Source organism: Zootoca vivipara, chromosome 14, assembly GCF_963506605.1.
Source record: "Zootoca vivipara chromosome 14, rZooViv1.1, whole genome shotgun sequence".
Lineage (NCBI taxonomy): Eukaryota > Metazoa > Chordata > Lepidosauria > Squamata > Lacertidae > Zootoca > Zootoca vivipara.
Window position 1 is genome coordinate 26237989 of NC_083289.1, and position 261649 is coordinate 26499637.

The window sequence follows — 261649 nt, forward strand, 5'->3', positions numbered from 1 at the left end:
CAGTTAGTAAGCTGCCAAAGTCCACAGCTGGGCAGTCCATCAGAAGGGGGCTGACCGATCTCTGGTTTTCAACATTGTGATATATATCACCAGCTGAACATCTTGATATATCACAATGTCTGAAATAAGCTATGGAGTAGTTATATAGAGCCATTGGCTAGCTTCATGGTTTCCCACTCATTGTGATTTTTCCACAGCACACACACACACATCATGATTTGTGATATATTGCTAAGTCGAAAATTAAGAAACCAATGTCACGCTATGAACTTCAAACCAGTTTTGGACGATATATTGATATATCACCCAGCCGTAGCTGGGAGTGCAGTCCTAGACTGTGGATTCTTAACTATCTCCTACCAATCTCTTAATCTCCTACCAATTTCTTAATCTCTTATCTGTCTCTTGATCTCTTACCTCTCATAACACAACTGCAGTTAAAGAAGCACAAACCTTGCTATGGTCAACTGACAGATAAACCCAGCCTTAATTTCCAGCCCAATAATTCATTTGCCTTTTCTCACCCAACTAGTTTCTTCTCCATCAGTTTGTGCCCGATTCTCCAAAGGTCCTCTGCTTTATAGTCCCATTGTCAAAGGTTTGCAAATGGTCAAATAACAGAAGCTGAGGATGTGAAACAGAGTTGGTAGGTTTCTTGCTCTCTCATCTTCACAGAGCATGTGAAACATACCTCCCTCTGAGAAAAAGCAAACAGAAAGCGCCATCTAATCACTGTGCATGACAAGCTTTTTGTCTATTACCATTTATAAGATGCCTGGGTTTAGTGGGTGCCCTCATGCACCACCAGGTTCTGGAGTCTGGGGGTATGAATCACCTGGGGAGCACCCAGTTGAAGAGTCATGTAGAGGAGGAGAGCACCCTGTGCTGGCGTTGTGTGACTCAGCTTGCTAGATCAGTCAGTCTCATCATCCAAGGCTAACTGTGAATTCAAGAAGGCTTTCATCAGCACAGTTGGGGCCTGGAGACATTCCTGGAGTTATGTCTTCTTCTCACTCAGAAGGAAGGGAGGGGAGAGAGAAATTCAAAAGCAGGCAATAGTTCAGCCTTCCCAAGTTAAAAAAAATCCACCCTTGCAACTCTTGCCAAGTTTCCCATAGGAGTCCAAATTACCAGCTGCTTTCAAAATTTATGGCTGGGAGGTGGAAGCTTTTGATCAAGGACGGGTCATGCTGGACCCTTTCCAAAGGCCTCTCTATCTCACCCCAAACAAACAAACAAAAAAACCTCAATTTCCAGTTGGTTAATTTGGGAATTCCAGCAGGGCTGAGTTTTTAAAAAGAAGGGAGGCCCACCACAACCCTCAGATGCTGGAGGAAAGAAGGGTTCTAGTGAAGACACTGCACTTTGTTCTTACTCAGATAAAAGCACAATCCAAAAGCACTGATGAGTGCCGCTCACAGTCCCTGCAGTGACAAGCAGAAAATTGCCCAGGTCCCCCACATGATGTCAGAGCTGCCTGGTGGGACAATTAGAGGTGGCTACCATAAGGAAGTCATCACGTGAGCAACAGCACCTCCAGCAAAGGCCTCCCTAAACAGCCAGGTGGTAGTGCCTTTACTGCCTAGTTGGGGCTTCCGGATTCCACCTTCATTTTGCCAGTCATGATACCACCTTGGCTATGTTTAACCTGCTCCTCTGTGAGCCTTTGGCATCCGTAGTGCAGTGGCAAATTCAGCAGTGCAGGGTCCTTTCGTGATAGTCAAAGCCATGCCCCTTCTTATACAGTGGTACCTTGACTTAGGAAGGCGATCCGTTCCGTGGCGCTCTTCGGAAGTCGAATCCTTCATAAGTCGAAGCGTCCATTTTGCGCATGCGCAAACCGCGCGCGCAGTGAAAATACTTCCGGGTTTGCCGACTTCGGAAGTCGAAACCTTCAGAAGTCGAGGCATTTGTAAGTCGAGGTACCATTGTACAGTACAATAATCTGATAAATATACAATAGTAATAAATAGAGATGCACTGCAATGGTCAATGCAGATCTCCATGTGTTGCATTTCAGCTGGATCTACTATTTTCTCTGCATGTACCTGGGCAAGTGACTTGGAGTGCTACAATATCTTCCTTTTGAGTGTCTTAATTCATTTTTTCCTTGAAGTTCCACTGCACGTAACAGAAACTGAAAGCACCTTGTGTTTTCAGTGTTCCTAAATGCTTAGCTTTGGAGCATACAGAACATCTCCCCCTGTCGATCTTCCTGTGCATTTTCTCCAGAGCGAGAGTGGCTGACTCAACTCCCTTCACTCCAATTGGCACCAAGGGTGAGAAGACTTCCTCTCCATGTCTAAGAAGCTCCCTTTCATGCTGATTGGGTGGCTCTCGGACCCTGGAGACTGGGACCCTGAAGAAAACCTGCTGCAGAAAGAGTAAGCAGGTCTTAGAACCCTCATGACCACTACACCCCTGGCTCTCCCTCATTCCTGCTACCTATTCTTGACCTCTCCCCTTCTCTCTCCCCCCACCTCACTAGCCACCCATCATTTTCTTTTCACAGAACACAAAGCAACTTTCATCAGCCTGGTGTCCTCCTGGCTCCTACACTGTTGTTCTCAGTGGCCTTCATAGGAACCTGGATTTTAATCAGTTTGTCTTGTAAAACAATGAATGATGGAGCAATTGTTAACCAAATGAAATAGAAAAAGTCTTGCTGCAAATGCAATTTTCCATTGACCTACAGTGTGCTCTCTTGTTTCACAGTTACTTTTGTACTGAAACGGCAACAATAATACTGTCACTGAGCTACTGGGCCCAATTCTGTTATATAAAGCCTTAAATGAGCTTTCTCCAATTCCAACCACCTCTGGTCTTACAATGGCAGACGAGGCCTCCTCAGTGCCATCACTGAAGGCTGTTTGCGCTGACTTGCGACATGGCCTTTTTGGTGGTAGCCCCCTGGTTGTGAAATGCCCTCCCTACTGAGGTCGCTGTCTCCATCATTGTTACACAACACCTCAATCTCTGCTGAGTGGCAGCAAGATTCCAGGGGTTTGGGGCGCTCACCCAGGGCTGTGTTTGTTGTGAATTCAGGGAATGGTGGAGGCTGTAGTTTTTTACGGATATATGGTTTATTTTACAGCTATATACACCTGGATCTACATGGAGAGGAAGAGAGTTCACAGCATTACATCTCCAGAGATGTCTCTTCTCTCATAGCTTCAGGCAGCTTGAGTCCAGAGCACCCAGCAATCCTCTCCGGTCTCTGGCTTGCAGCCTCTCCAGTCAACAGCCAGAATGGTTCTGGCCTTTGGTCTCTTTTCTTGTTCTCAGCACAGCGGCAGACATATGCCAGTGCTGCCCAGGGCGGGCGCACTCCTGAGGGGTGTGTGGCACAGAGGGTGCCCTCCCAGGCGTGGGATAGGCGCTTGGGTTCCCAGAGTGGCGTGTGCATCCTGCAGCCGGAAGGGCGGAGCGAGCTGCCCATGGCAGACATTTGGCACGCCGCCCGCCCACGACTCCCAAGCCTCCCCCAAGCTGTCAAAACGAAGGGGGAATGGGGGAATGCTGCTGGCAAAGCGGTGCAGCTCCCCCCCTTACCCCGGCGGCTCGGGTTAGGCTTGGGAGTCGTGGGCGGGCAGTGCGCCGAATGTCACCCCCCTCAGTGAGGGCACCCGGGGCGATCCACCGCCCCGTCCCCTTCTTACGCCCCTGTCTCAGCATCCCTTGTTCCATGCAAAACGACACTCTTTTTTTCCTGCCACCTCTCACCCCACCACCACCTTGGTAACCAGCCAATTCTCATGTCTCTGTTCCCTCCTCAGAGCTGGAGGAAGGACTGTTCTTCTGCATTGCCAATGGCCCTTAATGGCTAAGTATTGTTTCTTTAGGGCTCTGCACTTAGCTAGCTTGCCCAGGCTGGTTTATATGAGCCGGCCCAGAGATCCCTTGTCTGGCAGAGCTGCAGCTTCCTATCCTAATTATTTCCCCTTCCTATTCCAATTATTAGCTAGATTCTCATATTCATCCATTTATTGGGTTTAGCGGGGATCTTTCCTCCCCTTGCAAACTTATAACATCATTAACTTGCAAGAGGAATCTGAAAACATTCCTGTTTAACCAGGCGTTTGCTGGCTGAAGAATGCTGCTCCTGGCAGCCTCCAGATCACTGAATTTTTTAAAAAATTGCAATTGTTTTAGAAGGTTTTAGTTGGTTTTAGAATGTTTTTGCTTTGTTTTTGTTTGTTTTTAAATTGAATATCTGTTTGCCTCCCTGGGCTCCTTAGAAGGGTGAGATATAAATTCAGTAACTAAATCAGGCATCCCCAAACTGCGGCCCTCCAGATGTTTTGGCCTACAACTCCCATGATCCCTAGCTAACAGGACCAGTGGTCAGGGCTGATGGGAATTGTAGTCCAAAACATCTGGAGGGCCGAAGTTTGGGGATGCCTGAACTAAATAGGAAACAATCATTCTCTTGCTTGCAGCCAGAGCCAGTGAAGGCAGATTCTTAGACCTCAGAGGGGCAGAGTGGTGACTTTTGAGGGGCACAGTTTTATACAGATTAGCTTTTGTTATATCTTATACATTCCAGATAATATTTTACTTCTGTTTTATATTTTGAAGAATTTAATCATTTTTAGAAGGCATCTGTTTTTGAAAATTTAAATTAGCATTTTATTTTATTTTTGCAGGGGTGCTAGAGGTTAAGTCTTCTCTATGGTACAAAATAGCTTGGCATCAGCAATGCTTGAAGCACCTGACCCCATGGGCCAGTCTTCCCCAATCTGGTGATCTCTAGAAATGGTTTGACTCCCAATGTGCATAAGCTCTGACCATTGGTCATGCTGGCTGGGGCTAATGGGAGTCATAGTCCAAAGCAGCAAATTGGGGAAGGCAGACCTAAACTTGCAAAAGTAATAATGCTTTGCTAAATAAAAATAAAAAATGCTTTGCAACCCCTCGGAGATTGCACTCTTATTGCATTCTGCCTGCCTGCCTCTGCCTTCTGACAACCACAGAAAGCGTTAATTAGTGGGTGTTTTTAACAGTGCTCTGGAGACGAAGCTCTCAAAATATGATCATGTGCCCTGGCTCTGTTGCTACACCACGTTTCTTTCACTCACTGCCAAAGGATTGTCCGTTTTATTTTATTTTTGGAACCAGCTTGTTATTTCTGCCCATCCTTAAACAGATCCTCAGGACAAATGGGCAGATGGAGGCGGGGTGGGGGTGGGGTGAGTGGTGGTTAGAAGTCTTAGGTTTGTAATAGTAAAACAATTCATAATGTCTGAGGCCGTAATAGGGTTCTGCATCCCACCTTCCTCCTGGAAAAGAAAAAAAGAGTTCACAGAGGAGGCTGAGATCATGCACGTTATATTGGATGAGACATGTTTGAATTTTGGCAACTTGTGTGGAAAAAGTGACCCATGCTGGCCAGACTGTATTCTTACGTACTGAACTCACTGATGATGATGATGATAATAATAATAATAATAATAATAATAATAATAATAATAATTTCTACCTCACTTTCACATCATTATTTCTGCAACCCTTTCTTGTCTCGTTCCCAGGTCAACTTTATCTCTCTGTCCCTTTTTTCCTCTCTCATCTCAGCATCCTCTCCTTGATTCTCTGCCTCTGTTTTTTGCTCCCTCCTTCCTCCAGCTCCCTTTCTCCTCTACCAGCACCCTCCTGGGGTCAGGCTGCCCTTCTTCATGGGATGAGGATGGGGAATTCAGAGTGGGGGAGGGGATGATCCACAGGGCCAGTCCCAGAAGCAACCTAACCAACTAGGAGCCCTTCCCTAAGAAGAGCCTGTGGAGCCATCTCAGAAGCAATAGGGCAGGGCTTTTCGAACTGTGATCCACGGACCCCCAGGGTCCACGTGCTTCATTTTGGTAATCTGCCATGCACCTGTGGGTTTGTGGTTGAAGATGGGAGGCAGCACAGCCATTGAATTACATATTCATATTGGTTTGAAAAATAATGTTTTTATTGCTCCCTTTATTTCTTATATATTGTAATACAATTTAACTTCTATTGAATTCAAATTGTCATACAATGTGAGGAATAAAAGAAGCAATAAAAATTAAAATTAACATAGTGAATTGCAATTCCTACAAGAGGCAGAAAAATCATTAAGTGGTCCAACAAAACCCTCCGCAAATTTTGAAGTCATCTGTGGAGGGGAACTTTGGGGAACCTGTGCTATACTGCTACCACGGTGAGCAGAGTAAATTACTGCTGGAGCAGATTTTAAAGGAAGAGGCTCCTTTCATGGAAGGCAGAGCTAGCAAGTGAGTAGGGGCTGAAACTCCTCCTTAAAGCTCAGTCTGAGGATAGCTGGTGCTGAAGCAACATTCAAGTCCTGCTCTTATGGAGTGTCCAGCCTGAGACCTTCAGGGAGCTGTCCAGGGTCCTCTTGCCTTGTGTGAGGTCAGTGAAAGCGGCCCTTCTGACATCACACAAATGTGCAGAAGGCAGAGAGCTTAAAAGCTCTTTTCGCGCAGGGTTTTACCCAGTGCAGAAAGAGCTCTTAAGCTCTCCGCCTTCCTTACCAGATTCTGGGATGTTCTTATGCAGGCTCTGGGATGCTCTTGGGAGATCTCACAGCATCTTGGATAGCCCCACAAGATCTCGCGAGAGCATCCCAGAGCTCAGCAAACAAGGCCTGCTTGGCGCAGGGCTCTAGAAAGGTGAGGATGCTCATATGGGGCTGGTTTAAGTAAATGTGTTTTTGTGTACATGAACAGGAAGTGATTATACTGTATTCTAGGTGTACCTCTCAGCTTGTAATTATTTGGTTGCTTAGAAGCATGGGAAGGTGCCTCATACTGAGTCAAACTGTTGGTCCATCTAGCCCAGTATTGTAAGTGCTGATTGGCAGCAGCTCTCCAGGCAAGGGGACATCCCCAGCTTTACCTGGAGATTCAGGACTTGAACCTGGGACCTGGGAACCTGCATGCAAAGCAGATATTTCACCCCTAGTGGCACTGCCACCCCCAAAAAATCTGTGTGCTGCCATGCCAGCAACAATCCTCACTTCCTTGCCCCCTCTCTTCCCATGCACCTCCCTCCTCCCACGAGTCTTCATTTTTTACACAAATAGACAATTTAGGAAGTGAAAATAATGGACCCAACGAGGAAAGAAAAATGCTCACCTACCTGGATTTCATTACAAAGGATCACGAGGAGTTGCATTCAGTGTTAGTCATACTCAGAGTAGGCCCATTTAAATTAATGACCATGACTGGCTTAGGTCAATTAATTTTAATGGTCTACTCTGAGTAGGTCTTGGCTAGAAACAACCCATTACAGGGAAGGCATGCCCCCTGCTTGAGTTACTGTTGGTATAAATTCATATCTGCATTTCAACTTGAGATGTTTTGTGGCTTCCAAGGGCCAAATGACCAATTGAATCCAAGTTTGCTCAGGGGTAACCTATTTTCCCATGGTTCTCTCTCTCCCTCCCTCCCCCCCCTCTCTATATATATTCAGTGCATAACTGTATGTTCTGTAACAGCAGAGTGCTGATAAGAGAAGCAGACTGTAATTAACTGACATACTGTAATTAACTGACAAGCTATTTACTCCTATTTGTTTGTGGGACAGACTGTCCTGAACACACTGGTATGCTTAAATCAAAACCCAAAGCATTAGATCATGCAAAAGTCTTAGACTGCTGTTGCACATGAAAGGAGAAATGGGTTTGTTCTAGCCTTTGGGGCTTCCAGTTCCTTGCCATTTGTCACCCCACCCCCACCCCCAGCAACGAATTGCCAGATGCAGTAGAGTTTCCCATTGCTTTGCAGTTTCTGGGTTGGTCTTCCACAAACTTCATTTTTGCACCACTTTTCAAGATTGTCCATTGGAAAATCACCTTCTGGTCAGGGAGGAATTTCATTAATGGCTCCCCATGTGGGTTCAGATGTGCTTCTGACACCCCAGCCGCAATTTGAGACAGTCTGTGGCTTGTGACATCTGAGGATGGAATGTTTCTGTTGGAATATCAGTCCACTCTTCAAGAGTATAGCCAGATTCTTACAGCACAGAGGAGGAACTGCTGGTCAAATGTCTGTTTCCAGCAGTACACTTCCAGCCTCTTTTTAGGTTCAGGACCTAAGCATATGTTAAATTGGAGGCAGACTGACCATTGTTTAAGAATAGCAGTAGTTGTATGCATTAGATCAAGGCCTTTTATTTTTAAAAGAAAGAAAGAAAGGAGATACCATAATTTAAAAAGAAATACAATTTCATCCATATATGTAAACAGGAAACATAAATACGTATCCTTCATATATAAAATTATTTGATGTCCTTTTGTTAATTGACAAAAAAAATCAATTAAAGAGTGCTGCATACACTTACCTGTACTTTGTTTCTTTGGTTATATTGCATTTTAAGCATAATGTCAGATTATACGAGTGAAAATAATATATAAGGTTCAACACTATATTGGAATTTTAGTTTCCAACAATTAACCATCCCTTCATGGATCAATGCCTTGTCGTGGCGAAGGGGCTTGAATAACTCAGAGAAGCTATGAGCTATGCCATGCAGGGCCACCCAAGATGGACAGGTCATAGTGGAGAGTTTTGACTAAACGTGATCCACCTGGAGAAGGAACTGGCAAGCCACTCCAGTATCCCTGCCAAGAAAACTCCATGGACAAAGACAACAGGCATATAAAAGTTATGACGCTGGAAGATGAGCCCCTCAGGTCGGAAGGCGTCCAACATGCTACTGAGGAAGAGCGGAGGACAAGTACAAGTAGATTCAGAGCTGATGAAGCGGCTGGGCCAAAGCCGAAAGGACGCTCAGTTGCGGATATGCCTGGAAGCGAAAGGAAAGTCCGATGCTGTAAAGAAAAATATTGCATAGGAACCTGGAATGTAAGAACCATGAATGGAGGTAAGCTGGATGTGGTCAAAAATGAGATGACAAGAATAAATATCGACATCCTGGGCATCAGTGAACTAAAATGGAAGGGAATGGGCGAATTCAGTTCGGGTGACTATCATATCTACTACTGTGGGCAAGAATCCCGTAGTAGAAATGGAGTGGCCCTCATAGTCAACAAAAGAGTGGCAAAAGCTGTAATGGGATGCAATCTCAAAAATGACAGAATGATCTCGATACGAATCCAAGGCAGACCTTTTAACATCACAGTAATCCAAGTTTATGCACCAACTACCGGAGCTGAAGAAAGTGAAATTGACCAATTCTATGAAGACCTACAACACCTTCTAGAAATGACACCAAAGAAGGATGTTCTTCTCATTACAGGGGATTGGAATGCTAAAGTAGGGAATCAAGAGATAAAAGGAACAACTGGCAAGTTTGGCCTGGGAGTTCAAAATGAAGCAGGGCAAAGGCTAATAGAGTTCTGTCAAGAGAACAAGCTGGTCATCACAAACACTCTCTTCCAACAACACAAGAGACGACTCTACACATGGATATCACCAAATGGGCAGCATCGAAATCAGATTGATTATATTCTCTGCAGCCAAAGATGGAGAAGCTCTATACAGTCAGCAAAAACAAGACCTGGAGCTGACTGTAACTCAGATCATCAGCTTCTTATAGCAAAATTCCAGCTTAAACTGAAGAAAGTAGGAAAAACCACTGGGCCAGTAAGATACAATCTGAATCAAATCCCTTATGAATACACAGTGGAAGTGAGGAACAGGTTTAAGGATTTAGATTTGGTGGACAGAGTGCCTGAAGAACTATGGATGGAGGCTCGTAACATTATACAGGAGGCAGCAACGAAAACCATCCCAAGGAAAAGGAAATGCAAGAAAGCAAAATGGCTGTCCAACGAGGCCTTACAAATAGCGGAGGAGAGGAGGCAAGCAAAATGCAAGGGAGATAGGGAAAGATACAGGAAACTGAATGCAGATTTCCAAAAAACAGCAAGGAGAGACAAGAGGGTCTTCTTAAATGAGCAATGCAAAGAAATAGAGGAAAACAATAGAATGGGGAAAACCAGAGATCTGTTCAAGAAAATTGGAGACATGAAAGGAACATTTCGTACAAAGATTACCATAATCAAGGACAAAAGTGGTAAGGACCTAACAGAAGCAGAAGACATCAAGAAGAGGTGGCAAGAATACACAAAGGAATTATACCAGAAAGATATGGAGGTCTCGTACACCCCAGATAGTGTGGTTGCTGACCTTGAGCCAGACATCTTGGAGAGTGAAGTCAAATGGGCCTTAGAAAGCACTGCTAATAACAAGGCCAGTGGAAGTGATGATATTCCAGCTGAACTATTTAAAATTTTAAAAGATGATGCTGTTAAGGTGCTACACCCAATATGCCAGCAAGTTTGGAAAACTCAGCAATGGCCAGAGGATTGGAGAAGATCAGTCTACATCCCAATTCCAAAGAAGGGCAGTGCCAAAGAATGCTCCAACTACCGCACAATTGCGCTCATTTCACACGCTAGCAAGGTTATGCTTAAAATTCTACAAGGCAGGCTTAAGCAGTATGTGGACCGAGAACTCCCAGAAGTGCAAGCTGGATTTCGAAAAGGCAGAGGAACCAGAGACCAAATAGCAAACATGCGCTGGATTATGGAGAAAGCTAGAGAGTTCCAGAAAAACGTCTACTTCTGCTTCATTGACTATGCAAAAGCCTTTGACTGTGTCGACCACAGCAAACTATGGCAAGTTCTTAAAGAAATGGGAGTGCCTGATCACCTCATCTGTCTCCTGAGAAATCTCTATGTGGGACAAGAAGCTACAGTCAGAACTAGATATGGAACAACTGAGTGGTTCAAAATTGGGAAAGGAGTACGACAAGGTTGTATATTGTCTCCCTGCTTATTTAACTTATATGCAGAATTCATCATGCGAAAGGCTGGACTAGATGAATCCCAAGCCAGAATTAAGATTGCTGGAAGAAATATCAACAACCTCAGATATGCAGATGACACAACCTTGATGGCAGAAAGCGAGGAGGAATTAAAGAACCTTTTAATGAGGGTGAAAGAGGAGAGCGCAAAATATGGTCTGAAGCTCAACATCAAAAAAACCAAGATCATGGCCACTGGTCCCATCACCTCCTGGCAAATAGAAGGGGAAGAAATGGAGGCAGTGAGAGATTTTACTTTCTTGGGCTCCTTGATCACTGCAGATGGTGACAGCAGTCACGAAATTAAAAGACGCCTGCTTCTTGGGAGAAAAGCAATGACAAACCTAGACAGCATCTTAAAAAGCAGAGACATCACCTTGCCGACAAAGGTTTGTATAGTTAAAGCTATGGTTTTCCCAGTAGTGATGTATGGAAGTGAGAGTTGGACCATAAAGAAGGCTGATCGCCGAAGAATTGATGCTTTTGAATTATGGTGCTGGAGGAGACTCTTGAGAGTCCCGTGGACTGCAAGAAGATCAAACCTATCCATTCTTCAGGAAATCAGCCCTGAGTGCTCCCTGGAAGGACAGATCGTGAAGCTGAGGCTCCAATACTTTGGCCACCTCATGAGAAGAGAAGAATCCTTGGAAAAGACCCTGATGTTGGGAAAGATTGAGGGCACTAGGAGAAGGGGACGACAGAGGACGAGATGGTTGGACAGTGTTCTCGAAGCTACGAACATGAGTTTGACCAAACTGCGGGAGGCAGTGCAAGACAGGAGTGCCTGGCGTGCTATGGTCCATGGGGTCACGAAGAGTCGGACACGACTAAACGACTAAACAACAACAACAACAATTAACCAAGGGGCAGAATGTTTTTTACAAGAATTGAGAGAAGCACAGGGTTTGGCAGTTTCTTGCCTGAAGCGTACAGACCAATTTCTTTCACCCCATTGTTTTTCCTACCTTGGTATCCTACCATTCTTCCATCTCGGAGCCCCAGGGGGTGTCTGTGTCTAGTTCTGGGCACCACAATTTAAGAAGGATATTCATTTTCTCTCTCATGACAAGAGGAGGAGCTTGGCTTGTGTTTTCTTCCAAGCAAATTCTGTAATTGGGTATGGGGGGGGGGGAATCAGTGCTGGTTTGAAAAAAGGATCAGTGTTTATACATTGTTATAGGGGTGTTTTTTTGGGGGGGGGGAGTGTCAGTCAGAGGTCCCTTCCAAGTCTGTGATCCTGTGTATATGAGGTTTGAGCAGACTGTCAGACCAATGGCCTTAGCTGGCCAGTTACGGTAAGTACTGCCATTTACATCTCCAAAGACATTGCCCTATTGCTATAGAAACAAACAATGGGTAGGCCCTTCTTCAACTCACCTGCCTGGATGCCATGGCATATTGTGAGGAAGAACAACAGGCCAAGGGGGGCTGTGTGAGAGGGAGAGGGAGAGGGAGAGGGAGAGGGAGAGGGAGAGGGAGAGGGAGAGGGAGAGGGAGAGAGAAAGGAAGGAAAGGAAGGAAAAGAAGGAAAGGAAGGAAGGAGTTTTGGCTGAGGCTGAAAGTTGGAAACACAGAAACACTGACAACTGGGAAACACTGGCCTGCGAGCGCTCCAGTTGGAGAACAGCCTTTACCAAAGGTGTCATGGGCTTTGAAGAAACTCGATCTCAGGACGCAAGGGAGAAACGTGCTAAGAGGAAGACACACTTGGCAAATCCACACCGTGATGAACTCCCGCCTGGAAACCAAGTCCCCACTGTGGAAGGACGTGTGGATCCAGAATTGGCCTCCACAGTCACTTACGGACCCATTGTTAAATTCGTGTTTATGGAAGACAATCTTACTCAGCTACGAGTGATCGCCAAAGAAATAAAGAGACGAAACAAAAAATCCTAAAGACATCACCATCTCCATTGACCTTCCTTCCAAGGAATCCGAACTCTGGGTAAGTTCTGGTGCCCCTGTAGTTTCTCACTGCTCAGAGGTTGGGGTACATGCAACAATATGTTACATTTAAAGCTGGGCATAGTTCTTCCTTTTACAATTCCAGGTATGTAGCATAGAATTTGATACCAGGCACATAATTTAACATCTTGAGAATCACAGGTCTCACCATTTTTTAAAATAAGTTTCTAGGCCTTATGTTTACAGTATTTGTGCATTTAAAGCATTTCCACCCTGAGTTTCTCCCCAGCAGAGGTACCCCAAAAATCGACAGCGTAAACAGCCATAAAACCAAATTCAAATAAACCAAAGATTAGGAAGGAAATTAAAAACAAAAAAGACATTCAGAGGAGCCATTATTAATGAACTAAGAGAAATAAAAAAGAGAGCAGGCATCCTCTGAGAAGCTAAGCAATAACAAAACAATAAAGGCAGAGTGTACAGCCAAAAATATTAATAATGATGAAGATGCTCTTGAAATCGTGAAGGGCCAAAATCCGGAGGGAGGGGCGTGTTAGAAAGAAGCCAGAGTCTGAGCAAACCTCCCCCTTATTTTCCAGAAGGCGATGAGTAAATGCAATGAAAGAAAATAGACCCAATTTGCCAAAAGCAAAAGTGTACAGAGCAATGGTTGCTGTTACTCTCGTGTTGGTACCATACATTACATTTCAGCCACGTAAAAGTCATGGGTTTCTACCATTGACACACACCCCTCTCTGTTTGACATCCAGGCAAGCAAGTGGCATTAACACAGTTCAAGGGGAACATTCCAGCCAGGCAAAAGCATTCAAGGAGGGTGTGGAGCAGGGTCAGTGAGGGGTGGAGCCTAGAGAGGTGGCATGGCCGGGGGGGGGAGTCCTGAGGGCCAGACAGAGAGGCCTGGAGGGCCACATTCAGCTTGCGTGCTCGAGGTTCCCCAGTGTTGAAGTGCATTGCTATGACTTGGGATATATATTCTGTATTCCTCTTGCTTCTCTCTCTTGCTTCCTTCGCCATTTTGAAAGGGAAGGCTCACCCCAAGAGAGAGTTAATTTGTTTTTAAAGCAAAAAAAACTGTGCCAAGGGTTTGCAGAATGTAACCTTTGCCCCAGGATTCCTGCTGGGCACCATCCAACCACTCATTTCTGTTATAACAAGTCACCTTGAAAACATCTGGTCAAAGGATGGATCCCACCCCACAAAGGGGGAGGATTTTTTGTGTGCTTGGAACCAAAGGGATTGACAAAAAATTCTTTGTGAGGGGAATTAGAGATAGCAAACATGGCGGAACTCACTGAGCTTGGGAAGAAGCTGTTGGATGATGATTTCTATGGAACGCTGTCCAACAATGCCTTGGCTAAGAATTCATATTGACCTCAAACCGCTGTATTGCAAATAATAAGAGTAGTAGTAATAAAAAGTTTAAAATACAGTGTGTCTGACCCATAGCGCAGAGCCGTCTTTCCTATTGGGCTCACTGGTGCGTTGCGCCAGGGCGCTGGCCTCTCAGGGGCGCCCCAGAGAGTGGGGGAGCTGCACAGCTTTGCCGGCAGCCTCCCCTTTCCCTGCACGCCCGCCAGCTGTGCTCCGTCAATTATATGGCTGGCGGGTGTGCAGCTTGCCTCCCAAGCCTCCACAGGAAGAGAGCAATCCCTGCAGAGGCTTAGGATGGAAGCTGTGCCCCGCCAACTATATGGCTGGCAGGCGTGCAGCTTGCCTCCCAAGCCTCCGCGGGAGGAGAGTGATCCCTGCAGAGGCTTGGGAAAAGGTCGACAACTCTGGGAAACGGGGGCGCCTGAGGGATCTTTGCACCATGGTGCCGGGTATGCTTAAGCTAGGCCCTGTTAAAACTAGTTCAAAAGTCATAATTGCTAAGGCTATCAATAGCTACTGGCCAAAACTGCTATGCTCTGCCTTCACAGTCAGTGGCAGAAGCCACTAGAAGCTGCAGGAGGGGAGAGGGCTCTTGTGCTCAGGTCCTGCTTGAAGGCTTCCCAGAAGAGTCTTCTGGTTGGCCACTGGGAGAACAGGACGCTGGCACAGATTGGCCAGATCCAGCAAGGTTCTTCTTATTACATCATATCCTTAGCCTCATTGCTTCCAGTAAAACTTAGTCACTCACGACTAGCCAGGGCAGATGTGAGCAGAGATGGTTGGTGGCATATGCCATGCGATCGAGTCCCAGAGGAAATGCTTTGCAAAGCAGCAAGAGCTACTGCTGAATCCGTAAGCTGACTGGGCACCTAGTCTCATTTCTCCCTGCACTGCGAAATGGTTCCAAGGTGGTGGTGTAGACCAGGCATAGGCAAACTTGGCCCTCCAGATGTTTTGGGGCTACAACTCCCATGATCCCTAGCTAACAGGACCAGTGGTCAGGGATGATGGGAATTGTAGTCCCAAAACATCTGGAGGGCCGAGTCTGCCTATGCCTGGTGTAGACGCTGCTGCCATGGGTCTTGGTCATGTGACCCCCTATGGGTCCAGAGAAGGCACCGTGTCCTCCTGCATCATCAAACACTTCACTCTGAAATGTTTCCCCAGTGCGGACATTCTCTAGGACAATATGATCAAGAAGACTGAAATTGCTAAGATATATTGATAAAGAGTGGCTGGTTCCTGGTGACATTAGAACACAGCTGATGCTAAGTGAGCTGAAAACTCTAGAACAGAACAGTGTGTGGCTGAATGGCTTCCTTAGCCTGAAGCTCTGGATAAAGTGTGTCCAATTACAGAGCCATCTTAGGGCTTAGTGGTGTGTCACACCAGGGCGCTGGCCTCTCAGGGACACCCCAGCAAGTGGGGGAGCTGCGTGGCTTTGCCAGCAGCCTCTTTCCCTGCACGCCCGCCAGCTGCGCACCACCAACCATGATTTTGGCAGGCATGCAGCTTCCCTTCTGTCACAGTGGCCGGAGTGGACTACTTCAGAGTAACGACGCTACGCAGCTCTGCATTTTATTCTTTTATTGGTGCTGCGTATTTACAGTGCTCAAGTCATTGCTATTTACACGGAGCGATGTTGTCAGTCGGTTTCAGAACCTCCTAATGGCTTTTGGCGCGTCTTTCTCCAACACAAAAGCTTTGGCAGACCCATCCTCTTGCCCCTCCTCTTCCTGCGTAATTCTGGAGTTGGAGGGATGGGTCTTCCCCCCTTGCTTGCCCCTTCCTGTCCCACCTGGGACCCTGGCTCCTCTACCTTGCCTGAGCCTCGGACACGACTTCCTGCTTCCCCACTGGAATCGGAACTCTCCCTGCTTTCCCCTTTGCTCGGGGACGGGCTTGAACTCAGGAGGGGAGGGACTTCGCGATATCCCCTGTCCCTCACATCCACCCCCCTCCCAAGCTCTCCTTCACCCCTCCCCAGGCCCCCCCCATGTGTCGGTGACGACTGGAAGCCTAAGAACTCAGTGCTCTCCGAGCCCGTTGGCGTGAATACCTCCCCCCAGTCCTGCGATCCCCCCCCTTCCGCCTGGGCGGACGGGAATCCCAAAAAGTCCGTGGTGTCAGAGCTGGTGGGGGTAAAAACGTTCTGCCAATCTGCTCCTTCCTCTGACTGGGTGGATCTCGGTGACACCCATACCTCATCCTCTGGTTCCTCAAACTCCGCTTCCCAGCGCCATGGTGAGCTGCTCTCCCGTGCCTCCTCCTCCTCCCCCTCCCTTTCCATGTGCCAGGGCTTGGGTCTGTGGGGAAAGAGGGCGTGAAATTCTTCCACCAAGAATTCCTCCTGTATCTGAGTGGCTGGGACCCATTCATTCTGGGACGGTGGAGCATCCTCCCATGCCATGAGGTACTCCAGTCCCCCCACCCCCCACCTTGAATCCAGGATGGCCGTGGCCTCATTGAGTTGCTCCCTGCCTTCCCTCTCCCCCCCTCCCTCGGGGGTTTGTTCGCTGTCTCGGAGCCTGCTGCTTTCCCTGTACGGCGACAGCAGCGATCTATGAAACACTGGATGCACCCTCATGTCCTCTGGCAGTGCCAGCCTGTATGCCACCGGGTTTACCTGTTGCGTGACCGTGAAGGGGCCCAGCCTTTTGGGTGCCAGCTTTTTGCACCTCCCTCTGGTGGGAAGGCCCTCCGAGGACAACCACACCTTGTCCCCCACCCTGATGACCTCCCCTTGTCGCCTGTGGCGATCTGCCCCCTTTTTGTACGCTTCCTTGGCCCTCTCCAAGTGGTCTCTGAGCTGCTGGTGCACCGTCTCCAGTTCCTCTGCCCAATCCTCAGCCTGTGGGCCCTCCTCCTCCTCCTCCTCCCTCTCCCTCTCTGGGAAAGATCTGAGGTCGCGCCCGTAATTGGCCTTAAAGGGCGACACCCCTGTGGAGACGTGCACTGCATTGTTGTAGGCAAATTCTGCTAGTGGCAAGCGATCCACCCAGTCCGTTTGCCGCTGGCTGACGTAGCATCTCAGGTACTGCTGCAGAATGGCGTTGACCCTCTCCGCTTGTCCGTTGGTCTGCGGGTGTCTAGCCGTCGACAAGCTGACCTCCACCTGCAGGAGGTTCATGAGCCGCCGCCAGAACCTGGAAACAAATTGGCGGCCACGATCCGAAATAACCCTTAAAGGTAATCCATGCAGTCTGAAAATGTGATCCACAAACAGTTTGGCTGTCTCTTCTGCCGAGACTGCCCTGGCACACGGTATAAAGTGACACATTTTGGACATAAGGTCCACCACCACCAACACTGCAGTCTTACCCCTGGACGAAGGCAGATCTGTGATGAAGTCCATGGACACCACTTCCCACGGCCTGTGTGGTGTGGCTAAGGGCTCCAGCAACCCTGGTGGCGCTGCTCTGACCACCTTCGCCCGCTGGCAGGTGGTACAGCCCCTTACATAGTCTCGAACATCTTCCCGCACCCCTGGCCACCAGAAGTGTCTCATGACTAGGTGAGCGGTTTTGTCCCTTCCAAAATGCCCCGCTGTAGGGTTGTCGTGCATCTGCTTGAGGACCGTACGTCGAAGCTGGGTGGTGGGTAGGTACAGCGCACCCTTGTAGAAAAGCAGCCCTCTGCGTTCTGCAAAGTCTTTTGCCTGCTCCCTCCCCCCTCTCAGTTCTCTGAAGATGCGGTTGGCAAATTCATCCGCTGCCGTCAGTGCTGTGAGTTCTGCCTCGCTCACCACAGCTGCTCCGCAGGACCATGCCGACGGGGGGAAAATGTGCCTTGGGGCTGGTGGCGCCTCCTCCTCCATGTACTCTGGCTTGCGGGAGAGGGCATCCGCCCTGACATTCTGCTCCCCCGGGATGTAGTGGATGGAGAAGTTGAAGTTCGAGAAGAACTCTGCCCACCGTATCTGCCGCTGGTTGAGCACCCTGGCAGTTCTCCAGAACTCCAGGTTCTTGTGGTCTGTGCACACCTGGATGGGGTGCTTCGCGCCCACCAGGAAGTGTCGCCAGTGCTGGAACGCAGCGTAGATCGCAAGAAGTTCCCTATCAAACACTGTGTAGTTGCGTTCAGGCTGTGTCAGCTTCCTGGAGAAGAAGGCACAGGGTCTCCACTCCCTGTTGGCGTCCAGTTGCAACAAAATTGCGCCCACAGCTTTTTCAGAAGCATCTGTCTCAATGCGTAGGGGCGCGTCCTGCACCACATGGAACAGGTTTTGGTCTGAGGCGAACACTCTCTTGAGGCTTTCGAACGCTGCTTGCGCCTCTGGTGTCCACTTGAACTTCTGCTTGCCTCTCAGGCAGTCCGTGATGGGAGCCGTAACGCGAGAGAAGTTCTTGATGAACTTCCTGTAGAAGTTAGCGAAGCCTAGTAGGCGTTGGGCATCTTTGCGCGTCCTGGGGCTGTGCCAGTCCAGGATGGCCTGCACCTTGTCCTTGTCCATCGCCAGCCCCTTGTCTGACAGCTTGTAGCCCAGGAAGTCCACCTCTTTGGTGTGAAACTTGCACTTCTCCAGCTTCACATACAGGTGGTTCTCCTTCAGGCGTTGCAACACCTCTCTGACATCTTTCACATGCTGCACTGGGTCATTCGAGTAGATAAGGATGTCATCTAGGAAGACCAAGCATTTCCTGAAGAGGAGGGACCCCAGGACGTGGTGCATGAAGGCCTGGAAGCATGCTGAGCCCCCTTGCAAACCGAAGGGCATCACCAGATATTCAAAAGAGCCCAGAGGCGTGAACATCGTGGTTTTCCATTCATCTCCTTCCCGGATCCTGATCAAGTTGTACGCCCCCCTTAGGTCCAGCTTGGTGAAAATCTTGCCCCTGCGTGCCGCTGTCAGGAGATCATCCACTCTGGGCATGGGGAAAGCCACGGGCTCTGTCACCGAATTCAGCCGTCTAAAGTCCACCACAAGACGGCGCTGTTGCGTGTCTTTCTTGTCCACCCAGAAGACCGGGCTGCCCCCTGCTGCCTTGCTTTCCCTTATGAACCCCCGCTTGAGGTTCTTGTCGATGAAAGCGCGCAGATCCTCCAGCTCCTGGTCTGACATGGCGTACAGCTTGGCTGGGGGTATCGTCGCCCCTGGCACCAGGTTGATCTGGCAGTCAAAAGGCCTGTGCGGGGGTAGGTGGTCGGACTCCGCTTCGCTGAAGACCTCCTGCAGGTCCCAGTACTGCTTGGGTATTGCCTCACCCCCTTTGATATGCATGGTGGCCACCGTGGCTATCGGAGGCCCCTCCCCTGGTTGGTGCTGCATGCAATGTTCCAGACAAAAGTCTGACCCAAACGTGATGCACCTCTGGTGCCAACTGATGGAGGGGTCGTGGCGCGCCAGCCAGCTCATGCCCAAGACGATGGGGGGGTCTGAGATGGTGGTGACGTTGAACGCCAGTGTCTCTGAGTGCCTTCCCACCGTCATTCTCATGGGGGGGGTTTGATGTGTGATGGCCCCTCCCAGCAGCTCCCTGCCGTCAATGGTTGCTACGTGCAGAGGAAAATCCAACTGCAAAAGCTGGATTTGGTGCTCTTCTGCAAAGCTTCTCGAGAAGAAGTTGGCGGACGCCCCACTGTCAATTAAGGCGAGGACCGTCAGGGGATAGCCATTTGGGAGCGTTAGCGTCACTTCTAGAACCACTCCTGCTCTGGGAGGGGTGGGCTGGCTCTGCACCTCTCTGTGCGGGTGGGCGGGCTGGGGCTGTTGTCTGCTGACTGTGCCTGGCTGCTGCCCCTTGTCTCCTGCAGCCAGGCTTTCCCGTTTCCCTGCTGTGGTGCTGCGTCAGTGGGGGAGGGCACCACCGTTCCCGCCTTTCCTTGCCACTCCCTGCGATGTGGGCAGTCTCTGACGAGATGCTGGGGTGAGTTGCAGAGAAAGCAATTCCCGCCCCTTCCCTCCTTGCGTCTTGGCGCCGCTGGGGTTTGAAAAGCCCGCGCGCGCGCGCTATCAATCTGCATGGGCTCCTGGTCCTGGCTGGCTCCAGGCGTGGCCTGAAAGGGTTGTTGAGGGAGTGGCTTCTCCTGCGACCGTGGGAACCAAGCCCGCTTTGCGCGCGTCGCTTGTTTGTCGTTCCACCGGGATTCCTGCCTCACCCCCACCGCCAGAGCTGCTTTGCTCAGCTGATCCATAGTACTGGGCTTTGGACCTCTCGAGAGTTCATCCTTCACCTCCTCGCTCAAACCCAAGTAAAACGCAGCTTGCATGGGAGGCGAATCCAAAACCCACCCCAGTCTGTGCACCAGCATGGTGAATTTCGCCCAATATGCGCGAACTGTCATATTTCCTTGGCGTAAATTATGCAGTTCCTCCTTAGTCTGGTCCAAATGACTATCGGACGAATACATCGTCCTCAAACCTTCTAGAAATTGTTGGACATTTTTCATGCAAGGATTCTTGGTTGCGATTAATGGTCTTAGCCACTCCCTGGCTGCTCCGGTGAGATGTTCCACAATAAACGCTACTCTGTGCTCATCATCGGGGAACTCATTCTGGTGCAGCTCAAGAGCATACACGATCTCAGTCTCAAAGCCCTGAAACTCCTTCGGGTCTCCATTGAACTTGCTTACAAGGGTCCCTGCTCTCCTTCCTGGCAGCACTTGGACTTGGGGAGCCCCTCCCGCCTTGTTTTTCTCTGCATCCAGCTTGTTTTGGAGGTCTACCGCCACCGCCCTTAAATGCTGCTCTTTTTCCTGGAGCTCTCTCACCTGTTCCGCAAGTTGTAGCCGGTCGTCCTGGACCTTCTTAGTCTCCTCTTTAGCTGCCTTCAATTCTCCCTGCGCCTGCAGCGACAGCTGTTGCAGTTCTAGCTGGGCTTGCTCAGCGATCTGCCGCCACTTCTCCGCCTCGGACACGCTCATCCCGGCAACTCCGAAGTAGCCCAAAAATGATTAGGAGGTTGCTGTCACAGTGGCCGGAGTGGACTACTTCAGAGTAACGACGCTACGCAGCTCTGCATTTTATTCTTTTATTGGTGCTGCGTATTTACAGTGCTCAAGTCATTGCTATTTACACGGAGCGATGTTGTCAGTCGGTTTCAGAACCTCCTAATGGCTTTTGGCGCGTCTTTCTCCAACACAAAAGCTTTGGCAGACCCATCCTCTTGCCCCTCCTCTTCCTGCGTAATTCTGGAGTTGGAGGGATGGGTCTTCCCCCCTTGCTTGCCCCTTCCTGTCCCACCTGGGACCCTGGCTCCTCTACCTTGCCTGAGCCTCGGACACGACTTCCTGCTTCCCCACTGGAATCGGAACTCTCCCTGCTTTCCCCTTTGCTCGGGGACGGGCTTGAACTCAGGAGGGGAGGGACTTCGCGATATCCCCTGTCCCTCACACCTTCCAAGCCTCCTCGGGAGGAGAGCGATCCCCGCAGAGGATGTGGCTTCCATCCTAAGCCTCTGCGGGGATCGCTCTCCTCCCGAGGAGGCTTGGGCCGCAACTTCATTCCCAAGCGTCTGCAAGGATCACTCTCCCGCAGCGGCATGGGGGAGAGTTGAGCTCCTCCTGGATGGCTGGCAGTGTGCAGCTACAGCCACCCCAACACTATCCATGGTAATTTGGGGGCGCTGGGCGGATATTTGCACCCTGGTGGTGCCACATCTGCTAAAGATGGCTCTGGTCCAATAGATACTGTGATGGACTTGACTGTGCCTTTTGAGACTATCAGACAATGCCCAACTGCCCGCTGGATGCATCCTGCCAATGGCAGGATCTGCAACCTTGAATTCAACATTCCCAAAGTCCTTGGCTGTGATGGTATTACTGGAGAGCCTCTTTTTCAATGGGATGATAACAAGCCAGAAACTTATGAAGAGGCTCAAATCTTACGAAAATGAAACCAAACCTGCCCTTGAATATTATTGCCGAAAAGGAACAGAGACCAACAATTCATAGTTTCCTTCAAACCGAGCTGCCTGATATGAGCTAGAAGGAATCTTCTATGCGCAGATGAAGGAAGATCTATCACTGTATTGAAAATAGAGAAGCTAGTGGCCTATGGCTAAGCTTCCAGAAATATATTGTTTGATAAATAGTAGCATCATGGATAGCCTCAGCCGTGTTGGGGCCATAGGGTTGTATTCAACACTGGTCTTACTCAGAGCAGACACGCTGAAATTAATGAGCATAACTAACTAAGGTCCATTAATTTTAATAGATCTACTCTGAAAAGGACTAGAATTGGCTGCAACCCATGATTATTTTTTTTGCTGGGATTTCTTTAGACATAGTGTGCTGTAGAGAATGTCTGGGTTCAAAATGCCCAGTGCACATTACTTTGAACAGGACTTCGTAGGCGCTGGTGATTAATGAAGCAAATCCCCCTTTAACTGAGTCACATCTTTGCTGCTCCACACATGATGTCAGGTCTAGGGCAGGTGGGCAGGGTTTGGCCCAAATAGCCTAGTGGGCCAAATGGGGGAGGCCTGACCTGCCTAATTAGGCCAGAAATTCTCCATTTCTGATATAGGACTCAGACCTAAGGCCTAAAGCAATTGAAGTATCTATTAGTAGGTTAAGGGCATTTGGAGGAGCTCAGAATAGGGTCATTTGTCCTTGATGGGGAGCCTGCTTCCTTCCTTATTTCTTTCTTCATAAAAACCCTCAAAGCAGTTTATAAAAAGATAAAACAATAAAATTACCAATAAGAAAAATTAGCAACAATAATTTAAGACTTGAAAAGTTAAAATAATTGGGAGTGATGCGGTCGCTTGAGCGCCTGCAAGCTCCATGTTGCCCCAGTCTGCCCATTGCCTTCCTCTCAGCTATACGGCGGCTGAGTGGGAGGAGGCAGGCAGACACCTTGGATACCCCGCAGTGCCATTAGGCACCAGGATCCATGGGGCCAGCAGATCCCAATGTAGATCTTTATTTCCTCCTGTTTCTGATTTAGACATTCACTTACACCTTCTTCATCAGTAGGGAGGAGAGTGCCATTTTGTGGTTTGGCCCAGGTGCCAAAATCTATTTGGCAGGCCCTGCCAAGCCAGATAAGAAACACTTTAGGCAGGCACAGCCTAGGGCAGAATCTCAAGGGCCAGCTAGAGAGGCCTGGAGGGCCACCTCTGGGGCTGTGAGGTTCCCCACCCTTGACCTAGATGCTTGATGTGCCCAACCCCTTGAACTGCCACATCTTCTTGACTTTCAAATGTGCTCATTCTCTCTCTCCCACTCTCTACGTTTGGCACGGAGCCAAGTTACAGTAGGAAGCAGCAGCAACTGACTGATCTCAAGCAGGGCATATATAAAACCAGCACTGCTAATTATTTTGCAGTAATTACCTGGCAATTATATGTATGTTGTTTGTGCAATAGTGGGTGCTGCTATTTTTGAACTCGCATTGTTATCCTTATTTGGTGGAGCGAGTCACACACTCTCAGAATCCATATTCATCGCTGGACATGGTTGTTCCCCACCTCCCCATCCCAGCAGTTGGTGAGAATAGTGTAATTATCAGCTTGCACTAATCCAAACACCTTTGCTCCTTCATTCTTTACACACCCCTCCTTTCCTTTCACCTCCATATTCACTCAAACCCAACTCATTTGCTTGAAAGCATTTAGCATGAATCAGGATAAGATGCTTGAACCTTTGGCTAGGTTCTAGAAATAGCTCCCAGTAGATCACTGCTGCTGCTTCTTTTTAAAAAGAACAAACTTTATACGTGCTTTAATTATTATCTTCATTTAATTGCCCCCTTTCCCCACAGCTGTTTTGTGATCTAGAGATGTTGCACAACTCTCTTGGCACTTCAAAGGGAAAAATGAACAACGAACAAATGAAGGCAGTTTGGCACTTAATGGCTTTGGCCAAACTTGTTTGCAATCACTGTCCCTGATCATACCATTACAACAGTCTCCCTTCCTCTTCTTCCAAGTGTCTAGGTGCGGTGTTTCCTCGCCAGACAGAACAAAAGCACCTGAAAAATGTATTATATTCAGATGAAGACGTTCAATACCAAATCTCTCCACCTAGGAAAGCAAAGGTCTGTTAGTGAGTGTTTGATTTCTACATCCTGGGCCCAATTCAAGGATCCACAATGATGCATAAAAATACTAAATGACCTAGGACCCAAATATCTGAAAGACCATCTCCATCCCTACCTGCTAAGATATCCATAGGGGCCTCAGAAATTCTACCATCCTTAGAAATGCAGGAAATAGCAGCCTGGCAGATGGCCTTCTTTAAACTGTTGCGTCTAGCATCTTCTAAATGTGCGCTTTATATTTGATTTCCTTTAGTAATGTTTTCTTTTGAAAATTTTAAGATAATATTTCAGTTTCCTTTTAATTATATTGCATTGAACTTACACCTTATATTTTACTTTCTTCGGCAATGTTTTATTCTGGCTTGTTTCATTTGATGTATTAATTTGTTAGAAACTACTCTGAGATTTTTTCCCCTTAAACATATAAAGTGGTATAGAAATGAAATAAATGATAATGATTTTTCTAATACAATTAAATGATTCTGTGAAAACTTAATAACCTCGGTCTTCAGAAGAGATGCACTAAATATGCAGACTTCCGGCAGGCTAAATAATATGCTGGACTTACAAGAAGCTTAAGAGGAACCCCACTGATCAGGCCAAAGGTCCACTTCATTCAACTTCCTGCTTTTTACAGTGGCCAGCCAGGGAACGTAAGGGTTCGGCTGGATTAGGCCAAAGGTCCAACTAGCCCAGCATGCTCATGTGAGATCTTGTGGGAACTAGGATGGGCTCTGTGAGATTTTTGAGAAAGCATCCCAGAACTTACGCAGTGAGAGAGCCTTGCCTTGCCTTGCCTTGCCCACACACACCCACCCACCCACCCCCAAGATCAGGGCAGAGAGCTTAAAAGCTGGGTCTTATTGGAGTTCCTGGTGTGCCGGGGGGTGGGGGATGGGGAAGAGGCCCTTTCAGTGTGGTGGCTCCAGAAGGCTAGGGATGGTCACATAGGGGTGGTTCCAAGAGGGCAGTTTGAGTATGCACATCATTACATATCGTACCTTGGAAGTTGAACGGAATCCGTTCCGGAAGTCTGTTTGACTTCCAAAATGTTTGAAAACCAAAGCGCGGCTTCTGATTGGCTGCAGGAAGCCCCTGCAGCCAATCGGAAGCTGCGGAAGCCCCGTCAGACATTCGGCTTACAAAAATAGTTTGTAAACTGGAAGTCACTTCCAGGTTTGTGGCGTTCGGGAGCCAAAATGTTCTGGAACTAAACTGTTCGATAACCAAGGTATGTGCAGTCCCTGGAAAGTAACCTCCGTTATAAGATGCAATCATCCTGTATTATGTGGATGTTTTGATGATTAATATTTAGAATGCAAACAAGAGGCTGATCTTAGCTTTTTAAGGCTACTGTTGTTTTCTTTTGGAAGTAGGTGAACTACTCATCTTCTCCCAGTTACCATATGGTGTGTGCCTATGCCTGTGCCTGTGTTTATGCGAGTGAGACAAATTGCTCATATTCCAGCTTGGTCCCCTTTGATGCCATCTTTGAGTTTAAGTTGTCAAGATGAAAGGCCACACAGGAAGGATTTTTACTCAACTAGAGCATGTGACGATTAAATGCACTGAGGTAATTAGTGTTTACTACTAACAGAGTTGGCATTCATATTCCAAGCATTAATTAACAGGGAAGGAAATAGAAATAGATCATATTTACACATCACAATTATTCCTCTAAAGTCTAAGTGGCTCCAAAGCAGAAGAATTTATTAAAAGTGAAAGCAGACTGAGGTATGTCCCCAAGGTCAACACCATCCACAGGGGATCGACTTTGAACAGAGAATGTGTGGATTACACAGTAATCCTGCACATGCCTACTTGAAAGTAAGTCCCATGGAGCAAGTGGGTATAGGATTGCAGCCATATTCTCTTAAGTGCACACTGATCCTGATTGCTGTAATGAAACACGACAGCAAGGACATATGGTCTGAGTCCTGATTTCTGGTGAAAATGATGAACTAGATTTTTTAGTGGACTCTGGTACAGCATGATATGAATTCATTTAAATTGTAATTAAGGGGAGGTAAGTTTCTCAAGAGGCATCATCAATAAACAAAGATGCAAAAATTTAGATTTGCTGTAGCTACAATGAGGTGGTTCAGTGTTACCCATGGGACAGATTTCTTCCCTTCATCTGAGGGCAGCATGCTAGCTCGGGAAGCACAGTTTAGGCCAAATGGCGCACATGCAGTTCTGTCCTTCAACCCGCAACCCAGCATCTACCACCTGAGGCAACTGCTTCACTGTGTCCAGTGGTAGGGACACCCTGACTAACACATCACATGGATTTTGTTAGTCATAGGAACCAGGAAGGAATGACATATGTATGGGCTGTGGTGTTCAGAAGCAGTGCTTAAACAGTGCTCCTTATCCTTGGAATTAGAGCGCCCTGGTTGTGCCAGATTCCTCCTCCCTCATGGGTGGTGAGAAACTTTTGCTAATCATGTATATGGGATAAGTGTGTGCAATTACCATGGTTGAGTGCAGCACGGTGTACCCAAAATAGCTGACACCATATATCTAAATGATCAGGTTAGGCTAGGGAACTTTCACTTTAAAACACATAGAACTCTTACAGCACATTTTTGCCAGTTTTATTCTTTTTCTCTTTTGTACTGTACAGTAATAAGAGTTCACCTAGGAGCAAGTCATTTGCTTTTGTTTTTTAAAAGAAGAATCTACACAGTACAAAATAAAAAAAACTACAAATTCCTTGTGAGTTGGCATGGTTGAAAGAGTAAACCCGTAGGGATGAAGTTATGTGACTTGCCAGGAGGGAATTTCAACTTTAGAGATACTTCCCCCCCCCCATGTCTTTTATCACTGAACACTCTGGTATTCTACTTATTGAGATTGCTTCATGCACATATTTTGAGATATAGCTCTTCAGTTTATTGACGTAACCTGAGCAAGGTCTGCAAGGGATTCCCACATGGCAGGGTTAATGTTGTCAGCCTTCATGTCACATTTGCAGACATCTTTTTAATGCAGAATTGGTCTGCCAACAGGCCTAGTGCCTGAAGTCAGCTCCCTGAGCATCCAGTGACAAAGCTGGATCCAGAAGCCCCTTGTCCACATCAGATGACTGCATAAAGCCAAAATGATCTCACAAAACACCCTCAATATGGCACTGAGTACTTCAGCTCCAGGGGTCCCTCCCCACAGTAACCAGAATGAGCATTCTTTGCAGCTTGCACTGCTACACGGTAGGCATGATTGTGTTTTCTTACCAGTGTTTGGTCAGCTTCAATGCGAAACATGAGCCATTTGCACTACGCTACAGTCTTCGTCTGGTCTGTTTCATAGTCCAGAGCTCCTCGGAGTACCAAGGAGCTGCTCAGGCTCCAAAGCACCCAATAGGACACTCAGGAGCGTTTGTGTCGACCTTGCCATTTTATAGCGAGACCTGGGCTTCAGGAGGATCACCAGATTTCACCACTGGGAAACCCCCCCCCCCAGCATTTAGGAATACATTAGGTTCCATCTGTCTCCGAAGGTGGGCTATCAGAGCAGGCCCACCACCCTTACAGGGAGGAATTGCCATTGTCAGTTCAAAATTAACCAAATCATGGTCTAAACATGACAAGGAAGTGCATTGCATCCCCCAGTCTTCTATAATTTGGGCTAATATCACATCAAGGGTGTGCCCCTCCTGATGTGTTGGGCCAATGACAATCTGAGAGAGACCCACAGTTGTCATGAAGGCCATGGACATCCATGTGGTTATTGATGCCACTCAGGATTATCGTTTTAGGCTCCTCCAACAACACCGTTAGGTTAGCCAAATCATGGATACTGCTGGGCAACAGGGGGGTTAGTAAACCAGCAGCATCCCCAATCTGTTTCTTAGGAATAAACTATCTGACGTTTAGAAGACATCTGAAGGCAGCCCTGTTTAGGGAAGTTTTTAAATGACTGATATTTTAATCTCCTGTTGGAAGCCGCCCAGAGTGGCTGGGGAAGTCCAGCCAGATGGGCGGGGTATAAGTAATAAATTATCATCATCCCTGGCCCAACATCAGGTGTCGACCATGTAAGTCCATCCCAAGATTAAGTGTCAAGTAGACGGTGCTCTTATGGACAACAGCAACACCCCTGCCACAACGCCCCAGTCTAGCCTGGTGCAGTACAGGAAACGATGGATTTAGTTGCCTCTGAATGATGTGCGATCTTGCATGCATAGCATTGAACCTGGAAGTAGCCCCAAAATGTTGTGAACTGCCCTGAGATCAATGGGCATAGGGCAATATACAAATTTAATAGATAATAACAAGTCACAAAAATGATGAGGAATGGGGATGGAATGGTGGGAGCCTGGAGTGTAAGCCCCCCCCCCCGCACAAAACGAGGATTGTCTTTACTGAAAACCCAGGTGGGCACAGCAGTGTAAAGTCGGGGCTATCCCGCTCGCTCACCCAAGTCTCAGTAATACGAACCACATCTGCCAGCTCATGCACAATCAGATTGTGCACAAGCATGGTTTTGTTATTAATTAATTAATTAATATTATGGACTGATCTAGCACTCAGAATCAGCACCACCAAACCAGAGGACTCAGCAGATATTCTGCCAGCAGATATTCTGATTGGTGGAGTGAGAGGACTTGAACAAGAAACAGAGGCCAAACACTTAGTACAGTAATGCTCAAAGTAGGTAAACTTGAAATGCCTCATGCCCAACTGATTTCAGTGGCTCCCCACATTCTACATACCCACGTTAATAACGAGAAGTGACATTAATACAGTATGTCTGCTAATATCCGAGGGTGGCACAAGGCGAGGCCCCCTCCCCTCTCTCGTCCCGCCCTGAGGAGGGACCAACAAAATGGCGGCGGCGGCGCGCCGTTGATTCAAACGCAGCGCGCGGGGCGGCGGTGGTGGTAGGCGGCCTCCCGGCGGGGTTCACTGCGCCTGCGCCCCGCGATTCAAGATGGCGGACAGTGCGGAACTAAAGGTAAAGGCGCAGTTTCAAGCCGCCCCCCCTCCCCTCTTCCTCCCCCCCCCACCGCTTCGCTGCCGCGGCTCTTCTCTACTCCCGAGGCCCCCTCCTCCTCCCCGCAGCAGGCCTGGCCCGGCGGCCGGGCGACCCAGTGGAGGAGCGCAAGGAGGGAGGGAGGGAAGGCAGGCTGGCTGGCTGGCTGGCTGGCGGCGATCCGGGGGTGTGTAAGCGGAGAGGGAAGAGAGGCGCTGAGGGAGGGACGGAGGGAGAAGTGAGGTGGGGGGGAGCGCCTTTTGGCTCATCCATTGAACTGAGTTTGCCTCCCCCCGTATGTCTTCCCTTGCTTTTCTTATCGGCCCCAACCCTAGGAAGTGAGTCCGCTGGAGTCTACTTTCCATCTGAGGTGCTTTTCTCTCAACCCCCCGCCCTGCGAGGTTGGCCAGGGCTGAGGAGGAGAGGATACCTCGTTCTCCTGCTCTTCTCTCTCCCCACATCTGCATCAGATCAGCCTGTCTCCTTTTGCTCCTCCACCTTGAGCTGGTTCAGTGGGTCCTCGCCCCCTTGCAGGCCACGAATTTGAGGAGTGGAGGGTGGGTTATGTGTGTTTCCTCCCTCCCCATCCCCATTTCAAGTGGCATAATCTAAAACGGGAGTCCCACACAACGCTGCCCCTTCTTCTTTGACAAAGATGATCGTCCTATTCGCCTACGTGGAACGGAGTTTGTCCAGAATCTGGCTTCTTTCACCTACCCAGCTTTTGCCCCCCTCTCTTCTGCCCCTCTTGCATATGTTTCTTCAGCTGTGCAAAGGGCAGAGAACAAGGAGGAAAATGTATCTTTCCCTAATCGTTTTATCCCGAAGTTTTGACAGCTCTCCCTGACTTTTAAATGCTTAGTATGTGCCAGTGGCAGAGAAGGGTGCCTGAAAGGAGTGGAAACTGAGAGACCCCCCTCCCCAAACTTTCACTTTCAAAGGGTGGAAACTGGTTTTTTTAGTAGATCCTTTTGATGTTGGTGTTCGTTCAAATTTCCTTTTTTTTGTAATCCCTGACCTGGATTGCAAAGGTTTTATGACTCCATCCAAAGATGCTAGTGCAGTAGGTGGGGAACCCAAATTATGGGTGTGTGAGCAACAGCTGCCTTTCAGAGGAAGTAAATAAAACTATAAGCATGTGTGCATGCATTTTTTTTCTATTCCCCAAGAGGTTTGTTGAACCTACTTTTTATTTGAAATCATAGATGAAATGATCAAGGGCTTATTTTAATGGGAGTAAGAAACTGAATAGAAACTTTGGCTGTATTTAGATCCTTAAGCTCATGTGATGGAGAGGGCTTTTTAGCTCATTTCCTGAGAAGAATTTCTCTCATGTTGAAAGCTAAAGCGCTCTGAACTCTCTAGAGGGATAGGAGGAAACTCCCACCACCTTGGTTTCCTGTTTTAAAGTGAGAGGAAACCAAAAGTGCTGAATCTCACTTGCTCTTCCCTTTTATACACTGCTATTTTCTTAGTATAGCCTCCATGCATGACAGCTAGAGAAAAAAGAGTGAGTTTAAAAATATCTGAGATGATTTTGCAGCCAATCCTTCATCTGAATAAAGTGTGTGTGTGAGGTAATATATACTGTATATTAAAAGCCTTTTTTGAAAGTCTTGAAATGCCCTACTAGCTAAATGAGTGAGGTTTGATATGGCTGCTACAATTCTAGTTGCTTGCTGTGATTCCCCAGGGGGTATTCTAGTAATACCGGTAGATCATAATTTCCTTTTTTTTAGTCCTCAACATACCCTCCCTTGGTAAACACAAAGGATTGATTTTAAATAAAAAGTATTTAGTATATTTCTTAATCTGTTTTGAAGACTTGCCTGTTTACATACTATAAAATTCAACAATGATCACAATAGTCACGTGTTAAATATTGAATAACAAAATGTGTCTAGGTTGAGTGGGGGTGTTTATTTTCACTACATACTGTAGACTTTTATAATCACGATGTCTTTGTAAGCAAAATAGAAACCACATGTTTAATACCTTTTTATAGATAATATGTCAAAATGCATGTCAAATGCTTTCCAGTTAAAATTCATTTACCAAGGGATTATTTTGTTTACACTGTCTCTCAATGTCTTAATGCTTTTGGAAATCACACATGTTGCTTTTATGGCTTTTTTATCCTGGCTTTTCAGAAAGGTTCTTTGCTCCTTTGGGACATGTGTACACAGTGATGGCAGCTCTCTTTGTGAGGTGAAGATGAATGGATCCTGTTTATAACCTCCATTGCCTTTTGTGTTTGGGGTGTGTGTGTGTGGAATCTTGCTGCAGTAGGAGACTTAAGGAAGCCTAGTGCCCATTTCTGCAGGCAGCTTGTTGTAAAGCATAAAAAGGTTTATCTGTTTTCCTTCACACTTGGGGTTGCTTCATTAATCTTAGTGCAGTAAATACAGCAAGGTATTGGTAACAGACTCTTATTGGCTAGGATGCTACATTTATTAGGTAGTTGTTTTAAGCTTGGTTGATCTGGGTGGCAAAAGATTTCCATCTCAATCTTTTACCTCTTCCTTCAATGCCTCTCTGGAGAAAGGGAATACAGTACATATATGTATATGCAATTCCTCCTCATGAGAGCCTGATAAAATTACTTGATGAATTACTAGATTGTGTTTTTTAAATAGATGCCATTCTCGGAGGCAGTATGCCTCTAAATACCATCTTCTGGTAATCGCTAACAGGGAGAGTGCTGATGCTCTCAGCTTCCCATAGTCATCTGGATTGCCACTGTGGGAACAAGCTGCTGCCCTAGATGGTCCTTCGGCCTGATACAGAAGGGCTCTTCCTATGTTTCTTTTAAAAAACTGGAATTTTATGTTGGTCTACTTTGGCCGCCCTCTATCTAACCTCCAGTTCCTATCTGAGTAGGCAAGTTTTTGTCCCCTCCCTCGAATATCTTTTCAATGCATATGCTAACTTTCCTTTCTCCCGTTAATGCTTAACTTTACTGCTTATTCCCCTTGCTTTCCCAAAAATCAGCATAAGGAAATTGAGATAGTTCTTCTCAATTTTCTGTCCTTACTGGTTTGTAGCCAGAAATATGAAACTGACTTGTTTCATCAATCTTGCCCATTTGTTTCTTTTGGAGAGGTGGGCAGGGGTGACCCGCAGGCATGGCATGATGAAGGTTGCAGGCTTAACAAAATGTCTTCTGTTATTGAGGACAATCCTTTAGATAAAGCAACTTTTATTTACTTAAGAGCTTCTTAAATAAATATTTTGCCTTTTGAAATTCATGTTAAGTTTCCTGTTTACCTGTGGACATATTCTCAACCAAAAATTGAAGTTCTGTGACACAGGAAATGTCCAGTCCTTCTGCTTCCTGAGTTATGGGAAGAGTAAAGTAAAATAAAAAAATTCCTTCAGTAGCACCTTAAAGACCAACTAAGTTTTTATTTTGGTATGAGCTTTCGTGTGCATGCAGAAGAAGTGTGCATGCACACGAAAGCTCATACCAAAATAAAAACTTAGTTGGTCTTTAAGGTGCTACTGAAGGAATTTTTTTATTTTACTTCGATCCAGACCAACACGGCTACCTACCTGTAACGGGAAGAGTAAAGGTTAGTTTGTAGATTGTGTTAAAAACCCCACTTCAGTTGTCAGATGGGGCAAATGCTTTATTGAGGGATGGCAAGAAGGGGTTATGGCTCACTGTAAATTGTCATAGAACCATGGCCACAGTTTCAAGTAATTAATATTTTCAAGGATGCTCCCGAAGAAAGTAGGCGGGGGAGACTTTCCATCTTTTATGGCTTTCCAAGGCCTGTTGGATCACTTTCATACCAAGCAAATGTCCCCCACTGTAACTTGAATAATTATTTCTGCTAACATTTGTGTGCAGTCTAAACTGAAATATTTTGTCCGCCTCTTGTTAGTATTCTTAACAAGTAAGATCAATACAAGCATTAAAATAAATAAATCTGGCTTGGATTCAGAGTAAGTTGGTTGCACTTAGTACTCATTGAAAGCAGTGGGATTTAAATGGGGGGCATAACTAACTTGTCCCATTGATTTCAGTGGAACCTAAGTTCAGCTAACTTCAGTGTGGATCCAGCCCATTGTGTGTAAAACTGTCACTAAAAGCTGCTAAATTACAGGGAGATAATGTTCTTTTGTTTTGCTTTGTATTTTCTTAGTAAACATTAGAGCTGCCTCTTTTTGAATGTTGTATTCAAACTAAAACATTCTGAGACATTAAATAGCTTGAGTGCCAGATAGTCAGAATTTTTCTGTCATTGAAAATTTCCTGTGTCCTAATACTGTATATCATCTAGTTACGTTTTAAAATCAAACAGGTTCTAAAAACATTCGTTCCTTACCCAGCATTGTTCTTTTTAGAGGGTTGTGAATTCCCCAGTTCCTAGATTTTGTGTGTGTGATGATATAATAGCTCTTATTAAGAACATAAAATGAGCCTGCTAGATCAGGCTGGTGGCCCATCTGTTCTCACAGTGGCCACAAGATGCCTGTGGGAAGCTTCAAGCAGGACCCGAGCACAAGAGCACCCTCCCCTTCTGTGGTTTCCAACACCTGGTTTTCAGAAGCACACCATCTTGGCTAGTAGCCATTGATAGTCTTCTCCTCCATGAATTTGTCCAATCATTTTTTAAAGGTTTACAAATGAGTGGCCATCATTGTTTCCCAAGGGAGTGAGTCCCGCAGTTTATGCACTATGTCAGAGCTTTCCAAATTTTTCATGTTGGTTACACACTTTTTAGACATGCATCATTTTGCGACTCAGTAATTCAGTTTTATTAGCAAACCGGACGTTAAACTAACCCCTTTCCAGCCCTGGGAGGAGTGCGGGGAGCTTTCGTGTGACACCTACACACTGCAGCCGACACAGTAATGTGTCGTGACACACAGTTTGGAAAGCTCTCCACTACCTGATGGGGAAGCATATAAATAAACAGTTAGTTCTGGAGTAGTATGTTGTGTGATCTTTGTGTGAATGTCTTCATTACACAGTTCTGGGTTTTCATAACATTTACATCTAGATCAGAGTTTAATTTTTCTACAATTGTCATTGTTGCTGCTGTCTTCTGAATGGATGTCAAAAGTACATATTGAGAGGCTTCCATCTTTACACTCTCATTTTAAAGGAGTGCCTTTGGGAACTAGAAAGATGCTTGATGTGTTTCTTGTTAGTTATGTTTCCTGATTTTAAGGAGTGATGGTAATGGAAGCAAAAGAAAGATTTTGAATTAAATTATCTAGTCATGTGTTCTTCTGTACAGGTGAATTTATGAATGTAAATCTCTCAGTTGAAATCAAATACTAGGCTTGATGGATGTGAGGAAACTGCTAACAAGCAAGGTACTTAGTATTTTTAGATGATAGTAATAATGAAGATTAGGCCTCCAAGGATGGAGAAACTGCATAATAGCACTAGCAAAATAGCCAAATAAGCAGAAGCCACCATTTTCAGCTTTTAGTTATAATTTTGCTCAAACCATTTCCATTGAAAATCCAACTAAATCTCAGTGTTGGATGCAAGCAGAATAATTTCACAATTCAAATTGTTTTAATGAGCAGCCCTTACCATGCATCTTCCTATTTACAGTTTTTCTTCTTGTATAATCCATGGTGTTTTTTCAGTGCGCTTTGAGAAGTCATCTTTACATTTTTATTTCTTCATGCTGAAGCTGCAAAGATCAAATAAGCAGCTGTGCATCACTGTAAAAATAATAATCCAGCCCACGGTACTTAAGTATGTTTGCCAATAAAAATTAGATTGCAAATTTCATGCACACATAAATATGAATAGTGTATGCATACTTGTTTGTGAAGGGTTTTATACTTCATTAGGAGTTCTCATCAATTATATTTACAAGGATATGGGGTGGAATTTTTATTCATGGATACACTAGTAACTATTGTCTAACAAAGACTGGAAATTCTTTTTAAAGTAACTTCATTGGTTGAAAGGTATTGCATATAGACAGAAAATGTCAGTGGTAGTTGCTGAAGGAGGCATGAGTCATTTGTAACCATTAGGTTGGTATTATTTTAACATTTATTTAAAGCAATTTTCAGATGTAGTGCTGAACAGAAACAAGCACTCTCAGTCCTAAATGCATTGCATGAAGTAAGCTGTATGGATGTCAATTGTCCTTGCTTCTGTGCATTGCCTTTAGGATTAGGGCATATTTTGGATAGGTGGAAGGTGATGGAAGATGATGGGGTTTGATAACAGCACAGATAAAGAATAGTAGAAACTGCACAACAGATGAAACTGGTACTCTTGGAAAGACGAGGAAGTGATGCATGGGTTGAAAGGGATCGTGTTGGAAAAGAAAAATGGAGCGGCAGATTTCATGGAGAGGAGGCGCTGCAAAGGGGATGGAGGAAGAATGAGAAGGTTTGGTTTAAGTACAGAGCATAACAGTCTAAACAAGGATGATTGAGAGGTTGGAAGTCACACAGCAATCAACTGGGAGCCAGTGTAGATACTTTGGGTGCATGTGTGGTTCAGGGTGAGTCAGTCTTAATGAGTTTCCAAAAGTAATCCTAGGCATTTTACTTTTTAAATTACAAATGTTATTGAAATTTTTAAAAACAATTACCAAGCATAAAGTGTTATCTTTCAGGACAAATGCATGTACAGGTGTTAAATCTTGTGTGCAGTCATCTACATGGCATCAAAACACTTGGGAAATGTTTTACATTACAGATTAAGCTCACACCCACAGGGTATACTTCAATCTAGAGCATTAAAATAATTTCTCCATACTGCATACTGTGACAAGAGATGGGAAATTACTGTACTATAGTTAATATAAATTGAGACCATATGGAGTTAAACCCATCTTTCTTTGTTATTCCTCTTATCACCCTCTGATGGTGAGTTAAGTGCTCCATTATACTTATGATCATGCTTAGATTTTCACAGAATCACAGTTCCCAGAATTCCTTACAAATGTGTAAAACACGGGAAAGTAGGTAGACCTTGGCTGTGCGTCCTGGAGGACCTGTTCCCTGCCTTGCATGCCTTTTCTACCTGGCCTGCAAGGGCGGGGCCCTGACTGACTCCAGTTATGAAAGCTGAAGGATGTCCAGAGCACTGTCTAGTCCTGTTGTGTTGGATGAGTTTCAGTTAGTAAGGCTCAAGGGTGTGGACAATGGGCTTGGATCAGTCAGGGTGACCACTTGCATTCTGGATCCTTGTCCCTCTTTACTGATAAAAACTTGCAGGGAAGGGACAGGTGGCTGGGCCAGGGAGGTGATTAATAACTCAAAACCTTGCTCGCTGTTTTGTGACATTTTGTAGTTGGCCCTAATAAAATTGGGTTTTTAATATTTGCATACTACAAACATGCTGTGCCAGAGGAGTGACAGGAGAGGGTTCTAGAGGCATTTTGAATCAATTGAAGAGCACTGACCAGGTAGGAAGGCTTCCTGTACAACAAGAGATGTAAATGTATGGAAATCTTGAACCTATGGGGGAAATAGTAAATTTATGGGGAAAAATAAAAAATGCAATAGTACTCTTTACATATTGAAAATCACAAGTTTTCATTACAAATGAAGCTACAAACTGCTGAATCGTAAGGAACCTAGCATATCTTTGGTTTTGCCAGTTTATGAGGAGCAGGCAAAAATAGTAAAAACAGAAATCAACATTATAGTATAGTAAAACAAATGATAATTTATTCTGAAAATTATTTGTATTCTCTAGTCCTCTACAGTATCAAGCAGACATAATGCACTTATTTCCATAAAAAGAGCTGAAAAAAGAGAGGAGGGGGAACAGAACTAAACACTACATGAAATTTAATCAGTCTCTTTCTTAGCTATCACTATCTGTTTCTGTTTCTCTGTATTTGTCACCATATTTATCATGGACTTCTAGAAACTGAAGATTTACACAGATTGAAGCAAGCTTATATACCCTTTCACATGCCAATTTAGTTCTTGATTTCCTGTGAGTATTCCTGGCTGACTGACCGAACCCAAAAGGTGCTCATCAATGGCTCCTCTTCATCCTGGAGAGAAGTGACTAGTGGGGTGCCACAGGGTTCTGTCTTGGGCCCAGTCTTATTCAACATCTTTATTGATGACTTGGATGATGGGCTTGAGGGCATCCTGAGCAAGTTTGCAGATGACACCAAATTGGGAAGGGTGGCTAATACCCCAGAGGACAGGATCACACTTCAAAATGACCTTAACAGATTAGACAACTGGGCCAAAGCAAACAAGATGAATTTTAACAGGGAGAAATGTAAAGTACTACACTTGGGCGAAAAAAATGAAAGGCACAAATACAGGATGGGTGACACCTGGCTTGAGAGCAGTACATGTGAAAAAGATCTAGGAGTCTTGGTAGACCACAAACTTGACATGAGTCAACAGTGTGATGCAGCAGCTAAAAAAGCAAAAAAAAGCCAATAGCCAATTTCTGGGCTGCATCAATAGGAGTATAGCATCTAGATCAAGGGAAGTAATAGTACCAATGTATGGTACAGACCTCTGGTCAGACCTCACCTGGAATACTGTGTCCAGTTCTGGGCACCACAGTTCAAGAAGGATATTGACAAGCTGGAACGTGTCCAGAGGAGGGCAACCAAAATGGTCAAAGGCCTGGAAACAATGCCTTATGAGGAACGGCTTAGGGAGCTGGGTATGTTTAGCCTGGAGAAGAGAAGGTTAAGGGGTGATATGATAGCTATGTTCAAATATATAAAAGGATGTCATATAGAAGAGGGTGAAAGGTTGTTTTCTGCTGCTCCAGAGAAGCGGACACGGAGCAATGGATTCAAGCTACAAGAAAGAAGATTCCCCCTAAACATTAGGAAGAACTTCCTGACAGTAAGAGCTGTTCGACAGTGGAATTTGCTGCCAAGGAGTGTGGTGGAGTCTCCTTCTTTGGAGGTCTTTAAGCAGAGGCTTGACAGCCATCTGTCAGGAATGCTTTGATTGTGTTTCCTGCTTGGCAGGGGGTTGGACTGGATGGCCCTTGTCGTCTCTTCCAACTCTTTGATTCCTGACCACAGACGAGTTACTTTCACATGCTGCAGAGAATGGAGGAATATGAAGTAGCCCTCGTCACCATATTGCAGAAACAATATGCTTGGCAGAATCTCAGCTTGCATTCCTTGGCCAAATACCTGAACATGTTCTATACTCTGCAACTTTTGAAAGGAAGGACTAAAATATGCCACAGTGCCACTCTTCAAGTTAAGGGCCAGAAGCCTGGAGAAAAAGAAAAGCCTTTTTCTAGCAGTGGAGCCAAAAAATAAATGGTGTGTGCCTCCCTGAGGAGAGCATTGCACAAGTGGGGGGCCACAACTGAAAGGACCTGATCTCATGTTTCCAGTCTCCTGGATAATAACCACAGGGTTCTGGTCCACAAAAAAGACATTGTTTGACTGGATGTCAGTTCCTCCCCTTCCTTTGAGGGAAGTTCATTTGTCTCTCTTGCTTGAGATTGTGCATGTTCAATCATACTGATTTATGATTAATTTTTGTTGCATTTGGATACTTATTGTATCTTTGCACGATTTTTGGTAGTAGGATTTAGTTTTTCCTGGCGGGGGGAATGACAAAACACCTAAAGCTGAAATATTTAATTGACTTGTCTTCTGAGAGAGCAGTCCAGTTCCGGTCCTGATAAGCATCTCTTGTCAATCCCCATTGACTGAGCACCATCAGTGTACTTTACTGTATATTTTGCTCTCTTGCTAGGAAGCAATACTTAGCATTTTTCTTTTTGGAAAAGAAAGAACAAGTGCAAGTTTCAAGAGCATCAGGCTCCCGGGCAAAGGCTTCTAGGTGGGAGAAGATTACGTTTGTCTCCTCTGCAATATTACCTGCTAGGTTTATTTTCTTTGTCAGATTCTTTACTATTCACCTTTGAAGAAGTGCTGCATTGCTTTCTAGGCCTTTGGCTGCACTGAGATCTGTTAGAAGGCTCCAGGGCATGTGGATGTATAGAACAGAATTCCTTCCAGATGACGAAGGCTTTAATGGGTTATAAGCGTCACATAGATAAGGAAGAGCCTAAACGTATTTCAAGGGGCTCATGTAATGTCCATCCAGATGTTGGACAATGCATAATCCTTTTGTGAAGGGTAGTATTAAATCTTTGCAGGGCAATTGTTTCTGAAGAGAGGTAAAGGTATAGAAAAAAGTGAACCTCAAAAGGAGGTTTCATAACAGTAGGGAGGGGAATAATTTTAACTGCCAACGAAACCTACAGCCTAGCATTGTCAGGCACGTTCAGGTCACAGAATTTAAATTTTGTCATAGCTGACAGTTTCCCTTTAAACAGTTACAATGCTTGTGAACATTCTGTGGCATTAAACCAGCTCATCCAGTTGAAAATGGGATGAGAAATGGTTGGCAACCTATTAAGAGTGATTTTCCCTATACAGTCTAGAAAAACTGGGTCAAGAACTTGTCAGTATGCTTCTGGAAACTTAGCTGGGACTTTGTCAATCCTTCAGTAATGTTTTTTTAGCTGTCCACATCATCAGTCAGATTAGAAAGTGAAAAAATTCTCATCCATAAATGGAGGTATGGTAAAAGGTAAAGGTAAAGGGACTCCTGACCATTAGGTCCAGTTGTGACCGACTCTGGGGTTGTGGTGCTCATCTCATGTTATTGGCTGAGGGAGGTGGCGTACAGCTTCCAGGTCATGTGGCCAGCATGACAATGTAATAATGCAACATTTGTTATGTAGCAGACTAATCAATGTATTGAGCACTGTGTTGTTAGGCTTCTGTTTCTCTGAAGAGACAAGCACCTTCACTGAGATAGATTTACTAGTACTTGATAGTAAGTTCCACTCCAACAAAATGAAATTCCACAAAGAAGTGCAGTGTGATTGCAGTAGTAAGCTGGCCTTCCAATCTGCCTGATGGATGTAAACTCATTGTAGCTTGAATGTCCATATGCATTTGCACCAACAGAAGTTGATCCAAATGAAAACAACATTTTAATTTGCAGGGTTCTTGATCTGATGTTTTGAGGGACACCCAAACAACAGCTGTTTGTTCATCTGTCACATACTATTTTCCTAAACGGCAGGTGTATCCCTTACTTCTAGGTTGTATTTTTAAACTATGGATATGAGATTAAAATATTGTGAGGGGTACAGTATATTGATGACCACTACAAAGGACCCTCGCTGCATGTTAGAAAGGGTGCATGCTGGATAATGAGGCTGGAAAGAAATATTGATGAGCTGTTTCACTGAAATACTTTTTATCATTTACCTGATTGAGGTTGGAGTCTGGCAGAGGAGGCTAGGGAATGTATAATTCAGCCACCTATAAGCAGTTTTTTTGACGGTTGCTTGTGCATTCTCCCTTTATTTCTCGCTCCAAAAGCATTGCTCAAAACCATACAAGGCTATTCATTTCCCCTCCTCAAGAAAACAGGACCAAATCTCTGTAGGGTAACATTTTAAAGTGTTTTGCACTCATTTCAGAAGCACTAATTAGCACTGCTATAGTTGCAGTAATGGTGATAACCTGTTGTGTGCTGCTTGTACTTAAAATCAAGACATTCTATGTTGCAACTGAAAAGGCCTTCTAGCCAAAGACCTTATGATGGTAGAAAGCCAGCAGATGCTTACTGGGGTATGTGGGTGTATGTACGTTCACTATCCAGTGTTTTTCCTGCTGAGTCACAGGTATTTTTTATTTTATTTATTAAATGTATACCATCCTTCACCTGAAGATCTCAGGGCAGTTCTCAGTTGTGGTCAGTGCAAAGAGCTTCTGGCTTTTCATGTTGAGGCCAAGATGGCTAACTTGGATAATTTGAGAGGTAAAGAGAGATATAGATGAGACTTTCAGGGGTGTGGTGGTGTTCATTTGATGTCTATTTGATGTCATCTTGTGAGTTTTCTGGGATGCGGGGTCTTGGGGCAGATGGGATCATAATGAGGAAAAGAGCACAGATGTCTAAAAAAATGAGCATCCCTCTGGTGAAGAACTGATATCCTCTCACAACAAGGATGTGCCTCTGAGGGTAACTCCATGGGGATTTCCCATAGGCATATGGTTGGCCACTGTGAACATAAGATGCTGTACTGGCTGAGCCATTGGCCTGATGCATCAGGCTCTTCTTATGTTCTTAATTTTAGATTATTTACTTAGGGATCTAGATTTGTAATGAGCATACTAACTGCAAAGTTACTTGTCTGCTTGATGCAAAGTTGTCAAAAGTATTTGGGGAGCGGGGATAGTGATGCAGTGTTGCAGTCCTGAAAGGGAAAAAATAAGTTGTTAGATAGGATGCTAAAATTCAGATTATCTAAAACAGCTTTTGAAGAAATTATATCTGTTCTGCATGCAAAGTTAGCTAGGCAGGCAAAGCTGTGTGAATAAGGGAAGGACGTTGGGAAGAGGGGTTAGGCTTGTAAGGCATGGGAACTTTTGGGAGAGGTCAACCGTGTATAGAAAATGCTCTACTTGTGTTTCTATACTGTTATTGTATGCCATCAAAAAAAGAAAAAGGTTACAAAGGTACATTTCAATTGACTCTTGGGGGTATGCATGACAGGAGTTGGTCCATCCATTTTGGGATGATAGCATAAATGTTTAGATGGTCTAAATAGGGATAAGTTGTCATTCTTTCTACTTGCTGCCAAGAGATTGATGAGTCATTGGAATAATTGGTGATGACAACAGATACTTTAGGAGGGACAGTAGCAGCTGGTGGCCTTGGTTGGTGGGAGAAAATTTCAACCTGCAACACGGACCCTGAGTGCTACCCTCCTTGGCAAGGCTAGGAGGTTGTTCTTCTTTGTGTGCCAGCAACATGACAGTAAGCCTTTTTTCAGTGGCTCCCTGTTTGTGGAGTGCTCTCACCAGGGAGGTGCAGCTGATGCCTTCATTATACATACACCTTTAGGCACCAGGCGAAAATGTTCCTCTTGGGCTGATTAACATCTTATACCCCTTTTAAATGTTTTTTTTATTTTTACGTATTTTGTGTTTTTGTATGTTTTAGAATTACGGATGAAGAGTGGTATACAAATTTAATAAATACATAAAATGAAAATACAGTGGTACCTTGGTTTAAGAACAGTCTTGGTTTACAAACTCCGCAAAACCGGAAATAGTCTCTTGGTTTGAGAACTTTACTTTGGTCTAAGAACGGAATCCAAACAGTGGAAGGGCACTGGTGGCGGGAGGCCTCATTAGGGAAAGCATGCCTCGGTTTAAGAACGGTTTTGGTTTAAGAACGGACTTCCGGAATGGATTAAGTTCGTAAACTGAGGTACCACTATAAATAAACTTAGCAGTGATGAAATGAAAGGGTTTGCTGTCCTGTGAAACAGTAACAGTTTAAATAACAGAGGTAGAAGATAAACAGTTCTCACAGCCATTGAACAGTGGGGTTATCCAAGGATCTGTATTTGGTCCTATGCAGCTGATTAATGTTCTACAATCAAGGAACAGGTGAGAAGTATCCCAGGTTTGCCAGTAATACAAATTATTCAGGATTAGGAACACTCAAACAGATTGTGCAGAGTTCCAAAAGGTTGTCTCAAAATTGGTGAATGGACAACAAATGACAAGTGAAAGTGTAAGGTTTGAAGTAAACTAATGCACATTGGAGCAAAAAAGAGAAAGAAAAATCATTAACAATTATTCAGTATACTTGTTTCCATCAGATTACTGATGGGATCTGCACTGATGTTGGCTCACCATGGAAGAAATCCTAAGATGATGCTGAATAGCTCAATGAACAATTTGAGGCAGAGTGTTGTGGCAGATAAAAATGCAATCTTCAGTACTTATGCCAGTTCCTGTCGCTGCTTTTGCATTCTAGTTGCTTCCCCAACACACCTCAAGGCCCAAATAATTTTTCTCCAGACAGGCATGCTTGTGCTAAGGGCTGAAATGATGCAAATCTCAGTGTGTTCTCAAGAAGTATTGACAGCAGAGTTACCGTAAACTCTACTCTAGATTACTGAAGTCATATTTTCCAGGTAAAGCAAAGGGTAGAATGCCTTCAACATTGGACGCTTATTTGTAGATGACAAAAAAATACAAAAAACTGTGAACTCTTTATGGGCATAAAAGGATCCTTGATTATGAAGAAGAGAGTTGTTTTCAGGGTCAGTTTAAAGGCGTTGTTAGCAGTTGTTAGATTAAGGTCTTTAAAAGTAGTATTTCGTATCCTTTCCAATGATGCATTGATCCTCTTGAATCTTCTTGCTTTTGTCTTCCCACCAATACCTGCTTAGCATCGCTCTGTCTGTAGGGCCTCCTCCATATCTTTTCTCTTGCCCCTTTGCTCCTCAGTTGTGTCTTTCCTCTCCACCCCCATCGCCTTGATTCTGTTGTTGCCAGCTTTCTTTCTTGTCCTCCCATCTCCCTCCTTATAGTTCCATCTGCCCTCCTAATCCTTGGTGTTGGCTCACATCCTCTGTGTGCTTCCTGTGCTCTTGCTCAAGAGCAGCTTTGAATATCTTTGGCAGAAGTCTGTGTCTGTCACCATCTGAGTTCCCCCTGCATGTAGCTCTGCTACCTTCTTGCCAAGCAAAGCAACTTGCCATCTGGTAGTCTCACAACCCCTGCCCTGGACTTCTCCATCTTCCTTCCATAAAAGCTGTTTCCTTCTAGGGAGAATCCCCTCCCTCTCTGACCCAGTCCCTAACAGTCACCATAGCCCTTGCCCCACCCTCTTTTCTGCACACCATCAGTTTCTGTTCCTTAAATTCTTTCCCTCAGAACAATCTCTTTCCTTCCACCCAATAACATTTCTGTTTCTTTACTTCCCCTTTCCCTCCAATGTACTTGAGCAAGCAGTTTCTGTTCACTGTCCTGAATATCAATATTAAAACTTTACTGGGCGCATCCAGGTAACTTTTTGAATCCTGGCCAATGCATGGCTACAGGTAGCCTTGTGGGCAAGATGGAGGCCAGACTAGAAATGCTAAATGTAAATATTGACTTTATTCTTAAAGAATTACACTGCCTCCCAAGGTGGTACACACTTACAATGCATTAAGTACATACAGTGAAAAAAATCTATCAAACCTTAAAGAGCATTGCCACTGAGAACTTCACCTATATTTGTGTTTCCTTCTTCCATTTCTCTCTGTAATGAAGTATGGGTTGTTGGGTTTCAACTAGTAAAGGGACAGCTTTCATAGTGTTTATAACCTACGAAGAAAACTATATTAAGATAGCTACCTAATTGCACTGGGCATCTCGGAAAAATAGTGTGAGAAGTGGGAAATTGTCATTGTTTGCTTTTGTCAATATGGTAATCTTTCCCCCCTATCATATGTGGTAGAGATGTCCCAATGTGGAAAGTTTCTGGTGTTTGGTAACTGAGGTGATACTTGCATTATTTAAAAATTGGAATAATAATGAATCCATCGATGTGCTTTACTAAGTTATGTTAAGTGTTAGTATACCAAAAGACACGGGTGTTTGTGTATATTTTCATCATAGCACGGTTAGTGCACACCAGATGTTGGAAGGAGAGGTGAAAACCAAATAAAGTTGAACAGATTAGAAAGTAATGGGAACAACCAGGGATAATTAAAGTGATGGTGATGATGATAAAAAGGAGTATAAGGAAGTGCTTAAGTGGTTGGGGTCTCGTGGTCAAATACATCAAGGAACAATCAAGAATTGTATTTAATGTGAAGGCATGGTGTATAATAAAAAAGCAGAATTATGATAAAAGTGAAGTTGGAGTGAGTGGGGAGTGTTTGTATTAGCTTAAACTATTCATAAAAGTGATATTTTAAGTGTTACTATAATATTAGACAAGTCATTCAAGTATTTTCCTTTATACTTGCTCACATTTCCTTTTTTGTACACTTCAGTAATAAAATAATTAAAAAATTAAGTAATTTAAATAACCTGGGTGTCTGTGTCTTTAGATGCAAAGAAAGAGCCATTAATGTGCATCTCATCTCATGGGGGAATTGGAGAAAGGGGGAAATCAATGTTGAAACTGGCTCTTTCAAATTACTTATGGACTAGTAGACTCCAGTGATGGTTGCCAAAGTAATGACAACATTTCTCCAGCTGAATAGAAGGGAACTTGGGAGTAATCTCTTTTTTAAATAACAAAAGGAAGATTAATCTGACAACCCCTTCTTGACTCCCTTGAAATATGTCATCTTTATTTTTTGCCTTTTGTCTTGATTCTTGCAAGCACTTTTAATTCTCCTCTAGACACTCCACGGTATACACTAAGACAGTGTCTAATGCTAATGTATTTTTCTGCAATTACTTGTCTTTAAACTAGGCTAACAAATAGCAATGTAAAACAGCTCCCATCTGCATGACTAAACACCACACTGGTAATAAAGATGGAAAATGCCAGCAAATATGACTTTATTTTTCTAGCACTGAAATAAAGAATACTGTTGAAACACACAACCTTGTTTAATACAAAAAAATAACAATAAAATTATGACAGAAAATAAATCTCAAACATCTTTCACTGCAAAGTAATACAGGCATACATCCTCACTTCTTATAGGCATGGGGAAAGCCCCATTGAAATGAAAGGGCGTAATGCTGTGTAATTCATAGGTAAAGGGACCCGTGACCATTAGGTCCAGTCGCGGACGACTGGGGTTGCGGCGCTTATCTCGCTTTACTGGCCAAGGGAGCCGGCGTACAGCTCATGTGGCCAGCATGACTAAGCCGCTTCTGGCGAACCAGAGCAGCGCACGGAAACGCTGTTTACCTTCCCGCCGGAGCGGTACCTATTTATCTACTTGTACTGCGTGATTTCGAACTGCTAGGTTGGCAGGAGCAGGGACTGAGCAACAGGAGCTCACCCCATCGTGGGGATTCGAACAGCCAACCTTCTGATCAGCAAGCCCTAGGCGCTTCATATGTTCCATTACTGTAATTTTAAATGAAGCTTAAAGCAGAAGTATTGGTGGGTAGATTGTACTAAAAAGACTGGCCTGATCCTGAGGCATACTGAAGATTCTGTCTTGGTTGTGGAATTTGGGGTACAAGTTTTGGAGACATGTATTTGGTCAATGTGCATCAGCTCACTGACTCCAGTCTCTTGGGCTGATGGCACAAAAGAAAACCATCAGTTAAAATCAATTTCAGCATATTTACAAGTGAGCATATAGGTCACATACCTGTTTAAATAAGAAATGTCTTTGTGGCAGGAAGTCACTGGAAACAAGACTAGTTGGGCCTACCTTGGCAAGGAGTTCCCGAGCCTGGGAGCAGTCACCAAGAAGGACCTTCCTTGAGTTCCTGCTAAATTTGTTCCAAAGTTGGAACTAGAAACAAGGACCTTCCCAAGTATCTTAGAAAGTAGTCTTTCAGATAACTTAGTCCCGTGTTGTATAATGCTCCTGTAAGCTGTGTAACAAGATAGTTGCATGATTCCTGTAATCCATCATCAGTCAGTTATCTGACTGCTGTATTCGGAACCCACTGAAGTTGTTTCTGTTTTGTTTTGTAGGAATTAGTACGGTACTCAGTTAATCTAGATTTTGGTCTCTGAAGTTTGCTTACAATTGTTTTGCTGGAGTTTTAGCTTATATTGTTAGGAAATCGTCAGGATTGTTCTGTGTGCTGCCAGTGTTACTTTGATAATGTCCTAAGGGAATTAATGGATTTCATTTGTTTTCCTGATTTACCCTTGGGCTGCTGTTGGACTGTGGTGCTCTGTTTTGGATCTCCTACGTGTACATTGGAAAAATCCTTCTCTTACACCTCCTTCCTGCCTCCTTCCCTGTGCCATCCTCAATATGTGAGCTATGAACTAAGACTAGGAGAGAACCAGCCAAAGCTCTGAATAGATTGGCCTGTTCTGTTCTAGCTTTTATAACTGCAGGCACACTTCATTGGATGGAGGAAGATGATGTTCTTTGGGAAGGAAAAAAAAATGTGAATGCTCTGTATCCCAGCCATGGTGATTGGGCGGGGGGGCGGGGGGGGGGGGCGGCATTCTCATTCTTTATACAAAATCTGAAAGGAAGAGTCCTTCCCTTTCAGCTACCTGAATAGTACTTAAAGGCGAAGCTATGTGATACATTTGTTTATATATCCCTCCCTCCCTCACGTTAGAACAACCCCTGGCTTTTAGCATTCTAAAACCATAAGGTAAAATGGAGTAAGTTACTGCCTGTCTGGCGAGGACCTGAGTGTCTCATGAATTTTTCCTCTCCTGCTTTCCTTTTGCAATTCTGCAGCAGTTGGATGATGATAGTCTTATAATCCCTTCCTAATGGCATGCTTAGGTTATAATCTTATAAATGGAATTTAAGGCAAGCCCATATATAATAGCCCAGGATCTCTATCATCCTTCATGAACCATTTACTGCTGTTCTCAGTGGTCTTAATATGAATCTCAATTTCCACCACTTTGTTTTCTAAAACAATGAATGATGGAGCAAATGTTAGTCAAATTGGAGGAAAAACAAACAAGTCTTGCTGCAAGTAGAATTTTTATTGCATTGCCCCATGATGTTCTCTCTTCATTCACAGTTACTTCTATCTATACTAAAAAGTGTAATATACACAGGTGCTTCTATACTAACTATACTGTGTAATACTAAAAGTGTAATATACACAGGTGCTTCTATACTAACAATACTGTGTAATACTAAAAGTGTAATATACACAGGTGCTTGAAGCATATTACCTCCTGGGCTAGCCTTCCCCTCCAGATGTTTTAATAATCCAACTCCTATCATACCAGACCATTTTTGTTGTTGGCTGGCTCTGATAGGAACATCAGTAGGGCATCAGGTTGAGGAAAATGTTGGGTATTTCAGCACGGGAAGTTATTTTCCCTCTATTTCTTCCTTGATAAGAAGGACCTTCCTAAGAATCTTAGAAAGTAGTCTTTCAGATAACTTAGTCCCATGTTGTATAATGCTCCTGTAAGCTGTGTGATTAACCCCCTTGTTGTTGTTTAGTTGTTTAGTCATGTCCGACTCTTCGTGACCCCATGGACCATAGCACGCCAGGCACTCCTGTCTTGCACTGCCTCCTGCAGTTTGGTCAAACTCATGTTCGTAGCTTCGAGAACACTGTCCAACCATCTCGTCCTCTGTCGTCCCCTTCTCCTAGTGCCCTCAATCTTTCCCAACATCAGGGTCTTTTCCAAGGATTCTTCTCTTCTCATGAGGTGGCCAAAGTATTGGAGCCTCAGTTTCACGATCTGTCCTTCCAGGGAGCACTCAGGGCTAATTTCCTTCAGAATGGATAGGTTTGATCTTCTTGCAGTCCATGGGACTCTCAAGAGTCTCCTCCAACACCATAATTCAAAAGCATCAATTCTTCGGCGATCAGCCTTCTTTATGGTCCAGCTCTCACTTCCATACATCACTACTGGGAAAACCATAGCTTTAACTATATTGCAGTCCATGGGACTCTCAAGAGTCTCCTCCAGCACCATAATTCAAAAGCATCAATTCTTCGGCGATCAGCCTTCTTTATGGTCCAGCTCTCACTTCCATACATCACTACTGGGAAAACCATAGCTTTAACTATACGGACCTTTGTCGGCAAGGTGATGTCTCTGCTTTTTAAGATGCTGTCTAGGTTTGTCATTGCTTTTCTCCCAAGAAGCAGGCGTCTTTTAATTTCGTGGCTGCTGTCACCATCTGCAGTGATCAAGGAGCCCAAGAAAGTAAAATCTCTCACTGCCTCCATTTCTTCCCCTTCTATTTGCCAGGAGGTGATGGGACCAGTGGCCATGATCTTGGTTTTTTGATGTTGAGCTTCAGACCATATTTTGCGCTCTCCTCTTTCACCCTCATTAAAAGGTTCTTTAATTCCTCCTCACTTTCTGCCATCAAGGTTGTGTCATCTGCATATCTGAGGTTGTTGATATTTCTTCCGGCAATCTTAATTCCGGCTTGGGATTCATCTAGTCCAGCCTTTCGCATGATGAATTCTGCATATAAGTTAAATAAGCAGGGAGACAATATACAACCTTGTCGTACTCCTTTCCCAATTTTGAACCAATCATTTGTTCCATATCCAGTTCTAACTGTATCCCCCTTACATATCCATAAACAGAATGGGGAACATGTGACTTTCCAGATGTTGCTGTAGTACAACTCCCATGATCCCTGACCATTTGCCATGCTGGCTGGGACTGATGGGCATTGGAGTTCAACATCTGGAGAGCTGCAAGTTCTCAACTTCTAGTCATGAACAAGTTGGAGGGAGTGTTGTGCTGCTTACTCAAAGTTGCACTGCACTGATCCCAAAATAACATCAATCTACATGCCCTCATCCACTGCTATGATGATAACCTTCTCATCATAGGCAGTGTGTTCCTTGGTTCTTATATGGGCAGCATTACAAGTGTCCTCCTTCCAGACCAAACAGCTAGCAAGGGTGGAATATTCCTTATCTGTATATGACAGCTCACAGGCAGCATTCTGGACACTACATGCTCTGCTTCTCTAAGATTACTTCTTTGTGGTTTGGATAGAGCTATATCAGAATGATGACATCTGCTGTAGCCTCCCTGTCTTGGCTGCAACATGTGTTCAAGGCTTTGCGTGCACTGTGGGCAAGACTCAAATCAGTTTGGGTGTGGGGTAGCCTTCTGATAAGGATTTTTAGGTGTTCCTTCTCTCTACATTGAAGAATCTGGATGGAAGGTGTGTCCTTCTAGCTATGTTGCAGAATTTGACAGTTTAAACAAAGTCAGTGCCTCATGATGGAAACTTTTGAATGACACAATGCAACACTTTATTGCGCAAGATGGAAGTTCATTTTCTCCAAAACAACATTACACACCTGTGAAGATTGGCACTGCACAGTTGGAATACAGTTTCCTTTCCATGCCCAATTCTTAGAGATACAGGAGGAGTAAGAGAATTGCATATTTCCCAATCCCAGATACAGTGGTACCTTGATTTACGAACTTAATCCGTTCCGGAAGTCTGTTCTTAAACCAAAACCCTTCTTAAACCAAGGCACGCTTTCCCTAATGAGGCCTCCCGCTGCCAGTGGCCTTCCACCGTTCAGATTCCGTTCTTAGACTGGGGTAAAGTTCTCAAACCAATACACTATTTCTGGTTTTGTGGAGTTTGTGAACCAAATTGTTCTTAAACTGGACTGTTCTTAAACCAAGGTACCATTGTACTTCTTTTATTTCAGTGAGCATCCTCATATAAAGTGATGCTAGATGACTTGGTCAATAAAGAAGATGCACATGATTCATGAGGTGGGGGCTGAAGATGGCAAGGTTAGGTTCTACATCTGATGAGAGTCATGCCATGAATAATGCAGGCAACCACCACATGGGAATTAGTATATAAAGTAATGTGGCCAAACAGGAAATATTAGGTTCTTGCTTATAGGCTAAATGGTAGTCTTTAACTCTATGAGGTGATGACAGAGTGTAAACAAACAATATTTCAGATAGACTGAAAGGACCAGTTGAAACTATTAGCATTTTCTACTGAGAAATGGCTTTCCATCTCATTCTCTAGTTTTGCTTCCTCAAATATTATATTAAATATTATATTTATTTATCATGGGGGTCACGAAGAGTCGGACACGACTAAACAACTCAACAACAACAACAAAAACAACAACATTTATTTATATACTGCCTTTTCCACAAACTGGGTCACAAGGTGGCTTACAATTAAAAAAATACAAAACACAGATAAAATAGAAAAGCTGGGAGGAAGTCACTGGATTAATTAAAATTAAAACAGTATAAAAGCAAATCTATTAGAAATATGAATAACAACAACAACAAAAACCTCACAGCAGCAATCCTTTGCTTAAAAACAGTCAGTCCCTAAAGGCCTTTACCTGCTCGCAGAAGGACAACAAGGAGGGAGCCAGTCTTGTCTTAGCGGGATTTGACATCTTTCCACAGGGCCTACAAGACGGAGCTCTTCCACCAGGCCTTGGGTCCGGGCCCAGTCTGACCCCCTTCTTTCTATGGGACCCTGTATGTAAGTGGCCTCCATGGCTCTTTCTATCTGCCCATATGGAACCAGCACGAGTGGCTGGGCCTGGTGAACTTTTAATTCCTTACCCCTACATTTTTAATTCGTGGGTTCCCACTTAATTTTATTTTGATTTTAAATGTTATTCGAATTGTGTTTTAAACTAATCATTTGATTTTGTGTTTTTAATGTATTATATATTTGGTGTTAGCCACCCTGAGCCTGGTCTCATCCAGGGAGGGTGGGGTATGAATAAAATGTATTATTATTATTATTATTATTATTATTATTATTATTATTATTATTATGGCTTGTTTTATCAAGGTGAATGTGGCATTCCTGAATACTTTTTTAGACTTCACAATCCACAGTCGCTCACTTTTATTCCTTAGGTGTCATATTTTTGTCCAGTTATTAAGATTTTTTTTATGGTATGGATTTGTGTATCTTGCTGCACAACATATAGAAGATGTGGGGATAGATCCTCAAACACACAGGGTAGTTTTCAGTTGATTTAAAAGCCAGTTTGCTGCCTTTAAGAGTGTATGACTTTTTGAGCTTTAACTCCCCAAATTCTGGGTGTGTTAAGTATACTTTCGTAGATGGAAAAATATTTCAGACTTGTGAGCTCCACCCTTGTTTTTCTGGAAGCCAGTTCTGGAGGTTTAATAAGGCTCAGCCTGGCCCAAGGAGGTCTAGATTTTTCATATTCATAGGTGTCAGTATAAAACTTCCAGGGGCTGGAGCAGATGTAATGCAACCATTCACTTGAGAGTTGCAGGTTATATATTGCGTAAGCATTCCTCCAGCTCCTAGTTCTTTTGACAGTCTTTTGACATTTTGGATATTATGCAAATATGATGCATCATGCAACCTTGAGGGGGGAGCATAATGGAACCATGGAAAAGTAATTGTTTGGGATATGAGGCTATATGCTGTATTAGACACTGGAAGGATGGCCAGGAGCTTCTGCATTAGCCTTGTTGATTAAGAACAGAAGCACACTATTTATTTGTGACATTTGTATGCCTCTCCATAGCATGAAATTCTCTAGGTAGCATTGCAAGTAAGTAAAAAGCAACTAAAATACAAACAAAACCATTAAGGGGATGAGGATGGTGATGGAAACCTACATTGATGCAGCGAAAAAGAACTTGCCACACACCCCAAATTAAAGACAGAATTTAAAATCCCAGAGATCCAGATAACCTAAATTTAGATAACCTAAATTATAAATTTAGGCCCAGGTGAACAGAAAAAGTCTTCCCCTGGCACTGAAAAAACACCCAAAATGGCACCAGGCAAGAATTTTCCATACCTGGGAAGAATTTTCCATATCAGGGAAAAACAAATGCTGAAAAGGCTCTCTTCTCCCTGGTGGCTGCCCACCTTACTTCATTTGGCAAGAGCATCCAGGGAAGAACCTCTAGATATACTTTTAAGGTTTGAGAAAGTATATCTGGAAGAGTGGGATGTTCCAGGTAGCCTGATCCCAAGGCACTGAAAAGCTAGAATGGGTAGAGCCATTTTTAGAGAGGAAGAGATCTTAGGGCAAATTGACTTATGCCTGCAGTAGTGAAAGTGTTTTTCAGGACTTCTGCCTCAAGTTTGAAGAACATTGCAATCCACTGTGGGTGGCTACTTCACAAACTCATCAAAGTTAGTAGGGACATGGCATTTCATTCCAAAAGGGCTTGTAGGGAAGTCGTTTATTTCTGCAGCCTCTCATATCTGGAACTCTTTCAGAGAACAACTCTGTGGAACCACTCCGTCCCTTCAAACCAACGTTCAAAGCCCATCTCTTCTGTGTAGCCTTTGACTTAAGTTTTTATTCCTCACCCATCGCCCAAATGATACCTAAATATGTGGAATTGCATTTTCTTATGTGTGTGTCTTGTTACCCATGTCTCTCGCCTCCCTCCTAAATTAGGCTGTAAGTTCCTTGGGGCAAGGTTCTGTCTTGCTTTGCTTATTCTGCAAAACACCCTGTGCAATGATGGTGCGATATTAATAACACTTATCCTGGCTTTTTGTTTGTCTTCAAGCAAATGGTGATGAGCCTCCGAGTTTCTGAGCTGCAAGTGCTTCTTGGATACGCAGGGAGGAACAAGCACGGCCGCAAACACGAACTCCTTACGAAAGCTCTGCATTTGCTCAAATCTGGTTGCAGTCCTGCTGTCCAAATGAAAATCAAAGAACTGTACAGGCGGCGGTTCCCACAGAAAATCATGACCCCTGCAGACTTGTCCATCCCCAGCGTCCACTCAAGCTCTATACCTGGTACTTTGTCACCATCTACCATTCCACAGCTTGCTTATGACAGCCACCCTGCAACATCGCCATTGCTCCCTGTTTCTCTCATGGGACCTAAACATGAACTGGAACTGCCCCACCTTACCTCAGCACTCCATCCTGTCCATCCAGACATAAAGCTTCAGAAATTACCCTTTTACGACTTGTTGGACGAACTGATAAAGCCAACCAGTCTAGGTAAGGACTCACCTCTTTGCCCTGGCCTTTGACACTTGAGATGTATATTTTAGGACCCACCCTATGCTTCTAATTTTAATTTGTTCTAAACGGTGTTTAATGTTATATTTTAAATTGTTGTGACCCACCCTGGTGGTGAAGAGCAGGTAATAAATCATATTAATAATAAACAATGATTGTTACTTTTTACAAATGCCCTCATTGTGCATGGGGGTGTAGGGAATAAATACAAGGTCATACTTCTCCTTCCTTGGGATTCTGGTGCATAGGTCTTTTGATTGCCTTATCCAGTCTGTCTTAATCATTTGCTAATGTGAGGGGTGGGGTGGATGGCCCATTGCAAAAAAGTTTAATCTGCAGACGAGCAAGAGGGAAATGAGGTTACAAATATCGCCAGCATATGTAATTAAATGTCTTGAAGCTACTATGGGTGTAGCCTACAGTTTTGTCAAACCTTTCACCCAGAGATCGTTTGAAGGAAGCAGTCATTTGGATATCTTTTCAAGAATGCAGTTAACCTACTATTTAATAATGTGAAGAGCAGGAAGTTTTGTCATAATCAATTTGCAGTGGTTCATTTACAAATTATTCTCCAAGGAATGTTTTATAGGAAGCTAGCTGTGGAGTACTACCTTAAATGTTGGTAAACATCTAAGTCTGAAAATCTATTTAGCGTTTCACATAGATCCACAAAAGTTTGCAGTTCACAAAAATGTGTGTGTTAGCTTATAACTTATTATAGTCTTTTGGGGCACTCTTCCAGTTCATACAGTTCAGATCTGGCAAGGCGACCTCAAGCTTGAAAAGGTGCTCCTTAAAAAATAGATGTGAAGATAAGCATTTTTCAAAGTTATTTTGTATTGTCATGGATAATGTTACAATACATTTACTGTCCTTGTCAGAGCATTGCTCACAAATATTCGTTAGCACCCTGTCTCAAGGTAGTAAACAAATGGGTCTGAAACACTTAGTATTTTGAATGTGCCCCTCATTTTTTGGAACACTTGTTCAGTCTCTAAAAGGCTGATGTAAATTCCAGTCACTTGTGACTCTTCCTGCCTGGATTATAGCCAACCCTGCAGGGTCTCTGGCTTTCTATCCTTCTAGGCCAGGGGTGTCAAACTCAAATTCATCGGGGGCCGCATCAGCAGTTTGGTCACCCTCAAAGGGCCGATTGTATCTGTAGGACTATGTATCCACTCTTTATTATCATAAATTATTGTCACTGCATTCAATTATTACTGTTTTTTGTAATAATGTAATGTTTTTTGTAATAATGTAGTCCCCTTGGAACGCCCTCCCACCAGATGTCAAGGAAATAAACAACTCCCTGACTTTTAGAAGATATCTGAAGGCAGCCCTGTTTAGGGAAGCTTTTTAATATGTGACATTTTAATGTATTTTTAATCTTTGTTGGAAGCCGCCCACAGTGGCTGGGGAAACCTAGCCAGATGGGCAGGGTACAAATAATAAATTATTATTATTATTATTATTATTATTATTATTATTATTATTATTATGCTATGACACTGTTTCAATTGTATAGTGCAGACTGAGTCCTTGAAGAGTCTCTGGCAGAGTAGGCAGTGGATCAATTGTCTGACTCGGTATAAGGCAGTTTCATGTGTTCACCCTGACTTGTTTGCTGAACATTCTCCAGGACGTGACTTAGTGGGCATTCAGAAGACCAGTTGCTATGAGAAAAATAATAGCTCACAACTGCTCCATCACACAGTCATCACTATGTAAAAACAAGTGTGTGAATCATCTTTTTTTTTTCTAGCTCCAACAAAGGCTGTAGTCAAGTGTCACTTTCTGAAAGTCTCAGTGATTACTATCAAATTGATATTGGCTGGACAAATAAAGAAATAATGTAGCAAAATTATTTCTGGACTGCAGATGGGATTTTGTGTGCTTGACTATTCCTCCATGGGAATGGGGAAGAGATAATCAAAGATTAAAAACAAACACACACTAGACACCATCTTCTTGACTTTTAAATTTCTGTCTTGGTGTATTATTTTAAAAGTGGAGGAGCATTCAGTCATGTAATTCCCCAAAGGTGCAGTCTAATGGAAGTCCAGTTACCTGGACTTCCTGTTATCTGCTACTGGTGGGCTGGGTTGTAGAGAAAGGAGGACGAGGATAGCGATGGGTCTCTCTCCAATTTGCTTCCATGAAGCGCACAAAAGTGGAGCAGAGTGTGGAGCGCGAGCCGCCTTCTTCCACCGGGGCGAGGAAGCCGGGGTGCATTAGGGCCCTGTGGGAAAGCGGCCCAAGCAGGGTCCCTCTGTCCAGCTTGTCTGGGTCTTAAATACATACACCTTCCACCCAAAGCGAGAGATCGGCGGGGTGCAGAGATGTGTGCGTAAAAGCTCTCTCGAGCACTCTCTCTCTCTCTCTCTCTCGTAACTCCTGGGGTTTGCAGCAGCTGTGTTTGGAGGAGGCGTTTACAGCCCAGGATTCATTCATTCTCTCTCTCTCTCCCTCTCTCTCTCTCTCTCTCTCTCTCTCTCTCTCACACACACACACACACACACACACACACAGCGCCTAGGATCCGCTTTCCCTGCAACACTCACTTTAACTGACACGGTGATTACTTTCCACTCATTCTGAACGCCTTTCAAAAGAAAAGCAGGGTGCGGGGGGGGGGGCTCGGCAGGGTGCAGAGATACGTGTGTAAAAGCGCTCTCTCTCTCTCTCTCTCTCTCTCTCTCGTAACTCCTGGAGTTTGCAGCAGCTCGATCAGTGCAGATTTTTTTAAAAAAGTTTCTTCCCTCCTCTCTTAAACATCTCCCCCACCATCGATCTCACTCTTGCTCTCTTGAAACTTAACATACTCTCTCTGCCTCTCCTCCCCGCCCAGTCTCACTGCTGCTCCTCCCCATTTGCTGTAACAAACAAGTTTCTGGTTTGGGTTTTTAAAGTTGCTTTTGAAACCCCAGAATCATATCTTCTTGTTGTTCAGGAGTTCAAAAAGGGGTGCATGGTTCTCACACGCCCCCGGCTCCTCCACGGCATCTCCTGCCTGCTGGAGGAGCCGCCCTTCAGCCCCACAGCGCTTGCCCGCCTCCACCATGCCGCGATGCACGGTGCCCGGAGCCTCCGTCCAGACAGAGGAGCCGCCCTCCAGCCGCTGCCCGCCCAGAGGGAAACGTGGGGGTGGGGGTGAGGGTGGGGGCGCTTGAGGAATCTGTGCACCATGGGGCCAGATAAGCTGAAGACAGCCCTGGCGCTCGGCCGGCCAGCGCCGTCGCTGCTGCAGCTGCTGCTCGTCGCCTCAGACTCGGAGGAACAGAGGAAGTGCAACAGGGCGAGGAAGGGGAAGGAGCTGGGCGCGCGCGCTCTCAGGTTCCACCGCCTCCCTACCTGCGGGGCCCTGCGCCCCCTGCAGGGCATTGCAGGCATTGCAGGGAAGCGCCTCTGCAGCCAGCAGCAAGCAGCAAGAGGAGGGAAAGCTGCGAGTGGCAAGCGGCGGGCGAACGGGCAGGCAAGTGGCGGGCAGGCAAGCGGCGGCTACACGGGCCACATGACGAGGTCTGGCGGGCCGGATTTGGCCCGCGGGCCTTGTCTCTGACACCCGTGTTCTAGGCCCTTTCCTAGCACAACAGGAATTTTTGTTTCATGCTGTCATCTTGGTGGCTTGTGGAAGAGCTCAAGAAGAGTTGTTTCCTTGGGAAACAGATCCTAGGTCACTGTCCCTCTTTGGAAATCTTTTATTTTGTCAGTGGAGTTAAATACTTTCTGGACAAGATGATTCCCTTTTCGAAATACTTACATGGTAACCATTCAAATTTCCTTCTGGTCCCTCCACCCCACCCTTGTTTGGTAATAGCAATCATTAATGGCTAAGGAATTTGACCTCTTTGATATCTTGAGAAACAGTGTTCTGTCCTGATAATTAATTATGAATGACACTATGCACCTCTCTCTTTTAATGCATGTAACAAGGATGATAAGTTCGTTTAATTCCAATGCTTTCCTTGCCTGATTGCAGTTGTCTGTGGATTAGTAATTGTTTGAAAGATGATCAACTCACTCTTGATTGTCTAAGAAACATGGGAATAAATTTCTTGCTAGTCCTGGCCAGATTCTGTCTAAAACATTTGCAGCATAAATCCCACCCCGTCACCATGCCAGTTCTGCTGTTAATAAAAGGGTATGGTTACAATGACTGCAACAAAGACAGATTTATACTCCTTCTGGCCCTAGGAGAGCTTTGATAGACCTGGTTTCCTAATGAGAAGGCAAGACAAACATTCCTGATTTGGTGGACCATAGTATCTGGAACACAACTGCTTGACAATTTCCTTAACTGTAGCAAAATTATAGCTACCTCTAACTCTAGCAACTTCTGGCATCCCTCTCTGATGCAAACTGATTAACAACATCTAAGGACAACTTTTTATAAGGAACCATCTGGGCTTCCTTTTTCTCCTGTAATTTACATGGGAGTTCATTTGGGTTGAAAACTATGTAGCGGAAAATGTCATTTAACTGTGCTTTGAAGCAGTCCATTTTCCATGGGTTCTGTTGTGTAAGTTGATTTGTGTGAAGCAAGTGCAATTCAGCCTCATATATCCCTACTATAGAAAGTGTATGAAAGACTCCTGTTTTTATTTTGCTGATAAGGGCTGTTAGAAAAGAGTGCTGTGATGACACCTAGAGATGGAGAACAAACATTACACCATAGTTTTAGTACAACAAGCATGATAGATGAAAAAGCAATCTTTTAGTCCTGAGAGGTTCCCAAATACAGTAGCTATGGTAAGTGTAGAAAAGACATTGCATATATGCTTCTTGTAGACCCATCCAATGTCAGTGGTGTTAAAAGAATGTACAGTGGTACCTCAGGTTAAGTACTTAATTGGTTCCAGAAGTCCATACTTAACCTGAAGCGTACTTAACCTGAAGTGAACTTTCCCATTGAAAGTAATGGAAAGTGGATTAATCTGTTCCAGACGATGAAAAACACCCCCTAAAACAGCAATTTAACACAATTTTTACTGTTTAATGAGACCATTGATCCATAAAATGAAGGCAATAATCAATGTACTGTACTATAAAATAAATAAGACAGTATTTTAGATGAAAAAAATTAACGTTTACAGTGGTACCTTGGGTTAAGTACTTAATTGGTTCCGGGGTACCATTCACACCCCAAAAAGTACTTAATCCGAGTGGCGATAGCGTGTGTGCGCAAAGCGCGCAGAACATTTCTGTGCATGTGCGAAGTGCGCGGTTTACCTCTGTGCATGCGCGAAGTGCGTGGGTCACTTCTGCGCATGCACGCGCGGCGGAACCCGGAAGTAAACACTTCTGGGTCCGTGGAGTACTTAAACTGAAAGTACTCCAACTGAAGCGTACTTAACCCGAGGTATGACTGTATGTTTGTGCATGAGACTTTTCTCCAAGCCATTCAAGGAGCCTTTGGAGAAGATGTCTTTATTTTCCACCCCACTCCCTAATTCTAATATGCTTTTCTTGCAGATTTATCTAATGAGGTTGTACATAAATCTCATAGGGTGTCTTGTTGAGAACAAACTGAACAGAGCCTCCTTTGTTAATGCCCCAAGGAATCCCGACTTGCCACATCTGGGTGTAATACCTTTTGCTATTAATAATAACCCAGTGCAAGCCACTTAAATGATTCATGAGGATGAATGGGAGTGAAACCAATATGTTTGTATTCTAGTTTATTTAAAAACACGAGCTGATCTGCCTCAGGTGTACATCTCTTAACTTTGCACAATGCAAAAGAGTTGAATAAGGCTAAGGAGCATTTTCCACTGACAATGAGCATTTTATAAAGGGCTTGGAAGAAGATTTCAGGTTCTCAGGCATGTGGACTGTCTACCTGCTGTTTTTATTTCTTTATTAGGGCACTTATACCCCACCCTTCTATGTCTGACAAATGAGCCACTCAAGGCACTTATGAATGATGTTTAACACATTTAGCAGTACAATCTGAAGAGAGTTTTTAAGTTCTGTTGAACATGCTTAGAAATCCTCCCTATGACCAGAATCCCTGATAAGGTAGTGTTTCGGCTTACAGTGAGGAGTCTTAAGTATGTTCAACCAAACGCACTAAGAAATCCTCTTCAGGCATTGGCACAAAATGTACAAAGGTCTGGTGAGCAGCCAGCATGTCTGGGGGCATTGGGGCAGGATTGCATGCTCCTGTCCCCATTTTAATGCAAATGCCAGAACATGGCTATAGAGATGCATATGATCCATGTGCTAGTGACTGCCAATTCCAGATACCTGAGTGATTTTTCTCAGTAGTTTCATGTAGATGTTGCAGCTATGTGTGACACTATACAGTGGTACCTCGGGTTACAAACACCTCGGGTTACAAACACTTCGGGTTACAGACTCCGCTAACCTGGAAATAGTACCTCGGGTTAAGAACTTTACCTCAGGATGAGAACAGAAATGGTGTGGCGGCGGCAGCGGGAGGCCCCATTAGCTAAAGTGATACCTCAGGTTAAGGTACCACCAGCTCAAAATCTTCATATTGAAGACCTTGGCTAGATTTAGAAACTTCTGAGAATAGGCAAGTGGAAACATGCCATATTGGGTTAGACAAGTTTGGTCACTCTAGCTAAGCTCCTTGTCTCCAAGAGTGGCTAATATTAAAATGCCTGAGAGGAACAGGACAATTATCATTTTGACGTCATTCACATTTTGTTCTTGGCAACCAGAATTCATTTACAGTTTTAAAATGAAAAATATTGTTTCCCAAGGAACCTGCTTGCACAAGGTAACTTGAAACCTAGGGTTCACAAATACATTTGCCAGTGAGTACTTTATTTGGGTGGGGAGTGTTTAGCAGAGGAAACAGTTTTTTAAAGTTGGCAAAACAAAAATGTATAGAGAGTGCCTTTTTTGTTGTTCGTGGGATTAGTATCATGGATTGCTACGCAAACACACTATTCCCTACCCCAGTAAAACCCCTTTCCTGGGCAGGAAGTACCAAAGAGATGTTTTGTTTTGAGAGGGATGTTTGAGAAAATCAAGCATTATGGACTTCTAGCTGGCTACCAAATCCAGGCCAAATTTGTGGGTCCCTGCTTAAAACTGTGTGAATATTTGATAATTTCAAGTCCATAAACTTTTGGCACTTCTTGTTTTGTCAGTAAATAATACTTACCTTTTTCATAACCAATAAAGATTTTATTATGTGAATGGCCTATGGCCCAAGCATTAATAAACTACATCTACATCAAACATTTTATTAGGGAAACTGAAACTCTTGTGGGGGTGGGAAGCAATGGAAGAGAATGCACATACAGTTTTATGTTTTGTGATAGGATTTCAAAAGTTTTACAATTGAGTTGAAATAATTTGCTGCTTTCTTCTGCTCTGGATGTGATATTCTAGTGCAACAGCTACTCTTTTCGTACAGTTTAAAAAACATGGAATACAATGAATTATTATTATTATTATTATTATTATTATTATTATTCCTTGGTATATTTTGCATTTCAAAGCTGAAATTCAAATGAAAACTTCAGTTTAACATTTTGAATTCTGGCAGACCACATTCAGATTCCACCTTCTATTGTTCTAATATATTTTGTTCGAAATCTTTCCCTCTTTTTTAAAATGAAATTAGGATCTTTTTAATATCCTCTTCACCTCCTTTACTGCTGCTTCCCCTGCTCTGCTATCTCCATCTTGAGGTAACAGGTTCTAAAACTGGGGGGGTTTCTCCACGCCACTCACTTGCAGTCTGCACTCTGGAAAAATCTGAGCCTCATCTGTTCATAGACCGACTAGCCATAAATCCAGCAGGCATTTTGTGTCCCCAAAACTCTGGGCTGCTTTTCTGTTTGACTTAGTGGTGTTTTGTTTGGCACTTTAAGAAGTACTGTATTGCTTCAAAGAAAAGTCCTCCTCAAGAGGGAACTGAAAGATCATAATGAGCCAGAAAGCAGCAGTGGATTTTCATTGTTTGTACCCACAATACAAGGCTTGCTTCAAGCATGAATGGCATGTCAAAGAAGCATAAGATTTAGGTAGAATAGTGTGTTTTTCTTTGGTGTCTGCAGTTTGTGTCTTCTGCATAGAGCAGCTACCATGTTGTCTAATGTATTCATGGCCACAAGTATGGACACATCTGCTTACCAAGGCCGAGTGTCCCAGCCCATCAGCATGAAGGTCACTTGTTGAGTGCCTTGCCTCCATTAGGCTCCCAGATGTCTCATGGTATGAAGAGAATAAGAGACGAGCGTTGTTTGGGGTGTTAGCTTTTCGCAAGTGTCAGAAAACCATGCCTCTTCCATGAGCCCTTTGCTCACCATCAATCATCCCGCAGTCCCTGAGCATGTGCAGAGGGCTTGAGAAGGGTGGTGGGGGTCTGATCTCATTTGTTCTGAGATTTGGAGAAGCTGAGAAACATCAAGAGTGTCTTGCACTGTTTTGTTATTTTTGAGGAAAATCTCACATCTCCCCCAAGCCTTCTGCATGTGCGCAGTGACTTTCTGTGCAGAGAATTGGTGATGAGCACAAATAGGAGCTGGCTAGTAAGCCAAGTGGAAATTTTTGGGTCTTTGCAAAACCATGCTGCCTTACACCACCCACATTGCCTTCCACTATGCCGTGGGTGATTCTCAAGAATACTACCTCTTTTCAACCAGTTCTAAGAGTTGATGCCTGTATGGCTCTTATTTACAAATGCTGGATTCTGCTAGTGGGAATTATGCCTGGCTTCATTCAGCAGAATCCTTAGGAGTTGCACCGACCCTTCTCCAAAGGCCCATGGCAGAGAATAGTATCTGTACCTAAATATAGGATCTTTGTCCTCAAAATGACATGCTGAAGCTATTTGAAGGTATGGAGGAATGAGTGGAAATGAACACACACACACACACACACACACACAACCACACAAAAGGGCACAGTTTTCTCTTGCCCCTGTTGGGTCAACAGTTAGCAAGTGTCTATGGCCATGATGTTGCTATAGGTGTGCCATAGGCTGTGCATTATCTGGATGCATCAAGCCCTGGCAATACGTGTCAGAATTCTTGCAGGACTATACTTCCGTTGAGCCACTGCATCTCTTATGGACCTTAATATGTATGCTATAATGTTGTGCTGTCTCCAGGAGATTCCTTTTGCATCACTTTCTCAGCAAGAGAAATGCAATGCATCAATTCAGCAACAGAACTTTCTCATTTTAAATAAGTCGGAGTTTATTGTACTATGAAACCTACCCAGCAGACAGTTACTTCCCTATATGTTTTATTCTTAGTCATCACAGTGAGCTCTTTAATTATTTAGCAATGGCCAATTTGCTAGGGAAGATGGAAGGCATTCTTAGCTAATAAATTGAGCTGATGACCATTGAAATAGAGTGGCGCAGCCTGCTCTAGGCTGAATAGTACAGTGTTCATCAAAGGCAGTAGAAGAGCATTTCTGAATGATTATCGGAGGGGAGCTTTTCCCAACATGGCAAGAAATATTTTAAAAGAGAAACATTGTGATGCTATATTTAGCCACTGGCTACTACCAAGGGAGAGAGACATGCATTCTTTTTTTTAAGCGGAAAGAAATAGAGACATCCAACTAGTTTTGATAAATTCTGGCAGGGAGATTTTACAGATTTTCTTTCATGTCTTCATATTTGAAACATTTTCTCCTGTAGCTCTAATTGCATCTCTTAACCCCAATCTTCAATATACACAATTTACATACACCTTCACTTGGCCAAACACTTTGTTTGTGTTTCACATGCATATCTTTTAATGTGCCTAGAAAGGAGAGCCAGGCAGTGTGATGTTGTGGATACAGTGTTGGACTCGCATTTGTCCACACAGCCATGGTTCTCCATGGACTCTTCTGGCCTGATATACTTTGCATGGTAGTTGTATGATCCAGGGAGAATCAGCCACGTGTTGCTGTCAAGCTCCTGAGGAGAAGAATGAGACGCAATGTACGTCAGCCTTTCCCAGCTTTGTGTCCCTCCAGATGTGTTGTATTACAAAAGATCCCAGCTGGCACAGTCATGGTGGCTGGAGCTGATGGGAGTCGGAATCATCCAGGACGTCCAGAATACACCATGCTGGGTAAGGCTGATGTACTCAATACATGAAAATAGATGATAGAAACTTTTATCTTTCTCCTCAAATAAATACTTTATATTAAAAGAAATTCTTCTTTTTAGTACTGTAAAATAAGCCAGGACCCCAGAATGAGCAATAACTGGGCCATAATCCTTTCTTCTCCCCCCCCCCACTATAAAAAGGACTCCTCAGCCATTTCCCCAAGGGAGATGCTTTTGGTTCTAGAGTTCTGGCTAGCTTCCATCTTGATGAATAATATATTGTTAGTGATATATTTGGCTCACTCTCAGTTCCCACTTACAATCAGGAAGATTATTTTTGCTTTCACTTCCTTTAAATGGTGCAGCTTTCCAGCCCAGTGTTGCAAAATCTGCTGTCACACAAAATATGGCGGTGTAGGGGTAGGCTCTGACTTTGGGGTCGCAGGTTGTAATACATCGTGGTGGTTGTTAAAAAATCCCAGCTTGGAAGGAAATTTATTTAGTCACTGCAGTGTTGCATCCTTTATTGAAGCCAACTGAGAAATGGAAAATGAATGTCTAGCTTTTCCCAGGATGCTTTTTTTTGGTATTTTAATTAAATTACCCTGTTATTTGATGAAACATAGTCCCTTTTTTGTTGAGCTAATTCTTCATTGCCTTGTACTGCAAGCACTTGTTTGAACAGATGTATGCCAAAAGCCTCACAGAATCAAAAGACCTAGGTATTTTGGAAGCAAATTAATTCATTGTGAATTAGTTGATATGCTTTTGTTCTGTGAATTACTCAGTGAATAGATATGTTGAAATGATTTACTATGTTACAGGTGTCAGAGTTTTTAGTGGGAAGAAATGCATTTGAAAAATGCTAAAGTCTATATCCCATTACCTGATGACATCTATAGTGGAATAATAAGCTATTCTGATATTTCGGAAAGAGACTGGAAGCATCTGAAAGTTTGTTGTGTTGGCTTCTCTTTATTTCGGAAAGAAACTGAAAGCATCTGAAAGTTTATTGTGTTGGCTACTCTTAAGGCTCACCTCTTTGGTTCTTATGACAACTGTTTTTAAGTTCTGTATCAAATGGTCACTTTTTGCATGGTTAAGGCCTACATATAAATCTAAGATTTCAATAAATATTGAGACTATGGAGATTGGCAGGGTGTGGGTGGGGGCAGGGAGGAAAGCCTAAAATATATACAGTGGTACCTCTACTTACGAATAACTCTACTTACGAATGTTTCTACTTACGAATGGAGCTCCGTCCGCCATCTTGGATGCGGTTTAGATAGGATTTTTTCTACTTACGAATTTTTTCTCCCAATGCATTCCTATGGGATTCGACTTACATTTTTTTTCGACTTACAAATGTGTGTTCGGAACGCATTAAATTCGTAAGTAGATGTACCACTGTAGTCTCTTGTCAAAGCTAAACTTGCTTTATTGCTTTATTCAGCGTTGCACTAAGCAACATGTTTCCAACAGCACTAGGATTTCCCCTTCTCCCCCACTCATGTGCCCACTAAATCTTTGGGGGTTCCCCCCAAAATGTCTGAAGCAGATTCTGGGATGACACAGGATGCACATGGGGGAAGGAGAGCACCAGCACAACTATTTTGTTGGCTACCACTGATGTACTAGATTTTACTATTTGATATATTTATGAAATTTGTAAATATATTTATGAAATTTGTAAACCCATGCATATTTGTACAAGCAAAGTGGGGAATATATCCAATACTAGCTAGAGAGATGGGTGCAGACTGCTCTGTCCTATGCTACTTAAGTGCTTGCATTAGTGGAAAATAGAAACACAAAGTTGGTAATAAAGTAAAGTAAGTACTGTATAGTATTGGGGCTGAAACTGTTTTGTATAGCAAGCCACCAAATCTCTGTTATTCCTTAATATTGTATGTTACACTTTATAGCAACATTGAAAACATTTGGATTTTGTGTATGTCTTTTCCATAGTGTCTACACAGGAATTAACATTTGCTGATATATTGTAGGTCAGGAGTGGGGAACCTGTGGCACGCCAGATATTTTTAGCCTCCCAGGTCCCATCAGTCCCAGCCAGCATGGGCAGTGGCCAGGGAAAATGGGAATTGAAGTCCAACAACACCTGAAGGTTAGCCACCCTGCTGTAGATTGTTTTGCACAAAGGTTTATGCACTATACATTTGTAGTGAGGAAAACCTTGTCTTATGAGCATTCCATTCATTCCAAAAGTGTATAGATTTCATAGCAGTTCTTTTTTTTCTAGTACAGTGGTACCTTGGTTCCTTGTTCCTGGAGTTCGTTCAACTCCCAAAACTGTTAGAAAATCAAGGTGCGGCTTCTGATTGGCTGCAGGAGCTTCCTGCACTCAAGCAGAAGCTGCGTTGGACGTTTGGCTTCCCAAAAACGTTCGCAAACCGGAACACTTACTTCTGGGTCTGCAGTGTTCGGGAGCCAATTTGTTCAGTAACTAAGCCGTTTGGGAACCAAGGTTTGACTGTATTTCTCTTTTGGAAGCATTGAAAAAAATACTCAAGTTGGGCAGGGGAGAAGGTAAGGGTGCATTTTTGGGAGAAGGACTCAACTCTAGAATATATGTGAGGTTGTGGATCTTCTTTCTGATTATAGATGAAACATTGGCCAGGTATTAAATTGGCCTTCTCCAACCTAGTGCCCTCCAGAAGATGTTGGACCACAACTCATATCATCCCCTGACCATTGGCTGTGCTAGGTGGAGCTGATGGGAGTTTTATTTCAACAACACCAGGTTGGGGAAGGCTGTATTCATGGCTTCTCAGGAGTGGGCGAGGTGTCTGTATTTTCCAAAATGGATGAGTAGAGTGATCCTTCCTCTTGCACACTCAAATCTCCTCTTATTTTCCCATAGCATCCGATAATAGCCAGCGGTTTCGGGAAACCTGCTTTGCATTTGCCCTGACTCCACAGCAAGTGCAGCAGATCAGCAGTTCCATGTAAGTGGTAGTGATCTTTTGACACCTTTTAGTCCTGTGCATCTGAATTCTGAAATGCATAAACCATTTTAGAGTGTGTGTGTGCGCGCGCACGTGTACGTAACTGTAAGATTGAAAAACAAGAAAGATGTTTGGAATTTAATAACCGAAACTGAGCTAAAGGAGAGTGGTTAGAGTACAGTAATTTGGAAAAGGGTTTTTCTGTATGGGTAAATTAGGAGGGATTTGGAGATGGAGTGTGGGTCATGGGAGCGAGGACATATTTTAATTTATTTACATGTTTTAGGGATTTATACCCTCCCTTTCAACAAACCAAAATTGCAAGAAGAACGGTTAATCATGCAACACAGTGACCCACTGGTCCCATGGTATAGTCTGAAGGCACATGAGGCCACTACCTGGCTGCAGCTAAGCAGGTCCAGGTCTGGTTAGTGCCTGGATGGGAGACTACTTGGGAGCAACAACTTTGCTTCCTTGGATTCCATGTAAGAAGAAAGGCTGTATATAAAATGTAAGAAAATAGGCAAGTAAGTAAACAAGCAAGGAATGTCAGAGCAATCAGTAGAATTAAAACAGGTTGGATTAAAAGGATCAGGAAAATAAAAGAGCTTGCCTGGTGAGCCTCCCAAGACGGATCCCAGGCTTTTTGAGTGTGTTGAAGTGTAGGCCTGTTTCCCAAAGCAGCATATGAAAGCCCATTAGAGTCCATTGCCTGAATGAGTGCTGGCCCAAAGCTTGCTATTATGTGTTCTGTTTGCATAATTGGGCAAAGTGATACAAGTTACAGGAAGCTCTGCAGAGGTCAATTGTCAGTGAGCTACTGGATCAGATCAAAGGTTCTGGTCAGTGACTCAGCATAGACAGAGTAGGATGCTTAACTTTTCAGACCTTTAAATGCTCAGATCTTGCATTGGTTTATTGTAATGTATAGTCGTTAATTGATGTCTAATGTCTTTGCTAGGGATATTTCTGGAACCAAATGTGACTTCACTGTGCAGGTCCAGCTAAGGTATTGTTTCCCTACAATTCAGTCTTTGTTTTGGTGGACTGCCCTCCTTTCCCTTAAATTCTCTACCGAGGAAGGTTGAGATTTGCATATATGATCATGCTTATTTGCCCTGAGACCTCCGGGTATAGGATGGTGTGTGTGTGTGTGTGTGTGTGTGTGTGTGTGTGTGTGTGTGTGTGTGTATATATATATATATATATATATATATATATATATATATATATATATATATTATTCCAATAATTGTGGAAAGAAGCACAATAAAACTATGCACTGTAAGCTCCATGCACCCCCCCCTTCCCAGTAATATTGGTAAACAGAGAAGCAGCAGCTCCTCATTACTTCCTGTGTTGCTTTTACTTGCCTGTGGAAGAAGAATTGGCTGCTGCTTTGATTAATTCTGTCATTCATTATCTGCCAGAGGAGGACTTGCACCTTGGTGTGTGTGTGTGTGTGTGTGTGTGTGTGTGTGTGTGTGTGTGTGTGTGTACCTTCAGGGGAGAGGCTGTATGTGTTGTGGTTGAGAGTGCTTGATGCAGCCCAGTGGCCATTTCTAAATCAATGAGACCTAAAGCCCCAGAATGATGCTCTGTGCTAGTAGCTATGCCTCTTGATATCCGTGTGTCTTAATTGCATCTGACACGCTTCTCACTTTACTAGCCCCTGATTCACTTGTGACCCCACAACTCCTCTTCCCTCTTTCCACCCTGAAACAGGATCTGTGTTCAATGGATTCCAGAAAGACAGAGACAGGGAAAGATTGTTCACTGCTACCGTGCTTTCTGCTTGACACCTTCATGTGCAAACATTAGCCTTTTAAATCCATGTCTGAGTTTCAGATTGAACTAAAGGCAGGTGATGGGGAGAATCTAAACTTCACCCTCTTTCCACCCCCGAATTTGCTAGCTGTTGATTTATTAATGTGGAGTATAATTGAGTCTGCTCATGGCATATAATTTCATTCATTCTGTTTAGTGATGTTTGTGAAAGGGTTGTAGCAGCCTCTTCCTCTGAATTCAGCCCTCTGCCTCTTGAGGTCTGATCTTTCTTTTGTCAGCATCTTGGATAGGGAGGTGCCTGCAGACCCACAAAGGAGAATCTAGCTCATGCAGCAATCACTGATATCAGGAAGATGAATGGAATTGGAGTGTGGCTGAACTGAAGCTCTAGAATCTTGACTGTGTGCGCCAGCAGTAATTAGAGAGAGCTGCAGCCGCGGCAGCTGTGGAGGTGGAAGAGGGAATAATAGGACGGAATATCGCCATTGGTTGGAAGCAGCTTTCATAGGACTACGTTGGGTGGAAGAAGCCTGTGAAAGGCTGCCTGTAGCACGAGCCCTTAGCCACAAGGGTTACATGCAGGATCCATGATGGAATCTAGGGGATGGCTCAGAAATACTTTTTAACGGCTTTCTGTTTTACTCTGTAGTTCAGTTGGGTGCACCATCCAGAGAAGTTTTATGATATGAGGTGGCATACAAATGACATAAATAAAATTTGGTTGGAGGTCTTAAGCAAATCCTCTTCCCAATGGTGGCAATACCTTTTTAGGTCATCCAGTGATTGAACTAGAGGACATGGCGCTCTGATGTGCATACAACAGGTGTTTCCCCATTTTGTCTTGGGATGGGGACTGCTCCACACAATCTGTGGAAGCCTCCATACATGGATAAGAGTGTGTCTTTTCAGAAACATCTGTCACTCAGGGAATGAAGCTTTTGTGCTCCCCTCTGGGGGACCCAGTCTTGCTTCTCTTCCAGTAGGAGTCTGCAGCCCGTCTGATTTATTAGCTTTTGAGCTCCCCAAGTTTCAAAGTCTGAAATATTTAATTCAGATTATACCTTACAAACTTGGTAATTGGATGCAAAATAAGTTGTAGATTTTCTTAGCTTACATAATTGGTTTTTTTCCCTGGAGTGGGATCTAGGCCACCATATTGACTCACGTAAAGTTGTAATTGTGTATGTAAAGTGAGAAGTTGTGGGCTTACTGTATAGTGATAGAGCTGGAGGAAGTATAGCTATCTGGCCTGGGCTGATGGTATTTGTAGTCAAAACTATCTGGAGGACATCAGATTAGTCAAGGCTGCTTTAAAGCACTATGGGACACTGGCTCACAGATAATGATGACATTTCCCCGTGTCACTTGTAGTTTTTACAGACCCTGTATAGAATTTAATATAAAATGTCACTGAACTCGCTGTCTTGTCTTTAGGTTTTGCTTATCTGAGACCAGCTGTCCACAGGAAGATCACTTCCCACCAAATCTTTGCGTGAAAGTTAACGGAAAACCATGTAGTCTTCCTGTGAGTATCCTCAGAAATTTGACCAATATAGTTAAAGATGCTTTCTTGGGGTAAAAAGAAAGAAATGGTTTGGGGGAATATCGAAGTGAATAGTGGCGTCTTGAATTGTACCGGATAATTCAAGGCAATGCTACTGAAGTCTTGTATTGAAAGATTCAATAAGTGACACACAAGAAAAGCAAATGAGCTCTTCTGTGACTCCCACTTAACAATGTTTCATTGCCATTTACCATTCACACCCTTGCTCACATATAGACTGGGGTCTAGGGAAATTTAGAGAGAGCAGGAGTGGGAGATCCTGAGAGGGACTTCGGAATCGTTTTACTTTGTACTTCCTGCCCAGTTTCCTCCTCCTTCTGAGAGGTAATAGGAGGATATCAGGGACCGGATGTTGTTTCCCATTCATTAAGAGATGGAAAGCAGTGAGTAAGGGGAAGCACTGGTCATTGGGCATCAGGTGCCTGCGTCTCAACCTCAGTTCCCTATCAATAAAAGGGGTATGACTGACTTCTGGAAGGTCATTCAAGGTCAAACAAGGTGGCTAAAGAGAAGTTGCTTTGCATATTCATGGTGATGTGTGTTTGTGTTGTTTCAGGGCTATCTTCCACCAACCAAAAATGGGGTTGAACCAAAGCGACCTAGCAGACCAATCAACATCACCTCACTTGTGCGGCTGTCCACGACAGTACCAAACACAATCGTCGTCTCGTGGACTGCAGAAATAGGAAGAGTGAGTTACAGTTGGCTATCAGAAGGTTGGGTGTGGGGCTGGGGCTGTATCAATCTGTAGAAATTCATGGAATTTGACTAGTACTGTCAAAATTTAATGCCTTTGTGGAAATCTTTCTGTAGTTTCTTACGCTTTTATGTACTGACTGTATCTTAGTTTACCTTGTTACATTTGAGTAGGGACCCTGAATGGACTTTATGTAGATGTGTAAGAGGGATGTGGAACATAGGCAGATTTATTTATTTATTAAATTTGTTAGTTTATGAAAAAAGATACATAAATTAAAACCAGGGTGGAAAAACCATTAAAACTCCACGTGCATTCTAAAAGGCCATGTATAGTTAAAAGCCAAAGATCTGGTTAAAATGAAATGCTTCTGCCTGGTGCCTGAAAATATTCAGCGATGGCACCAGGCGAACTTCCCTGCAGAGAGCATTCCACAGATTGGGAGCCACCACTGAAAAGGCCCATTATTTTGTTGTCACCCTCTGGACCTCCCATGGAAGTCCACAGAAAAGGGCCTCAGATGTCGATTGCAGGGTCCAGGTTGGTTCATATGGGGAGAGGCAATCCTTGAGGTAATGGGTCTGAGCCACATAAGGCTTTGTAGGTCCTTGATCGAGAAACAGAAAGCTTAGAGAAGGAGATGGAGAAAGGATGTCAATATTGGATTTCCAAAGACGACTGTAAGCAAAAGAAGAAGCAATCCCGATGCCATTGCTTTAGTCCATGCAGTTAACATTTAGAGCCCCCACATAAGTTAAAGGATCATAGAGCTGCATGGCACATTCAGTCTGGTAGCCACAAGACTCAAACATGATTGCCTTCTGGAACTTGTAATTAATTCTACAAGGTCTCATAGTGGGTGTTAGTATTTGCAATACCATCTAGGACTTAAAAACACTGGATTTCCAGTCTGGATCAACCTAATTCAGGTAAATGCATAATAACCTTGTTCCAGCTTCTATGCCATGTGACTTCTCTTCCCCATCCCCCAAAATTTCTATCAAAACTTGCTGTGGGCAGGTTCCACGCTCTGTAGATTCAAGCTGTCAGTAAATAATGCTGTTAATTAGCAGCTCTTGTCTTTTGCCCTAATTGAAGCATTAAATAAACATGTAGCCCTCTACAAGTCTGATGGGGGAAACGTTTTTAATAACATCCTAAGCAATGCTTAATAAAGAAAGGTATGGCTTTGTTATATCTGGCACTGCTTTTTTTTTAAAGCTATGGTGTCTACAATTGTGAAATCATAAAGCTGGACAGAATTGGATTCAGATTCCAGCAGGATCCTTTGTGCTTCTAAAGACCCTTGCCTTGAGAGATCTGAGCTCAGGAGAACAAGGCTTTTAGATCAGAGGATGTGGCTTCTAGGCAGCCCTGAGTCCCCAGGTTAATTTTTTTAAAAATTAACCACTATCACCCTCCTCTGCTTTCAACTTGTTTTGAAGCTTTCAGGCAGGGCAGCAGGAGATTTAGCTCTAATGTCTCTAGCAAAGACAGCTTGTTTGAAGTTCTTAAAAGTAATTTCTGCTACACTGAGCAATGCACTGTTGATCAAACTTTCATAGCATACACAGAGGAAAGAGGAGCACACCAACAACAGAAAGGTGGGAAAGCCAATAAGGTGCACACACATTTTGATAAGAAATCAGCATCTTCAGCTGTCTTTATTGGGACAATCTGTGGAACACATGCTTAAAAAGTAAATAAACATTTCGACTGCATCATTAAAAATTCAGTGCCTCCTTTAATGGAATGTCATCACAGCCAAAATCTTGAACAGAAGGAGTGACAATAGAAACCCACTAACATACCACCCTTGCGTGCTCTGGTCCATGGGGTCACGAAGAGCCGGACACGAGTAAACAACTTGTTGTTGTTGTTGTTTAGTCGTTTAGTCGTGTCCGACTCTTCGTGACCCCCTGGACCATAGCACACCAGGCACTCCTGTCTTGCACTGCCTCCCGCAGTTTGGTCAAACTCATGTTCGTAACTTCGAGAACACTGTCCAACCATCTCATACTCTGTTGTCCCCTTCTCCTAGTGCCCTCAATCTTTCCCAACATCAGGGTCTTTTCCAGGGAGTCTTCTCTTCTCATGAGGTGGCCAAAGTATTGGAGCCTCAGCTTCACGACCTGTCCTTCCAGTGAGCACTCAGGGCTGATTTCCTTCAGAATGGATAGGTTTGATCTTCTTGCAGTCCATGGGACTCTCAAGAGTCTCCTCCAGCACCATAATTCAAAGACATCAATTCTTCGGCGATCAGCCTTCTTTATGGTCCAGCTCTCACTTCCATACATCACTACTGGGAAAACCATAGCTTTAACTATACGGACCTTTGTAGGCAAGGTGATGTCTCTGCTTTTTAAGATGCTGTCTAGGTTTGTCATTGCTTTTCTCCCAAGAAGCAGGCGTCTTTTAATTTCGTGGCTGCTGCCACCATCTGCAGTGATCAAGGAGCCCACAACTAAACAACAACAAAACAACTAAACAACAACTAAACAACAACAAAAACATACCAGCTTGCCTCAATAGCTGAGTCTCTTGAAGAATCAGGTTTTTCTGTTTTCTGGAAAATGTAATTAGCAAACTAAGAGTACTGTGATGTTCATAGCTTCAGAATTGGCTAATTTTATGTGGGTGAATTCAAAGAGAAACTGATTCATTCATCTGACAATCTATTCATTGACACTGTTAAATGGTGGTGATGTATATAGGTTTTTCTACTTTGGAAGTGGACGCTTCTGTACCATCTGAATAGATAATTTTATTTTTCGCTTCTGTTGTATTCTGAGAGTAGCCAAATTATTTTTAGATGTTTATGCCAAAAAGAATGGCAGATATAGATAATAAATAAATGAAACTGCCAATTTCTTCTTTGAAGTTACAGATCATTTTCCATATAGTCACTGTTTACAGCATAGGAATTCTGTAAGACAGTGTTAGCAGGCTTGCATTTGGAGACAGTTCCCCTCTTAAGAGGTATATTAGAAGGAGACAAAAAATTGTTTTGCTAACTCTTAAATCAATGTATTTATTGCTTTGTTTCTGATGTAACAGATTTATTTTTTAATTCCGCCGCATTGACTTTGAAGAGGTGTTTAAATTAACTTTGCCGTCAGTGCTGATACATTTTGAAGCTGTTTGTAAACCACCGTTTTTACATAATTCAATGTTAGTGTTGCATCTGCGGGTACAAGAATATCTTACTTAAACACATTATAAAATGTAAAATAACTGTTATTAGAGAAAATGGGCTTGTTTTGCCCTTGATTGGTTTTTTTTTTACCAAAGTGTTTTATATATTGTAGGACAGGCATCCCTAAACTTTGGCCCTCCAGATGTTTTGGTCTACAATTCCCATCTTCCCCGACCACTGGTCCTGTTAGCTAAGGATCATGGGAGTTGTAGGCCAAAACATCTGGAGGGGCACAGTTTGGGGATGCCTGTTGTAGGAGTATTACATGTGTATGGTTAGTATTTTTAAGGCTTCTTTTACATTTGTGTTATGCTTGTAACTGTATTTACACCTTATGCCTTTATGTCTTCTCACACTTTGCAAAGACTTCAGTGTGCCATCGTTCTGTCTGCCTTCCAAACTGTGATCAGTTGGTAGATTTTGGAGTGGGGAAGGGGAATATGCTGAGTTTCCCTAATGGCCACAATTGTTGAATTAGTCATTGCAATATTATTATCATTGGGCGATAGTAAGTTTCATTTGGATGGACTTTTTTTTGGTGTTCTCTTGTTCCAAATTCACTGCCAGCTGTGAGTAGTTGATAAAGTAAAAGGCTTTGTGCAGGGCATACCTACTCTTAGTCTGATTCTTTGCGCAAAGTCTGTCTTTCGACCCTGAGCAAAAAAGTAAAAGCGCCTGCCATTTTTTTCCTGCTGGAACTGTGTAGACATAAATGAGAGTCATCACCTTGCCGACAAAGGTCCGTATAGTTAAAGCTATGGTTTTCCCAGTAGTGATGTATGGAAGTGAGAGCTGGACCATAAAGAAGGCTGATCGCCGAAGAATTGATGCTTTTGAATTATGATGCTGGAGGAGACTCTTGAGAGTCCCATGGACTGCAAGAAGATCAAACCTATCCATTGTGAAGGAAATCAGCCCTGAGTGCTCACTGGAAGGACAGATCGTGAAGCTGAGGCTCCAATACTTTGGCCACCTCATGAGAAGAGAAGACTCCCTGGAAAAGACCCTGATGTTGGGAAAGATTGAGGGCACTAGGAGAAGGGGTCGACAGAGGATGAGATAGTTGGACAGTGTTCTCGAAGCTACCAACATGAGTTTGACCAAACTGCGGGAGGCAGTGGAAGACAGGAGTGCCTGGCGTGCTATGGTCCATGGGGTCACGAAGAGTCGGACACGACTAAACGACTAAACAACAACAACAAATGAGAGTTGTGTTGCACACGTTGCCAATGAATTTTGCCTCTGGTTCCTGAAGGCTGGAAAAACTTGGGCGGGTGGGTGGGTTTTGGACACGTTAAAATAAGACACATGCTGATAAGACTAAGCTGGTTCTCATTTGTTCTTGTTTTTTTTCTTTTCTATTCAGAATTATTCTATGGCAGTCTACCTTGTAAAGCAACTGTCTTCTACAGTCCTGTTGCAGAGGTTACGAGCGAAAGGCATCAGGAATCCTGATCATTCTAGAGCACTAAGTATGTCCACTTCATGCATATTCCTAATATAAATGTCCAGATAGATAGACACAGTGATAGCTATTCCTCATGCAGTTCATGCTGCCTTTTGTGATGAGGGCTTGAAATGAAGGTTCTCTCCACGCTCTGGTAATTCTGCTGCATCTGGGGTCCACAGTTTCCAACTCTTAAGTTTCCTTTGCAAAGAAAAAACCTCAGAATATAAAGCCTCCTGAACTGGAGAGGGCTGGGCTGCATGCTGTTTTTGTGGGGTTGCTGAACCTTGGAGGTGAATGTTCGAATGTGTGTGTGTGTGTGTGTGTGTGTGTGTGTGTGTGTGTGTGTGCGCGTGTGCACTGGATTTAGGATTACCCTTTATGCAGCCAATGAAGTGGACTCAGGTCCACAAAAGCTTAAGTCATAATGAATTTGCTAGTCTCTTAGGTGCCGCAAGATGCTTTGTAGTTCTTGCTGGGTTGGTCCTCCTTCCTGACCTTTCTCTCCTTTTGCTCATTAGTTGGTCTCAGTTTAGGACTGGGTCTGCCACACCCTCAGTCCCTTTAACTTTCTTCTTGCAGCAGGGGAGCTTGTATCTGCCTCTATGACTCTTTCTTGCTTTCCCACCTTCAGTATCCCATGGGTGAAAGGTCAGGATCTGGGTCAGTGTCTGGTGCCTTGCTGTTCTTCCACCTGCCAGCTGATCTTGAGGCTTCTAAGGTGGCAGAACTTCCTAACTCCACCTACATCAATTGATGGTTTCTCCAGTTAGGATTCCTCTGCTGCTGATCTTTCCAGCCTTGTTAACCAATGTGCCTGATGGATCTTTTAATAGTTCTTCTGTTCCTCTCCCCACCCCCATTTCTTCTTTCCTTGGCAGTCAAAGAGAAACTAACTGCAGATCCTGACAGCGAAATAGCAACAACCAGCTTAAGAGTTTCTCTTCTGTGCCCAGTAAGTCTTAACTTCCCTAAAGTGGCTATATTTGCTGTAGCAATGCCAATTTGAATAGAAGTTGAAAACCCAAGTTTAATTGATGCAAAGGGTCTTGGTGTTCAGAAGGGCAGAAGTCTGAAACTGGCAATATCCTCTTGTGACAAGGCCAGGTAATTGGTATGGAGCAGTCTCCCATAGCCTACAGCTCTTGTCAGCCCCAGCTGCCTGTAGAATGGGGCAGAATGTTTCAAGTCAAACTTTAGCAGGAAGGAACTCTTTCCACTGTGAATGTCAGAGACAGCCTTGTCCAAGTTGCTGTGCCCCTTGCTGGAAGTTGCAGTCCAGCAACATTGGGGGGGGGGGCACCCAAAGGGTAGCCAACCCTGTCCTAAAACAACCTCATCTTCCTGCTACCTGATAGTGGGGCATCATTGCCAGTTCTTGACATTGTAAATGGGACAGATAATTTAGCCTAGATGTATCAGAGGCTGTCCTTCTTCATGCTGAATGTGACAGTGATAATTCTGTAATTTGCTTTGTATCTGGAGTGAGGTGAGAGGTGTTTTTCCCCAACAGAGCTCACAATCCCAAAGATGAAACATGTGAACTCTGAGGCTGTGAAAATGGCTCTGTAGTGTATGGTTTTTAAAATAGGACCAAATTGTGACTTGAGCTATTGGGCAATATTTACACCAGAGTTGTTGATCAAAGAGACTCCACTGGGAAGATCATATTGGGGAGGTGGACTGATGCTGCTCATGCAGACAGTGGAAGGAGAGTGTGCCTTCCACTCTTATGTGTAACCTGAATCTCTTGCTTGACTTACCTGGAGTTACATGATTTAAAAATGCATCTCTCTTAAGCAGAGTGCTTTGTTCTTTTTTGTAAATCAAGGCATAAAAAGAATGCTTTCACTTTTTATTTTAACAGCTTGGTAAAATGCGGCTGGCGATACCCTGCAGGTCCCTGACTTGTTCACATCTGCAGTGCTTTGATGCCACTTTGTATATTCAAATGAATGAGAAGAAACCCACCTGGGTTTGCCCTGTGTGTGACAACAAAGCTCCTTATGAACACCTAATAATTGATGGGTAAGTACTTTTTAGAAGCCAGTAAAAGCTGTGTATAGTGAAGCAAGTAATGTGCCTGGAAATATTTTTGCCCTTTTTGTAAAGGTTTGAAACCACTGAGGTTGTGCTTGTGTGTTTTCGCCACCTCTGATGGATTTCAGAAGCATGAATGTTTCTTATGTGCAAATTCCTCCATGCTTTCTGGGTGAGTTTCTAAGGAGGCTCTTTTTTAATAGGTTGTTTATGGAAATCTTGAAATACTGCACAGATTGTGATGAAATTCAGTTTAAGGAAGATGGATCCTGGGCTCCTATGAGATCAAAAAAAGAGGCACAAGAGGTGACGGCATCTTTTAATGGAGTGGAAGGTGAGTTACTGAAGTTGACTTGCTAAACTGTTGCTCCCGCTTTCTGACGTTTTCATTTTCTCCTCTTTGTTCTGGCTCATGATTTTGGTGCTTTGTAAGTGTGTCATTCCTAAGTGCAGACCTTGCAATGCTATCAAGTCATCTTGAGGTACACTAAAGACCAAATAAGTTTTTATTTTGGTATGAGCTTTCGTGATGAAGTGTGCATGCACACGAAAGCTCATACCAAAATAAAAACTTAGTTGGTCTTTAAGGTGCTACTGAAGGAATTTTTTTATTTTGTTTCGACTCAGACCAACACGGCTACCTACTTGAGGTACACTGTTCTGGAACAGGTTGATTATCTAGATCAGCCTTGGGTCAATTTGGAGACCTCCAGATGTTTTGGATTACAACTCTTTTCAGCCCCCAGCATTGTATGGCTGTTTAACTGTATTTTAACACACACACAGACACGTTGCAATTACCAGTTGGGACTTCAGCACTGGACTGGTCTCTTTCTAGGTTGCTTAAGTTCTTCTGTGGATCATCAAGTGTCCTCTCATCAGTCAAGCAAAAATAAGAAAGTTGAGGTGATTGACTTAACCATTGACAGCTCATCGGATGAAGAAGAAGAGGAGCCATCGGCCAAGAGGAGCTGCCCTTCCCTGTCTCCTGCATCACCCATTAACAATAAGAGGTGAGGAGACACTTAGCTGCCTTGGGAAGTGGTGGGCTGGAGCTCAAAGCCCTCGATGTGATGCTGTGTAGGCAGAGCTCACCGTTTCATTTCATGGAACTTGTAAGCCATCAAAACCTTTCAACTTAAAAGCATTGGATTGTATTCAGCTGAAGTTATGTTCTGAGAAGACTCTCTGAAATTAATGGACCTAGGTCAGTCAGATCCATTAATTTCAATAGGCGTGTTCTGATTACGACTAACATGGAATGCAGTCAGTGGCATTTTAATAGCAAATGTGGCCCTTCTGTTGCTTCTTTTCCCCATAAGAAAGAAAGTTGTTATGGTTCTGGCAAAAAGACTGTATCAATGCATTTTTACAACAAATAATAATTGAGAATTTCCCTGAGGCAGTACAGTTTCTGGACCTATAACAAGTATTGGGGCAATTGTGGAAGCTAGATGACACCTCTGACATTGTAACCAAGGTGATTAGCTAATCAAAATACAGTAGGGTTTTGGTGTGAGTGTATTTAATATAACAGTATATTTTGTTTTGGGAAGCGTGGAAATACCCTACTTCAAAAAATTGCCTTTAATGATGAACTAACTGTACAGAATTTTTTATGGCTAAGTTGCATGAGGGAGGAGGGTGGTTTCTGTTATGTGTGACTTTTTGTCTTGAGTTTCCATAAATAGGAAGTCTGAACTAGTTCACTCCCTGCCTCTACCCCTACCTTGCTGAAATTACAACGCCCATTTCTATTTGTCGGAGTACTTAAAGGAGGCTGGGAGTATAAAACCAAGTGAGATTTGAACCCCAAGCCTCCAGAGGTGCTCTCAGATATCTTCAAGTGTTTCATTTCTGAGCTGTGCACAAGAGCTTGCCATTGCTTGCTCACCAAGCAGAAGCACGTGGAAACAGAAGCACGTGAAAGAGCTCTTAGGATCTCCCCTCCCTGTGATTCATGTTAGGCAGAGGCCTGTGCTGCAGAAATTGTTCATGAGAGATCAACACATCAACAAGGTAGGCCATTGGCCTGATCCAACAGGCCCTTCTTATGTTCTGAATTGGGATCAGGATGGCAAGCAAGAGGTGCAGAAGCAAAAGGCAAGGTGAAAAGGACCCTGCAAGAGAACCTCAGGATTATTTGTGGCAGTAGTATATGAAAAATCTAGCTGCGTCAAACATTTGTCAGAAAGCATGAAGTGAAAGGAGCTGTCTTTTAGGAAAGACCACAAATGCCCACCTCTGAACCCCAGGTTCTGTCTGTTTGGGATACTGCAGGAGGAGTCTGCAGGCCCCATCTTCTAAACTCAGGCTTCTGCTTCTGCTTCTTAGCATTTCAAGTATGCCACATCAGGTCTCTCCTGTTTCAAGAACCCCGAGCCTTCCAGCTGTTGACACAAGCTACATCAACACGTCACTTATGCAAGACTACAGGCACCCATTCCATATGACACCCATGCCTTATGACCTCCAAGGTAGGTTTCTGACGGGACAAACATAGGTAATAGTAATACCTGAAATTACTGTTTGGATATTTTAACTGTTTAAGAATGTTTCAGTTGTTTTCAGAAGGCTTTTGAGCATATTTTATATTGTTGATATGTTTGCTGCCCTGGGCTTCTTTGGGTGGAATATAAATTGAATTAATTACTGTAATTAGTAGTAGAGAAGCAGCCACCACATTACTGAGCGTGAGGTATTTACCTTGAGTGATGGAGCCTTTCACAACCTTGTTACCACTGTCCTTTTAAACTGATGGTGTTGGGGGTTGAGCCCACAATCTAAGGTGTGCAGAGCATGGCCCTACAAGGTTTGGCCCCTTTTCATAGCTTCACAATTTCATAATTTTGCGTAGGTTACTTTAAAAGGAGAAGGCTGGAGGCTAAGCAAGAGTGATGAGGACCTGTGCTATATTCTTAAGTGTACCGGGCGCTATGGCGCGATGATCCCTCCGGCACCCCTCGCGCTCCGCCAGGCAGGGCCAAGCGCAGCTGGCGGGCATGGCACAACAGGCAGGGATGCTGCCAGCTGTGCTCTGCCTCCGCCTGCTTGGCTGAAGTGAGGCAGCAGCAGTGGCAGCAAAGCTGCCTCCATCGAGGGAAACGTGGACCTGGACCTGGGCTACCTTCCGCCCACACTCCTTCAAGTCACAGCGAGCACAGACAGCGCTGCCCCACAATGCTCTCCACATTTTCCGCTGCCGCCACTTCGCTTCAACCACCGCTGCCGGGAAAGGAGCAGAGTGGGCGGAGGCATGGGCGGCTCCGTGTGCCTCCTTGATGTGTCCCTGCTGGGCGGGCGCCCTGGCGCACCGCGCCAGTCAGCCCAATAAGGACGGCACTGGCTATATTCTGCTTAAAGCTGTTTGGTTTTGGGGTGTGTGTTTTGAGAAAATAAACCCGTTTCATTTTGCCTTTTTCATAGGACTGGACTTCTTCTCTTTCTTACCAGGAGACAATCAGGTAAGCTGCTAGTGGGAGGCAGGAAATGATTCTAGAACAGTCACAAAAGGGAGTAGTTTTGATCCAATATAGGGAGAGTTTATTCTTAATACAGTATCCCAAATTGAAAATGTCAAGTGGCTGAAACCACCAGGCAGTATTATAAATTATTTTTGATGTGCTAGAATATCTTTGCCAGAATACATTATTCTAACATTGATTTCCATCACTGAGGGGAGCAAGACTGCACAGCTTGGATTGCACTACAAAAGTATTGCTTAAAACTGAATATTTAACTTGTTTTTTTAAAAAGCATTCAGATCTTTTTCTTCCTTGAGGAAATGCTAAAGGGCTCTGCGTGCATTTTGCCAGTGAAGTCCAGTAAATAGGAAGTGGGGCTTCTCCCCGCAGTCAAGGTCTCACTCTCCCCCCCCCCATTATACTGCCTCCTCAGATTTCAGTAATCCTCTCAGTGAAACCTTGAGCCTGACGTTTTTCCCAGAGCGTGACTGCAGAAAACCAGTATTCTTGGGGCACTCGGTTCTGTGTCCAGTTACTGTACCCAACAAATCCAACATGCCTGTGATCTGCATGCAGGAATTTTGATGAGCCTTTTATTTATTATTATTTCCAAAAAATTATACGCAGCTTGTGTGTATAAATTGTATCAAAGCAGTTTACAATAATAAAATCAGTATAAAATGTTCAAAAATAAAATAATATCAGCAATAATCTGAAACCAGTTTAAAACATGCACCAACATTCTTCATGTCTGGATAGACTTGCCAAAACAAAAATGTTTTTAGTGGGTGCCAAAAAGAATACAGTGAGGACACCGGCCTGATGTGTAGGTGCTGCTATATTAAAATACAGATTTCTTACAAATGTGGAGGTATTATTACATGGCACCTGTAACCTGTAACATTGGCAGTTCTGCAAAGAAACTGAACTGTCCATAAGTACTTAGAATCCCCTCTTCATTGGCCTGTAGTCCCCTGGCCTTTTAACCCTTGTGGACCTATCTCTCTTGTTTTATCTATACTGTGCTGGTTTTGCTTGGAATGGGTTTTACTCATCTTTATCATTGTGTGAGCCTATTGCTGAAACCCATCCTTATGGTGAAAGGTGTGAAATAAAAACAGTGGAGTGGTAGCAATAATATGCATGAGTACCGTTTTTTAAAACCTCTTCTCTAGTGCCTCACAGCTGCCCTTTGTCCTCCTTCACTTCTCCAGCATTATAGCACTTCTCTTCTGGCCGCTGCAGCCGCCGCCGTGTCTGCTTCAGATGACCCAGAACTTTTACACTCCCGGTTTTTCCCCTATGCTTCGTCTCAGATGTTCCTGGATCAGTTGAACGCAGGAGGGAGTGCCACCCTTCCAGCCACTAACGGCAGCAACAGCGGCAGCAACAGCAGCCTTGTGTCCTCCAACAGCCTGCGAGAGACCCATGGCCACCCCGTGGCCAACAGAAGTAACACAGACCCAGCCTCTCTCTTTGGCGTCATGCCGGATATTATTTCCTTGGACTGAATCTTGTTGAGTTTTCACTGGACTAGCTAGAGGAGAGATCGGGGGTTTTGTTTTATCTTATTTTGTTTAGAAATGCAGACGAGCTTTTCCTTTTTGTAGGGAAAAATATTAAGATATGTACAGAGAACAAAACTATATTTTCAGTTGTACTTTTGTATATAAACAAAATATGGTTTGACTGGTAAAAAATATTACAAAAGCTCCCAACCTAGATTTTTGGATATGGAAGATTTTACACCACCCTTTCTGTCTCGAGTGTTCGTTTGTTTTAAGGCTTTGATTTTTTTAACTGCATCACTTTGTTTCTTCACAGTGATATTAATGGAAAAGTAATGGAGTGATTGAAGCTTTGAAAAGTTCTGGGAGGCTTCTAGTTCCAGGGAAGACAGGTGGCACCCACAGTAACTGGAGGGGATGGTTTTCCTCCATAGGGCACAATCCTCTGGGAATATTTTCCTGCACAAGCACCATTAAAATGAATGAGTCTTGTGCTAGTGGATCAGGCCCTCTCTCTTTCTTTGTAATTTATGTCAATTCCACAGCATTCTCTGCCTGCTAAACTGGTTGTGTGGCTTCTTGGAATGTTCTTTCAGCTCTTCCTTCTGGTTCTGAACATCTGTTCGGAACCCTCCTTGTTCCTTCATCAGACACCATATTCTTCTGTTTGTTCAGTTCTCTTCATGGGGGAAAAAATACCCACACTCCTGCATGTTAAGCATTACCATTGGAAGGTCTCTCCACTTTTGCATGAGGCAAAATGGCTTCTCAAAATCCTGCTGCCATAAAGGCATCGGTGATCCTTTCTTGTATGTTAAATGTTCTGTGTTAAAGACTTGCTTTCTTGAGGTCATTCGACATTGGCCTAACACTCAAACTTCCTTTCCCGGGACTTTTAAAATCTCTTTTGTGAAACTCCCAACATCATACTATGCTATCAGGACTTAAATGAGATGATATAATTGGAAAATGATGTACGGATGTGCAGATAATGACAATTAGCACGCCAGAGTCCTTTCTGCAAGCATTTTTGAACTATAGGCTCCAACCCTATGCACTTCTGCTTCAGAACAAACCTGCATCAGATTGGGCTATATTAGTGGCCAAACCCCACACAAGTGGTTTTTTTTAAAGCTCAAAGTCCTTCTCCCTTTCCCTCAAATTTACCAAAATTTGTTAAAATCCTGAGGGTGATCAATCCCCCTACCTGCTTATTGGCTTCAAAATAATTATTGAATGATTTTGGCTCCCTCTGACTGAGCATGTGAAACTATATTTAATTCCCCTTTAGTGTCTGTGGGTCTCTCCCCCACCCCCACTACCTTAAAACCTGTGTGGCTAGTTAGGAAAGGGTCTTTTCCAACTTGGGGATTATTTAAACTCTTCCTTTCTTACTAAATGACAGAACATGTAAATAGAGAGAAAGGGAAGCTGTTCATAGTACATCGGAGAAAGAAGGGGAGGGCCAAGCAGCCATGTTGATGTATCCCAGAGCCCTCATTGGAGTGCAGATCTGTTCTCTGCTGTGAAAATACTTTATAGCTAGCTTTTAAAAATCTAGGTTTACAACAAATCAAGAATGGATAGGAAGGAGGGAGGTAGAAGGGTTGGTTGTAGGTTTTTTTTTTTTGCTATACTTTATCAAAGACCATGTTAGCAATTTCTTTAAACCATAGCTGCAGAAGTTAGTATCTTGTTGTGTCCCCCCCAGCGTTGTTTTCAAAATTGTTTTTAAGATAAACTTTGCATTGATATCAAGCCACCACTATTTAATAGGAAACAATCATTTCTTTTCAACCGTATAAATGTTCTAAGTGGGTTTTCAAATGTCCCCTTTGCCATTTTAAAAGCTGACTTGAATTTTTAAAATGTTTGTTCATATGTATATGTGTGTGTATATATGTATTTATAGATCTCTCTTTGTGTGTGTGTCTCAGTGTGTCTGTTTCATGCATGTGAATTCCATTACTGTCTGGCTGAAATGTTTCCTTTGACTAGTTTATAATTTATTAAATGTCAGTAAAATCTAAATAAAAGGAACACAAAAGAGGAATCCTTTCTAAGTTCACTCTAGCTTGGAGGCATCAGAAACTGATTTCTTTTTTAAAAAGTATAATGAAACTGGTTTAACTTAATATAAAATGTGGTCCCATTTTGTTGCAATTGGAAGGATCATTCCAAACACTGAAACAATCAGAGATTTGCTAACTTTGGAAAGTCTGGTCACAGTGTAGTTGCAGGAGTCAAAATTGACAAGTGTTCTGGTGAAACCCTGTAGCTGATGCTCTGCTTATTAGCTTAAGGTGAATGCTTTTTATCAGGCACTTAAACGTGAGTCTGGGTACCACCTGCTAAATACATTGTAAGATGTGGGTCTTGTAGCTTGCTTTGAATGCAAATGGCTCCAGCTTCAGTCTCCGCCAACTCCATGTAGAGCTGGAAAGGTCCCCTGCCTGGGACCCTGGAGAGCTGCTACCAGTCAGTGTTGACAATATTGAGCTATATGGACCAATAGTCTGACTCGGTATGAGGCATCTTCCTATAATGTTACCTGGAAAATGTGGTACAGTCAAGTGCATGCAGATGATGGGCTGCAATCGAGTGTATTTATGACCCATTTATTGTCATGCAATGTAAGCATATGTAAGTGTGCACTTGGCTACAGCATCTACACGAGGCTCCCCCTTCTCACCAAATGTATCTACTGCAACTCAAATGGCTTTTATCTGCATGTTTGTTGAGATTTTTCTACATCTGACAAAACAACTGTTGAGTCAGAATTTTAGGAAACTTTCCAACAATTCGTCAGGCTTCAAGGAACACCGTACTCTGCTTTCAGTGCTGTTTGGTGTGTTTAAATGCTGGAAATAATATTGTGCTTTACAGTAAATGGGAACTGCCTGAGAGTGCAATTATCTTCAGTGTGACTTGCCTGAAAGGTGTTTTGGGGCAGGGGAAGATTTTGCCCATCCTCTTTCTTAGCCTGTGGGTGCTCGATAAAAATCTAGAACTGTGTAAGACTAGAAATCTTCTAGGACTGGTTCAATTTTTTTAAGTCCAATTAATTGTGAAATTAAAAGGTACCTACATGGAGCCCACGGGTTTTCATGTTTTTCTCTCTCTGATAAGGTAAATGCCACTTCTCACCACGGTGGGCAGTAAGGGGTGGGCATTGCACTTCCGGTTTGGGAATGAGAAATTTAAAAGCATTACAAATGAGACAAGGCACATAAAAAACAAAGGTCAGTCAGTTAATGTTTAATGTGGAGAGCACTTGAAAAATTAAGGTAGCAAACAGTTGTTTATATGTTTTTTCCTGCTCCTCCTGTCCTTCATACTAAGTAAAAGCAATGAATCTTCCCAATTCAAACTGAATAGAGTTTCCTGGCCTTCCTTAACTTGGGTTTTGGGCTAGGGAGGAGATTTTTGATGTATTTAATTCTGGGAACCTCTTTTGAAAAGGTATTTCCTGGCCAGAGTGTGTGTTTAAGTTCTTTGGTTTTTTTTTTTTTAGCCAACAATAATAGTTAATTCGGAAGAGGTTCCATTTTGTCAGTTTCTTTAAAATACTAATTTTTAAGAATTGCAGAGATGTTGTTTTTTTTAGTAACATGGAGTTAAGGGGTGTATTTTAGTTAACACACAAATCCTGTTAGATTTGAATATGGAAAGCGTACTTCTTGCATTTCATAACTTGTTGGCTCACTTTTTTTTGGCTTGTTTTTCCAAAAGAGAAGTAGAGGGATGTGTGTCTCACTTTGTACAAATTTTTTGGGGTGTGTGTGAGTGAGTTGAGTGAGTGAGTGAGTGAGTGTGTGTCTACACAAGTACACATGGATGCAAGGTCCTTGTAAATAGCAAGGGTAGAGTGATTCTGAATCACTTCTGTGGGCATTACTCGATACAGAGTTTGTTGTTGTTGTTTTTACTTAAAAGCAAAACCAAATTAAACCTTGCTAAGACTTAACTAGCAGTTTGTTGCAAAGTCTTGCAATATTTTCATAACTGCATTCCCAGATTTTCTTATCCCTATCAAACATATACCATAGTCCCCTGGAAGAAGGCACTTTTGGAAACCTTCCACTGAACTTGTAGCTAGTCCTTGTTTTTTTTTTATGTGGTTAACCTTTTTCATTGCATTAAACATTTCAGGGTGTTTTCTTTTTCACAATACATTATGTCTTGCTTTGTTTTTATTAGTTTCCTTTCAATGAGAGCTTAGATTTTTATTGAGAGAGAACCTGCCAGAGGCCCCGGCTTGTGCTGCTGTTTGTCGCTCTAATTAACAAAAGGGAAAACAATATGTAAATAAGCAGAAACTTTTAAAAAGTTATTAATTCCATAAACTCAGATCTGTGATTCATTGCCTTAACTTTCTCTTAGTTTTCCATACAGCATGCCAAACAAGTTTTAAAAGTGGCTTTTAAAAAAAAAAGTATAGTAGACCAATGTCAGTTTGTATAAAAGTATCAAGTGAAAATATTTATTACATGCATTGGAAAAAATGGTTTGCCCTACTGAATGTTACCTGTTTATGTAAAACATCTTTAGATGTAATAAAAAGCATTATTACGTTGTCTCTTCTGGAATAAATGTTGCTGAATTTGCACACTGTAAGTTTACATCTGCAGGAAAGCTATTAGGAAGGTGTGCATGTTTGTTGAGAAGTCCTATAGGTAACCAGCGCAAATGTGACACAACTGGACTCTACTATGTCTCTCAATTTCTGCCAGTGGGTGCTGGAAGTAGTCTTAAATCAGGCCTGCTCAACTTGGGGGCTGTCTTTTGGCTTGGTAGATTATGCCCCACAGAGACAGAGTGGTAGCCACTGGTTACGTTGGTTGGTGGATGCTCAACACCTGCTGTGCTGTTTGGTTTTTAAAGCCCACCTTGTTTCGAAACAAGATTTGAATGGGCTTTCTCAATACAGGGGAAATAACCACATGTCTCCTGCCAAGGTCTGGAGAAACAACCCTGCTGAATAATCATAGTACATAACCTGCAAGTTCTTCTTGTATGCTACCTTAAAATTCTTGGCCCACCAACACAGGACTGAAAAATAACCCAAATTCCTAGGCACCCTGTTTTTAAAACACTGAAACTGAAGTGAAATAGGTGGTCCATTTTATACAAAGCCCAGTTCCACTGGTTTGTTTGAACCAACACTTTGGGCCTGGGAAAAATAGGATCTCTACTATATATTTTTGAGGGTTCCAAAAGACAAAGCATTTAAGGCAAGTAAGTGGGGGAGATCCCAGTTCCATCAAGCACCTGAAGGAGCACTGCAAGCCACAAGGAAGACGGTTGCCCTTCTGTTCCCTTTCTTAATGATTCAGTAGTCGGCAACAGGGAGAGTGATGGATTGGACCAGGTCTTCATACCTGACTATTCCATTGTGGCCCACTTTGGCTTCCTTCAGGAGGTTGTCCACTGTAAACAATTGCACAGTAATTGTGGCACGTCAGTTTATTTGTACATTATATCTAGATTATTGTCTACCTTTTTTATTTTTCACCTGTGTGTGTGAGAAATAATTGTAAAACTATGTTATTGTGGGTCCAAGGAGTGTTCCCATTTCAAGGAATAGGTGCAAAGGCACAAACCCAACAGCTTTCCTTCCCAATTCTGTTGGTCCCAGAAATTGACAACTTGTGTCTATTCCACTCACCTGCCTGTCTCTCTGGTGCTCCATATATTTACATTGGTGCTGTCAACCTAGTTTTTTCAAGAAAAGAGTGGGAGCTGCTGCTGCTGCTGCTGCTGCTAATTTAGGTAACTTCCTTAAGAGAAGTACCATTTTGAAAATGAGAAAGCAAAGGGGTCTGAGAGAGCAATCTAAATATGATTTAGTGATTAACCAAACAGGGAACTGGAGATGTTTCAGAAAAGGCTATGTCAATCGAAAGGAAATGCTTTTAAATACATAACCAATTGATGTTGCTATTATGTATTGCATTTATATCCCACTTTTCCCCTCCAAGCAGCTCAAGGTGGCGTTCATGGTTCTTCTCAATTAATCCCAGCAACCCTGTGAGGTTGGTTAGGTTGAGAGGCAGTGACTGGCCCAGGGTCACCCAGTGAGCTTCATGGCTGACTGGGGATTTGAACTCTGGTCTTCGACGTCCTAGTCTGACACTCTACCCACTATAACACGCCAACTCTCAAGTCAGACTTTGTGAAGCAGCCTTCTACAACCTGGTGTCCTCCAGATACTTTGGACTGCAACTCCTGTCAGTTGCTGATGTAAGTTGAAGTCCAACGAAACATCCGCTTGATGGCAGATAACCTGGAAATTGTTGGAGAGTTTCTGCTTCACATAGTAAGCACACCCTTTACCTAGTACTCCTGATCAATACAATATTATTAAAACAGCACAAAAGCCTGTTGGCTGGAGGCAAAATTAAGATTGAGGGGACACATCAGAAATGCAAGCCAGCCAAGAGAGAATCTCGCCACTAAGAGCTTTTTACCTTCCTCCTTAGACAGTTTCTCTCCTAGATTCATCAACTTGGCCCTCAGCTCTGCCACTGAAATGAATCCCGTCTTGTTCCTGTCTGCCATCAACATGGCCAAGAGGATTTCGTTCTTGGGATCTTCTTGCTGCATTTGCCGGTACATGATGGTCAGGAAAGTTGAGAAATCCATTTCTCCAGTCCTGTCTGGAAACCAGAAGAAAGATTGGGTAGTCTGCTTGAATCAGTGGTTTCTTGTGCCTAACAGGGCCCTATGAAGGGGATTAAGCAATCCACCATGGCTCATCAGGATTGGGACCTAAGATTTTCAATTTGTTCATAAACTAACTAGACCTAGGGATGGTCAGTTTGCTAATGACACCAAGTGGTTCACAGATGTAAGGAGAAAAAAGAGAGTTGCAAGGAACTCCAAAAGGACCTCTCCAAACTGACTGGGCATTGAAATGTTGAATGCAATTCAAAGTAAAGAAGTGTAAAGTGATGCACATTGGAAACTTTCCCCCCTAATTTCACATATATGTTTATAGGGTTTGAACAGACAGTGATGGGGAAACCAAGCCTTGTGAGGAACCATGGAGAGAGTTGGGGATGTTTAGCCTGGTAAAGGGGGGGACTGAGGGGAGACATGATAGCCATCTTCCAATAATCTGAAGGGCTGTCACATGGAAGAGGGAGCAAGCTTATTTTCTGCTGCTCCAGAGGGTAGGAATTTGAATAACAAGAAAGGAGATTCTGACTAAACATGAAGAACTGTCTGAGAGTATGAGTGGTTGGACAGTAGAATGGACTCCGTCAGAAGGTGGTGGACTCTACTGGAAGTTTTTAAAAAGAGTTTGGATGGCCATCTGCCAGGGATTATTGAGCTGTGATTCCTGCATTGCAGGAGGTTGGACTAGACAACTCTTTAGCTCCCTTCCAACTTTATTTGACTCCAAAAGAGCAGGAGAGAATCACCTTAGCCAGGTGCGTAGCAAGGGAGGGGCGTAAGGGGCGGGCCGCCCCTAGCTCCACTCGCGTGGGGACAGCGCCCCCCGGCCCCTGGACCGCCCCTCGCCTCCGCCCAAGCAGGAAGAAAAAGAGCGTGCTATGGAGCGGGTTGCCGGGCGCCGGCAAACCGCTCCATAGTGTGCTCTGCTTCAGAGCGCGCCGGCCCCCCGGGTGGACTGTGCATGTGCGTGCTGCGGAGAGACGCCCCGCCCCCAGGGGTGCCGCCCTGGGCAGCCAAGCGGCACCGTTCACCACTGACCTTACCGTAGCTAACCTTGCTTTAAGCATTAAAACACACTAGCTCTCTAACCCTTGGAAAGAAGCACCTGACGAAGAATTTTGGGGTGGGATCTAAGTAATTGGTACAGGCTGCCTTTGCAAGAGAGTGTTTATTAAAGCACTGACTATGCCTACCCTTTACTTACCAACTTTCTGCAGCTGAAGGTGCCTGGCCACTTCTCCGGGGGTGGGACTGCTCCCCAGACAGCGCATAACAGTGATGAGATCACTGGCATTGATCTTGCCTTTATGCTTCTTATCGTAGAGAGAAAAACATTCTTTGAACTCTAATCGGGAAAAAGGAGAGGAAGAAACCCAGTTTCACTGACACACCCAAAAGGAGATGTGTGTAACCTTTGACCCTCCAGATGTTTCTGGACTGCAACTCCCATAACTACCCCTGGCCATTATCTATGCTTACTGAGGCCTCAGAAAGGCACGTCAGTGCTAAGGAGAAATGACAGAAACTAGCTACCTTCTAGGAATAGTGCAAGTCCCTCTCTATCATTTCATTTTTATTTTATTTTTCAGACTACTATAACCACTGCATGAGCATCACTTGGAAAATAACTGGACAAAACAGCAGGAAAACAATAATATAATGTTAACCCATTTCAAGGTAAAACAGCAATTCTTCCTTTGAAAAGCAGAGGAACCACTGTGAAGCTGTGCTTAACTTTTCACATCAACAAGGACTTTGTGGCTGATAACAGGCAGCAGTTCTTGGTAGCTGAAGTTATTTCTTTTATTATCCATTTCTAAGGTAGTAGCGCGGGTGGCGCTGTGCGTTAAACCACAGAGGCAAGGTCTTGCTGATCAGAAGGTTGGCGGTTCGAATCCCCGCGATGGGATGAGCTCCCGTTGCTCGGTCCCAGCTCCTGCCCACTTAGCAGTTCGAAAGCATATCAAAGTGCAAGTAGATAAATAGGTACCACTACAGCGGGAAGGTAAACAGTGTTTCCATGTGCTGCTCTGGTTCGCCAGAAGCGGCTTTGTCATGCTGGCCACATGACCTGGAAGTTGTATGCCGGCTCCCTCGGCCAATAATGCGAGATGAGTGCTGCAACCCCAGAGTCGGTCACGACTGGACCTAATGGTCAGGGGTCCCTTTACCTTTAAGGTGGTATTAGTAATTATTTATATGTCACCCATCTGACTGGGTTGCCCCAGCCACTCTGGGTGAATAAGGTATGTTTACATTGCAATGTAGCCGAAGCAAAATTCCATGTATGTTGGTACTTGGCCAATTAATAATAATAATAATAATAATAATAATAATAATAATAATAATTCCAACAAATTATAAAACCACAGTAAAACACCAGACATGAAAAAACTTCCCTATACAGGGCTGCCTTCAGATGCATCAATAGACAAGCTGTCTATAAAGAATTGCAAAATACATTAAACTAGGGTTTCCCAAACTTGGGTCTCCAGCTGTTTTTGGACTGCAACTCACATAATCCCTAGCTAGCAGGACCAGTGATCAGGGATTATGGAAACTAGTTCAAAAACAGCTGGATACCCAAGTTTGGGAAACCCTGCATTAAACAGTGGCATCCATGGTGCCATGATACGTAGTGAAGAGACGGGCACTCGCTTCCCCGATATTTAAAAGACTTAAGTAAGAATAACCTTCCTCAATGCTTGGACGAGAAACTTGTCAAAAGGAATTCCTCAAAATCTGCTTCCAAGGCAGAGCAGGACACACACAAGAAGAAGGTAAGAACATTTAATTAGTTGCAAATAGTGTTTTGTTAAAAGGTACATACCATTGATTTGATCTTGGGACAGGAATTTTGCCTGCAACACACAAAAGGAACAAAAGGGAAAGTTTGATAAATTAAACTGTAATCTGCAAAGCAAGAAACATCACCCTCCCAGTCGTCTCCAACACACATAGACAAGCTAGATTCTGTCCCCCCTTCATTCACCATTGTTGGGTATTAATTGCCCTTTTCAGTGGGGTGTGCCACTCCTTTTGCCTGCCAGCTTGCTAGTCTCTTTGCCTTCTGCGTCTGACTTAGTATGGTCGAGGTCTAAAGTCCACCTGTGCTGACGAGTAGCAAGAAGCAGCAGGTGTAATAAATACTCTTTGCTGTCATGGATACAGGACATGCTGTGTGTTGGATTTCAGCAGCTACTAAACAGACAGTAAGTAGGCCATGGAAATGTCGATTTACTAGAAGCTGTTTTTCACCTCTCCATAGGTGTTTTAAAACAAACAAACAAACAAACAAAAACAAACAAGTGTGACAGTTGTTAGAAAATGCCACCATACTAAAAGCAGCAATTACCACCCTGGAATCCCCCAAATGATAGAGCGCCTCCGAAGGCTTGGTAATCCCAAAAAGATCTCAAGACACCTCATGCTGTGTTTAAATACCAACTAGTGCCCATTTGCTAATGCTTAATGCGATTGTTTCAGGAGGACACACGGAGGTCACTCAACCACTAGGAGTTAGCACGGATGAATCTTCCAGCAGAATAAAGCAGGACAAGAGATTCCCCTGGATGCTTAGGGCTCACTTTTAAAATTCGGTCGCCCAAATTGTGCTTTTTTTTTTTTCTGGTGCAATGTGCCGGAACGCAGTTCTGGCACCCTTTTTCTTGGCCACTCCTCTCGTGACACCTAGCAAATTCTCTCTGCACAGGCTTCAACCGAAGTCCGTGTGTGTGTGTGTGTGTGTTGAATTGCCCTCCTACCTTTTCCTAGCTTTATGTGCTCAGAGACGATAGACACCCACCTGCTGGGGCCTTGCGGGGTGCTGTCATTCACTCCTTGCTGTTTACTGTGATCCATGAGCTGCTGTTGGTGCAGCTGCACCGGAAGCCTAGTCTACATCACCGTTGGCGCCTCTGCCTCCCACCTAACCGGCTTCTCCCTCCCCTCCCCTTCTGTAGGGGCCTCAGGAGCAGCTGCTTCTGCCCTCCTTGCACCCAAGTGAAGGAAGCCCCCTTCCTGCCCTGCATCTGCTACCTTGGCACCTTCTACAATTACTTCAGCAACTTCATCGAGCATTTCGCCGCCGAGCACGTCCAGCCACTGCCCTTGCGAGGAGGCCCCTTGCACGGTGGGTAGCTCCAGCAGCAGCCTCCCCCTGCCACCGCAGCCTCAGGTGAGGGCCGAAGCGGCTGTGGCGGTCCGCTGAGCATGTGCAAAGTGCCGCCTCCTTTCCCCTACTTGGCTGTCCCTCCTTCAGCCATTTCTGGGCAGTGAGTACCGGCACCCTTCTCCCCCCCCCCCAGAAGAAAAGCACTGCCCAAAACGTTGCTAGGATTAGATAGGTTTTTCTCCAGAGGGGGCCTTAGCCATGAAGGCAGGAGAGATGGTTAATGGTGGCAGAGCAAGAGAAGTCTGCCCCAGGTGGTCTCAATTTGCTATTTTTTAAATTACAAACCAGTTGAGCTGAATAGTGACTATGCTTGGGACAATTGCTCTCAGCACCTCAACAAATGGAAACAAGGAAGTTTGGCTAAACAAACAAACATGCTGCATAACCTAAAGTAAAATACCCTTGAAAGAGGTGGAAATATGACCACTTCTGAGAATGTCCATGGACCCCTACTGCTTGGTTGCAAATACCTTTTGGGGGAAAGGTTGTGGCACCCAACCCCACATGGAAGGAAGTACTCATGGATGAAACTGATCAGATTGACCCATTCCAATTCGGGTTCAGGCCTGGGACTTTTACGGGATTGAATTAGGCTCGATTGCCTTAAGGATGACTTTTATTGAGAGGACAGGGGGGATGAGACCCTGTCATTCTTTGTTGTTTTCTCAGTGGCTTTTGGTACCATTGGCCATGGTATCCTGCTGAATAGGTTCCGTTTTGCAGCAGTTCCACTTCTATCTCAGGGTTGATTTCAGAGAATAGCACTGGGTGATTATTTCTTGACCCTCTGACAACTATGCCGTTGGGTGCCACAGGGCACCATCCTGTACCCAAGGCAGCCCTGTTTAGGGATGTTTTTAATGTTTGATGGATTTCTGTATTTTAATATTTTGTTGGAAGCCGCCCAGAGTGGCTGGGGGAACCCGGCCAGATGGGCGTGGTATAAATAATAACAATATACCGGTATTATTATTATTATTATTATTATTATTATTAAACACTTGTATAATGCTGCAGCTGAAAGACTTACACTGGCTGCCAGTTAGCTATCAGGCCAGGTTCAGGAAATGGAGACTTGGGACTCAGCTATATAGCTGCAAATATGTTTTAAGTGCATTATACAAATGTGACACTAGTTGGCGATGGTGAGCTTATGGCAAATTCAATGTATTTTTCAAAACGCTTTAAAAAAGCATTTCACAGTGTTTTTCTTATGTGTCTAGATTCCACCTTGGTCTGTATTAACAATTTATTTTTTTAAAAAAATAAAATCTCAGCCCACAAAGACTTTAGCAAACTTTTATTTCTCTGCCAACAAACTCTTTTACATCCACTTAGTTTGGATCACACTCAGGATAAATGTACACAAGGCAAAGTCATGGAAGGCGAACAGTCAATGAAGGTTCGGTCCAGGAATTTGAGGTTACAAAGGAAAGTTCTACTCAACAAGTCCTTAAAAAGTTTTGAAGAAATAACCATGCACCTCCCTTAGAATTATTATTTTTTACCTGAGTATCAAAGGGAAGGGAAAGCATAGAGGACAACAGACATTGGAACGAAGAGGACATGCGGCAAGGAGGAAGCATCCATTTTGAAAAGTGGCGGAAATTTAGCCTTCCTGATCAGAGCTGTGCAATATGCCTCAGTGGCCATTCTTGAGGTTCTGCTTTAGGATCAGGTTCTGAACATAGCTTTGTGTGTGCGTGCACACACCTGCCTCTTCTACAGCCTTCCCCAACCTGATGCCCTCCGGCTGGTGCGCCCAGGAGGGCCCTATGGAGTGATTTAAGAAGTGGGGTCCCGTGGGATCTACAGTACAGTCATACCTCGGTTTAAGTACGCTTCGGTTTGAGTACTTTCAGTTTAAGTACTCTGTGGACCCGTCTGGAACGGATTAATCCACTTTCCATTACTTTCAATGGGAAAGTTCGCTTCAGGTTAAGTATGCTTCAGGTTAAGTACAGACTTCCGGAACCAATTGTGTACTTAAACCGAGGCACCACTGTATTCTTCCTCTTGCCAAATGATCAGAGGGCATTTCAAAATCCATTAAGATGAAGAAAAAAAGAAAACAAAAAAATTTATTCACTGAAATTTCCAGCAGTAGCTGCTCTCAAAACCAAAAACCAGACATTGGTGGGCTCTCCCAACACTGGGCTTTAAGAAAAAGGCAGCGAGAACTAATCTAGACTGTACAGAAGAAGCAAATTCACTTCTCTTTTGCATAGTTTATTCTGCAGGACACAGGAAGGAAAACAGGGAACAGGGTGGGTATGCATAGCACTGAACCTGCCCTGACCAAGGGAGGCCTGCTGGAGATGATCCTCTCTGGCTTCTGAAATCCTCACAGACCCTGCTGACGTGTTTACAAGGTTACCTTATCAGCCATAGGAACTAGAAGGATGAAGAACACTCAGAAACCTAGAGCTCAAGCAGACAAATATTTCAGGTTCAATGGTGGGTCCCAATGGGTGTGAATAATTCTCTGTACAACCCACACATGCCCTGATTACAGACTAAGGCTGTGATCCTAAACAGACATAGGCTGCAACCCTAACCCAATTTATGTGGGCATGAAGCCTCACTGAATTTAATAGCATTTATTTCTGAGTAGGCCTGGCTTTATTTGCAAGTAGGCCCCAAGGAACTCAGTGGAGCTTGTTTCCATGTAAACCTGCATAGGACGAGAATGCAACACTTTATCTGAGCTACGTTAGGATTAGCCATTGAATTTATTTATTTTTTTGGCGGGGGGGAGAAAGGAACTTCTCTTGCTCTGTACTGTGGGCCTGATCCACTGCACACATCATGCCCCTCTTCAATGGTGCTTGCAACAGAGCAGTTAAATGCTCTCCCCCTTTGCAGAGTGCAGGTTACTCATGTGCAAGGTGTAAAAAGCCCACGGTTCCGGAATGTAGATGACTCCAGGGTACTTCTTCCTGAGGATCTTGTCGTTCCAGAGCCAGCCGACCCACAGGGCGATCAATACCAGTGTGATGATGAAAGAGTAGAAAAGGAAGCGTCCGTTGCTGTCCATGAGCAAGCCTTTCCGCTTCTGGTGCATCACCAGAGCCATCAGGGCAAAGAAGGTGAAAATGAAGAGGATGAAGATCTGCCCTTCCGTGACAAGGTACCTGCAAGTAGGGGGGAAAGGGACGTGGGTCAGAGAGCTTCTTCATACAGCAGGGAAGAGGAAGCAGGCGGATGGGGAAGGCGATGACATTCAGCACTGGAAGAAGATGCCTCTCAGGTAAGAGGTCTCCCAGGTTGGCTTCCCAGCACACAGTTTATTTCTGATGTTTGTGCCCTGCCTTGCTGTACGAAATCTGAATCAAGGCAGGTTGCAGACAGTAGTTGTGATAACTATTGAAATGATCTAGACCAGCGTTTCCCAAACTTTTTCAGGCCACTGTCCCCTTGGTTCCATGAACTCATACCTAGTAGGTCCCCTACCCTATAAAAAGCATGATTCAGAATAGCAGTTTGCCTGACCCTCTAAGGAAGATAAGAACACAATAAAATTCAAAACGGTTATTAATTGCAGAATTATTTTTTTAAAAACCAAGTAAAGCTATCTACCTTAATTAATTCAACAAAACTGATGAACTTGATTCAGGGATACCAGCTTTTCAAGGTCTGATAGTCATTTACACCTCCAGTGCCCCCTGCCTTTTAGCGTTCCCCCCCCCACCCAAAGGGGCTGTACCATGCTCTTTGGGAACCACTGATCTAGGACAACTTTACACCACAGTTAAAAGCAGCACCAGCAAAACCTTGAAGAAAAACAATGTTCCAGAAAAACAATTAAAAACAGACGCGTGTTACTTAAGAGTAACAATTTCTACTCTTCCAAGTTACAACTAGGGATCTTGGTTTAAGATTCAGGATGCCTTTGAACACTGGCTGCCCATCCCCTGGTGATGCATCCATGGCCTCATGAGCTCTGTAGCATCTAATTGACTTCCCCTTCCTCCCCCTCTCCAAAGCCACACCTGGCTCACTTACCAGTAATAGAGGCTGCTGGGCCCAATGAGGAGTAAAGCAGACACAGGTATCCTCTGCTGCTCTTCTTTAATTGGGATGAAGCAGCCGGAAAAATAGATGCACAGGATAAGGAAGAAAGGGATGTACCTGCGAGAGGGAACACAATTGCAGCAGAGCCATCAGCGGACACTGTCAACAGACACCTCCCCAGAGCTGGATATCAAGATCAAGCGGGCGAACAAGCTGTACCATTGTGGGGAAGTTCTCACTGGAGTGGTGGTCATAACAAGTAAGGATGCAGTTCAGCACCAGGGTATCTCCTTAACAATGGAAGGATCTGTCAACCTGCAGTTGAGTGCCAAAAGTGTTGGTGTGTTTGAAGCCTTCTGCAATTCTGTTAAGCCTATTCAGCTTATTAACAGTACTGTCGAAATGGTAAAACCTGGAAAACTGCCCAGTGGTAAAACAGAAATTCCTTTTGAGTTTCCACTGCAAGTGAAGGGGAACAAAGTTCTCTATGAAACCTACCATGGAGTTTTTGTCAACATCCAGCCTCAGAAAGGTAAACCAACCCCAAGCCCAGTGGACTTTACTATTACTCCTGAGACTCTACAGAATGTGAAAGAGAGGGCGTTGCTCCCAAAGTTTCTCATAAGAGGCCATCTCAACTCTACAAACTGCATCATAACACAGCCCCTCACAGGGGAGCTTGTGGTGGTCAACTCGGATGCTGCGATTCAGAGTATTGAACTCCAGTTGGTACGAGTGGAAACCTGTGGTTGTGCTGAAGGTTATGCTAGAGATGCCACTGAGATTCAGAATATTCAGATTGCTGACGGAGATGTCTGTAGAAATCTTCCTATTCCAATCTACATGGTATTCCCCAGACTCTTCACCTGCCCCACCCTGGAAACCACAAACTTCAAAGTTGAATTTGAAGTTAATGTCGTCGTCCTCTTGCATGACAATCACCTCATCACGGAGAACTTTCCACTGAAGCTCTGCAGGCTCTGATTAATTAGAAGTTTCAGGAATACCATTGAGACCAGAAGCCTCCTATCAGTTGGGACTCCAGTGTGTTGGCACTGCGAGAACCAAGCAAGGTGATTGCTGCTGTGTATTCTCAAATCCTATGGCGATAGAAGAATGAAATTTAGGTGTTCCGATGAGCCAGAATTGTACACTTGCAGCTATAAAAGTGCTCTCTCAAGGTCGTTGCCCAACATGGACCAGCTGAATTTTGCCCTGATTCTACTGTGGAGTCAAGTGTTTATCAGATGTTGAAGAGCTGCCTCTGTTTATGGCGAAATTGTATCACATACAAGACCACTCTCTAGCTGAACCACCCCTTCATCTGCTTGATCCTTGTTTGTATGAGTTCTGCTAGCAAGAGAACATAACACAAAGGAGTTTTGTTTGCCAATATGTCATTCCAACTGAAGCCATTTCCTGTCCATGACAGAGTATGCTCACTGTGCTTACATGTTGTAATACTATACAAATTTTGAAGAAAATGTACTGAAATCTGAGTAAGAGCAGTGTGGTAGGAATTCCATTTACCTAAAGCAGTGGACTTACAAACTAGAACGAAACTGAACTTTTCAAAAACTACTATATAGATATTCCTGTTTTCGCCATGGACATTTTAAATAAAAACTTTGTGTGAATGCTGCTGGCCACCAACTGCCCATGGGGGACATTTTGGCTTGGGTGCAATGGTTTAACATAAATAGCATAGGATTCGTCAGTATTGGAGCACCAACTATAATGATTAGCGCTCGTTTGCCTGCAAGCAGAATGGTATTACACTGCCATCTTCGGACAAGTTTGCCTTTAGAATGAGATGAAATCCACTTGAGTTGAACTAAGGGGAAATTGGGACATAGGAGAGGAGATGGTAGAATATTTTACCATGCTACGTATCCTTGAGAGGTGTCAGCCTACAAGCTTACTAAAGGAATGGAACCATCTGGAGACGTGCATGTTTGCCTAGATCTGATCCCACGTCCTTTCTGCATTGCATTACCATGTTCTAAATGGTGTACGCCAAACAAATACAGCCCATTCCTGAGTTGCATAAAGTAAAAGTGCCTGTTAAGTGACGGGAGCTTTGATTTCTTTCTCCAAATATGTTTATTGCTAAAATGGATGAAGTCCTCTCACATATGCAATGTATGTTAGAAAGCAAACTAAAATTCTGTGGCTTGCTCACAAAAAACAAAACAAAAAAACAGACACCTCCCCAGATTTAACGCAGAAAAGAGGGGTTCTTTGCTTCAGCTGTAACAACATGAAGACTGGGCGAAGTCTCTGAACAAAAGCACTGTGGTAGTAAAGGTGGGGGGCCTGTCTGTGCTCTGTCCCCTTTCCCAGAGATCTGACCAGGTCCTCTGCAGATGGTTTCAAGCTGCTCCTTACAGCCCTGAGAGCTGGGAAGTTCATTCATTCATTCATTCATTCATTCATTCATTCATTCATTCATTCATTCATTCATTCATTCAGCGAGCCAGCCAGCCTTGCCCAGTGTGGTGCCCTTATAAGAATTGTCTGCCTGGATCAGGCCAGTGGCTCATCTATTTCAGCATCCTCTTCTCACAGTGGCCACCCAGAAGCCAGCGGGAAACCTACATGCAGGACCTAAGCAAAAGAGTCCTCTCGCTTCCTATGGTTTCCAGCAAGTGGCATTCAGAAGCATTGCTGCCTCCAAATGTGGAGGTGGAGAACAGCCATTGTGGCCACTACCCAATGACAGCCCTCTCCTCTGTGAATTTGTCCTCCAGATGTCTTGGATTACAACTCCCATCATCCCCAGTTGGTGGGGAAGGCTGTTCTAACTACCCACTAACTTTAACCCTAGCTCTTAATGAAGTAAAAGCAGAGGCTGGCTTAGATGCTCGGTTTGTTATCTAATTGCAGCTGAGTTTTATTCAGGATAAATTCCAGTAAGCATCAACATCAGGACAAGGCCCTGTTTCGATTAGTCTTCATCAGCTGGCCACATGAATGAAAGAAAGCACAATTGATTTGGGAGATAAAACAGAGCTTCTGGGGAGGTCAGAGAGAGAAGTCTGTGTGGAACTGGTTAGGAGGAATGGCTTAAGGAGAAAAGCGCAAGGGGGCCTCTCATGCAAGCTGCCATCTTCCGGGTCTTATGCAGAAGTTAAGAGGCAGCAACAACATTTCACTGCTCCTTCTGCACCCCGGGCAGTGGCTAGCATCACAGGTCAATAACCAGAACCAATGACGTCAAGTCTCTCTGTGCCAAATTCTGCCGCATATTAGCCAGGGATAAATGTCACCAATTTTACCAGGGAACACACGCAACAGAAGAAAAGGTTATCCGTTCAAGCTGCCTATCGCTGTTAAATCCAGAATGCTCATTTCGTTTTGGGTCCTTACTGCTGCTCCCCCTTCTACTTTCCAGTGGAGGATCATTTATATATGTGCCTTCTAAAATCACGCCTTCCTCCTGTCAGGACTATTTGAGAACAAAATGTGGACACAACCAGAAACGGGCTTCTTATGCTACTGTTAATGGAGGATGAGAAACACGCCCCCTCCAAAAAAAATAAAATTGTGGGAGAGAGAGAGATCTGTAAAAAGCACCCCACTAGGGATCATGCCAGAAGAGATGTGCAGTAGGGTGATGACTTTTTCATTTCCCCCCTCAAAAATCATTTCCTGTAGCACAAATGGATGAACTTTTGCCTATTAATGACTAAAATGAGGTATATTCCATTGAAATATTAAAAAAGGTTACGCACAAACCATTTTTAATTTTTTTTGTATGCCGTTTTACCATTTTATAAAATTGTATTAAGAATTCTATATATATTTCGTATCAAATTTGGACACAACGCCACATTCCTCAATGGGGAGTGATCTTAGCAACATAGGGTATACAAATGTCACACCTGTGCAAGGTAAAAGCCCCTTTTGGGGACCTCAAAACTCAGCCAGCAGACCCTGCCGGGCATGCTGGGAAAAGAACCTACAGGAGAGGTAGCAAAACATCGTCCTCTAGTGGCGTCTATACTGTTACTGCAGCTTTAAAAAGCTTGTGTGTTTGATGACCCTATATAATGTTGTATACAGTGGTACCTCGGTTTATGAACACAATTGGTTCCGGAAGTCTGTTCATAAACTGAAGCGTTCATAAACTGAAGCGAACTTTCCCATTGAAAGTAATGGAAAGTGGATTAATCCGTTCCAGATGGTCCGCGGAGTAACCGTTCATAAACTGAAGCGAACTTTCCCATTGAAAGTAATGGAAAGTGGATTAATCTGTTCCAGACGGGTCCGCGGAGTACTTAAACTGAAGCGTTCATAAACTGAAACATGGGTGTAATTGGTTCCGGAAGTCTGTTAATAAACTGAAGCGTTCATAAACTGAAGCGAACTTTCCCATTAAAAGTAATGGAAAGTGAATTAATCCGTTCCAGATGGGTCTGCGGCGTTCATAAACCGAAAATTCATAAACCGATGTGTTCATAAACCGAGGTTCCACTGTATACTGTATATTCCTGTGTATAAGACTACTTTTTAACCCAGGAAAATCTTCTAAAAAGTCAGGGGTCGTCTTATATGCCGAGTCATATTTCTTAAACGGCGAGTATATCTCAAACTCTATATTTTAACTGGAAAAGTTGGGGGTTGTCTTATACACCCAGTCATCTTATATATGGTGTGTGACTCTAAAGCTTGGGTTCAATTTTATATTTGCTTACAGTGACTTCAAAAATGGTAAAAAAAACCTAATAAATTTTTTAAAATCATTTTGTGCGTGAGTTTTTTTAAAAAAATCAAATCTCTTTGAAAGTAAGATTTTATCTTTAATGAAAGCTCATCAAATTATGATACAGGGAAATGAGGTTGTAAAAAAGTCATCACCCTAATGCTCACTCAACTGCTTCGATTGGTGGAACTGGCCCCATTACAAGTGCCACATAATATCCGTTCCACATTTGTAAGAACTTGATCTTTTAGTATGGCAACACTTGCACTTTGGAACTCCCTGCCTCTTGACATCAGGCAGATGCCTTCACTGTACTCCCTTTGATACCTGCTAAAAACATTTTTGTTTAGACAAGCCTACCAAGAGATGTAAATGTTGATGATTGATTTAATGTGTTTTTAGTTTATTACTGATTTTATCCCTTGAATATTTTAAAGAGTTGTTTTTACTGATGATGTTATTGTTTTATTCTCTTTAAGCTGCTTTTGGTGTTGTTGTTGTTTTTGCAATTAAATCGTTTATAGATTTTATGAAATAAATTAGGAATTGTTGTTGTTGAGTGGTGTTTTCTCCTCCAAGAAAAGTGGGGGGAGAGGAACACCAATACCCCAACCTGATGCTTGGGAAACGCCCTGCAATTTACTTACCACATTGAATGGCCCAGATATTCATCATAATAATACAGCAGTTCAAATGAATCAATCTGGAAAGGAAGGAAATGAGAGTCAAGCCAAGGAAAGTGTCCCAGCTAGCAGCAGACACAAAGCAGACGGGAAGCACCAAAGCCCCTCATTACCAGAGTCTCCGGTTTGAGGTTTTTGATGATGGGGTTCTCCCGGACGGACAGGTGGAGCTGGTAGCCACTGAAGATCAGCCGATGGTTGACAGAGTCCCCTACCAGGTGAATGCTGGCTCCCATGACGAAGGTGATGATGCAGATGTACACCATGGACCGTGGGAGAGTTTTGGGGGACCGTTCGATGAGCTGCAATGGGAAACTCCTCTCAAGAACATGGAGAGACAATCAGACCCTGCCCTACACACACACACACACACACACACACACACACCCCTCTTCCTCCGGCAAGAGCTGGAAACATCCTGTAGACAGGACTCACAGTTCTTGGGTTCCAATGATTTTTTTAAATTTCATTTATTTTTAATTTCATTTGTTTCCTAAAGGATAGGACTATTTTTAAAAATTAAAATTAAAAAGCAGAACTGCAGCCTCCACTGACCTGCAACTAATCCAACCACCCTTTCCACATCAAAGCAATTGATTGTTATTCATTAGCCTGAAGGATCAAAAACACCACTCAGTAGAAGCGGCCAATTCCATTGCCTCCACTGCGCTATTTGAGAGTGTTCCTGTGCCCCACAACCAGTGGCTGTTCCACCCCCACCCCAATCTGCAAAGCTCTTGAAATGCAATTTCATATCAAATTTAAAAGGCAATGCCGGCCATTAAGTCATGTAAGGCAGAATGAAACGATGAGACTGGTCTCAAATTAACTTATGTTAAGAGTTGAAGCCAGGGAAAGAGAGCAATTCCAGTTCCTACGGTTCAGAAACCTAAACATTCACACTGACCTAACTACTGCAGAAAACATCCTTGCTAGTTCCAAAGACCCAAATGTGTTCACACACACCTATATAAACTTACCTTGTAATGGGCATCTATTCGGCTCACAAGCAATTGTCACCCACCTGCTTGCATTTGAACAAGACCTTTTGTATGTGGTTATTCTGACACAATTGTTATCTGAATGTTTTATCTCTGAGAACAGACACTCAAAAGCAGGTTGCTCCGACAGCTTATTTTGCTGAATCATTTGGGCTACATCGCATAGCTGCTGTAGGGATTATAGCAAGATCACATATGTGATCACTAAAAAAAAAATGCTAGAAAAATGCTAAGTATTATTAATTACTTAGCCCCAGTTTTCTGCCAGAGAAAAGCTGCTTTACTTATAGCAAGCATTTGCAGTTATGCCGTCTAATATTTCATGGACCAGCTTTCCCCAACCAGGTGCATTCCAGATGCTCTGAACTCCGCAAACCCAGAAGATCTGGCCACCAATGGTTAGGGATTATGGTAGTCAGAGCCTAACAACATCAAAAGCTTGGGGAAGGCTGTCATTGGTGAATGCTACCATGGCTGAGTTTACTTTGCTGGGCTCCGAAATGCCAAACCCAAGTTTGGCATTTTCCATCAGTAGCATGCTTCTTGGAGAGCTATTGTCATTTTTAAACCGATGATGCGAAATGCAAGCAGCACTACGTGACGACACCCATCACAATCATGAACCTCTACCATGTTAACAGTGACATTTGACTGTTATCAGTGTGTGTTCCGAGAAGCCAAAATCTGTCCTCCGATTTCGTAAAAGTTTTCGTCCTTAGCCACAAGAGTCTTCCATAGTTCTACCTCATTAACACGGCACTTTAGAATTTCAACAGGTGTGGGGATTTGAGCTTACTATGCCATTGAGAGGTGCCATTTGTGTTTCTCTCTCCAGTAAATGTTTCTGCAGCCTCCTGCTCTGAAAAAGCTACACAGGAGGAGCTACTGTATGATGTTTCCCCCTGAACTTTTAACCAGAGAGCGGTCACCTAAGAAAGCTGTGAAGTAGACCACTGGCAAGAAGATTTGCAGAATGAAAGAACAGACTTGCATGTACAATCTCAAGAGTAAGGTGAGCACAACAGCAACCCCGCATGCCACCCATGAGAATTTCACTGAAATTTTCTCTCCTCTGGTGCAGTTTCTTTTCTCATTAACTGGTGGCACAAATAAGTGAACAGGATAAAATTTTAGCACAGCACTACTTCTGAGCACCATCGTTTCAGAGAATTCACTTTCCACTCTGATCATTATTCCTGCTGTTCAGCCTTCCAAAACACACAAACAGATCTCAGCAGACATGAGAGAAGAACACAGCTCAAAAATTTACCTTCAGAAGAATAAAGGGTGTTATGACATTGTAAGCCATGTGAAAATAATCTCCAGCACTTGGCTTGTTCAGGGGAAACCATTCCAATGGAAGCACAATCTGAAAGAATGGAAAACAGAAGAAGGGATGAGTTTCATCACTGGCAGCCTAGAGCAGTGGACTTCTTTTTTAGTTTTATACTATTATATGGTCTTGTTGTCAGGGCTGGCCACAAAAGCCATTTCCTTCCTGCTTTTGTGTAGCAAAACCCAAGCCCAACAGAGATTGCAGTAAATGAAAAAGAGACCACCACATTCATTCATTCATTGAATTTACACCCCACTCCCAGGAATTTATGGATGTAAGAAGAGTCCTGCAGCTAGGTCAAGTCAGTGGTCCATCTCATTCAGCATTCTGCTCTCACAGATGCCTCAAAGGGGAGCCCCAGAGCAAGTCCCTGGCTGCAACAGCACTCTCCCAACTTGTGATTCCCAGAAGTTGCCATTCAAAGGCAACTGAGCACAGCCATCATGGCTACTAGCCATGGGTAACCTTACCCTCCATGAACTTGTCTAAATTCCTTTTACAGCCAACCAAGTTGGGGTCCATCACTACACCACATGGAATTCCAGAATTTAACTAAGGCACTGTGTGCTTTCTGTTGTCTGTCCTAAATCCTCTAACGTGGGGAACTGAGGAACTCACAATTTCCGGTTCTGGGGAACTCCAAATGCTGTGACCAAAATTTGTCGTCGCCCCCCCCCCCAGTCACATAGAGTTACCAACCTCTTTCTGCCCGGAACCCACATTTTTAACAACCACCGGATGGTAATGCAAATGCAGTGGCACTCACCATGGCAATGGGGCGCCCAAAATCCAGCACCCAATTCTGCAGAGTGAAATAAAACCACAAGTCGAAATGAAACCGGGGATTCCTGCAGGCGTCTTCCTCTTGAGCCACTCCATGCCTGCCAAGGAGAACAGTTATTCAATAGTAAGGAAAGAACTTTGAAAAGTGTTTGGAAGCTTCAGCTGGCCCAGAATGCTGACTCAAGACCAGTGACAGGAGACAGGTTACTCCACTGCGAAAACAACTTCACTGGTTAGCTGTCTGTGTGCTTTTGAATTGTGTGGGCACAATTCAAAGTACTGGTCAGAACCTCTAAAGCACTTTATGACTTGGGCCCGGATTACCTGAAATCTTATACCTCCCTACATGAATTTGCCTGGGTGCTAAGATGAGCACTTTCTCTCAGTTCCAACCATCAGAGGCAAGGTTGGTGGTCACATGAGAGGGTGTCTTTTCTGTGGATGCCCCCATATTGCCTCCCAAGAGAGGTCAGACTGGCTCCTTCTTTGTTATCCTTCTGCTGGCCTTTGTTATCCTTCCACCTTCCTGTTCAGACTGATGATTACTGGGCAAATTGTACTTCAATTGCTGGTTCTAAAACACGTTTTGATATATTTTAATGATTTTAGGAAGTTTTTTTAAAAAATAATTTTGCATTTTACAATGTTTTTAAATGTTGGAAGCTGCCTTGGAACCCAGCTTGGGAGAAAGGTGGGTTATAAATACATTAAATAGTAGTAATCTTACGTGCAACTTACGAACACAACTTCAAACAAAAGGAAGCTGCATTTTCACACCCACGCAGGGTTAACCGGTGGTACTCAATGCAACAGAGCAACCTTCCCCAAGCTGGCACCCTCCAGATGTTTTGGACTACAACCCCCATCATCCCAATGGCCTTGATGTGGGCCTGGTGGAAGCTAGATTCAGAAACTTTTGGAGGGAGGCATGTTGGTGAAAGTTGCAGTAGGGTTATGTCAAAATACTGGGGTGGTGGGTGGGGAAAAGATTATACCTTGGCCAACCAAAAGTGGAATTAGTCACCTGTTGGACCATCTTTGGTAAACTCAAGTTCTCCTGATTTCTGCCAGTTAACCCCAATGCCCTGTTTTACTAGGTAAAACCAGCTCTTCTCTGACAAATAATTCAGAGCATTTAGTGGGCTCTAGTCAACAAAAGCCTTTGGCTACACCGAGAATGTCAGAAGGGCCTTGCATCAGGGGCCCCATCCAGCATCCTATTCAGTGGCCAAAAAGATGCCTGTGGGAAGCTCTCAGGCAGGACCTGAGCACAAGAGCATTTTCCCCTCCTGCAGTTTGCAGCAACTGGTATTCAGAAGCATCACTACCACTGATGGTGGAGGAAGAACACGGGCATCAGGGTTAGCAGCCCCTGAGAGACATCCTCCATCTTTAAAGTGCCACAAAACTCATGTCTCTTGAGATGGCTGTACCTCCTCATCAGAGGTCTCTTGTCTCTTACTCAAGAAGCTCATCATATAAGAACCCTGCTGGATCAGGCCAGTGGCCCATTTAGTCCAGCATCCTGTTCTCACAGTGCCTGCTGGAAGCCCACAAGCAGGACCCCAGCACAAAAGCCCTCTTCCCTCCCATGGTTTCCAACAACTGGCTATATTCAGAAGCACTGCTGCCTCCTAGTGTGGAAAGTCAACTTTAATGCATGTTTTATGGGGAGACAAAGAGAGGGGCTTTCTATGCTTAGATTAAGGTCACCAGACGTTCCCATTTCCCGGGGACAGTCCCCAGATTTACAAATCAGTCCCCCGACAAAGTCCATCTATTTAGTAGGAAGTTGAAAAGTGTCCCCAGATTCACTGGAAAAAAATCTGGTAACCTTAGCTTAGATGCAACCTTTCCCAAAGTGCTGCCCTCCAGATGTTTTGGACTAAAGCTGTGCCGGCTGGGCCTGATGGAAGCCAAATATTGGTGGGGGCGGGGGGACTTAAAACTAGGTTGGGGAAGGCTGCTTTGCCCATAAAAGCCTTCTTGTCATTTATTTAGACACAGATGCGCTCGGATAAGATTGTAATTAAACATTACACAAATTGTCTTGAATGAAGAATTAAATTAAAATATAACAAGTGAGAGAGACACCTAACAGATTCATTAACTAAGTATGGGATGGTTCTGGAATTCTAGAGCTGAATCTAGTCTAATTTAAATTTGAACTCCACAGAGAAGGTCCCAGATACTGCCCTCAGAGGGCTGAAGTCTTCTACAGAACTTCAGTTGGTTTTTAAAAAACGTGATATGATGCAGACTGGAAATAAAAGAATTTTTCAGGGTGCTGGTGTTGGTGGAAGGCTTTCAAAAATGCATACAATTTATTAGTCAATTCAAGGAATTTATGTACCAGCTTTCATTACAAATAGGAATTACCGAGGCGGTTCACAGACAAACAACCGCATATTTTCATAATAAAACAAAGTTAAAATACCGGTATACATCAGCACCAAGACAAAAATGTTTCCGTTTGGAAACTCTGCTAGAGCGTGGCAAGTGGGTTGCAGAAATTTATTCTAGGAAAAGCATGAGATTTTCTGGGACTGTCTCAGAACACGGATTAATTCCATACAGTATTAAAAAAAAAATATCGGCGAGGAAAGTCGTTGATCCTCGGGGCTTATAAGAGAGGCCTTTCATTAATTCCTGCTACTGTCATGCCTTGCACGACTTATTCCGCCGCGAGGGGACAAGACCTGCCTGCTCAGGGAAATATTTTGTCCCCCTTCAAAGTACAGTACTGTAAGGATTTCACCACAGATAAGAACCAGCCTTGCAAAATGTGGGGTGGGCGGGGGAAATCCGCCCGCACCTAAAACGATTCCATGCAAAGAAGTCGGCGTTGCGAAACACCGTTTAAACCGCAAGCGATGCCAAGATATTGTGCAAATGTGGGGAGGGTCCCTAATCAAAGGCCCTGATTCTGGCCGCACTTTGGAGCAAGTGGTCTCCCGCCTGCGAGGCTCCACTCTCTCTGTCCTGCCTGCCCCAGCGAGGGCGGCTTCCCGAGGCGCCCTTCTCAATCTCTGCCCGGCGCAACAGAGAAGCGCTGCAGCGCCTTCGGGGCAGAGACCTACGTCTCTCCGCGCTTGCAAAGACCGAGCCCAAGCAGCCTCCTGAGCGGCTGGACCAACGGGCAGCACCCGGGGGGGGGAAGGGCTTGCAGGGTGCTGGGTTGGGAGCACCTCCCCTTTTCTGAGGGGCGACTCACCTGCCCGACGACGAGACCCCCGCGGCCGCCTGCCGCCTCCGCACGCCCGACATGGGGAGGGCGCTGGGGCTGCCTGGCCTAGCGTGTCTCCTGCAGGCGCCCCCGAACTCGGGAGCCTTCCTCTCAGCCGCGGCTCTCCATGCTCGCCCGGGAAAGGAGGAGGGCGGGGAGGGGGCGAGGCGGGGCCAAGCGGCCGGGGCAGGGCAGGGCCCGCCTCTTCCCAGGCTCAGCAGCGCCCGGCCGTCGCCATCACCAACAGCAGTGGCTGCGCGCCTTTGCGCACGGGAGAGGCACGGGAACGCCAGAAGGCGGAAAGGAACTCTGCACATGCTCTAGGTCTGCTCGTTGCCCGCCAGGGGTGGCCGGACTCCAACTCCCATCATCCCTCAGCATTAGCTGTGCGAGGAGGCTGTTGGGAGTTGGAGTCCTTGGCAACCGCTGGATAGACTGCTTACAACCACGCCAGACGTTTAAAAGCACTCTTATGCCACTTTAAGATTCGCTTTAAAAAGCGGGCCTTATCACAGCACAAGCTTTCCCTTTGGATCCTAGCATTTTTGTCATCCTGTTATTATTTTTTTATTCAGAAACTGCCCAGCCACTTTCCCACAAGGATCTCATTACAGTCATACCTCAGTCTAAGTACGCCGGTTTGAGTACTTTCAGTTTAAGTACTCCACGGACCCGTCTGGAACGGATCAATCCACTTTCCATTACTTTCAATGGGAAAGTTCGCTTCAAGTTAAGTACGCTTCAGGTTAAGTACTGTTTGAGATCGGGATCTCACAAGTCTAGGATTTAAGGGACAAACGGACGGTCAATGTCCAAAAGAGTCAAACAGACAAGAAAATCGCTACTTTTCCATCTGCCTGGCATAGTTTTACTACATATGCAACATCGATAGAGCATGGTTTTAGGCCTCCAAGGACACATGGCAACTTGCGGAATGATACTTTTCTTTAAAAACTGAAATGATTTAAAAAGTTAAATGTAATTAAATGGACATTTGGTGCTTCTGTGTAGGATGGGATGGATTGTTGAATATTGATAGTTGCTTCTTGCATAAATAAGTGAAAATGATAAAAAAATACTTGGGGGATAAAAAGATTCATGGCTTTCCCCAAACAATCCTAGGAACTGTGGTTTTATAAGGTGCTGAGAGCCATGAGAGCTGTCAGGGCTGATGGGAGTTGTAGTTCATCAGTACTTGGAGGGCACCCGCTTGGCAAAGGTGGCTTTAGGAGTTAAGAGGATAAATCTGGGAGGGATTGCCTTGTTCCCATTGTCCTGTCCCACCCACAGGGGCTTGGAACCACCATTGCCAGATGTCCAGAGCAGAAGCCTTGTAAATACAGTGGTACCTTAGGTTACAGACGCTTCAGGTTACAGACTCCGCTAACCCAGAAATAGTACCTTGGGTTAAGAACTTTGCTTCAGGATGAGAACAGAAATCGTGCTCTGGTGGCACGGCGGCAGCGGGAGGCCCCATTAGCTAAAGTGGCACCTCAGGTTAAGAACAGTTTCAGGTTAAGAACGGACCTCCAGAACGAATTAAATTCTTAACCCGAGGTACCACTGTACTTTCATGATTACACAGTGCTGATGTGCTTTTTTGTGCATGAAAGCTTTGGCAGATTTCAATCAATTATTTTACAGGAGGAAGCAGTCAATTCTGCTACAATATATTAACATGCAAACTTGGAAATATTTTAATATATTTGCCCTGCTTACGGGATTCCTGGATGCCTCTGGGCAACCACTGCTGGCAACGGGAGCTCCAAGTAGATAGACTTTCAGTGGAAATCTTTTGTCTACGCCTTGCATCTGTGACACAAGGTCTCTGCATGCCGGGCTGAACATTTGAGTGATGGATTTGATGCCTCTCGGGATAATCACCATCAGATTATCCCCCTGGGAGATTAGGGGAAGATAAGGGAGCGGAGGACTATGCACACATTGCTGGCATATAATGCAGTGAGGTCATTCTTTTTTTGCATTTTGGTTCCAAGATGGTTTGTGGGGAAACACATCCAAGTGCAGAATTTCATAAGAAGCAACAGGATAGATGCAGGATAGTATAGCTCATAACACAGAAATGGGGTGTGTGGTTAATGCCATGTGAACACCACTTCCTAAAGCAACACTGGGCATGGAGAACATAAGACACTGAGGTCCAGTGCTGAGGGCTTTCTGGCGGTTCCCTCGCTGCGAGAAGTGAGGTTACAGGGAACCAGGCAGAGGGCCTTCTCGGTAGTGGCGCCTGCCCTGTGGAACGCCCTCCCAGCAGATAAGGCAATAAGCAACTATTTTACTATTAAAAGACAACTGAAGGCAGCTTTTAATGTTTGATGCTGTATTGTTTTTAATATTCGGTTGGAAGCTGCCCAGAGTGGCTGGGGAAAGCCAGCCAGATGGGCAGGGTATAAATAATAAATTATTATATTATTATTATATAAGAGCCTGCTGGATCAGGCCAATGGCCCATCTAGTCCAGCATCCTGTTCTCACAGTGGCCAACCAGATGGCTATGGGAAACCTGCAAGCAGGACTCGAGCACAACAGCACTCTCCCCACCTGCAGGTTCCTGCATCTGGTTTTCAAAAGCATTACTCTCTCCGAAGGGTGAGGCAAAGCATATCCATCATGGTTGGTAGCCACCGATGACCTTATCCTCTATGAATTTGTCCAAACTTTTTAAAAAGCCATCCAAGTTCGTAGCTATGACTGCCTCCTGCGGGAGTGAGTTCCATAGTTTGCACTGCGAGTACTAAACAGGATTGTGTACACAGCCAGAGGTCAGAGGAACTGGGGAGAAGAATATGCACAACTGCTGTGTGTTTCAGGAGGGCGACTCTTGCTCACCATCCTTTCCTCCTGCTGCCACCTCTTTGATGCGCACCCCATCCAAAGAACCACATGGCACAACCAGGCCATTCCTCCCATGCATAATGCATGGCATGGCATTGCTTTTGCGCAGTTTCCACAGCTGGCAGCGGCTCCTGTTGCATGACTTCCAATTAACTATTAATTTTGTTGTTATTGAAACCACCACAAAACAATTGCACCAAACAGGCCTTGGGTCCAATTAGCAAGATCACATTACTGACCGTGTCAGCTGGCTCCAGCAAATGACTAGTTCGTGACAATAGGTGGGTCCCCCTGAAAGCCTCGGGGAAACAGAGACCGGCGTCTGCAACAAGAAAGGGGGAGGGAGGACCATTGCTCAGTGGCAAAGCATCAGCTTTGCATGCAGAAGGTCCTGGGTTCAATCCCTGGCATTGCTAGATGGGGCTGGAGAGTCCCCTGGCCAAAACCTGAAGAGTCACTGCCAGTCAGTGTGTAGACAGTACTGACCTAGATGGATTCACTGTTCGACTCTGTTTAAGGCAGCTTCCTATGTTCCTAGGAGAGGAGGAAGAGGAGCAATGCCCTGTGTCTGCAGAAGGAACACCACTGCCTGTTCAAGGGGATATTAAACCTGCCTGTTCAAGGGGATATTAAACCTACATTTGGCAGGTACAAAGAGGTGCAGCTGTTTGTTTATACTGTGGTGGTCTCATAAAGCCAGCAAGGACCATTCCAGATTTCACCTGCCAGTTTCCCTCTTATTCAGACTTCCAGATCTTTTGTGGCACCTTCAAACCTTTAAGACAAACATCTTTTAGACTTCTGACTGCAGTAGCATATGGTTTAAAATGAGAGACACATTCCCCTTGTTTACCCAAAATGGTTTAAAGTGTTTGAAAGAGTAAGTGTGACTTGCCCTTGGAGGAGCCCTCTCCCCCTGCTGTGTTTTTGTGGGAGTCACTGCTCTGGGCGTGTCTGCTGACTGGATGGAAGCAAGTTCAAAGGGGGGGGGGGGTTTACAGAGAAAAGGCAAGCTTTACACTAATGTTTACGCCAATAGACGGTTCTAGTTGAGGAAGCCGAATTTCTGAGTATTCATTCCTCGGTTTACAGAACCGAGGAAGAGAGGAAGCTGCCTTCTAGAGTCAAACCACTGATTCATTTGGCTTAATATTGTCTGTACACTACAACTCACATTGCTGTCCTGGCCCTGGCAGATGTTGGCAAAGGCAGTAGCTCTCCAGGCTTTCAGGCAGGGTTCTGTCCCAGCCCTGTTTGGAGACGTGGGGGATTGTACCCGGTGCTACCTTTTGCATGCAATGAAAGCATGCATTCTCTCCATAAGTTACAAGGTGTAGTGCCTGGCATTAGTGGAAAAATTTGCACAAAAACTTCAGAGTGCTGGGAGGGCAACAAAAATAAAGTTACTGGTGACTGGTTTCATTTTACTACATATTCAAATGAACATCATGTAACCTCTCCTCCACATTGTTAGCCTTTGGAATTCTTAGCGCCCCACCCCCAGTCAATCTTTGGTTAAGTCATGTGTTGTTACAAGCCTTCCTTGTCCTTGGCTTTTGTATTCCATCATTGTGAGATTCCTGTCAAAACCTGCAGGCATCCCTACAGATACAAAAAAACAGGGTTTAATTTCATGCTTATTGGACCTGCTGTAACCTAGGCTAACACATTGCTCTCAGCAGAATGCTGGGTTTAGCTGGTTCATATTTGTTTTTTATGTCATTTTTGGCACGTAAATCTCAATATGCTTTTATCTCGCTTTCCTGTTGTATGTGTTTATAAAATAAATATATATATATAAAAAACAGTCAGCCGGGGAGGGCACTTATCCTGGATCTTTGCATAAAGAGCACATGAATAATACAGTACTGTAATAGGTTTATTGCAGCAGCAGCTTTCATGGACAACAGCTCACCTCATCAGATACACGTAGTCTTAGTCTATATAAAATGCTACAAAATTCTTTGTTGGTTTTGCTGCCCAGGCTCATTTTCTTCTATCTGTCCTGAATCTTCCAACATTCAGCTTCATTGGATGTCCCTGAATTCTTCTGTTGTGAGAGCGGGAGAAAAGCTTCTCTCTCCACTTTCTCTACGCCACGCATGATTTTATAAACGTCGATCATGCCGCCTCCTGCTTACCCTTTCTCTAAATTAAAAAGTCCGAAATGCTGCAACCTTTCTTCATAGAGAATAGCCCCATCCGCTTGGTCATTTTGTTTGCCCTTTCCCACCATATCCTTTTCGAGGTGCGGCCATCTGAAATGAACACTCAGCAATTCGGCTTCCTCGACTAGAACCGTCCATTGGCGCAAACGCAGCGCGGCTCCAAACGGGGGTCCTTTGGGCACCTTGCTTGTTTGGCTCCCCAAAACCATTTCACAGGGATTCTCCTGGCAGAAATATGGAAACAGTCGAGCTCTGGCGGGCCCTTCTAGAAACGTGGCTCGAAGAAGAAGGGAGAGAAGGACCAGAACCATCCACGTGGCTTCCTTTCCCCCTCCTCCCTTCCCTCTCCTCCTCCGTCTCTTCCTCCCTCTTTCTTCCTCCCTCTTAGCCCAGCTATCTGTCGGCGGCCCTGCTTGGCCACGGAACGTTTCTCCTCCGGGCGGAGGTTTCCCAGTCCGGCTCCAATTCCAAGGGGACCTGCCTGGCCATTTCCGCTTCCGGGAGCCGAGACGCAGGGAAGGAGGGAGGGAAGGAAGGAGGGAAGCGAAAGCCGGTCCGGCGGCCGCGAAGGGCACCTGCGGCGGCCCGTAGCCGCCTGCGCTCCCTCTACCGCTGCCATCCTCCGTCGCCGCCAAGACCGGCGCTCGGCGAGCCTTCCGGGGAGCCGCCGCCGCACCGAGAGGCCTCCAGTCCAGCTTCCCGGGCACTTCGCAGAGGCCTTCCGGGGAGCCCGGCTGAGGAAATTGGCACCCCGGGGCCTTCGTCTGCCCCGTTCCCCGGGTTTGAGTTCGGGCCCCCGCGGGCGGCCACCGCCTGAGGCAGGGCTCCAGCCTCGCCTGGAACTGCTGTGCGTGCGGACCCAGGCAGAGCCCCTCAGCCAGGGTCCCTTTTGAGCAGGAGGGGGCACCGCGGGGGGTAGGCTGAGCCTGCCCCCCCCCAGTGAGCATGGGGCCTGGGGCTCCCAAAGGCAGGCGCTTGGGGGTGGCACAGCTAGCCTGAACCGTGTGCGGTGGTGGCGGGGAACGGCAGGACGACGAGAAGCCCCAGTGCCCCCCTTGACCCCAAGGGGGTCGGCCCGCATGCACCTCCCCACTGCGGAGCCACGGAGGCGGAGGAGACGGAGGAGGAAGATCCCAGCTCAGCCCTGGCGCCGGCTGGGGAGCTTGGTGGCTGGCGTTGGCGGTCCCGGGAGGAGCAGGCAGCCATGGAGAGCTTGGCGGGCTACGTCTACAAGGCGGCCAGCGAGGGGCGGGTGCTGACCTTGGCAGCCCTGCTCCTGAACCGCTCAGAAAGCGACATCCGCTACCTGCTGGGCTATGTCACCCACCAGGGTGGGCAGCGGTCGACACCTCTCATCATCGCTGCCCGAAATGGGCACGCCAAGGTTGTGCGCCTGCTCCTGGAGCACTACCGTGTGCAGACCCAGCAGACTGGCACGGTCCGTTTTGATGGGTATGTACGTACGTTTGGCACGTGGTCACAGAGGAGGCCTTGGGCTTCTTTCTAACAGGAGAAGATGGGATGGTCCTGTGGATTGATAAATTCAGCCTGGCTGTTGTGCTGCTTCCTTTCAATCAATGGAATATAGTAGGTTACATCATGCCTTCATTTGATTGGCATATGCTGTTTCTATAAATGATCTTCCAAGAATCATAAAAGTGGAAGGAGACGAAAGCTGCCTGCTGTGAGGCAAGACCTTCCCCTGGATCAATTTACGTTACCCTACCTGTCCTGGACCGTAAATAAAGAACAGGCACAATGCAGAAAGGTACCTGTATAGACCAACACTTCTGAGATTACTTTACCAACTAATTCCAGATGATGCTTCAGGAGAAGGTGCACACAGATATGTCCTCTCCTGCCAATCTCTAGCCAGCGCCTGGTCCTTTCTAATTTTTGCTATCGTAATGCAGTTGTGAGAACTAGGAACTCTTCCTTTCTCTCCTACATGCGGCAGTGGTTTGTAGGAAACAGTGTGGGGAACAGTGAAAAATGAGTTGCATGAGTTATCTAGCCTACTGGAAAAGATGCAACTCGTGGAATTGTTCACAGTCCTGGTTAAATCCAATTCCCTATACGTACAGGGACATTGCTTGGATACATCGGCCCCCTTCATGTGTTACTTACATGAGAGAAGCTTCACCTTTTAAGAGGCAGAGGGATCCCACCACTGTCCAGTTATCAGAAGGTAACTTAACACATGGAGCCTCCATGTGAGTAATGCTTGGAGGGAGCTATTGACAAAGAGCCAAGGTAAAATCAGGAATATACTTTAAACGTAGTTCAAAGGCCTCACATGAAAGATTTCAGATACATTTCAGCTCCATATCTCTGTTCTTCCAAGGCGTGACAGTAATGCCAATTGGGGTCTTAAGAAGTATATTGGAATTCTTACTTTTGGAAGTAGTTCTTATTCTTCCCTAAGGCTATTGAGCCAAAGGGCAAGCACAGAGCATTTAAACATGTACGGATCAACATTTCCCATATGCATATCTACTTGGTAATGGGGTGCTTTAGCTTTTGCCAAAGGTACTTGATAATTTCTTTCTGTGACATCGCTGAGGAGTAGGGTTGCTGGGAGCTGTGGGACATGCCAACAGAGAGGGGAGCAGAGGCTTACCAAACTTGTCTCTGCAGCCACACCTCCCAGCTGTCTGTTGCTCCTGTTGAAATGGACTAGGTATGATTATTGTGTTTCAGTTTCTGGCGAAGTTGACAGGATAGCAATCCCAACATAGCTCTTAAACTATATAGGAATGTTTTCTTTTGGAGATAATTAAACAGCTGAGAATATTTCTTTTGAAGACAGAAAAGCCAATTCTGGGGGTTGTCATATGGGACTACTCATCATCAGATTTGGGGTGGGGGAGAAGGACAGCTACTTTCTGCAGCCTACTTATTCTGCTGCCATTCCAGTTATATGAATTAAACTAATTGAGTTTTGCTGTAGTAACTCATTCGATTATCAGAGATTACACTACAGTGTAAACCTCTTGAGATTCTGTGTTAGTCACTTGTTGATCTTAGATAGTTTGGAGAGGCTAGGCCACTGTTTGAGTCACTAGGGAGAACTCCAGAATCTCCCTTTTGAAAACAACTGACAGTGCTTGACACTGACGTGCAACGTAGGAGATGGTAAACAAATGGGTGGTAAAATATATCCCCGTCCCTGCCTGCATAGGAGTCAAAGCAACAGCAACAACAAACATCCAAAGGAAGCCATAGCTGTTTTAAAAATCCTCTGTTTCCCAGCCTCAGAATTATTTTGCATGTTCCACAGTAAGACTTCCTTCTTTCCTTTGAACTGCCCTTAAGACCAATTGCTGCTTTGTTGTCCCAGCATGTTCTGACAAGAAGTTCCCTCTAAATATAAAAGCTGTAATTGATTTAAACACATTTGTCTGAAAAGTCTTTTGGCCTGGGGTTCTTTATTCAGGCGTGGCGAGATACAGCTGACAGGTTAAAACAGTTTGAAAAATTGCTTAATGCTTTCTCCTGGGGTAGGCAGTGCAGTCCCAAGGCCAAAAGATGTTATCACTGCCCCATTTCTGCAACTGAATGTTTGGTAACTCCTTTTGCCTTCTCTTTACTAATATCTGGAAGGGTTATCCCAAAGTATTTGGATACCTGTAACAAACTTTTACTACTAGGTGTATCCAAGATGGCAAACACTCTCTGTTCTTTTTAGTATGGCTGCTGAATGCAAATACCACCTCATTAGGTGGTTTTTGTTTTAAAAAACCTATATTCATTATTTTGGTCTGAGTCCTCCCTGTAGCTGTTAGGAAGCTTGAGGATTGGTTGCCATCAACTGCAGGATTGAGATGAATCCTGCCTCAGTTTCAGATTGGATTTTATCCATGTTTTGGAAAATCATGCCCCCTTTGCTAGAAGTTGTGCTCTCCTCCAAATTAGAAATTTCATTACGTGTACTTGTCCAGCTCTTCTGCCCATTGTGAACCTAGCCCTTGCATTCCCTATCCTTCTGAAATTCTTCTGCTCACTGACTCTAGGCTGCTTTATAGGATATTATTTTGAAGATTTTTTATAAAAAAATTGCACCAATTTTAACATTCGGTCTCTTTCTTTCCATAGTTATGTCATCGATGGCGCCACGGCCCTGTGGTGTGCAGCTGGAGCTGGCCACTTTGAAGTCGTCAAGCTCTTGGTAAGCCACGGAGCCAACGTCAACCACACAACTGTGACCAACTCTACTCCGCTTCGCGCTGCATGCTTTGATGGCCGGCTTGACATTGTGAAGTACCTTGTGGAGAACAATGCCAACATCAGCATCGCCAACAAGTATGACAACACTTGCCTTATGATCGCTGCTTACAAGGGCCATGTGGACGTGGTGCGCTACCTTTTAGAGCAGCATGCGGACCCCAATGCCAAAGCACACTGTGGTGCGACAGCATTGCACTTTGCCGCAGAGGCAGGTCACTTGGAGATCGTCCGCGAGTTGGTGAAGTGGAAATCTGCCATGATGGTGAACGGCCATGGAATGACACCCCTGAAAGTGGCTGCCGAGAGCTGCAAGGCCGACGTTGTCGAGCTGCTGCTGGCGCACGCTGACTGCAACCGCAAGAGCCGGATAGAAGCTCTGGAGCTCCTGGGTGCCTCGTTTGCCAACGACCGAGAAAACTACGATATAATGAAGACCTATCACTATTTGTATTTAGCCATGCTGGAGCGGTACAGAGATAGCGAGAACATTATAGAGAAGGAGGTCCTGCCTCAGATAGAAGCCTATGGCAGCCGGACAGAGTGTCGGACTCCTCAAGAGCTGGAATCCATTCGGCAGGACCGGGACGCGCTCCACATGGAGGGCCTCATCGTCCGAGAACGAATTCTGGGCTCCGACAACATCGATGTCTCGCACCCCATCATTTACCGCGGTGCCGTTTACGCAGATAACATGCAGTTTGAGCAGTGCATCAAGCTCTGGCTTCACGCGTTGCGTTTGCGGCAGAAAGGCAATAGGAATACCCACAAGGACCTCCTCCGGTTTGCTCAAGTCTTCTCTCAGATGATACACTTGAACGAGCCGGTGAAAGCCAAGGACATTGAGAGCGTCTTGAGATGCAGCGTCTTGGAGATAGAGCAAGGGATGGCCCGGGTCAAAAGCTCTCAGGATGCCGAGCTCCACACAGCCATGGACAACTACGAATGCAACATCTTCACCTTCCTGTATTTGGTGTGCATCTCCACCAAGACGCAGTGCAGGGATGAGGAGCAGTCGCGGATCAACAAGCAGATTTACAACTTGATCCACCTGGATCCCAGGACGCGAGACGGCTCTGGCTTGCTGCACCACGCCGTGAACTCTGGCACGCCCGTGGACGACTTCCACACCAACGACGTCTGCAGCTTCCCCAATGCACTGGTCACCAAGCTCCTCTTGGACTGCGGCGCTGACGTCAACGCTGTGGACAACGAAGGGAACACGCCACTGCACGTCATAGTCCAGTACAACAGGCCCATTAGTGACTTCTTGACCTTGCACTCCATCATCATCAGCTTGGTTGAGGCTGGCGCTCATACGGACATGACGAACAAGCAGAAGAAGACCCCTCTCGACAAAAGTACCACTGGCGTGTCGGAAATACTCCTGAAGACTCAGATGAAGCTGAGTCTGAAGTGCCTGGCCGCCCGAGCTGTGCGGGTTTATCACATCAGCTACCACAACCAGATCCCCAAGACACTAGAAGAATTTGTTGAATTCCACTAGCCACACCAACGGGGTGGTACTCCTTCCCTTCCCAGAAAGGTCAAACTCTTGTCAATAAAATACTGGGCAGAGCTTTAGAAATCCCTTCTCCTCTCCTTTCTTTTTGGTAGCAAACACACACCAACCAGCCCCCCCCCCCCGGTAAACTGGCTAACATGGCTTTGATTTGCAAAAACCTGTCTTCCGGCAGCAGAGCGAACAGGTTTCTTTCTTTTCTCTTAATGAACTAGGGCAGGGTGGAGAGTCAAACTCTAAAATGGGAATGAGTGTAAAATATTTTGATACTACGATGCACACGGGTTTTACCATTGACAGCCAAGAATGCTTTAAGCAGCTACCTGCAAAGAGGTTTTGCGTTTAATCAATTGAGCCAGCATGTTACCTATGCAGCAGTTTGGAAAGTCGTCTTGCGGGAGGGAAGAGGAGGAAGGGAAGAGAAAATGGAGAAGGATCTTATTGCTGGGATTTTATTGAAACATGCAAAGCAATCCAGGGAAATTTACTCCTCACCAGCCTGTTTTTAATGCCTTTCAGTTCCTACCAGAGTTGTCACTAACATTTAGTTTTAATTTCTACTTGCAATGAGATGAAAATAACCGATTGTTTGGCTACAGAAAAAGGGAAATGCAGGTTGAAATTCAGATGTGTGAATGTGCTTGCCTATCAGTACTTTAAATTACTAGTATTTATTTGGTTGTTGTTGAGAGGGGCAAAACAGGCATACCTCCTCTTATTCATTCTCACTTTTGCTGCTTTAAGATAAGTAGCATGCAGAAATAGTTTGCATTATTTGAGTATTGTTTTATGTGTGGTTCCCTGTCCCCCCTCCCCCCGGTGAAATAAAACATAAAGTGGTTAAGGCTGGATCTTAATCCCACACCTGAAATGATAACTGCTGCATTTCCTGAAATCTTCCAAGTAGCTGGCAAACAAGTTTTGTTTTCAAAAAATGAGCTTTTTTTTAATTAAAAAAAAATAAAAAAATGTTAGAAGCCTGGCAGGGAAGGATCAGGGAAGAATAATTGTGTTGGCAGGACCCTGCCCTGAGAATCAGTTTCTATCTTTTCAGCCCTCTTCATTATGGAACTCTTCAGAAAAATAGATTCCACACTCACCCGCACATGTCCAAATCATCCTCTCTAAAGGCCATCTTTTAAATCACTCACAGTACCTTGATTGTATGAAGAATGTTTGACCTGTGAAAAGCATCTCTCCTTGGCAGAAAACTTCAGCAGCCCAATGCCATTTTTTTGACAGGTTACTGAAAACACTTCCCATGATTTTAAATTCTACTTTCTGTCAGCTGGGCAAAGAATGTTCTGCAGTCTTTTTTTTTTTAAAAAAAGGAACAGAGAGTTCAAATAAAAGGGGGCATTCTGAGCACAGGTATGTGTGTTTGTATTACAAATAAAATATTGAATGTGAAACTTAACCCTGATGTGTCATGCTGCAAAGTGATTGGTAGCTGCTCTTGGGGGATGTTGGTAAAGAGCAGACCTCTTGTTTTGAAAAGAAGTGGTTTCATGCCATTGCATTTAAATTTTATTGTAGTTTGATTAATGGACAAGTTGCTCAGCTAAGCTCTTCCCTTCTGAGCTTTCAACCAACAAGTATTGTGGTGTTTGTGTGGATGACTTCATTCTGAACAATCTCAAGTCCAAGGTCATTCTGCATTTCAGCACGTAGTTCAGGGGGCTTTGAGGGATGGCCAAATTATATTAATTCCTTCCTGATGGGGTGGGGGAGAGGATGATTTAAAAGTTGCCTAAGCTTCCTCCTTTGTGAACACGAGCACTTGTTTCCAAAACTAAAAATGCTGCTTTTTTTTCCTGGGAAGGTAAAAAAGAATGACAGTGTGGTGGTAGTCACCAAAGTGTGAACTCTCAGGTTCATGTTGTCTCATTTTAATTTTGGGGTGCAAATAAGCAGCTTAGGGGTCAGTCCAAGCTGTTCAGCCTCTCTTGATACAGATAATGTTAATGTGGTGAGATGAAATGCCACCAGTGGTCCTGTGAACCTGGTTCTGTGAACTAACACACAAAGGTCCCTTTTCATAAGATTGATGCTGTACCTTGATTGGCAGCCTGGGATCTGGACTTTGGCCTCTGCCAACAAAACAGTAGGCATGAGCTCGGTGAAACCTCCAGTTCTGACCAAGTCCCTGGTCTTCCAATACTGCAGGTTTCAATATTTTACCATATACAGTGGTGCCTCGCTTAACGAATGCCCTGCTTAACGAAATTTCTGCTTAACGAAAGGTTTTTTCTAGTGGAGGTTGCCTCGCTAGACGAATTTGTTTTACGAAAAATTCGTCTAGTGAATCGCGGTTTCCCATAGGAATGCATTCAATTAATGCGTTTCTATGGGCAAATTTTTTTTCAATGCATTCCTATGGGATTCGCTAGACGAATTTTTCGTTATAAGAAAAGACCCGTGGAACGAATTAAATTCGTCTAGTGAGGCACCAGCATAGCTGCCAAGTTTTCCCTTTTCTTGCGAGGAAGCCTATTCAGCATAAGGGAATTTCCCTTAAAAAAAGGGAGAACTTGGCAGCTATGGGCACCACTGTATATATATAGTATATATATATATATATATATATAGTGTGTATGTATATATATAGTATGCATGCAACATAGAAACAGTAAATAATAACATTGCTATAAAAATGCAACATAAAACTGCAGGATCACAGAATCATAGAATTGTAGAGTTGGAAGGGGACCTTGAGGGTCAGCTAGTCCCACCGCCTGCATCACAGAATAAAAACAAATTCATAAAGAGATAGGCAGCGTCCAACCTTTTGTGTCAGGGAAACCCTGGTTAAAATGCTAGGTCTTTACAAGACGTCTGAAGCAGCTGATGGTTGCTGTTTCATGCATGGCAGAGAGAAAGACCTTCCATAATAACAGGGGCAATAGTGGAAAATGCCCTTTTTGGGGTCACTGCCCTATGATGTTCCACAGGGTGGAATTTCCCCATACGATCTAAGCGACATTACAGGTCTCTACAGGGGCAGGCGATCTTTCAGGTTGGCTAGCCTTGAGCTGTTCAAGGCTTTATATTTTAACAAGATTTTTTTTTTAAAAAAAAAATCTGCACATCCCCCTTCACAGAGCATAAACATGCCTGCAGAAGGAGGCAGCATTACAGATGCTGACAGTGTAGATTATTGCAATGTTATATAGTACTCTACCCACCCTTGTAAGTTCAGTTGCTAAAAGGCCTGGGGGAGGGAAGGAGGGATGTGGGAGCTTTGTATCCTAATCCGGCCAGCATCTGTCTCTTTGGAATACTCTGGAAAACAAACCATGAAGTCAAACGAGCTCGGTGGGGGAAGCAGAAAGCAAAATTGATGGTCTTTGCCAAGCTGGTCTCCTCCAGATGTTGTGGACTACAACTCTTATTGTAGTTCCCCACCCCCAACAAAAAAAGCTCCCAAGGATGACTGGGTGCTTTGATTTGGAATGTGTCGTAGGGGGTGCATTGGGTTTTAAAAGACAGCTGGTGGTTTCGAGGCAGTGAGCTTGTTGCTAAGAAGATTCAAGTGAGCGAGGGAGGGAAGGAAAGCTGGCATGTTGTCACTAGGAGAAAGAGCATGGCAAGGTCGAGAACCCTTTTAGAATTTTGTACCTGAGCTCTGATCTAGCAGCTGTGGAGCAGTTGTTACGTAACGGGTTGGCTTTCCTGAAGGAAACGTTTGCTGGTGAATTGAACCAGGCAGACTTCTAGCGCTCTGGGAGATTCCCAGGGTCAAAATGCATCCTGTCTCTGCTTCCCTTTCTGTGAGAGCAATTTTGCACTGCCAACACTTCAGTTAAGTGTCCTTGCTATGACAACTAAAAATAACTGCAGCTATGTTAATGTCAGGCTGCTCCCAATGCAGCCTTCACCAACCTGGTGCCCTCCATCTGTTTTGGACTACAATTCCTATCAGCCCCAGACAGCAAAATCATGGTGATAGGTTGGTAGGAGCTATGATCCAAAACACCCAATGAATGTCAGTGTGCATTTGGGTTTTCTCCAACCAAGAGGCAAAATTCCTAGTTCCTTAAAAATAAAAAAGTCTTAGACAAATGACTGCATCTAAAACTTTCACTTTAAAAAGTTTTAATTTTCTTTTTACAAAATCCCACAAACCACAATCTACTGCTACAGCATTTTACATAGGTTACTGCATTCAGTGGAACTGATTTCTCATTTTCAGTCATTAATATTCACAATAGCATAAATAATTCTATTATGCAAAAGAAACAAAAAGGGTCAAATTAAAACATTTCCATCGTACAAAAGTATATACACATATAGTACATATTTTCCATGTGTTGCTTTTGGAAATTGCACAACTTGAGGGGAAACACTTCAAACTGGTTTGTTTTAGTCGACTTTAAAAACAAGAAAGGTAAACATTTTCAGAAAAAGTATATACAGCTGAGGATTGAAGGCTTGCATTAAGGTGCTTACAATTGTCGGTATCTGTGTTCAGTGCATTAAAAGAAGGCAATAAAGATCTCTCTCTTCAACTGCTCCATTTAGAGACTGGGAGAGGCACTGCAGAATGGTGGATGGTCTGGCTCTGAGCTGGGCATGTATCCTGCACCCACCCCTTTGGAATGAATGGGAGTTTCACGTACAGAATAAGTGCCCAGTGCCTTATATCCTCCTTGGGCTCTTCATAAACATTTGGTGTAGAGCAGGGGTGGCCAACTCCCAAGAGACTGTGATCTACTCACAGAGTTAAAAACTGGCAGTGATCTACCCCCTGTTTTGGGGGGTTCAGGTCAAAGTTGTTGAGCTTTTTCTTTAGGAAGGAAAAACCTGTTTTGGGGGGTTCAGATCAAATTTGTTGAGGTCTTTGGGAGGAGGAAAGCACAGTTTTTTAGGGGTTCAGAGCAAAAATGTCGAGCTTTTCTCAGGGGAGACAAACTTGTTGAGCTGCTTTGCGGTAACCAGTGATCTACCACGATCTACCTTTTGGACTTGCCTGGTGTAGAGCATCAGATAAGAATCTAGTAATTTTTTTTGATTCATAGATAAACACACGGTGCCCCTTACTTGCGGCAGTCCCTTCTGACAAGGGAATAGCTAGAGAACATGTGTTCCCACCTGCAAGTTAACCTCTGTTTCATTCTAGTCACCCAGGCTCTTACACGTTTTACGGATAACATGAATGGATCTCGCTTTTTAAAGCATTAACTCGCTACAGAGACCTTTGTTCCAGAAAGAACCTCCCATCCTCAAATGATTTCAAATGTTGTACTATTTTGTAATGGCAACTTCATTTGTTTTGAAGGCATGTAGCGTTGATATCTCAACTTCTTGAAGACCACATGTGCAGAATATATCAGTCTGGTTCATTTCCCCATGGCATCTTGAATAAGCAGTTGCTGTAAAAAGTATGTGAAGACCCATTACAAGTTTGCTGCTGCTGGTATCCATGCAGATCCAGGTTTTTCCCTTTTTTGGGTGGGGTGAAAAGGTTTCCCCAGTGAGATATGCTTGTGCCATGAACGGATAAAAAGGACTGGAGCTCAGAGGCTTTCATGATCACTGCAGAGCTATTCTGGCATGGTAGTTGTCTGCCTCGTGGAGTCAAGATTTGTCATTTTTAAGAAAGCTATGGCCACTGAAGGGTCCCTTGTCCCTGTAAATTTACTCTCCTGGCCATTGCTGCGTAGCTTCCAGTGTCTTGGGCTGAAGGAAGCAATTAAAACCAGTTTGAAGTCCCTTGTTAGCCAGCTGCATCTTGCCCCTTGCAGGTAACACTGAGCAGTTGGGGTTGCTTTCATGAGAAGAGGTGGAAGGGGTGGTGAGGGATCTCATCTTTGCAAAGGAAACTTGGCTCTGAGGAGCCAAGTGAGTCACTTAGGGAGATGGAAGCCTCAGTCCAAGTCCTTGGTGTTCGGGTTCTGGGCTGCGTCTCTCTTGCGGTTAGCACTTTTAAAAAAGCCAAGCTGCAGGAAAAGGAAGATAAAGAAAAACCCACCATTAATTTATATGCCTGGCATTAACAGCATTATTGATAGGTCATATGTAGTTGAGGCTCCCTGCCTTTTCGAGCTGCATCTCAAACTCAGGACTCGCCTATATTTCTGCTTGACCTGTATTTTGACTGTATCATGTCTCAATTCATCCCCCTGGGTCTGAGAGCTTTTCTTGTAGTTCCGTAGCTGCACCTTGTGAAAATCCAATTGCACCTGCCAAATCGGGTCTTCTCGGATGTGTGGAAAATCCAAAAGGAGATTTTGCTTAAATGAGCTTCAGTCTGGCAGGTAAGATCACATTTTCACTAGGTACAGCTGTAGAAGGATGAGAAAAGCTCTTGGACCTGGGGGAATTGATGGGTACATAGTATGGTCAGAATACAGAACAGGCAACAGTGTGGACCAGCCCAAACTCACCAATCACTATGTGACATCATGGTATTAGTTTGTTTATTAAGACATATCCTATCTGGCTTCCAACTGAATAAAGAAATACTGTATGCAAATACATAAAAGGGCAAACATTGAACTAGAAAATGGTGGGTTGGTGGAAGGCAAAAAACCCACAAAAAACCACACCCCCAATCAGCAGAGATTCTGCTTGTTACATGGCTCATATAGCAATCCTAGTTGTTAAACAAGGCCAAGGTCAGATGTTTAGCAGTGTGACTAATTTTCATGGAAATGAATTTATTGTTTTAATGGTAGGAATAGAGAGTAATGATTTTTGTTGATGGATTATTTTTAAAACTCCTACTCTTGTCTTCCCACTGAAAGGGCAGTTGGCAGACAATGACTTCATATATAAAGCTGTTTTTGGTGAGGAACATCTTTTATCCATGGGGGTCCCCATGGCCAGTTTCCAGCCTTCCTCAATCTGCTGCCCTCCGGCTGTTTTTGCACTACAACTCCCATCAGGTCAAGGGGTGGTTGGAGCAGTGGCGGACTTTGGGGGAGGGGGGTCTCAGATTTCAGCAGCGTACCCTGTGTGACACTGTGTGACCATTACACCATAGTTGCGGCGCCCCCATGGCTCCACTCCCAGTGCAACCAAACTGATCGCACAACCTTAAATGCACCTCTGGTGGGAGAGGGACTCACCTTCCACAGCGCCAGCACAAGGAGGGCCAGCAGGAGAAGACCACCTAAGGTGCTCCCAAGGATGATCCAGATGGGGATTTGGGACTCTTCTATCTTGGAGATTTCAAACGTGACCTGCAAGAGGAATACACAACAAGAACATTTGCAACTTTGGGGGGAAACCTTCTGAAGGTAAGAGCTGTCTGACAGTGGAGTGAATGACCTCAGAAGGTGGTAGACTCTCCTTCATTGGAGGTTTCTCCCCCCCCCCAGTTCCAGCTGATTTATTAAAATCATCAAAAGGATTATAAAAAATTCCTTGCATTTATTGAAAATGGTGATATAGACTTCAGAGCTGTTACCGTAGTTTAAAAGATTGTATATGTACTTTACTATAGTAGGAATTTATGTATCTCATACGCTGTGATATGTGGATGGGGGCCCAGATGGAAGGTATGAGACTGGATTCTCGACTTTTTTTTTAAGAAAAAAAAAGATGGAATGGGGGAAAAGAAAGGCACATAGTAAAAAAAAAATTCTCATTTTGTGCAATATAAAGTACAGCCCATCTGTGTATTTTGTAGCAAACAGTGGCAAAAAAGCAGATTTGTGCACTGTCAACATCATTGCCTGTTTGTTTGGTTTTTTATTTTTAAAGAAAGAAATGCTGAAAGTCTGTATCTTTCTTAACAAAGCTGTAGGGAGCTTGGAAAAACTGCAGACTGTACAAATGCTTACAAGAAACAAAAACTGTGAACTGACTTAAGATCAGAGTTTACTTTTCAGATCAAATTGTTTATGGTTTTACAAATGTGATTTCTACTTGCCAAATTTATGGTAACTTGTTCCCTTATACATCCTTGATTGAATACCAGACAGCCTAGACCTCAGTATACAAAGGTATTGGAGGTTTCTAAACAGTGGTTGGACGGCCACTTGTCAGGGATTCTTTAGCTGTGATTTCTGCATTGTAGGGAAGTTGCACTAGATTAACTATGGGATCTTTTCCAATTCTATGATTCTATCAACTGGCTCTTCGAATGGAACCCCCCTCGACTTTTAACCCCCCTTTGCATTCAAAAAGGAGCAGGGTGACGGGTGTGATTTGTATGGAATTGAAAAATAAGAAACAAGTTTGGTTATGTATGTTTGGGTTCACCCTCCAGAAGTGTGCCCATGACAAGCACATACTGTAATGACATCTGCTGCCAGCAGAGGGCACCAGCGCCCCACTTTTCAACAACATTTCAGAAACCAAGAACATGCCATAATGTTCTTCCGCTCTGTGTCATTGTTGTTGTTTAGTCGTTTAGTCGTGTCCGACTCTTCGTGACCCCATGGACCATAGCACGCCAGGCACTCCTGTCTTGCACTGCCTCCCGTAGTTTGGTCAAACTCATGTTTGTAGCTTCGAGAACACTGTCCAACCATCTTGTCCTCTGTCGTCCCCTTCTCCTTGTGCCCTCCATCTTTCCCAACATCAGGGTCTTTTCCAAGGATTCTTCTCTTCTCATGAGGTGGCCAAAGTATTGGAGCCTCAGCTTCACGATCTGTCCTTCCAGGGAGCACTCAGGGCTGATTTCCTTAAGAATGGATAGGTTTGATCTTCTAGCAGTCCATGGGACTCTCAAGAGTCTCCTCCAGCACCATAATTCAAAAGCATCAATTCTTCGGCGATCAGCCTTCTTTATGGTCCAGCTCTCACTTCCATACTGTGTCATATATGCATTTATTTATCTCTTCTTCCAGGACTGCAAGCACAAGTCTATTCAAGAGCATGAGGGGCCATCACTGGGGCCTAATTCCTAAGGAGAGATTCTAGATGCAAAAGCTGCAGTTTACCCCTGTTGGGTTAAACTGGATTTGCAACTGGTGCTTTCAGATAACGGCAACATAGCAGAACCCCGTCATTGCTGTTCTGCTCTGAATGGCTAGTGGATCAGGAACTTTGCTTCCAGACTGCTGGAATCCAGATGACATTCTGCGGCCCAGTGGGCAGTTCCAGATATGTGTGTGTGTGTGTGGGGGGGAGACAATTTTAATTGGGACTATGGCTTAGCAGGAAAGGATTAAATGCTTCCCGCCCTCTTGACGCAGTTTAAAGGGTAGCAGGAGGAAACTGATAGAAAGGCAATGTTATTTGGAAAGGAAAGGTTAAAGTGAGAGAGTTAATTGCTAGACCCCAAAGAAAGAAATGGCTGGAGCACTCTATACAGGCCATAACCAGCCCGAAACCCACAGGAAAGCTGCATGATGGGTCATCTTGGGAAATTGCACAGCTGTTTCATTGCTTCTTTTTTTTAAAAGTCAGTTTTTCTGAGCTCTGGGTGGGGAAGCAGACGCTGAACAGGAAAAGCACAAGAAGAACATGTTTTGTTCATGACTATTTGCTCTGTAAAAAGTGAGTGAACAAAGCATGGCTATTCCACACTATGTGTCTGGGTGTAGATGCAACCTGAAATGTTACATTGGTAACTGAAAGCAAAAATGATTTGCCCTTCCCCAATTGCCATCTAAACCCAATGGCAAATTTTGTTGCCATCAAATTAGGAGACAAAATGGTCTGAGAGGAGAGAAGAGGCAAGCCAAGAGATGCAATTCACTTATGGACAAGAAACTGTATCTTTGACTGCAGGCTTCTGGGTGCCTTTGAACCCACTTAGCAGCCATTTCAGAAGCAAGTTTTCCTTCTTCCCAATAAATCCATCACCCCCATGACATAACACACTTCTCCAAACACAAATTCCATGTCCAGTGCGTACCATTCCTTGCCCAAGTGTTGCTTGTGGCCTCCCAGATCACAAGGGTTCGGACATGTGCTGCAATTCCTGCATGGCAGGGCGGTTGGACTAGATGTCCCTTTGGGTCCCTTCCAACTCTACAATTCTATGAGATCTGATGGGTGCCTGTGGTCAAGCTACTCACCTGCCGACTGGGATCGTCCTCTCTGAAGACGAAGGCACTGCGGAACCCTCTCTGCAGGACGGCGTTAATCACAAATCTCAGCGACTTGAATTTCATCTTGAAAAGACAGGGCAAGATAAGAGTCACAAGAGGGGGCCCAGCAGTGGACAGTTCAGCTACTTGGTTACTCAACTTGTTTGGGGGGGCCTTTTCACTGATCTGAGCAAACCAGGGGTTGTGGTTCATTTGTAAGAACAGCACTCTTTCCTGCCTGGAATGTTTCAAGTGATACACCAAGGAAAATAATTTTCTGTGCTGCAGCATCACCCCCTTGATGTCTGCCCTAAAGGGTGGTATACAAATTTAAATAATAATAATAATAATAATAATAATAATAATAATAATAATAATAATGTCTGTCCTAAAGCAGCTGGATACCCAAGTTTGGGAAACCCTTTTTGAAACAGTTGTCCTAAACCAGGCATAGGCAACCTTGGCTCTCCAGATGTGTTGGAACTAAAACTCCCATGATCCCTAGCTAACAGGGCCAGTGGCCAGGGATCACGGGAGTTGTAGTTCCAAAACATCTGGAGAGCCAAGGTTGCCTATGCCTGTCCTAAACTGTTTTAAACTGATAATTTAGTTGTTTTATTCTTTTTGTAAACCACTTTAAGGTTTTTTAAATAAAAAAATAACATAGATAAAAACAATTTACTAAAGGGTGTGTATAAATAAATAAATACAGAACAGAAAATCAAGCTGGCTGGCTGTATGATGCGTTAAAAAGAACACTTTGCTTTAAACCAGGGAGGGTCTCACCCCCAGCACTCATCTTAGTGAAAAAGAGGTCACAGATGTTCCTGGCTTGACCTAATTCTTTCATTATTTGGTGGAATTAAGCAAATTGTATTGATGCGGCACTCAAGAGGATGACAAATCTTGTTTCCCAGCTACGTAGAGAGGGAGGATTCCATTGGGGACGGGCGAGGAATGACTAGCAGCTGAAAAAGTTGGCGAGAAAAGAGGAAGTTTGAAAACTGCCTCGTGTCCCACAGCTCCCTGGAGTCAGGGGCTAGCTCGTGATACAGCCGAGCAGCATAACCACAATAATGTGCTTCAATGGGGATAGTGCTGGGAGCTACATCGTTTGCTGACTCGCCCTTACAGCTCTCAGTGACTTCATCCACAGATTTCCATGCAAGAGGAAGCTGACTTCTCCATTGGCAGCCAGATTGACACTGCAGTCTATGGATATCACATCAGAATTACTGTAGTTCTGGAAGGGGTAAAAGAAAAAGAAAAAAGGAGTTAGAAGCGGAGAGGGCCAGAATGAGGCTAATTCCTCCCACCTGGAAGTAGTCTGATGCAGTTGTCTGGGAAGGTGGGTGACCATCACTGGGCATTCACTCGAATTTGCTGCATCCACATTGAGGTGGTCGAACGCTACTCATGCTGGATGAAAGGAAGCACTTTCTCCCCCCCCCCTTTTAGCAGGACAGATAAAAGGAAGCTCTTCATGCAGCACATAGTTAAACTATGGAACTCACTCCCACAGGAGGCAGTGACCAACTTGGTGTCAGGCTTGAGGAATCCTCTCCCTCCCCCGATGGCACCACGAAGCAAGGAGGAAACAAGGAAGTTCTTATTTATGATTTGTTCAGTTGCCGTATTTTTTTTTGCGCCATAAGAAGCACCTGACCATAAGACGCACTTAGTTTTTTAGAGGAGGAAAACAAGAAAAAAAATATTCTGAATCAATGCCGCTGTTGGCGGCGGAAGCGGAGGGAGGAGCAGCCCACTTTCAGGCTCTTGGTCCCTCCCCTGCCCCTCAGCCGCTGGCTGCGGCGGTGGAGGGAGATGCAGCCTGATTTCGGGCTGCTTGTCCCTCCCCCGCCGCTGGGAGCCATGGCTCCGGCGGCAGAGGCATCCCTCCGCTTGAGGGATCCCGCTGCCGTCCAGTGCCTTCGCTTCATAAGACACACAGACATTTCCCCTTCCTTTTTAGGAGGGAAAAAGGGCGTCTTATGGAGCGAAACATACGGTATAATGGTGCTGCCCAGGACTGACCTGCTGGGGGCCTGAAGGGCCCGGCCCTGCTTCTCTCCACCTGGCTTGGGGCGGGGCCAGACAGGCTCCATAAAGGAGTGCTGCTGCTGCTGCTGCTGGGCAGAGAAGGCTCTGTTTTTGTTTTGTTTTCAAATTGCTTCTATTTTTTTTATCTGTGTCATTTTAAATTGTGATTGATATTAATGCTGTATTCTTAGTTTTAGATTTTATGATTCATGTGGAAATTGTTTTCCATTTGGCTGTGTATTTTTTTGATGTGTTTTATTTATTGTTTATGACTTTTGTTATGTTGGTAATTATGTAAATCTGGTCATGTTGTAAGCCACGTTGAGCTTTGTTTTTAGCTACGGAAAGGTGGCATACAAATAAAATGATGGTGGTGATGAAAGACAAACAAATCCAGTCATTCCTCAGTGATGGAGTTGCCCGCACTGAGCTCCTCCCCACCCCCTTCTAACAACAACGCCTGCTTCTACGGCGCCTGCCCATGGTCAACTGCCACTGTGCCCTTTGTTCTTAATGAATGCCTCGTTTTGGGAGAAGGGTCCGTTATGCTGTCCAGTGACGTGTCAGCTAGCTGCTCTGTCTCCCCTCCACCTTCTCCTACTGGCTTGCTCTTCCCTGGAAGCTACAGGAGAAGGGGGGTGGGCGACTTTGGACAGCCCAGTCCCTGACACTTGGATGGATCTAAAAGAGGATTGGGCAAATTCATAGAGAAGGCTATCCATGCTTGCTAGCCACTCTGCTATGTTCCACCTCCTCTCAGAGGCAGTAATGCTTCTAAATATCAGTTTCTGGAAAGCACAGGAGTGGAGAGGGCGCTTGTGCTCAGGTTCTGCTGCGAGAACAAGATGCTGGATTAGACGGGCTTGACCATTGGCATGATCAAGCAGGGCTCATATTACGTTCTTATGCCAAGCTGGCAGTCCAAAGGCAGCCTGCCCCACGGAATAAGCTGAGACGGGGAACATTTGCGATTCTCCGAATGTTGTTGGACTCCAACTCCCATCAGCTCCAAAGGCAGGGAATGCCTGCAAAAATGGTGCCTCTTTACATCCCTGGCCAATGGGCAGGGATGATGGGAGCTGGAGTTCTTCAACATCTGGAGGGCCGCAGGGTCCCCGTTCTCTATCATGATTGTTACTCAGACCGGTAAGCATTCTTGAGCTCAAAGGGAGTGTCGCCCCCCCCCCCCATGGGACTCACAGCCTACTCAGGTTTCCTTGCTGTCTTGGATGGCCTCCCCCTGTAGTCCTCTCCTTTGGACAGGCCTGAAAATCACTTGCAGGGGTCATCCTAAGCAAGACTGGGCTGCCCACACTCCAGACCAGTCAAGCAGCTTCCTAATGCACAACCTGATCTCCTCTGGATATTTCGGGTGACAACTCCCATCAGCCCCCGCTGAGGACACCAGGTTCAGAAAGGCTGGTTGAGTGCATTGGCCCAAAGTCAATTTGCTATCTGACCTCATTCTCCATGTTTGCTATGTAACATTAAAGCCAGGGAGGGCATTTTCTTTTCAGTCATAAAAAGTATTCATTGCACAGGAAATGCCACGCAGGTTGTGAATACCTTGGCAATGACACTGCATACTTTTTTTAAAAAAAGATGGACCAGAATTTGAGCCCTATGTTCAAGTCTTGTCTCAGCACACAGGATTTGATTTTGTGTTTTCAGAAGTCCAACACAGAAAGATGGGCGTTACATACCAGCTGGGGGTGGCGCCCCAAGTCCTCGTCAGAGGGTGTCCTTCGATAATCTGTGTTGTTCCCCCCAATGTGGCACGTTATGTGTTCCTGTAATAGAAGAGGGAAGCTGGAATAGCTCATTGGGGACAGAAATCCACAGAAACACCCTGCAAAGAATGGCGCAGACTGGACAGCCTGTTTGGGGGATTTGCCCCCCCCCCCCGTGCACATCCTTGCCCCTAAAATACAGCTTCCGCTTGCGCAGCCAGCCCATCCCAAGGCAGCACACAAAATGTGCCCTGTGATTTAATGGGCACCTGGATTCCAGCAACAAGTCCCTGTAGGAGGAAAATCGTTCCATGATCTTACAAGCTAGTCATTAAATGCCAGTGGGAGGTTTGGCTCTCTGCTGCTGCTAGCTCCTAAACTTTTCCACCTCCCCAGCCAGCCATGTGTGGAAGTGGATGGAGCCTTGAGTGCGCAATTAATGCAGAAGGGCTGTAGCTCAGTGGCAGAGCACCTGCCTTGGGTGCAGAAGGCTCAGGGTTCAATCCCCGATGGCATCTCCACGTGGGGCTGGGAACGTCTCTTGCCTGAAACCCCTGGAATGCTGCTGTGAGTCATTGTAAGAGATACTGAGTTAGAGGAAGCAACGGCCTGGCTTTAGTCTAAGACAGCTTCCTTTCTGAGCCAAAAACTGTAATAATTGGGTCAAGAGGGTGACTCTTAGCAGAACAGATGGGAGGAAACCAAGAGATGACACAACATCTGGATGGGAGGACGGTACAGCTTGCCAAATTTGCCATTGGGGGCCCAGTTTTATAAAAAGCGCTAAAGCTGGACACAGGAGACTGCCAAGCCAGACCACCAGGTTCTATCTAGCTCAATATCATCGACACGGACTGGCAGCAGCTCTCCAGGGTTTCAGAAAGGCACCCTTCCCAGCCCCACCCAGAGATGAAACAAGGGGCCTTCTGTGTGCACAGCAGATGCTGTGCCGCTGAGCCATGGCTCTTCCTGGTAAGCACCACAAGTCTTTACATAAGCCAAAGGGGTACGATCCTAGAACTGGAAGTTGCTTGCAAGGGGTAGGGGAAAGTCTGAGCATCACAACAGCATATTAACTTTGGAGGTTGCTATGATCGCACAATCAATTTTTTGGGGGAAACTCCCTATGTTGCGGCTTCCTGCTTGAGCATCCTGATTTGTAACCCATGCGCTTAAAGGGCCTTTGAAGCTATTTTTAAAAATCCCCATAAGAATCACAAATAAAAGCTCCGGCTACCTCATCCACGTGGAAGCCTGCTAGCTGCAGGAGGCGATTGCCTCCCCGTGTGGCCACGGGGACTGTGATTTTGATAGCCATCCCATCAACAGGAAAGAGGCCCAGATTCTGCAGCTGTGAAAGTTGACAAACACACGCCAGATCAATACCCTTCTGCAAGGGGACATCCCTCGCCCCCTCCCCCCCCCCCGGTTCCTCAGACCCAGAGTTCCTCCACTACCTTAAAGGTACAGTTAAAAGGCGGACCAATGCTGTCATATCTCTCCAGAGAATTGTTTGACTTGACCTCGTAGTAATTCTGGCTGGGACTCCTGAATAACAGCAAAAAGGAGAAAACTCACCCATCCATAGTTCAACTAAGGGTGTGTCCACATTTCTGCCTTAGAGCACAGTAAATTTGTCCCCCCCCCCCCCTACTGAGGGTGTTTCACTGCTGAGCTCTTTTGCCCCTTAGTTCACATCAGCGGGGCTTCATTAGTGTCAGATTCATTTCTGTTTGTATACATGCTTTGGATGTCTTTATCCCATGCAAAGGTGGTCACACCTTGGCTAGAGGTGAATTAGGAACAGCTTAAGGGCTACAATCAACACACCAAACAGCAGTACCTTATAAGAAGCAAGGCATTTGAAATGGTTTTTAATATTGTTCTTAATGTACTCTAATCTGCCCTGGGACCTTAGGGTGAAGGGCAGGTAATTTGTAGTAGTAGTAGTAGTAGTAGTAGTAGTAGTAGTAGTAGTAGCAGTATGTCCAGGATACACCTACATTTTTAATAATGCTGTGTGAACTCAGATTAAAAACCGCACACTGGAAACATAGTGAGTGCCCATTAAACAGGAGCATGAATCCATACAGCGGGTGGAAATTCCAGAGTTAACAAATCAAATCAAAGCGCTATAAAGACTCCACTCAAGGCCATCAGAAGTACCTGGTGAAAAGCAGGTCTGTTTCATACTTCAGCGGAAACTTTAGGAGGGCAGAATTGTCCTCTTTGGTGTTTTCCTGTTCTTCGCTGTCACTAGAATACAGAAGAACCAGAAGCTCATTTAGGTGGCACAGCAGGACTCAGAAGTCAGCAGATTAACAAGGAATGGGCTAATGTTGATGAGAAGGCAAAGGCCCCTCCAAACTGGTGCTTTTTTGAAGGGGTCTTCTACAACATCATTCAGCCCGGACCCTGAGGTCCAGCACCGAAGGCCTTCTGGAGGTTCCCTCACTGTGAGAAGTGAGGTTACAGGGAATCGGGCAGAGGGCGTTCTTGGTACAGTAGTGGTGCCTGCCCTGTGGAACGCCCTCCTGTCAGATGTCAAGGAAATAAACAACTATCTGACTTTGAGAAGGCATCTGAAGGCAGTCCTGTTTAGGGAAGTTTTTAATGTTTGATGTTTTATTGAGTTTTTAATATTGTTTTGGGAGCCGCCCAGAGTGGCTGGAGAAACCCAGATGGATGGGCGGGGTATGTATGTATGTATGTATAAATAATAATAATAATAATAATAATAATAATAATAATAATAACCATCCCACCTTCCCTCCAAAGAGCTCAAGGTGGTTTAAGTATTTCTTCTCCCCTCCTCTCTATTTTAGCCTCACAACAACCCTGTGAGGAAGGGTTAGACTGAGAGATTGTGACTGGCCCCAGGTCACCCAGGGAGCTTCCTGGCCAAGTGAGACTAGAACCCTGGTCTCCCAGGGTACAGCTACAGGATTTCAGCAGGAAGCTGCAAAAATGTGCACAGAGAGAAAGTGGAGCAGTAGGTCTGCCCCAAAACTGTTCCAGGAGCAAAGATCATTGAAAATGGGATGGAGGAGAACTGTCCAGATGCCACCATGAGCACAATTATTTGTGAATGCGCATGGAAGGGCTGTAAGCAGCTGCCTGCTCAGATTCAGCTGCCTGAGGAAATTTGTGGACCTAGGCTGCTTACAAGAAGTTCCTACTGAATGAGATTACACACACACACACACACACACACACAGAGAGAGAGAGAGAGAGAGAGCGCTCAGTTTTTCTTCTGTGGCATCAATGCCAGGGCTGGTGCTGGTCCGCTTTCCAAGAGTAGCAATTTCTCTTACTTATACTCTCGGGGATTTTGGCAGCAGACAGAACTTTCCCCTTGCCACTCGCCAATACTATGTTGGTCTAGCGGGATATAGAGACGTATAAAAGGCGATTTCTGGCTGACACAGCATGATTCATGAGCTGTGCGAAGTTAATCCACTCTGCAGTTGAAGTGAACAGAAATTGTTGTCACTTTCCAAGTGCTCATCTTACCAATTTTTGACACAGCTCTGGGTTCTCTAAGCTCTCTCTCTCTCTCTCTCTCTCTCTCTCTCTCTCTCTCTCTCTCTCTCTCTTTGCCCAAGTTTAAGGAACTTTCACCCACATGTGAAACATCGCCTCCGCTGCCATTTCTGTGATAGCAATTTAGCATCTGTACCTTAAACACACCTAAAGGTAAAGGTATCCCTGACCGTTAGGGTACAGTCACGGACGACTCTGGGGTTGCGGCGCTCATCTTGCTCTATAGGCCAAGGGAGCCGGTGTTTGTCCACAGACAGCTTCTGGGTCATGTGGCCAGCATGACCAAGCCACTTTTGCCAAACCAGAGCACCGCACAGAAATGCCGTTTACCTTCCCGCCGGAGCGGTACCTATTTATCTACTTGCACTTTGACGTGCTTTCGAACTGCTAGGTGGGCAGGAGCTGGGACTGAACAATGGGAGCTCACCCCGTCGCGGGGATTCGAACCACCAACCTTCTGATCGCCAAGCCGTAGGCTATGTGGTTTAGACCACAGTGCCACCCGCGTCCTCTAAACACCCCTACAAGTAATTCTTTTAATTCTCTTCTCCCCCCCCCCTAGCAAAAATTCAAAACTGAGAGATGGTGACTGACCCACCATTGAATCCATAATAAGGTACTGTGTGGAAGTCCCTTTGGACTGGGGATATTTACATTTTTAAGGGATGGAATGTGAGGTCTTTCTCCTGCCTGACCTGGTTTCTCCAGTGGGTTTGGCACAATGCTGGAAAAGGTGCCTCTGCCGTCATACAGGCAACGGGAGGGAGCTGTGATTTACAAGTGCAGCTGTGGGTTTTCTAACAGCCAAAGTTAGCTTTGTTTTCATGGCGCCTGGGGTCTCTTAGGAGCAATGGAGACCCAGCAGGTTTCACAAAGGCTCAAATTTTATAAGCAGCATTTATTGGGCTTGTGTGTGTGTCTCTGTGTGTCTGTGCACGTGCAAACAATGACAGCCTCTGTATTCCACTGTATATTTCCATGGCACAGCTAGACAATGCCCCCCGCCAAAGATATTTACTACCATATGTATACATAAATGTATGCAATCAGTTTGCAGGAACCGAGGATTTACCCCATGCTGGACAAGAGTTCACTCATGTGAAGGATGAGGGCCAGCAGCAGGAGGACCACACTGTCTAAATGGTCACTTTGCTGTCTCTGACATGGGGACCTCCAAGCTTACTTCCGTCCCATTGTCAGTGATGCAAGTTTGGGTGGGTCGGGACTCCTAAAGGTATTGCTGGGCCTTGAAGTAGATGGCCCTCATCTACTGGCCGTGCCCATTCAGTTCCCTCTCACCTGTGATCCCCTCCCCCCCTTTTAAAAAAGGAATAGAATTTGAAATAGAAGAAACAGGCCACAATACATGGGGGCTTTTTAAGTCCCTAGGAGAAAAGGCAGGATAGAATTGTAACAAATAAGAGGTGTGTAAGCTGTCTTATTTGTGTGGTGAATTAGTTGTTTCATAAAATGTATGCAGAACTTGATTGTAAATGAAATGATATTAAAGCAGTTTACAAAAAAAACGAATGAAAAGATTATCAGTTTTTTTTTAAAAAAGCAGTTAAAAACCATTTTAAAAAACCTTCAAAAATAATTGAAATCAACTACAAGCCAAAAACCAGGTTTGTACTCATGTCAACATTCTGCATGTTTGGATAGGCTTGCCTAAACAGAAATGTTTTCAGCAATCACCTGATGTCAATAGGCAGGGAGTTCCAAAGTATGCATGCATGTGGTGAATAAAATTCACAGAGAAAAGCTTTTCTGGCTCTCTCATAATGCCCCCAAAACCTGTCCACCTTACTTGGATGGCAAATAATTTCTGTGCACCCAGAACATTGTGGAGTTCCCTGCCCACAGAGCTATTGAATTGTTGGGGTTTTAGCACCTGCAGTTTCATTCTTTTAAATACACCATTCACCAACTGCTGAGCCTTTGGGAAGAGGTAGGCTAGACACTCAGATAAATATATATGTTTCGGAAGGGAAACAGCCTGGGGAAGAATGGGATACAGGCAGTGGTGGTGGGGAGGGGGACTGACTAAGGGAGAGAGAAATGGGACTGCCAAAACTAAACAGAAGTCAAGCGGGGTGGGGAGGGATAACAAGTGGATGTAAAAAAAGAGGAGAAAAATAATGTTATTGCCGACCTGTTGGCAATCAGAGAGATCTCCAGATTTTGGAGGAAAATAGATTTGCTGAACTCGAAATCCAGGCGAAAAGCCACCTGCAGAGATTGAAAACAGACAGATGCATTAAGGAAAACAACTCAGGAACATTTCCCACAGCCATCTGGAGCAAACACTAGACTGTCAGGGCAAGAGTCTTGTAGCCAACGTTGTCATAAAACTGAATTGAAATTAATGGACTTGACCAATTTAGGTTAGGCTAACATTTCCATCGACTCAGTTTGAAATCGGCAACCTATCAGAGGTCCATCAGTCACCCCTGGTGTATGATTTGAAAGTCATAGAAACATTCAAAGTATCTTATTTCTGAGCCAGACCCATTGGGCTCCATCTAGCTCAGCACTGTGTACACAGATTGGCAGTAGCTCTTCAGGTTCATGCCTGGAGTTGCCAGGGATTGAACCTGGGACCTTCTGGGTGCAAGGAAAATGTTATGTACTGAGCTGAATCCTAGAACAATAGGATTCAGATTCAGCGGGAGCTACCCAATCCAACTCCAGGTGGAAGTGAATCCGCAACCTGATTGGCCTGCTGGAGCAGCCAATCAGGCGGCTGGCAGAAGTGAATCTGCTACCTGATTGGCCTGTAGGAGCAGCCAATCAGGCTGCAGGCAAAAGTCAATCCACAATATAATTGGCCCACAGGTGTAGCCCTGAAGTAGCCAATCACGCAAGGCCCATTGTGTAAATAATGTATATAAGCAGATGGTTTTGGGAAAAGAGCCATTCGTCTTCTCTTCTCCTCCTTGATGACTATGAGCTGAATAAAGAGCATGAAATTCACTCTTGACTCCGAGTATATTTCACTGGCGACGAAGGTGGGATCCTGCTGAGCTGACCGCCACCACGCACTGCACCGCAGCACCGCCACCTGCTGCACCGCTGCATCGCACCGTGCATCCAGGCTTCAGCTCCAGGACCCAAGGAACCCAGAATGGCAACCGACAGCAGCTTCTCGCCATTCAAACCAGCATCAGGAGACTGGGAAGGGTACGCCGCCCGTTTCAACTTCCTCCTGCAAGCGAAAGAAGTCACCAACGATGCCATGAAGAGGGCGACATTCTTCAGCGTCTGTGGAGAGGAGACGTTTGAAATCGCCCGGGCTCTCCTTGCACCCAGAGATGTCGCTACCGTCTCTTACAAAACAATAATGGAACGGCTGAAGGAGCACTTCTCACCACAGCCCTCGGTGGTAGCTTGCCGAAATGCCTTCTACGCAAAGCGGCAAGCCCCGGGGGAAACCATAACTGGGTTTGTGACCTCCCTCCGCCAAGCCGCCCGGTTATGCAACTTCTCAGAATTGGAGAACATGCTTCGTGACCGCCTCGTCGGTGGCCTGAGGGACGAGATGTTGCAACGACGCCTCTACACCAAAAAAGACCTCACGTTCCAGATTGCTCTGGAGGAAGCCCTGGCAACCGAAGCCGCCGAGAGGTCAACGCAAGAGGCACGACCGGCCCCGCCATCCCAACCGAGGGTCTACCACGAAGACCTCACCGACGAATCCGAATCTGACAGGGAGGAAGTACACCGAGTACAGCGGCGCACTCAAGCAGCACACACACCACAGCAGCCTCGACGAGAAGGAGGGAACTGTGCAAGCTGCGGGGAGAACCACGAGAGGAGGACCTGTCGTTTCCGCAACGCAGAGTGCAGGCAGTGCAGAAAATTGGGACACATCGCCCGGGTGTGTCGGGCTCGACTCACCCGTCGACAAGCATCAGATGACCGACCCAGGAGCCCCAGGTCACACGGCACCATGCACCAAGGCAACTCGACGGAGATCACGGACTACCAGGTATTCCAGTTGCCCCATCCCAGCACAGAGAAAATTTATATAGAGGTACAGATAGAGGGAGCCCCATGCCGCATGGAGCTGGACACGGGTTCAACTCTATCCATAATCTCGGCCCGAACATTAAGGGAACTGTGCCCTAATGGGGGTCCCAAACTAAGGCCGGCCCCATTCACCCTCCGGGACTTCCAGAAACGTAAGGTCCCTACTATGGGGGTGGGGACCTTCAGGGTGCAATATCGAGGGCGAAAGCAACAATTGGACTTGCTGGTAGTTAAGGGCCCCTACGTTAGCTTACTGGGACTGGCATGGTTTGGACCTCTGGGGCTAGCCGTTACCGGGGTGAACCGCACTAGCTTACAAGTGGACGTGGACGCCATATGCAAAGAGTTTCCAGGGGTTTTCGATGGGGCATTGGGACGATATACAGGACCCCCCATTGCCCTACAGCTAGACCCCGCTGTACGACCCATCAGGCACAAGGCCCGCCGGGTCCCGTTTGCCCTGAAACCCCGCATAGACGAGGAATTGGACCGGCTCGTGGAGCAAGGAGTGCTGGAGCCGGTGCCCAACGCCCCCTGGGAAACTCCAATTGTCACACCCGTCAAGCCTAACGGTTCGGTCCGCATCTGTGCAGACTACAAATGCACCATAAACAAGGCTCTCACGGCCCATGCATACCCAGTGCCAGTGGTCAGCCATGTCCTCGCCACCCTGGCTGGGTCAAAAATCTTTGGCAAACTGGACTTGGCCCAAGCGTATCAACAGTTGCCTGTGGACGAAGCCACAGCAGAGGCTCAGACGATTGTGACGCACAGAGGGGCATTCAGAGTAAAGCGGCTGCAATTTGGCGTTAGCGTGGCACCAGGCATATTCCAGAATCTAATGGACTCTCTCCTTAAAGGGATTCCTGGTGTCACCCCCTTCTTCGATGATGTACTGATCGCCGGGCCCACACCAGAGGAATTTGAGGACCGCCTCCGCTCCGTCCTGCACCGTTTCCAGACGGCGGGCCTCAAGGTGAAGCGGGAAAAGTGTTTACTGGGAGTGCCGCAGGTGGACTTTCTGGGATTTAAGGTGGACGCAGAAGGGGTCCATCCAACCGGTGACAAGGTACGGGCCATTTGTGAGGCCCCAGCGCCCAAGAGCAAGCCCGAACTTCAGTCATTCTTGGGACTATTGAACTTTTACCATGCCTTCCTTCCCCATAAGGCAGCGGTAGCGGAGCCCCTACACAGACTCCTAGATAAAAGGGCCCCTTGGGTGTGGGGCCAGCGACAAAGGGCCGCATTCCAGGCAGTCAAGGACTTGCTCGTCTCGAACTCGGTCTTGGCACACTTCGACGAGAGGCTGCCAGTGGTGCTGGCATGCGACGCCTCTCCCTATGGCATCGGCGCTGTCCTGGGACACCAACTCCCGGATGGAAGAGAGGTGCCGGTGGCATACTTCTCCCAGACGCTTGCTGCAGCCGAACGAAACTACTCACAGATTGACAAGGAGGGTCTGGCAATCGTGAAGGGCGTAAAAAAATTCCATGATTTCTTGTACGGGCGGCCCTTTACCATAGTGACTGACCACAAGCCGTTGCTTGGCCTGTTTGCCCCTGAGAAGCAGACCCCCCAAGTGTTGTCTCCACGTGTCCTCAGGTGGTCAATTTTCCTTGCCGGCTACCAGTATGCACTAATCCACCGCCCTGGGAAGGCGATGGGCCACGCAGACGCCCTCAGCAGGCTACCACTACCAGAAACAGGCCCCGACCCAGCGCCTGCGCAAGAGGTTATGACCCTGGAGCTGCTTCCCGACCGACCCATTCAGGCACAAGAAGTTGCGCACCATTCCACAAAAGATAGGGTCATCTCCCGGGTCCTGGACTGGGTGTGGCGAGGATGGCCCAGCAGCAGCCCCGGGCCAGAATTCGCTGGCTACACAAACCGCAAACATGAACTGTCGGCCCACAAGGGGTGCCTGTTATGGGGAAGCAGGGTTGTTGTTCCCCAGCCCCTCCGCAAAAGGGTCCTCACAGCCCTACACGAGACACACCCAGGGGTAGTGAGGATGAAGGCCCTTGCCAGGAGTTATGTGTGGTGGCCGGGGATTGACAGAGAGATAGAGGCCTGGGTCCAACACTGCCAGACCTGCCAAGAATCCCGCCCGGATCCCCCAAGGGCCCCAGTCCAGCCCTGGGAGTCCGCCCGACATCCATGGTCACGCTTGCACGTGGACTTCGCTGGCCCCTTCCAGGGAAAAACATTCTTCATAGTGGTGGATTCCTACACCAAATGGCTGGAGGTCGCACTGGTACCATCCACTTCTACGGCGGCAGCCATCCGGGTACTACGTAAGCTGTTTGCGACCCACGGCCTCCCTGACACCCTCGTCTCGGACAATGGAACCGCATTCACGTCAGAGGAGTTCCAGACCTTCACAGCGCAGAACGCCATCCGCCACATCCGCTCAGCACCATTCCACCCTGCCACCAATGGCCAAGCGGAGCGCATGGTGCGGACCACCAAGGACAGCCTCCGCCGCATGACACAAGGGGACTGGGAATACCGCCTTGCCGCATTTCTTCTAGCACAGCACAGCACCCCAAGCACAACGACGGGCCGGAGCCCAGCTGAATTACTAATGGGCCGGCGCCTTGCAACTAGACTGGACCGACTTCACCCCGACAGAGCTCAGGATGAGGTAGTGGTGGGGAAAGGCAGGAACCCCCGGACATTTGTGGCCCAGGACCCAGTGTATGCAAAGAATTTTGGGGCAGGCCCAGCATGGGTACCCGCCACAGTCACCAAGGTGACCGGTCCCGTGTCGTACGAGGTACTAACGGAAGGGGGGCAATGTTGGCGCCGCCACTGCGACCAGATACGGCGACGATTCCCAGGAGGAACCCGGGAGGAGAGCGGGACAGAGGGGTCCCAAGGGGACAGCAGGGCAGTGAGGCCTGTAGAGCGAGAGGGGTGGGCAGAGGAAGCAGAAGCAGTAGGCACAGAGGGGCGCCCTGAGGCTGGAAGGACACCGGAACCAGAGTCACAACCTAGTGGTTCAGTGGCGCCAGACCAGACAGCCCCGGCACAGCCAGCAGCCTCGGAACACGAGCCAGAACCAGAACCCCTGACCAAGGAACACCCCAGGCCACAACGCACACGGAGGCGGCCAGCAGACCTTGGGGACTACGAATGCAACTTCCCGGGCAGGACTGGAACTTAGAGGGGAGGGGTGTTATGTACTGAGCTGAATCCTAGAACAATAGGATTCAGATTCAGCGGGAGCTACCCAATCCAACTCCAGGTGGAAGTGAATCCGCAACCTGATTGGCCTGCTGGAGCAGCCAATCAGGCGGCTGGCAGAAGTGAATCTGCTACCTGATTGGCCTGTAGGAGCAGCCAATCAGGCTGCAGGCAAAAGTCAATCCACAATATAATTGGCCCACAGGTGTAGCCCTGAAGTAGCCAATCACGCAAGGCCCATTGTGTAAATAATGTATATAAGCAGATGGTTTTGGGAAAAGAGCCATTCGTCTTCTCTTCTCCTCCTTGATGACTATGAGCTGAATAAAGAGCATGAAATTCACTCTTGACTCCGAGTATATTTCAGAAAATGCTCTGCCACTGAGCTATGGACCTGTTCCCTTAGTTTTACCTTTCTGATTGCAACAGCAATTGGAGAGGCACTTAGCAAGTCTAATTAGTTGCATTGTGTTCACTTATACTGCGGGTGTTGCTTTGCTGAAAGTGGGAGGTTGGCTGCCAAAAAACACACACTCTCACTACTTTTTTTTTAAGCCCCAGGTTTGTGCACAGCTGATTATAATATTAAAATTCCCCTCCTTGGGCTCCAAGGGCTGAATTTTCCATTTTTAGCTTCTATTTGCTTTGGCAGAGCCGTACATATTCGAGGCCATACAGATGCATTATGATAGCATTTCATGGTCCAAAAGCACACAGGGCTGCTTTATTGCAAGGGCTAAATCTTAGCGCAGTGATTAGATCAAATCCATCGCTGTCAATCCCTTGCCAAGCAGAGGTTTCAATCTTAACATTTTCTTTAGAATCTGGGAAGCCTCTCATTGTCTTCGACTTCTTCTCTGTCTGCTTGTAGATCTTCCAAGGCTTTCCTTGCAGCCTATAGTGTATATGAGGGATAATTTATTTTCCAGGTAGATCATCTATGACAGCACAGTGAAACTTCTCCTGTTTAAGGAGTCAGGAGAGTTAGGATGGGAGAGTTCAGCTGCCCAAGGTGGTTCCAAGCCCTTCACATCCTCTCCGTGTGTCTGCTGAGGAATCCTGATGGAAGTTGTTATGAAAATGAAATAATGAAGATGTCTCCTCCTGGGCCAGGCCAGTGGTCCATCTTGAGTAGGATTGCCTTCTCTGACTGGCAGCAACTCTCCAAGGTATTCGGCAGAGAGAAACCCTTTGCTTACTTGACGATGGAAGGGACTGACCTTCTGTGTGCAAGGCAGGTGACCTAGAGGCCTCTCTTAAACCACCAGTGTGCTTTACATATGGACTTGAGCTTGCATAGCTAAGAGCGTGATGAGTGGGGAAGCTGCTAAAAGAGGGGAAGAGGCTAGTGTTGGCACTATGAGATTTACAGATTTACAGACATTTTTGACTGCAGCTCCATCAGCCTCAGTTTCCTATAAGTTTGCTTTACGTTATGGAATGGAACAACAACTCGGACTACTAGAGAATGATAAGGAAAAAATACTCAGTGCGTAGTTAAACTAAAAATACTCAGTGCGTAGTTAAACTCCCTCTCACAAGAAGCAGTGCTGCCCACTAACTTGAATAGCTTTAAAAGAGGATTAGACAAAATCATGAAGGCCATCAATAGATACCAACCATGATGGCTATGCCTTGCCTCCACAGTTGGAGGCAGACATAGGAGCCAACTCCTAGGGGCTGAGGGGCCTTCAGTCCCCCCCCCCCTCATTAAAATATTTGAGGGAACCAGCCCCCCCTCAAAGTTGATGGGCATGGCCATTCAAATAGTGTGCATGTGTCACATCATATGATTGATTATGGGGCTTTTATGGGGCTTACCCCTCCCCCATATTTTATTCAAGCTGACACCACTGGAGGCAGAAATGCATCTTAATACCAGTATCTGGAAACTGGTATTAAGTTTCCAGGAGGGGAGAGGGCTCTTGTGCTCAGGTCCTGCTTGTAGGCTTCCCATTGGGGAATCTGGTTGGCCAATGTGAGAGCAGGGATGCTTGACAGGATGGGTCATTGGCCTGATCCAGCAGAGCTCCTCATGTTCTTAGTACAATCTACTTAGAGGTGAGAGGTGATATGACAGCTGTCTTCCAATATCTAAAGGGTTGCACCGTGGAAGGTGGAGCAACCTTGTTTTCTACTATGCCAGAGGTTGGGACCTGAACCAATGGATTCAAATGACAAGAAAGGAGATTCTGATTAAACATTAGGAAGAACTTTCTGACAGTAACAACTTTTCAACAGTGGAATGCACTACCTTAAAAGGTGGTGGACTCTTCTTCTTTTTTGAAAAAAGTTTTTCTTTATAATTTTCATGTATATATATATCACAACAATTATTCAATCATGATTTTGACATTTCAAACTCCGACTCCCTTCCCCCCTCTTTCTGTGGTGGAAGGTGGTGGGCTCTTCTATATTGTAGGTTTTTAAAGAGAGGTTGGATGGCCGCCTGTCAGGGATTCTTTAGCTGTGATTCCTGAATTGCCAGGGGTTGGACAAGAGGACCCTTGGGGTCTCTTCCGACAACTCTACAATTCTATGATTCTATTCTCATTCCATACTGCAGTCACATCTGGGTTTGGGCTTTTGGCCAGAAGCTTTAACTGAAATGAACTATCCCTTGGCATAAACAATCCATAAAAGGTAAGGAGGAATCCGTCAGTCATGACTACCAAGAACGATAAAGCGTGGAATCTTTGAACACTTGGGTCTCCCCAAACATCCTTCCTCGAATATGTAAGAAAATGGTCTAAACCCCCAACAGCTCCAGGAATCTAACATGGGGCTAAAAGTGCCCTTGCTGAAAACAGGAGAAATATGAGTCTAATATAATCCCCAAACCCAGTGGTTGCAAAACAGGAAAAAAAGGTGACTCATACAGCAGCAAAGGAATTCGGGGGCTAAATTACCCAAAAGCCACTGTCAAAGTGCTCCAGAGGATTAGAACAAATGTTTTTGGAATCAGCCTTCTGGTTTTGACTGCCCAAACAAAGGCCTCCTGGCCATCTATAAGCAGCTGAAATTTCTTTGCTCACTGGTTGCTTCCTAACTTGGCTTCCCTGCGGAGCTCTGCAGCCTTGAAAAAGCAAATGTTCCAATTGTGTGTGTGTGTGTGTGTGTGTGTGTGTGTTTGTGTGTGGAGTCCTTAACATCTCAAACTGAGCTGGGAAAGCAACTGGGATTAGGGTGGATGAAGAGAGGATGGATCTACTTAGAGCAACATCCCTCCATGAAATTCTGGAGAGGGCTAACCTCCCACCCTTGAAGGTTGTGCACCCCAGCACCCCGAATGGCTGTACCATTTTATAATATGGTCAGTGGCATACTACTCCAGGGTTGTGGGGGGAGTCGAAGACCCACTGTTATTTCTGCAGCAGGGTCCCTATATTCAGCGTCCCATAGGCACCCCAACAGCATAGAAGGGGAGCTTTTTAATCCCTCTATGCTCCAAATATAAGCATTTTATATTGGAAACTGCCTTGTGATCCTCAGATGAAGGGTGGTATAGAAATTTCATAAATAATGAAAAAAAAATCGTAGAGTTAGAAGGGACCCTGAGTATAATCTAGTTCTAGTCCAACCCCCTGCGATGTAGGAATATGCAGCTCTCCCAAATGGGGATTGAACCTGCAACTTTGGCGTTATCAGGACCAAACTCTAACACATCAGAGCTGTTTAGGAACACTGAAAAGACAAGGTGTCTGGGTTTCAAGAGAAAGGGGTGCAAGCTCTGTTATACGCAGTGGAACTTCAAAGAAAACACAACTTAAAGTCACTCTGAAATGAACACTCCAATTCATGTGCAAAGAACATAGTTTTAGCTGAAAGACAATTCATGAAGATCTGCACTGATCATCGCAATGCATCCCTTATTATTATTATTGTATAATTATGAGATTATTGTATAATCTTAGAAGAGGTATAGCTGTGACTATCATAAAGGGACCCTGCAATACAGAATGTGGTATATCTGCAGATTAATATACAATGATTCCATGGAGACAGAGCTATCAGATTTCTGGCTTAGGGTCACCAGCAGAGAAAAGCACCAAGTTAGCGGTCAGAGGACAATGATGAAGAGACTTGTGGGACCAGCTGTGGACGTGACCTGTGGAGGAACAGAGATATAGAACCTAGCAAGGGCTTCATCAGTGATGCCAGTGAGTCTCACGGTCTCAGAAACAGGTATGGATACAGTAGTTGCCAAGCATTTCACCAGCTCCCACCCTCCAGTTTTGTAGAGTGGAGCTGGAGAGCTCTTTTGATGTTCAATGCAGGTGGAACACAGGAAGCTGCCTTGTTCCGAGTCAAACTCATTGGTCCATCTTGCTCAACATTGTCTACACTGACTGGAAGCAGCTCTCTGGGATTTCTGGCAGGGACTCTCTCTCCTAGCCCTACCTGGAGTTGCTGCCGGAGATTGAGCCTGGGACCTTATGCATGCACCACTGAAGCTTTTCATTTAATTTGGGGGGTTACTTTCCCAGTGTCGGGAATTGCTGCTGCCCTGCTCATTGGAAGGCAAACTTGCATTAGACTAGCTTGGACCTTACAGCAGCTCTCTAACCAAGAAGAAGAGGTGGTTGAGAGGCTGGTCAACAGCTCCTGTTTAGAGAAAGCTCCGTGGTTTTTGCCTCACCTTGAGGATGTCCCCGAAAGCGGGCTGTGAGCTCAAGTTTGCCTTGGCTGCCACCTTTTTCCTATTTTAGCTGGTGCTTGTTTTGTGCATAAGGTGCCTCTTACCTTTGCTTTGGCTCGAAAGAATGGATAGCTGACATTGCAAACCCTCTGGTTCGGATGCTTCTCTTCAGACACGCACTCAATATTAATGTCCAGGTCATCCTGAAATGGAAGGGGAAGAATTGACGCTAGATTTTCATGGGAACTAGACTGCAAAGAGGTCCCCCAAAGCATTTTGAAATGCCATGTCATTGCCTGGTATACCACTCTACCTCGCATTTAATGAAACTGCTTTGCTTCTTTAGGACATGATATTTGCCCCTCTCTTATGCTTTGGGAGGACAGTTCTGGAAACCCACTGGGTGCTGTCTTGTCAGAAGGCATGCAGGCAGGTTGGCATGAGAAACAGTGCTTTGTAGGGAATGACCTTTACTATTGGTCATACTGGCATGTCCCAAAAGAGGAGGTCTAGTGATTGCAAGTGACTTTGATCACACCAGCACTGTCCATTTAAAGCACACAGCACCCCCTATCTTCTGAAACAACAATGGGACACTAGCTCCACCCAAGGCAAGCTGGAGAACAGCAACAACTGACAAAAGATAGACAAAATATATTACAAGGACAGGAAGAAACACGACGGACAGAATAATTGCCACACACAGGAAGGAGAGAGTTAAAATGCTTCATCTGTAGGCGTAGAAATCGAAGTGTCAATATGAATGGAAGTTGTTAAAACTGCAGTTGCGATATAAGGGACTGATATTTGGACTGGAGCATAATTGGAATTTATAAGATTTTGGAACACAGAAACAAAGTAAACCACCAAACCATCAATTCCAGCATGCGTGGGGGCAGGGGGGACGACGACCTAAATTGTATAATTTGGCACCTCAGTGATTGGTATTATTAATTGTATTGTAATTTGGCATTGTTATAATGAAGCTATTATTGGATTGTTGTAATTGAAAGATAATAAAAATTCTTATCAAAATAAAGCACAGTAGCTCCTAAAGAATCCCGGGAACTGTAAATTTGTAAGGGTGCTGCGAACTGTAGCTCTGTGTGTGAGGGCTTAACTACAGTTTCCAGGGGAGCCATGTGCTTTAAACATTATTTAAATGTGTGGAGTGGATGTGACCACTGCTTTGTGAGGGAATCTGGAAATTCACACAGTTCCATGGAGGTTTGTAATAAACCACTTGGGGCTGATGTATTTGTCCCTACGTGAAAGGTGATTTGCAAAAGCATTTTGACATGGAGGAAAGAACACACTCTCTGCTTCTGGATTCAAACTCAGTGTTGTGACGTGGGGTTTGTGATTTCAGCTCTCTTGACAAAACATGCTGGAGACAGTTCTCTAGTAACAGCTCTTTATTAAAGTGAACAAGACTAAGACTGAGGAGAGGAAAGCTACATTTATAGGGACAGGGGACTAGCTAGGAAGGGATACATTTTGGAGGGAACAATATCAAGCAATCACAGTGCTGCCTTTTGGAGGAAACCAATAAGACAGAGGATCCAAATACAGCAGCTTAAATGAACCAATAGTAGCTGTACCCTCTGGAACCAAAAGGCAGTTACTTTATCCTAATGCAAATACAGACAATAATAATACAGATATAAAATCCTTTGACTCAATACACAACACCCCTCCCCCCCTAGTGAGCACAGCAGACGTAATCCCTCAGGTACTGTGGGGTCCTACAACTTCTACCTGATCTCCTGACAACAGGTGTTGCAGGTTCTGGATTGGGTGTTACCTGTGGTGGAGGGGCTGCTATAGGGGTTTCATCAGGAACAGATGGAGTCCCAGACATCTCAGGGTCCCCGACCTGTACCTCGTCATCATGAGGACTAGCAGACCCTGGTTCATTTGCTGAAGCCCCTGGTGACTGTACCTCTGGACCATTTTCACTCTGGTCTTGCAGCTGTGCGTCATTAGCCAGGGATGAATTATCTGACTCCTCCCTGCTGAGCGCCCGGCGCCTCAGCTGATCTATATGTCTCTTCCAAACTTGCCCATTTTCCAAGGTCACATAATAGGACACAGGTCCACTAGCCCGGGTGATCACACCAGCCACCCACCGCGGACCTCGTGAATAGTTCCTCACCCAGACCAGATCTTCAGGGGCGAGATACCTTGTTGTGTCAGTCTCAGCCTGGGGGGTTGCTCTTGAATTACGGTTTGGCATTTTATCTGGGTGGACATAATCCAGCACCGTTACCAGTCTTCTACCTAAGAGCAGCTCGGCTGGCGACTTGCCCGTCGCAGTACACGGCGTCGCATGCTGCAAAAATAACATTCGCGCAATGCGAGCCGACCAGTTACCCTCCATTAAGCGCGCAATGGATTCTTTGGCTGTTCTTACCATGCGCTCAGCCTGCCCATTGGAGGATGGGTGAAAGGGCGCGGATGTGACCCCTCTTATAAAGTTATCAGCCAAGAATGCCCTGAATTCTTGGGATACAAAAGCTGCCCCATTATCTGATACAATGGTCTCAGGTAACCCGTGGGTAGCAAACAGCTGCCTCAACACCTTGATTACGGCAGCTGATGCCATGCTAGGGACCATCGCCACTTCTAACCATTTGGAATATGCATCAACGATAACCAAAAAGACCTTCCCTTGGAATGGCCCAGCAAAATCTATGTGCAGCCGGCTCCAGGGAGTCCTGGACTGCTCCCACCAGTGGACTGGTGCTCTGGCCACTTCTGGCCGCACCTCTTGGCATGCCTTGCATGTTCGTACCCATTGTTCTATGTTCTGGTCCATTCCAGGCCACCACACATAACATCGGGCTAGCGACTTCATCCTGACCATTCCCGGGTGTCCCATGTGAAGCGTCTCAAGAACCCTGTTTCTCAGTGGTGCTGGGATTATCACCCTATCTCCCCATAGGAGACAACCCTTATGCATGGACAATTCGTGCTGCCTTGTCGCATAAGGCCTGAATTTTTCTTCATGCGGACCACCTGGCCACCCCCTCCCCACCCAAGTGAGCACACGGGAGAGAACAGCATCTTTCCTAGTTTTCTCAGCTATATCCGTAGCTGTTACAGGAGCCCCCGGAAGTGTTTCTAGCATCATAATGTGCTCCGCCGGAGCAGGATCCTCATTTCTCCCGCCAGGAAGGGGCAATCGACTCAGCGCATCAGCATGGCACAACTGTTTCCCCGGCACATGGGTCAAGGTGTACTGGAACCCATTCAGGAATATTGACCAACGCAACATTCTGGGGGAGAGAATTTGTGGCGTTTGTTTGTTTGGGTTGAACAACCCTAACAGTGGTTTGTGGTCCGTTTCAATGGAGAAATGGCGACCGTACAAATAATCATAGAACCTTTTGATTCCGGACACAATAGCCAGTGCCTCTTTATCAATTTGAGCATAGTTGCGCTCTGTGGGCGACAACGTACGGGAATAGAAAGAGATGGGCTTTTCCGACCCATCCGGTTCCCTATGACTCAGCACAGCCCCCAGACCGTATTGAGAGGCATCACATGCCAGGACCAGCGGCTTTGACTCATCATAATGAGCAAGGACGCTCCTGCTACTCAGCATTCCTCGCAAGGAGTCAAAAGCCTTCTGCTGCTCCCGCCCCCATCGCCACACATTCTTTTTCTGCAATAGTCTATGTAATGGTTCAGCTACCGAAGCTTTCTGGGGTAAGAACGAATGATAAAAGTTAATAAGTCCCAGGAATGACTGCAACTCCGTCTTGTTCTGTGGTCGTGGTGCCTCGATGATGGCCTTAATCTTAGCATCTGTGGGGTGGATGCCTGATGCATCAATTTTAAACCCCAAGAAATCCACAGTTGGCACCCCAAAACTGCATTTTTCTTTTTTCAGTTGCAACCCCACCTCCTTGAACTTGAGCAACACTGCACGGACACGCGCAACCAGTTCCTGTGGGTCTTTTCCAGCAATCAAAACATCATCAAAAAATGGCAAGACCCCCGGCAGACCTCTTAACAGGCGTTCCATGAGCCCTTGAAAAATCCCTGGGGCCACACAAACTCCGAACTGTAATCTGTTAACTCTGAACGCCCCTTTATGTGTGACAATAGTCTGTGCTTCCGCTGATTGTGGGGTTACTGGCAGCTGTTGGTAAGCTTGTGCCAGGTCAATTTTGGCGAACACCTTGCCCCCAGCCAGTTTAGCCAACAGATGTGATACGACTGGAATGGGGTATGAGTTTCCCCTGAGTGCCTTATTGATAGTACATTTGTAATCTGCACATATCCTGACTTCCCCATTTGCTTTAAGGGGTGTGACGATTGGAGTCTCCCACTTAGCAGAGTCCACGGGTGAGAGAACTCCCTGCTTGACCAATTTATCCAGCTCTGCCTCGATCTTGGGTTGCAGTGCAAATGGCACTCGCCTTGGTTTGAGTCGGATTGGAGCCACCCCGGGGTCCAACTCGAAGTCAACTGGGGGCCCTTTATAACAACCCAGTTTTCCATTAAAGAGACCAGCAAATTCCTTGCATAATACCTCACTCATCTCAGGGCAGGTTTGGATTGAATTAAGCCCTGAGATACTCAGTCCCAGGGCAGGGAACCAGTCAGTGCCCAGGAGACTGGGGCGACTGCCCTTCGCAATCACCAGTTTGAGTACAGCCTGTTTGTCCCGGAACTGTACTCTCACGGCACACATTCCCATAACATGGATGCGGCCTGCTGAGTACGACTGCAAGGTTGCCGGAAAGGGCTCCAGAGGGGGCAACTTACCCCTGGGGAAGAATGTCTTCGCGGTCTGGTCCGACACGATGGTGAATGCGGATCCGGAGTCCACCTCCATGTCGCACTGCTGACCCTCAATCTTCACCTTGACGTGTGCCTTGCCTTGCGCTGGAAACTGCACGGCCCTCCCGTTGATCTCCGTTACGTAGTGGCAGTCCTTTAGAAAACGAGTTGCTGTGGGCGGTCTGCGATGCTCCAGTCTAGGTGCTCCTGTCGCTCCCGACGCCGCCGATCTACAGACCCTGGCGATGTGACCCGTCTTTCCGCACGTCCGGCAGATAGCATCCCTGAAACGACAACTCTTCCTTTCATGGTTTCCGCCACAACCTGGGCAACTGCCTCGGCGATCTCTGTGCACTGTGCAGGCCTGACGCACCGACTTGACCCCACGGACTGGGCTCTGGCTCGGAGTAGCCTCTAGCTCGTCCATGGCATGCGCAACTTCTATCTGTGGCTTAGTGGCCTTGCGACTGGCATCAAGCTCCTCTCTTTCATAATTCTCCGTGGCGGTGGCCTCTTTCAAGGCTGAAGCAAGGGTAACCTCTTCTTTAGCCACGATGCGTCTTCTGGCTTTCTTGCTGCTCAGACCACCAATAAACCGATCCAGGAGAGTCTCTTCCAGATTTTGGAAGCCGCAGTGCTGAGCGAGCTTCCGGAGTTCAGCCAGAAATGTGGATACAGACTCCCCAGCATGCTGCTGCCTCTTATGGAACTCCATCCGCCGGGCCATCTTGGTCTCAGTAGGCGCCAAGTGGCTTGTTAGGCAGGCAAGAATATCTTTGAGAGATGTCTCACTCAGCTTCGCTGGAGCAAGTAATGCCTTGGCCAGCTTGAAGGTCTCGGACCCACAGTAGCTCAGGAATGTGGCCCTTCTTTTGCTGGCATCGGTGATCCCTTGAGCCACTGCAAAGAACTCGAAGCGTTCGACGTAGTCTTCCCAGGTGTGGGGCTCTGATGGCTGGAAGGGCTCCAATACCCTTGGACTCTCCATTGTCCTAGCGGGCAGGGTCGTCTTCTCAGTTGGCCAGTGAGTCTTGTTCTCAGCTGCAATCCGGACTCTGAGGCAGGGTTGTGTTTAACCGCTCCTCAGCATTCCGGATCCCACCTTCGTCGCCAGTTGTTGTGACGTGGGGTTTGTGATTTCAGCTCTCTTGACAAAACATGCTGGAGACAGTTCTCTAGTAACAGCTCTTTATTAAAGTGAACAAGACTAAGACTGAGGAGAGGAAAGCTACATTTATAGGGACAGGGGACTAGCTAGGAAGGGATACATTTTGGAGGGAACAATATCAAGCAATCACAGTGCTGCCTTTTGGAGGAAACCAATAAGACAGAGGATCCAAATACAGCAGCTTAAATGAACCAATAGTAGCTGTACCCTCTGGAACCAAAAGGCAGTTACTTTATCCTAATGCAAATACAGACAATAATAATACAGATATAAAATCCTTTGACTCAATACACAACACTCAGAACCCGCCCACCCCCCCCCTTTTACAGGAGATTCCGTTCATAATATGGAATAGCTGTGATCCTCAAATCTGTTTTTTATAAGTCGACAAAACATTTCCTTTATTTGCTGCCCCTGTGTTTCTTCTGGTTTCGTCTGTTCATGTTGTTCTTTGGTTAAGTTTGGAGTAATTCATCAGTAAAAAGAGAGAAGCTTTTTGCACTTTTCCTATTTTGTGGTTAATTGTTCCTGCAATTTTCCACTGGCAGAGCCTTTTAAACCAACACAGGGAAGACACTTGATGCTCGGCGGCTAGAGCAAGCTCAGCATATTTACTAATAAAGAGCAAGAGAGAACATAGCTTGTCCAAAGCTCGTGGCAAAGTGCTTATACACACTGTCAACACTTCACCAATTACTGTAAGTCTAGACGGCAACATTGGGAAGAGGACATTTCAGAGGACCGGCTAGGAAGTCATCACAATTGGGAGGCATTCCTATGAAAAATACAACCCGCTGTGGCTGGCTTGTTGGGACTGGTGGGGCAGAAGCCAGGGAGGTCAACAGTAGGTGGCGCCAGAGCCAATGACAGATGGGGGCCACCCTGTGGCTGGTTGTAAAAAGGAAGATTGGTGGGGCAGTAGCTAATTTGGCCCAATGGACGAAGCTCCTCTGAATATAATGTTCTGATGGATTATGATGATGATCAGTGGTTTTTCCCTTTAAAAATGTTTAGGGGTACTCTCATTTTCCTACTCATATTGAAACACTGCCCCTCAAAGAGGCCAAACTTAGATTCACAAAATGTTTAGGGAAATGCGAAAAAAAGCACTGATGACAATGATGGTGATTTATTTGCACCCCGCCCATCTGACTGGGTTGCCCCAGCCACTCTGGGTGACTTCCAGCACATATAAAAACATAGTAAAACCTTAAACCTTAAAAGGTTTTCCTATACAGTTCTGCCTTTAGGTGTTTCCTAAGTGCTATATATGAAGGGATGCGGATGGCGCTGTGGTCTAAACCACAGAGCCTACAGCTTGCTGATCGGAAGGTTTGCGGTTCGAATCTCCACGATGGGGTGAGCTCCCGTTGTTCAGTCCCAGCTCCTGCCCACCTAGCAGTTCGATAGCACGTCAAAGTGCAAGTAGATAAATAGGTACCGCTCCGGTGGTAAGGTAAACGGCGTTTCCGTGTGCTGCTCTGGTTCTCCAGAAGCGGCTTAGCCATGCTGGCCACATGACCCGGAAGCTGTATGCCGGCTCCCTCGGCCTATAAAGCGAGATGAGCGCGCAGGGGTCAGGGGTACCTTTACCATATAAGTGCTATATAATTACTCATCTCCTTAACATCTGATGGGAGGGTGCCACTACAGAGAAGGCCCTCTGCCCTCTGCCCTCTGCCAAGCACAACCACCTAGCCCAGCATTGCATTTCTATCAGTAGCCAATCAGATGTCTTTGGGAAGGCCTTGAAAAGGACATAAAGGTGACAGCCATCAGCCCTTGCCTCTCAGCAAACTGGAATTCAGAGGGACACTGCTTCCATATAAGGAGGCTCCATTCTGGGCCATTGTGGCTAGTTAAGAGGATCCTCAAACACCACATCAGTGAATCCACATTTAGGCTCAGCATAATGACTGCTATGCCTGCTTCAGTATCACAGCCTCTGATGTTGCAGTGGCAGTGTCACAAGCCAAAAATAGGGGGGGGGCATCCCATCCAGTGGAGCAGGGACAGGAGTCAGTGACAGCTCATTCACGCTCCTCGAACCAATAAGTGAACCGAAATGCAGCCATCCTTCGGAACTTGCAGGTCTCCAAATGACGCAATGGAGCTCTCCAGCCAAGAGACAGTCACAAAAATGCACACCTTTGTGAAAACAGCACGCAGAGCTACAGAAATTGTTTCCCAAGGTGTGGGTATTAGGCAAAACTTGGTGCAAATCTTCACAAATGGGTGAAGACGGTAAAATGAACAAACAGAGAGAAAGCAGATTTGACTTTGGCTCGCAGCTGCGAGCCTCATGCATGGTGGCAGAGCAATGTTGCTCTATCCCAGTTGTAAAGCAGGCGACAGAAAGACGGTGTTGCAAAGGCAAAGCTGAGAGGTGGAGTAGCAGGGTGCTTTGTTGGGATTGCAGCTGACACTAAGGTGAATGGTGAACTGAGCTGAGCACTGGAAAAAGACGAGAAACCAAAATGGACAGATTCGCTCCTCTCTGCTTGTAATGAGATGAAGCTTCTGTCATAGCTCCTCATTGCTTTTGCTGCTCTCAGCGGAGGCAATGCGTATGGTAACAGCACCACTGTAAAAATGACAAACCCTAGAGGGCCAAGGCAGTGATAGAAAAGCTGCTTTATCCACAGCCCAGGCAAGCAACAACCAGGATGACAAAGGAGCTGACGTGGACACAGCCATATGAAAAATATAAATCAGAAACATTTTTTCAATAAAGCATTCCCAGACGCTGGCTGGCTTCGAGGGCTGGCTGTCGGCTGAGTCCTATATGATGTCCCCCAAGTGCTGAGCAGATGCTTGGCAAGCCCCCCACGCCTCCTTCCATCTTTCCTCCCGAGATCAGCAATTGCCGTGGCATCATCCATAGCCCAGTGCAGAAAAACTATAGCTCATTCTCTGTTCTAAGCCCCTCGTTTCCAGAGAAGCAATAACTCAGTGCAAAAAAAAAAAAAACACCTCTGACTGAAACTTGGCCATCGTCGCAAGCGCAAAAGCAAAAGGAGGAGGGAGATGCTTTTGAAAACCACCAGGAAAAGGGACAAAGTCGTTAATCACTGCAGTATATTGAAGTTAAAACATCCTCCTGGGGCAAGTAGCAATTACTTCTGGGCAACTAGATTGCCAGCTTTTCCATGTGCAGCATCGTGTGGAAACAAGAAAATCTGAGAGGGTGGAGGGGTGTGTGCGCATGTGTGCATGTATAAATATTATTTCTACCACGCAGAGCAGAGAAAGTCATCTCTGCTGGTTGGGTATGAGGATAGACACTCTCACACACCATCTGAGCTGTGCATTTAAATAACACAGTTATTGGGAGTTGGGGGGAGCCACACTACTCTCAAACATGAAAAGTAGACCAGGTGGTCAGAGGTCTGCTGTGCTTTTTATTTGTCCCGTATTGCGCAATGAAAGCATCTGCAAGCAAAGATCTCATTGGCTCTGAGAACTCAGAAGGCACAGGAAATACTTTTGAAGCCCTGCTCTCTTTTGAGTCTGGAAAGCTTAAAGAGAAAGCAGCAGACCCTTTGTTTAATTTCCAAGCAAAGGGCCTGCTGGTTTCTCTTTAAGGTTTCCAGACTCAAAAGAGAGCAGGGCAACTAAAGGCACAGAAGTCCTGTCCACTGGTAACCCTAGCCGGATCAGATCAAGGGTCCACTAATATCGGCCAACTGCTAGATGCACAGGCCTGTTGGGCATCTCCTCATTTGCTCGCAGCAGCCGCTACTCAGCGAAGGCTGTTCCTCCATCATGAGCTAAGTGAACTCCAGCTGTTTAGCCCCATCCCCTGGCCTCAGAGGACCTCAGCAGGAACAGTTTCCTGGGAACTGCCATAAGAATGTAAGAAGAGCCTGCTGGACCAGGCCAATGGCAGCATCCTGTTCTTACACATGCCTGTGGGAATCCATGCAAACAGGATTTGGGCACGATAGCACTCTCCTCTCCTGTGGTTTCCAGCAAGTGGCACATCAAGAAGTGTCTCTAGCATGTGCTGTGTGAGCTACAGCTGCTCTGCCCCCCCCCCCCCACTTCGTGGGACTTTACTATATGCTCAATCAGGGTTTTAAAAACCCTAGCAAAGCATTAGCCCCACCCCTGAACTGATTTGGGGTTGGAGGCAGGGTGGGGTAGGTGGTCTCCTGGGTCAGGTTGGGGGGCTGCCCAAGGCCACCTCAGCTTCCTGAACTGCCCAAGCTTCCTGAACTGCCCCACTTCCTGCCCAAGGCCACCTCAGCTTCCTGAACTGGTGGGAAACAGGCCAAGGAAGCCCTGGTCCTTCAGGAATAAGACAGGTCAAAGGATTCTGCTAGGAGAACAGTGCCACATGGAGAGCTGAGGACAGGCTGGCTGATGCATTGCAGATGCTTTAGATTCTGATGGCGGGACTGTGTTTTACAAGGAAATGCATTTAATGAAAACCTGATGGCCACTTCTTCTAGAAGGAGCGACTCTGGAAGAGGAAGACTTGCACGGCAGAAGCAGCAGGGATGCTCCAAACTTTTGCCACCCACCATCTTTCCCCTGAAACGCCTCCACCTTTCTCCTGCCCTGGAATGCCAGAAGTGGGTACACAGTAAAAACATGTGTCTGGGATGAGGATGGATGACTTTGGCAAGGTTGCTTTTTCATTTTTTTCCTGAGGCTAAATTCAATTCCCCCACTTCTGCATCAGTTTGAGATTCTTCTTTTATGAAAGGTTAGCACGCGGGTGGCAGGGACATGGTAAATGCACAGTTGCAGTCAACATCACGTCCCGCTTGGTCTTTACTCCCTGCGATGCAAAAGCTCATAAGACCCTAAAAAGAGCCTACTGGATCAGACCAATGGCCAAACTGGTCCAGCCTCCCGTTTTCACAGTGGCCAACCAGATGCCGATTATGGGACACCAGCAAGCAGGACCTGGGCATAAAAGGCCCCCCTTGTGGTTTCCAGCAACTGGTATTCAAAAGCATTACTGCATCCAGCTGTGGAGGCAGAGCATAGCCATCCTGGCTAGAAGCCATCGATAGCTTGTATTCTCCATGAGTTTGTCTAATCCTCTTTTAAAGGCATCCAAGTTGGTGGCCAGCACCAACTTCATGTGGAAGTGAGTTCCATAGTTTAAATATGCACTGCTTGAAGAAGGCCCTTTTCTAAATTAAAAAGTCCTAAACACTGCAACCTTTCCTTGTAGGGGAATAGCAGAATCATAGAAACATAAAGTTGGAAGGGTTGCAACCCCCTGCAATACAAGAATTACAGCTAAAGAATCCATGACAAGTGGGCATCCAACCTCTGCATTAGCTACCCCTTCCAGTTTGGTGTCTTCTGCAAACTGGATGGGCAGCCCCTCATTTCCTATATCCAAGCAGTTTATAAAGGTGTTGAACAACAACAGGCCCAGGACAGAACCGGATGAGCAGCCAATAGAGAACAGAGAACCTACCACTTGCTTGTTCTTCCTCTTGCTTTGAACATAGCCAAAGGAACATTTTTAATATTATTTTTAACCTCTTTTGCAAGCCTGACCCCGCAACTGCTGGCTACTTGTGTACTCTCTTCCTTTGCGATTTCTCCTTCCTTCCATTCAGAGACTCCTTACCTTCTGAATCAAGCTGGCAAACTTCAGGTTCCTCGAGAACGAAATGTTTAGAACGGTGTTATATGCATTTTCTCCTCTGTTCTCCAGCGTAGCTTCCACCGCCACCCTCCTCCTGGCACTTTCTATGACAAAAATGGAGGTGTCAAAAGACAGCGTGTAGGCGGAGCAATCCGAATGCGGCTTTCTCAGGACGCGTCTGCAATACTCCCTATGAAAAGAGCAAACGTTAAAGGCGGCAGCCCAAGGAGAAGTGTCCACCCTCCCTGCAACTGCGCACAAAGGAGACTCCCTACAGTCTCCCAGGGGGCACCCTGTCAATGCCCAAAGTGCCTTGGTCACACTGCAGTGCCAACAAGAAACAGGCAAGGCCCAGAGCTAAAGCAAGAGGCTGAACAGTGAAGCATGTAAGACCATGGACCTGGAAGGAAGGCATTCATATTCTACATGGCATTCTTATCGGACGTGCTCATGTGGGGTCTCTTAAACTAGAAAGGGTGCTCCCAATTTATTTTCACAAGCTCAGTATAGAGACCAGGCCAAATTACACATGTTAATCACACATTTTTTTTAAAAAAAGCTTTCTTGCAATGCCAGCACTGGGAAGTTGGTGGGATTCCACAAGATGGTCTTCACAGTGGTGGCACCCAGAGGCTAGAACTCCCTCCCTGGGGAAATACAGTTGTGCCTCTCATTGCTGTCCTTCAGCACCACATAAAGATGGTTACAGTGGTAGCGGCTTCTGATTGGCTACAGGAAGCTCCTGCAGCCAATCGGAAGCCGTGGAAGTCCCGTCGGACGTCCGGCTTCCAATGAATGTTCACAAACTGGAACACTCACTTCTGGGGTTGCGGTGTTTGGAAGCCAAAACAGACAAGTACCAAGGTGTTCGGGATCCAAGGTATGACTGTATTTGTTTTGCCAGGTCTTTGGGAATTAAGCATCCCTTTCTAGGCTGTAGTTTTAAAGAAATGGGGTTTGGGATGTTTTAAAGAAATTTTGGCATGGTGATTAATTATACTGGACACCACCCATGGATTTCAACTGGAGGAGCAGAAATCAAACAAATAATAAAATTATAATGCTGTTGCCACTTGTACTCTGAAAGAAAAGTAGCCAGGATCCCCCAAATCCTATGCTGTATTCCCGATATGGTTCCCAACCCAAATCTGCTCTGCTTTGTCCCCAAAGGTACTGCAAACAGGAGGAAAAGAAATGACCAAATTCAGGATGACATCACAATAACCTATAAGATAAGTGTGAGAAATCTTTGGCCCTTCAGGTGTTGCTGAACTAGAATTCCCATCCTCCCTGGCGATGGGCCATGCTGGCTGGGGCTGATGGCAGTTGCAGTTTGGCAACATTTGAAGCATCAAAGGTTCCCCACTCCTGTTCTAAGAGTGGTAACCCTGCAATCTGATTTCCCAAATCCCTCTCACTCCAGATGAGCTACTCACATGGCAGCTGGGATATCAGTTTTAGCATCAAGGACCAAATTAGGGATGCAATGCTCGTCCTCATTGCATCCATTCCAGAAAGGTACCTATGAAGCAAGAAGGGAAAGTATTTATTCCCCAACCTTCGCCCTAAGCTCCCAGGATAGGTAACAACATTTAAACAAAATAGAAAAAAATTCCTTCAGTAGCACCTTAAAGACCAACTAAGTTTTTATTTTGGTATGAGTTTTCGTGTGCATGCACACTTCTTCAGATACACTAGAAACAGCCCTTGCTCCCCCCCCCCAGGACTAATTGCAGTAATCAGCAGTCGTTAACAGCCATCTCAGGTTTACCACTCCCATCAGCCCATCACCCATTCCCACCCACCCCCACCACCCTCTGTATATATATATAAGGGTCTAACACTTCTGTTTCTAGTGTATCTGAAGAAGTGTGCATGCACACGAAAGCTCATACCAAAATAAAAACTTAGTTGGTCTTTAAGGTGCTACTGAAGGAATTTTTTTCTATTTTGCTTCGACTCGGACCAGTTTAAAACAACTGACAATCATAAAAAATAAGGTGGGTCCTAAAAATGTACACCCTCAAGTGTCAAAAGCCAGGGTAAAGAGGTGCATCTACAGTATCCTCCAAAAGCTGTATAATGAAGGTATCAGATGCACCTTTGTGGGGAGGGCATTCCACAGCTTGGGGGCCACCACAGAGCAGGCCCTCTCCTGGGTCAATGGCACCCTGCAAGCCTCTGAGGATTCTCTGGTTTTTATATGGAAGGATAAAGAAGTTGTCTGTAAACTAGGCACCCTGGACAGTTCGGGGTAACCCGAATTACAATACTGTACAATACTTTTTTAAAAAAACATCGAAACAATATGTAGGATTTGATGTTGTGCCAGGCATGACACTGTGCAGAAAGGTTGACCACACACATAATACATCTGCTGGCTTTCTGGTTGTCCCAACCCATATGTGAAGCCCAGAGAGGCAATTTAGTTAGTTCATATGTCTCAGCGTCTGGACTGAAAAATGAGGACCAGGTGACTTCCATAAACAACAGGCTCGCCCTCCTTTCATATGTTTAGGCAGCCTAGCAAGTTATTACTGATTGATTTATACAAATTTCAAACCACTTTTTGCTGTAAATATGCATGGGATCCAGTGTGGTGTATTGGGAAGAGTGTCAGACTAGGGTTCAAATTCCCACAAGACCAAGAAACTCACTGGGTGACCTTGGGTCAGTAACTACCTCTCATCCTAACCCATCTCACAGGGTTGTTGTGAGGATGAAATGGGGGAGGAAGAGAGCCATGTACACCCACCTTGAACTTCTTGGAGGAAATGCAGGATATAAGTGTAAAAAAATAAGTACCAGTAAAATAATAAAAACAGCACATCTTGGTTCCTGGTCTGCTCTTCCACATTCCTCTGCCCCCTACACTTTACTGACCTGCCATACCCCTCCCTCCCAATCCTCTTACTCTCAGGCTCCTGGCCCTGGAAGGCCAAACTCTTGTCCTGAATATTTCTTGGACACGGCCTATAGGGGAAAGTTCCCAAACAGATCAATGGACAAAATCCACTGAAATGTTTTCAAGGCTGCCTCTCCACCTTCCCTCCAATGTAATGACAGTTACGCACAACAACTTTCAGCGAGGTAGGCCAGCCGCCATCCAAGACTGGTCCATTGTCCTCAGGGCTACCCAGTGCATAATCGACAGAGAAAGTCACTGGCTTCACATAATCGGCTGTGTCCTAGGATAGGAGAAAGTAATCACCATTACCCTTTGTTTTCACTTTTGCAACAAGAGCCCAACAAGCATAAGTTGAATGGGAAAAGTTTCTCCTTAACTATTCATCAGAGTTGTAAAAAGACATGCAATCTGGTTTCCTGTGGCAAGTAGACATTGTCTCAAGGTAAACTATACAGGGAAACTCATCTAAACAGGTATGTGTGAGCACAGTGGCTCATAAACATTTCTGTAGTTGCTGCATGATTATTATTATTTTTTCAAAGAGATGTTACACAAAGCTGGGCATATAAGGCAACATTTCCTGGTCCACTAACGAACAATTGGTCTGTGGTATTTTGAATGCACAACTCAAGACTAAATTGCATTTCCTGGAAAGGAAGTTCAACTTTTAGAGATCTGAACACGTACCAAGACATGAAAATTCAGCTTATCGCACCATTCTTGCCCTGCAAACAATGTAACCGTCTTGTGGGTGAGCCTGTCTCCATTCTCATCCAGATGGGCTCGTGGGATGTACCGTCGCTCGTCAATGGTGATGTTGTAATTCAGTGCTGAAATGATTGATTCAAAATGATTTGCACATGCACAGTGAATTACAGAACCATAGTGAGAACAGATAGCTTAGTTGGTTACAGCATGGTGCTGATGATAATGCCAAGGTTGCAGGTTCGATCCCTGTAAGGGACAGCCGCATATTCTTGCAGTTTTAATGTTGCGCAACAGAAGGATCCAACACAACAGTTGTGCTAGCAGAAATGCACTGTGCAAGCAAGGCTGGATCTACACAGCTATAAAAAAATGCTCTACAAAAAACTGATGTAAAGCTCACAGTTGAAAATATCACTGAGTTGTGATTTCAGCTCTACATCGCCACCTGGTGTCACAGAGTTATAATGCATTTATAATGCTGTATTTCGACTAATGTAGCTGAGTCCCAAGTTACCGGAAACTTGCTTATGCGTTCTCTTGACCTAGATGGCTCCAATGGCACAAAACGTTTCTCCAGTGGAAGAAGCAGACCTTGACGTTGGTATAACTTAGTGCTGCCTTAGATACACCCCCGAGTCTCTCTGAAGAGCAGTTTTGGAGAGGATAGGACACAGTCACCTTGTGGGGAGAGCAAATCTAGACAGAAATCTGGTATCTCCACTTACTCACGCTTGCCGTCTGAAAATGAACTGAGAGGAAAATGGCAGTGAAGCAAAGAAATGCAGACAGGCAAGTGGCGTCCTTCCCGTTCCGAATGCAGTCCTTGTTGAAGATGTTGATCTTGAATGGCTCAAACCTGAGGCTGGCATTGATCCGCACCACACTGCGGGACCTTGTGGAGAAGAGGAAAAGTTTGGTGATATTCTGAGCCAACCCAGAAATTCGATTACCAATTCAGATGTGTGTGTCAGGGTTTAAAGTAACTTAAATTTGAGTAGATCAAGTAAAGTAATTTAACTTTAAATTTTTACCTAAGTTTGAATAGAACTTCTGGCTGCTGTGGTGAAATGGCAGTGGTACAGGCACTTTCCTAGCCACCTTGTCCAGAATGCCTCCTTCTGAAGAAAGACCCCATTGGCCCTTTCTCAACGTGAGGCAGGGTTGGTGACCATCACTGCCTCCAGTGGGAGCAAGTGCCATAGTTAACACTGGACTGTGTGAAAAAGGGCTTGCTTTTATCTGCCCCAAATCTTCCAGCAGTCAGATTCTGCAAACAAGCCTTGCTCTGAAAAGTAGCCCCACTAGCCATAAATCCTCCATAACAAACCATAATAATACAGCATTTCCCAGTGAGCCAACGGCGAGGTCCACAAGCCTGTCTTCATTCAGGTCCAAGTTGCCATGGATGCTGCATCCAAAATACATTAAGCCTGGAGAAATTTCAGCTGCCGTAATTCTCTGAAAAAAATGACAAGAGGAGAATCCTGTTCAGCATCCTGGTGCAAACAGACGCTGTACAAAAGTGACGGCACGTTTTCACATTTTCTCTCTATCGCAAGGGTGGGTACCCAAAAGAATCCAGCAGGTACTTAGGAGCGTTGGTAGGAGTTGCCAGCTTGCTGAGGTTGCGCCACTGCTGCTTAGTTGCAGGGCCGGTGCGTCCATTTAGGCGGACTAGGCCATTGCCTAGGGCGCGAAAATGGAGGGGGCGCTGCCGAGCCTGCCCTGCAAAACCCCCGCGCCACCGCCGCCCTTCCAAGGCACGCACTCGCGCTCCTCCCGCCTATGAAGGGGACGGCGAGAGCTCCCCAGCGGCAGCGGTAGTGTCGGCAAGCGCCCGCAGCCGAAACCTTCAGCTATGGGCGCTGCCGCCACCACCCGCTCGCTAAGGAGCTCACAGCGTCCCCTCCACAGGCGGGAGGAGCATGAGCCAAAAGGAGAGCTCAGCGCCCTCCCGCCTATGAAGGGGACGCCGAGAGCTCCCCAGCGGCGGCGGCCACAGCGAGCAAGCGGCGGTGGTAGTGGCGGCAAGCGCCTGCAGCCGAAGCCTTCTGCTATGGGCGCTGCCGCCACCACCGCCCGACCGCCCACACTCACTCGCCGAGGAGCCCCCAGCGTCCCCCTCCACAGGCGGGAGGAGCACGAGCCAAAAGGAGAGCTCAGCGCCCTCCCGCCCACGGAGGGGACGCTGTGAGCTCCCCAGCAGCTGCAGCGAGTAAGAGGCGGCAGTGCCCACAGCTGAAGCCTTCAGCTATGGGCGCTGCCGCCGCCGCCGCTGAGGACCTCAAAGCATCCCCTCCACAGGCGGGAGGGCGCCGAGCTCCCCCCTTGGCCCGTGCTCCTCCCGCCAATGGAGGGGACGCAGGGGCATCAGTGGTATGCGTGCGTGCATCATGACGCATGCGCCCGGGCGGCGCCAGAAGGTGTTTTTGTCTAGGGCGCAAAAAGCCCTAGCACTGCTCCTGCTTAGCTGGGATGAAGTGAAGGCGAGGACAGGACTGTGTGGACAGGAATGCAGGAGGGACCAATTTGACACTAACACTAGTGATGCCCCGACCATCACTGTCTTCCTGCTTTGCCTCCACACCATCCAGGTAAGCAGCAGTGACTCTGTTGTCAGGAGGGCAGCTGCACTGCACTGCCCCACCACACTGGCACAACAACAACAACAACAACAACTTATTTATTATTTATACCCCGCCCATCCGGCTGGGTTTCCCCAGCCACTTTGGGCCGCTCCCAAAAGATTAAAAACAGAATAAAACATCAAACATTAAAAACTTCCCTAAACAGGGCCGCCTTCAGTTGTCTTCTAAAAGTCAGATAGTTGTTTATTTCCTTGGCATCTGACCGGAGGGCATTCCATAGGGCGGGTGCCACTACCAAGAAGGCCCTCTGCCTGGTTCCCTGTAACCTCACTTCTCGCAGGGAGGGAACTGCCAGAAGGCCCTCGGAGCTGGACCTCAGTGTCTGGGCTGAACAATAGGGGTGGAGACGCTCCTTCAGGTATACTGAGCCGAGGCCGTTTAGGGCTTTAAAGGTCAGCACCAACACTTTGAATTGCATTCAGAAACGTACTGGGAGGCAATGTAGGTCTTTCAGGACCGGTGTTATAGCGAACTCCTGTCTATTTGGGTACACACAAGAAAGATGACCCTTCTACGATTCTATAACAGCAAGTATGTTGGCAGCCTAGCCACCATTTTGCATCCCCCACAAGGCCCCAGGCTTAGCTTCATTCCAGCACATTGGGATGAGGATGATTAAATTTATTACCTGCCCTTTACCAGCAGGTCACAACTCACAATTTAAAATTCAGAATTAAAAACAGTTAAAACAGATTAAGGTGGAATCTAGACACACATATATATAAAAAGCTGTGAAAATGCTTTTTTTTTAAAAGCGTTTTGAAAAATATATTGAATTTGCCATAAGCTCGCCATTGTCATCTAGTGTCACATTTGTATAATGCACTTAAAACACACTTAAAATGTTATGTTTGCAGCTGTATATCCGAGTCACCAGAATAGGGTGGACCCTGAAAACACCCATCCCAGGTAAATGTCAGGGTAAAAAGAGGTGCCTCTTCAGCGTTTGCCAAAAGATGTAGGCTATAGTGAAGAAGCCAGATGCACCTATGTGGGGAGGGTGTCCCAAAACTAAGGGGCTGCCACTAGGCCCATGCAGAGCTTGTCTGAGACCTGGGGCAGGAGTCTTGTTAGAATAAAGTTATAAACTCGCCCCCCCCCAACTATCTTAGCCCTCTGAGGCCCTGGGCAAGTGTACCCCGCTGCCCCTCTGCACTGCATGGGCCTGGCTTCCACAGAGGAATGGTGGCTGCCACAAAAAAAAAGGTGGATAATATCCAGAGAACATTCTGCACAGTGGCCTTCTCTTTCTGAGGTTAGAGGAAGAAGAAAAAAATCTTAGAATTTTTCTCAGAAAAATGTATTGAGACATTTTTGGTCATTCTTCTCCTCGCCCTTCACCCTACATGAGAACTCTACCTGCTTATATTTCCGTACGAGGTTTTCCTTGTAGCCATGGAAGATATATATTGCTCCCTGGTGCTCATCTTCAAGCGGGGCTCCCACAACGACATCATTGTAGGAGTCCTGATTCAAATCGGAGACAGCAGCTATGCAAGAGCCAAACCTGGAGTTCTGGTAGCCTGGCAAATCTTCCAGAGTCCCATTGGAAACAAATCGATCCTTTGAAGAAAAGAGCTTATATATCACCCACGCCCACAGACATTGCTTTTTCCTGCCAAATGCCCCCAAATAAGCAACTCTGCGGAGAGAGAGAAATCCTACAGTTCAGTCTGGGCAGAAAAATGATTCACTTTTATGCAATATGTAAAGATGGCCAGGAGAAAAAAAAAGAGCAAAACAACAATTGGGGTTGTTTGATAAGGGATGGAAAGAGGAAAGGAAACCAAATACTCATTCTACCAATGTAAGCTTTACATTCAGGTGGAAACTGTTAGTTGTATGGATGACATAGCCACATAGCTGCCAAGTATCCCGTTTTCACCGGGAAACCCCCTTTTTTCCTACCGTTTCCCGGCGGTCTCTCATATAGGTTTTTATCCCGTTATTCTCCCTGAAATCTGCTTCTGCCGGCGGCCATTTTTCTGGTGCCGCTTTGCCCTTCTATGGGCACCAGAAAATGGTGGGGCTGGCGCTGGAAGTCACTTTTCCGGTGCTGGCGCCGCCATTTTCTGGTGCCCATAGAAGCGCAAAGCACCACCGGAAGCACCACCGGGCTGCCGGTCCCGGATTTTTCCATCCAGGATTGGCAGGTATGCATAGCCACAACGGCTATGCTTTCCCTCCCCTGTTGGAGGCAGTGAGTCCCTGAATGCTGGGAATCACAAGTGGTGAGAATTGCTGTTGCTCTCAGGTCCTGCTCGCTGGCTTCCCATTGGGGCATCTGGTTGGCCACTGTGAGAAAAGGATGCTGGACAAGACAGGGCCCGATCCAGAAGACTCTTCTTTTCTTCCTATTTTATATAAAAGTTTTTAATGTAGGGAAGCTTAAGCACCCTCAGAACTTGGAGTGAGAGGGTGCTCAAGCTTTTCTGCCCCTGCTATCTCTAAAGACACCATTTGCCTTTGAAGGGAAGCCTACACTGGTGCCAGGGGAAGTTTCCCTTGACATGCAAATATGACCTTTGGAGAGGCAATTTTTGTCAGGACTGCAGCAGGGAGAGAAAGTGTTTGATTTCTCCTCTCCCTCCGCTCAAGCTTCCCTGAATTTGCTATTTACATCATTAAAATTAATTAGGGTTGCCACATTTCAAGAAGTGAAAAGCCATACACAAACAAATCGTTGAGCTTTCTTAAGAGAAATTTCCCTAAGTTGTTGAGCTTGTTTTAGAAAAACACCAAATTGGTTGAGCTATTTTTGAGAAATAAGCTGCTTTTTGGAAATCCCCCCCAGACACTTCCACCATTGAAATCGGACATATGGCAACCCAATTTTAATTACAGTGGAACCTCGGTTTACGAACACCTCGGTTTACGAATTTTCGGTTTACGGACGATTGTAAACCGGAAGTAAGTAAACCGATGTTTCCGATGCCTCCTGGAGGCCGGGCCTTCGCTCCGGGCCATCACGGAGCCATGGGAGCGCTTCCATGGCTGTGGCTGTTTGACTCCTGAAATGGATAAAAGCCCCCCCCCCCATCCAAACAATGACTACCATCAGTGGACATAAGAAAAAAAAATCATCTGGAACGGATTAATCCACTTTCCATTACTTTCAACGGGAAAGTTCGCTTCGGTTTATGAACGCTTCGGTTTATGAACTGACTTCCGGAACCAATTGTGTTCATAAACCGAGGTACCACTGTATGCAATTGTATAAATTACATGGATGGGACACGGGTGGCGCTGTGGTCTAAACCACAGAGCCCAGGGCTTGCTGATCAGAAGGTCAGCTGTTTGAATCCCTGTGACTGGGTGAGCTCCTGTTGCTGGGTTCCAGCTCCTGCCAACCTAGCAGTTCAAAACCATCTCAAAGTGCAAGTAGATAAATAGGTACCACTCTGGCGGGAAGGTAAATGGCCTTTCTGTGTGCTGCTCTGGTTTGCCAGAAGCGGCTTAGTCATGTTGGCCACATGACCCGGAAGCTGTATGCCGGCTCCCTCGGCCTATAGAGCGAGATGACAGCACAACCCCAGAGTCGTCCGCGACTGGACCTAACGGTCAGGGGTACCTTTACCTTTAATAAATTACATTGTACATTAATTGTATAAGTGAAACTAAAGTCATGTCCAGTTTGACATTCTCACGATACCAGGGACTGAACCTTGGATGCGAAGCAGATATTCTGCCACTGAGCTATGGCCTTTCCCCGTTTTGGCAATTAATTTTAGAACCAACATAGGAAACTGCCTTATACTGAGTCAGGTCATTGGTCCATCTAGCTCAGTACTGTCCACATGGACTGGCAGCAGCTCTCCAGCAGGGCTCTCTCCCAGCCATACCTGCAGATACCAGGGATTAAACCAGGGACCTTCTGCAACCCAAGCAGGTGCTCTGCTGCTGAGCCTCTATGGCCCTTCCCCTATAAGAGGTGGGGAATGTAAACAAATTAAAAAATTGTTTTGTGCTTGTAGGGAACAAGACCAAGTAAATTACCTCTCTTAGGGTGTAGACATACACCTTCCCCCTCTCTCTTCCTTCGCTGAAATACATTGGGGCTCCAACCAACAAAACGTCTGTGACGCCATCACCATTAATATCTACAGAATTGATTTCACTTCCATAGTAGGCACCGATCTGGGAAAAAAAGAATACATTGACATGTGTGTGCATGTATGGAACGAGTGCTAGAGTGTTGTGTGTCTTTATATTTCCATTTGCTTCCGAGAAATTAATGGCATCTTAAATGATCCCATTGGAATGAGAGGTATTTCGAAACGGAAGCAATCTATCATCTCCTTGTCTAGACATCTCCCTCGGGAACAAAGAAAGGCAGACTCAAAACTTTGATCCTGGAAGATTAAGGATCATACTCATGGCTTGTCTCTATGATGCTGCTTCCTGAGTTCATTCCTTTTTTGCCCAAAGACTATGATGAGAATGATTAATTTATTTATGATGGGATCCAAGCTGATCTGCAGCAAGGAAAATGCAATCTTCAAGTCTAACAGCTTCTTGACTGACCTCCAGGATGGAACATCTTTACAGACAATATTGTGTCTATGCTGAGGTATCTAGAAGATATGGCATTGCTGTCTAACCCCATTTGGCTGTCCCAAGCATCTGAAAATGCAAAAACTCAAGGTCACCCACTGAAACCAAGAGACGATAGGCCTTATACTAGCAAATTAAAGTACCTATGGGCCTCATTTGTGTAGGAGAGGGGTGGGAAACCCCAGGCCTGGGGGTTGAATGTGGCTCCTCAGGACTCTCTATCTGGCCCCTAGAACTCTCCCCAGGCCACACCCTTCACCTTCTTCGCCCCCAAGTGGTTTTGCCTGGCTAGAGTGTGCCCCTAATCTCTGGCAATGCCTCTCACAAGAGAGGGGAATGGCTGAGTGAGTGCTGAAACTAGCCTACTGTACAAGCACAAAATTTACATGTGTTGCTCCGCCCACTTTAGCCTCTGGCCCCACCCACCATTGGCACATGGCGCTCGGAAGGTTGCCCAGAATAGAATGTGGCCCTTGGGTTGAACATGATTCCCTGTTCCTGTTGTAGCAAATAGTGACGGCCACTGGCAACAATGGATTCCTCGGAGGAGAGGTTGTAAAGATGGCACTCACTACGCCTGCTCCATCAACCTCTTGAAGGAGTTAGTACAGAAGTATGACCACACATTTCTCTGCAGTCACAGGGGAATGAGGGTGGGTTTTTTGCTTTAAAATGGTACTGGAGATTCTCCAGGCATTGGATTCTGTGGTTTGCTTATGGAAAATGGATAGCTCAGTTGGTTAGAGCATAGTACTGATAACACCAAGGTTGCAGGTTCAATCAGGGGTGAATGAGGCATGAATGGTACCTGGGGTGGGGCAAACCGACCACACGGTGCATGCACAGCGCCGCTACGTACGAAGCATGTGTGCACCGCCCGTACGGTGGCAGGACCGCCTGCTCGCGGCTGCAGCCGCCGCCACCCATACGGGCAGTTTGCTGATGGCGACGCAAACATCTGTGCGGCTCTGCTCACTCCCTCTGCCTCATGCGCCCAGCCCTTTGCCCTGCTCCATCAGAAGAGTCAGGCATTGGGTGTGTGAGAGAGGGAGAGCCAGGCAGGTCACGCTCTCTTTCCCTCTCTTCGCCCACACACGCCTCCCCCACCCCACCCCACTCTGCCCAAGACAGTGGCAGTGACTCTGAGGCGGTGGTGGTTAGAGCAAGAGCAGACACGGGCGGGGATGGTATGCCTCGGGGAGGTGGTGGCCTTTGCCACTGCTGCTGCCACTGCTGCCGTGCCGGCTGCTGCTCCTGTCGCCCCTCTGTCCTTGCTGTGGGGGTGAAAAGGTGGCAGTGGAGGGTGTAGCCACGAGCGTAGGATCTTTCGCATGCGGCTGCGACAGCGTGATGGCACCCCCATGGGGTGCCCTCTTGTCACCCTGCCAGAGATGGTGCGAGGGGCGATGCGCTCCCTCTGCCCCCCCCTTTCCTATGCCATTGGGTTCAATCCCTGTGTGGGACAGCTGCATATTCCTGCATTGCAGGCCGTTGGACTAGATGATTCTCAGTGTCCCTTCCAACTCTACAATTTTATGATTCTATGAATTGTCGCAGTGGACGCTCAGATTATTATTGATTGATTGATTGATTGAATTTATATACAGCCCTATACCCGGGGGTCTCAGGGTGGTTCGCAGAATAAAATCAAGTTATAAAACCACAAAATACCACAAAATACCTACAGTAATAATAATAATAATAATAATAATAATAATAATAATAATAATACCCCGCCCATCTGGCTGGGTTTCCCCAGCCACTCTGGGTGGCTTCCAACAGAAAAATGAAATAAAATAATCTATTAAACAGAAAAATGAAATAAAATAATCTATTAAACAGAAAAATGAAATAAAATAATCTAGTAAACATTAAAAGCCTCCCAATACCCCCCAAAAGAGCATTTTTAAAAGGGCATAGGAAGTAAATCGGATTAACCAAAGGCCAAGTTTAAAAGGAATGTTTTTGCCTGGCACCTAAAGGTGCATAATGAAGGTGCCAGGCAAACTTCCCTGGGGAGAGCATTCCACAGACAGGGAGCCACTGCAGAGAAGGCCTGTTCTCGTGTTGCCACCCTCCAAATCTCTTGAGGAGGGGGCACACGAAGGAGGGCCTCAGAGGATGATCTCAGGGTCTGGGTAGGTTCATATGGAAAGAAGCATTCCTTGAGGACTAGGCACGGACCTTTGTATATACTGTATACATAGCGAAATGATCGGTCTCATACTGGACTAACTGACTTGTTTAGATCTTCTGCAACCCCAAAGCAATGGCCTCCATTGCCTAATTTACCTGCTCTCCTTTCAGAGACTGGTGAATGGTCAGATTCCGGTTGGTGTGCATCGTGAAAATGATAACCTTCCCCGTGTGGTTGAAGCGGGGCGCTCCAGCGACGTAAATCCTGTCAAGTCTTGTCGACACCACTGAGGTGACGGTGTAACCTGCAGCGCACACAGACAGAAAGACAGGAAGGCAGGCAGAAAACAAGGTAGCATGTTATGCAGGGGGAATCACAAGAACAGCCCTGCTGGATCAGACTGCAAGTGGGACCCACTCAGAAGCACTGCTGCCTCCGACTGTGCAGGCAGAGAGAGTCACCATGGCTAGAAGCCTCACCTTCCATGAATAGCTTTACCCTTCCACCCAGCTGCTAAAGGTTTTCTATTTTGTCTGGCCTTATAACCTGGTGGATTTATTTTGTTTTAACCTGAATCATCTATTTTTCTTTCTTTCTAATGCACTGTTTACTGGCTTTTGGTAATAACTGGCACTGTGGGTTAAACCACAGAGCCTAGGGCTTGCCGATCAGTAGGTCGGCAGTTCGAATCCCCGTGACGGGGTGAGCTCCCGTTGCTCGGTCCCAGCTCCTGCCACCCTAGCAGTTCAAAAGCACGTCAAAGTGCAAGTATATAAATAGGAACTGCTCCGGCGGGAAGGTAAACGGCATTTCTGTGTGCTGCTCTGGTTCGCCAGAAGCAGCTTTGTCATGCTGGCCACATGAACTGGAAGCTGTACGCTGGCTCCCTCGGCCAATAACGCGAGATGAGCACCGCAACCCCAGAGTCGTCCGCGACTGGACCTAATGGTCAGCGGTCCCCTTTACCTTTACCTTTAAGCAATTGGCATAGTCTGAGGTCCAGAAGGGAGGAGCTTGACACATTTCCCTTGCCCAGCAATTGCTGGTGATTCCTCTTACCCAGATAAGCTCCGTGATTTTTCAGCTCCTCCGGGAACTCTTGGAGGTAGGATTCTCGGTGAGGAACGACTTTGCCGCTACTGGTCTCCTTGAGGACTGCTCCGTTCCAGTCGTAGGCACCCACAGCTCCAAGCAAAATCCCATCCTGGTCATTGGGGGGGGGGAGACGATAAAGGAGCTGTTGGCAATTTCTAAGGGCTCAGCCACACTTTCCCCCTGGGTCCAAGAGCTTTCCTTGTTGTTCCCTGGCTGTGAGTGACTTGCAAAAATCCCATTTTACCTGATGAATTAAAGCTCACTTATGCCAAATTTCCCTCTGGAGTGTCTGAAAAGATCTGATTTAATGGATAAAAATTGATTTTTGCAAGCAACAGCCATGGAACAATGAGAAAAGCTCTCAAACCAGAGGAATTAATTGGTACACAGTATGATAAAAAATGGGTCAAGTACAAGTATGAATGAGCGCTAAGATATTTGTACAGGTATGCTTGAGGCATACACACATTTCTACATGCTAAAGATCTCACCTTCGGGTGTGACACAAGAAAGCACCAGCATTTTAGTGAATTTTTTTCCTAATACAGTGGTGCCTCGCTAGACGAATTTAATTCGTTCCACAGGTCTTCTTTTCTTATAACGAAAAATTCGTCTAGCGAATCCCATAGGAATGCATTGAATTTTTTTATTTTATTTTTTACAATCAGAGCAAACATCACTTCGGGTTTTCCATAACTGTCTTTTGATCCAATTCAGATTTAAAGAGCGAGTATTTGCTGGGAAAGCTCCAGATCAATAAAAAAAGGTGCTCAGACATGGAGCTTTAAACTGCGGACTTTGCCTGGAAAGATCAGAGGAAAGATGAGTGTTGATAAGTCCTAAATTTGATGCTGAATCATTGATGGCCGGAATATTAGGCAATTGATGTGTAATTTTGGGAGCTGTTTGGCAGTTCCCCAGACATCTTCTTGGCTCTCGTGTGCCCTGGTCTCCATCCCTCACAAGGAACAGCCACCCGCACAGCTTCCCTTGGCATTCCACCACTGGCATCGCTTTTGGTATTGTTATTTAAAACCGTCCAGCACATTGGCTTATAATCTGCATTTCAGCTACAGTGAGAGAAGCTTCCAGTATTTAAAGGAGCTCTGGGAATGTGCAAGGAAGCTTCTGCCAAGTCAGCAAGTGAAATATTCAGAGACTTGCCAGTTCCTCCAGACTTGTCAATTTTGGCAGCGCAAGTTTAGAAAAAAAACACACATCAGGGAAAAAAAACAACCCACCAGCATCAGCCCAGTCCTTGTGAAAAGAGCAAAGTAAATAAATTTATATTCAAAGCTCCCCTTCTGGCCAAAAACTACCATAGGCTGAGAGTAAGGCTGTCACTATTTCTTTCATTATGGCCAGAACTCCTGTGTCTTCAGCAGCAGTATGGCAGGCAGAGATTCAACAGGTGTGGCTTTGTCTACCATGGATATTGGGATGCACCTACTGGTTTTGTTTTTTGGCATGTCAAGCAGCTACATAGAAGGAACTAAGAGTTGTTCCCTGAGTTCTTGCAGAAGAGGAAGAGGCACAACTCTCAGAAGCTCTCAGTAACTTCCAGGCCTTCTTTGAATGCACCCGCACACATGCCATACATTTAGAGCACATTTAGGCCTCCCCCCAAGAATCCTGGGAACTGTAGTTTGTTTGCTCTGTGGTGGTGAAATATACTCGGAGTCGAGAGTGAATTTCATGCTCTTTATTCAGCTCATAGTCATCAAGGAGAAGAAGAGAAGAAAATGCCCCTTTCCCAAAACCATCTGCTTATATACATTATTTACACAATGGGCTTTGCGTGATTGGCTACTTCAGGGCTACACCTGTGGGCCAATCAGTTTGTGGATTGACTTCTGCCAGCCGCCTGGTTGGCTGCTCACACAGGCCAATCAGGTTGCAGATTCATTTCCACCTGGAGTTGGATTGGGTGGCTCCTGCGGACCAATCAGACTGCTGATTCTGGATCCTATTGTTCTATGATTCAGCTCAGTACATAACAGATGGGTAAACTGCAGTTCCCAGGATTAAAGACATGTGCTTTAAAAGTATGGTGTGGGTTTGTGCATATGCGTGAAAATCCAAATGGCTACTCCCTGCCCCTTGTATTTTGTTTTCCTATTTACTTCAACATCCAACCATTTCTTGCCACTTCAAGTCTCTCAGAACTTGCTGCTTCACAGGAGAGTCAGGCTTAGGAAGTCTTGTCCACGCTGCCAAGAACAATCCAGCCCAGAGATGGCAAAATATATATACTAAAAATGGCTTCATCTAAATTTTCAGTCAACACATTCTCAGAAATAAATGGAGGAGCCATTCCTTGGGATCACTTTCCACGAGGAGCCAAATGAAAACATATCTGGACGTTCCTGGCCCCTCGCTCAATGCTTTTGTTTCAAATTGCATCAGGAAATCAGCTTTTTTGGCCCACGGAGGAGCTGCGAATTCTCAGCGGCTTCCAGCTTTTGGTGCATAAATAACCCAGGTATCATCTGCTACCATACATGGGGCCTTTAGATGCCCCCATCCATCACAACCGAAAAGCTCTCCAGGCTCACTCACACCAGCCACATGCCAAAGACACATGAATCATGGCGGGGAAATGACAAAAACAAGAGTGTTATTCACTCACTTCCACAATATGGGATGAAAATCCCGTCTGGGACATTTCGAGGCCAAAGGATATCTCATGCTTGTTGGTGCCTGCAGACAAAAGGGAAAGGCATTTCAGGAATTGTCAGACACCTTCCATGGGGTGAGGGGGGGAACAGTCAGATGCCAAATAGAGACAATGGGAAAGGAAAAATAATAATAATGAACTACCGCTTCCCAGCATAATTTTACAGCATTAAGTGCTTGGTACATAATTTCTGCAGTTCGGAGAATTAGGAGTCTGGAATTGACAGAACAGGAAAGCCTCTCCTCCTTCCAGAGCGGAGGGGTTGTGAGCGGGAGCCAGTTCCCGCACTGGTGGGGGGGGGATGCGTTTCGGCCTCCTGCCTTAGCTGTCCCAGCTGCCACGCCGTGCCCCCTGCAGCCAGCCAATACGGCTGGCTCTGGGGGTGGGGTTTAGCCACACTTAAGCGGCTGCGGCAGCTCTGAGCCCTCATTGCGCCGGATTTTCATCGGATCTCCCGCGCGCCCTCCCTTTTAGGTCATATCTATGCTCATGACCTTGCTATGGACTTCGGTTGGTTGCCTTGGTTGCCCAAGAGGTAGGAATTTTTATCCATTTGGCTAATTGGCTCCAGCCTCTTGGTGTTTCGCCTACCTCGTAGCAAATCGTCACAACTTTTCTGGTATTGGCGGTTAGGCATTGGAATATGTGTGGTGTATTGGAGGACAAGGGTCAGGCCATCACCTACCCCTCCACTTTTGGGTATTCCTTTAAAGGAATCCGGCGGTCGTGGATCCTGTCCAACGCCTTGCTGGTGGCTAGGGCCATGGCACGAGTTGTATTTGCATCAACAAGCTCCACCTCCTGGTTGTTAACCCTTGAATGACTCCCCGCTGAGCGGGGTGGAGTCATGTATAGCTTGTAATAATAATAATAATAATAATAATAATAATAATATATTATTTATACCCCGCCCATCTGGCCGGGTTCCCCCAGCCACTCTGGGCGGCTTCCAACAAAACATTAAAATACAGAAGCTTGTTTGATCCAGGGCCTAAGCCAATACCACTCACATGCTATAACCAATAAAAGTTGTGGCTTTTCCCGCCCATTAACCTAAATACATTGTGTCCTTGTGTACGGTATTTCTTTCTTCAAGTGGGTGGCGGGTCCTCGACTCACAAGTAGAACACTGGTGAACTTGCATGAATCAAATTTTAACCTATGCTTTCTGAAATCTGGAACAAACTTCCATATAACTTCACAGCTGACAGCCACCTTCAAATACGTGTCACGTCATGCGGAAGATGGAGCAAGCTTTTTTAATGCTGCTCCAGAGAGTAGGACTCGAACCAAAAGAGTCAAATGACAAGAAAGGAAATTCTGACTAAATATTAGGAAGAGACTAAATATTTCTGAGGGTAAGAGCTGTCTCAAATTTAGTCTTCCACATTTTTGCAACAGTTAGAGGGTTTTATTTTCATTTTTAAAAGCCCTCATAAAAATTCATTGGTGTTTTAGTGAAATACACGTTTGCATGCAACTGTGCCCAATATGCACATTTCTGCAAAAGAATTTCCCTTAATACATATTTTGGCATGCTTCCCCCCCACTATATGCATTTTTATGCAAGCTTTACAGAGTACTTGACTGCAGAACTACATCACAAAATTTGGAGAATTTTGAAGGATGACTGTGCTTTGTTTTAGAAAGTGCAAATTAGATAGATTTACCTTAAAATGCACACTAAATAAACCCCCCCATTCTTAGTACAGTGGTACCTCCGGTTAAGAACTTAATTTGTTCCAGAGGTCCGTTCTTAACCTGAAACTGTTCTTAACCTGAGGTACCACTTTAGCTAATGGGGCCTCCCGCTGCTGCCGTGCCGCCAGAGCATGATTTCTGTTCTCATCCTGAAGCAAAGTTCTTAACCCGAGGTACTATTTCTGGGTTAGCGGAGTCTGTAACCTGAAGCATCTGTAACCCGAGGTACCACTGTACCAGAAACAAGTTCTTACCTTCTTTCACAGAGAAATCCAGTTAAGATACCCCCACCACCACCCAATTGATGCTACTGTCAAGTAATTGGGAGTGCCACATAATAGGCATGATGCATGTATAAGAACTCAGACTTTTAGTGTGGCAGCACTTACACTTTGGAATTCCCTGCCTATTGATCTCAGGCAAGTCCCTTCACTGTACTCTTTTCAGTGGCTGCTAGCAACATTTTTTTGTCAAGCCTACCCAGATGTTTAGAAAGTTGAAATGAATTATAATATCTTTTTAGTCTATTGTCATTGTAACATTTCCAAAGGTTTATATTATTGCTGTTAATTTTTTTAAGTGGTAGTTTAATGGTTTTATCTTTCTTGTAAACCGCTTTGAGGTTTTCTACAATCAAGCAGTGTACAAATTTCATGAAATGAATAAACCACAAGTAACCGAAAGATCTGTCAATAGATCCCCATCTATCTTCTCCCTGCCTCTGCTGTAAAAAGGACTGACTATAGTGTGACATGCCTTTCAAAAGCGGGGCAGGTGAGATGGAGAAACTTGAGGCAGTAGCAAACTCTGCAGCTCACCTTCCAAGCTGAAAATCCTTTCCCCCAGAGCGTCCACGATATCTTTGAGAGCAGCTTCATCAGTGACATTAAAAAAATGTTTTTCATCTGGGTCACTTGCTATATATTTGATTTCTTTCAGGAAGGCTTCAGGATTGATCCCTCTTCTGTTATAATAGCCAAGAACCTGTATTAGAAAGCAAAAAAGATGTGCCTCATATTTCCCCTGGCAGAATAAAAGGCATTTGTCAAGAACATTCCAGTGCGAGGTTAAGGGCTCATCCAGATTTCTGCTCGTCTCACTGCTTTCCCTCTGAGAATCCCACTCTTCGCCAATGAATTAGAACAAATGTCAGCCAGGTTTTCCAGCACTAAAGAGCTGAACCTGCCCACCTCAGGTCTACTGGGAGTGGCTCCTATAGGAAGAAGGCCTTTCCAAGCCTCCTATCCCTAATGCTTTAAATCTAGCAATGCTAGGGATTAAAACTGGGGGCTTCTACCAGCAATGCCATGTACCTGCCACACCTTTGGCACCAAAGTGAATTTACCGTATTTTTTCGTGTATAAGACGCCCCCGTGTATAAGATGCCCCCTATTTTTCGAGGACTCAAAATTAAGAAAATGGGAGGAGATTGCCCACAGTTGATGAGCTTTTTTTTAGGGAGGATTGCAAAAATCGCTCACCCGCCTGAGCTACGCTGCCTCTCACACGCATCGCAAAACCCACCTATTGTCTGTCCCCTCGCCGGCAGAAGCAGCCAATCGCCCACCCATTTGCTGCAGAGGCAGCCAATCAACAACAGCCACCAATAATGCACCCAATAACCACTGACAATCTCCGGGTCACAGCACCAACCAATCCCACGTCCCCCAGATCCACTACCCATGTATAAGACGAATGCCAATTTTTTACATACTTTTTGAAGAAAAAACCCTCGTCTTATACAGTACAGTACTTCTATGTCTGGGAAAAAAAATACTAAGCCATGGTTTGTTTAGCCAAAGTGAGGTTTCTTTGAAAGTCTGAACCCAGCCTCAACCATGGTTTGTTTTCTGGCAAGACCATGATGTTGCTGGATTACAAAAGTGTGGCTTGTTTTAGTGATGGTTTGGCATTACCTCTGAACCAAATACCCTTGCTTAGCTAGGGTTTGTTTGGCCAGTTCGCCCTGGATGCTCGCCAAGCTACAGAGGGTTTAGGCCAGGAGAGACTGTAAGATAGTAAAACTTTGGAGGGGAAAAAGCGTGGCTTGTTTGCTTTTCTGTGCAGTGACTCATAGTTTGTTGAGCAAACCATAGCTTAGCATTATGTGCAAAAGCAACCATTGCCTCTCTGCCCTTTATAATAATAACAACCCCCACTATGTGTAATTAATGAAAGGGAAAACTGAGATGGAACTGCTAGATATACATTGAGCGTAACACATAGTTTGGCTCCCTTTTGAACTTTTGCGTGTGCACCTTTGAACACACTCCAGAAAGCTCTGCAAGATCCAGTCAAGTACAGTAAATGTCGAATACAATCCTCAAATGTAGAATGTCTGAAAACCAGCACTGATGATTTCACCAGTGGAGAGCCCGATCCTGACTCTACATTCACTCTGGAGCAATTTTGGCCAAAACTCCCAGTAGGTGGTGCCAAAAGGAGACTCACCGCAACAGCGTATCTGGTGACATTATCTTTCTCGCTGCCTTCAATCACCTTCTCGAGGTCGGGGCTGTCATGTGATTCTCCGTCTGTGATGACAATCATCACTTTCTTGGCACCCTTGCGCCCGCCTTTCTGAAATGCCTCTGTGCTGAAATTAAAGAGATTCAGGGGAGTTAAGATTTCAGTTCTGCGCATAGCTGCCAAGTTTTCCCTTTTCTCGCGAGGAAACCTATTCAGCATAAGGGAAAATCCCTTTAAAAAAGGGATAACTTGGCAGCTATGGTTCTGCGGAAGTTTCCTTTGCAGATGAAGTGTGACTATCATAACATGTTCACAATGGCTGGTCTTGTTTCTATGGAGATTTTTTAAAGAGCTGAAGAAGCATCTTGGGGAAGAAACATGGCGACTGAGAGACAAAAGTGAGAAAGAGATGGTCTAAGATCTATAAAGAACCATTTCTATTAGGTTGAAATGAATGTTTCAGAACCGAAGCATGCCAAAGTTGCCTTATATCTAGGGATGGGGGAGAATTCTGATTTGTTATATTTATTTATTTCATTGCATTTATATCCCCACCTTTTCCTGCAAGGAGCTCAAGATGGCATATGTGGTTCTACTCGTTCAACCCTCACAACAACCCTGGGAGGTAGGTTTGCTTGAGAGGCCATCACCGGCCCCCAAGGTCACACCCAATGAGTTTCATGGTAGAGTGGGGATTTGAACCCTGGCCTCCCATGTCTTAGTCCAGCACTCTAACCGTTATACCACACTGCAATCAGGTGCCGTGTACTAAAGTGCATATACTTGGGCAAAGTGAGCACACCAAGTGAAGGCAACATACAACTATTCATTATGTAAGGGGAAATTGCTCTGCAAATAATGTGTATATTGGTAGAAATGTGTACTATAACGTGGAGAAATTTTCATGAAGACTTAAGGAAAAAAACCACAAGCTGATTTGCAAGTGTGGGGAACTGAAGACTGAAAAAATGAGAACCTGAGGGGAACTGAATTTGAAATATCCACCCAGTCTTACATCCCAGCTCCCTTTCATTCAGGCAAGGGATTTACTGAAATCAAAGTGTCCCATTACTAGTATAGAGCCATTCACTTTGTTTACCTGATGCTGCTGAAAAGTAATTGTGTTTGATAGGACAAGGAAGATTCATTCGGTTATGTAATTTTAAAGCTATCCAAACTACAATGGAGTAACCTCATGCATTCGAAAAGATACCAGCCATGCACAAGAATGTCCTTTGGGAGATCTTGAAGGGGGAAAATAGGTATATAGAAAGTAGACTTCCTGGATGCCAAGATCCAGGTTTGGGGCAAGTACTCTTCAGTGAGAGAACCTCAGCAGAGATTTAAAATCACAAAATATGCAGAAAAGTAAAGAGTGGAAATGCAGGTTGTTAGATCTTTAAAATATACCCTTGTGAGTTCCAGAACTTCCCTCTTCCCCTAGCATAAAGAAATACCACATATTCAGCAAGTTAAACATGGTTTACTTACAAATCCTTTAAAGGTCAGATTCATGTGCATTCAGAAAAAGTTGCGCAGGCAGTAAAACTTGGCTTAGTTACAGTGGTGAAAGTCCAGGAACTCAAAAGAGGCTGAGTTCATCAGGGTAAAAATAAGCTTGATTACCTTGCTCCCACAGTGATGGGAAGTGACTTGGCTAAGCCTGGCAAGACAGTTTACTTTATGGCATTAACCCCTTCATGCACTAATTAGACTTAAGCATGTTGGTTATTTGAAGCTGGTTGTCCCACATTGCTCACCGAGCAAATTCTATCCCGAAGGCCGTCCGGGTCTCTGTACCCCCTCTCTGCTCAATGTGCCTGGCGGCTTCCACCACATCCTTCACAGACCTGTAGTCATTCAGATGAAACTCATGCACAGCATCTTCTCCATACTGGACGACTCCAACCTGGAATGGGGGAAAAGAAGAAGGAGAATACGGTTTGTGGATCCTTTAAGGCAAAGGTAGCCAAAGGCCCTCTGGATGTTGCTGGACTACAATTCCCATCACCTTTGACCAATAGTCATGCTGGCTCAGGCTGATGGGCATTAAAGCCCCAAAATATCTGGTTACACAGGCTTTAATATATTTTGATACAACATTCATACAATACATATTTAGTAAAATGAAGTGCTTAATAGCACAGATTGCTATGTGAACAACACACAACATGTTAAGAATAAGCTCCGATTTCTGAACAAACCTGTCATGATTTATTTTAACAGGCAGTCTTATGCAAACGATTCCTGCATTTAGCTTTGATTTCCGCATTGCAGGGAGGTGGACCAGACGGGCCTTCCAACTCTACAGTCCTACGATTCTACATGCAATATGTTGCACATATTACGCCTGTGATAAAAAAAATAGGAAGAACCTGCTGGACCATTTCAGTGGCCCATGTAGTTCAGCATCCTGTTCTCACAGAGTCCAACCAGATGCCTGTGGGAAACTGGCAAGCAGGATTCAAACATAAGAGCGCCCTCCTCTCCTGCCGTTTCCAGCAACTGGTATTCAGAAGCATAGCCATCCTGGCTTGTAGCCATCAATAGCTTTCTCCTCCATGAATTTGTCCAATCCTCCTTTGAAGCCACCCAAGTTGGTGGCCATCACTGCCTCCTGCGGAAGGGAGTTCCATAGTTTAACTATGTGCTGTAGGGGGCTGGACTAGATGACTGTTGGGGGTCCCTTCCAACTCCACGATTCTATGATTTATCCCAAAGGATTGTGAAATATTCTCAGAGTCCTGTACTGATTTCATGCTCTTTATTGCAGCTTGTAAAATAGCGAATGAAACTTCCCCCCAAACGTCTGCTATATATACATTATTTACACAATGGGCCCATTGTGACTGGCTAATTCCGGGCTGCTCCTGCAGGCCAGTCAGGTTCCGGATTCACTTCCTCCAGAAGCCTGATTGGCTGCTCCTGCAGGCCAATCAGGTCACTGATTCACTTCCATCTGGAGCTGGATTGGGTGGCTCCTGCAGACCAATCAGACTGCTGCATTCTGGATCCTATTGTTCTAGGATTCAGCTCAGTACATAACAGTTTGACTTTTGCAAAGTCTTTTGCCAGAGGCCATACCCCTGCCTGCTCCCTGGCCCAAAGCAGCCCAATGCATTTTGCTTTGTCCTGGGTAGCATCTCTTTTAACTGCAAACAATATCCGACTGATTCTTGAAGAAAAGCGCAGTGCGTTGGCAAGGGTGACGCTTCCTAGCACGCCAGCTTGGAAAAAGCTATAAAACAAAAGATGAGGATGTGCTGATATGAGAGAAATTCCTCACATGTGTTTTCTCACCTGTATTTGGCCTGGTCCAATGTAAAATTTCTCCAAGATGCTGATCAGGAAATTCTGTACTTCCACCCAGGGGTAGATGCTGTTGGAACCGTCCAGCACGATAATTATATCCATGTATGTCTGGCATCCTGCAATAGAACAGGCAGGAGATCATTAAGAGATCTTGGCTACTTTCAGGAAGCGGATAAAGGCTTGCCAATATATATTTTTTCTTTGTCTCCTTTGGAGCAAGAAAGTCCTGAATCTTAGGCCAATCTTTCTCCATTCCTGTTCTGAAATCTTATCTCCTGGGTTCTGCTGTGTTTCTTCTTTATTGAGGTTCCCTAAGGGTATATATCTATATCTATATTACATGTTTAATTGGTTTTAAAGTCTTCAAGAAACTCTGGGAACTGCAGTTCTGCGTGGAGGCGAAGGATCAAAAAGCCTCAGCACTTCAGCAAAGTGCAGTTCGCAAGATTATTTGGAGGGAGCTGCAGAAATTATAGTGATGCTTATTTATTTATTTCATAAAATTTATACACTGATTGATTCTGTTTTTTTAAATAAAACCTTTAAAGCAGTATACAAAAAAGAGAAAAATATCAAGAAAAAATAACAACAATAAATTAAGACTTTGAAAAGTTAAAATAACAACCGCCTAACTACAGATTAAAACTTGCATCAACCTTCTTAACATCCGGGTACGCTTGTCTAAACAAAAATGTTTTTAACAGGTGCCAAAAAGAGTCTATTGAAGGCACTTGCCTGATATCAATAGGCAGGGAGTTCCAAAGTGTAGTTGTTGCCACACTGAAAGATCGAGTTCTTACAAATGTAGAGCAGGGGTGATCTGGGACCTGCAATAGTGCCAGTTTTGCCAACCAAAGCAGTTGAGTGGGCATATATGGGGGAAGGTGTTCTCACAGGTAAGCTGGTCTCAGGTTGTTAACGGCTTTATATACTCATAGAAACACCTATTGTTACAGTAAGACTGTGTGCCCCTCTGGCATGGCATAGGAACACCTGGATTCCACCAGTTTCTGGAAGGGGCAACATAAAGGGGCCTTGGGGGAGCATTGCTTGAGAAGCAGTAGAAAGAAGGTTGGAGCTAGAACAACTTTCCCCTAACATATAGCATACTGAGAAGTGGATCCAACACCAATAGACTTCTGTAGGAACTTTTCTTTTTATCAAAAAACTACATTGTTTGCATTTTGCACCCTGTAACATAAAGTCATAGATATCCAAAACATGTCCTTTTCTCTTTCTTTTGGGTCTGGAAGGAAAAGGTGTCCTTGCTTCGCCACTGCAATTTTTACTGTTGCCGGCCCACATAATTCCTTTTGCTGTCCTGCTTCCATTCAAGCAGAGTTTCCCAGTCCCCCTCCCTCAAAGCGGTGCTGAAGGCATTAGAGACGAAAAAACCCTTGTCTGGCAGGGGGGGGGGAGGGAGGGAGGGAAAGAGAGATGGAGGGAGGGAGAGGGAGAAGGGTCTATACAGGACGCTTTCTCATACTTTGGAGCGCTGGAGCCACAGTCTTGGAGAATCTGAAGTTGGAGTTCACCCTGGAGCACATTCCTGTGGTGTAGTAAGAACTTCCGCACTCATGAGACCAGAGAGGGCTGCAAGCCTGTGTGAAGGAGGGAACGAAACAGGGAGGAAGGTTTTAGAACTGCTACTGTCGGTTGTTGCCGGGATAAATTCTTCAGGACACGGGACATGCCAGGAGTCTCTTTTAGATGTTTTAGCCAGGCCCAGAAGGCTAAAAAAGGGAGTCAAAGTGATACAGGCTAGAATGCTTGTGAAGTTTAAACATCTCCTTCCAGCACAGAGCCTTGATGGGGGTGGTCTTCTCAGTAGAGATGGATGCATCTGCCAATTTCGCTCTGTGTGTGTGTGTGTGTGTGTGTGTGTGTGTGTGTGTGTGTGTGTGTGTATTCCAATCTGCATTCACATCAGTCAGGGGTTTTCTTTTGTTAAAATCCTCCTGAAAAGTCACCTGCGTTTTAGTCCGAATTTCTCCTAATATGCAAACATTATGCAAAACGATTTCCCCTAATATAATACATTTTCTGTATGTCTAACAGATGAGTTGTTATGCAAACAGTACCCTGGGATATGCATTTGTGCACACTTTACTTGGCTGGATTGCAAAATCCAAAGAAGCACGAATTTTTGAAGGGCTGCTAATGTTTCAGTTTGCATATATTCCAGAAAGTGTGAATTAGGTAAACTTGCCTTTAAATGCAAACTGAATTGGATTCCTCCAGTCATTGGACTGATTCTGTGAAGAGTGGCAAGAGGAGGACTGGGGGTGGGCGGGCTCTGTGTGTGTGTGTGTGTACAAGAATGTGCGCTGCCTGAACCCATCGTAGGCAAATGGCCCCCATAAGGTTCCCCAAGACTGAATGCAACCCTCATACCCAAAATAAAATAAAATAAAATAAAATAAAGGGACTAGTCACTTCTGCTGTAGATCATTGGCCTGAGCACAACACCCCATGGTCGAATTCAGCTGGACTTAACCGTCCAGGGGTGAGTCAGGTATCATACAAAGATAGGGCACACACAAATTTAAAGGGGTGTGTGTGTGTGTGTGTCACATTGCCACCACTGTGTTAATTTCCACTCTAGATGTGTTATTTTAAGAGAAGGTGGAAGGTGGAAAGAGGATGAGAAAGATGGAACTATGTAGCTTTTTATTTTTATTTTAAACTTGGTCCTGTGTTGCAGGTTGGGGTTAAAAACGAGTCTTAGGCTTGTCATGACAGAAGACGACAGCAACTCAGAGAGTATTTGTAAGCCTACATGCAAACCATTCCTTACCAAAAAGCTGTTGTCTTTGGGGTTTGTGGTCAAGCTGAGACCCAGACGCATATTATCCTTGCGCTCCGACACATTGGAAAGAGTTACTCTTCCTTGGGAAAAGAATGCCAGAGTTAGGTATGTAGTGGAAAGGAGGAACAGCTGTAGAACAGGGAGCTTCAGAAAGTGTTTATGCAAACTCTTTTCATTTCCCTCTACTGTACCAGTTTTAATGCTTGGTTTTTTGGGAAGAGGGGGAGCAATCAGACCACGTATAAAACTGAAAACAGTGTGCACTTACAGGAAGGGCCATAGCTCAGTGGCAGAGCATCTGCTTTGCATGCAGAAGGTACCAGGTTCAAATCCTGGCATCTTCAGGAAGGGCTGTGAAAGGTTTGTTGCCTGAAACCTTGGATAATGGCTGCCAGTTAGTGTAGACAAGACTGAGCTAGATTGATCAATAGTCTGACTCGGTCGAAGGCAGCTCCCTAGATCACCTTCACTTACTCTCCCCCTTTGAACTTGAGAACTTGGTTAACTGGTAGCATCAATCTAAAACAGCATCAGTCTGAAACTGAAAAGGAACATTCAGAGCTGGTTGCCACCATGCTGTTAGGTCACCTATATGCTTAACCAGCATGCTTAACTCTAATTAATGCATGAAGGGGTTAAGACAATAGAGTAAGCTGTCCTGCCAGGCTTAGCTAGGTCACTTCCCCTCCTCTTAAGAGGAAGGGTTGCCATGCTCTCTGTTCTCTCATATTCCTCCATGTGAACTCTGCCAGTAAGGAGGTCTAAGCTGGATGCTCCAAGCTTAGACTGTGGGACTAAAGCAAGCCATCTTTGTGTTTCTATGCAAATTATTTAGAAACTTTTACCATTTTTGGAACCTAAGTTATAGTGCCTGTGATTTGTTGCTGCTGTATGGAAAAAGCACATGAATCTGACCTTTGAAGAGTTTATAAGTAAACAATTTTAAACTTAGCAAACATGTGGCCTCTTTCTATGCTAAAGGAAGTGGGCAATTTTAGGAACAACTTAGAAGGGGGTATTTTAAAGGTCTAACATCCTATATTTCCAAGCTTTGCAGCATGTTTTGTTATTTTAATTCTCTCCTAGGGCTCTCTCACCAAACAATACTTGCCCCAAACCTGGATAGAGGCATCCAGGGAATTATCCTTTTTTATTATTTTACCATATCTATTTTTCATTTTAATCATGTTATCCAACAAGATTGGCATTTCATGGAGGCCTGCTGGTTTCACTTCCCACTGAAAAGTGTTCTAGGGCTTTAAGGGTAGAGTTTAAAGACAGAAAAGAGCTGATCTAGTGGCAATCTTTCTTACCTATGCACAACTCAGAGAAGTCACTGGTAGCTATGGATGCGAAGACATGTGTGCATTTGAGTGACCCTTATCAATTTCAGTGGAGCACATAGAGAAAAGATGCTCATAGTGGTAGATTTTATCCCATGGGTTTACCTAGATTGAGCTTGGAACAGGTGCTGTTGGTTTCACCATTCACCGAACACTTGTAGACATCTCCAGTCTTCTGTTGCCCACTGGTCTCATAAGGGGCTCCGACCACCAGCCTGGAGGGAAACAAAAAATTGAGGGCGGGGAGTAGAAGGAGGTCTTTTATTGGCCATTTCTGAACATCACACATTTGATCACAAACACTTTAAAGCCTTATCACAGAATGGTCTAACAAAATACAGAATATAGCTACCTTATTGAAATAGACATACAATAATTTATAAAGATCAACTATAAAAAAATAATGTATAGAACGATGGAGTATTGTTCTGACGTTTTGGAATGTCAAGCACCAAGATAATATACAACCATATAATTGTAACTGATAAAAAGAAGCAACATCACATTATTGTATTGTCTTTGTTGGTCCTTCATGGTCAGTTGTAGCTGACATTATTTAAAAATATGTTATAATAATAAAAAAAATCAAACAAGCATAGAAACCCTCCAAATTGAGTGTATGCATAGGAATTGCTTACAATTACCACCGTTTCCTTGCAGTCTGCGCCAACCCCAAAAACATTACACCATTCATTCATTCAGCCTTCACATTGGCATAATTTAGACAATAAAATCATAAGGGGGTGGGTGGGAACCATCCATAAAACATTGGTAATCCAGATACGGTACATTAAACACATGAAAGTATTGCACCAAATAGCAATGCATTGTAACCAACGCAGGGAGCATCCATTGAAATCAACGGGCCTAATTTAGACAGCTGAGATTCCTGTATTGCAGAGGGTTGGACTAGATAACATTTATCTAGGGTCCCTTCCAACTCTACAATTCTATAATTGTAGTCGTGTCCTGGGCCGTCTTAAGCCTCCTTCGGCGCCCCGTCCCCCTCCTTTCCAAGGTTTGCTGCCAGCAGCTTTGCGGGGCTGGAGGAGGCGGGCAGCGGCTGGAGGGTGGCTCCTCCGGCAGGGCAGAGTTGGAGGCTCCGGGCACAGCGCTGCTTCAGCGTGGCGGGCGAGGGTGCCGCACCCAGCCTCTGCCTCTTCCCAGGCGCCCTCCAGAACTGAGCGTGAACTTGGCGCCCTAGTTCCCCGCGCCACTTGCCTCTATGGGCAAGACGCCCCTGATCGTGTCCATTGATTCCAATGGGTATTCTCTTATTAGAACCAGCATTGGATATAACCAGGGGTGGCAAACTTGCAGGCCACAGGCCACATGAGTCCCCACCCTCAAAAAAAGGTTTAAATTTTAAACCAAGATGAACTGAAAATACGTTGTCGGGTTTGGTAGAGGACAGATAATAAATATCTCAAGTGCCTTGTGTATGCACCTCTGGATAGGGCCCATGCACTAAGCCAATGCTGGGAACCTGTGGCAATCCAGCTGTTGACAGACTACAACGCCCATCATCACTATCGGCCATGCTGGGTTGGGTTGATGAGAGTCAAGAGTCCAAGTTCATCCAAAGGACTACAGGTTCCCCATCCTTGCACTGAACCTTCAGTCCAGTTAAGTGTGCAGTTCCCCTTAAGAAACAAACAGCTCCCCAAACCTACCAATATTTGGACACTGTCTATTGCCTTGCTAGGCCACATCATGCTGTAGTGTAGAGGATGCTTGCAGTCACTTTTGGATGAGAGAAGAGAGGAGATGCATTCCCTGCCCCCAACCACATTTAATATTGCAGGACAGAGTTCATTCAACTCCAGCAGAACCCCACAACAGCCGGGAATCATAAAGAAATCTAAACAATGACTAATTCCTGTTTGGAATGGAGATCTTTTTCAAATCACCCGGATCGAAATCTGGCAGGAGTCGAGAGTCTGGGGACTAAATATATCAGCTGATTAAAAAAGAGTTGCAGTGCAGAGCAGGAAGCAACATCAGTCAGTGTAATTTCTTGGAAACAGGAGTTGGTCTTTATATATTACATGGTGGATTAGATGGAAGGTCCCCTTTATCTTTGATGGGGGATCTGATCCAGGGGCTGGAATCCAGTCAAGCATTTCCTCCCCACACAGAAGAACATGAGGTACCACCCATTGGTATCGTGTTGGGGTTGGGTAGACTTGTACAAGCTGGGCAGGCCTTGTTTGGATGAATGCTTCCCATGGAGTGTACTGCCTTCTGTTGCTCATGACCTGCTTTTGATGCTGCTAGAGCGCATCATTGTATGCTACTGGAGAGCACTGGCCCAAGGCTGGTCCCCTGGTAGAGACAGGAGAGGAGCAAGCAAGGCACATTGCTTTAAAAAATATTTTTCTAATATGGGGGGCACAGCTTTTTCTAATATGCTATATGTTTATATGATTTCTTGTCTTTTCTATAATGTATTTATGTATATATATGTTCTTCAGTGTGAGACCTGTTAGGTGAAAGGCGTCTAATAATTTCAATAAATAGATAAGGCATTTTGCTGCCTGAGACAAAGGACAAGATATGAAACAAACTTGTTTCCTGGTGCTCCAGAGGGCAGGACCCAAATCAGTGGATTCAAATGACAAGAAAATATATTCTGACTTAATAATAATAACAATAACAATAACAATAATAATTTATTTGTACCCCACCCATCTGGTTGGGTTTCCCAGTCCATTCTGCGTGGCTCCCAACAGAATATTCAAAACACAATAAAACATCAAGCATTAAAAGTTTCCCTAAACAGGGCTGTCTTCAGGTGTCTTCTAAAAGTCAGTTGTTTATTTCTTTGACATCTGATGGGAGGGCATTCCACAGGGCAGGGGCCACTACCGAGAAGGCCCTCTGCCTGGTTCCCTGTAACTTCACTTCTCGCAGTGAGGGAACTGCCAGAAGGCCCTCGGAGCTGGACCTCAATGTTTGGGCTGAACGATTGGGGTGGAGAGGCTACTTCAGGTATACTTAGGAAGAACTTTATAAGGGTAAGAGCTGTTTCGCAGTGGAACAGATGACCTCAGAAGTGGGCCATTGCAGGTAGTTAGGATGAAGTTGCATGGCCATCTGTCAGGGATTCTTTAGCTGTGATTCCTGCATTGCAGGGGATTGACCATTGGGGTTCCTTGCAGCTCTACAGTTGTTGTTGTTGTTGTTGTTGTTGTTGTTGTTGTTGTTGTTGTTGTTGTTGTCTACAATTCTATGATTCTATATTATCCCCCCCCCCACTCAATGGCAGCAGGCTAGCTTAGGGCAGGGAGGGCACACACAGTTTGGTCCTACAACTCTCTTCCCTTCAGTATCTTTCTGCCTTAGGCAGCTGCCTCACTTTGTCTAATGGTAGGGCTGGCTCTAATACTGGAATACACCCATCATTCATGCAAAAGCCCTACCAATGAATGCTTCTTCTACTTGGTGTTGTTGCAGGGAATCAATCGGGGGGGAGGGGCAAATCCCTCTGTATGGAGTGATGTGGTGATGTGCCACATCTGGAATCCATGAGGGACCACTGCCAGCTGTTCCTCTGGATCTAGCCATGCTCAAGCTAGGCAGCTTTTCTGGAGCTCTTTCCTTTGGAAATGTCCAGGCTTTCCAGAAGAGGTAAGGGACTGATAGATGGGCTGTTTCTCAGTTCCATCTCTGAGACTGAGCCTGCCCCAATAATGATGATGATGATAATAATAATAATAATAATAATAATAATAATAATAATAATAATAATGTCATGCAGTTCTGATGTAGGACAAACCTCCGTGAAAAATTCCCTACAGGCCTTGGCATTATGGATTCCTTTGTACTCAGAAGCGAAAATCAAAATGCACTTGCATTCAACCCAATCCCAACATCACCACCAGGCTACAAAGGTAGCAACTGAACCGAGCATCTTATTTTCTAATTGCATACAGGATGTCCAGCCAGCTAATGAAGGAGGAGAGGAGATAAAGTGTTCAACAAACCGCGCTGACATGCCTCGTGGAGAATTCCTCAAAAGCAGTTGTCAAGGCTCTGACATCTGCAGCCGCTAATCCCCATCTCCACCTTCAAAGTAACTGGGGAAATATTTCCATGGACGCCAAGTTTCCATGAGGCTCAATCACCACCGCCCTTTAAAAACTTAAAGTTCAACCCCAATGGAAAGCAATGTGTCACTGTCCAAGAAAGAAAAAAAAATATGTGGCTTCCTTTCATTTTAGGACTTTGCCTCCTTCATTGTCATGACTGTTATAGGTTTTGGTTTCCTCCATAGCTCTAAGCTTGAATGACTCACTTTTTAATGCTTTATATAGCTTTGGAATTGCGATGCCTCTGGAATTGGGTGGGAGAAGTTTAGGCTTGCTTAGGCAGCATTATTAAAATTCTAGAGGCAACCACAGAATGTTGTTGGATATCCAATCCATTCCCTCTTGAAATGAAGGACCCTGCAGGAGAGGAGAAGACTTTGCAGAGGTGGCTGTTGCATTATCACTATTTTAAGAGACTTAACTTATGCTAAGTTTCCTTTTATTATCATGAGTGGGCCTCTCAATGCAGTTTTCTTCTGGGCCGGAGTTCGCTCCCTGTTATGGGTTCCCTAATTCATGCTAGGTCAGAGGACATACAGTAAATAGAGCCTACTGGATCAGGCCAGGGGCCCATCTAATAGAGCATCCTGTTCTCACAGTGGCCAACTAGATGCCTAAGGGAAACCTGCAAGCAGGATCCGAGCACAAGAGCCCTCTCACCTCCCGTAGTTTCCAGCAACTAGTTACAGAAGCATTATTGCCTCTGACTGTGGAGGAAGAGCATAGCAGTTTCCCACACGGAAAAGTAATAATATTTAAACAATCAATGTTTATTTAATTACTTCATTAATGCAGCCGTTTGACTTCATCCCCAGAGGAATACTTCATTGTCTCTTGAGACAGGCAGATGCCCACAACAACTTCATTAAATACCATATCTTGCTGCTTCTGATACCGCCCAGAAACCATTATCATCAGCACAATATTTATATGCCACTCTTTTGCCTGTAAGTGGCATATTAAAACCATAAAATGTCACAATCAATCAAATCCGTGTAAGGCAGAAAAATCACAACACAACACAGATACTGTCTCCTGGCCAGAAGTGTTCTCGCTAATCCTACTTCGCACACTCTTAGGGTCTAGAAACATGAACCGATGGTGAAAAATACTTAAAAACAACAAGCCAACTTACCAAAAGTAGAACAATTAATGATGCTATTAATTGTGAATGTATGCATTAATTGCGAATGTATGTATTCACCATGAACAGAAAAAAGGTAGTCTATTTAAGATACTTCTTTTCAGGCAAACCTTATCAAGTGGTCTTACTATGAAATATTAAGAAGCATCAATTAAAACTATAGAAAGAAATGACACGTTACAGGGGGGAAACATTCTGGATCAACTGCAGGACCGAGGTCAGGGTGGTTCAGTGCATGGCCTGATGGCTAAGACCTCTTTTGGTGGCCTTTGGCAACATTCAATGCCCCCCCCACTGCGCTCACACTGCCTTCCCAGAGCCAGATGAGTGAGGTGTTGGGCTTTGGGAAGGAGGCATGAAGGCTCTGGCAGGGTCCTAGAGTCCCCCTTCCTCCTTCCCAAAGCCTAGTTATCAGTTTCCCAGCTTTGGGAAAGAGGTGGGTGGGGCACCAAATGTTGGGCAGCGTGTAGCCTGTGGGTTCTGTGTTGAAGTACTTTTATGGCCCACTTGGTATGAAACATTGGATTACCCTGACCTAGATGGTCATCAGCTCACCTGGCTGATGTAATTGGCTACTTAGGAGCATCTGAGTGCCAGAGAATAGGCTGAATTCCTTGAAGGAAACTTGTGGTGTGTCTTGAGGTGTGAATTACTAGCTGGTTGCTAGACCCTCCAAGCAAATCTTGCTTGCAGCAAAGCTTTTCATTTGCAAAACCCCACTTGCATCACCTCAGAGTGATGATATACAAAACCAGATTCTTTTGTTGTAAAGGCATCAAAGTGTGGCTGTTTTAAAGCTCTCCCCCCCCCCTGAATTAATGTAGTTTCCCCCCTGTTTTGTCTTAAATATCTAGCATGAAACCAAACCAGCTGTGCTGGATCTGGTTATTTTTTTCCAGCCGCTGTGTGGCATGTGATGAATGGACAGAGAATGAAAACCACTTCTCTTATTTTGGATCTTTGGACTTTGAAGCCAGAGGGACCCATTTTCAGCACCTATGCTCAGAGAAGGTCTGTAGGGAACTCTAGGAAATGTAGCTCTGCAAGGGGAATAGGGACCTCGTAACAACTATTAGCACCCTTAACAAACTGCGGCTCCCAGTTATTTAAAGTGATACCAAAGCACTTTAAATGCATGGTGTCAAGGTGTCAAAGGCTGAAGAACTGTGTCTGGCTGAGGAGAAGGTCTCTATGCCCTCCAGGGCAAATTTCATTGATGTCTGCTTTGTCTTGCAACTGTCACTTATTCCTAAATATTCCTTTGTCTACAAAGGAAGACAGGCCTGGTTCCTGGAGCCACAAGCAGAAGTGAACAAAAACAGCAGCCAAAATGCACAGAGCTCCTGAATTTCATTGGCATTTCGATTCTACATCTAATCAGCAGCTCACTGAAATAATAAACCGATGGGGGAAAGAGCTATACAGTTACACATGTTTAAAATACACACGTATATTGCATTTCCCAAAAAATATGTATGATTAATGTGAAAGACACCAGGGAGAGAAAAAAGAAACGGGTATTTTTTGGAAAAGCAGACATGAAACAACAGAAGATCAGCTCGTTCTTTGCAATCAATGGAACAGTTAATCTCCAGCAGCAGCTCTGGAGCCGCTAATTTATTCAAGATGGGGCTGGGCGGCAAATGAGTGCTAAGAAAGGGAGTGGGTCGCAAGGAGGGTTTCAATGGGTTTGGTTGGAAAGGAGGGGGTTGCCAACACACATACACCCCTGGATTCAATTGAGTTTCCATTTAAAGGTGAACTTACCCAATTCACACTATCTGAAGCAATATGCCATCTTCACTCTGCTATTGATTTCACACGGTTCTTGGAAATTCGCAGCTTCTCCGAATTTTGCGACGCAGTTCTCCAGCCAAGCATTGTGTACAAAAGGTATTGTGTGCTTAACTGATGTATTTTAAGTATTTTTTAACTACAGTAGTTTGATTTTTTAAAAATCTGTGTTTTGCAATGATTGTAAGTGTTGGAAGCTGCAACTGAATCCCAGCTTGGGAGAAAGGTGGGATATAGATAGACAGACAGACAGACAGACAGACAGACAGACAGACAGACAGACAGACAGACAGACAGACAGACAGACACACACACACACACATACACTGAAAGTATTAATTGCACTGGTGTGTGGGGAGTGGGATTCACTCCCCAGCCTTTCTGGTACAATATCTCTTTCTTCGGCAATATGGAACAACATGGCTGCTCTCTTGGAAAGGGCCTCTAAAAATCCACCAACTTGAGCAAAAATTGGAATTCTTCCAATGGGCGTTGCAAAGAGAATTCCAGGGCAGGGTGTTATATTCTGTTGCGTTTATAGGCTGGATTTGAAAAAGGACATTAGGGGCTTATCACTTTCAGTCAATTTCACCCCCTGCTCCAACCCCCCCTGCTCAGCCAGCTTTCCCCCGAAAATAAAATAGACAGCATTGTGATTTGGGGTCTTGAACCTGCATTTCCACAAGTGCCTGCTGCGTTCAGATGAGTACAGGGATGCAAATGCTGCTGTAAAACATTCTTATGCAAAGGTTTCCTTGCAGGATAATATATCAAATGAAACTGTTTTTTAAACATATATTTTAGAATTTTAGAAATTGCCCTTACTGCTGTCTCTGCTGCATGTAGTCATCCTATTGCCTGTCTCAGGTGATTCTCTTTTTTTTAGTGTACAGAAAATGAACCACAGAATTCAAGAGTTGGAAGGAACCCAAAGAGTCACCTAGTCCACCCTCAGCAATGCAGGAATCACAGCTAAAGATGCAAAATGTGACCCTCGGGTCCTTTCCAACTCTACAATTCTATGATTCTATGTATCATACAGGTCATAATTGTGGCTCTCCTTTGTAACCATCTTTCGTTTTTAATTCCCACTTTCCCTTCCCTTACAAGCTCAAAGTAGTTCAATTTTCCATTGTCTAGGGGTTTTCCACTCCAGTTCCAAGCTCAGGCCCTCTCCGAGCATTGAGCCTAAGCTTATGCCTGTTCACTTGGAATCGAGCCCTACTGATTTCAATTGCTCCCAAGTCGGTGGGTGCAGAAACATGGTCCTCCTTGCCACTTTTTACAGCCTTATTAGTGAAGGAACTGTTTGTGGTTTGGGAAAGAGGTTTTGGGGTTTTGCAAGATGAAAAGAGCCACAGGCCTTGTGAGAAAACAAGCTTGGAAGAGTTGCTATGCAGGCTGCCCCATAACCACAGAGTCAGCAAACAACGTCTGATCTGTGCTAACTAACACCTGTGAAACAAGACCGACGCCATGTGGGAAACGAATTAGCCTTTCCTTGTTCAGGCCCGGCAATGTCTAGGCTCATATCGATAGGGAAAAGAAGCCAGGACTGATGGATGAGGACCCAGTTATTTCCATTTCAGAATGGGGGAAACCAGCATTTCATTTCTAAGAAAGAATGAGCAGGTGCAGGCAAGCATTTTAGGGATGGGGAAGAAATCTGATTCAGTTCACATGTCAATGCAAATCAACCTAATTCACACTTTCTGATACAGGAAGCAAAATGAAACACAGCTGTCCTTTGAAATTTGCACTTATCTACATTTTGCAGTATAGTTCTCCAGGCAATTAATGTGTGGCACTGTGGTCTAAACCACAGAGCCTAGGGCTTGCCGATCAGAAGGTCAGCGGTTCAAATCCCCACGATGGAGTGAGCTCCCATTGTTCGGTCCCAGCTCCTGCCCACCTAGCAGTTCGAAAGCACGTCAAGTGCAAGTAGGTACCGCTCCGGCAGGAAGATAAACGGCGTTTCCGTGCACTGCTCTGGTTTGCCAGAAGCAGCTTAGTCATGCTGGCCACATGACCCGGAAGCTGTCTGCGGACAAACGCTAGCTCCCTTGGCCTATAGAGCGAGATGAGTGCCGCAACCCCAGAGTCGTCCATGGCTGGACCTAATGGTCAGGGGTACCTTTCCCTTTAAAATACATACAGAATGGTAACATGCGCACAAAAGTGCATATATTGGTGAAAATGCCATACAAAAATGCATATTTTAGAGGGAATTGCATATATATTAGGAGAAATTTGCAGTACAGCGCTGATGAATCTTCAAGAGGATTTTTTAAAAAAACCAGAAATTTGCAAACTGATGTGGAAATGTGAAGAACTGGACTTAAGACTGGAAAATGGAGAAACCGAGAGAAACCAGAATTGGTGGATTTGTCCACCCCATCTCTTGCACGAAGCCTGCAATTTGGCTCACCTTCCGCCCCATCCAAGGCAAAAAGGGCTGGTATCACCTGGTTACTACAACTCCATGCTCTAAGAATCTGTGGCCCTCCAGCTGGTAGACTGCAGCAGGCTCTAACTCCCAGCAGGCAGCACAGGCAGGGATGATGGGAGTTGTAGTCTAGCAACATCTGAAGGGTCAAAGGTCTCCCCCCCCTGCTTAAGCACCTCTTTTTTTAACGGAGTTGTTTACATCGAGAATGAAACAGGTATTTCCGCAGAGGATGTGCAAAATACAATGCCATTTCCTGGAAGACCTTTCTTCTCATTTTGTTAGCAACTCAGGAACACAGGAAACTGCCTTATACCGAGTCAGACCATTGGCTCAGTCTAGTTCAGTATTGTCTACACTGACTGGCAGCAGCTCTTTGGGGTTTCTGACAGGGGACATTTCTGGCCCCTACTTGGTGAAATTGGGAATTGAACCTGGGACTGTCTGATTGCAAAGCAGATGCTCTGCCAAGTGGCTCTAGCTCAGGCTCATCTCCAAACTGCGGCCCTCCAGATGTTTTGGCCTACAACTCCCATGATCCCTAGCTAACAGGACCATTGGTCAGGGATGATGGGAATTGTAGTCCAAAACATCTGGAGGGCCGAAGTTTGGGGATGCCTGCTCTAGCTGGTTGCCTTCTTGCAGCTCATACCTTTCCATAGGTTAAAAAAAATATGTTTCCCCAATGGGATAATCCCCACAGAAATATTCTCTTTAATCTTTAACAAGCAACGAGGTGACTTTTCTTTCTTTTCCGAAGTCATAATGAATGTTTTCTTCCTGTTTTAAATCAAGCCCTCTCATTCAAATCTGACACAACTGTAATCTAAACATATGTTCTCAGTGACTGTGGCTTTGGGCTTGGAAGGGATAGTTCTAATTACATAGCATCTTCTGAGGAGTGCATCTCTTAATTCACTGCTTGGCATATGGAAGCTTCTTTGAATCATTTCTCTATACTGCTTTGAGAGGTTGGGAGCTGATCTATAAAATGGGTTCTTCAAGACAGGCTGGCAAGGCTTGATGGGATTTGTAGTCTAAAACGTCTGGAGAGCAGAGAGTTGGGGGAATGCTGATACAGTTACAGAGCCCCACGTGCCAGCTACATTGGGGTTATGATACATTGACAAGGGCTGCTTTGCTAAACCCAACAAAAAACACCCATTGGAGGCAATCATGAGCTGCATTATGATCAAAGCTGTCAAGTTTTCCCTTTTCTCGCGAGGAAGCCTATTCAGCATAAGGAAATTTCCCTTAATAAAAGGGAGAACGTGACAGCTATGATTATGATATCAATGTTTCAGAACCAAAAATACTGCGTACAATGGTTGATGAATCCATAGTGTGATGCAGCAGCAGCAAAAAAGGAAAAGAAAAGCTAATGCATTTCTATGCTGTATCAACAGAAGTGCAGTATAGTGTCCAGATCAAGGAAAGTCATATTACCACTCTATTCTGCCTTGGTCATATTGAATCCCAATTCTGTCTTCTGTAGCATTAGTTACCCATCTCAATTTTGTGTGAACTGCAAATATGATTGTCATTCCCTCAATTCCTTTGTCCAAGTCATTTATAAAAGTGCTGAACAACAGCATCCCCCCCCCACAAGGATGATGAGTGAGCACACTTTGGGTTGGGTCAGTCAACAAGCTCCAAATCTACCTAACAGTTATTTTGTCTATCCCACTTTTTACCCGCTTCCCACAAGAATATCATGGGGGACTTTGCCCAAAGCCTTACTGAAATCAGGATACTCTACATTTACAGCATTCCCCTGATCCACCAAGCTTGTAACTCTATCAGATAAAGAAATTAGATTTGTCTGGCCTGACTTGTCTTTGAAAAACCTATGCTAGGTCTTAATCATCACAGCCTCTTTTTCTAAGTGCTCATAGACCAACATTTTAATTATCTGTTCTAGGACTTTTCCTGGTATCAATGTCAAGCTGACTGTTTGGTAGTGGAGTGAACTACAGTGGAATGGACTACCTTAATTGGAGGTTTTTAAACAGAGGCCTCCATTTTTTGAATATATAAATAGAGAGAGTCATATAAGTACTCCTCCCATCATTCACTCCTCATTGTGGCTATAGAGACTCATCTTAAAAAACTTAACTACTGTACATGTAACTGTATCTCTGTAATTGTTTACAGTATATATATATATATATATATATATATATATATATATATATATATATATATACATACACTGATTATGCTCCATGTATAGTTGTTCTTGTTTGTATGGTTATGTCTTAGTGCAGGGGTTGGCAACCTGTGGCCCATGGGGGCAATTTAACCGGCCCACGAGCCGTCCCAGAACCAAGACACCTGCTCAGTGAGCCCCTGCGCGCTGTGCTAAACCTGCGCAGCGTGGGTGACTCACTTCCGCGGCACCGGAAATTGCATCTGTGCATGCCCAAACACCGGAAATAACGCGTGCGATCTGGCCCATGGCGAGATCTCCATGAGAGTTGACCGGCCCAGGCAGGTAAAACTTTGGCAACCCCTGTCTTTAGTGTGTCCATATGTTTATGATAAAATCAATTTTAAAAAACCCACACACAGCAGAGATTGGATGACCACCTGTCATGTGTGATCTTGCCGAGATTCCTGCTTTGCAGGGGTTGGACTAGATGACTCGTGGGGGTACCCCCCAATGCTACAATTCTATAATTCTATGATTAAGTCCATATGTGAAGGGAAATATCAGTTGTGTTTGCTACAGAAGGAAGGCCTATGGAAGCCAATGAATCCTTCTTTGCTTTCATGAGAGAATACAATGGGACCTGTAGTTTGCAGTGAGCATTGAAATGACAATAAACCACAATCCAAGCAGGAGACAAAACCAATTTCTTTGGTGATCCAGAATTTCCAGAGTGGGGAAAAAATATGTGCGAGAGCATTCTGTTGAAAATCTCTTTGGCTCCCACAATTTGAAACAAATTCAGGAACAACAGTTCAGTTCTGGCAATGCTTTGTTATTTCTAGAGTTCCTTCCTATGTAGAATATTAAGTCCTGAGCTGAACTGGGCTGGGAGGGCAGCAGGGTGATTCACAAAGATTTTAATATCCTTTTGAGAAGCAGGACCCATGCGCATGACGCACACCGCACGCGTCACGACGCATGCACACACAGGAGGGATACGCCGCAGCACTGCAGCGACACAGCAGGCAGCGTCCGGCAGGCCTCCCCCTCTCTGTCTGGCCCTCCCTTCGCCCATCCTTACCACGCTCAAGGCGGTTCTCCTCACAGCCAGTTTGCGCTGGCTCTGCAGGGGCTGGTCTGCAGGAGGAAGGCGAGGGCTGCGCTGCCGGCGGAGGGCGGCTCCTCCAGCAGGGAGGAGACGCCATGGAGGAGCCGGGCTCGGAAGCCGCCGGAGCTCTTTCCACAGCGCACCCCGGCCTCGCCTCCATGTGGGTGGCGAGGGGCGCTTGCAGCTGCGGCGACAGCCGTCAGAGATGGTCACCCCTGTCCAGCCTGCCCCCTGGGGCGGCACACCCCGCCCCCATTACTACACCACTGCCCAATTCTGTCCCTTTGCGTGTTCAGACCCAGAAACCTCCCCCCTAAATAAATTCACACTTGACTCAAATTTTGGTTTTGGATTTTGGCAGAATTTAGGCCACAACTGTATTGATTACAGAAAGTGAGTGGTTTCATAGGCTCTGGTTCGACTAGCCCCCCTGCTCTGCAGGCAGCACTGACCCAGGGCCTGCCCCATAGTTCAGCCAAGGGTGAACACTTGGGAAGGCAGGAAGATGGAGATGGACTATGTCCGCCAGTCAAATGTCCCCCTGGGCTCAGGCACAGGCACAACCCCCTCTCAGGGGTTGACCAAACCATTTGAGTCCCCGGATTCCTTTAATGGAATACCCTTCACATAGGGATAGTGAGGGCGTTCCCCCATCCCTATCACCTGAACCAGAGCCTATCCTCAACCTTACAAGTTGTGATGATTTGCTAAGCAGCAGGCGAAACCCAAATGGCAACAGCCAATCAACCAAGTGGGGAAAATTCCTGCTGTGCCCCTGTCCCAATGACAGGTGACACACGACGGCATAGCAAGGTCAAGCGCAAAAGCCCTAAAAATAGGGAGAGGTGGACGGGTGTTCCGAATGCATGCTCCGAAAGAGGAAGGTCTGGGTCACGTGCATGGGCATATATAGGTCCCTCGATCCATTTGGACTGCGTCCCATTGGCCAGATTGAACCCAGCAATAAAGGACCTACCAACCAGGTGTTGTGGCTGACCAATCGAACCCACCCACAACATAGGGGATCGGGTTCCAGATCTCACCGCAACACGTGCTCTCTTTAAGGGAGGACTTGATTTCATAGCCTTGGGAATCGCTGCTGTTAAAGTATGGAAACATCACAATCTAAACTTTCCTGCATTTCATTTCTCTCTCACTTCGCGTCCCTTTTTCTTTTCTTTTTTACAACTCCCACTCCCACCCATGTGGGACTCTGCAACTCTGGATTATGCTGAATGCATGGTGAAGTGGCCAGTGTTTCATGAAAGCTAATGCTGCAAATCATTCATTCATTCATTCATTCATTCTTCATTAATTAAATAATTGTTATAAATTATTATTATTATTATTATCAGCCTTCCACCCTAAGGTCCCTGGGTTACAGCATTAAAATCTCTTTCATATCTCCATATCTCTATATCTCCATATCTATCTATCATCTATCTATCTATCTATCTATCTATCTATCTATCTATCTATCTATCTATCATCTATCTATCTATCAGCCCACATAGCCCCTTTCCCCATCTGTAGGTCAAGAAGCCCTTGACCATGTGATTCTGTGTTTAACAAGTAATGAGGCTAAAATCACCACTCATTTTTACACTCCTGAACATCTACCAAGACTGGGGGGGGGGCAGTGCAATTCATATAGCTAACCCTATCTTGTTTATTTGGTTTATATGTTCATTTGATCATTCTCTTTGCACAGACATGTTTTTGTGTGCGTAAAAGTTGCAACAAAAATAAATAAATAACAACATCTTTAAGATAATAAAGGGCTGTATCCAATTAAGTCCTATGTAGAGAGTAGACCCACCGAAATCAGTTGTGTCCATTAATGTCAATGGGTCTACTCTGAGTAGGCCTAACATTGGATGCAACCTAATAATAATAATAATAATAATAATAATAATAATAATAATAATAGTCTATCCTACCTACCCCCTTCAAAAGAATGCACCTCCTCCTCCTTCCTCTCAAACCCCAAACTGGTGCATCCAGTTGCAAGCCAGACCACCAAAGACTGACAGCCAAGAAAGCTGGGGAAATGACTAACTCCTTTTCCAGATCAGCACAATTATTGCTGTAAATCTTCAGAGCAGATTTGATGCGGCTTCCCCCAGAGTCCCTTTCCCTTTTTTTCACATTACAGGAAGACAGAGGACGTCATGTCTGCTCCTGTGATTACCCAAAGTATAGGAGAGTTTGCCACCAGCTCCTCCGAACTCATGAGGTAACCAACAACACAGGCCTGGGAGCCCTGCGGCTCTTGGGGTGGATTGGGCCTCTTTGAGATTCCTGCTCAGCCATGAAGCCTCTCTCTGCCATTTTAAGGATTAGAGAGACAAGAGACCTAGAGATGTAATGCACACACGGAAGAGTGCTAGGCAGCGAGGGCTAGTCCTTGCTGGCATTTCCACCCCTCCCATTGCAACAATCGCCTGATCTTTTGTTTTGCTTCCATGTTATGAGAAAGGAGGGCCCTTGTGGTCTCTTCCAACTCTATGATTCTATATGGTGTTTCCTGCTTGGCAGGGGGTTGGACTGGATGGCCCTTGTGGTCTCTTCCAACTCTATGATTCTATAGGTGTTTCCTGCTTGGCAGGGGGTTGGACTGGATGGCCCTTGTGGTCTCTTCCAACTCTATGATTCTATGAGGGGATGGAAGCTGCTCATTGGTTCTTCCATCTCTGGTACTGAAAGTTTCTCGCTCTTATCTGCGTAGAGATAAGATGGCTGCATGAGAACTGCTCTTCTCATGCATGTCTGTAGTGATTTGTAGCGACAGAAATAAATTAGGCATGCTTCAAAACCTCTGCAACTTCGCTTCTGTTTTACTCTGCTGAGTTTTGGTGCTCACAATGAGCAGGTGTGAGTCCACTGCACCAGGACCTGTTCTCTGGGAATGCTGTGTCTATGGTCCTGTGATCGGAAGGTCGGTGAAAGTGCTCCAGCCGCCTAGCCCATGCAAGCGCTTAAGACGTGGGCTGAACAGGGCGTACTAACAGTCCTTTCAGGAGAGTGAGGGCACAGCCCCACCAGCCTCCCTCTGCCCTCAGCCAGTCCCCACCTGACTGCCTCCTTACTTACAACCAGTCCAAGGTCTGGGTGCCCATGCCTGTCAGCTTCCTGCCCCCTCAGTCTCTGTGTTGTCTTTGTAGAACATAAGAGCCTGTTGGATCAGCTCAATGGTCCCTCTAATCATCCATCCTGTTACCACAGGGGCCAGCTGAATGCCTGTGGGAAACCAGCAAGCAGGACATGAGCACAAGACCCCTCTCCTCTCCTGTAGTTTCCAGCAACTACAGAGACATTACTGCCTCGAACTGTGGGGGGAAAGCACAGCCACCTTAGCTAGCAACCATTGATAGCCTTCTCCTCCAGGAACTTGTCCCATCGTCTTTTAAAGCCATCCAAGTTGGTGGCCATTACTGCAGACCCTCCAAGTGTCCCTGTTTTCCAGGGACAGTCCTGGATTTACAGAAGCTGTTCTGGTTTCTGATTTGATCCCAGAATGTCCTGCCTTTCCTTAGGAACGTCCCTGTTTTCATTGGAGAAATGTTGAACCCTCAAGCCAAGGAGGTAAGTAACTATACAGTAATAACTCCACGAACGTCTGCCCCGTCGAGCGTCCATTTCGGCGAACGTCCCGTGGCAAACTTGGAAGTTCCGGAATGGGTTACTTCCGGGTTTGCCGCTTGCGCATGCGCAGAAGCACTAAATCGCGCTTCGCATATGCGCAGAAGTGCAAACCGCTCCTCGTGTGTGCACAGAGTGGCGCTTTGTCAAGCATCCCTTTTGTTGAGTGTCCGGGGCTCCAGAACGGATCCCGGACTCAAAAAGGGTACCACTGTATATTTATCTGAAGGCAGCCTTGTATAGGAAAGTTTTTAAAATGTTTTTAACGTGTTTATGTCTATTGGAAGCCACCCACAGTGACCGGGGCAACCAAGTCAGATAGGCAGGGTATAAATAATAAAATTGTTGTTGTTTTTGTGGAATAAGGCATTCCTATTTTCATCGGAGAAATGTTGGAGGGTATGTTGCTGTCTCCTGTGGGAACAAGTTCCACAATTCATCTGTTTGCTGTATAAAGATGCATAAATGTTTCCTCTTATTCACCTTTTGTCTTTTTTTTTTTTAAAAAAAGCCTCACATTTGGGGAAGGGGACAGGCCTCTCGTGACTTGGGCAGCTGTCACATACTTCAGCAACAGTAATCAAATCAGGGCCGGCCAGCCTTGCACATAAAAACCCATTTCACCCTCCACCAAGGGTTCAGGGTGAGTTTCATATTCTCCTCCTGCTTTGCTCTCATCAGGAGATGCCATTTCTTTTCAGGATGAAAAATGGTCTGTTGCAAAATATCCGAGGGTAAAGTATGCAATTAGGTTGGACTCTTTTATTTTTAAAAGATGATCTTTCAGAATTAGAAAATGGTCACGTCAGCATTTGGAAACACACATGTGCAGCAGAGGCTCAAGGAGACGAGAGGAAGCCAGGCAGACTCTTCCTTTTCCTGGAGCTGCAGGCGAGCAAGATCATCGGGGGAAGAGGAAATCCAAGTTTAATGGAGAGAAAAGAAATGCAGAGAAAAGAAAGGTTGGGGTGGGAGAAAGGAAATGAGACGAGCCCTGTGGGAGCTGAAGGCCTGATCTTTAGAACTAAGTCCAATGGTTTTGGGCCAGTGATCCACCAAGAGCCGCCCTCATAACCCAGATTGATGCTTGGGTAGGTGGGACACCTGCTTCCATCGTAGGTTGAGTGAGTTTCAGGTGCTCAGCCCCACTCCTTCCCCCCAAAAGATCTTCAGTTGGTCTTCTGCCTTGCAACACTGGGAAACCCCAAGAATGAGGACAAAAAAATCTGTCTGAAAAGATCTGCCATCTTATTTCTGATTATCACTCTGAATTTCTGAATTTCTTATCTCTGTGCCGCATGCCAGTGGCAACTCCAACCCATCCAGGCCTGTGCCAGAATCCCCTGCATTGACCCTTGCCAAGGGAGCCGCTTACGCTACCAGCACGTATGTGGAGTCTGCATTCCATACGCAAGTTTCAACAGACAGCACACCTGTCAAAAATGTCTCAGACCACCTCAATAACTACAGGATGAAAACAACAGAAAAAGCAAGTGGCGTTGTCCAGTGCAACCTGGTTAGATACCAATAGACTGTGGCTGGGCTCATTTTGAAAGAAAAAGGCGGCTTATTTTGAAGGGCGGGGGAGAGCCAAGGTCACTTAATGAGGAAGGAAGGAATGAACTCAAATTGCAGATCTGGAAAGACAATGAAGAGAGATGATCTAATGCGCTGGCTAGATTTTGGAGCGGTGCAAATTACGTCTCCTGCTCCCTCCCTTGGAATTTGGGAATCTGGATTCCTTCTTTTTAGACTTTCCACTACCTTGGCTATATTTGAACCCCCCTCCTCCAAATGTGTAACTCTTGGCTGTCTGCCCCCGAAAGCCCTGCTCAGATCTTTTATACATGCACAGATGCAATAGAAAGAGACTAGCCACTTCTCTTCCGCTCTCAAAATCCCTCTAAAATCAGCCTTCCTCAATCTGGTGCCCTCCAGGGGTTGTATTACTAATGTAGTTGTAGTACTGTAATAGAAGTAGTATCACCTGCCCTTCACCAATAAGTCCCAGGGCAGATTGCAACAATTTGAAATCCAGCAGAACTGAAAAGAGTTAAAGCAGATTTCAGTCACAGGAATACGGTGGGCCCTGAAAACACACATCTCAGGCATCAAAAACCAGAGGAGAGAGAGGTGTGTCTTCAGCCTTCACCAAAAGTTGAATAGTGAAGAATGCTAGACGTACCTCTGTGGGGAGGGAGTTCCACAACTAAGGGGCTGCCACAGAGAAGGCCCTCTCCTGGGCAATCACTATCCTGAATTTCTGAGGGACGTGGAACAAGTAAGAGGGCCGCCGCCACCCCCCGCCATCCAACAGAGTGCTAAGTTAAAGTCACTAAGTGGTATACTTGTTCCCAGTGCTATTTTTCTAGAAAAAATGTGCCAGAACTCATCACGAACACCTCCCTTATTCTTTTATAATGGCCAAGGTGCCCACCTGACAAGTGCTGGAACTGAGTTCCGTTGAATTCTGTCGGGGGGGAAAAAGCCCTGTTTGTTCTGCTGACAGAATGTTGTTGCACAAGAGGCTGCTGGTAACTTTGTTGAGCGACAGATGGTTTAATCCAGGCATCCCCAAACTTCGGCTCTCCAGATGTTTTGGACTACAATTACCATCTTCCCCGACCACTGGTCCTGTTAGCTAGGGATCATGGGAGCTGTAGGCCAAAACATCTGGAGGGCCGCAGTTTGGGGATGCCTGGTTTAAACTGCCGCATTTTGAATTTCTACCAGCACAACTGCCGCACTGGGCTGCTCTGTTGTGCGAAACTCACCCACCCACCAGTACAACAGCCCTTGCAGATGTTCTGAAGGACAACTTTGGTGGGGATGAGGGCCATTCCCCTCTACCTGTACTGCTGCCTGCTCCTCTCTCCAGCCTCATTCAGCACTGGAACTACCCTGGGCAGTCTCCAGTCATAGAATCATAGAATCATAGAGTTGGAAGAGACCACAAGGGCCATCCAGTCCAACCCCCTGCCAAGTCACCTCAGGTTACGGCAGCGGCAGCAGAAGAGGCGGCGATGGCTGGTGGCAAAGCATCCTGGGCTGCAGGGAGACAATGTGGTGGGAGGTCCCTGTGATGTGGGCTCTGCCACTGCACCAACCTCCCTGCCACCTTGCCCCTTCCCTACTTGGTTTATTCCGCATTAGGAAGCCAGGTGAGTAACACTGTCTCAGCCTGCTGGCCGCCAACGCTTACACCCAAAGGAGGCCCAAATCTCAGGCTCATGGCATTTACAGAACCAGTTTGGGTTTCTCATGGATTCCACATCTTATACAACCAAGACGGCAGATTTTTATTTATATGACACGCATGAGTTATCCGAGGGAATTTCTAAAAAAAGTATCTTTGGGGGGAAAGACACCAAAGAAAGAATCCAAGATGCTCAGTGAGCTTAAATTCCTCTTTAAATACTTGGTCGGATGCCAGGATTCGTAAGAGCTGTTATTATAACCATCTCCCCTCCACAACCCAGAATTTCTCCGTTTGCCATTCAGCTGTGTGATGTGCCTTTGCTGTCCTTCTCGCTGGAATTCTGGAATCTTTGCAGGCAGCCTTTCAGGGATGGCCATCTGGTTTCCCTCTTAACATCACGCTGCGGCTTTGCTCTCTTTTCCACTGCGTCTGCCTCCTGCCAATTTCACATCTAGCAGAGCTGGCTGACAGTGGCACCACAATCGCTGGGATACTGGATCCTTTGGTAGCGAAACATACGTCTGTTGGTTTTGTAGTATGGATGGCTTGTTTGTTTAGTGATTCATACTTTAGCCATTGTGAGTCATGGTGGGTTTACAATGGCTTCTTCTTCCTTTTTTTTTTGCTTTTGGGGTAAAAACAAGAATCCTTAGCTCCTTATTTTGTTGCATGGGGTTCATTTTAGGCATTTGAGGAGAAGGGAAGGAGCTTTCGGAGTTTGCTCTCTTTCACACACACACGCACACCCATTACACAACGATGGCAACGTCTCCACAGATCTAACATCACAGATAAAACTTTTACACCACATCAAAGAGATGTCTACATTCACCTTGGTTTCCTGCGATGTGAGCGAACTTTTCTGGGTTCAGGCAAAATGCCAAGCTCATGTGGTCTCTTTTCCCCTCCTGCATGGCCAGCAGGAAGATTTCTGCAAGGTTTTGTTTCTCTTTCAAAGAATACTGGCTTTAACATTACATATAAACCAGGAGTCGTGGTGTACAAGAAACTATGGTTAGTTGGGAAGCCAGCTTCATAACCTAGAGTTTGAAGTTCACTTGCTTAGCAACTAACCATCATTTATTGTACAACACATCGCCTGAGTTGCATGTAGTACTAAGCCAAGATTCCTTGAAAGCAAAATTGGAAATCCTTCCCCTACCTGCAAGCGAGGAAAAGAGTTAGGCAGGTACATGATCCTGACACTTTGCTGGGGCTCATTGAGGTTTTCCAAGGTAGGGTCTCACCATGGTTTCATGTTATGTACAAGCAGGTAAAAAAGAAATTCAATTTACCAGCATCTGATTAAGGACAGTATTAGAGACATAATAAAAGACAAATGCCTTGCCAAAAGCATAGGAAGAAACATCACAGCATAAGCATCCAGTTTAGGCACAATGTGGTATTCATTTACCATTTCTTCCCATTGATTTCATGCTGTTGAACCGTATAGCCAAAATAAGCTTCTTTAGAGCCTGGAATAATTCGTGGCCTCTTCGTGTCAATGTTGAAGGCATCGCAGAATCCTGAGACAAACAAATTTGAACAGAATTAAGTTGCGCAGCAAAGGGAACACAATGCCCGTTTTACATTCACAAAATAAATAAATAAAATTCTTTTAAGGCTGCAAGTGTGAATTTAATACCCCCCTCTCCGAATTGCAATTTTAAAATTCATTGTCTTTTAAAAACTGGAAGTTAAGTTTTTATGCTGAAAAATGTCAATGTAATAATTAAGGCTGAAATGTTTCATTGTTTCATCAGTTACATCAATTAAGGGTGCAATGCAGTATAAACAGAAGCGCGTTCCAAAGGAACTGGAGAGACCTTGCTTTTCTTTCTCAGTGCCTGGACTTGGAGCAGGAATCAAGTCTTTATCTGGGCCAAGCCACTTAGCAAGAAGATTATGTAGGGGAAGAGACAAAGGCTACCTGGCTGTGTTTATCCTCGGATTGGAGTTTCTGCCATTTCTCCCCTTCTGTACATATCGTATTTCTGGACAGTGGTGATAAATAAAAGAATAACTATTGCAGTTTGGAACAGAAGGACCGGGATCATATTTTTGGGCTACGTTTCTTACTATAAATCCAGGGTGGAATTTTCATGTGACAGAAGATAAAGCTCTTTTTCATTTCATCAACAAAATTTATTATTATTTTCCTGCACAGAGCAGAGCCTGGATTGTCTTCTGAGAATCTCAAAAATCTGGTGTTTATCTCTCACCATTATTATGTTGATGAGACAATATTAACATTATTTAATGATAAGGGTGCTTGGTTTCTGAATGGGAAGAATGTTGAGCTGGCAAGAAGGGAGGCCTTTTGACATGAGATTGACACTCCTTGATCCACACAGCAACAACTAGCATCTATTTCAACATGTCAAAATAGAGAGCTTACATCAGATTTATTTTATATACATATATATTTAAAATACTTCTACCCTGATGTCACAAGTCCCTGCATCCCACACCCCTTGCAGCTTAAAGCAGCTGCTCTTTCCTTCCTTCAGGAACACAAGCTTCCCTCCTCCCGCTTTTGCGGTCCCTCTATCTCCCCATCAAACTATCATGGGCAAAGAAAACAGATGACCCTGCACACCATTCCCTGACCCAGAGTTCTTCCTCAAGAGGCAGACTCTGCCTTCTCCAGTTTTCTCTTTCTCCTTTCCACGATTCCCTTTTATAAGCAACTAGCTGTACCCGGCCACGCGTTGCTGTGGCTCAGTCAGGGTCCCCGTTTCCCAGGAGAGGCGCATGACGCAATGACACCCCTCTTTCTGTTGCCCCTGGTGGGTGACATCATCTTCCCCCCACGTTACGTCACCATCCACCCCGTCCCCCCTTTCTCTCCCCCTCGTATATCGTATGCCCATAGGTTCCTCCTTATGTCGTGGGTAATGTTTGTGTGACGGTGTGTTGAGTAGCCGTTTGTGAGTGTTGGTATTTTGACACCCCCCCCCCCACAGTTTGTTCATCTGTCTCCCCTCCTTAAGGCTGCTGGTTTTGTGTCCGTTGGGGGTTTCTGCATCCGTGCGGCTCTCCACCTTTTTTATGGAAAGTTGTTTTGGTCCCGCCCTCCCCCCACCCAGGCGAACCCCACCTCCACTCAGCTCAGTCTGCAGTTTCGCTCTTGTCCAGCGGGGATTCCCTGGAAACCTGAGCTGAGCTGCTTTGGAGAGGGAGACTTTGGAAGCTGCAGTACCAGTGGAGTCGTCGCTAGAGGGTAATGTCTTGTTTTTCCCAAAAAGTATGTTGTTACCTGTGATAGGTGTGAGATCTGTATAATGTAAGTATATGCAAACACTCCCATATTCACATGGAACATTGTGTCAAAATTTCAATGCAATTGGTCAAGCGGTTTTGGAGAAAAGTGGAGACCCACAAACATGCACATTTTACATTTATAGATATAGATAGGGTGGGGTGGGGGTGGGGGCACAGAGAATCTGGAAGCTTTCAGCTTCTCATGAAACCCACTCAGGTTGTGTGAAGACTGGTGGGTTTTTATGCTTTTTATTTTGATGATCAAGGATCTGTAAACCAAGCCTTATGAGGAATGGTTGAAGGAGTTGGGTATGTTTAGTCTGAAGAAGAGATTGAGAAGTGATATGATAGCCATCTTCAAAAATCCAAAGGGCTATCCCATGGAAGATGGAGCCAGCTTGTTTTTTTACTCTCCAGAGAATAGAACCCAAACCAATGCATTCAATTGACAAGAAAGAAGATTCTGTCCCAACATTAGGAAGAGCTTTCTGATTGTAAAAGCTGCTCAACAGTGGAATTGACAACCTCAGAAGCAGGTGGACTTTCCTTCATTGGAGGGTTTCCAGCAGAGGTTTGGTGGGCATCTGTCAGGGATTTAGTTGTTATTCCTGTATTTAATGGGGTTTGACTCGATGATACTTGGGCCCTTTCAACTCTACAGTTCTCTGATTCTATGTTACTGATACAGTGATTTTGCATTAGTGATGGATTTATATTGGACCATCCACACACCATTCTGCTTTATTAGTTGTCTGGTGATGCTTCCCCAATGTTATCACACTACTATCTGGGGGGTGGGGGGAATTCTTGCACTACAGTGCAACAAAACAAAAATTGCAAACCCAAAATAGTTGTGGTATAAAAAGTGACAGAATTTCATAGAATCATAGATTCACAGAGTTGGAAGAGACCACAAGGGCCATCCAGTCCAACCCCCTGCCAAGCAGGAAACACCATCAAAGCATTCTTGACATATGCCTGTCAAGCCTCTGCTTAAAGACCTCCAAAGAAGGAGACTCCACCACACTCCTGGGTAGCAAATTCCACTGCCGAAAAGTTCTTCCTAATGTTTAGGTGGAATCTTCTTTCTTGTAGTTTGAATCCATTGCTCCATGTCCGCTTCTCTGAAGCAGCAGAAAACAACCTTTCTCCCTCCTCTATATGACATCCTTTTATATATTTGAACATGGCTATCATATCACCCCTTAACCTTCTCTTCTCCAGGCTAAACATGCCCAGCTCCCTAAGCCGTTCCTCATAAGGCATCGTTTCCAGGCCTTTGACCATTTTGGTTGCCCTCTTCTGGACACGTTCCAGCACGCCAGGCACTCCTGTCTTCCACTGCCTCCCACAGCTTGGTCAAACTCATGTTCGTAGCTTCGAGAACACTGTCCAACCATTTCGTCCTCTGTCGTCCCCTTCTCCTAGTGCCCTCAATCTTTCCCAACATCAGGGTCTTTTCCAGGGAGTCTTCTCTTCTCATGAGGTGGCCAAAGTATTGGAGCCTCAGCTTCACGATCTGTCCTTCCAGTGAGCCATTGCAAGTTAAAACATTTCAAAACACTAGGATAAATTTAAAAGGGACAGGAGTGAGGCTGTCAAGGATCACAAGGTACTTGATTGTTCTGCTTCACCCTCAGACAATTGGTCCATCAAGCTCAGTACTTTCTACACTGATTGGCAGCAGCTCCCCGGTGCTTCAGGCAAGGGACATTCCCAGGTCCCAGCTCCCCACAGAGATGCCATCAGGGATTTGAATTTGGGACCATCTGCATGCAAAGCTGATGTTCTATCACTGAGCTCTGCCCCTTCGACTCACGCTGCTCCCCACTTCACCATTCCAGCTTTTGTATTGTTGGGGGCTCGGAGGGGAGGAGGGCAGTCGGAATGATGCCCTTGCACCCCTTCCAAATGAGATCAGGTACTCACTGTGGGTTAGAATTTAATAGAGGATTCTATTGCTGAACTAGTAAGACAAGTTTGCCCTGAGCTGGCCACTTAAGTGTCCTCATCAGCATCCCAAAAGAATTAGCTAGGTTGCAAGAGCTACAACTAAAGGATAGGGTGGGCATTTCTTCCACTCCCTCACCTAGTGACAAGAGTCAGAGAGTGGTGTGTGAGCTGAGCTGAAAGCAGGAGACAGAGAGGCATGCTTGCTTTGTGCTGTATCCAAAGCTGTGACCAACAGAGAGGCAAGATCTGTTGGGTGTTAATGCTGTGAGCCTCTCTGTCCTATGCTCAGGTTGTATATATACGTAAATAAAATCATATACCCTAAAGACACCACAGTCTCCCCTAACCTTCACATTCCAAGGAATCTGAACATGGGCAAGCGTCTGGAACCCCTGGATTATCTCATCGCTCAGAGATTGGGGTGATATATAACAGTATGATTTAGGACAGGCATCCTCCTGTCTGTGGCCCTCCAGATGTTTTGGCCTACAACTCCCATGATCCCTAGCTAACAGGACCAGTGGTCAGGGATGATGGGAACTGTAGTCCAAAACATCTGGAGGGCCAAAGTTTGGGGATGCCTGATTTAGGAGAAACCAGAAATATTGCCCTTTCTTCTTCTCCACCGCCCCTTGGAATGATCTTTAAGCAGCCAGCAATGAATGAAGAGATTCAAAAGAATGTTAGTTGCCATATCTAATTGCTGTCTTATAATATAGTGGAAATATAAAAGAGACCAAGGCAATGTCTGGTCTTTGTCAAAACAGAAAGGACTTGGCCCAGAGAAGAGAAGGGATAAAACCTGAGTTGAATTCACAGCCATCATTTGGACATGAGGATTGATGGGTGTTTTTCCTCACTCGGACTTTCGGAAAACCCTCATAGCATATTTTGGCTGGGGATACCTGGCAATAAGGCAAGGAAACCACCCTCTTTCTTGCAGGGTGACCCTCCTATCCTCTCCAGGTGGCCAGTTGCCTGCCCCCTCCAGAGGAAGGGCTATAGTTCAATGGGAGAGCACCTGATCTGCACGCAGAAGGTCACAGGTTTGATCTCCAGCAGCATCTTCAGGGAAAGATTCGCTGCCCGAAACCCTGGTGAGCCACTGTCAATCTATGCGGACAATACTGAGCTAGACTGGACCAACCGTCCGTGCAAAGCAGCTTCTGAGCATCTAGAATTAACCTTTCCTTCAAGTATTGATTTTGGAGTATTTATGGAGAGTCGCAAGGGGCAATAGAGAGGGGGAAACCCCCAGGGCTGAACGTCATCAGAGCACATAAGAATGCAAGCTGAGCCCTGCTGGATCAGGCCAAAGGGCGCCCGTCTAGTCAGGCATCCTGTTCTCACAGTGGCCAACCAGATGCCCCAATGGGAAGCCCACAAAACAGGGCACAGGTGCAACAGCACTCTCTGCTCTTTCTAATTCCAGCAGCAAGTATTCCAGAGTTATACTGCCTGCAACTCCGAAGGCAGTACAAAACCACTGAGGTTAGTAGCCATGGATAGAGCTATCCCTCTCCATGATTTTTGCTTTTGCAAACCATCGAGTTCACGTTTTGTATAGCCATCCAACAACTCATGTGGTTCTTCCTTGGGAAGGTTCTCAATTTCTGATTCTCCATCCAGAGCAACTTTTGTTAAAACCATTAAATGTGCCAGTTTGCAAATTCTTCATGCCAAAGAGACAAATGCTTTTGCTTTTAAAAGAGTTGGGTATGTGTGTGTGTGACCAGGAGGACGGCTTTGAATTGCCCAGATGACAATGGCTATGCTTTATCTTTGGCCATGAGAGAACTTATAACCCACACTAGGAATCAGGGCTGGTTCCAGGGTTTAGGGGGCAGGGGGTAGGGCTCCTGACAACACCTTCTGGGTACACTCCCTCCCCCTTCCAAAGGGATAGTGGGAAGGAGCAACACTTCCTCTGCCTGCTCACACCTTTACTCTCTTCCTCTGGATGACAGGAGGATGGCTCCAACAAACCAAGGCATCATCCTGCTTTCAAGGGAAAGGCCAAAGGTGCGAAGGGAGTCAGTGTGACCTAGTTAGAATGTCAGACTAGGAACTGGGAGACACCAGAGTTTGAATCCCACACGCAACCAGGAAGAAGCTCACTGCAAGGCCTTGGGCCAGTCACTGCCTCTCAGCTCAACCTACTGCACAGGGTTGTTGTGTAGATCAATTCAGGAGGGGAAGAACCACGTATGCCACCTTGAGCTCCTTGGAGGAAATAGTGGGATATAATAATAATAATAATAATAATAATAATAATAATAATAATAATATATTTATACCCCGCCCATCTGGCTGGGTTTCCCCAGCCACTCTGGGCAGCTTCCAACAGAAATATTAAAATACAATAATTTATTAAACATTAAAAGCTTCCCTAAACAGGGCTGCCTTTAAATGTCCTCTAAAAGTCTGGTAGTTGTTTTTCTCTTTGACATCTGGTGGGAGGGCGTTCCACAGGGCGGGTGCCACTACTGAGAAGACCCTCTGCCTGGTTCACTGTAACTTGGCTTCTCACAGCGAGGTCACCACCAGAAGGCCCTCGGCATTGGACCTCAGTGTCTGGGCAGAACGATGGAGGTGGAGATGCTCCTTCAGGTATACTGGACCGAGGCTGTTTAGGGCTTTAAAGGTCAGCACCAACACTTTGAATTGTGCTTGGAAACGTACTGAGAGCCAATGTAGGTCTTTCAAGACCAGTGTTATGTGGTCTCGGCGGCTGCTCCCAGTCACCAGTCTAGCTGCTGCATTCTGGATTAGTTGTAGTTTTCAGGTCACCTTCAAACGTAGCCCCACATAGAACGCATTGCAGTAGTCCAAGCGAGAGATAACTACCATAGAGCATGCATCACTCTGGCGAGACAGTCCGTGGGCAGGTAGGGTCTTAGCCTGCATACCAGATGGAGCTGATAAACAGCTGCCCTGGATACAGAGTTAACCTGTGCCTCCATGGACAGCTGTGAGTCCAAAATGACTCCCAGGCTGCGCACCTGGTCCTTCAGGGGCACAGTTACCCCATTCAGGACCAGGGAGTCCTCCACACCTGCCCGCCTCCTGTCCCCGACAAATATAATGTGTTGTAAGAAGGAGTAATTGCTGGTGGCCATGTGATACGTCACAGAAGGGCTAGGTGCCTGGAGGTGAGGCAAAGCAAGCTCAGGGCAGGCAGCAAGGAGCAAATGGCAAGGAGCCATCCCTAAGACTCAGGTTTTATAGGGCTAGGTGGAATCCTATTGGCCCTTTGTGTCACCTGACTGCTGATAAGCTGGCTGCTGCAGTGCTGCCTTCCACCTGCAACACTGAAAGTGGCACTCAAATAAACCGGCGCCCTCTCCTGGCAAGCTGCCGCAATGCAGCCATCCTCCCAGCTAGAATCCCCACTTCTTTTGGCACTCAATGGGGTGCCTGGTCCTCTAGTGGTGGAAAGCATCTCCCATGAATGCAGAAGGTCCCAGATTCAATTCCCATGAGCATCTCCAGGTAGGGCTGGGAAAGATTCCCTGCCTGAAACCCCAGAGCTGCTGCCGGTCAGTGTAGACAATACTGGGCTAGATGAACCAATGGGTCTGATTCAGCATAAGGCAGCTTCCTATGTTCCACTCTTCAGAATGAATCACACATTTACAGGAATCTTAAGGATGTACATTCACCCCAAACATGCCATTCAGACTTGAAATTTATGGCTTGCGATCATCAGGATTTCAACCCACTCACTTCCATATGTGAATCTAAAAATACTGTACTGAGTAACTTTGGGTTGCTCTGCCCACCTCTCTCTGTTCCCATTTTTTTAAAGAGCTCCCTTTTTCTTTTCTTTTTTTCCTTGTTAAATTTTGGACGGTTCTGTGGGGAGTGCCTAGAATTAACAGAGTGAGCAAGTATGCTTATGAAAAAGAGATCGTTTCCTTCCTAGCATCTACGTAATGGTTGGAACTTAAGTATTTATTAACAAGTCACTATAGCAACTCCTTTAAGAAGAGGAGATCTATCCCGCTACTGAGGAACCACATAAATTGTAGAAAGTGACATGCACAATTATGGACAATGAATCCATACATCAGCAGTTTTAAAGTTCAAATTGGGCCGAGCAAGCCAGTGGAAATTCTGTAGGGATTAATTTATGCTGACATATTGGTCTGATTTGTTTATAATAAATGTCAATGCCTAGCCCTGAATTGGGGTTGTTTCTGAACAGTCTTGGAATAGTAAAGCTAATATGTGTGACTACTGGGGGTCTAAAGGTTGTTGCTATCATTGTTATTGTTATTGTTATTATTGTTCTTATTATTAAGTTTTATTTTAACATACATGGTAAATATCATTAATCAGACAGGAAGTACATTAAATATTATCACCAGAAGAAACTCTTCAGAAAACAGAGAGAAATATTAAATACTGACATTAATTCAAATGGTTAAATTAGCCGGCCCAAATATAATAAAGGTCAATCTTACCAGCAATAAGGTTGCAATATTAGGGTCTCTGGGAGGGTATAATTGGGGCCACAGAATTTTGCAGGTATCTTTCTCTGGGCAGAGAAGTAGGTGTGGAACATAGAAAGCTGCCTTCTAGCAGGTCATTGGTCCATATTGCTCAGGATTGGCTGCAGCTCCAGCCTTACCTGGAGATGCTGGGATTTGAACTTAGGACTAGCTGCATGCAAAAGAGATGCTTTTCTACTGAGCTACCACGTTTCCCTTAACACACATGAACACAGGGAGCTGCAGTCAGAATATTGGCCCATCCCTTGTCTCCACTGGTTGGCCATTGCTCTCCAGAGTTTCAAAGGGAGCATCCTTCCCAGCCCTGCTTGGAGATCAAACATCTGCTGGAAAAGGCTGGGGCCCTTTTCATGAAGCAGAACCACTCAGCGATGGTTGCTCTAGTCTAGCTACTGGGACAGAGCTGCAGCAGCTATGTAAGGTTCAGCCTGCCTGTTGCTGAAGCAACACCTGGGCCCTGCACGGAGCTGTCCAGGGTACCTTTGCCCTGACCTGCCTCTGCTAAGGTCAGTGCTCACAGCAGAACAGCTGGTGCCCTAGCAGGCCATGACAGGAAGCCTCCAGCTGCCCACCTGTTTTAATTAAAAACATTTCTGATGCCGGGGAAAAGAGTGACAGCTAGCTCATGCTATCAGTTACCTCCTCTGGGGTCATGGGGTCAATAAGAGTAGCATGAGGGAGTCTTGAGGGGGATTGGCTCACCCCTGCAGTCCTCCAGAATCCTCATTGGCCCCACAACCCCAGAGATGGGGCCTGATTGCTGGTCTCACTGTTTAAATTAAGTTACAGGTAGGTAGCCGTGTTGGTCCGCCGTAGTCGAAACAAAATAAAAAAATTCCTTCCAGTAGCACCTTAGAGACCAACTAAGTTTGTCATTGGTATGAGCTTTTGTGTGTTTGCACACTTCTTCAGATACACTGAAACAGAAGTCACCAGACCCTTATATATAGTGAGAGGGTGGGGAGGGGTATCTGATATCAGGAATCTGACATCAGGAATCACAAGACAGAGAAACCAGCAGGAGAACAATCTCCCAGGAATTCTATACAAGATCTCAAAGTAGCTGTATTATTACAAAAGAATTTCAGAAATAGACTGGAAAGAGAAGTTGCTGAATTGCAACTTACTACCAAACTTAAAACCATGGAGAGACCTGGTCTGAATAGAGACATTGGATTCTTATCTCATTATACATGATAAAGCTATTTTTAGCCATCTCACCCCTTGCTTTTTTTCTGTAAGACCAATTGCAATCGTTAACAGTCGTCCACATGTTTACCACACCTATCAGCCAATCACCCATTCCCACCACCCTTCTGAGTAATACCCCTCCCCACCCTCTCACTATATATAAGGGTCTGGTGACTTCTGTTTCAGTGTATCTGAAGAAGGGTGCATGCACACGAAAGCTCATACCAATGACAAACTTAGTTGGTCTTTAAGGTGCTACTGGAAGGAATTTTGTTTTGTTTTGTTTAAATTAAAATGGCCAGTAGTTGGACCATTGGCACAGCTGGCTGTTGCTGCATCTGTGGGCAGTGAGACTTTCCCTCACCACCTTGCCTGCCTGGTTAACACTTATTCATCCAGCTAGTCAGCCAGGGAGGAAAAAAGTATTGGTACCACAATTTAAAAACAAAGGTTTTTTTAAAAGCCAGGCTGTGACAGCATGGAAGCAGAGAAGTGGGACCCCAGAGGGCAAAATGCCCCTCAAACTTGGCACTTCCTCAGAGTATAACTAAAGGACCCAACAGTATCTTTCAAGCCAGCGGTTGCAAAATTTTGAGGGGCCACAGCCCCCTTGGTTCCAAAAAAATCATCCCCTACCCTATTAAAAAGCCCTATTTAGAATCACAGTTTGCATGACCAACTAAGGACGATAACAGCACAATAAAATTCAAAGCAGTAACAACTAATGGCACATCTGAGCCTGGATAGTTCAGCTGGTTACAACGTGGTGCTGATAATGCCAAGGTTGCAGGTTTGAACCCCACATGGGACAGCTACATAGTCCTGCATTGCAGGGGGTTGGACTAGATGATCCTCAGGGTCCCTTCCAACTCTACAATTCTACTGATTTATACTCCCTTCTGGTGCTTTCCAGTAACTGGTATTCTGAAGCATTACTGCCTCCAACCACTAGTATCCACTGACAGCCTTATCTTCCTCTATGAATTTGTCCCATCCTCTTTCAAAGCCATCTAAGTTGGTGGACATCACTGCCTACTATGGGAGTGAGTTCTGTAGTTTAACTATGCACTGGGTGAAGAAGGACTTCCTTTTATCTGCGTTGATGCAACAACAGTACAATCCCCAAAAAACCATCCATCCATTTTTCAGGGCAGTAAAATTGTATGCATGTGGGGTGGGTTCGTTAAATTTGCTCTGGAGGGAGGCAAAACTATCAAACGGTTTTGGAATAGCAGAAAAATGATGAATTCTCAAGAAAAATATCTTCCAGTGCTGAATGAAATTCTGTTGGTAGTTTATGCTCGCAGATGCAAGAAGTTGTGGGCTAAGAGACAAGGACTACGGGATCCATAGCTTCAGTCGCAGGCAGAGAACTTGAGATGGGTGGTGGTGGCATTTTACAGAATATTCTCTGGGATTCCTGAAATTCTCCAACAGTTTGGAAAGATCCCCCCCCCTCCAAATGAAAATATTCAAGCATTGCTAAGAAAAACACTTTCCTGAGATATTTCAGCCCAGGCTGGGATGAAGCCTCTCTTACTTCCTCCACGTCCCTCCACAAAACCACCTTTTCCATTAAGCCTTTGGCACAACCCCAGAGGTCCCAGGCCTGGCTGCAACTAAGCTTATAAGTAAATTAAAGAATGTGGAACTTGAAACAGCCACATTGCATTTCTCTGTATAGCTGTGGCCTTCATTTCCTTCCCTTTCCTCAGTTCTTTCTCCCATGCCAAACTCTGGAGTGTAAGCTTCTGTGGGGCAGGGACCTGACCTCTGTAGTTTTTGATACTACATATGTTGTAAATGCATTCTGTCCATTTGAATTTGGTAACGTGTTGCCCAGTTTTTGGTTTCACTCTGTAAATAATCAGCAGGAGCAACCTAAGAAGAGCCTGCTGGATCAGGCCAATGGCCCATCTTGTTCAGCATCCTATTCTCACAGTGGCCAAGCCACTGGACCAATGGGAAACTCACAAGCAGGACCCGACCACAAGAGCCCTCTCCCTGTCTGCAGTTTCCAGCAACTGGTATTCAGAAGCATTGCTGTCTTTGAATGTGGAGGCAGAGCGTAGCCATCATGGCTAATAGCTACCATCGCTGGACTGTAGATACTGAGCACCACTGTGACAAGAATAATATACATTGCTGGGCTATAGCTGCCTTCATCCCTGCTCATTGGCCATGCAGGATGGCGTTGGATGGATTTGGAGTCCGTCAATGTCTGGAGGATCACAGCAAAATAAAAAAATTCCTTCAGTAGCAACTTAAAGACCAACTAAGTTTATATTTTGGTATGAGCTTTCGTGTGCATGCACACTTCTGAAGAAGTGTGCATGCACACGAAAGCTCATACCAAAATATAAACTTAGTTGGTCTTTAAAGTGCTACTGAAGGAATTTTTTTATTTTGCTTCGACTCAGACCAACACGGCTACCTACCTGTAACTGGAGGATCACAGGTTCCCCATACCTGTCCTAAGTTATCATGATTCTGGAACTACGCCCCCAGGTGGCCAAAGACTGATCTAAGTAACTGCAGGAATGAAACGTCTCCAGCTAGGAACATTTGGACACAAATTATCCTGGGCACCAGTGTTGAGTGAGAGCCAGGAAGCAGAAGGCAGGACCAAAGACCAATTGGGATCAGAAGGCAGAACCAGAAGATATCCATGGACTCAAGACCAAAGACCAAAACCAGACATACACCATAGGACAGGCTGACCAAGCTCTCAAGATGGGCACCACTGAGACAGGAAGTATACACTCCTTCCTGCCCTAGAGGAACCAATAGCTAGCCTGATGGGCAGAGCCAGACCAAAGCCCAGAAGGTTCTTCTCTGAAAAGGCTGCAGTTTGGCACTTCACCACTTGGGGCAGTGGCAACAGCTCCTGGCAGGTGGTTCCGATAACATCGGAAGTGTGGAATCGAAAGGGACCACTCCCAACCTACTGGTAGGACAGTGCCCAATGCAGCTCAAGCCAGTCCCAGGCAAATCTCCACCTATCCTTCAGATTCAACGTTTTACTAGGCTTCCATAAGAATAGGAGGAGAGCTTGCTGGGAAACCCGTAAGCAGGACACGAGCACAATATCCCTCCCCCCTTCTGTAGTTGCTGGCAACTGGTATTCAGAAGCATGCCTCTGAATGTGAAGAAAGAGCATGGCCATCATGGCTTGCAGCCACCGACAGCCCTTTCCTCTATGAATTTGTCCAATCCTCTTTTAAAGTCATCTAGGTTGGTGGGCATCACTGCCTCCTGGGAGCAAGTTTCATGGTACTGCAACATTAAAAGGAAGGAGCCAACTTGCAGCCTTACAGCTGAGTCCCTTTAAATGCAGGAGGAAAACACAAAATTCCTACTTTCCTGTCTAGTTAGTATTGTCGGGGTGTAATGCGCAGGGCAACCTCTCCAAAGAGCACAGCAAGAGTCATAACCGAATGGAAGAAAAAGGCTAGCCCGTCGCTGCGTGCAGCTGGGTTGCGGCAGGCACAACACAGCAACGTGTCCACGTGGAAAAGCGCAATACCAGCTCTCTCCATCAGCCACACTTTGTCTTGCCGTGGCTGCCTTCGGATCTTGCCAGTTTTGTTCGATTTGGGAGAAAGGTACATATTTACATTTGAAACATTCCCAGAAATAGTAATGGACTGGAACCCCTCCTAAAGCCCTGGGGTTGTTCAAGAGCCCCAGTTCCACTCACAAGCTGGAAAAGTTTCTCTTTTGTTTGAAAATATCACAGCAGAACACCCTCCCTCCATCCCCTCCCTTTGCTTCTGAGCTGGAACTGGGCACAGAACGATGTCAAACATAACTGAAGCAAACACGTCTCCCCTTCCATCAGCTCGGCCCCCTCCATACATAACAGAGTTTTTAAGTTTGCAGGAATGCAGCCAGCAAAGAGGCAAATTTTCATCCTCTCCCTCCTCTTCTGTAACTCAACACGCAGACCAGCAGCCATGCATCAAACCATATGTGGGGGCCAGGCTGCATCTTCTAAAATAAATAAAAGGACTCAGCACCTAAACATAATAATGGGTACCATCAAGTGCAAATGTTTTCAGCAAAGAAAGACTCTCTGAAAGTTGGAAAATGCAAAACAAAGCTACTTCATTTTGCTGCTTGTGGGGGGAAAGAAAAGCTTAAAAAGGAAGCAGATTGAAACATTCGGAACTGGGTCCAGGTGCCAAAAGCTTAATATACTTGAGATTCAAATAACTTCTCGACTTCCTCCCTCTGAAACTTTGCAAGAATTTATACCCTTTGCATTTTAAAAGTGGAGGAGACACAGACCGCTCCATCATTACATGCATTGGAGGCAAATCTCTCAGTTGCTGCATACATAAAAATAAAAATAATGAAAATTTGGCAACCGCGTCTTCTTGCTGACCTAAGCACTTTCTTTCTCCTGAATTGCGTTTCTCACCCACCACGGTGCACTGCTATGCTCCTGTATGAGATTCAGCACCACACACAGCCTGCCTTACCTGATAGGAGGCCGATAGCCCAGGCTACCACCAGCTCTCTGTAGAAGTCCATGTGGGTGGTGGAAGTTTCTGGTGGTACCCGACCCAAACCATCCACTTGAGATGCCAAGGCAGAGTGGCAGCTCCACTCCGAGGGGGGAACAGCTTTCTGCTTATCCCACAAGCCGTTCTTCGCTCCCTGACAGAAGCAGCTCTTGAGAAGGAAGTGGGAGGGAATAAATTGTAGGAGGTGCAGAGGGAGAGGAGAGGAGTGGAGAAAGGACCAGTCAAGAAGCAGATTCCCAACACCCTGGAGGGGCCACCCTGAGAGCTGCCGGGATTCCCTTGGCTGCAGAGACTTGCAAGAACTCTAGGAGAGAAAAGGAAGGAATCAGAAGCAACTTCACTCAGTGGGGCTTTTGACTGCAACTATAAACAAAACAGCCTAATTCTGCAGTATCCACAGTGTAGGCGTGCTGTTGAGTTTGAGGGTGTTTCTAAGGGGGGTAGGAACAAGGTATACAATTCTGACTTTTGCAAATTCATATTGATTTTCAAATGAGGTGGAAGGGATGTTTTATAAATGGGGGGGGGGGGTGTCCTTCAAATTTAAAAACCTGAAAAGGGTCACAATCAAAATTCCAGATTTATTATTTTTTTAAAAAAATGTGTTCAGAAATGTCAGCTCTGTTTGGGGGAATTCATTTTTTTTCCTTTACTGCATTTGCATCTCACCTTGTTTCTCTCCAAAGAGCTCAAATTAGTGTGCATGGCTCTCCAGATCCTCATTTATTCCTCACAACAACCCTGTGAGGTGGGTTAGGCTGAAGGGGCAGGGCACCCATGAAGGGGCAGGGCACCCACAAATTTTGGTGCCAGGGCCATGCCTGTTGCATGGCACCCATGGCCCCAGGCACCCATGGTTGCAGGGTCAAGTTGGCACTCCTGTCTGAATCTATTCATTTTAATGGGCCTACTCTGAGTAGGATTCAGTTGGCCATTGTCTGAGACAGTTTTAATGCTGCAGGTGCCCATTCTGTGCTAGACAGTTGGCTCATTGGGGGAACTAGGGTTGGGGAGGGGGGGGCTTGAGCTAGGCGCCCAGTACAGGGTCACCAGATCATATACTGCTAGCTCCGCTTCCAAATCCAACATGCAAAGTTAGGTCAAGTCCCAGCAAGGCGAATAAGGAAGATCAGGCAAAGCAGAGGTCACATTCCAAAAAAGAAGCAAGCAAGGTGAGGAGTACCTTGGATAGCTCCAATTAACACCTAGATCGGCCATCAGCCAAGGCAGGCTTGGATGTTGTTCTAACAACCAGCAAACCCAGACTGAGCACTAAATAGACCAGGCACCCCCAAACTTCGGCCCTCCAGATGTTTTGGACTACAATCCCCATCATCCCCAACCACCGGTCCTGTTAGCTAGGGGTCATGGGAGTTGTAGGCCAAAACACCTGGAGGGCCGCAGTTTGGGGATGCCTGAAATAGACCTTTGAACAGCTAGCCCCTAATGGGTGGGGCATCCACTTTTAAAAGGGCCCAGCCTATTTTAGAAGCTCTGGAGTCTGGCAGTGGGGGGTGGGGGGAGATGTCCATTATGGCATCAGAGCTGGAGTCCATATTGTCTTAAGACTGAAAAGTTCCTGGTGCTGTGACTTCTGAGGAGGTAGAAATGTCAAAGGAGCTGTTTCAGAAGAAACATTCTTCTCCCGGTATGAGATGCCCTCTGAATCCGTGGCATCTGGCTGACCCCCATGAGAACAGGATGCTGGATTGTCATGGATGCTTTAGCTGAGATTCCTGCATTGCAGGGGGTTGGACTAGATGACCCTTGGGTACATTCCAACTCTACGATTCTATGATTCTGTGACTAGATGGGCCACCAGCCGGATCCAGCAGGCTCTTCTTATGTTTCTTTGTTCTTAAAGCAGATGCTGTACCACTGACCTTCAGCCCCATTCACAGGGGAAGATCCCATCACTGATCTTAACAAGGACCCCCTAATAAGTGCTCAAGGAGCTTTCCCCCAGAACAGGATAGAAAGCGTTGTTCTCAATACCAGGCCCCTCCACCAGCCAATACTTTCCCCAGCTGAGATTCTTCCTGGTGAGGAACCAGCATGCCTTCCATTCGTAGTTACTTCCTGGAACGTTCTTCCATAGGACAAGGCCCAGGATGCAGATCAAGCAGGAGCAGGGGTAGGCAACCTAAGGCCCATGGGGGTCGTTTAACCGGCCCACAAGCCACCCCCAAACTGAACCGCCTGCTCAGCGAGTCCCTGTGCACTGCGCTAAACTGGCACAGGGACTCGCTTCCGCAGCACCAGAAATCGCGTCTATGCATACGCAGATGCCAAAAATTACATCTGCGCAGACACAGACGCTGGAAATTGCGGGTGCTCTCTCTCTCACACACATACAATCTGGCCCACAGAGGGATCTCCGCTGGAGTGAACTGACCCAGGTGAGGTAAACCTTGCCGACCCCTAGCAAGAGCCACCTTCTACTGAAGAATTGATCCTGTTTTTCTGTCTGACCTGCCAACTACGTATCAATGCAATAATCGAAACCGATCCCTGGCAACAGATGTATTTCCAGGCTGGACTGTTTTGCCAAACCTCCACAGCCCTGTCTAGATTTCCTCCGTGAAATGAATATCTTTCAAACGCTTCATGGCAAATGCTGGAAATACCTTTACCAGACCTGTTTTTGAGACAGACCCGTTCCCAGTTTGGCTGAGCAACCTGCAAAGGATTCTGTTAAACATTTGTCCATGCACATTCATAATACCCTCCTTTTATTTTATTTCTTTGCAGAAGCCCTACAGCTGAAAAGCTGGCTCCCTTGGAAATGTCTCCACTGTGAACCTGTTCCAGTGGAAAGAAGAGAATAAGCTGTATAATATTGTTTCAGAGAATTAGCATTTGGACCCTGCCAAGATTCCTAAACAATCCACATGCATTTCTCCCTCTTTCTCTTTTTAGACCATCTCAAATGAGTTGGAGGATTCCTAAGAGATTGATAAATCCAGACAAATCACAGTGTAACCCTTGACAGTCTGAAGGGGCCACTTACAGGTCTGTGTGCCAGATCTTGAGGGAACAAATGGAATTCCATCCCCCCCCCTTCTTCTTCTTCTTCTTCTTCTTCTTCTTCTTCTTCTTCTTCTTCTTCTTCTTCTTCTTCTTCTTCTTTGCCAAAGTTAGTCTGATGACAAATCGGTGCCAAGAGGGAGGGGTGGGGAGGAGAGTCTTTCCTTCCAAGTTGGAGGGGGATCTAGCAAGTGGCTGGGATGTTCACATGGTCCTCATTAGCCAGGCTGGCTGCAGAGGGAGAAAAAATTAACTGCATAACACCACCGGGTGCAAATTGCATCTTGACTTCCCTGCCTCCCTCCAGCCCACAATAATGGCAAACCCTCTTTCATTTTGGAAAGCTTTTCACCATCCTGAGGCACACTCTGCTCCCTTTGATGCTTTTAGCATGTGCCCGGAGAATGGGGTTTCATGATGGGATCCCATCAAGGAATCTTGGAGCTAGAAAGGGGATGGAGGTGATGTAAGGCAGACTGAGCCCTGCCTGGGGATTCCTCTACTCCTGAAATAATATATCTTCCAGGGTAATGCCTCACTCCGGGCTTCTCTGGTCATGCCTCATAAGCAGCTTTTGAATAGTACCGAGCCTCCTCTCCGTTCTAATATCTGAACGGCTGTCCCATGGAAGATGGAGCAAGCTTGTTTTCTGCTGCTGCAGAGGGCAGGACTTGAACCAGTGGATTCAAGGGAAAAGAAAGGAGATTCTGACAAAACCTTAGGACCAAAGGAAGAAGAAGAGGAGGAGTAGTAGTTTGGATTTGATATCCTGCTTTATCACTACCCGAAGGAGTCTCAAAGCAGCTAACATTATCCTTTCCCTTCCTCCCCCACAACAAACACTCAGTGAGGTGAGTGAGGCCGAGAGACTTCAAAGAAGTGTAACTAGCCTAAGGTCATCCAGCAGCTGCACGTGGAGGAGCGGAGACGCGAACCCGGTTCCCCAGATTACGAGTCTACCGCTCTTAATCATTACACCACACTGGTGTAGTGGAGGAGATTAGGACCAAACATTTTTGATGGTAAGGTAAAGGTAAAGGGACCCCTGACCATTAGGTCCAGTCATGACCGACTCTGGGGTTGCAGCGCTCATCTTGCGTTATTGGCCGAGGGAGCCAGCGTACAGCTTCCAGGTCATGTGGCCAGCATGGCAAAGCTGTTTCTGGCGAAACCAGAGCAGCGCATGCAAAAGCTGTTTACCTTCCTGCTTGGAGCAGTACCTATTTATCTACTTGCACTTTGACGTGCTTTTGAACTGCTAGGTTGGCAGGAGCTGGGACCAAGCAACGGGAGCTCACCCCGTCGCAGAGATTCGAACCGCTGACCTTCTGATTGGCAAGCCCTGTTGGTTTAACCCACAGCACCACCTGCATCCCTTTTTGATGGTAAGAGCTGTTAAACCATGGAAAGGACTACCTCAGAAGGTGGTGGGCTTTCCTTGGTTGGAAGTTTTTCAACAGAGGTTGGATGGCCATCTGTCAGGGATTTTTAGCTCTACTTCTGTTGGATACACGCCCTACCTTTAAAGCACATTTGGAGCACATCCCCCCCCCAAGAATTCTGGGGACTGTTGTTTGTTAAGGGTTGCTGGAGAATTGTATCTCTGTGAGGGGCAACCTCCAATACCCAGAATCATTGGGGGGGTGTGTGTGCTTGATTTAAAGGTACAGTTGTGAACACAGACTCATAGGAATCCCAAAGTTTGCAAAAATTCAAAAAAACATTTTTAGGGAAATCACCCACGAGGGACCCTTATGGCTGATTATTGGGGAAAGTGGGAAATCAGTGGGGAGGGGGATTATAAACCGCCTTGGAGGGCGGCATAACTGGCTGACTAGGAACACTCAGCACTACAGCATTTTGTTGCAGGTCCCACCTGTATAACATCAAGTGTGGATTATACCTTGCCAGGAAAATCCGAGCCTTATAATTTCCACTGCGTACTAACACTCAAAGTCATTACAGTCATTACAGTCTGAAGTGTGGCCCATACACTTTCAGTCTGGGGGGGGGAGAAATTAAATATTCCATTAATAAAACAGGACCCCCCCCAAATGCTTTCCATAAATCCTTTATGTGGCTACAATGCTGTGCACTGTATGGTTGTAATTATGATGGTTTTATCTTTTTCTCCCTGGAAGCATTCGGCTGAGTGGTGTTTCTGCTACTGCCATTTGTCTGTCTGGAGGAATTACCCCTTTTGTAAAGGCTATCCACCATCCAACAGAAATAGAGACTTACATTTTGCTACTTGCCTGTTTAATCCTTGCAAAGCTCCACACATGGCTAAGTCCCAAAGGCAGATGCAAAAGCCACTGAAATCCCGAAGCCCAGGCAAACCCTCTGAGCCAGCAGCTCATAAAGTCATGCAATGTAAGGAGGAAACCTTGTTGAATGCTCAGCTGACTGTAGTTGAGAGGGAGGCAGAAAAGGCAAGCTCTGCCCAAGACCCCTTGTAGAAGCTGCAAGCCACCTTCTCCTGTGACCTGGAAGCAGGGAAAAACCAAAGAAAGGAGAATGATGGCATTAGCACTTTTTCTCATCTTGGCGTCTTTTTTATAATGTTGCACATCAGCCCAATCTCTGAGCGATAACAGATCCCAGAAGTTCCAGGTACCTACCCAAGTTGGGTTTCCCTGGAACGAAGGTCATAGGAGTTTGGATTTGGATTTGGATTTGGAGACTGTGGTGTCATTAGGATAGATGGTTTTATTTACACATATATACGAGCTAAGCATAAGATGGAGATGCTCACAGCATTAACTCCCCCCCCCCCCAACAAATCTTGCTTCTCCATTAGTTGCAGCTTTGGATCCAGCACAGAGCAAACAGGTCTCTATGTCTCCAGCTTCCCACCTGCTTTTAGCTCCGTTCACATATATCACACTGGCTATTGTTCTTCTATATACTAACCAGGAGGAAAAGTCCACCCATTAACCTGGAGGGCCCCATCACTTAGTTGTAGCTCTTGCAACCTGGCTCATTCTTATGGGATGCTGATGAGGAAACGTAAGTGGCCAGCTACAGTTGTCTCACAAGGAAACCTGTTCAGCATTAGAATCAGTAATATAGATTACAGTCTAACCCTCCCTGAGTTCAGGACCCCAAGAATTGGTAAGGACTCAGATCATCACCCAGACTGACCTCCCAAATCTATAACAATAGAAACCACATTTCTGTGTCCCCATTACAAGAGGCAGGCCCAGAATCAAGTCAAGAGAAAGCTTTCATTTCTAATCCATTCAGAATGTGTTCCCCTAATGTTCAACTGAAAGCTTCCATTGCAAATTGCAAGTAGAGAACCATTCACCCATTCTTCCATCTGATAGTCCCATCTCCCCCAACTTCAGATGTTTTGGACTACAACTCCCATCAGCCCCAAGCCAGATAACACAGCCATCGGTGCGGGAGTTGTAGTCCAATATATCCCGAGGGCACCAGGTTGGGGAAGGCTGTGATAGCCCTTCAGATCTTTGAAAGGGGCTGCCATGGCTCTCCCCCACCCTGCTCTACTCTTCTGTCTTCTCCAGGCTAAACATAGCCATATCCTTTTTGTTCTCCTCTGCCTTGAAAGGTGTACATTTCCTCCTGATTGCCTGGATAACAATCCAAACCAAGGAAATGATAACATGGAAACAAAAATTGAGAAGGTGAACAAATGTTAACTTGCAACCACTAAACCACTGTTTGCACTCTTTGCACAGGAAGAGTCTTCCACAGAAAGCGAATGAGTGACAGGCAACTCGGGTACCAGCTCTGGCTCCAAGTTATTAACAAGATCGCAAGATTTAGGACCTCAGACTCGCGGCAGTACCCAGATGGATTTCCTTTCTTTACTCAGTTCCAGAAAACTGCCAGACAGGCATCACACTCAGTTGGATTTTCTTAAAAGAAACCATAGGCCAGCTGGGGTTTGGGGGCTTGCTGTTTTATCAATCTAGGACCCCCTTGTCCCTACCCACGCACGCCTTTAACCAGCTTTGCAGAACGACTCAAGTTTCTGCCTTCTATCCCTTTGGGTTCTTAGCGACCCTCTTGGCATCACATGTCAAGGAAACCATGGAAGGGGCCTCTGAGATGGGATCCCTTACTCACCCCTTGGCTAGGGATGGAAAAGCAGCCTGCAAAAAGAAAAAAGAATGGGAGATTCTGCTGAGTCCAACTCAAGGCTGCCCGTTCGAGGTAGTTCAGTGTGATGCACTAGTTAGAGTGTCAGATTAGAACCTTAGAAAAGACCTAGGTTCATATCCCTGCTTAGGCATGAAGCTCACTGGGTGACTCTGGGCTAGTCAATGTGTCTCAGCCTAACCTACCACATAGGGTTGTTGTGGGGATTAAATGAGGAGGGGAAAAATATGTACACCACATTGGGCAAGGAGCAGGGAAGGAGATACTTGTATGTTGTTGTTGTTGTTGTTGTTGTATTGATGATATATTGCAGTGTTCTGTGCCAGCTCCAGGTTTTGGACAAAGTACCCTTTATGTGATTGTAAAAAGAGTCTACTACAGTGGATCAAACTGACCTGACTGAAAAAGTTCAGCCAGGCAGATCCCCATTATCGGCTGGTGGCTCTTTATTTGCTGTCCTCAGTGGCATAGTGTGGGGTGGGAGGCACAGTGGCGGTTGCCCTGGGTGCAAAATTTCAGCACCTGGTGCTTCCTTAATACAGCTTCACACTTCCATTGCTGGGCTCCGTTAAAAATGGCTTCTCCATACGAACCAGAAAGTGACCTCTCCAGACAGCGGAATTACTCTTCTTTTCATATCTCCACAGCTGCAATCTCCTGGATGAAGTGGGTCCTGTTAGGCAGTTGAATGTGCCTGTGTAAAGGTAAAGGTAAAGGTAAAGGGACCCCTGACCATTAAGTCCAGTTGCTGACGACTCTGGGGTATAGCTGTCAAGTCTCCCGTTTTTCGCGGGAAACCCTCTATTTAACTCAGTTTCCCGCTGTTATCCCAAAAGGCAAAATATCCCGCAATTCCCCCGGATTTTTAAGGAAGCAGCTCCTGCCAGCCGAAAATCGCCTCTACACCTCTGCCCGGGCATGCGCAAAAGCAATTTTTGGTGCCCAGACATGCGGACATGGGCAGCCCAGCACCGGAAGCGACGTCCGGTGACGCTCTGGATATGCACAGAAGCGACTTGCGGTGCTGCTCCACTGCTGATCCCTTATTTTCCAATCCGGAACTTGACTGCTATGCTCTGGGGTTGTGGCACTCACCTCACTTTACTGGCCAAGGGAGCCGGCATACAGCTTCTGGGTCATGTGGCCAGCATGGCATGACTAAGCCGCTTCTGGAGAACCAAAGCAGCGCATGGAAACGCTGTTTACCTTCCCGCCGGAGTGGTACCTATTTATCTACTTGCACTTCGTGCTTTCAAACTACTAGGTTGGCAGGAGCAGGGACCAAACAACAGGAGCTCACCCCGTCGCTGGGATTCGAACCGCCGACCTTCTGATTGGCAAGCCCTAGGCTCTGTGGTTTAACCCACAGCATCACCCGCCCCTCTGTGCAGCCCCAGGTGCTGGCAACCCACGCTATGCCACTGGCTGTCCTTATCAATGGTTGGTAAAGAAATGAATAGGGTGCCCCTTTCCCTCCATGACCTGGACATGTGGGAGCAACAAACTACAAAAACAAAGCAGAACAAAAAAACAGGCTGACAATTTTTGAAAGACCTGGAAGGAGTCTGAGGGCTGCGTTTGGACTCTGAATATACTAACAAAACCTTGTGGTTCCTTCTGTTTCCCCAGAACAGCATTCTATTGCCTTGGAAGAACCAGCGTTGTCGGAACTACAACTCCCATCATTCCCAGCCCTCTTAGCCAATGGTCAGGGGTGATGGGAGTTGTAGTCCAAAAACATCCAGGGGCCTATTGGAGAACACTGCATAGAAAACCTGGTGAGGGTGCAGTAAACGTTGGGTGTCTATTGGATTGGCTTAATGCCACCCCTTCCCCTGTGTCCAACCTGTATATTTATAAATAAACCTAAATGTTACAGAATGCTAGGAAGCTTCCAATAATCTCCTTCTAAGGGGAAAAAACTTGGGCAAGCACAGCATTGCTGAAATTTCTCACCTCTTGTAGAATTGGGGATGCAGCCACTGGGGTCCTCCAAAGAGGGCTTCTTGGTGGTTGCTAGGAAGACACCATTGAGCACAATGGTGCCTATCATTATGGGACACAGTCCCTTTGCACATGCAACATGCACCTCTGATTTCTGATGCATGTTCGCTATTTCCTCAACGCTTGTTTTTCAATGTTACCTGGTGTCTGATTTCTGCCAGTCGATACAGAGTTGAATTTTACCTGCATTGTTTTACTGATTGTATTTAAAAATAAAATAAAATAAAAATGTTGTGCGCCACTTTGAAAATTTGGTATTTGAGGTTTATAAATTGTTGCAAATGCAATAATGAATAAATACGTGAAAGGGTGTGAGGGATCACCCAAATCCTCTCCCACCTTTTCCTCCTCTATTGCTCTCCAACTTTGGGAATTTATGTCTTCTGGTGAGTGAAAGCAGTGGAGCTCAACAAGATCTTACCTCCTGCCTTCTTGTTGCACCTGAAAGCCATTTAGCAGAGCTCTAAATAACGATAATAAAGATAATGGCACTACACGAACTCACCGGGGTCTGCTAGAGACATTAAACTGGGGCAAGTGATCAGTCTCCCTGCCGTAAGGCTTTGGCAGCCTGTCTCAGCCTCACATTGTTTAATCTGCGCTCCCCCCGCGCCTGGCTTGCGAGAAAGAATCTATTATGCAGCACCAGACTCTCAACACCATCTTTACTGGCAAGGAGCAGGCAGTGGGACGGCTCTTCCATCGCAAGACGTCAATTTCAAAGGCAGTGGGGCTTCATTCCACTCAAGAAGAATGGTGGAGATTATTTGTCTTGGCTGTGAGCCCCTGATGAGCTCAACCTAAAAAACCCACATTGAAAATGCTTCTGGATTTGGAGCGGAGACGCAGTCTCAGAATCCAGACGCTTTGGGTCAGACCAGGCATGTCCAAAGTCCGGCCTGATGTGTGATGTGATTTATTTCCCCCAAGAGTTAAATGATAACTAATCAGAGGCAGCTACAGTTGCAAATGGAAACAAAATATCTGTGAAAGGAAGAGGGGTAGGTTTGCTCAAGTGTGTTGCAGGTAGAAATACTGTTTGTAATGAAGTGAGAGCAGTAGTTTACTTGCTTGAATTAGCAAATAAGAAAGTTTTGAGAATTTAAATTCTAGATTAAAATTGTTTACTTAATTGAAAAGGGGATTGTATCAAAAACACTGGGGCCTAATTTGAATAGTAGAGTGCCTGGTATCTGGTGGGCAGACCAAAGCACTCATCAGGAGAGCTATGAGATTCAGGTGAGGTCAGATGCCTTGTCAATCCCAGCAGGTATATAACAGGAAGACCCGGCCTGTCCAGGCCTGGGGCCTGCCCAGGCTGCCCATACAGCATAGAGCAGGAAAATGCTCAATAGGCAAAGTTGCAATTTTTAAAATATACTTTAACTGAGCACAGTCTGCTCTTGCCTAAATTGTTGGCCCTTCAGGTTTTGTATGAAGAAGAACTGCTGATATTCCTGATGGTAGAGAGTATAAATTTGGGGGGTGAGGATCTGTTCTGTTTCCAAAACTTGAATGGAGGTTGAAACAGAGCCGCAGATTTTAATACCATAGCGAATTTGGGAAAGCACTTTGCTACCAGATTTTTAGGGTGCTCCCAGTGTTGGGAAGAGAATCTTGGACCCCATTCACACCATACCTAATTTGAAAAGTAGAGTGTCTGGTATCTGGTGGGCAGACCTAAACACTCGTCAGGAGAGCTATGAGATTCAGGTGAGGATCAGATGCCTTGTCAATCCCAGCAGGTATATAACAGGACGACCCTGCCTGCCCAGGTTCAGTTATTCCATAGTTTTTCAGTGTTAATTTTATGCATTTTTAAAATCACCGTGGTATTTAACAATAATATGTTATGTCCTTTAGAGGAGAAATTGTGAATTGCAGAATTTTAAATACCCATCATCATCCTTAGCTTCACTCAATTTTGTTTATAGCACTCTTCCATTCTCTTCTATTTGTGAGGGTGGAGGATGGGGAGGGGCCTCACAAGTGGAGTAGCCTAGGGCCTCTCTTCATCTAAATCTGGCCCTGCCTTGACCTCAACCACCATGTTTCCCCTTCCTCCGAGGCTTCTATCTCCTTTTTCCATGAGCCTGGGGAGCCCCTGAGTTGTTGGTTATTCGGTGGTGGTGGGCAAGCGGTGCGTGGTGGGTCAGGCATGGAAGGCGGAGGAGGGCCGAGAGCAGCGGTGGTGATCCCTCAGCTGGGAAGGGAGGCTTCGCACTGCCTATCAGAGCAGCCCCGATCCCACTCCTACTTGCGTGCAAGCAAGAGGGGGCGGGGATCCCTCAGTTGTAGTCCAGAAGGTATCAGTTTCACCCTTATGCTCCTGTGCTGTGAACTTAAAAGTTGACAGACAAGCTTTATAACTGTGTAATGTACTTTATAATGTTCATGACATATATTTCAGCTTTCTGTTTTTTTTAAAATAATTTTTATTGTTTTTTCTGACATACACATAACCATAAATTTATAAGATGCAAATTAAGCCAAATAAAATACATAAGCCATCACCAAACAAATGTTTAAATGCTCCCATTCCCCCCTACCTTCATACCCAATTTTAGTTCTGCCGAACCCAGCTTCCCTTTCACTTCACGTTTAGTTTTACAGTTTATCTCTTACATTTTGCGCTTTTCTTTTATCTTATTTTCATCAGTCCCCTTCTTTATCCATATTTTATATTTAACTCTCTATTTCCTGTTGTAGGTATTATTTCAGACCTGTTAGTGTCTTTAGAGTCTTACAATACGTTTCCAGATATTCCACAAATTTACTCCACTCTGTTTGTACTTTTTGATCTCTTTGTTCCCTTAACTTCCCAGTAAATTTGGCCAGCTCTATATATTCAACCATTTTTACCCTCCAATCCTCTACTGTGGGGATATCCGCAGTTTTCCATCTTTGCGCCAAGACCATTCTGGCCGCAGTGGTGGCATACATAAATATTTTCTGGTCTTCCTTTTTAATTTCCCTTCCTAACAATCCCAACAGAAACATTTCCGGTTTCTTGGGGAACGTATATTTTAGAATCTTTTTTAACTCATTATAGATTAGTTCCCAAAAAGGTTTCACTTCTTTACATAGCCACCACATGTGGTACATATCCCCAACTTCCAAATTACATTTCCAGCATTTCTTTTCTCTATTCTTACAAATCCTAGCCAATTTTACTGGGGTCAGGTACCAGCGGTACATCATCTTCATAAAATTTTCTTTGAGTACCGTACACGCTGTAAATTTTAAATATATTTCAGCTTTCTGGGTTTATTTTTCATCTGGCCTTCAGATATGAAAGGCAGAGTGATTCAACACCTGCATAGATTTGTCATCCATGTGATGTAATGAAAAGTATGCCATTTGAAATAAACTTTGCATAAAATCGTTGCATACAATTTGCATTTAATGTTAATGGTTCTAAGAATGTCAGGCAAAACGGTTGGGCCTCGCGCATGTTCACTTCATAAAATCAGGCCACAGCTCTCATGCTATCTGTAGCTGCTGCTGCTGCTGCTGCTGCTGCTGCTGCTGCTGCTGCTGCTGCTGCTGCTGCTACATTGTAGATCATCTGGGGCAACAGGTTGACAAAGGCTGCTGTAGAGTCTCATGAGTTGAAGCAGCCCAGGAAAGGAGATGCCAGTAATGATGGAGAGCTCGTTTCTTTGAAGTTTGACCGCAGTCACTGTTCTCTTCTGTCACCTTAACACCCAAGTGTAAATGTAAGTTAAACCCAACAATTTCTGTGGGGAGCAATCCTAAAAAAAAGCTCAACAACTTTGGCCAGCCCTCACGCATGTTCACTTCATCAAATCTGGCCCTCTTTGAAAAAAAGTTTGGACACCACTGGGTCAGACACATCTCCCTTCAGCATCCTCAAAACGACCTCTTGTGGAAGATGCTGGGATTTCCCCTGTTTGGTGGTGCAGTCCAGTGTGTGTCGCTTGAAGTTCTGTCATTCTCCTGCCGTGAATGGAACGGTTTGGTTAAAATTATTTAAAAGGTGAGGGGTGGCTCTATCGCAGGAGGGATTCAAGCGCTTACAGGCATTTTCAGTTGACGCAGTTCAAGTGGGTTGGAACGTCCTGTTGCCCTCTGAAACAAAGCCCTTTAAAAAAAAGAACTGGACTTTTTGCAGCTTGGGAAGTGATGGAGAAAGCATTAAAAAGTGTGCAAGAGAGGACATGTTAACTAGGTTCTGCCTCCTCACAGAATTGTTGGATTGGAATGAACCCAAAGGTCATCTAGTCCAACCCCCTGCAAAGCAAGAATCAAAGCTGTGATTCGTAGATTTACTGCAGATTGCAATTTATGGCTACAATCCAATGCACCCATCCCTGGATGTAACGTTGTTGTTGTTGTTGTTGTTGTTGTTGTTGTTGTTGTTGTTGTTGTTGCTGTTGCTGTTGCTGTTATCCCTCCAAAGGGTAACAGTGTTATGCTACAGCAGAAAACAACAATGAAAGAGTCCCATGACACATTAAAGACTTCACAAAATTTATTACAGCTACTGTGATATTTATTAATAAAATTTCAAATCATAAAGGGAATCAATTTATGCATTTAAGGGTACTGTTTCATCCTTATTCAGTGGGATTTACTTCAGAGCTGTTCCCTCTACTTCCACTTCTACTTCAGAGCTGTTCCCTCTACTTCCACGGAATCCTAAAACTACTTACCTGGGACTAAATGTCATTGAACTCAATGGGATTTGCTTCAAAGTAGGTCTAGTTCAGTTCACACTGTGAGCTTGAAGCCCACCATACACAAACCCTCCTCCTCCTTCTCATTTACCATTCCCTCAACATGGCAAATCAGTGGGGCTTACTTCTGAGTAGACCTCTTTAGTGAGGGGGTGCAAGGAGTGGGGCATTGGTCCACAGCAGTTGTGTGTATCACACAGGGAAGAGGGAGAATTCGCCAAGAGCAGTGGCGTAGTGTGGGTTGTCAGTGCCTGGGACCGCGGGGAAGCGTGCGGAGGGAGGGAGGGAGGGAGGGTAATGGATGAAGTACGCATCTGCTTCACCCAGGAGATTGCAGCCGCAGAGATAAGAAAAGAAGAGTCGTTCCATTGTCTGGAAAAGTCACTTCATGGTTCACATGGAGAAGCACTTTTTCAATGGAGCCCAGTGACAGAAGCACACAGCTATATTGAGGCAGCACTGGGTGTTGAAATTTTGCACCCCTAACCATTTTGTGCCAGGGGCAATTGCCCCTTTGGCCCCAGCACTGGCCAAGAGAGGCAGCTAGCAGATTTGAGCACCTTTTCTGTCTTCCGCCTTTCTCCAGGCTGTTGATTCCTCTTCTCTGAGTGGTGAAGAAATGTAGCAAACAGGCCATGAGATTGGGGAAATGTGGAGCAGGCAGAAACCAGAAACCAGTATCGACAGATCCACAGCCCCTGCTCCGATCTTGCACTGCCTTCTTGCATTCATTAGTATTTCACTCTATTCTTGTTCTGCATCTTCATGATGCTTACAGTTTTCTATCTGCCCACTTCAGCCATGCAATGATGCTATTCAATGATGGTATTGCGGCAACACCTTGAAACCATAGTTGCCTGAAACTCCATAGTTGCCTGAAATTCTGGAGAACCACTGCCAGCATAGACAATGCTGAGCTAGATGGACCCAATGGCACTTTCCTATGTTTCTCCTTCAACAATTTGCTCCTTGGCTCACTAGCTCGAGTCCTTCAGAAGGGCTTGTTCTGCAGGCACTTTCTGACAAGGTACTCATGCTTTTGCAGGAGCATACAGTACTCTGGCTTCTTATTAACTGATCTTAGAGTGGGGGTGGCTTGGGGGGTCTTGAAGCGCAAACCCCTGACCCCAACATGGCTTCTAGAAGACTATTTAGGGAGTGTTTGTAGAGAGGGATATGCAAATGAATTCCCTTCCAGCTGCCTTGTCTGTTTGCTTTGGTTACATTTCAATCTATCTATCATTGTGAGCTTGCAAAGCTCTGCAAAGAAGACTCTGCAACAGGCTCAGCCAGGACCTGGACACCTGTCCATCTCATTTGGTGCCCATGTTTCCAAGGCCAGAGTTAACACTTACGGTTCCAAAACACAGACAAGAGATGTCCATTCAGAAAGACATCTCCCTCCTCCTTTGCTATGACTAATCTTCAACGAATTGGCAGGAAGTATTGCAAAAATAATAATTAAAATAATTTTAAAATCCTGTGTCCAGGCAGAGAAGTTACTGCAGCGATGCTGTTCTGTCTCCTGCATGTGGTGTGAATGATGGGGTTAACAATTATGTTGTTGCTCCGTGTCTAGTTTCTTTTTGAGCCATGATTTTATTGCTAATCAGAATATGTGCATCACATGCATTTGCGAGGCATTCCATTGTCTCTCTTGCTCCTAATTCTTAAAAAAAGAAATTATTTAAAAAGCAAAACCAAAAAGGCAAAGTAATATATTTCTCCCTTTCTTTGTAACACATTTTTTTAAAGCAAGGGGGAAACTGTTTTGAGATAAATGACTTTCTGACTTTCCTGAATAATGCCATTTCAGCTTCCTTCAACTTGTGCCCTCCCAATGTTTTCATCGGCAATGCCTGCTGAGGCTGATGGGAGTTGTAGTCCGCAACATCTGGAGGGCAACAGGTTGAGGAAGTCTGATCCATTATGTTTCTGTGAATCTATGTTGGAGGGACTGCTTTTATCCATATATGCCTACGCAAGTTGACTGACACATTTTAGGAGTGGCTTTTCTACCTCCCAAATTAGATGCTTATGGTCACAAAAAAATCTTTTTTAAGTTTAAGCTATACAAATGCACAGCTTCAGGAGAGGAAAAGCCAGGCTCACAAGGATGATGGCAACTCTCCGGATTTTGACTCAAGAGGAAGGAATGATGGTCACCAACTCGGATGGCTTTGAAAGAGAATTAAACAAATTCATGATGAAGAAGGCCATTGATGGGCTTGAGCAGGTTTGCAGATGACACCAAATTGGGTAGGCGGCTAATACCCCAGAAGACAGGATCACACTTCAAAATGACCTTAACAGAATAGACAACTGGGCCAAAGCAAACAAGATGAATTTTAACAGGGAGAAATGTAAAGTACTACACTTGGGCAAAAAAAATGAAATGCACAAATACAGGATGGGTGACACCTGGCTTGAGAGCAGTACATGTGAAAAGGATCTAGGAGTCTTGGTAGACCACAAACTTGACATGAGTCAACAGTGTGATGCAGCAGCAAAAAAAGCCAATGCAATTCTGGGCTGCATCAATAGGAGTATAGCATCTAGAGCAAGGGAAGTAATAGTACCACTGTATTCCGCTCTGGTCAGACCACACCTGGAATACTGTGTCCAGTTCTGGGCACCACAGTTCAAGAAAGATACCGACAAGCTGGAACGTGTTCAGAGGAGGGCAACCAAAATGGTCAAAGGCCTGGAAACGATGCCTTATGAGGAACGGCTTAGGGAGCTGGGTATGTTTAGCCTGGAGAAGAAAAGGTTAAGGGGTGATATGATAGCCATGTTCAAATATATAAAAGGATGTCATATAGAGGAGGGTGAAAGGTTGTTTTCTGCTGCTCCAGAGAAGTGGACATGGAGCAATGGATTCAAGCTACAAGAAAGAAGATTCCACCTAAACATTAGGAAGAACTTCCTGACAGTAAGAGCTGTTCGACAGTGGAACTTGCTGCCAAGGAGTGTGGTAGAATCTCCTTCTTTGGAGGTCTTTAAGCTGAGGCTTGATAGCCATGTGTCAGGAATGCTTTGATGGTGTTTCCTGCTTGGCAGGGGGTTGGACTGGATGGCCCTTGTGGTCTCTTCCAACTCTATGATTCTAGGCCATCAGTAGCTACTAGTCCTGATGTCTGTGTTCTACCTCAATTGTCAGAGGCAGTAATGATTCTGAATACCAATTGTTGGGGATCACAAGCGTGGAGAGCGCTGTTGTGCTCAGGATCTGCCGTTGGCCTGATCCAGCAAGATCCTCTTACATTCTTAAGACTTTTCCCTAGGGCTATAGGTTGATGCCTTCATGCACTCAATGCTGAACAGAGCACTTCCAATGCACAGCTCATGCTCACACCAGCCTCTTTTCTCCATCAGCTCATATTGTATACAGCAGTTGCAACATCTGGCGATCTGGTTAGTTGGGGTGGGGTGGGGGAGAGAATAACATATTCCTAATTTATAAAATGTTGTGGTTGGAGCATTCCAAAAAGGCCATCTCCCTGCACCCTGGGAAGGTGTCTCGACTGGCTGCTGCAAATGGGAAACAACTGTGTGTATTTAACCTCCTAAAAATAGATAAACTGGAAAGGCTCTCTCCCCCCTATAGTCTGGAGTCACATGAATAGCACACTTTTGGCAGGCCGCTCTCTTGCTATGGTGGGTCCTTTCCTGGCCAATGTGCTTGCCAGATGCTCAGGGCAAATTCAAAGGCAGATCGCCTCTCATCTAAGAGAAATGGGAGCACATCCAGGCAACTTCTGCCCTCCAGTTGCCCACCTGGTCCTACCAATCATTTCTATCTATTTCCTGCACCCCGTCTTTCTAGAAAAACAAGCCATTTATTGATCCTCTGGTTTTAAAAAGGAAACAGGGCATTCTACCCTTGATCTTCCTGCTTTCAACCGCCTTGCCATATTTTATCTTTATTAATCTTTCAGGCAGATGATAAATCATTAAAGTGTGTGTGTGTGTGTGTGTCTCCCATTAAAGGGTGGTGCAATCTTTCTGGTGGCGGCCTGTGAACACTTAGCTATCAAACATAGTCCCCGAGATGACACTACTGCCCTGCCCAGGGTAACAAAAGTGTGCTTCTTTCCTTTCCAAAGCTGGATTGGTTTTTCTTTTCTGAGTAGCTGGTGATAATAAGAATTACTGCTTGGCAAGATATGGTGATGGCTTGCGGAGAAGAGGGCTTTTATATAAGGCTCAACCTAAGGCTGGTTGTTGCTGAAACAGCATGAGAGTGTTGTTCTCCTACAGGATTCAGCCTGAGCCCTGCAGAAGTCCTGCCTTCTAATGAGGTCAGTACTTGCTTCAGAACAAACAGCTTCAGGCAGATCCACACCATATGTGTAACACCCAACACACATTAAAAAGCACCTGACTTGCCCCCAAAGAATCCTTGGAAATGTAGTTTCTCCCTCACCAAGATCCAAGCATCCTTAATGAACTACAGTTCCCGGGATTTCCTTGGGGGGAATCATGTGCTTGAAATGTGCATTGGGTGGACTTTGAATGTATGGCATACACCTGCCCTTTCTGTATTAAACACAAGAAAGCCACTGTGGCGTAGTGGTTAGCGTGTTGGACTAGGACAGGCATCCCCAAACTGCGGCCCTCCAGATGTTTTGGCCTACAACTCCCATGATCCCTAGCTAACAGGACCAGAGGTTGGGGAAGATGGGAATTGTAGTCCAAAACATCTGGAGGGCCGAAGTTTGGGGATGCCTGGACTAGGACCTGGGAGACCAGGGTTTGAATCCTCACTCAGCCATGACCTTGCAGGGTTGATGGGATTAATTGAAGATGGGGAAAACCATGTGCACCACCTCAAGCTCCTTGGAGGAAAAGGTAGGATAGTAATGAAATACCATAAATACAGTGGTCCCTCAACTTACGAACTTAATCCGTTCCAAATGCATATTCGTAGGTCAAAAAGTTCGTAAGTCGAAAAGCAGTTTCCCATAGGGAAAAAAATATTCGGAAAAATTTGTAAGTCGAGGAAACTGCATTTTAAAATTTGTTAAGTCGAGGAAACCGCATTTAAAACCGCCAACGGTTTTCCATTCGGATGTAGAATAATTCGTAAGCGTGCGGCCATTTTTCCCGTTCATAAGTCGAAAACTTTGGATGTCGAGTAATTCGTAAGTCGAGGGGCCACTGTATATGGTATATCCCAGGATAGCCCCTCAAGCTCTCCTGCCTTGGCCTAGACAATGCTCTTTCTACCAGCTGAGACTGAATGGCTGGCAAAGAATCTACTTTTGCATTTGTGTAGTCTCATTCTTCCACCAATCATTCAGGACAGACAAAATACAGTCCTTCTTCACACACCACATGGTTAAACAATGGAACTCACTCCCCCAGAAGGCAGTGATGATGGCTACCAACTTGGATGCTTTTAAAAGAGGATGGGGCAAATTTATGGGTGAGGGAGCTATCAATAACTACTAGCCACGATGGCTATGCGCTGCCTCCATAACGGAAGGCAGCAATTAAAAAAATCCGCCAGTAGCACCTTAAAGACCAACTAAGTTTTTATTTTGGTATGAGCTTTCGTACTAAAAACTTAGTTGGTCTTTAAGGTGCTACTGATGGAATTTTTTAATTTTGTTTCGACTCAGACCAACACAGCTACCTACCTGTAACTAGAACTATGAAGACAGCAATGATTCTGAGATCCAGAACCACAGGAGAGGAAAGTGCTCTTGTGTTCGAACCCTGCTTGCTAGTTTCCCACAAGCATCTGGTTGGCCGCTGTGAAAACAGGATGCTGGACTCGGTCGGCTCCTTTGACCTAGCCCAGCTGCATGTCTGTTTTCCTCTATCTTTAGTTTAACAGGATAAATGTCCCAGTTACAGATTAAAATAATGATAGGGCCGGCTTAAGACCTTTCACTGCCTGAAGCAAAGCCCAACCCACTTTCTGCCCCAGTTCCAGCCCCCATCTATATCCCGATCTTGGTGCCACCTGAACCAGGTCTTTTCATTCTGCTGCACAGCACCACCGACCCAGATCACAGAGAACCAAATCGCCACCCAACGTCATTGTGCATTGTTTACCACTAGAGGGCAGCCTTGCCCGCCTGACTATTCCTAGGTACTGCATGGTTGTTTACAAAACATAGGGCTGGAGAGCGGAGGAGTTTTGTGCGATGCGTACCTGGCAGAGCTGGCAAAACCTTGCACAGCCCACACTCCATCTCAAAACCTAATGAATCTTATTGGCAGGAGCAGGTTCCGTACTGATTAAAGAATGCACTAAAAATGCATTTAAAAACAAGAAGTTTTAGTATTTCCTTCTTACAAAATTGCACATGACATGACCAACAATATAGGCCTATGGGTCACTAAAAGGAGCCCTGACCATTAGATCCAGTCATGACTGACTCTGGGGTTGCGGCGCTCATCTCGCATTATTGGCCGAGGGACCCAGTGTACAGCTTCCAGGTCATGTGGCCAGCATGACAAAGCCGCTTCTGGTGAACCAGAGCAGCGCACGGAAACACCGTTTACCTTACCACTGTAGTGGTACCTATTTATCTACTTGCACTTTGACATGCTTTCGAACTGCTAGGTTGGCAGGAGCAGGGACCAAGCAACGGGAGCTCACCCCGTTGCGGGGATTCGAACCGCTGACCTTCTGATCGGCAAGCCCTAGGCTCTGTGGTTTAAACCCCCGTATATGAGTCACTAGAAGGGGTGAAATACTAAACATACTGGTATTATTTTTGCAGTACATAGCAATGGTAGGTGATTACAGCAAACCAGCAAAGTAAGTTCTTCAGTAAATCAACTTGGGGAAAACAGAGTAACAGAAGTGATCTAATGAGTGGTGCCTGTTTTTCTACGCCATATTCCAGGGTGGACTTGGATAAGCAAAGGGCTTTCTCAATAGCGGTGCCCACCCCATGGAAGGCCCTCCTGTGAGATGTCAAGGAAATAAACAACCATCTGGCTTTCAGAAGACACCTTAGGACAGGTCTGTATAGGGATGTTTTAATGTTTGATGTTTTACTGTGTTTGATGTTTGAATCTGCTGGAAGTCACCCAGAGTGGCTGGGACAACCCAGTCAGAAGGGAGGTATTAAAATTCTGCAATTCACAATTTCTCCTCTAAAGGACATAACTGGGGAGTGGGCAGGCTGGTGAGGACCCCTAGATTTAGAGGCCAAGTTGTCCTGCCCTCACATTAATCCTGGGTTTGCAATTTTGGGAGAGGGGAGACTGCGGCACTGGGGAGAGGGCAGGCTGGTGAGGCCTCCTAGACTTAGAGGCCCGAGTTGCCCTGCCCTCACATGAAGTCCTCCTGGGTTTGCAATTTTGGGAGAGGATACTTATAGGCATTTACTGGCATAAGATGGGCCTCAGCTCTAGAGGTAGAGCATAGAATCATAGAATCGTAGAGTTGAGAAGGAACCCCAAAGGTCATCTAGTCCAACCCTTGGCAATGCAGGAATCACAGCTAAAGAATCCCTGGCAGATGGCCATTCAGCCTCAGTTTAAGAAACTCCAGTGAAAGTGGGTCCACCACTTTCTGAAGTTGTTCAGATTACATTTTTTAAGTCTTTAGGAAATTCACAGAAGATGGGCCCCTCAATGGCTATTGATCATGAGATGTAAATGGAACCTCTCTGTTCAGATGCAATCTATCTCTGCTTGGAGCCAAGAGCAAGAGGGGGCTGCTGCTTTCATGCTGTCCACATGAGCTCCCTGGTGGCATTTGCCTGATCTCCTTTGGAAACAGAAGGAGAAGGATGGACATCCAATGGTTTGGATGGAGTGGGCCTCCAAGGTCTGGGACAGTTCTGCTTATTTCATTTCTCTTCTTTCCCACTTTCATGTGCAAAGAACATGCTCAGGAATCCAGATGTTGTGCCAGGCGCCAGATTCTGGGCAGCTTGCACAGGTCAGGGTAGAGAAAGCAGAACTACCTCCGCCCTTCCTTGAGAGATAAGAGGGTCAGAACTCGCTCCTGCTAATGGTCTCCAGGTTGGCAATGGAGAAGTGGCTCAGAAACACCCTTTTCTCTCCCTGCAACGCACAATGCTGGAATGACATGGCTTTTGGCAGTGAGTTTCCTTGCGCAGGGCTGGAGAGAAGCAGAGAGCTCCATCCCTTCCCATCTCCTGATCTGCTGTAGCTTTAAACACAAACCCCACACGCTCGCTCGCTCTTCCCCAAAGGCGTCCACACACCCACACGCCCCTTTGGAGACCCATCTCGGCTGTGTTTTTTCACCACATTCAGTTCATACTTGGCACGAGTAGAAACGACTCCAAAGCTTTCCTTTCAGCTCCCAAACCAAACAGGGATGAGATCTCCTTTAATCCAAAGCAGATGAGGGTGTTAATAGCCAGGGGTGTGGGAGCTGTTAAGATAAAGGCAATGGGTCCTTTCTTACAGGGGTTTTTTTTTATATAGTGGGGAAACATCCTGCCTTGAGCAAAATTAGAACAGCTCCATGGATGTGGGGTGTGTGGCAGGCAGGGGTGTGCGCGATGCATCTGCTTTGATTCAGGAGGCAGCTGGGAGGCAGAATGAACTAAACTGCCACAATATTCTCCTTTGGGGAAGATGGAGTCTGGAAGGGGGCTGGAAGTCAGCAGGACATCCCAGGGTGAGGTCAAAGTCAGGATGGGAGAATCTGCCGATTTCAATTTCTCTCAGTTTTTTTGTTTTTCCAATCTTAAGTTCAGTTCTCCAGTTTTCTGGACCAGTTTGCGATTATTATTATTATTATTATTATTATTATTATTATTATTATTATTATTATTATTATAGGCCTCATTAAAATTCATCAAATTTCTCCTGCAGCACATGATTTATATATGCAATTTTTCCTAATATGCACATTATTGCAAAGGTTTCCCCCCTAATACTATGCATGTTCAGATTTTGTTTTTGCTAATACAGTCGTACCTTGGTTCCCGAACGGCTTAGTTACCGAACAAATCGGCTCCCAAACGTCGCAAACCCGGAAGTAAATGTTCCGGTTTGCGAACGTTTTTTGGAAGCCGAACGTCTGACGCGGCTTCCGCTTGAGTGCAGGGAGCTCCTGCAGCTAATCGGAAGCCGCGGTTTGGTTTTCGGGAGTTGAACAGAATCCCGGAACAGATTAAGTTTGAGAACCACGGTACCACTGTAGATGTGTTTATATGCATGCTGCACCTTCCTTGGCTCAGTGCCCCATTGGGTAATTACTGTAGAAATTGGAGTTCTTGGTGAAGTCCAGAAATAAACAGTAAATTGCAAGAACTCGGGCCAAGAGGAAGATGAATTTCAAGTAAGTCTTCAAAAGGTTTTATTTATGTAATGATAGGATGAATTCAAATAGGAATCAATTCCAGTATGATAGGGAGGCAAATAAAAATTAATTCCAGTGGAAAAAATCCCAGGACAAGGCCCTGTTTCGCCAGTTCTTCATCAGCAATGTTTTAATGGTCAGAGTGTACCAAGTATGTTTGCCTTGTTACACTCTGACCATTAAAACATTGCTGATCTCCTGGGATTTTTTCCCCACTGAAATTAATTTTTATTTGCCTCACTATCATACTGGAATTGATTCCTATTTGAATTCATCCTATCATTACATAAATAAAACCTTTTGAAGACTTACTTGAAATTCATCTTCCTCCTGGCCCAAGTTCTTGCAATTTACTGTCCATTGGGTAATTAGGCTCCACTCCAAAAAGAAAAAAGAAAAAGCTCCCATAGCCAAGTGGGCAGCATTTTGGTGGGTGGCAGTAAAAATGGAAATTGGGCTTAGGAAAAGGTCCCACTCATGCAGGAACAGAGATAAAGACAGGCAGACTGACAGACAGAGAATATGACTACCCCCCCCCACTCACTTTGGCCCTGTCCACATTTTTCTTTAGTCCTGCCCATTAAAAACTCTCACCCCACCCATTCCTGGTATGTGTCTCCCAATGTATTTCCCTTGAAGAAATAAGGCCAAAAAATATTCTCCATCTGTGGCCAATACATGCACTCTTTCTTTTCTTTCTAAAAGGAAGCCAGGTTTCCTAGAAAGCAGGTTTCTGTGCCCAACATAACAGTCTGCACTACAAAACTGTGTGAAGCTAGAATAATCTTGGGCGGAATCTAGACACATATAAAAAACGTGAAAATGCTTCTTGAAAAAAAGTTTTGAAAAATATGTTGAATTTGCCGCGCCTCACCATCGCCATCTGGTGTCACATTTGTATAATGCAGTTTACAACACACTTAGAACGTTTTATTTGCAGCTGTATAGTTGAGTCCTTAGATAAAGCTTCCCAGCCAAGTGAGCAATGAATGCTTGGAATGAGGTGCCCAGGGAAGAAAAGAAGACTGGGTGCTTGTTTGTAGAGGATGCAGTTGACATATTGCAGAAGGTAGGACCAAACTGCATCCTTTCACCTTTGTCTTTCCAAGGGAACACCGCCAAGACCCAGCAACCCAGGCTGATGCAAAGCTTGTGCAAAGGAGACCTCCGTTGACAGCATTCTTCCTTGCAGAGAAGCCACAGCTCAGAACTCTGCTTCCCCAGGAAAAGAGGCCCTGATGCTCCCAAACCAGACAGGCTGTCTCCAAGATCATTGATCATTATGTCCTAATTGCTAGCATCCTCCATCACTTCATCCTGTGCAGAAGCACTGCTGAGCCACAAGGATCTCGATGGAGAGCCGAAGTTCAAAAGTGCAAAGTGTAGCCCTGTTGGATTTTTGATGGTGGCTGTTTGGAACAAGGAGAAAGAGGAAGAAAGAGCCATTGATCTTCTTGCAAAGGTGGAGCAGATTTGAAGCTCGCTATCTTACTGCACATCTCTAAACCCTCTTTGCTGCCAATTGTAACTCAGAAGAACATAAGAACATAAGCAGAGCCTGGTAGATCAGGCCAATGGTCCATCTATGCAAGCATCCTGTTCTCGCAGTGGCCAACCAGATACCCCAGTGGGAAACCCAAGAGCAGGATTTGAGCACAAGAGACCTCTCCCCTCCTGTGGTTTCCAGCAACAGTTATTCAGAAGCATTGCTGCCTCTGATTGTGGAGGCATCGTGGCTAGGAGTCATCAACAGCCCTCTCCACTTTCCCGTTTGCAGTTCTGGTTTTAGCCACACTGCTTCTACACCCTTTGGAATCGTCACTGTCTATGCACCAACTTTTTTTACAGGGCACCTTGATGATCTGTCATTGTGGGCCTCTTGTAATTCTATGTTCTCTGGCTATTTCAGACTGGAGTTATGGTGAGTTTTTAATTTGTTGTTGTTGTTGTTGTTGTTGTTGTTGTTGTTGTTGTTGTTGTTGTTGTTACATTCATATCCAAACTTTCCTCCAAGGAGCTCAATAAGGTGTACATGCTTCTCCCCCCTCATTTTATCCTCACAACCAGAGGCACCATCTGGACGGGGCCAAGGGCCCCCCATTTTCAAAGGGGGCAGGCCCCCTCAATATTCCATGGCTTGCCAGGCTCTGCTAGGCCTACCTGCAGTTAGCAGAAGGCTGCACCGGCCCACAAGGTGCTAAGAGACACCGTTGGGACTGGCATGCCTGGCACAAGGTCACACTGGCCCATAGCTGCCAAATACGAGAAACCCCCGTATTTAAACCCGTTTCCCGCTGTTATCCCGAATAGAAAAAAATCCCCTAAATCCTCCGATTTCCTACCTGCCAGGGAGGCTCCTTCTGCGCATGTCTGGACATGCACAGAAACGATTTTGGGTGCCGCTCTGCCCATGTCTGGGCACCGTAGACATGCGTAGAAGTGACTTCCGGTGCCGCGCCACTGCTGATCCCGGATTTTTCTTACCGGGAGTTGGAGGGTATGCACTGACCTGTGTGACATCTCCCAATGCAGGGGACGAGTAAGGCTTAGCGAAGAGCTTTCCAAACTGTGTGTTGTGACACGTTAGTGTGTCGGCTGCAGTGTGTAGGTGTGTCATGAGAAAACTCCCCACGCTCCTCCTGGGGCTAGAAAGGGGTCCGTTTAACCTCTGGTTTGATAGTAAAACTGAATCACTGTGTCGCAAAATGACGCACAACTGAATTACCGTGTCATGAAATGAAGCAAGTCTAAAAGTGTGTCACCAGCGTGAAGTGTTTGGAAAGCTCTGGACGAGCGGAAGGCTGGCCTATCCTGTGCAGTGTTGGGAGATGCGTGTGACATTACACGTCACATGTGTGATGTCACAAGTGCGTGCCGGACCCCTTCAATCTTATGGGCAACCCAGCGCCTGTGCTCATGATAACAGCCCTGTGAGGTTGGTGAAGCCGAGAGGCAGTGACTGGCCCAAGGTCACCCAGTGAGCTTCATGGCCCAGTTCAAGATTTGAGCCCTTGCCTCCCAAGTCCCTAGTCCATCATTCTAACCACTACACCACTTTGGCTGTCTCTCAGTGCAAAGAGGGAGGTGAAGTGCTATTGAGGCTTTCAAGGGCTCCGTGCCTCTAGTAAAGTGCTTCTTGTTTGCAGTTTTATTGCTTCCTGATGAGCACGGGAGCAAGATGAACGAGCAACAGCAGCTCTTCATTGCCTCACAGCTCAATTTTTCTCCCCAGTATTTCATTTTTTTAAAGTTAAATGGTGAAGGGGGATGAGAGGAAATGAAAACCTACACACACACAAACACCCAGCAGCAACAGGAACTGACACGGGGACAAAATCAGTGGGAAAATTAATACCCTTGGACTGAATCTTTTACTTAACATTGGCAGGAGACTTGACTGAGCCGCCACTCCTTCTCCCTGTCACTTCCGCCCCCAGGATGATGTCCCCCCGCATGATGTCCTGGGTCTAGAGGTAAGAATGTTGGCCCGTTTGTACTGGGAGTTGTAGCCCAAATCATCTGGAGACTGGGGGAGGCTGCTCTAAGTTACGAAAGCATTGAACTTAGCAAACGATAATATGAGATTGCCTCAACATTTATCACCTAGGATTTAAAAGCTGGCCTTCGAATCACATTCCCAAAGGCTCGTTGGAAAGGCTTCAGCATGGGAATGTCTTGCATTATTTTTTTTGTGATTTTCTTCCTCCCTTTGGCTGTCAGTTTTGTTTCCACCCAGACAGGCATGATACCAGGAGGCAAAAAAAGTCGAGTTCCTTCCCTGCCAGAATCCTGGTATTCAGGGAATCCTGTCCAGCAACCCCGAGCTCATTTGTCGATAACGCCAAGCTGGTTCAAAGGCACCTGGCAAGCAAAGTGCATTAAGCCACAATGACAGGAAAGGGGCCCTCGGCATCCGCTAGGAAGTCTTGAGTTATTTTGGTGGGAGCGGCAGGCACAGCCCAGGGAGGGAAGGGTCTATTTCTCCTCGAATGTGAGCAATGGAAGGCGTGCTCCCACTTACTTTCTGCAGGGTTTCCAGTCTCTACGCCGAGTGGGCAACTGGTTGATTTATTCAGAGAGTTGAACACACACATCCCTCTTTGGCTTTTGGGTAATAATAATGGTAATTTATTATTTGTACCCTGCCCATCTGGCTGGGCCTCCCCAGCCACTCTGGGTGGCTTCCAACAAAGATTAAAAATACATTAAAATGTCACACATTTTAAACTTCCCTAAACAGGGCTGCCTTCAGATGTCTTCTAATGTGTGCTGGTTTGCTTATTTATTTAATTTCTATCCCAAGCTCTTTCTCTAAGGAGCTCAAGGTGGTGTATTAGGCTGAGAGAGGCAGAGACTGCCTCAAAATCTTCCAGTGAGCTTCATGGATGGGATAGCTCAGTCAATAGAGCATCAGACTCCTGATCTCAGGGCCATGGGTTTGAGCCCCTTGTGGGAGAACAGATTCCTACATTGCAGGGAATCAATTGTATGATTCTATGGCCAAGTGGGGCATTTGAGCTCTGGTCTCTCCCAGGTCCTACTCTAACCACTGCACCACAACGACTCTCTATCCAGTAAAGAAAATGGAGGCTTGCCCCACCAACTTTAGCCAAAACCCCACCTGCCTGACTTCTTTCTTATTATTATAACTAAACTCTTTCAACATATAACAACATCATACAAGCCAGCGTTTAGACAATACGTGTAAAATAACATCCGAATAACCTAATGTTCTTATCCCAGACTACTAAGGAAGGCGATAAACAGTTTATGTGAACCCAAAAGTTTTATAATCCGAGGGGAGTCCTCTGTTTTCCTTTTTAGCCATGTACTGAATAAAACTGTTCCGATCGACTACAAAAAGAGTATTTGCGCTTCAAACCTTGTGCCAATTTTATATTATTATTCAGTTTTCCCACAAGTGCAATTTTGCCGATTTTTGTTGCACCAATTTGTCAGAGAAGCCCCATCTAAGTTCTTCCAGGATCCTGTCACTATAAGCCTGCCTGCTAGCAGAAGAGAATTTATTTGAGGTTTGAGTTGCAGGTTAATATTATTTCTGGTGAAAGAGTTTAGGAGCAACAACTCTGGACATTTGGAAACATTGTGTCGAGTAATTGCTTTTATGTGGACAAATACTTCCTCCCAGAACAATCAGTCTGGGGAGTGGTCTTGCCTGCCAGCTTCCTACTCCTCCTTGGTCTCAAAGCGTTGCCCTTGTAGAACTCAAGGATGGGGGCTAAACCAGAATTAGTTGGGTCGACCTGTTGTTGACTCTGGCGCCACCTACTGTTGGGCTCCTTGCCTTCTGTCCTGTCAATGGACATCAGCTACCACTAACAGATCTTGTAGGTTTTTATCTTGTTTCAAAAACCTGTTTCACTAGAGGCAGGAGAGGGGCAGAAAAAAATGCATGTGCAGACAGCATACTGTAAAAAGGGAGGCTTCTCTCAAATCACTCCAGGTATTTGGCCCCCTATTGGCAAGCAAAACATTAATGAGAACTGTTGCTAATCTCTCTTTTCTGCGTTAAGAAGCTAAAAGAGATTCTGCAAATTTAATCCTAGTTGCACTGTTTTTCTCTTTCCCATTTTAACTCGTTTTATGTTAGAATTTTTTATTTTTTTGCATTTTGTTTGTTCGTTTATTTACAATTTATGTAGTGCTTACCTACAATAGTCTCTAAGCGGTTTACATGATACAATCCAAAAAAAGAAGACGAAGAATCAATTAAAACTATAAAAGCAAACATTAATTATTTGGTAGGTATCGGAAGCTCAGTAGGAAGGTGGCCTGTCTGATCTCAGCTGGAAGGGAGTTGCATATAATTAATGGACCTAAGAATGTGCATTACATAAGAGCAGCCTTGGTCAACCTTCCACCCTCCAGGTGTTCTGAACTACAGCTCCCATCAGCCCAGAGTTGTGGTCCAGAACATTGGGAGGCCACAAGGTTAGGGAAGGATGTGGAAGAACCTAAGAAGTTGGCTGCTGGATCAGGCCAGTGGCCACATAGTTCAGCACCCTGTTCTCATAGCGGATAAGCAGATGCCGCAATGGGAAGCCTATAAGCAGAACCTGAGGGTGCAACAGCAGTGAGTATCTTATTTTTCCCTCTTTTAATAATTTCAATGTGTGTGTGGGGGGGGTGACAAGAAACTTTCCGCACCGGGAACCACCTGACCTTGCTACGCCACTGGCAGTGCTTTCCCCATTGGATTGACTCCCCACCCCCCAAGGGAGCTTAAGACAGTGATGCCACCTATCAAGTGCTAAGGTTATATATTTATAAACTTTATAGGGAAGTGAAGGCCTGGCCACTTTTCTCTTTGCCTGTTCCCATTTTACAGGTGGTAAAAGAAGGTCCGAGATTGGTGATCTAACCAAGCGCACAGGCAGACTTCTCGGCAGACCAGCGCTTGAAGCTGGCCTCCCAGATCCAAACTGAACACGCTCTCAGTTTCATTTTTGATTTTACGAGCCCAGAGGCACACACAGCGGGAACTGCTTTCCACAAGTCCCAAGGAGGAGGACTGTATCCGCAGAGGCTGTCCCTGAGGCATAGTTTCAAGCTGAGAGCCGGAAATGGCTGGGGCAGCTAATTTTTCACCCTCGCCTTTTAATTGCTGCAAGACAAGTAGAAGTTCAGGAAGTGAAGCAAGGGCTTTGAATGATTGGGAAAGCTTGGCCTGCTGCCATTTGTCCACAGGGAAGGACTGGCTCAGTCACAGAGCACCTGCTATTCAGGCAGAAGGTCGCAGGTTCAATTCCCAGCAACATCTCCAGGTAGCACTGGGGAAATAATTATACTTGAAACTGCGGCAAGCCACTGCCTGTCAGAATAGATGTACCAGTGGTCTGGTTCGGTATGGCAAACAGACAGCACCACAGGTATAAAAAGTGATTTATAATACAATTTGGAAAAACCAAGCAAGAAGTCTCAGTGAGATCTGTGGCAGCCAACTGAAAGGAACTATCCAGTTTTATTTTTGATGGAGCATGAAACAGGATGTAGTCCAGGATATCTCACCTAACATTTCCTATAGAATAGAATTGTATACATAGAACTGTAGATTTGGGAGGGACCCCAAGGGTCATCCAGTCCAACCCCCTGCAATGCAGGAATCACAGCTAAAGAATCCCTGGCAGGTGGCCATCCAACCTCTGATTAAAAACCTCCAGCAAAAGACGGTGTCCGCTCCACTGTCAGACAACCCTTACTGTAAAAGAGAGGTCTTCCTAGTGTTTAGTCACAATCTCCTTTCTTGTTAATTGAATCCCTTGGTCTGGGTCCTGCCCTCTGGAGCAGAGGAAAACATGCTCGCTCCATCTTCCATATGACAGCCCTTCAGAAGTTGGAAGTTACAGATCCGTTTGCAACTTTACAAATGGCAAAAAAAATAACTTCTGTTTTGTCATATAAGAGACGTAATGGATTGCTGTATGGAATTTGAAATTTCCTTATTATATTTATATTTAATTTTGTATACCTATTAAGCCTTTTATTGTTATTAATTCTCAATTTGCGTGTGTATTTGTTCTTGTTTTTGTGTGTCTATGAGCTTAAAGCTGAAATAAAGTGATTGATTGATTGATGTTGGTAGATGGCTCTCATTTCACCTCTCAGGCTTCTCTCCCCCAGGCTAAACATGCCCAAGTAAACCATTCCTCATAAGGCTCGGTTTCCAGACCCTTGATCATCTTGGTTGCCGTCCTATGTACAGACGTTTGAGATGTTTGGAGAAACCGTCACACAAACTGTGGTGTTCATATGCACACAGACACACAAACATTTAATATGTTCTTCACTTAAATTCTTCGCTTTATGTTTTCATTGCTTTGGGAGGCTCCTGTGATATTGTCTATTGTTTCTCATACGCCTGGGGACCTTCTCACTTGTTTTTGTTGGCTCAGTGTAAGGCAAGCTTCCCGTGTTCCTTTGTCATGTAGATATCAAAGGCATGGCAGTCCCTGCCTGAAGGACATAAGCAGAGCCTGCTGGATCAGGCCAATGACCCATCTAGTCCAGCATCCTGTTCTCACAGGGGCCAACCAGATGTTCATGGGAAACTCATAAGGCTAAGCAGCACAGGAGCACAAGAGCCCTCCACCCTCCTGTGGTTTCCAGCAACTGGTATACAGAAGCAATACTAGAGCATAGCCTTTGTGGCTACTAGCCATTGATAGCCTTCTCCTCCATGAATTTGTCCACTCCTCCTTTAAAGACTTCCAAGTTGGTAGCCATCCCTGCCTCCTTTGGAGCGAGTTCCATAGTTTAGCTCTGTGGTATATGAAGAAGTCCTTTCTTTTATCTGTCCTGAATCTTCCAATATTCAGTTTCATTGGATATCCATGAGTTCCAGTGTTATGTAGAGAGGGAGAAGAGCTCCATCTGCACTGTGCATGATTTTATAAAGTTCTATCACGCCACCTCTTTGCTCAACTTTTCTCTCCAAGCTATAAAATCCCAAACTCTGCAACATTTCCCCTTAGGGGAGTTGCTTCATCCCTTTGATCATTTTTGTTTGCCCTTTCCTGAACTTTTTCTAACTCTGCAATATCCTTTTGGAAGTGAGGTGGCCAGAAGAGCTGTGCATACGGTAGTAGTCTATGTGCTGTCACACCATATATTTGCATAACAGCATTGTGATGTCAGCAGTTTTGTTTTTCGATTCCTTTCCAAAGATCCCCTAGCATGGGATTTGCCTTGATAGAAAAGCTGGCCATCCCAGAGTAAGAGACAGACAGGACTTTCCAAATGGGCAGACAGGAATGCTTGGCTGCTCCACAACCCTTCAGTAAGCCAGGTGGCCAATGAATGGCTGGGGGCGGGGGGTGTCTTCTACCTGGGCTTGGGCTTGCAAGTTACACAGCCAAATATTGCAGGATGCGATGGACATTTTCCAACAGAAGGTAAAGTAGTCCCCAAATTGGACCTGAATGCAAATCCTAGGAGACAGACAGACAGACAGACAGACAGACAGACAGACAGACAGACAGGAGAATGACACTCATCTAACCATTCAGAAGCAGCAGAGGCTTTGCTAGGAACTTAAAACTCTTCAGGGCAGAAGCCTCTAGACATCAACGTACATAAGCACTTCCATTATATGCTAATTCATACGCACAGAACCAAAGTTTAGAATTTAAATGTCAAAGAAGGCAAGCAGGCTAATTCTCCATCCAGCTAAATTCTTCAATTAATTTGCACCCCAGATTAGTTCCTCTTAGGTGCCCCCAAACCCTCTCAATTAGTTTCCCAACAGATCCTGTTCTAAATGAATTCAATTCCCATTGCCCCCAGCAACCATTAATTATCATTCATTAGTCCTATTCATCCCCCCCAATATTTCAATATAAAGTCACCTTGAAGCAATTCATTTCCCAAATTAAAATCCTACCCAGTAAATGCCCACCCCACCCCCCACCCCAGTCTAAAAGCAAGTTCCTTTTACTTTCCCACCCAAAAACAATCAGGGCATTTAGAAAAAAAAGATCTAGGATACAACCCTCTTAAGCCCATTCCTAGCAATGTCCCAGAGAGGCAGCCTTGACCTGGATATTAAGACAGACGTGGATCAAAGTGATCACCTGGCATGGCCCCCATGCTTTGAGAATCTCAGCACCAGAAGCCACTGAGGTTTCCCTCTGAGCTTCTCCACAGATAAATCCAATTAGAGGGCCATAAGAGGGAGCTGTAGGCAGTCCCCTTTCCCCCTCCGGCAGCCAAGGTGCTTGAGACCCACATTACTTTGCAAAGGGATATTTAGTGCAATGCAGTCGGAGGAGATTTGGTGTCACTGCAGATTTCTGCTCAGGCGTGGTTTGCCAGGAGGGGACACACAGCAGATGCCAAAAACAGGATTAATTTCAGCAGCGGCAGCAGCAGCAACATGCTTAAAAGTGCAGCTCAGGACTCCTAATCTGCACACACAGTCCTGGCTGGGTTTCATCATTCCTACGAGGCTACAACAGCAGCCTTCCCCAGCCTGGTGCCCTCCAGATGTTCTGGACTTCAATTAGGGTTGCCAGACTCAATAGTGGACAGGACTTCTGTGCCTTTAATTGCCCTGCTCTCCTTTGAGTCTGGAAACCTTAAAGAGAAACCAGCAGACCCTTTGTTTAATTTCCAAGCAAAGGGTCTGCTGGTTTCTCTTTAAGGTTTCCAGACTCAAAAGAGAGCAGGGCAATTAAAGGCACAGAAGTCCTGTCCTCTATTGAGTCTGGCAACCCTAACTTCAGTTCCCATCAGACCCTACTGTAGGATGGCGGGGCTGATGGGGGAGGCGAAGCAATCCCATCAAAACATTAAAACACCCTCAATTAAAATGTGCACCAAAACAAGGCTGTCCAAACAGAACAACAGGTAAGACAACAATTTAAGCAGGTAGTTTAAGCCAGAAAACTGAAGGGATGTTTACCTAAACAGGTGCATATTCAAGGGTCGGCGGAATGCCAATACTGATGGGGACTTTTCTATTTCAGCAAGGAAAGCATTCTGCATAACTGGTGTCACCACATTTTTGCAATTGATTTTACCTTCTAGGTGGCTACATTCCCAGGTTGATGAGCCCTATCTGCTTCTCATTAAACTGAGGTCCAAATCAGTTTTCTCTCCAATCTCTAAGGCTCATGTACTTTCACCAGTTCTTGAAATATTGAGGATAATGGGAAGTGCCGCATGGTGGAGCCACCTCATGTCCATTGTTATCTTCACAACAACCCTGTGAGGTAGGTTAGGCTGAAAGAATGTGACTGGCCCAAGGTCACCTAGTGAGTATCATGGGCAAGTGGGGATTTGAACCCTGGTCTCCCCGGTCCAGGTTCAGCACTCTAACCACTACATCTCTGGTTCCTGCCCCTGACTCCATCCCAAAAGTGGTCTCGCTCCCACTGTGCCAAACACAATGCAATGCAAGCTCCCCTTTCTGAAAATCACAAACCCATCATGGCTTTCACAAAAAGAGTTGTCGTCATCTGATATTTCTTTCTTCCTCCACCCCACCCCACCCCCAGCGAAAAAGAAAGACAAGAAAGTAGTTTTCTTGGCATTCCTTCCCTATCAGATCCAGGCAGATTTTATGAAATGCCTCAGCTCAGCAACGATACACTTGGATCGTCTCCTTGTGGAAAAAATACCCCTTTGTTTGCTGGCAAACTGAGGAGGGATTGAACGGACAGACAGAAAGGATTTCAATCTTATTTTATTATTTTCTGTCCTCAGGCACTTCAGAATTTAGCACTGACAGCAATAATAATAAAACCATTGTTCGTTTTTTTTTATCAGAGGTATTTGTAAATAGATGAGCAATTGCCAGCAATCACCATACCAGACAATGTTCATTTAGCAAGAAAAGAAAAAGAAGCCTAGGAACTGCCCACTTTACAATCGCTCATAGTTGACCTGGCGTGGCCTTGAATGTACTGGCTGGATCCTAACAGAAAGGGCATCAAGGTAGATGATACCATGAGCCAGTGTGATGTAGCAGTTAGGGCAGGGTAGTCCAACACGTGGCCCTCAAGTCGCATGGGGCCCCAGCCTAGGGGAGGCAATGCAAGGGCTGGGGGGTAGTACCAAATGTTGGTCTTCCTCTCTACTTCCCCTGTGTGCAGCCTGAGGGTTCCACGTCGACGTATTCCTGTGGCCCACTTGGTATGAAAACTTGGACCGCCCTGGGTTAGGATGTTGGATTCGGACCTGGGAGGCTGGGGTTCAAGGGCCCACTCAGCCATGATGCTTCCTGGGTCACCTTGGGCCAGTCACCATCTCTCAGCAGCCTACCTCACAGGTGGTTGTGAAGATAATGCAGAGGGGGGTGGGAAGAGCCATGTATGCCACCTCAGAGGAAAGGTAGGATATAAAACCCATCAACCAACCAAGTCTTTCATCTGGAGCTCCATAGAATCACAGAATTGTAGAGCTGGAAGGCACCCTGAGGGTCATCTAGTCCAACCCCCTGCAATGCAGGAATCACAACTAAAGAGTCCCTGGCAGACAGCTAAGCAACCTCTGTTTCAAAACCTCCAGTGAAGGAGAGTCCATCACCTCTCGTGGGAGTCCGTTCTACTGTCGAACAGCTCTTACCTTCAGAAATATCTCTTTGACAAATGAGGCTGTGAGAAAGATGGATGGGCTATTATTATTATTATTATTATTATTATTACTACTACTACTATTATTATATATTTCACCTTATTCATCCAGTAGTTCAATCTCTTTGGGAACAATAATCAGAAAGGAAATGAATAAGGGAGGGAGAATGTCAAGTAAAATGAGCTATCTGGAATTTACTTCCCCCCCCCAAAAAAATTATCCCAGTTCATGTCCATTTAATTTGACACATCTGGCAGTGGCAAGGGCCATGGATCAGTGGAAGGGTACCTGCTTGGCTTGCAGAAAGTCCGAGCATCTCTGGGTAGGGCTCCTGACAAAGACTCCTTGGCTGAAACCCTGCAGAGTTGTTGCCAGCAACAACTGCTGATGGTGCTGATCTAGATAGACCCATCGTCTGATTTCGTATAAAGCAGCCGAGCAAAGGTTCACCCTGTGCCACTCACCACTGCTTAGCAGGGTCCAGGATCTCCCAGCCCAGCTGGTGGAACAGCAGTCCCAGCTTTGACCTCAAAGCTACCTTGCCGATGATCCGTCTTTGCAAACATCCTGCAAGGTGCCAGTGGAGTAAATGAGCTCCATCAGGTGCTGCCCGGAAGGGACACACATCACATTCCCCGGCGGAACTGATGCTCTGATAACGTGCAACAAAGAACAAAGCTTGTACTTTTCTAAAGTTGGCACGAGTGATTCCTCCAAGTTTTTCTCGGGCTTGCTATCTTGCAAACTCAAGAGGCCCTCTCCTCTCTCAGTCCATAACTTTGGAGCCTGGACTTTGGAGCGTTACAGAGATGTCAAGTTGAACAGTCTCTCTACTCAGTGGGTTCGACAGCCACGGTCATCCTGGACCAAAAAAGTTTGGCCATATTGTTCATGCATTGGTTACTTCAAGGCTGGATTACTGCAATGTGCTCTACGTGGGGTTTCCCTTGGGCTTGATCTGGAAACTGCAGTTAGTGCAGAATGCTGCAAAGCGATTGCTGATAGGAGTGAGATCTCATCAGCCTACCTGTGCTCAAAGATCTGCACTGGTTGGCAGTTTGCTACTGGGCCAAGTTCAAGGTGTTATGATTAGTGTATAAAGCCTTTAATAACTTGGCACCGGTTTACCTACAAAATCTCCTTACCGCAAATATGCCCCCTCAACCGCTTCTATTGATGGAACTGGCCCTGTTACAGGTGCCACATAACACCCGCCCTGTTTTTTTAAGAACTCAATCATTCTTAAGCTTTGGAACTCCCTGCCTCTTGATGTCAGGCAGGCACCTTCACTGGGCACTTCTCGGCACCTGCTAAAACATTTCTGTTTAGCAAGCCAACCGAGATGCTTAGAAATTTGATGTGACTTTTAATCTTTCTTCTTTTTAGTCTATTGTTATTTTAACTTTTTGGAAGGCTTAAATCAGGCATCCCCAAACTCGGCCCTCCAGCTGTTTTGGGACTACAATTCCCATCATCCCTGACCACTGGTCCTGTTAGCTAGGGATGATGGGAGTTGTAGTCGCAAAACATCTGGGGGGGGGCAAGTTTGGGGATGCCTGGCTTAAATCATTGACGTTGATTCTTTTGCTCTAAAATTATATTATTGGTTTATCCTTTTTGGAAACCGCTTTGAGGTTTTGTGTTTTACAAATAAGCAGTGCATAAATTTTATGAAAATAAAATAAAACAAAATACTCAGAAACAAAAGTTTCAGGAAGCAACTGTCTGGAGTGAGCAGAACTCCTTGGGGCCCTTCTACCCTTTGCAAACCATTCAGGTCTGAACCTAAAAAGAGAGAAACTGGATTAGATTAAGGATTTGATGCCCTTTTCTGGGATCCTGGTTGAGATACAGTGCGTGGGAGAGATGCACCAGCAGAGCATGAGGGCAAAAAGCCACCACCACCCCACTGTTTGTTCCAGCATTGACTTTTCAGAGGTGTACAATACCTGTCCATGGAGGTTCCATTGATCTGCAGCTTGGCTCCCTCCAGGTGTTTCAAAGCAGAACTCCCATCAGACCCAGCTGGAGATGGTGTATAGTAGCCTCCAGATGTTTTGTGCTGCATGCTGGTTGGGGCTAATAGGAGCTGAAGTGGAAAACAGCTGGAGGGCAATGCATTGAGGGAGGCTGCTATAGATAATCCCTTCTCCATGTCTGTGTCCATTCCTAATGCATGTGTAGTCAAGGCTGGGAGGGTTGCCAGCTTATAAAGTGTCGGACCAGGACCTAGGAAGCTAGGGTTCAAATTCCCGCTCACTGGGTGACTTCAAGGCCAGTTCACTGCCGCTCAGCCTAGCCTACCTCATAAGGTTGTTTTGGGGATTAAATGAGAAGGTGTGAGGCTATGTGCACCACCTTGAGGTCCTTGGAGAAAAAGGTGGGATATAAAGGTGACATATAAATGCAACAAACAAACAACACCCCCCCCCCCAGGAATGGGGGAGCAGATGTACCCAACCCTAAACCTTGGCACTGAAACTTGTGGGTGGCTTGTTCCTTCCCTTTCGGAAACTGCATCAGTTTATTCTTCCATCCAACTGCATCCCCCAAGGCCAGTCTGGGCCTTTGTGGCAACCCTTTGAAGAGCATCCTCGACTCCCTCTGCCCAGATATTTGGTCCACCAAGACTTAAGAGGAGTGTGTCGCAGGGGAGGCTGAATGTCGACCCCCGCCCTCCTGGGCTGCTGTTTCTGCTCTCCCCCTGGAGTTTCATTTTG

At 45.4% G+C, this 261649-nt stretch overlaps 7 protein-coding genes across 11 annotated transcripts; 3 read left to right on the top strand and 4 right to left on the bottom strand.

Annotated features, from left to right (window-relative positions):
• Positions 1–29009: 29009 nt before the first annotated feature.
• PIAS1 (protein inhibitor of activated STAT 1) lies at positions 29010–86693 on the top strand. 3 transcript variants are annotated; one of them, XM_035130659.2, is made up of 14 exons: positions 29010–29053; positions 53018–53462; positions 66395–66479; positions 67441–67488; positions 69702–69792; positions 70388–70522; positions 75091–75196; positions 76053–76126; positions 77039–77199; positions 77415–77545; positions 78050–78224; positions 79546–79688; positions 80638–80675; positions 81890–86693. In XM_035130659.2, exons 1-14 carry the CDS (start codon positions 29030–29032, stop codon positions 82184–82186), a joined length of 1953 nt encoding a protein of 650 aa, XP_034986550.1. In that variant the 5' UTR covers positions 29010–29029; the 3' UTR covers positions 82187–86693. The 3 variants fall into 3 exon arrangements, 2 of the variants coding, with proteins under 2 accessions (XP_034986550.1, XP_034986551.1); XM_035130660.2 differs by lacking the exon at positions 29010–29053 and adding an exon at positions 50598–50978; XR_009558544.1 differs by lacking the exon at positions 78050–78224 and having other exon boundaries at positions 81890–81989.
• Positions 86238–91994, bottom strand: CALML4 (calmodulin like 4). The gene is made up of 5 exons (XM_035130661.2): positions 91857–91994; positions 91695–91725; positions 90069–90209; positions 88654–88842; positions 86238–87613 (listed from the first exon to the last, which is right to left on the bottom strand). The coding sequence occupies exons 1-5, from the start codon at positions 91857–91859 to the stop codon at positions 87516–87518; spliced, it is 462 nt and encodes a 153-aa protein (XP_034986552.2). The 5' UTR covers positions 91860–91994; the 3' UTR covers positions 86238–87515.
• Positions 91995–94323: 2329 nt separating this feature from the next.
• CLN6 (CLN6 transmembrane ER protein) lies at positions 94324–109109 on the bottom strand. The gene is made up of 7 exons (XM_035131661.2): positions 108775–109109; positions 105544–105658; positions 104712–104810; positions 102554–102742; positions 102405–102460; positions 97044–97169; positions 94324–96172 (listed from the first exon to the last, which is right to left on the bottom strand). The coding sequence occupies exons 1-7, from the start codon at positions 109101–109103 to the stop codon at positions 95881–95883; spliced, it is 1206 nt and encodes a 401-aa protein (XP_034987552.2). The 5' UTR covers positions 109104–109109; the 3' UTR covers positions 94324–95880.
• A 5099-nt stretch (positions 109110–114208) lies between these two features.
• FEM1B (fem-1 homolog B) lies at positions 114209–120973 on the top strand. The gene is made up of 2 exons (XM_035131906.2): positions 114209–115262; positions 117906–120973. Exons 1-2 carry the CDS (start codon positions 115015–115017, stop codon positions 119539–119541), a joined length of 1884 nt encoding a protein of 627 aa, XP_034987797.1. The 5' UTR covers positions 114209–115014; the 3' UTR covers positions 119542–120973.
• Positions 120974–123537: 2564 nt separating this feature from the next.
• Positions 123538–223799, bottom strand: ITGA11 (integrin subunit alpha 11). Of its 3 annotated transcripts, XR_009558515.1 has the most exons (31): positions 223626–223799; positions 209634–209745; positions 188749–188858; positions 187289–187380; positions 185978–186092; positions 184480–184607; positions 182940–183088; positions 181162–181306; positions 179529–179694; positions 176962–177032; positions 174297–174441; positions 173393–173541; positions 170543–170683; positions 167906–168109; positions 165226–165356; positions 164624–164790; positions 163878–164020; positions 163357–163470; positions 161719–161804; positions 160265–160472; positions 148814–148912; positions 139008–139084; positions 135479–135568; positions 134770–134860; positions 134550–134663; positions 133286–133372; positions 130675–130785; positions 129531–129626; positions 126627–126740; positions 124360–125495; positions 123538–124303 (listed from the first exon to the last, which is right to left on the bottom strand). XR_009558515.1 is itself a non-coding variant. In XM_060282367.1 (30 exons), exons 1-30 carry the CDS (start codon positions 223675–223677, stop codon positions 125424–125426), a joined length of 3579 nt encoding a protein of 1192 aa, XP_060138350.1. In that variant the 5' UTR covers positions 223678–223799; the 3' UTR covers positions 123538–125423. The 3 variants fall into 3 exon arrangements, 2 of the variants coding, with proteins under 2 accessions (XP_060138350.1, XP_060138351.1); XM_060282367.1 differs by having other exon boundaries at positions 123538–125495; XM_060282368.1 differs by lacking the exons at positions 209634–209745; positions 223626–223799 and having other exon boundaries at positions 123538–125495; positions 187289–187376; positions 188749–188804.
• Positions 139518–144421, top strand: LOC132593177 (uncharacterized protein K02A2.6-like). The gene has a single exon (XM_060282574.1). It carries the CDS (start codon positions 139980–139982, stop codon positions 144048–144050), a length of 4071 nt encoding a protein of 1356 aa, XP_060138557.1. The 5' UTR covers positions 139518–139979; the 3' UTR covers positions 144051–144421.
• LOC132593174 (uncharacterized protein K02A2.6-like) lies at positions 150157–154966 on the bottom strand. The gene has a single exon (XM_060282558.1). It carries the CDS (start codon positions 154486–154488, stop codon positions 150412–150414), a length of 4077 nt encoding a protein of 1358 aa, XP_060138541.1. The 5' UTR covers positions 154489–154966; the 3' UTR covers positions 150157–150411.
• Positions 223800–261649: the final 37850 nt, after the last annotated feature.

What these genes read in the sequence shown, in the direction of transcription:
- PIAS1 (XM_035130659.2), top strand. Translation starts at nt 29,030, where the DNA reads ATGGCGGACAGTGCGGAACTAAAG. An exon ending in CAGCAGATCAGCAGTTCCAT is followed by an intron (nt 66,480 to 67,440) that starts GTAAGTGGTAGT and finishes TGTCTTTGCTAG; the next exon opens with GGATATTTCTGGAACCAAAT. An exon ending in GAACACCTAATAATTGATGG is followed by an intron (nt 77,200 to 77,414) that starts GTAAGTACTTTT and finishes CTTTTTTAATAG; the next exon opens with GTTGTTTATGGAAATCTTGA.
- CALML4 (XM_035130661.2), bottom strand. An exon ending in GTCCCAAGATCAAATCAATG is followed by an intron (nt 90,210 to 91,694) that starts GTATGTACCTTT and finishes TTTCCCGATTAG; the next exon opens with AGTTCAAAGAATGTTTTTCT. An exon ending in GAAACTGTCTAAGGAGGAAG is followed by an intron (nt 87,614 to 88,653) that starts GTAAAAAGCTCT and finishes AATTGTTTACAG; the next exon opens with TGGACAACCTCCTGAAGGAA.
- CLN6 (XM_035131661.2), bottom strand. Translation starts at nt 109,103, where the DNA reads ATGTGCAGAGTTCCTTTCCGCCTTCTGGCGTTCCCGTGCCTCTCCCGT. An exon ending in ACCTCAAACCGGAGACTCTG is followed by an intron (nt 102,461 to 102,553) that starts GTAATGAGGGGC and finishes CTTCCTTTCCAG; the next exon opens with ATTGATTCATTTGAACTGCT. An exon ending in TATCTGGGCCATTCAATGTG is followed by an intron (nt 97,170 to 102,404) that starts GTAAGTAAATTG and finishes TCCCTCTCGCAG; the next exon opens with GTACATCCCTTTCTTCCTTA.
- FEM1B (XM_035131906.2), top strand. Translation starts at nt 115,015, where the DNA reads ATGGAGAGCTTGGCGGGCTACGTCTACAAGGCGGCCAGCGAGGGGCGG. An exon ending in GGCACGGTCCGTTTTGATGG is followed by an intron (nt 115,263 to 117,905) that starts GTATGTACGTAC and finishes TTCTTTCCATAG; the next exon opens with TTATGTCATCGATGGCGCCA.
- LOC132593177 (XM_060282574.1), top strand. Translation starts at nt 139,980, where the DNA reads ATGGCAACCGACAGCAGCTTCTCGCCATTCAAACCAGCATCAGGAGAC.
- LOC132593174 (XM_060282558.1), bottom strand. Translation starts at nt 154,488, where the DNA reads ATGGAGAGTCCAAGGGTATTGGAGCCCTTCCAGCCATCAGAGCCCCAC.
- ITGA11 (XM_060282367.1), bottom strand. Translation starts at nt 223,677, where the DNA reads ATGGACTTCTACAGAGAGCTGGTGGTAGCCTGGGCTATCGGCCTCCTA. An exon ending in TTTTCAGACGGCAAGCGTGA is followed by an intron (nt 164,021 to 164,623) that starts GTAAGTGGAGAT and finishes CAATCATTTCAG; the next exon opens with CACTGAATTACAACATCACC. An exon ending in CTACCTCGCTGAAAGTTGTT is followed by an intron (nt 161,805 to 163,356) that starts GTGCGTAACTGT and finishes CTTGCTTCATAG; the next exon opens with GTACCTTTCTGGAATGGATG.